Below are 288,358 nucleotides of genomic sequence, written 5' to 3'. Positions count from 1 at the left end.
CTGCAACAAATAAATATACATTTTTGAGTATACTAATCAGAATAACATAGATACAATATTCCCAATAAATACATTAGTATATCTACATCTATATAATTAACCTCAAAATACAATGTTTGCCAACTTCAAATAGGGAAACTGGACAACTTGACCTCCAAGCACAGTTCAAGAGGAGTTCAATTAAATAATTTGGCTGCTTTTGTTACCTGTTGAACTGCTATTCTTTCATTCCTTTTCTGTCCAAGATACAATTTTCATTTCGTGAGGCTTTCGCCTGCTTTCATGCAGAACTGTAAATAATGAATTAGGCCTATCAACAACTTACTTCTGTTTTTAAAACTCTGGCAAAGAATGGCTTGCTTGAATTGTTAGCAAGGGAAAATGTATTCGGGAACCAGTTTAAATACAATCATTTTACATTTCAAAGTAACTTTACCATTAAAGGAAACTATAACACAGAATCCAGTGTGTCTCAGATGTACCACTACTGCTGGTTTATATTTATGAAATGTATTTCACAGCCTTTCCAATGATTTCTATGACAGTTAGCAAGACTTTTTTCCTCTTTAAGTTGTATTACTTTTTTTGAAATATTAGTTATTCATGTTTCCTATAAGCTGCTAATAACTGCCAGTACTATTAACAATATTACATTTGCTCATATAATTATGGGAAGAGTTCTATCATGGAACAAAAAACATAATAAATTTCAGAGTTCTACAAAATAACTGTTTGTAAAATCATTGGATGCATGTTTTAGGAATTTTAATTATGGTTTTGATTACTTTATATTCAAAACACAGCATTCAGGTAATACCGTCTTTATGATGATAAGCAGTTTAATTAGTAAAGTGAGATAAGACAGAAATGCCTTTTAAAGTTATTGAATTTGCCCATGCTGGTCAGGTGGTAACTTTAACACATAGTTTCCCTTGGTAGTCTGAAAATGTGAAATGCTAATTCAAGCTCAACCTTTGTCTCCATACACTGTAGCAACTGTTTTTTATGACAATGGGTTTGCTCCCCATTGTGTGTGTGTCAACACTACGCTTATAATTTGATTGCAAATCTCAACCTGCCTTTAATCATTTTGCCAGTCCAAACAAATGAAGTTCTGCCGTAGACCTCTGCACAAGACAAGGCCCAAATGTTGCCTGCTGCCAAAAGTGTGCTTATCCCTTTCAAACAAACTGTCTCAGAGGATAGCCATTGATTTCCTCGTTATTATGAACATGAAATTATTGAATGACAGATGATAGAGTGTTAGGTCCTACAAGTATATTCCCAAATGAGTTATCTAGCCAAGGTTGTCATAGCAACTGTGTTGTTTGGCAGAGCTTGTATGACAAAGAACTCTCTTCTCAGAACTGCTACAAAACAGAAGAATGGGCTTTACTTTGTACCCAAATCGGCAAATAGACAGACATGGGGCACTTCCCAGGACAGTTACTGGGGGTGGGGGTAAGCAGCGTTTCTCATCCAATTCAGACGCAAGCAAATGGGTTGTGGCCATTCAGCAAGCTTTCTGGCAGAATGTTACATTCAAAAATGGACAGCTGCCCCAGGAACTGGTCTTGTTAATTCCCCATAGGTAAAATAATTTATTAGAAATCACTGATTCTACAGGGAATGCATGTTACACATTACAATACACAAGTGTCAAGTCTTTTCTTTTGCCAGTGCTCATTCATCACCTGTCATTGCAACAATTTCCTGGACACATAATATATATGCTGCAGAAACCATATACACATCATTTTCAATCCACATCCTACTTCAACTTTCCATAGGATGCTTTTATCTAAGTATTTTAATGTTGGTTTCCTACAGTCGTTATTGTTCTAGTATGCTCTGCTTCAGGTTGAAGAACCCAAAAATATGCCATGGGAATAACCAATCACACTATACAAAGTCCCACAATTTCTAATCATTTTCAAGTGTACCTCATTACACTTCAACACAACTTCTAATCACTTTCAACTGTGTATCTCACAGCTAGTAGTAGCAGCTAGAGTGAACAGAGCACTTGGTGGAGAAAGTATCAGATGGCTATTTGATAAGGAAGGCTGAAACTTTTTCAAGCAAATATTCAACAAGGAACAAGTTCCAGATTTGTCAGTTTCAGAGGAGGATATCCAAAATATTTAGAAATGGTATTATCTGCTTCAACTTTTAGTTTGACAAAACCAGGAGGAGCTCCAAACCCTTCCTGCAATTGGTAACCTTTCTTTTGTGTGTTGATGTTCAAAATGTAGGAAGTATATTCCTGGTGTTTATTGCCACTTCTCTGCTTTATGAAACAAAAATCAAATAACATAATGAGGACCACCACAATAGCTTTAGTGAGATATTAACTTCAAAGGAAAAAAAAAAGACTGGTAATCTGTTTTCCAAAAAGAAAAAATATACAGTATACAAGAAACCCATAAAGTTGTTATTATGACAGCCAGGGCCAAACGTTTTGAAGTATCAGAACAGACCCAACATATTAGTTAAAAACTTAAATTCAGATTATATTTAAATACATTCACATACTATTCAAGCCACAAAATAGCTAGCGCTTTATAATTTCTTTGATGATACTACAGAAAGGTCTCTTCCCTCCCAGCAGAAAAGTCCAGTGTCTTTGTTCTTTTGTGTGCAAGACACAGAGCAAGGATGAAGCCAGGGAATGCATTGGTTCAGCTTCACAAGTGCTTATCTATCTAGGATTTAAGGGGGAAACATACAACATTAAAACTCTGATTCTTTATTTTGTGCCATAAGAATGACATTAGAAACAACAGTAATTTTTAAATAATAGGTAGGGGTTGATAGTAGCCCCTGTAAAAATGCAGCAGGTTTCCAAAGCTCTGCTCATTTGAGATATCCCCCAATTTAAGAGAGATAGTCCATGATCACAATCATCATGTGAATCTGAGTCTTAGAAAAAGGAAAAGCACTTATCTCCAATCAGCAGTTAAGCATGAGTGTGCGCACACACAACCACAAGGTTTTCAATCACCCAGTGACAACAATGGGGGGTGTTTTAAAGCATGAATACTGTGTAAGATGGTATTTCTATGGGAGAGTTATTTGCTGGAGAGAAAAGGACAGGACCTTTTTCCCCATATGATTGCAACTCCAAAATTGCTATCCACACCACAAATATTAATAGAGGCTGTCTAAAAGACATTTTTGAGTAGCAATCACTTCTGGAGAAGAAAGGATTCGTTTTCCTTATAACATTTCTTCTCCAGCCCCATTGCTGGTCTCATGTCTTGAAACAGGTTTCATTAATGTTTTAAAGACTAGTTTCTTATTCTCTATTTTATTTTTGTTCTGATTCCCTTATTCACTGTTGCCTTAGCAAGTTTATTTCTTATGAAACAAAATCCATGTCATTATAGTTACTGGTGTATGTAACTAGTTTGTTATCTGATAGCTTATACAATGGAGAAGTGAGTGAAAAGATTGGTGCCATCTCCTTCCTTGGACCTCTTGTGCCAGAGAAGGAAAATATTGCTATTTGTTGTCAAAACCACAAGGATAAAAGCCTCCTTCTGAAGCTAGCTGTACAGGGGTAGGACTACAGTGACCAAAATGATGTAAGATAGCAGCCTATTTGTGAGGCTGGGGAGGAGCGGGATAGCAAATGTCCCATAGCATCCCAAGATGTGGCCCAGGCAGGAGAAGTAGTCAGGGAAACTAGTTTGCATGGATGCAAGATCTTCTTCAGTACAAGAGCAAAAGTGTCATTTTCACAGGGTGGTATTCTTTCAGTATTATTCTCAGGCCCACGGCAAAGGAGAAAGGGTCAACTTTCCAGTCATTTTCACCCCTCCGGTCCCCAGAAACACTATTTGTAGCATAACTGCAATTAGGAAAAGGGGGAAAAATGATTCTGCAAACTCAACAGTTTGCCCTATTTAATCTGCACTGGTTTTGCTTATCTGTCCATCTCTAGTCCTGTGGGCTTTGCTCAGTGAGTAGTTCCTGATGTAATCAGTTATCCTAATGACTTGATAATTGCTTTGCACTGAGCTTTTGTCATGCTTTTCCCCCTGGTTTTGTTTTGCAAATTGGAGTATGAGGATGACACCTTGAAGAATTTTCTGCCTTGTGACTTTTTCTAATGACTAGCAGAGATAACTAGTTTCATTCTTCTTACCTCCTCTAAGATTGTTTCAATGATGAGGATAGCAAACTGTGAATTACTTCAGATGTATCAAAACAGATAACTAGATTATGTCTAGTTACCAATAGAAGAGAATATGTGTCGCTCAGGGTTGAACTGTGGAGTCCTTGGGGTTCTCTGAGCTTGGTTGTTTTGTGGCAAACATTTGGTTACCCAGCTAGCTAACATCTTCAGTGCTAGGACTGAAGCTGTTACCTCGCCAGGTAACAAAACATTTGCCACAAAACAACCAAGCTCAGAGAACCCCAAGAACTCTATATTCTAGTTAATCCAACTTCCCATACAGTTACTTTCCCTCTGGGGTCTGAAACAGTTTCTCTATGAATTCTCAACAAGATTTTTCTCATTTTTCTACTGAAAATACTGTCTACCACCACAATAGTGGAATAGTGAATACAGATAACTTCTCCCAGCTGGACAGCCAGATGGCTTCGACTGAGCAAGTCTACGATGTTTTGGCTGAAAACATCCAGAGTTCCACTGGATGGCAGCAAAGAGTTTGAATATGCATCTTTTTAGTCTTATCTAGCGATAATTTTTTTTTTTTTTTTTTGGTCACTTGTGTATGGTGGCCTTAGTTCTGGTCTATGCAGACAAGACATACAAAATGGTACCATTTTTAATTCCTAACCCCACTTGATGTTGCTCTTGCTGAGATAAGTATTAACTATACACATAGCTTAAAAATAAAAACATTATGAAGATTTTTTAGGTTTAGCTTTGCATCTAATCAAAGTGAGAATTCAAAACAATCACATTTCTGTCCTCTGCTGTTAATTTAGTGATAAACCAGGCAGATGCTATTAAGCTATGCTGCAAATTGTTTCTTGAGATATATTTTATAGGTTGACTTTGGAGTAGCTTTTGTCTGCTTTTCTTTACTGAAAGAAAAATTAGTATTTTGTCCTAATTAAGCCTATTCAGGAGATACATTTTAGTGATTAATATATAAATTAAAATGTGCAAATATAAAACTAATGTTTTAGTCTTGCAAATTTTATACCGCATCAAAGGATCAAATTGAGAGCTCAGGGGATAAGAACAAGGTAGAGTTATAATTAACTAATTAGAGAAAGGATTGGTTAGATGTTTTCAAATATGCTGAGTTTAATCTGTTCAATGTTTATAATAATATTGGGAGGAGCAATTCTCATAAAGCAACATCTGCTGCAGCAGCACTTTTATAATACTTTGCCAGGTAGCAGCAACTTATAAATATCTGATAAGGTATTTTGAAAGATGTAATAAACTAAGCAAAATGATCATATTGAGAATCTTAGTTTACACAGGATGATCGACATCCTATTTTCCTCTGCTTGTCTTTCTCTTAATATGAGAAGTATTGTAAACATTTTATGACTGTATGATAGTCCCAGAGAAAAGGAAACAAAAAACATATGTAGGATATTTTTACATGAAACAATACAGGAAAGCTTAATTTCTAAAATGTGCCTTCCATCTAAAATATACCCTTGTTCCTTACTCTGCTGTGCTGCAAATCACTGAATGCAGATTACTCACCCCAAATACTACTAAGGCATCACAGCATGTATATTTAGTCAACAATTTTATATAAAAGCCCATTTCATGTTTTCTGTATCATTCCCTGACTTCCCACTAAAATTTTGCTGATATTAGCCCATCCATTATAACCTAATCCATGGCTCCTGTCCCATCTAAGTTAAATGCACGAGAGGGACTAAAACACTGCTACAAAACTGCAGATTCAGTAACTACAACAGACAAATGTGTGTGCATGTGTGTTTATGTACAGCTGTTTTCTTTAGAAAAAGGGAGAACAATGTTCAAATGTTTAGCTAGATCTTGATATATCCGTGGAGATATAAATATTGCTTTCCTGCAAATGAAAGGGTTTTGAGCCTTTTCTCTACATAATGCTTGTAAAGAAATAAAATTAAAAATTAATTCATGATGTTCGGTCTAGGCACACACAGTTGGCCAAAAAGAGAACATCTCACGCATTGCCCCAAAAGAGAAAATCTTTCACTAGAAAGAGAGAAAAGAAGATCCAGATGTGTATGAAATATTGACATATTAAATTATATCTATAAATGTACATTTTGTAATACTATGTACACTAGTGGAGAACTGGTTTGGTGTAGTGGTTAAGGCAAAAGGCTAGAATCCAGGAGATTCTGAGTTCCGGTTCCACCTTAGGCACAAAGCCAGCTGGGTGACCTTGGGCCAGTCCCCCTCTGTCAGCCCTAGGAAGAAGGCAATGACAAGCCCATTCCAAAATCTTGCCAAGATAACTTCAGGAACTTGTCCAGGCAGTCACCAGGAGTCAAAACTGACTAGAAGGCACCAAACACACACACACACACACACTAGTAGAAAGACTGTGAGTAAATGAACTGTAGCCTGCTTAGTCTCGTAGTCTGGTATAAACTATGTGTCAAGAACTTCTAGTCCCACTCCAGTTCCTTCTGTTTAAATTGTTTGGACAGGCCAGCATTTTAAAAAGAGATGCCTGCAAACCAAGAATACTTTTGAACTGAGGATCCAACAATTGTACCTTGAGCCTTTACTTTTCAGGCCTTCATGCTCCTTACACAAATACTTCCCATTATTACTCCAAGACTCTGTTTATGAGTCAGATTTCTTCTCAATATCTCCATTTTCTCATTTTCACTGCCATTACTACAGATAAGGATGTCTAGTGGTTTCTAAGAGAAATCTTTTAATGACTAAGTTCCTCAACTTTCATTTATGTTTCCATTACTGAATGGAAATAACAGAAATCTTTCACTTGAGGTAGTTCACTAAGTTCTACAGTTGAAATACATAAAATATTTTGTAGATATAAAGGCCCTACGTTCAGTCCCAACCATTTCTCCTAAAACAAAGGATGGACCATTTTTAACAATCAGGGGCTACAAGAAACAGGGTAATTAAGTTACTATGCCATATAACATGGATGGCACAACATCTTTAAGCTATTTTGAGTCAATAGGTATTTCTGTAATTATAATGTAATTCATATGTGTGGCCTGGGAATCTAGGCCTGGCAAAGGAATTTGAATGGGAATTCTGCCAAACTAGACCAGGAAGTTAAAACACTTGCACAATACTTTCCTACAAATGCCAGGAAAACTGCATGTATCCATGTAGTCACCAGGCGTTCAGCTCACATTAAAGGTGTCTTTATCTTTATAGTACATCTGTACAAGGCACAATTTATTGCTCTTTTTCAAAGTTGTTTGTAAACCTAACCTAACAGTTTACAAACAACTTTGAAAAAGAGCAATAAATCGTGCCTTTGTAATTTGGCAAGTGCCATAACATTTCAGTAACATAATCTGTAGCAGTGAATGCTAGTTATTTTAAAATAGTAAGTGGAAAGTTTTGATCTCTTCCTTAAGCATGCACTTTTACCTCCTGAAACTCTCTGCCTCAAGTGGATATGATCACAGTTGACAATTTTTCATTTAAATTATTGACCTTAAAATGAGTACTTTTTTTCCACCTAGAGTGCTTGTTTTCCATTTTTTAAAAGACTAAGACTAAATTAAGTGACCCAGTTAATGCATTACCTTCAAATACACAGACATTTGCAAGAATGCTTATACCTTTATAAATGATATATGCATGGAGATTTTTAACTGAATTTAAATTACTGTTAAATAACCATAGCTAAGATCTCTTATGATACACCACAATTACATATATTATGTATTACCATATGAACAATGGGGTAGACCTCAGCCAACTCATATGTAACACATTTCTCTATCATTTGAAATATTGTAACCCTGATTTGCATCCCATACTCTGGCAGTCAGCACAGAAATACTTGAGAATTATCTACAAATAGCATTGGATAAATTCATGATAGAGGAGTAAAATAATATACTGCTCCAGTATACTGGAAAAAGTATGTATGCCTTTAATGTAATGTCATTTAATATTCTACAGAGAACCGAAAGCATTCTGCAAAGGACAGAATTTTCATCTGGGAAGATTCTCAGTTTTTGTGTAAAGCTTCAGGCTAGCATACTTAGGCCTTCACAGGCAGCTCCAGTATAGAAATACATGCCAGGGAGAAGGATTCAGGGTTCTCTTAGCACAGGACCCTGAATGAAAATCCGAACAATTCTTTCTAGGGAGCCTATAACATCTTCAAGTATAGAAGTGCAGTTCCTGGAAGGCATGTATATCCCTCTGCTTCATGCATTCATTTTTAACCTATAGGATTTTCTTCTTATGGCTTTTAACAATTCTACATAAAAGCTTTTTGTGCTTATGAATGAAGCAGTCCTAGCCATAAATTAGAAGCTTGCATTTTCAACTTTTCCTCAACAATTCTCCTTTCTTCAATTCCACTTTCAAAAATTACTCCATTTTGATTGCAATTAAGTTGAGCTTTACCTCCCTCCTCCTTGCCTCCCAGCAAGACTTGTCAATCCTGTTAGGCCAAAGTCTAATTAAGGGTAGAAAAGTGGTTGTTTTATCTGCCAAATGAAAATAATTTAGTGCAAGTTAATGAGGACAGCCACATAATTGATTAGTCATTTTGATTCTAGCTTGTTAAAATGGCACAAATTATTTAGAAAAAGTTATAGTAGTATTACTGTACAGTCTTTTTCATATATTCTAAACAAAGGTAAACTTTTGCTTGTGACAAATTTAAGCATGCACTTCTTTTAATATTGCCATAAAACAAACATACAATATCCAGATATAAATGCATGCAGTTTTCATTCAGAAGATATTGTGCAAGTGTTTTATTTTCTATATATCCAACTGTTAAATTTAAATTTAAAAAAGAGGGTTTCCTTGAACTATTATTTCTACCCTTCCAATATAGTAGCCTCCAGATATGTTGATCTACAATTTCCCTCATTGTACAGTAGGTGACATGATGGGAGTTTTTGTCTAACACATTTGAAGATTACCTGGTTGGAGAAGGTTGATGATCATATCTCCTCAACTTTCCCATAATGGTTTGTCAATTTTTAAAAAATTATCCATTTTTCATCACCAATGAGTTCAATTTTCTACTGACACTACTCAGTTCTGCCCTTTATTATGCCACATTAACCACAGGTAATATGGGTAAAGAAATGAGATAGCAACCAGAAATATAACTGAATCTCCTTTGTCCTCTTGCTTCTGGGTGGCAGACTACTATAAAGCTGTCTCTTCTTCACTCTGTAGCTTTCAGCTGAGTTTTGCTCAACTGATCTAAAACATCTGGCAACTTTACATTTTAGCTGATACAACGTGAGGTAGGTGTTAAAAGCATTTATTCATAAATTCATTACAAAAACATAATTCCTATCTACAAAAACATGACAGGTATACAGATCCGCATGAAAGCAACCTAAAATGTTGCAGTAACTACTTTACTCTCAAAGAACTTCACTTTTGGAACAGATAGAAATATTGCTAAAATAACAACTCTACCTTTTGACAACACAGTCACAACATAAGAAGTAAGGCATCTTATTACTCCTCTTCTACAGTGGGAACTTCCAATGCAAAACAAAACAAACAAAAAGAGACAGGACATCTTCACAGATTATTATGGCAGGGTTGGACAGATTTTTTTATTCTCAAAGCACATTTTCTAAAAAATAGTCTACTAAAGCAGAGATGGGCAATGCTGATGTAAAAGTGATAGATGTAACCCGCCCCCAATAACCCTATTTTTTTCTTTCTTTCTTGATCTCTTTTTCATTATAACACATTTTTTTTCTTCCTAAAGTGCAAGTTGCCAAGGGAAGAATAGACAGTTCTTACAAAGTCTTCAATACGTTACCAGATTCTACAGTTAGGACAGGATGTCCAGCAGCGTGTCCAGCAAAAGCTATAGGCTGCCCAACCTGCTATTTGGAGATGTGCTGAAACCAAAAACCTTGGCACTCTGTATTTGCACACATATTAAGCCATAAATAAGGTGGCATATAAATGTAATTAATAAATAAATGATAATATTTGTTACTACTACTACTACTACTTCTATTCTTTAGAGAAATGTAAACTTGGCTATATATGCATCAGAGGGAATAGTAGTAAAGAAGAAAGGACAGGAGACTGTCTTCACATACTGTCTTCAGTGTTCATGATAAAGGAAATAGGAAAATATCTTAGATACCAAAAAATACAAAAGTGCTTGTTTTTTCTTTAAAAAGAACCAGTACTATCCTAATTAACATGATCACTGATAGGAACAATCATATGCAAATGACATGATAAACACACATGGGGGGAAGTGCCCCAAATAACTTGAATAAATAGAGATATATAAGGAGGGTAGGGAGGGAATCTCCAAATGGTATATCTATGCTGTCTTCAAAAATTACACCAGTACTATTTAGCTAATAGTCCTGTATTTGTTATCAAGGCTTTTGATGCTGGCTTCATTTGGGATTCCATACTGAAGCTTCCAAGACATATAAGTTTAGGAGGACAAACTATCATAATTTAGATCTATGAACATGAAATTTCAGAGAAGAGAGCAGTAAGTATTATTTATCACTTAATGCATATAAATTGCAAAAGGTGAAATTTAGCAATACTGTATTGTTAGGGGAAACTTCCTTCTTTCCTTGATTTTGGTGATCCATATGGTCTTTATACTTTGTAGTAAAACAGCATTTGCCAATCTGATGACCTCGTGCTTTGAATTACAACTTTGATCACTTCTGATCTTTGGTTACAGTGGCTAGATTTAAAGGGAGCAGCATAGGGAGGGGAGGGGAGGCTGTATTGAATTACTTGCCTTCAGTATAATTTCTTTCCGGGTTCCACATTAACCCTTCATATTTTTATAATATTTTTCATATCTACTTATGCAAGGAGAACACAGTATTCATCCAGAGTAATGCTAGTGAAACGGAACAGCTTGTAACAGATGTATATTTTGTGGGAGAGTCCCGAATGACAGCAAGTTCACAAAATTTTAAGAGTTTTCTTTCCATTTGGCAATTTCATATATACTCCATAATGATACCAAGCTTCCTATCCCTAAAGCACTTTACAACTGAATTGCTTTTAATATAATTTGAATCAGACACTTCTCCAGGGCTTTCTCATCTTCCTCATTTGTTTGTTTTGACCTTGACATTTATTCAATTAGAACTGAATTGCCAGTCATGCACAACCTCTTCTATAGTCACTCTCTTCATAATGGTGAATAGGCACCATCCAGTTAGTAAAGATTTCTTTTTAAATACCTACAGCAAAAATATTTTTAAAAATGAAGTTCCACACCCCCCCCCCCACCTTCAAGTTGCTCGGGCATGCTTTGAGGAGTCTCTAAAATGTAAGATATATTTTATTACTATATATTTTATTATGGCTTTCAATAAATGGCATGCGAAGCAGATCCATACGACAGGCATTGGCAAAGAAGCATGCCAAACATGAGCTTGTCAGGTTATTTACTCAGTGTGTGTTTCTCAGTGGAAGAGGGTATCAAAGCCAGATTTGCTTCCAGGGTCAGCATGTCAGTTTCTCTGCAGCTCAACAGAAGAGAGGAGACCACGGAATCGTATCACGTGTCTGTCACACACTGTGCACTGGAAGAAAAGGACTTGTTAAGATTGTCAAGTACCATTCATAAATTTATGCCTGTGAAGTCTCTCCTTCTGGAAGAGAACCAAATAACTCATACTTTCTGAAAATTGCTCGTGACAGCTTTTCAGTCTGCTTCAGGCTGGCTCTCAATAGTGATTTGTATTTTCATATACTCCTCATACATTAAGAAATTTACACCTGTCAGGGCCTGACAGAGAATCTCCATCCCTAACCTTTTCAGAGAGCTAGAGTTGGAAGAAATGTTCGCTTGCAGACATTATCCAAATAAGTTTCTCTCAGAAGTACCAGTGACATAACAGGTGGAAGAATAAAAAACATGGAGCAGGCTCGTTTAGAATTTTAATAAGATAGCAAGGTCTTTTATAAAAAGAATGGAAATTACTACATTGATCCCTGACTTCAAATTGAATCTCACACCCATCGGCTAATAATAATGGAAAAGATGTGAATACTGTTTTGAAACATTCATTTTTCTTTCTGTTGGAAAATCATGTTCAAGTTCAAAAGAAGAGTTGCAGTTAAAAATGATACCTTTTATAAATTAATAGTTACATGGCTGCCACAGTTATGTTCGCTTCAAATGGAAATAATGATCACAAGAAGCTTGAAATGAATGAAGAGCACTGTTAATAACTTTAGCAGGGAGATATCTAGATATCATTTTAAAGCCACTGTTACTATTTTATGTAATTCTCTTGCATAAGAAAAAATCCTTCATGGACAATATGGACCTCGAGGATACTGTGGTGATAAAGAGAATTACAAAAACATCTGCTTGAAAAACAAAGACGACAATAAATCCGTGGTCAAAGTGGAATGGGGATCACACTTGTAAGGCAGAACATTAACTACTGCCTCTTTTAAGATATGTTTCTTTTGTATCTCACATCTCTCTCTCCCCCCCCCCCTCAAACCCATTATATCTTACTTTTTTTCTCCTACATAGAGTGATGAGCCATAAATTCTACAAAAGCCCTGAATTTCCACAAAGATAAGCAAGAAATGGAACTGGTAAATTTTAGCCAGGCGGGACTACTGTCCCGCTCTGGATAGTTAGAGTGGAAAGACTACCGGGTTTTTATAACATATGAAGACATAGTGCACAACTGTTTTAGTATTATCTGTAGCAGAGAGTCATAAAATATACATAATGCTTTGTCACACAACCATCAATTTAGAAATCCAAGGACTTCTATTTGGAATGTTGGTGACAAAGTTCTATTCTACAGACTGTCTTGTAATGTTTCAGGCTCAGTTTAACAGAGAGATCCATGGGTAAAATGGGGAGTGCACCAATGCAATTATTATTCTAATTCTAATTTAAACTTCAGAATACTTTTTAAAGGCACATTCCTTCATAAAAGGGAACAAAAGAATTGAAGGAAAACATTACACTGTTGATACTATTGGAACAGGAAACTGATTAAATAAACCTACCAAGAACACAGGTGTCAGCAGTGACACAAACCCTGTGTCATCATGACACAAAGCTTGTGACTTACATACTTCTATCCAATACCAGACTGAAAGTACAAAATGGCAAACTTTTCAATGTGACATCACCACACATCATGTTGTTGTTGTTGTTATTATGGCTAGCAATGGATGCTAAGGACCAGGAATTAGAACTACTCTTTTCTTTCACAACTTATAAATATTGGGAATTAAACCGATTCCACAAAACCTTTAGATTTTTAATACAAATTCAGCTATCTATTTACTAATGTATATGAAGCAGAAGAGATTTTCTTTTTTTTAATTAATGGTTAATTGATTAATAAATTAATTAGTGTTTAGGATATAATCATCAATGATAATTAACTTTCATGAATCTGAGGAATTCTCAACACTGAATCTACTTTTAAGAATTGGTTACAGTTACCCTACCTATATTTCCAATTTGTAACAGGTTACTTTTGACCACTTCTTCAAATATGGAAATATCTGAAGATATACTTTGAACATATCATAAATATATCCAAATAAAAGAACAAAACCATACACTCAATTTAAAAATTTTAACAAGTTTTTACAAATCTATTCCTATAAAATTGCACCTTGAAATAAAGAAAAATATTATTAGCCCAAAAAGTTGTCAAATACTGAAATATTTCTATTAACCTTTTTAAAAAGTAACACAGAATCTTAAAAACACACACACACCCCATAATATCCCTTGTGCCATCATAATACCAAAATCCCCCAGGATATACTTAGTAAGTTTTCACAATATTCTGTTGAAATACACAGGTTACAACCCAGCTGAGCTGAAAGCATCAAAGAAGAAGAAACTGAGCCAATTAATAAGGGGCAGAGAAGGAAATCGACTTTCATCAATGGAGTAGACATACTGGAGTACATTTTCCAAGGTCAAAGCTAGAGGCAACTTTTTCTGGCTTGGGGATAATAAGTCTCTGACTTGAATTCACATTCAGTGCATCCTGGAATAGTATTTATAATCAAAGCAAATTACTTCTTTTATATTTCCAAAATATATTTAGAATGCCCATCCAAAGATTTTTGTGCAATCAAAGATTAATGTAGAAACAGGAAAGATCAAACCTATGAGTGACAGAAACAAAAATGATGTAGTTTGCAAACAGATTAATTCATAACTGCAACAAGCATGAGCACTAGGTACATTTTTTAATCAAATTTTCCAATTTCTGTACATTTAGTATTTGAGTTATATATTTGACCTCATATATTTACCCAAATCATTCAAAAGAATACAATAAGAAAAAAAAAAAGAATTAAAGAGTGGATGTTGACGGCAGAAAAGATGGTGACAGAGTCAGTATATGTTCCACTGCAATACAGAAAGCATTTTAGCCTCATTTCAATTGTCTTTTGAAAATCCAAAGTAGACTTACCTCTTTAAAGCAATACAGGGTTGCTTTAATTCATTCATAACTGCAACAAGCATGAGCACTAGATACATTTTTAAATCAAATTTTCCAATTTCTGTACATTTAGTACAGGCTCATAGCATCATTAAAAAGAAATAACTACTCTCATGTACCTGAAATTATAACCCCAATTTCTTTACACAAGCATTTCAGTATTAGCAGCTTAAAAAAATCATTTATTGATTGAAATATTTATACATTTTGCTAAAGTTCAAAACGATTTGTGTAATAATAAAAAGCAGAATTCTAAACAACTAAATAGTGGGAACAAAGTATGATAAGAATGGAAAATTCTCTGTTCTTGCATCTGTAAAATACAGGATGTATTAAAAGTGAGGCCCCACAGGCCAATCACAATATGTGTTGTTAATTAATATTTTTTTCAGAGAAATTGTTACTATGCTTAGGAATGTTCAAAGGCCATCGAATGAGTAAGGAAGGATTCAGAAGAAGATGGCAACCAATTTGAACATTTGATATAATTTATGTAATAAATTGTCTATGGACCCTGACTCTTTGGTATACCCTGTATTGCTTTAAAGAGGTACAGTAAGTCTGCTTTGGATTTTCAAAAGACAGTTGAAATGAAGCTAAATGGCTTTGTAGTATGATACCACTTTGACCTTTACAATACAATTCTCTTTTTGTACTATAGCATTAGAAGCACCCTTGGGCTAAATTATAGCAAGAGTACAAAATAAAATCATTTTACAATCTAAAATAAAGGGAAGTGCTCCAAAACAAAGGAATAGGAAACAGCCTTAAGTAAGCCATTCTTGATGATGACTGGTCTATCATCAATTGTCAACACTAACTAGTAGCAGCCCTCCAAAATTTCAGACTGAATTTTGGGGATGTTCTGAATGTAGTTGTTGTTGTTGTTTAGTCGTTAAGTCGTGTCCGACTCTTCGTGACCCCATGAACCATATTGCGCCAGGCCTCCCTGTCCTTCACTGCTTCCCTGAGTTTGCTCAGTTTCATGCTCATTGCTTCAGTGATGCTATCTAACCATCTCATCCTCTGCCGTCCTCTTCTCCTTTTGCCTTCAATCTTTCCCAGCATCAGGGTCTTCTCCAAAGAGATCTCTCTTCGCATTAGGTGGCCAAAATATCTGAGCTTGAGCTTCATTATCGATCCTTCCAATGAGCAATCAGGGTTGATTTCCTTTAAGATTGACTGGTTTGACCTCCTAGCAGTCCAGGGGACTCTCAAGAGTCTTCTCCAGCACCACAGTTCAAAGGCATCAATTCTTCGGCGCTCGGCCTTTTTATGGTCCAGCTCTCACAGCCATACATTACTACTGGAAAAACCATAGCTTTGACTATGCGGATCTTTGTCGGCAAGGTGACGTCTCTGCTTTTTAATATGCTATCTAGGCTTGCCATAGCTTTCCTCCCAAGGAGCAAGCGTCTTTTAATTTCATGGCTGCAGTCTCCGTCTGCGGTGATCTTGGAGCCCAAATAAATGAAGTCTGTTACTGCTTCCATTTCTACCCCTTCTATTTGCCAGGAATTGATGGGTCCAGATGCCATGATCTTAGTTTTTTTAATGTTGAGTTTCAAGCCAGCTTTTGCACTCTCCTCTTTCACCCTCATCAAGAGGCTCTTTAGTTCTTCTTCACTTTCTGCCATGAGGGTGGTATCGTCCGCATATCTGAGGTTGTTGATGATTCTCCCTGCAATCTTAATTCCGGCTTGTGATTCTTCCAGCCTGGCATTTCTCATGATGTACTCTGCATATAGGTTAAATAAGCAGGGTGACAGTATACAGCCTTGTCGTACACCTTTCCCTATTTTGAACCAATCGGTTGTTCCATGACCGGTTCTGACTGTTGCTTCTTGGCCCGCATACAGATTTCTCAGGAGACAGGTAAGGTGGTCTGGTACTCCCATCTCTTTAAGAATTTGCCACAGTTTGTTGTGATCCACACAATCAAAGGCTTTTGCATAGTCAATGAAGCAGAAGTAGATATTTTTCTGGAACTCTCGTGCTTTCTCCATGATCCAGCAAATGTTGGCGATTTGATCTCTAGTTCCTCTGCCTCTTCGAAACCCAGCTTGTACATCCGGTAGTTCTCGGTTCATGTATTGCTGAAGCCTAGCTTGTAGGATTTTGAGCATAACCTTGCTAGCATGTGAAATGAGTGCAATTGTGCGATAGTTTGAACATTCTTTGGCATTGCCCTTCTTTGGAATTGGAACATAAACTGACCTTTTCCAATCCCGTGGCCACTGTTGCGTTTTCCACACTTGCTGGCATATTGAGTGCAGCACTTTAACACCATCGTCTTTTAGTATTTTAAATAACTCAGCTGGAATACTGTCATCTCCACTAGCTTTGTTGTTAGCAATGCTTCCTAAGGCCCACTTGACTTCACTCTCTAGGATGTCTGGCTCAAGGTCAGTGATCACACCAGCGTGGACATCAGGGACATTAAGATCTTTCTTGTATAGTTCTTCTGTGTATTCTTGCCACCTCTTCTTAATCTCTTCTGCTTCTGTTAGGTCCCTGCCTTTTTGTCCTTTATCATGCCCATCTTTGCACTAAACGTTCCTTTCATATCTCCAATTTTCTTGAAGAGATCTCTAGTCTTCCCCATTCTATTGTTTTCCTCGATTTCTTTGCATTGTTCATTTAAGAAGGCCTTCTTATCTCTCCTGGCTATTCTCTGGAAATCTGCATTCAGCTGCTTATATCTTTCCCTTTCACCCTTGCTTTTCGCATTCCTTCTTTCCACAGCTATTTGTAAAGCCTCATCAGACAGCCATTTTGCTTTCTTGCATTTCTTTTTCTTTGGGATGGTTTTAGTTGCTGCCTCCTGTACAATGTTACGGACCTCCGTCCATAGTTCTTCAGGCACTCTGTCTACCAAATCTAATCCTCTAAATCTATTCATCACCTTCACTGTGTACTCACAAGGAATATGATCTAAGTCATACCTGAGTGGTCTAGTGGTTTTCCCTACATTCTTCAATTTAAGCCTACATTTTGCAGTAAGAAGCTCATGATCTGAGCCACAGTCAGCTCCTGGTCTTGTTTTTGCTGTCTGTATAGAGCTTCTCCATCTTTGGCTGCAAAGTATATAATCAATCTGGTTTCGGTATTGACCATCTGGTGATGTCCATGTGTAGAGTCGTCTCTTGTGTTGTTGGAAAAGAGTGTTTGCTATGACTAGCTTGTTCTCTTGACAGAACTCTATAAGCCTTTGCCCTGCTTCATTTTGTACTCCAAGGCCAAACTTGCCTGTTATTCCGATTACTCCTTGACTTCCTACTTTAGCATTCCAATCCCCTATGATGAAAAGGACATCTTTTTGGTGCTAGTTCTAGAAGATGTTGTAGGTCTTCATAGAAGCGGTCAACCTCAGCTTCTTCAGCATCAGTGGTTGGGGCATAGACTTGGATGACTGTGATATTGAATGGTTTGCCTTGGATACGCACTGAGATCATTCTGTCGTTTTTGAGGTTGTACCCCATTACTGCCTTTCCCACTCTCTTATTGACTATGAGTGCAACTCCATTTCTTCTAAGGGTTTCTTGGCCACAGTAGTAGATATAATGGTCACCCGAATTAAATTCACCCATTCCCGTCCATTTCAGTTCACTGATTCCCAAGATGTCGATGTTCAGTCTTGTCATCTCATGTTTGACCACATCTAGCTTGCCTTGGTTCATAGATCTTACATTCCAGGTACCTATACAATATTGTTCTTTGCAGCATCGGACCTTCTTTTCGCTTCCAGATACATCCACAGCTGAACGTCCTTTCGGCTTTGGCCCAGCCGCTTCACTCTTTCTGGAGCTACTTGGAATTGCCCTCCGCTCTTCCCCAGTAGCATATTGGACACCTTCCGACCTGAGGGGCTCATCTTCCAGCGTCATATCTTTTAGCCTTTTAACATTGTCCATGAGGTTTTCTTGGCAAGGATACTGGAGTGGGTGGCCATTTCCTTCTCCAGTGGACCACATTTTGTCAGAACTCTCTGTCATGACCTGTCCGTCTTGGGTGGCCCTGCACGTTATAGCTCAAGGCTTCACTGAGTTACGCAAGCCCCTTCGCCACGACAAGGCAGTGATCCATGAAGGGGTCTGAATGTAGACCATTTGCTATTCCAATGGATTGAATGATACATCAAGAGAAGAACTTGTCTGGTGAAGATGTCTACTGAAAAGAGTTAAGAAGTTCCATATCACCATTCTTTCAGCTCTAAGGATGAGTCCTTGGATCTCAGATTTAGAACAAACATCTGACACAAAAATTTTAGACAGCTAATACATAGGTTTAATCTATGTGCATAACGCACAGCTGAACAGCATGCTGAATAAGACAAACTGATAGGGATTAGTTGTTTCTCTTTGGATGAAAGAGACAAAGTGACCTAAGCTCTTTTGGGACACTTCTGGGAAGGAAAATATAGATTTTCACTCAATTTAAGATGGGACAATAGCAAAGAAAACAAAATTCAGCATTCACATTTCTGTTTTGCTAGTGAATTGTGCATTTAAAGTAAAAAGCTGACAGGGCTAAAGTATCACTATTTTGAGGGCAGGTAGTCAGAGACAATCTAAACAAACATTTCCATTCATATGGATGCATTTAAATAAATTACTTGTGTTACAGTATTGCTGCTTGTGGATGATGTTTAATTATGGCTTTCTTAAGGGACTAATAACAAAGTGGGATAACTGAGACAAAAGTACAGTTCATCAAATGTGAATACATGTTCAGATTAACATTAGATTCTGCCATACAGCAAGATTTTAACACACAAGTTACCACCTTGGTTTATAACAACTGCAATGCATTATTTTTTAAGAAAAGCTAGTTGATTATACAGTACCACCTACTGTACATTACAATGATCAGTTGTGCCCTGTGCTCAACCTATCAAACCTTAAGTTTAACTTAAGAAAAAAAGAACAGAATGACAGACTGCGCATCCAGCCATTCATTTCAGCAGATACATTTCCTTCTGGAGCAATAGTTTTTGTACTGCACTGCCATTAACTCTACTCATAATAAAACAGATCTATGATATGCATCAAGGCAGTTATTCCTCTTTATTGGGGAAAAGAATGGAAGAATATGTACCTCCCCAAATCAAAGCAGCTGAAGCTTACAGAAGCATCCTGATCCATTTAGCAGAGTCACTGAAATACCTGCTTGGAAAAGGGTACCCCAGACTTATAACAGGATCAACAAAGCTGTCAATTTCATTTTCCCAGCTACAGTTCCGATTTCAAGTTTGTTCTGACTCCTTTCTGCATCAGTCTGTGACTTCTTTAAAAAGAAGTCTACAAAAATGTTTGTACCAAAATTTCTCCTTTTATGAAATTCTGAATACACGCAATTTAAAGTGTTTTTTCTAGAATAGTATGGAGGTTCACATCTTTTATACACTTCTATAGAAATATATAGGAAAACCAATTTTGGTATGCATTTAACATTCAAGAACTATATCACAAAACCAAGAAAACATGATACTGATGAAAAAAAAAGTTCACATTAAGATGCAAGCTGAGTTATTTTTCTGTCCATACCTATCTGAAAATCAGAGAACCAATCTCAATAACAGAAGCGTCATCTGCCATTGCTGACATCATCATGCATGGGATATACAATATCTCTTTGAGACATGACAACTGAGAAAAGACTATCTCAAGTTTATATAGGCAACTTTTTCCAAGTTGTTCCACATGAATATTTCTGAAAATGGGGTATGGGAATTTTGAATAGCAGAACAAAATATATAATTACTACTATTATTAATAGAATACAGAAATAATGGCAATTTAATGAAATATATCTATTAATCAAATTTCTGTGGCTGCCTGTCTGTCCAAGAAACTGGGTGATGAACGTAAAAGAAACCCAACCCATTGAAAAGGAAAGCAAAATGAAGTCAAGGCCCCTATTAAAATATCCATTCTCCCATATAACCTGTATACCCACACCAAAGCTCCAATAAACTGACACCCTGACGCTAGTACGCAGTTGAGTTCACAAAAAAGTTCAGTTTCATGGAGCGAAAGTTAACAAAACAAAGAATATTTGAAAATAAAGAAATAACTTTCAAGGTTACCTGGGCAAAATTCTTCCTGAAGTTAAAAATTTAAAGGGCATAGTTAGGTTTAACAAACAATAATATTATGTCATATCTAAGACTGACAAAAAACAAAGAGTTTGTAGGAAAATTTAATTTTACAAACATCTTTTATTTATTTCATTTGCATCCTGCCACAATCCATGTGACTTTCAGCATCTTACATGATATAAGTCCTACAATACAATAAAACAACTAAAAACAAGACAGGGACATAACACAAAAGTTGAAATGAAGCAAAATAAAAGTGCAAATAAAAGATGGCTAAGACTGGCTAAAGCATTCTCTAGAACACCTATTTTCAGCAGCATCCTAAATGCTATCAAGGGAGAATGGTCTGATTTCTACTGGGAAATTCTCATTATACAATGAAAATAAAAGATAACCAGGATGTTCAGAATTATTTTTAATCTGGGAACACATAGCCAATTTAAAATTGGGATGTAAATTAGCCAATAACTGCCCTTCCCAGGAAAATGAGATAGTTTAGATATGAGATTTTCTATAGGTTTGGGGGGGGGGCGGGGGGGGATTGGGCATGCCTGCAAGTAAGGCTTTCATATAAATTAACTGAAATCCATGTGTAAGGAGTTTCTATTTTCATTTCAAAATAAGTCCTTCTACCTTTATTGGAAGATAAAAACCACATAGACAATACCATAAGGCCTGTGTCACACATAAGCATGGAAATTCCTCACAGCATTTTAAGCATCACTGCTACCTGAGCTCTACTTTAGGTGTAAATTTTATTTTTCTTTGGTACAGCTATATGGTTTTTAAAAAGACATACCTTTCACTGATGCTTACTTTGGTTGGTGCGATAGTACACAGAACTCACATTTAATACAGAACATTGGCGTGAACTATCTATGTTGAAAAGAAGCTTCTTGAATTTGTACCCAAACAAGAGAGGTTTTGTTGTTGTTCAGTTTGAAATAATGGAATCTTTTTTTTAATGGAAATTCTGTTTAAACTTTAATGGCACAATATTCTACCTTACCTAGTAAAATCCAACAATTATCAAAATGCTTTTATCTTTGATGTGATTTGATATTCATCACAGAAGTTCATTATATGTGTTCAATAAATTTGAATGGATACTTAAGTTTTTCCAGAATCCTTGGAGATTATTCAAAATCACAACAAATGTTCAGGTATAACCTATACTTCAGAACAGAAAGGTGCCATTAAGAAGATGACAGAATAGTAATGAGAAAGGCAAGAAGCCTTTCTTAAAAAATGGAAGTCTTGCCCAAATTAGAACAAAAAAGTACATGTATGTTGTCAAAGGATATGCAAGCAATCAATAAAAGGCTTTGAGGAACATATGGAAAAAACATTAAAACAAAACAAAATTAGAAATATTCATAACACAAGTTGAGGGAAGCTTGGGCATTTGGATGGGATAAATGTCAAAGGAGAATGGGAAAGGAGAATAGGAAAATCATAATAAATTTAAGGAATCCTTTATTTCTTTTTTCACTATTGAGAATATAGGACAGATAACCCTACCTGAGATGTCTTTTTCAGGATGCAAAGCAAATTTATTGAAACAAATAGGAGGAACAAAAGCAAATGCTATAAGCCTTATTGATAAATTAAAAAGAAAAAAATTTATGGGTCCAGGTGGTATCCACCAGACAGTAGGTGAAGAACTAAACGTAAAAATACTGATTTTCTGTCAAAATATATGCTATTCCTCCTTTAAATCAGCTTCTGTTCCTGAACAATGGAAAACAACCAATACAATTCCAGTTTTTTAAAAAATGGATCAAGGCGAAATATAGGCAATTCAAAGCCAGATAATGTAATATGCTCCCCCATAAAAAGGCCTAAATTTAAAAATAATCAAATATATAGAACAGCAGCTCTTACTAATGGAAGTAACATAGCTTTATGTAGTAACATGCAGACGCCAATAGGTGGCAGTAAATAGCAGTATACGTGCAAACTAAACGACCAAATGCAGGTGGCGTGACTTCTGCAGCCATAACAATGTTTGGAGATAAGCAATTTGCTTTTCTTCCCATGAGAATATCCTAACAAGCTTCTGTAAAAGTAAGTCATCTCACTAACCTTCTAGTTATGTAGACAGAGTCATCCAACAGACCTTGCACATTGGGGCTGTCAAAAAGCCTTTGACCTTAACCCTAACCCAGCAAAACAAGAATAGATTTAAATGGACAATGTTCAAACTAAACTGATGGCCAATGTGGGGCCCCTTAGGGATTGGTATGGGACCATTATATTTAATTTGCTGATCACTAGTCTAGAGTTAGGGGTAAGGAATGAGATGGCCAAGCTTGCTGATGGTATCAAACTATTCAGAGTAGTAAAATCAAAAGAAAGTACAAAGAAATCTGAAAAAAATCTCTCTAGACTAGCTCAGTTGGCCTCAAAATGGCAGATGTAGATCAAAGCATCTAGTGCAAAGTGATGCAAACTGCGCATAGGTATTAACAGCTGGCAGCATCTGACAAGAAAAGGGCTCTTTGGAATCTCATTGAAAATGTCAAAACAGTGTATGGCTGTTGGAAAAAAAGGCAAATTCCAGCAGTACCACATTATGTGTCTCTGTGCACCTCACCTACAGGCTCCCCATCCCTAATCCAGAAAATGGTTAACATAAGGAGGGAACATAGGGCAACTGAACTGAACGGGTTTGCATTAAACAGATTCAAGAACTGGCTAGTGGTGAAGGTAGCAGCCATGATCTTTTCATCTGTAAGAGTCTGGGCACCAGTTGCAACTAAAAATAGCCAAGCTACTTCAGCACTGATCTGAATCTGAATCAAATGACTGAGTGTATATATCCAGGCTAGGAATGTCTTTATCTGAATTGTATTACTTCTTATGTCATGCTTGACTTTTAAAAGGCCAGTTGTTGGTTTATTTTGTGGGATAGGAGTTGGAGGTATGGGTAGTAACTTCAATAATGACCTTAGGGTCTTCCTGGTACCTGGAGTTGAAGGATGGTAAATAGCAAGTTTTGAAGTCACACGGATACAAAAATAACAGGTGGTGCAAAGATGTGAAAACTCAGGAAAGGAGAGCATTTCAGCTATTTTTTTCTCTTCCTTGGAACAGAATCCTTTGCTATGCTCCCCTCTTTGAAGAAATGGATCTGGTTTTCACTTACTTGGACTAACTTTCACTTACTTTCACTAACATAACAGAATGACTCTGCTGCAGAGAAGCAATAATTGCTAGAGCAGGAGGCATTTTTGTCTTCAGAGGGTAATGGCATCTTCAGAAAGAATTCAAAACACTATGCAATGCAACACAATTCTTCTCTACCCTACTTTCCATCCTCTAGGCTTCATGACAAGGACTATAAAAACAGGCAACATGCACGCATGCTCCAAATTCTTTTTCAGCAGAGTATGCTTTATTACAGGGTTCCCATTTTAATTTGGATTGAAATTGTGCTATTGTGCAGATATAGTCTTCTCTCCTACAGACGATTTCCTCTGTACAAGCTGGATATTTATACAACCAGTTTGACAGCTTCTCCCACACTTTCTGTTTATACTCAGTGTAAAGGTATGGTTAACTATTGAAATATATTTTACAAATCATTGCATCTCTCTTTTGACTATAAGAACATGATTATGAGAAGTTCTTTGAGCCAGTTGGAAATACAGCTTCTACCTTTTCCTGACTGCTATTTATGCTCTGTCAGATCTGTCAATGCCTGTTTTCTTGCTAAAATCCATACAAAAAGAAACAAGCTAACAAAAAAAAAAGGGGGGGAAAGGGAAAGGGAAAGGGAAAGGGAAAGGGAAAGGGAAAGGGAAAGGGAAAGGGAAAGGGAAAGGGAGAAAGAAAGAAAGAAAGAAAGAAAGAAAGAAAGAAAGAAAGAAAGAAAGAAAGAAAGAAAGAAAGAAAGAAAGAAAGAAAGAAAAACATTATGATCTATTCAATTAAACATAGTAAAACTTTAAGTCCTACCTAAAAGTAGGTCATGGTAAAAGCACTACTTTTACATTGTCCAGTACACAATATATTTACAGGAAAATTGCCAGAAACCCTTCAGCTGTATCTGAACTCAACCTAATATTTAGATGCAGTCATATATTACTGCTGATAATGTGATGTCAGTGAATAGATTGGAATTTTTCACTGTCCTTTATCAAGATAAATTGTTCTGTCAATAGCAAATGGCTGCCAAGTATTAACACTCTGCACACTATATGACTTTTCATTCCAAGCAAAAATTGTATTTAATGCTTTTGCACAAAATCTATGGCCGTGACTATCCCTATTACCTATTTAACTACCTTTTAAAAGGAGGATTTATTTCTGCAAATTAGGACCAGAGTAACATGATGGTAACATGCATCATAAACTTTAAGTCAATACAAAGCAAGACACTTGCAATTTGAATGGGGAAATACCTGATACTCATCACTTGGCCATCTGATAATCTTATCAAGCTATGGTGAGCGCAGCTGCTTAGAGCAGAACTTTATTTTGGCCTTCCTCCATCTCTACGACCAGAGTGTCCCACAGTAGCAATTTCCTCATTGGACTATTACATTCAATAGGTATTCTAGTAATTGGCTATTTCACACTTGTAAGGCTTGAACTGGCAGAGTGCAAAGGCCAGGCAACTAGGCTGTCAGGGTCCAGCAACCTGGTCATTCATCAATTATCACAGTCTTTTACAAGAACGAGAACATCTTCTGACATTGTCAGGGCTTGCATCAACTGTGATGCCAGTGTAATTCAACCAAGAAAATGTATGAACTTTTCACTTGAGAAACAAGGAAGTTTGACAAATCTGGTAGCACATATTTAAAATTGGAGGAAGAAGAGGCAGTCAAAAGAAGGGTTTTTATTCTTAGAGGATATTTTCTGCTGGTTTCTACAGCCACCTGCTGTCTCACCACTCCTATAGCAATGCTCAGATAAGAAAAGTTGTCTAGGAAAATCCTGGGACAACACTGAGAAAAGCATTACACTACTAAAGCATAAACACATTTTTGTAGTATGTAAGCTCAGTTACAAAGTATCTATAATGTTACACTATTTCACCCATACATTTCCCCTACCTTTATCACACATCATTACTAAACATTAACAACACCATGAATGCTTTCTTGGCAGAGATTTGAAACCAGATAATTAAAAAGCCTTGTTAGTTTAACCATGGCTAGCTTAACTACGTTTAATTTTGTTATCTTTGTAATGCTTAATGTTAATCCTTTAGGAAAAGGTCAAAGAACGCTCAAAATGAGTATATAGGGATCACAGAATCACAAAGTTGTCAAGTAGGAAGGGACCACAAGGATCATCTATCTATCCCTGTGCTACGGGCAGGAAAACCAATTAAACCATCTTCAAGTCTTCTTAAAAACCGCCAAGATGGAAAGCATACAAACCCTATAGACAGACTATTCTACTGTTGTACAGAATTTACAGTCAGGAAGTTTTTCTATTATATTTGAACAAAATTCGAATAGCTGCAACTTTTACCATTATTTCTGGTCTTAGTTTCTGTGGCAGTGGAAATAGTTCCAAATCATTTTCCTTATGTGACCCTTTTTACGTACCTGAACACTGATACCATATCTTCCCTCAGTCATCTTCTCTTCAGATCAAGCATCCCACATTCCCTCAGCCTGACCTCAGCCTGTTCTCAAATCCCTCTATCATCTTTGTCTACCTCTTCTGAACCTGTTCTAATCTGTCAATAGACTTTTGGGAATACAATGCTCAGAATCATACACAGCACTCCAAGTGTAGTCTCACCTGTGGGAATAAAGGGAGGACTTCCCACATCTTTGATACAATGCTTCTTCAAATGCAGCCCAGAACTCATTAGCCTTCCAGCAGCTGTCTCATATTGCTATCTCATGTTCAGCTTGTTGACAATGGCCACATCCAAATCTTTCTCCAATATAGCATTTCTAAGCCACAAATTCCCCAATTTCTATGTGGATTCTATATTTTTCCTCCCTACCTTACATTTCTTCCTGTTGAAGGGCATCTTCTTCCTCTCACCCACTCTTCCCATCTATCCAGATTAGATTGCAATCTCATTCTGTCTTTCTTGCTGTTGGCCAGACACCAATTTTGTGTCACCCACAAATTTAATAAGCAGCCTATCAATCCTATTATCCAGCTCATTAATTTAAATGATGAATAATACTGACCCAAAGGCAGATCCCTGTGGGACCCCATTGGTTACTGTTCTCTACCTAAATGTACAGCCATTAATACTGACTCTGAGTTTGGTTAGTCAACCAGAGACTCAGCTTCTCTCTCAAAGATAATTGAAAGAAGCCCTGACAGCTTTTCAACCTGTTTAAGTACCCTAGTGTGCATTTCATCAGAGATTTGAAGGCATTCAAATAAACTAGAAGTTCCTTTACAACATTCTTACCGACCTGCATTCTCCTCTCTTATGTTCATTCCAGACTATACTGTCCAAACTACCATCTCCTTTTGATGAAGGCTAGGAGTCTGAGTTCCTCTGCTTTCTTTTGGTCATCTGTTAAAATTTCTCCATCTAGACCAGTGTTTTTCAACCTTGGCAATTTTAAGATATGTGGCCTTCAACTCCCAGAATTCCCCAGCCAGCTTGTTAATGATATGTTTGAAGAAATCTTTTTTGTTGGATTTAGCCTTGGCCTTCCTGACCACAATCTTACATTTCTGGGCTGAAGCTCTGTAGACTTCCTTGGTTATTAGCCCTTTCTTGCACTTCCAATTGGCATCCTTTTTCAGTCTCAGCTCCATTGTGAGCTGCCTGTTCAACCATACTGGCTGATTTAGAAGCCTCCAAATTTTCTTCCTCATAGGTATTGTTTGAGATTGCATGATCCTTTATTTCAGTTTCAAGAAGTTTAACAACTTTGTTTAAAAATGTCCCCCCACCCCCACCCCGGTGTTTTCTTTACTATTTCTCTTAGTTTTATCAAAATATGCCTCTCTAATATCCATGACTTTCGTCTGACTGTTTTTTAACCAAGCTTTTTCTAGGAGGAGGAGGAGGAGAAGAGGAAGAGGAAGAGGTTGTTGAACAATGTGCAGTCACGTACACTCACAGTTTCTACTACTTTAATATCTTCAATCAACTCTTCCCTCTTAGTAAGGAACAAATCCAAGGTAGCAGATGCCCCAGTGCCCAATTTTGAGAAAGAAAATTAATCACCAAGAGAAGTCAAGAGTGGCTGCATTATATTCAAGGCAGATTGTGAACCTAGGTGCTGCATTATATTCAAGGCAGACCATTGATTCTTCTACTTAGTATGTCAGTCAGTATAGGTTTTAGCCATTATATGGTAGGAGGTCCTAATTTTACATTAGGTTGTTTTGCAGCTGTATCTGATGATGCCAGGGATTGAATCCTTCGAATTTTGCATACAAAGCATGTATTGTACTACTGACTGACATCATATCACTATGAAAAAGGCACGATGGCAAACAAGTTTAATAACATTTAAAACAATCTTCAAGTATGAAATATTTGAAATATGAAATGTTTGAAATACGAAAACAGCCTTAGAAACATAAACATTAGTATTTTCATTTTAAAAAAAGCCTTAACCATAAAACAGCCAGTGTTTGAAGAAGTACAGGCTAGTTTCATTCATCATGCTAAGGCATTGCCCATTATACCCGTGAATTGTTTTAAACATAGTTTATTGAACAAGCCATAGTGGTCTTCTCAATCATAACTATAAACTATAAACTTAAACCATAATATCAGATACACCCTGTATTTAGCCAAACAAGATCACATGATAGCATGGTATAATTTGTAAACCCCATCACAGAATCAGAACAGTAACATCATGCTGATAGAGTATTACCTAAAGGACCTTGGGAGATGAAAACAGTGAAGAGATGCCTAGAGCAATGGTGAAGGAAAACACACATGAAACTCATGGGGAAGCCATCTATCAATATGAGGTAAGTCATTACCAACATATTGATACTCAGTTTACATAACCATCTCAAGGAAGATTGGGGATGCTTTACATTTACCAAAATATGCCTCTCTAATATCCATGGCTTTGGTTTGACTGTTTTTTAACCAAGCTTTTTCTTAAAAGAAAGAAGTTGAACAATGTTGAACACTGTGAGACAACTGACTCTACATAAGAGTTTGAAAATGACTTAGAAGCTTCAACCTGTTCAGCTTCTGGGGGAGGTATGGTGAACTGAAGATGGCTATGCGAAAGCAGGGCCGATGACCATGGCAAAGACCAAGAAACTGGTGAGTAGACCTGGTTCCTTGGAACCTCTCTGAATAAGGGAGATTGACCACGTGTGCTCCAGATGGCTGCTCCTCACAAGGAAACCACAGAACAGCAGTTTGAGCACTGGGAGACGATGGGATCACCCACTTTGCTCACAAGCACAGCGGAGACTTTTAAAGGACACTAAGTTTGCAAACCTCATTTTTAAAGGACACTAAGTTTGCAAACCTCACTCTAATCACATTCAGAAATTGCCCATTAACTATTTTAAAGCTATTAGAGACTTTCTGAATGACAGGTTTGAAAAGTCTTCATCGGGTGAGTTTATCTTCAACTCTAAACAACAACAAAAAATTAATTCCAAGCTTAAGAACTTAAAGAATTTGAAATAAACAGCAAAAAGCTAAATAAGATTTTGGTCTAAGAAAGTTAGAAACAGATTAAGGGACCAGATAAATTTGGAGTTTTTACTATAAGATTTTAGAATTACAGGTAGTCCTCGTTTAGCAACCACAATTGGGATAGGCAATTCAGTTGTTAAGTGAAGCGGTTGCTAAGTGAAACCACGATTGTGCTTATGATCTTACTTCAGCTTTTCTTTGCTTTACAGGCCTGTGATGGACATAAATGTTTACAACTGGTTGTAAAGTTACTAAATGAGCCAGTCACTAAACAAGGACTACTTATAACTATAAAAAAATAATTAAACTTTTTATTCTTTTTTTTTAAGTTTGCATTAGTTTTTATTGTTGCAATTGTAATTTTTAATAAAATAAATTAAAAAAGAGAAATATCTGTTTAACCTTATAGGGGGTGAAGAGTTATTAAATTAAGTTTATACTTGTGATAAAGGTTGGAAGTCACTTCTTTATATATTTCTATTCTTTTTTTTTAATTCTATTCTCTCTTTTCTTTTTGTTCCTTATTTTTATTTTTTCCTGCACTTTTAATTCTTTTTTTTCTATTTTCTTCTCTTTTAGTTTTAGTTTTTACTATTGTAATTAAAATTATTTTTTAATAGTACTTTTATTCTTCTGGTTCCCCCTCGTGTCCAACCTTCAAAGTCCCAAGCTATCATGTTTTTTTTTAAAAGAATTCAAAACAAAAGTATTTTGCCATGGGAAGGATTCTTATAATTAATTCCAAAATCTTATTTCAAATTTATCTGGACCCTTAGTCCATTTGTAACTTTCTAAAATCAAAGTTTTAATTATTCTTTTGCTGTTTATTCCAGAAACAATAATTAACTCCCTAAACTTGTATTTTAAACTTCTTTCGCTAAGGATTGGAGGAAACTCATCTGGTTCTGTAAAACTTGTTGATCCAAAGGTTCCTAATAGCCGAAAAGCAGTTAACAAGCAATTTCTGAAGTGATTAGAAAAGGAAGTATGTGAACCCAGTGTTCTTAAAGGCGTCAACTGTGGGTTGAGCAAGATAGGTATTTCCTCAACTCCCAGAGTTCTAAATTGGCTGGAGACCACTGTCTTGAGGTCTGCTCATGAGGAAGCAACTATAGGGAACACTTATGGGTGATCTCAAGTCCTCTCCTTGTCCGAAGAATTACAAGTCGTCAGTTCTTCATTCCACTGCAAACCTCAGCTCCACTTTTAGCGGAGTCATCTTCAGTTCAGCATTTCTTCCCTGGAAGTCCTATTGTAATTAAAATTCTTAATAAAATTATATTTAAAAAGAAGAAGAAGCTTCAATCTGTTCAACATTCTGCTAATCAGGGATAGTAGATTTAGCAATGTCACACTGATCCACTGATTACCGGTCTGCTTCCACGTCCAATTCAAAGTACTGGTGATTACCTTTCAAGCCTTATGTAGCTCAGCACCAAGATGGTACTTAAAGGACCATCTTACCTGCAAGAGTTGGCCAGCCCCATGCATTGTCATAGGGAGGGAGCGCTGAGGGTTCCCATTCCATAAAATGAGAGAGATGGGCTCCTGCTCCCTTGACTTCTTAGTGGCTGCCATCACCTTGCCTCCCCCAGTAGAGAAATTCTTAGATGCTCTTAAATTCTTATAATTAAAGAAGTAATTGAGACCTTATTTTTCAACAGGGCATCTATGAACTAATGGAGGAATGGCTGCCTTTAGTTGGGTTGTTTTTAATTTTGTTGTTGTTGTCTGTTTTGACTGCAAACGCCCTTGAATCTGAGGAAGTAGGAGATGCATCCACCCCCTTTTATCAATAAAATCCCTATGAACTCTAGTACAATACCTACAGGCTTGTACTTGTTCTACTCCATCCACTGTATACAAACACTTTTTCTCCCTTCAGAACAAGAATCTACTGAGTATTCATTAATCTCAGAGACACTTATCTGTGACAGACACATATATGCCAAGCTTACAGATCCTGCAGTCATTGTGCATTGGCCCAAAGTATTAATTCAAAGAACAAAATACTGACTCGTGAATTCTGCTGCCAAAGCTTTTTTCATTATAGCAACATGAGTTCCCCTCCTGTATGTAATGCTACTAGCAGAGTTGCAACAGAAGCCTCTGCTATAATAATAATAATAATAATAATAATAATAATAATAATAATAGACCAGTAGATTATTATTCCAAAGTCGCCAAAGATATGAGAAGAGTAAACCTCCTTTCATATTTACATATAATCACAATCCCACTCTCAGTTTAGCTTCTATTTAAAAAGTTAATTTGTTTTCGTTATCCCATTATTAAATCTTACATTCTACACAGTATGATGAATTTCTTCTAGAGGAGGGTGGGAAATCTAAAAACTAAAGATGAGTTGCTTAAAATATACATAATGCATACTGTCTTTTATTTATTATTTTAATCAATAGTTTAAAAGAATCATCTATACTGCAATGTTTGTATAAACAGCATAGGAACAAATTCTATATTTTAAACACATGTTAACAATTCATCTAGTACTTTTGTCTTTTTCACAATGGGACAATGACAGCAAAAATCTGTTTCAGGCATGTACTATAGAAAATTAAATATGATATAAATGAGGTGATCATAGTTTCCTTGCAGTCCAATTACAATTTTTATTATTTATCAATGAATTTCCAATACAACGCTGTCTTCCAGATAAAGCAGCAGCTGCCACTTCATAATGTGCCTTCATTTATGTTCCATGAATGCTGCTGATAATGCATTTATATGAGCAAAAGGCTGTCACATTGTTTCCACAGAATTTGTACCTACAGAACAAAGCATTTCAATAGGGTAGAATCAGTTCCTCACCACTGTAATGTACATGCTTCTCTGAACTTCTGCAGTATCAATGTATAACAGCAGCAAATATCTGCCCTGTTAATATTGTCTGCCTGTTTCATTCAGCTGTCAAAGTCATTACCTCAAGCAACAATGAGCACCACATACCTTCAAGGACAAGTCATCTAATAATAAGATACTGAATGACATACATACATGAATTTGCAAATCAATTCTCAGACATTAAATACCAATTATTAGACTTCTAGGTGGCAAAATTAGGTTAGCATAAAAGTCCTTATTATTGGGCCTCTGCAAAGGATTCCATCTCAATAGAGACCTGATGCTCAACCAATGGAGTTCTTTGGCCATATTGCTGTACTCTTGCCTTTTGACATATTGCCAGTAGATAGATAAATCCTGAGTGTCTGTCAGTACAGAGTGTCTCTTTGGTAGGATGTGGGCACCCACAGATTGGCTCAACGTTAGACCCACTAACTGGCATAGCACTGTATGAGCAATTAAATTTTAAGAAGATTAAACTGGGCTTTTGTTGCACTTGTGCCACATGGCATGTATGTGTGTGATGTGATGTGTGTAATCCTCATAAGTGTGACATGTTCTTTCTGCTTATTGATACCAATTTTATGATCTTTCCCATTTCCTTTTGAATATAGCAACTAAGAAAGAAATATAGCTACTAAAAAAGAAATAACTACACATAATTAACGGCTATTCCCTTTTACATAACTATCATTAGCAAATATCAGTATTAACATTTTCAATAAAGCTTCCATTAAAAGAAGTTTTCCAAAAGACTAGAACAGCACTAAAAGTCATGCTACAGAAAAATGGAGAAAAATCACTCTTCTGGTTTTATTTCAAGGACTCTCTGGTTTAACTGGTTCCAAGAGTCCTTTTTCTGATCATAATAAAATTATTTGCCATATGGTTAAGACGCTTTTGTGATACTCTTTCAATGAGAGATTTATGCATGAGAGGTAATCCTTGCTGTAGCTGCAGCCAAGCACACAGCTGGCTCAGATAATGCCAACAAATGGCTTCATCTATCTCAATGTCACGTAAGAGCCGGTGCATGAGAATCAGCCTGAAGTACAATTAAAATCTACATCATCTGTGAAAAAGGTGATGGAGGTTCTGGCATTAGAGCTTTACTAGATGCATCCTCTTTCCATTGCAACAGAAGAAACATGTTGCCCCTTTCACCCTGTCATGCTAATGATGTACTCAGCACATCCCTCCATGTGCTCATTAAAGGCAGTAAATCAGAAGGTTCCTTTCTGAAATCTTCACCTTTATCTGACAGTCAATAACAAGAACAATTTCTAAATGTAAGTGTATTCCTTGCTCCTTCTCCCTGATAAGATACTGCCATTGAAAACTGGAAATGGCATTCAAATAAATTGAAGTTTTATTATCTATATGCCCCCTTGTATGTGACATTGTGCACAAATTTACTTGCATTTAGTCATACTAATAAAAATGGATACGCACACCCATTTGTTCCAGTGAGACACATTTTATTACAAATATATCTATATTTTACATCAAACAAGTTTAACACCAGTCTCTTTTTTCCTGCCTTCAGTATTCAGTAATGATTTTCTTTTGTTGTCATATTTATTAAGGAGAAAAGCCACAAATATATTTATTAGCATTTCCAATGATTGAGGAAGGATGGATGGAAGGATGGAAGGATGGAAGGATAGATGTGTGGGTGGATGGATGGATGGATGGATGGATGGATAGATAGATAGATAGATAGATAGATAGATAGATAGATAGATAGATAATATAATATAATATAATAAAAACCTGATAGCAGAGAAGAATAATTATAATTGGTAGATTTAACATAATATATCAAATGTAAAGGACTAACATTGTTTTAAAGAGAGAAAGGAACTTATTTTGGACAGTAGCCAAGTTGGAAGACAGTCTGGTTCAAGGCTATAGCAATTCCCAATTGTGCTGTCCAGGATTAGAGTCAAAAGTAGATCCAAACAGAGATGTCAAGATAAATAATCCATAGTAACTGAAGGCAAAGATGGGAAGAAAAAAAAGATTACAGATCAGGTAAAGAGGACACAAATACTAAATAGAGATGTAACTCTATCTATCCTTAAAATGGATTTAAAAGAGTAGATTTTTCCTAGATTTGCTAATCCCTACACTTAAATTGTTAGGACAGTAGAACTCAAAACTAAGAATGCCAGTCAACAGGTTAATGTATGGAGAGCAGAGAATTTATGTTATAGAACATTAATCTGAAATGAACTTTTTATACTCACATATTTATTACAAAATGGTTACATGTTATGTTAAAGTATGCAAAAAATGTCACTAAATTTTATAATTTGCTTTGATAAAAACGTAATGAATTTTGTAGATTGCAGTTTTTAACACAATTGTAATGGACAAAACTCATTTCTGCAGAGTATAACAACTGAGACCTGGTGATCAACTGACAAATTGTTATTGGCTATGGGAAACACATTGATAGTTAACTTCGGCTTCTCCCAACAATATTTTTGTGTCCTGACTTCTCTGCCACTGTGGGAGATAGCAGTATATCAGCAGCATACGCTACTCAAATTTAAAGCTGGCTAGGGGTGCTTTGGTTCCAGTGTGGGAACCTTTCTAATCTTCTAACTATAAGCTGCTCCTTAAAGAAGCCGCACACGCTCAGGAAAATATCAGGAGGCATTAACAAATCAATTAACAAATTGACCTCACAGTATACCCACAATCTTTCAATTGTCTGTAGAAGTATATATGTCAGTAATGTTCAATATTTTAATCTACTATTTACATTTATAGCATTACAAAGTGGAAATATGTTTTGGAAAAGAGTAAAGCTGAAGGTGACCAACCTTCTGGCAGTGCTAATCAAAGTAAGCCTTTGATGAAGATATGAGAAAAATCACATAGATTTTGACTTAAAAAGTGATGATGATGATGATGATGATTAGGATTAGAGAAGCACAGTATTATTTGCCATAAAATGTTGCCCCATTAAAAATAGCTTTATTTCATCTATCTGTCTGTCTGTCTGTCTGTCTGTCTGTCTGTCTGTCTATCTATCTATCTATCTATCTATCTATCTATCTATCTATCTATCTATCTATCTATCTATCTTGGCTGACTGTAACCCCAATAAGTTTTATTCATGGAAGTTTATAAACATTCATTTATTGTTTTAGGGGTTCGTGGTATCACAAAGTTTGAGAACCCTTGATTTAGAGCACTGTCCCAATATGAAACAGCTGAACACAGGTCAATTGGTAATAAAACTCAGAAGTAATGAAAAATGAAATATACATACATACGTATGTATGTATGTATGTATATGTATATGTATATATATATACACACATATATACACATACACACGCACACACAGCGAGAGCACATAACACATGCATCAAAACATAAAGTGAATTTCTAAAATATATAGTACTGAAAGTTACCCCTATTATCTTCAGAAATGTGCACTTAAAAAAAAAATCATGCTGATTTCATCTCAATTCTCCTATGCCTCATGGAAAGAACTCCACTGAAAAGCAATTCCATGCTTCTTCTGCAATTCAGCTGCAAGGTAATTCTAATCTTAATCAGAGGCCTGCAATCTGAACATTATAATTTAGACCTGCTATAAATACAGGCAGACAATCTGCCCAGATGCATGTAAAGCCTAACCAAAAATGTCAACGAGGACAGATTGATAAATGGTCCTTCGTGGTACACCTCCTCAACAAACAAAACACAGATACATTTGTCCAGAATATTGTAACTGTAACCAGGCAATGCATTACCTTTGTGTGGCTCATGAGGGAAAATGCAGCTGACAATATAACAGAGCCAACAGATACTATATGAAAAAGATCACAGCTCAAATTATACAACTGTCTCATCCAGACCCATTTTACAAGCACAACTATAGTTAAAGTAATAGCCATAAAACAGCAAAATAAGTCTGACCTTGACCTCAAACCATATTGCACAAAAAAGAGGGAGAGGGAATGATTGTATGTGCAGATTCACACTTGTGAGTTATAAATTCCTTTCACTCTAATTTACCAGTTTGTTGATCAATGCCTATTATTTTGTAGGCATTCAAAGCTATCAAGACAAAACTCTGAATTGTATCCTTACTGCATGCACAATTAGAGTGTGAATGTTGTGTAGATAATTCATATCAGTGTAGTAACCATGGATAAATACTTTGCTGGGGGGGGGGAAACATGATGCTCCTTTTTTTTAATCCACTGGTTCTTTTACCAATACACTAAACGTATTGTTAAACCTCTTAAAAAGAAATGGAATGGGAATACAGAATACTCACAGTTGCTCATTCAAATATCAGATATTATAGTCTCCAATTCTCCAAACGGCAGTTTAAGAGTTTAAAAATGATATAGAAAATCTTTTCTACTCCTTTCCCACCCATCCACCTCTCTCCTCCCTTTGCATCATTTCTTTCTTCTTCACAGTCTTCATTGCTAACCTGTCACTTTATAATTCAGTAAACATACTCCATATTCATAACTGATTCCCAGTCTACGATTAGAATACAGCTAGAAAGGTATACTAATTAAAATATCCAGGATACATTTCCCACCAAAACTATAAAGAGACAACAAAACAACTTGTCTACAATTATGTATGGCTCCTCTGAATATAATGGGAAAATTGAAGGTGTGTAAAAAAAGAGAGAGTCGGACACGACTTAACGACTGAACAACAACAAAAAAAGAGAAAACGTATTCCAGTCATAAATAATCATAATCAGGTTAAGGCAGTAACAGCCACATGTGGTAAGGTGCAAGTCCCATGAATTGGACAGTTCAGTGTCAGTTTGCTCAGAAGATGGCAGCTTTATTCCATCCACAAACTGTGTCCCAAGGAGTCTAGGCCTATGCTGACTTCCATTCCTGCCCTGATTTACTACATGGGTCCCTGTAACTAGGGTACACTAGTTTTCCTGTAAGCCAGCTAACTCCCCACTTGCTGGACCTTATCCTGGGTTTTTCTCCCACCACTGCCTCCCCACTCCTACCACACTCTCCTAGGAAGCTCCCCCAACCAGCCGGTTTAGTAGGGGACAGCCACTCTCTATCATGGGACCTCTTTGTTGGGTCACCTGCCAGTGTGACCTTCTTGGTAGGCCTCTCTTGCAATGGCCTCTTGGTAGGTCACATGCTCCTACAGAGGCCTCAGCAAGACATGGCAAAGGATACGATTTTTTTTTTAAATCCCCATAGGAAACAATGGGAACCTAGTTCCACTCTCACCAACTGAAAAATCTATTTAGATTAGAATCTGTTATTAAAGAGCTTCACCTATCCCCTGCCTCCAAAAGAGGTCTTTTCAATTTCTTTAAATAAACCCTCTGGGGTCACTCAGACAACATATTACAGAAGAAAGAAAGCAGATTGTCTCTTTAATATTCCTTTCAAGTAGCACTTCTGTGGCCAATTTTCTGCATACAATGCTTTCTTTGATGTATTTTATTTTGTAACCAGTTTATAAGGTGTAAGCCTAGGAAAACCAACTATGTGGTTCCTTTCTGATATTTTTCCTTGCACACAGGGAAATTACCGGGGGTGTTCTCTCTGTGTGTCTGCTGGTGTTTTCTATAAGCATGAAGAACATCAACGCTGCCAAAAAAAAAAAAATTAAGAGCTCGTACAGGATTCATCAAAGTTTAAGAAACCAATCAAATGGACACTGAGTTGGTAACCTTTACATTTATACTAGTACTACCTGCCTACAAAATAAAGCATATGCAACATCCATGAAAACCACCCCAACTCACCCACTTGAACTTTAATTTCTTCAAGGCAAAGTTTAAAACAAAACAAATCAAAAGGCAAGAGCAGCAACTCACCAGACTAAACAGATGGGCAGGTGTGTGGCAAACTGTCATCTCCTGTCTGGCCATGTACTTAATTCGTTCTTTCCTCTCCTCCCTCCCCTCCAACATTGCCCATCTAATTTAAGAGCAATAGGGCCATGGCTGGCCCCTGCTACCGTACTGCCTAGGCCCAAAAACCTTTTTAAAAAAGGGTCTCACGTCACAAATTCTCAAGCCCAATCTCAAGACATTAAAAACATCTCCCTGCTCAGAACAGACTACTCAAAATGATTTCTCTTAAAGCAGACAAGCTTTATTTCATGCAATGTTTGTTTGTTCCAACCTTGAAACAAAAGTTCCAAAACGTACAGCTTCTAAGTATTCAAAAAGATGTTTTGAAGTTGGAATGTTTTGAGGGGGTTTTTTGCGCATCCCTCGCTAAAACATATTTAACAGTGCGAGAACGTGTCTAACCTAAGTCTCAGACTCAGCCACCCACTCCTTTGTCAGAGTCACAAAAAGTGTTTGTGGCAGACTCACAAAACAGATCGCAAGTTTTTCATCTATTCTGAATTTTCCATGACTGGTTGTTATTTAAACTCATCTTAGCTGTGGTCACCCTTTTTTTTTTAAACAAAGCTAGTTTTCTAATCAACCTCATTTATCATTAAGCAGATATTGCAGTTTGGGTGACATGATTAATGTTCAAACTAGAATTTTTGACACATTTCCTTCTCACATCTACACTACAGAAGAGGGGAAGGAACAAGCAAATTTTTCTTGGGCTCCTTTTCATAAGTGCAGCATTTGCCTGGGGTGGGAAACGAAACAGTTTTGAAGTCCTAGGCAAAGGGGCTAAAACATTTTTACGCTCTGAGAAAGACTATCATAATAGACTTTTGCAAGTGTGATTGTGCTGTACCTCCCCCTGCAACTTCTTATATTCCAGTGAAGTGAGTCTGTCTGAGCAGTTTCCAGATATTATCTCCTTTCTTAGGGCTTAAAAAATGTTTCAGCCCCTTTGCCTAGGTAACAGTTCTTGCATATTTCTGTCAAGGCCATCTTCTATGCCCTGGAAACTGCCGAATCCCGTCCTTGCTTGAAAACCATTTTCCTCTTTCACTCTGAGCTCAACAACCACAATTACATTCCCCCATCTCCTTAGTCTACTGCAGCATCTCCCTGTGAGAGGTTTTGTGTGGATGACTTATTAGTTTTCCTTCAACTCTTTCTCAGATTCAGATTATCAGATTATCAGCCACAAGTATAGTTTGTATGTGTGGGAGATCACATGGCAAGAGGGCAGATGGTGTTTTTCTTCTCCGTTTTTTCACAAGCATAGCTAGGATAGGATGTGTAGATATGTTATTCACAAATGCAGACTTTGCAAATATTGACTGCAGTATTTGTGAAAATATCCATAATGTGGCAAAGTATTAAGTTTTATTATAAACTGTAAATAATCTTTTATATTGCACAATATTAATTTCTGTCTGCTTACGCATTAAGAAATGTGTTCTATCTCTTTTTATTACATTTAAATATAGCTGTCCTTTGCTGTTTATGCATATATTCTATAGGGCTGACTTAGCACACTAAGTTTGACACTTGCAAATACTTCTTTATCTGAATAAAGTCAGACACTCAGTTTGTTAAAAAACCTAGACGATAACAGCTACTTTGATATACATATAATTTCTATTTACAACATGAATCCTAAGTATGACTAATTATCATTGCTTCTGTACTCCCTATATAATATGCATTCACTTATATTGTGTGTACTTTTAAAGTGACACTGAGCTATGGTCATGTAACCTACACCAATCTAGCAAGATGCTATAATTTTGGTATTCTGAATGAAAAACCAAAGCCATCATATACCCTTTAGGGGTGTGTTTTTTTCTTCCTGCATTCCTATGACCCCATGGAATTAAATCCCAGTTCGGTCAGTTATCTATAGTGTGCAAGCCAGACACTATCCATTATATGCCCCTTTTGACTGACAGCATGAATGGCAGTCTTTTCCAGTTAAAACCTTGATCAAGCTGATTTCAGGGAGAAGTTTCTGCTCCAGAGAAATTTCCATTGTTGCAGCCATCACTTCTGGCAGGACAGTTGATAGCCTAGATAAAAAGCTGATGATGCTACGGTTTTTGCATAGAAATATCATGGCAAACTAATCAGCTCCTCTGCTTTTAGACAGATGTCCACTACTTTTTTTTATTTAAAAGGCATTTAGCATTAGAATGTGTTATAATAGGGAATTAGTGTTCCTACACTGTAATGTAAGAAACATAAAATAACTTGAGAAGAAAGGCCTTTTTAACTGAGATATAATTTACTCCATTCCACTGAATTTTGTGGAGTCTGAAGGGAACTATGCACATTAGTATATCCTAAAATGTGTATGTAACATTTTCTTAATTAGCACACAGTTCTTATTCCAATAGGTTTATTCTGCAATACCTCTGCTGGATCAGCTTAACTTGATATTGTTTGTTACATTTTTTATCCTAAAAGACTTCTATATTATATTTTGTTTTTACAATGAAAAGTCATATCATCTTTTTAACAACTTAAATGAAAAGTAAATAGGATTTGTTTCTGTCTCCATCATGAATATGTATATCAGTGCACCGTTCTCCATATTAGTTCCTAATGTGCTTTATGTATGGAAGTACACTGCAGTAGAATTCTCAACTAATTATTTGTTTGGAATATTATTTGAAGTAGAAAATAAATACTATTTAGGAATTTTTGCTAAAGATAGAATCTTTATGTTAAGACAATAAAAAAACTATTTCAGAGACTATTTTAAATATGATTAAGTCTGGATTCAGCTTCTAATTTATTAAATCTTTTTATCCTGAAAATACACTTTTTTCTTTTTATTCTGCAAAGGAAGATGGAAAGATATAGTCAAAACATATGGCACTAGTCATCACAATATGATGGCATGACTGGCATGAACTACTTCCATGCTATTGCCAAGCATCAGAGCTTACAAGAGAACCTATCATGCCAAACTCTTACATGAACATATGGCAGCAATATAGAAGGAAATAAAGAATCAATTCCCGTGTCCTTCCCATGAGAAAAGTAACTAGCTCTCAGATCCTCTGAATTCAGTAATGCTTCCCAAGAACACAATCATTAATTCAGAATATTTGTCATTATCTTTAACTACAATAATAGTAGAAAGAAGAGAATTATAACTATACTTAGACAAAAAGAAATGTTTGTAAAACAGATATATCAACCAAGCAAGGTCACCATTATATGTCAGCTATCGAAGCCCATCTTTCTGCAGAACAGCCAGAACTAACTATCAGAGCTACCCTGCCCTGCTCCTGTTTCACCTGATATTGCTACTTCCAGATTTAGAGGAACAGCGGAGCATGACTGAATGATGGATACAAGAAACAACAAATGCTACTATCTACCCACCCAGTCTTCCTTCTTTCTAGTAATTTTGTCCACAGGCAAAAGTGAGTTGGTGATAGAAGGAAGAAAACTCACAGAAGATGTATCGCACAAATTCCACATCCAGTACTCTATCAAGTCAATATCAATTATATGTTAACAGCTTGAAATGACTCCGTAAAATGCACTGCATAGTCAACAACTCTTCCCTTTGTCATTCCGCTTTTTCCTATTCATATATGAATATTTTCAACATGCAGGACCCATGTTACATACATGGGTCCTGCATGTTGAAAATATTCATATATGAATAGGGCTCTCACTGGTACCAACAGTTGTTTCATTTAGGATTTCTTTTGGATGCTGATATACAGAGCCATGGCCATTTGTAAGTTTACAGAATTCAATACACACAGTGATGTGGAATAACAAAACAATACTCAGAGAAGGAAGGCTTGGCTATGAGCTGCATTCCAGATACGGTATAACATCAAGAGCATAAACACACTCGAACAAATCGAAAGGAATATTTCTTGGAAAACATATACACCTTGTAGAAAGCCACTGTATGGGTCAGTGTTTCTCAACCTTGGCAACTTTAAGATGTGTGGATTTCAACTCCCAGAATTCCCCAGCCAGCGTGGTATGGATTAATCAGAGGAAGTTAAACCAAAACGAAATTAAATATCATTTTCAAACAGATACCGTACACACATTTACAAGGGAGTGCAGCAATAAATTCACTGACCATTATATTTGAGTCAGAGAATATGAGCACTATTTATTTAATGATCTGTGCCTCAGCTATTGACTAACTTGGGGTGAGTGATGACTGAATGAAGTTACTGTCTGCAAACTGGAGATCCACAGGCCAATAGACCGAAGCAGGTAAAGGTATCTCTTAATTATCCATGCTGGATAGTCACTAAGAGAGAAGAAGATCATTATTTTACATGTTTAGCCCCAACTTAATCTTCTCTTTCCCATGATAAACCTATCCAGTTCTTTCAATCATTCCTCAAAGGTTTCCAGATTCCACATTCAGCTGTCTATCCTCTCCACATGGTTAGCATCCATTTTAAAATGCAGGACTCAGAAATAGATGTTGCAGGACAGCGGGGGAAAGAGTAGAGCTACATCTCATGATCTGGGCACGATGTTTCTGTTTAACTCAGGCAAAGACTGCATTATATGAAACTACAGCAATGAGTTAAGTAACAGCACTACACTGGTATTGTGTGTAAACATGTTTGTTCATGTCCTTAGAATAATTTCATTGTCATATTAGGCCACCAAAATAATTCTAGTGGCCCTATTTCAAAGAAAATGTCTACTTATAATAATAAAAATAACTCTCATGTTTCAAAGCATAGAAATAAATGGTGGGTTTTGAGAATTGTTTTACCAACGTAATACAAACAGGTAAGCCACTACTCAAAATATCAGTTCCTCAAATCAATTTTATTTTAAATCAAATTAAACATTGGGTCCAACAGTCACTCTTCTGGGAATATTCCATACCAGATAAAATCTATTGTGACATGTGTTACATTTGTGTAAGTTTGGCTCTGCTAGATAATACATTGTCAGGTATATCATGAATCTGAATATAAATCAAACGCATTCTCTATAGAAGAATAGCTTTAAGGACAGATCTGAGGGATGAAACTCTTAGCCAGTAATTACCAAGTCCTATACTGTGAATTCTGACAGTAATTATTCTAACATAATTCTTAACAGAGTCTATTAAAGAAGAGATGCCAAATGAGCACTATGTTATTGCACAACAGTATAATAGCTGCAGACATAATTTACCATCTTAAACTACGTAGCAGAATTGATTGCCAAAAACAGAGGATGTTTAATTAGAAATGGGAAACATCTGTACATAGCTTAGCAAAGCACAGGTCTGATTTCTAGTTTAAGATACTATGAAAATGAATAAAAGGATAAAGCAGAATTTGGCATATACTGAAGGACACATCTCGAAGACACTTCTGAAACACAGTGTTGTCATGATTTATTGCATTAGATTTGATGAAATAGTTAATACGAAGTGAATTCATCATAGCAATCTGAATACAACTAATATTGGTCCATGAAATTATAAATATTTAGAAGACTATTATATCAAGTTTAAAAATAAGCATTTTTATTTTTATTGGACCCGACTGGTCCAATAAAAAATAACATCAGCCACTGTATAAATGATTATGGATAACAATCAGTCTTGATGGTAGGTAAATAAGGTAAATAAGGTTACAATAATTCAGTTATAAAACAATGCATAAATAAATACAAAAATATGAAATTGCATTTTTTATCTACTATACAGGATCTATTTGGATCCTTCTGAAGATCCAGAATAACTCGTACTGAATCACAAAATTAGTCTTTTTAATTCTAAATAAGATTATATTCTGTTGGAAAACTGGTTGCTATGAATGGCAAAAAAGTACACACATATTCTGTGTATGTATGAATGTATATATATATGTGTGTGTGCATTTATACACCTGGGTTTGCAAAGACACATGTGCATGTACACACATGCACACACACACACACACACACACACACACATATATAGTTTACACAAGAAGGCTACTTAGAGAGTTGATGGTTCAACCCCTGCTTGATCATACCCAGAGAAGAGAAATATCATTTCACTAAGAAATTGTTTCTACTCTTGAATGACTTTTACTTTAATTCTTAAGATTATTATTTAATGTGTGCATCAGATACTTCAAGAGCGTTATTTTATTTCCCCTTAGTCATTATAGCTGAAGGCTGAGAAAGCCAGTATCTTTAACATCTCCTCCCAAAATTCCGTTTCATCCCTTGATCAGGAAGCCACCATAGCTAGAGCCATTTTCCTCACTCTCTGCTCCCCTTTCACCACTACTGCTGCAATTTGTTATTGCTATGGCTTTAGGCTGAAAAGAAAGTACAGCTTTGTACACAGGCAGTGTATGCAATCCTAGCCCCACATCAAGATGCTGTCATAGCTAGGACCAAGATTGGACCTGGCTCTTCCACAATTGCCTATTTCCCAGCTTTGGCTATAGCTGTGATGGCACCTCAATGGGGAGCTAGGAATACAGTCACCCCTCAGCCATACTGCCCAGGCATGGAGCAGTTTCTTTACCTGTCAGCCTTCCTGGGTAGACCAGACAGAAACCATGACAGATGAACAGACAGATAGCCTACTTTATTGTAAGGCTATCTTAACAGAATCTTGCAAGTCTGAAAGTACAAATCTCTCACCATCTTTTTTACAACCTGGTAAGTTAGGGAGGTTCCTTTCTCTTCCTATTATGCAGCTGCAGGCTACATCCCCTCTTATCTGATCATTCCCTAGGCAGCACCTGTCAAGTTCTCCTGCCTTACCTGCAACATTTTCTCCTGCTATACGAGTGAAGATTTTCTATTATTCTGGACAGATAGCAAATCAGCATCTCTTTTTTGTCTCCCTCGTTGGATGGACAGTCCATCCATTTTGTTTGCTAACCTCACTTATTATACCCACTTAAAGGTAAGGAGCAACATCCCATTCTTCTACCAGCCAAAAGATACATGACCTCAGCATATCCTTTTTAAAGTATTGTTGCAGGAAAAGAAAATGATAGGGAGGGTTGCATGCAACCCACAAAACTGAGATCCCTGCATTAAAGTATATTGTTGCTTAGTTTTAGGGAAAATCTCCAGGTCTTTGAAATGGTAATAATCTTTGTTTCAGTTTCTTCTGCATACCTTGGGTTTTGCTTTGATGTAGCCTCCTTTTTTAATTCTTGGTTTAAAAATGTATATATAAACATTTTTGATTGCTCATTCTTTTGGGAAATCACATAAAATAGAATATTAAAAGGCAATGAAAATCCCCCCCCCACAAAAAAACTTCTAGCTAACTGTGCATGATAATCTTTCAATTTCATTTCTCTGCTATAAAAGGTGAATAACAATGTTCATTCTTGTCTTTTGGGAATCAGGAATAAGGAAACTAAAAAAAGACCCCATATAGCAGCATGTTAAATTTTAGTCTAAGAGAATTCTCATGCATTAAAGATATGCTAAGGAAATGAGTAATCGTTATCATTTGAATTTTAGTAGCTTATTTTTGTCTCAGTTCTTACATAATCTATTTCTATGGTTGAATTCAAAAGACAAATCTACAAAGACTTCATGTTTTAACAGGCTGAAGAAAAAGTGGGCCAGAATGAGTTATGTATTAAATACCTTCACAAAACCTCACTTCCTTGTAGCTTTTGCAGTGCCCAGCTTTATACAAAGTGATAACCATATAAGAACTCAGTCCTGCAGGGTTGGTGTGCTCTGGATTCTTTCAATTAGACGATATCATCTATTGGAATTTTTAATAAAATATTAGTGTTGGTCGCATAGTCAGCCAGATGTTTAGACTGGATTTGGCATCCACCTATTGAGTCCTTCCCAAGAACCTGGGATAGGCAGATATTGTTGTTTACTAATATTAAAGATATCATCGCAGGACATAAGCTGTTCCATGTAAAGGCCTTTTGCAATTGACTGATGGTGATTTTGTCAATGTCTTGTTGTTGATGGTCTTCTAGTGGTACTCCAGATGTTTTGGGATTGTACCCGAGGCACCTATTGGTACTATCTTTGCTTTCTTTTGCCACAGTCAGTCTATTTCTATTTGCAGGTCTTTATATTTTATGATTTTATCCAGTTCTTTCTCTTCTAATCTGCTGTCTCCAGGTATTGCAATGTCCACTAGCCAGACTTTATTGTCTTTCTTTTCAACAATTGCTAAATAATAATAATACAACATAAATCAAAGAAAGAATGGAGAATACATTGGTATAGATCACCGGAATGGTAGTATTATTCACAAACACATTTCAAAGACAACCAAAAGATACCCCTGATAAAAAGACAGGAATTCTTTTTATGACAGAGAATAATATGATATCCTAATGGCCATATCAGCCATAATAAAAAATGAATCCCCCCAACAGATGTTATCTGTAAGTGCAGCTTGCAAATAAATGATTCATACAAGTTCAATTACAGAGTACAATGTCTCTAAACATGGAAAAAATGATGAGGAGATATAAAGGAAATGCAGTCACATTTTAATCAAATTTTAATTCCCTTTAGGATACATAATGTTGATAATCTTAACTATCAATAACAGAGCATTAGCAAAAGGGTCTGTGCATTTTGTATGTCAAAACATTATTTTCCCTTAGAATAAAGGCTAATATTGTAACTGATAGAGCTTAGTAAAATGTTGACTTCTAACATTCCATTTATAAATCTCTAACTTTCAGAGGCAAGATATATCTCAATAACAGCTGCTGGGGGCAGGGAGGATAAGAAAAGAATATTGTCTCCATGTCATGCTTTCAGCTACCCCAAAACATCTGAACTGTCACCACAGGAAACAAGATGTTGGCTAGATGGGCCTTTGGCCTGAGTTATCAGACCTTTTCTATAAAGCCGTCTAATGTACAACAGATAAGTCTAATTCACTGGCCTGGCTGCTAAAGCAGAAGCAATTATTTGTCCTGGCAGACAAATGACAGGGAAATAATATAATATTGCATGCATTGTCTCTCCTTGCAGAGTAGTACAAATACTCTTAGGCAGAACCAGGTAGTAACTTTAAAGTCTGGAACAAAGTGGTATAACATCTTATTTTTATTCCAGCCTTTAAAGTTATGGCCTGGTTCTCCATAAGGTCATATCACATGAACAATGAAATGGGGGATCATAGTGCCACTGCTTAAGTCAGTCTCAGAATAACTGATTATTTTATTTAACCTGACATGAGAATGTGAAGACAAAGTACTTACCAAAAGATTCAGATTGATATCGGATTTTGATTTACTATGACATGGTACCTAAGATATTAGAAAACATTTATAACTTCTGCTGGCATTCAGCTACGGCATGTATGAAGTCTCCTTTCTCTTTGTCACAGAGGATGGATTTCAGCCAAACCTTTTAATTTAAAATAAATTGCTTGTCTGCAGCAATTTGAACTCTATGGAATGTATCCAAACGTATTGGCATGTAACTTGGCAACCTAACATTTTATCTATAGTCACAGGTGAAAAAAGAGCCAACTTTGCCTCCTGCCACAAGTTTGTTTTCTAGCAAACTCTCTCACAGGTTATAGAATGAAAAAAAGATTACAGATTTACAAAAGGATTGCAGATTTAAAAAACAGTCTACAGTATATTTAAATGGAGAAAGTACTGCATGGCAAAAGAGCCAATGCACAAGATCAGAAAGAAACAGACCAGGGTGAGTCTGCCTTCAATCCTGAATGAAAGAAAAATTTAATCATAAGCTTAAGAATTTAAAGAATCTGAAATAAACAGCAAAAAGCTAAATACGATTTTGATCTTAGAAAGTTATAAACAGACTAAGGGTCCAAAGAAAATTGCAATATTGAAACTTTTACTATAAGATTTTGGAATTAATTATAAAGAACAAACAGCTTCTCGTGGGAAATAGATTCTGTTTTGGTTTTTACAAGACAAAACAAAGATAAACAATTTCATGATTTCAAAAACTGGACACTAGAGGAAACTAACGTTTTTACAAGCCTGTAACATGTTGCAAAACATTACAACAATGAAAATACTGAAGGAGACTTTTGAAGAATGGAATCAGAAAATAGTAACCACAATATCAATAATGTCAGTAATGATGTCTGCTTCATTGGATAGACTATGTTCAAAAGATGTTATTGAAGAAATGACAGATGTAGAACTAATTTTATCTCACAAGATAGAGGTGATATTAAAACTGGATTAACAACTGACAGGCCAAAATAATGATTTAGAAAAGGATGTTTCACTGGATCTACAAAAGAAACTGGCTGAGGTTTTAAAATTTAAAAGGGAAATATAAATGACAAATCAAGAGAGTGTCCTGGATAATTTTTTCCTACTGGATTTACAAAAGAGGCTTGTTAAAGCCTTGAAGAACTGTGTGATGGGACAAAGAAGAAATGAAGAGAAATCAAATCCTACAACAATATTTGAATGAACTAAAGATTAAGACTGTTAGAAGTAAAAGGAAGGAATATAAAGCTGATTTATTTGATCAAGGTTAAACAAAATATGTTGTTACTTCTGGTAACCCTTTATGGACTTTCTACTGACAACAGGACTGAAAAAAATTATGTTTTATGGATTTGTTTATAGATAAGAGATGGGCTATGGGATGAAGAAATAAATGTTTCTAACCTTAGAGGGGGTGAAGAGTCACTAAATTTGTTTATATTTGTTGTGATGAAGGTTGGAAGTCACTTCTTTACATATTTTTATCTTTATTATATTCTTTTATTTTTCTTTCTTCTTTTTCTTCTTTTCCTTTTTTCTTGCACTTTTTACTCCTCCTTTCTATTCTCTTTTCTTTCTTTAAACTTAGTTTGTGTTAGATTTTACTATTATAATCAATTTTTGTTAACAAAATCATAGGACTATCAGGTTCTTCGATTTCTTTTAAAAAGCAGTAAGCACTACCCTCTCCTTGCTTTATGAAAGATGTAATGGATTATTAAAAACTAGATAGAAAAATCAAGGACATTTCTAAGATATTCTATATCTACCAAGTTAATATTTGCTCCATAATGCAAATATTAAGTCATCACATTGAATAAAACTAGCTCAAATATTAACATTCACCATCAATGTTTGCTCACAAAAACAGGAAAACTAGCCTAGTATATCATTTTTAGCATACAGAAACACTTCAAGAAGAAGCATCTTTCTATTTTGCAAAGAAAATCATGTTATTATTAGCTGCAATCAGTGAACATATTTACAGAATTAATGTTACATCAATAATCCTGCTAGATGGGATAAACATCATTGATCCTTGACAGCCTCACAACGTCCATAAAACAGACCCTCTTGCCCCATCAGATGAACTATAATCCCTTAATTTAAACTTACTTAAAACTAAATTAAGATGTTAAACTTTCATTTTTAAAAAGTTGGGATATAATCCTTTTTTAATATAATTTTACTGAAAGTTTTAAAAACAAGACTAAAAATTAATATAAACTAAAATAAAGAAGGGGGAAAATGAAGAAATAAAAGAGAAAGCTAAAGTGCAAAAAAAAAAGGAAAAAAAGGTAGAAGAAAAATAGAAAAGAAAGAAAAAAGTTATAAAGAAATGTCTTCTGATCTTTACAGCAGTTATGAGTACAATTGTAGATTTGCCTCTTTCTCTAAAGTTACATCATGACTCTCTTCTTTCTATAATCTATCCTATCTAATTGTCAAAACTAGATCATAAACTCTTTTTTTTGTTGTTTTATGCAAAAAGTCCATAAGGGCTTTCCAGTCAGCAATAAATGTAGATATAATCTTTTCTCTAATCAGACAGGTCAATTTGGCCAGTATCTAGTCCTTATTGAAGCCAAGTTATAAGATAAATGTTTTTCTATTCTATTATTTTGTAGCTATATCCACAAAGATAAAATATAATCTATCATAGTCTTGCCTATTCCCAGGCCCTGAGTGTGCCAGTATCCTTCTAGGGATACCTTTGCCTCCTGAAAGGTGGGCCAGTGTGATGCATTCTCTGAGCTAGTGACTAATGGTGAAGTAAGACACCCAACCTGTGGGGCTTGGGGTATAGGTGAAGGTTGCTGAAGCTATGGGTCTTCTGGCCCTTTTGAGGAGCTTGAGCAGGCTCCACTGCTACTACAAACTCTCTTTTCCCATCTAGCTTTGGTGCACCTCTTTTGTGCCTGTCATCTCCTCCTGTTTTTGCTAGATCAATAGAATGAGGAGAAGGAGGACAGGTAGAAGATGAGAAATAAGATATGCTACCAACATAAAATATATTAAAACATTAAAAACAAATTTAACAAAATCAGAAACTAGTAACAGACAATATATAACCACTACATCAGGGAAGAAAACACCATAAGTACAAAAAAATATTAAAAATCCAGAATTAGTATCAATGTGGGGGTCACAAATGTGGGTCTCAGGACCTGCTCAAAGAGCTTTCTTTTAAGGCTTTCCTAAACAACAGCAGGGTCAGGCTGTGCAAACTTCAGGTAGAAATTTAGAGTGTAGGGGTGGCTGCAGAGAAGTGCTTGATTGATTGGACCAAGATGTATGAGATATGGGGGTATGAGTGTCCTTCTCAATTTTATTTGGGGCTCCAAGCCTTCCCTGGCTGCCCAGTTTTTCAACCAAAACTACTCTGGGGGTGGATTAGCTCCCTTTGTACATGATCCCTATTTATGAACTGTTCTTTGAGTTTACTAGTGGTATGTCTGCAAGGACTGTCAGGAGACAAAATGATGGGTGAAGTTAGGTCCAAAGCATTTCCATATACAACTTTCTAATCTCTACCAGATATACCACCATTCTGGCTCTCTTTCCAGACAACATTCTATGCAGTGTTGTAGGAAGTCTAGACCCAAGTCCTGCTCCCAAAACTGCTGGTGAACGTACTTTTCATTCCCATTTGTGTGAAAAGTTCTTCTCTGCATTGCTGCTGAGAAAGTACAGCTGGAAATCCCACCAACCACCACTTCTAAAGCCCTGTCATGCCTGGCAGTTCCTTCTTCTTTTTGCTGGCAGGTATGAGTGCTTTTGTTTGCAGGTGCTTTTAGATCAGCTCCTCAGAGGATGGCACTGTTTAGTTTCCTTCATGCCTTTTCTGTTGCCTGTGAGCCCTATGCCAAATCCTTCATGGCTGGTCATGTCAGGCAGAGGGACACAGGAGACCAGTTATGGAAGGAATTATAGTGTGATCCTTTTGGAAAGGTTTGCCTCCCTCAAGCAACAAAGTCTAGGCCTTTGCCTTCCCCTCTTTTGTTCATGGGGACCAGGGCCTGGATCCACTGACAAACCATTCTCCTTTTCAAAAAACCGGAGCCAAAAACCGAAATGGGTTTCTTCCCCACAGACTGGAACGACTTTCTTTGGGACTTGAATTCTCACTTGAAGAAGCTTTGACTATAAAGGCTGCCTTAAGATAGGTTTAACTAATAGAACAACTTTATATATTCACTCCAAAGTCCTTCTACAATGGCTAGAAAATCCTGCACATGTGGTGATATTATCCTATCCACTTTGCATTGTTGTCCTGTTGAATGTGGTCTGTGCTCCCTCCAGAATATTACACAGCTCTCTAGTCACTAAAAGATTGCCTGTCCATGATATAAAACTTGATTCAGTACACTTTTGCCTAACATATATGCATAGTACTGTAATGCAACAAATTGATCAGTAATGTAGTATTTTAGCCAGTTTGGTGTAGTGGTCAAGGCACTAGACTCAAAACCAGACCATGAGTTCTAGTCCCACCTTAGGCACGAACCCAGCTGGGGGACCTTGGGCCAGTTACTCTCTCTCAGCCCTAGGAAGCAGGCAATGGCAAACCACTTCCAAAAAACCTTGTCAAGAGAACTGCAGGGACTAGTCCAGGCAGTCATCAGAAGGCAACACTGACTTGAAGGCGCACGCGCACACGCACACACACACACACACACAAAGCATACGTAATGCTGAAAATTAACTCTACATTTTTTTAAAAAAAGATGCATAACCAAGTGCAACAAAATGATATCCTTTACTAGAATAAAAGAAGCTCTAAAGTTGCAAAAGCTTTATAGCTAACTTGTCATCACTCACTGAATTCAATGAACTGAATAAAATGTTATACTTCTATGTCTAAAATATGGGGTGTATTGTTCTTACTAAGTATTATGTAACAGATTTTAAAAGTTGTTGTTACCTAATATTCTTATGATGTTTGTAAGGGATATGAGAAAGAAAAAGAAAAGAAGAAAGATGTGGAAAACTCTTTTTCACTTCATGCAACTTTTCAAGTTCTCACACTTGGGCTAGGAATGTCAAGAGCCACATGATTTACTGTCACTTGACACAAAAGTAGGCACTATCCGTCATGTTGGAAGGATCAGGAAGTGTCCAGATAGGTCAGCAGCAAAAAGGGCCTCCAGGCTTCTGCAACTGCCTGCTAAATCTTAGTGACAGTTTCAGACTGTCCATGCCCTTTTCCCTCCCATGATTTGCAATGTAATAGAAAAGCAATTGGGGATGAGTCAATGCATTTTGTTTTATTAATTAGCACTCAAATGCAGCATCTCATTGCGGTTTTTTTACACCTCAAAAATTACAACAACCCGCATTTAAATTAAAATTACAACAACCTACATCAGGAAGAGTTGAAGGTTTTTTTTTTTCTTTATTCTTGCTTTTCACTATTAGGAGATTGGGAGATAGATAGATAGATAGATAGATAGATAGATAGATAGATAGATAGATAGATAGATAGATAGACGGACGCATGCGCACAAATACACACACACATACCTATGGTATAACAAGGATTGATTAATCAAGTCCATAGTTCATCTAATTCTGGATCCAGCTTTCCACAGTGGTGTCAGCCTTGTGGAGTAAACCAGATAGGAATCACAACCAGATAAGCTAATTCTACTTTATTGTAAAGCTACATTGACAGAATATTGCAAGTCTGAAAGTATCATTCTCACCCCTGCCCCCGGTCTCCTTTACAGCCCAAGAAATTAGGAAGGGTCTCTTCTGAGCCTCTTGCCCTGCTCACTATCTAGCTGCCTCTTACCTGACTGTACCCTGGTCTATTCGCCCAGTCTCCCAAGATCTTTCTCACTTACTATTACAAGTTGCCAGCTAGGAACAATTTCTATATGTATTGAAATTATGGATCTGTTCTACTGGCAGATATTTTCTTGGCTATATTGAAGAAGCTTTCTTGCTTGTGCCTCTTCCAAGCAACAAGACAAGAGAATGGGATCAAATGTCCAGTAAGGAAATAATGAGGCCAAAAGACTTTAAACAAATGAATAAATAGAATTCATTATTTCATGTTCTCTTCAGCAGTTAAATCTAGTAGTTTCCCATGTGTTCATTATAAAACTCAGTTTTATTTCTCCCTACCAAAACACTCTGCAAAACTGGACTGATGTGGATACCCTGTAACTATCACTATGTATTCTGGGACAAAGAAAATAGGTTTCTAACTGAAGTATAGTAAGACGACCAACTCCAACACCATAAAAAGCAATCAGCAGATTTACACTATCCTCCAACTGCATTCAGAATGCATGCCTTATCCGTCTCCTATATAATTGTATAGCTCTAATATGCTCCTAAAGGGAAATCCAAATTGATGCATTTTGGAAACTGTGTGGTGGGTTAAGATTTTTCTACCACTGAAAATGAATAACCTTTAAATAGATATCCCAAGGCTTTTCTATGCAACAAGTGACAAAATTATATTAGACTTTTAAAAGAAATCCAGTGTAGGATATTATGTATATTTGCATATTTGAAATTACATATTAAGTCACCAATTACCCCAGATCTTCTGAAAGTACATGGAAATTAGGTCTTAATAAATCAGAAGCCTTTAAAGTTCCAGAATATTGAGACATTCATCTTTAAGGATTCCAGCAGTGTTTGCTAATTTCTTCTGAAAGGAATGTACATTGTTACCATGCCAATGCCAACAGTCAAGCAATTGCTTGTGCTAATAAATGCTATTTCCATTAAAATTACACATAATCAATTAACTTAAAAACAAGGATAATATCTTTATAGCTAAGCCTTTGTTTGTTTGCTTAAGAGACATCACTGGAACCTAGCTTACCATTCACTTACTTTATTTTTCCAAGACTGTCTTCATAGTAATGAAGGCAAACTTATTTTGCTTGAACAAGGTGGTTAGATTAATAGGCCCATTCAGTAAAAATTAAATTAACCAACCAGATCTTATTAGTAATAATAATTGATGTTCTTTCTTTAGCAATACATGTGCCAATGGGGATTTTGTCTTTAAGACACCTTGGACCAAAGGGAAAAAAGCAGCTTTGCCACACACCAAGTCGCCTGATTTTGTTACAACAACTCTTTTGACTCTTGGATATAATTTAAGACTGGAAGGAGGTAAAAACCAATAGATTTAAAGAGGAAAAATCAATGTATTTGTAGAGTATTAAGGTGACATTCAAGTGTAGAATAGCCAATCCAGGAACAGTGATAGGGAAAGAACTGTGTTATTCACGTCACCCAAAATCCTGCAGCCTCATGCAAATCACTTAAGGCAGGGTTCCTCAACCGTGGTGACTTGAAGATGGGTGGACTTCAACTTAAGGAGATACGTTGCTCTCTAGAAATTTTCATCAAGACACAGTGTTCATGAACATTTTATGCCATAAACAAACAAACAAACAAGGCTAAAGCATTGCTTACTTCCAATCTTGAAAGAAAAAATAGATGGATCAATTTTATTAAAAAAAGAGAAGGAATTTTGCAATACTAAGACATTCTTTAAAGTTGCTCAGAGAATCATTTCATAGGAATTAAAAAAACACACAAAAAAGGAGGGTGCATCACTGGCCTAATAACTTTAGATTATAACATAAAGCATGCTTTTCTGTTTCAAAGAGTGCAACTGTCTTGCATGCAATTATCCATAAAAAATTGGAATAAAAGAATAATATGCATTTATCCAATTATCAGTCCTCTAAAGTGAAGGTTATTTCAAATGCTGCTTATTTATTCATTTGATTTCATTTTATACCCTGCCGTTCTGCTTTTATGATACATTAAAATAAATGAAGGCTTACAACTTCTGCTTTTCACTTTCTAAAGTAAAAATTTCACTCTCGGGGAGAACCACACATACTTACACATTTGCACCTACTGACTCAGAGTCTAGCTGGCCAGGATGAGAAGAACTGAGGCAGGATGCCCACCATATGCAATTCCTCATTCTGTTTGATGGTTCTAAAGCATTACAATTCCCATCCACTTTTATAATTTCTGACAAATCTTGGTCTATTCCACCCTGGTACTCCCAATATTCTTCTGCTTGACTTTGACTACCTCATCCCACTTCACATGGGATGTGTGTTTTAAGAGCCCTTTTTGTTGTATTTTTTTAGAAATCTTCATTCTGATATTATCCCACATGCTATATAAGCTTAAATCCACTGCAGCAACCCTTTCCATTTTCTAGCCTGCTTTGAGTAAGCGTCTTTCATACAGGTCAATATAGACAAATACATGGCACACAAATAATTATATATGATAACCCGAAAACTGGAAACAATATGACAATGGTAGGAGCAGTTTGACAACCGAACCAATTATTAAGGGTGCAGGGCCCTCCCCTTTACTGAATACGTTCAAACAAAAGCTAGACATCCATCATTTTAATTTGGATTCTTGTACCGAGCACAGGATTGGACATGATAGTCTGGCTTCTTCCTACTTTGATTCTGTAAAATACAGTGGTACCTCGGGTCACGAACGCTTCTGTTCACGAACAATTCGGGTCACAAACAGCTCCGTTCGCAAAATTTTGCCTCCATTCACGAACGCCGGATCGGGTTACGAACAGAATCCGCGGCCATTTTCCCTCCCGTGACACGTGGTCGCGGCTTCCTGTAGGGAGGGGGACTCTCCCTCCAAGCAATAACCGCCTCCCCACCCGCCTTCCTGTCCTCCACGCCAGAAGTCGCGTCGAGCAAGGTTAGCTTTCTCTCTCTTCGTGCTGTACTTTGTGTCATATTTTTGCGGTTTTAAAAAAAACAAACATATGGTTCAGAACGGATTAACCGTAATTACATTGAACCTTATGGGGAAATTTGATTCGGGATGCGATCAAAAATCGGTTGGCGACCAAATTCGGAGGGATCAGAACGGATTAACCATATTTACATTGAACCTTATGGGAAAATTTGATTCGGTTCACGACCAATTCGGTTCGCGACCAGAGTCACGGAACGAATTAAGTTCGTGAACCGAGGTACCACTGTATATAGAATATAATGAGGCAGTGAGCATTCTTGAATTATGCAAATAGCACTGGTACTAATAATTCCATCAACAGGCTGCAAACCAAACAAAGGGGGGGGAGCATACAACTGTAAGCATTTTAGAGAAATTATTACAATAGTTTAAGTAAGTAACAATTTTTCATTCTGAAACTGGAAAACAGTTCTCTAATCAACTATATATAGGTTTCTATATAGCAAGTGGATTCCCTCCTTTTTCATTAAAAATAACACAGTAACATTAATGATCTTTCATGGAGCTACACTGTCAGCCATTCAAGGTAGTTCAGACCAGGAAACCAAAACCAAGAATACTAATACTACCTTTATTGTAAGGTTACAATAACAGAATTTTGCAAGTTTGAAAGTGCTTTCCCCCTTCCCTGCCTTTACATTCCAGAGAATTATGGAGGATCAGTTCTGAGAAGTTTCCTCCACCCCCATTCCAGCTTTGGACTTAGACTTCTCTTATCAAACCGTTGTCTAGGCTGTGGCTCCTTGTATCTCTCAGGGTTATTCTCACATCCTATTATACACACTGCTATTCTCCTAAACTAAAATCTCTAAACAAGAGCTTAAAAATAGGTGGTCCTACCTCAAGTTCCATGGTAAGGAGTAGCCAAAGACAAAGGCTGTCCTCCCCATGGACTGAATTCCAGTCAGTTCATTGGATTTGACATCATATGCTGAGATAACAAACTATTCTCATGAAAATGAGGCTTGCAGACTGATAATACAACCCAAACTAAATTATTTCCTAATTGGTATCAAGTTCAATTTAATACTAAGATCCCCTGATGGATCAATAATTATTAAAACAAGTCAACCAACTACTCTATCTCCAATGTTGATCAACATATTAAATGCTGCCCTAGTGACAATGGAATTACAGAACAATGACATCCTCTTTCACAGAACTTTTGCTCCAATTTCTTTTACCAGCATGAAAATATTGTTTCTCATTAATGAAAATGCCACAATCCTATGCATTTCTAATTTGAAATAGAGCCTATTAAGCAATAGTATCTATTTTTTGTTTGTTTAAAGTTACAGCCATTTCTAAAAATGGACTGATATTTTCTTTACTATAGAGAATATCAGAAAGTATTTGCACTGTAGAAAACATCAGTGCAACTCTGCTCACATCCCTCTAATAAACTCTACAATCCACCTCTGTATAGTTCATAGGAAAACAGGGCCGTTCAGATGACCCTTTGGATAATGTGCAATGAACTTTTCCATCTTTATTAAAGTCTCCTGATAGCACTGATAACCTAGAAACAGAGGTGGTGGAAATTCAGTTAGGAGACAAGATTCAATTACAATGCTGAGATAAATATACCAGTTAGTATATTTTGACAACACAGGGATATTGCCAGCATCAAATTCTACCACTGATATTAGTGCATAATAGGTGCTTCACTCCCAAGTGAATTGCCCTTCTCAATCTCTTCTATGAAGCTGTAATGCAGTCATAGTCAATCAAAGGTTTGTGGCTGCTTCAAGATACTCCCAGGTTCTTCTGGACCTGCTGCCTTTGACCATCTACAAGCTGCTTCATAATTCTGAAAAGCAGATCAAAAAGGGAACTGGGTACTTCACTGAATGATCCACACAGGCCTATTACACAAAAAGATTTAAGCCTGCAAGAGCATTAGTGATGATGTTAGATGTCTATCAATCATATATTTAAATAAGATTTCTACAACAGATAAGTAGCCCAATTCCAGACTGAAAATCAGACAGAAAGGTATCAACAATGACAAGTCAAAATTAATTTGGACCCAATAACTTTTGGGGAGATATCTAAAGAATGCCAGTTCTTTGAAAACCCACCAGCTTATACTACTCCATGTACTTCTATATAGGTTAACCTTTAAAATGAATTCTTAAGCCACTCCTCAACCAAAAATCTGAAATAAATGTCCATGCTTTCATTCTATTCTTATGCCAGTTTTTCAGCAACATGGAACTGTTTTATTTTAGGTAGAAGATTCTGTCAGCCCTTCAAGGTAGGTCACGTCAGGAAACAAGGCACCTCAATAACTACTAGAACTCAACTCCATTTTTAAAATGTGTAACAACAGAATCTTGAAAGCCTGACAGAGATTCTCTCTCCCTTTCTTATACCAAAGAGAATCAAGGTAGGGCAATCTTGAGTTTCTTTCTCATTCCCTCCTTCCTGAGCTAATCTGGTGTTTACCTAATGGCTGTTGAATTCCTTCTTCAAGGCCATCTTGATACTTCTATACAGACTCTTTCACTATCAATGGAGATTAAAAATTAACAACTCAGTGCTGAGAAAAGCAAATTTCTCTGTATTGGTGAAGAAGAAACAGAAAGAAAATTGAGGTTCAGCAGCAAAAAGTCTAAGAAATTGGCTTCTGTCAAAGCATCATTTGAAAATGGCTATTGTTGAATAGTATTTCCAATTCCATAAATTATCAATGTTGACATAACATCTCCAAGTACATAAATTGCAGAAGGCAAAGAGAATTTACTCTTGTTACTGAGATAAGGTAACAAAAATGTTTAATAGCTTTCCATGGGCAGTTTAAACCTGTTTCTGCCTACGCTGCTTTACTACCATCTGGACCATATGTAACAGTGATTAACTGATATAAATATCTGTGTACATATTGTATAGATTCAGGCTAAGCAGTTGGTATTCGGCTTTAATCCTACAAGTAAAAATAATCAAGCAAAATATAGCATTTGCCACTACAACCGTATTCAAGTAGAAGGCTGTCACTCAAAATGTTTTCATAGTGCTGCGATGTAATGTATTTCAAAAAGACTGACAAGGAGCCATATTGCAAATAGAGGCACAAAACATTACAGAAGAGCTATAGTTCAAATTAGGGCAAAATCATACATTCATGGCATCACAACACTGATACCTGAGGAACATTGCCACTTGTTATCACTCATATCACTCAGTAAAAACATTGCCCAAGAGATTTCAAGCCAGTCTAAACACTTCAGAAACCACCCAGTACCGTATGGTATGAGATTCTTTCATTCCTCAGGAGTAAAAGTTACCTAGAGCCCCCTGACAAACTAAAATGATTTATTATCACAAGGCAGAACTAATGCATTCTGCTTTACAACTCTCCTGGTAGACTAGAAAAGACACTGCATTTATTACCTACAGTGCATAATATCCTTTGCAGAGCTTTGTATTATTCATAAGGCTGGATTTTTGTGCCATCATAATGCTGATAAATTATGAAAAAATGCATATTTTATTTCAATTTCTAGAATATTTTGATATACATATCAATGCATCATGTTGATCCAAGAGAAATAAGCATCACTACTGACTGTTCTTGACATGCTGACCTCAATAAAAACAAATGGGCTGCTAGGATCATTGAGACTCATTTCTTATATTTAACATAAAAGCTTCTTTGTCCTTTAATATTTGAAAAATAACATCTAGAAATATTAATATTAAAGCAAAGAACCGAAGAGATGTGATGCTAAGTTTTGAAAATGCAGCAGAACCTGTTTGCCAAAGGTAAGTCTGAAGATTAAATCTTGCTCAGTAAGTTCTGATCAAGACATAATATATACCCCTCCTTGAATATTGTAATAAATGGAAAAGTAAGTATAAATTCAGAAATAAATAAACCAACAAATAAATAAATAAATTGAAAGAGATTATCTACTAGTTTCATTTATTTGTCCCCTCCAGTATTACTATCAATATTTTTAAACTCTTCGTCTTCCTAGACCATATAGGCTGTTTTACTTTATGCCACAATATCAGATAAGGTGACGTATTTGAGCTCTGGTTTTGGAATATAAGATTCCAGAAATCATTTTACAGCATATTTCTCTGTAAACTACTCACCCACTCACAAAGAATTATATAGCTAATTGTAATTAGTTACATAAATACAACTTCTACATTTTTATGCTTACAGTGATTCAAGGCATCTAAATGACCCTTATGAAAACAAAATGTTCGACTTTGTGGACCTCAAAACCAGCACAGAAATTTCATATTTTTACAGTTCTAAGTTATTTATTGCATCTGCATGCCAACTTGTTCTATTACCTCATGAAGACAATTCCCTTTTCCTTTAACTACTACTATATAGGTTGTCTCAATGTGTTTGGCTTGCTAAGTGTCATATAAATAATCTCAAACAAATTATGGGTACTTATTGCTATAACAGGAACTATAAGGTATATTTATGAGTGTCCTCATATGAAAGCAAAAAGCAGTGATGAATACAAAATGAATTAATGCAGAATGGGGACCTGTGGCACTAGCACTCCTATTTTCTTAAGGAAACTCTATTAGGCCATACCTATAAACTTTGTATTATACAATACAGTTATAAGTCTTAGGCACACTTGCCTGTAATTCTCACTTTGTGGTCTGAATCCCACAAAAAAATAGGAGGGTTTTTATTTTTGTTTTTTACATCCAGGACAATTTCACTAGTAATCACTTCTAGAAAGCACTGTCCAAAAACTCAAGAACATAGCGTAACTATAACCAGAATTTGAGAGAGTAACCATTTGTCTTGTTGTTTTAGCCTACTGGGAGAGGTTATAATATTTCCACTTGTTTTCACCTAATAATGGCTACCTCTCTCAACCACTTACAGTAGCCCAAATGCCCAGCCATGCTTTAGGAAATTATCTTCCTAAGATGAAGCATAAATGGTGTTCAACATTCCTCTGCATTTTGTTTCATCATAGTGCCTCAAGATAGATATCTGAAAGGGAATTACCAAACTAATTCAATATTCCCATTTATATTCTGAATCATAGCAAAGGTGCTATGAATCAGAATCATCAATATGCTTGTTTCTATAGCAAGAAAATAAATGATTTTTTTTTAGTCAAAATCTTTGCCTCTTCCAGAAAATGAATTGTCAAGGCACCCAACAGTTCAATAACTACAATCAGGGATTCTGAAGCAAGGGAACCATTTGGAATACAAAGTTATTCAGTCACAGCTTTCTTCAATCTAACCTACTTTTCCTTAACAGTATAAACCCCATAATTTTCATTACTACTAGGTATCATATATTTGGTAGTTTTACATTTCACAGGGCTCTACACATTATGTGCAGCCTCTGTGCTGTAGACTCTTTTTATGTCTCTTTCTGCAGATGGAAAACTAAGGGTGGGAAAGACATGTTCTTTGGGACTATGCAAAGCATTCAAAAGAGCTGTTTCATAAAGGGTAGTTGTGCAAAAAAGCACCTCTCTTTAAAGCAGTATAGCTGCATCCTTTACAAGACTGACACAAATGCTTTGAAGGTGTTCCTGCTCTCTCTAGAAACTGTCTCCTCCAGCACATACAGACAAGCAACTTTGCAAAGGAACAAAGCTGTTGACCTAAAGGCGCAAACCTTTCCAAGGTTTTTATCCATCTTTAAATCAGATTTTCTTTTCAGGATTTAAGTGATGATTAAGAAAACTTTCCATAAATGGCAGGCTTGCACTGAATTCAGAATAAATACACTGGTACCTCAGGTCACGAACGCTTCTGTTCACGAACAATTCGGTTCACGAACAGCACCCTTCGCAAAATTTTGCTTCCGTTCGCGAACTCCGCATTGGGTGACGAACAGGATCCGGGGCCATTTTCCCTGCTCTGACACGTGGTCATGGCTTCCTGTAGCGAGGACTCTCCCTCCAAACAATAACCGCCTCCCCACCTGCCTTCCCGTCCTCCATGCCAGAAGTCGCCTTGAGCAAGGTTAGTGTTCTCTCTCTTCGTACTGTACTGTACTGTACTTTGTTTCATATTTTTGTGGTTTAAAAAAGAAAACATATGGTTCAGAACGGATTAACCGTATTTACATTGAACCTTATGGGAAAATTTGTTTCGGGTCGTGACCAAAATCGGTTGGCGACCAAATTTGTAGGGGTCAGAACAGATTAACCGTATTTACACTGAACCTTATGGGAAAATTTGATTCGGGTTGCGACCAATTCGGGTCACAACCAGAGTCACGGAACGAATTAAGTTCGTGACCCGAGGTACCACTGTATACTGTGTTTATAGGTTAGCCTGTATGATGTACAAAAAACCAGATGTTTTCTGGAAATCTGTCTCAGAGAAAACCACAAAAATTGCTAGGGCCCAGAATCTAACTAAAAGCTACATAAATGAAAGCTCTGCGAATGCTTAGCTTGATAAGGAATAATATGTGAATTCTATATCCATAGCCTGGATAATATGTGAATTCTATATCCATAGCCATCAAATAATCAGGATACAGTGGTACCTCGGGTTACGAACGCCTCTGCTAACGAACTTTTCAGGTTACGACCAGCTCCGGCCACAAAAATTTACCTCGGTTTGCGAACTCCACCTCGGGGTACGAACAGGATACGCAGCCATTTTCCCTCCCGTGACACGGTCCGTGGCCATTTTTCTGCCCCTGACACGTGGTCCGCAGCCATTTTCCACCCCTGACACGTGGTCCACAGTCATTTTCCACCCGACACGTGGTCCGTGGCCATTTTTCCGTCCCTGACACATGGTCTGCGGCCATTTTCTGCCCCTGACACGTGGTCGTAGGGAGGGGGACTCTCCCTCCAAGCAATAGCCACCTCCCTGTCCTCCACGCCAGAATGGATTAACGGTAATTACATTGAACCTTATGGGGAAATTTCCTTCGGGTTGCGACCAATTCAGGGTGCGACCAGAGTCACAGAACAAATTAAATTCGTAACCCGAGGTTCCACTGTATATTAATTGGTCAGTCATCTATGGTGAAACCTTGTTGATCTTGCACAGCCTTTCTCAACCTTGGCAGCTTGAAGATATGTGGACTTCAATTCCCACAATTCCCCAGCCAGCATGGCTTGGCTAGGGAATTCTGGGAGTTGAAGTCCAAACATCTTCAAGCTGCCAAGGTTGAGAAATGCTAACTTTGCATGAAGTGGCTTAGCACAGTCTCTTTGACACTCCACAAAAAGCTGACCAACATAACTTCCACTCTTTGCTACGCTGCTATTGTACACCAGGATTTCTTCCCAAAATATGGATATTTATGACAAAAAAAATAACTATTCAAGATTCATTATCCTTTGCTATACTAGTGCACAAACTAATTTTAAACTCATATGTAAGTTTAAACCCTGGCTACCAATAAAGGAGTATTAAATAGACTAAGCCTTTCTGTCGTCTTCCTATGCTTTTCCCCAGTGCTTCCCCCCCGGATCTTACAAAAGCCACAGACTGCAACCACTAACTTATTTTTGTTTAGTTGCAGGGCAGTCTGATGTTCAGATCCCTAGCCTGTTGTAACATGGCAACCACTATATAATCTTACAAGAGCAAGGCAGTAACTAGGTTTAGCTGCTTGGAATGCGGCACTAAAGTAGAGGTAGGTTTTCATTTCTAGCCTATTATACTTCCTCTGCTGAAGGCCATTTGCATGAATGTAAATGTTGCTCCATGGCACATAAAGACCTCAAGAGGCTAAAGAATGCAACAGAATATCACACAAATATATTTCATATGAACTGAAGGAGGAGGATTTGTTGATAGAGGACTACTTTTAAATTCAAGGTTGGAAAAATATTATTAATTTCCAACTACATGCAGTCAGCTTTTCAGATTTCACACCAACTTATATGATGTATCTATATCAAAGCTGAAGACAATGGTAATGCTGGCTGATTTAATATTCAACACTACATCCATCTTGGGTTTTTTTCACACATGGTTGACTATGCTGAGCCCACAAGACTATTTCTCATATGTGTACATATATGTACATACTTCCAGATAGATACACAAATGTATACACATTAGAAAAAATGTTTTTTAGAAAATAATCTCAGAACATTTTTCACTTAGCCTGTAATTATTCTGCCACCTACTGGCAAAATCGTAAGTTGTTAAAAACATAGCTCTTCTCCAAAACTCTAAATTACAATTTCTAGTAGCCTTGCCAATTGGTTGGCTGAGCATGGGTGCTGCTAAAATTTCCAGACATTAAAGATAACACTGGGAAAAATGTTATATATGTGAAGAGAAACATTCATAAAAGAGAAACAGGAAATAAAGAGAACTAAATGTTGTACAATTGGTCTAGACATCTAAATCAATACTGACATACATATGTTACTGATTTTTTAAAAAATATTAACTCTTTGAAGTATTTCATAATTAGAATGTGTATTTAGAGAATGAAGAATAAGAGATAAGTGGTGCTTCTTTGTTGCCCATTAAAAGAACAACAACAAAAATCAACTACATTTGGTATAAGATAAGGTAATTATAAAGGGTGGATGAAGTACTGATGCACTCGGAGCTCTGACATGTTCTTAAGCATCTGTTCTTTCACTTCAGTGGGTAGAAAGTTGCTGTGAGAAAAGGTTGTGTTGCTATTGTTCAATACTCATTCATGAGTGCACTTTAAGCAACATAACAGTCAGTGAAACATGGGCCAGAATTATGACTCAGAAATGAAGTGTCAGTTCAGGGAATATCATCACAAAGCTTCACCTGCAGGAAAAAAAATTCAAAACCCAGGCTTCAATAGGAAAACTCATAGTTACTGTGTTTTGGGAGACATGTGGTAATATTTACATGGATTTCCTTGAAACTGGCACCACTATCAACTCACAGCACTATACTGTGACACTCAACACTTTGAAACAACAATGAAGCAGAGTTTGGAAATTTTGCTGTAGCATGAAAATGCTAGGCCTCAGATCTCATGAGTCATCCAAGGGACAACTGCAAAGTTGGATCTCGCTGTCTAATTCCATCCAGCATTCAGTGCAGATTTTGCACCATGCAAGCTGCATCTTTTTCTCAAAATTGAAGGAATGCCTTCAAGGGCATCTGTTTGACTAAAATGAAGAGGTGGAAAAGACAGGCAGGACCTGGTTGAATAGACAAGATGTAGAGTGCTGTCATGATGGCTTTATGTACTGGCAGAGGCATGAACCAAATCATGGTGATAATGTAGAGAACTTAATATAGATAACAAAAGAGCTAATTTCAAAGATTATTTTCCTGTTTCATTTGTTAAATTACTTTTCATTCAACCCTTATACATACAGAATTTGACAATATCTGTGAAATGATGTCATTAATAAATTGAATATGTAAAAATGTTGACAACATGGTTTTTCAAAGTATGCCCAAATATACCGTCAAGCTAAACTTCATTTACAGTCAACAGAAAAATGTATTTAAATCACTTTACTAACATGTAAGTGATACTAATGTAAGACTTTAAAACTAGTTTTAAAGCCTTACATTAGATTTCAAGTTTTACATTAGTTTTCATAAATGGAGCTTATTTCATATTCACCCATACCATCCTATTTTGTATTAACTTGAAAGGATATCTCTTTTAGGGAAATGACACATTTGCTATTTCATGGCAAGTACAACAGCAAGGTCAAAAAGTAAAAAAAAAAAACGGCTGTTAGCACTTGAGGAATACACCTAGAACAAGTGTAATTAGTCACTGTGGAATTGGGCCTGTTTACTGACTACAACCCCCACGGCCTGTGAAAATTGCCATAGGCATTTAATTAGCATTAAGGGTCAGAATTTTCACTTTACATTTAAACTGAAAGATGATCCTCCCAACAGCGCAGGGGCTCTCAGTAACTGCTCAGAATTTCCCAAAGGAAGAGAGAATGTCACTTTCCAGGAAGAAACTTAAAGTGTAACATCAAATCAAGCACATTTTTCTGGCATAATGATTCGGTAAACCCCATGTTTGCACATATACTATAAATCTTTTATAAATATATTTTCTAAGTTACTGCCTCATTTGTATATGCTAGCATTAATTCAAGTTTTACTTCAAAGCACAGTCAGCTTAATTAGAGAACACACAAGTGGCTTATTCCTGTCATGTTCGCACAACCAATGATACATTAAGAATGTCCTGTATGTATTTAAAAAGCCAGAAAAAATGAAAAAAAGGTACCACCATCCAGATATTCCTATATTATTGTGGTTTTAGAGTTGGGCAGCATACAAGTTTAATTTTATTATTATCATCATCATTATCATCCATGAGGAACCACAAGGTTTCTCAGAAGCTTATCAAGTTATTTATTTATTTATTTTTTGCTGTAAGGGTGGACAAAATTCATTGGAATCCATGTACTTCACAAGAATTGCTCTTCCCCCATGGGAAGAGTCCTCTGTAAGCCTTTCCAACCTTTCTAAAAAGAAGAGTAGGTGGTAAATAATTCTAGGAACTGGGATTACGATACAGGTTGGGGCAATGCAATGACAAATAAATAAATAAATAATCAGGTTCTTAAAATATTCTAAATGTTCTGGGTATTAATTTTAAGGAACAAATCAGTGCAAAACTGCTGTGTATCCAACACTGCTATTACTTATGATATACTACAATTTAAAACACTTTAGGCCTATTAGTAAATGTGATGTACATTATGAATAGCTGCTCATGATTATGCCTAAAAGTTCTTGATAAAGTATGAAAAAGCAAGTGATTATAAGAAACCCTTATACAGATTAGCAGCTGCTATTCTAAATTCAACTGGAACGATGTGTTTAATTTAGTTAGCATATATTTATATCTCTTCAACAGTTTACTGCAGTTGCAGTTTCTTAAAAAGCTTCAAGATTAATTGATAGACTGACTGATAGTCAGATGAATATCTTTATTTGCAAGCGGGATATTGCTGAAGGGGATTAATTAGATGTCCTAAAAATTAATCCTCCAGCAAAGTAAATTTTATGTAACAGGAATGGAATATGTTAATTTAAAAAAGCAAGTCTCCTAATAGCATGCACTTTGAACTATGTCAGGTAAGACAGAGGACAAAGGATGGATCTGTGATTTTAAATGCCTAATTAAAACAGCTATTAAGAAGATCAATGGGGGATTGATTGATTGATTGATTGATTGATTGATTGATTGATTGATTACAGGTTTCTTTCCTGCCACTTTCATTGGAGTAGAAGTAACTTTAAGAGAGGACTTAAAGCATACCTATTTGCCTATACTTTTTAATGCTTTCTGTATTTTATATCTTTTAATAAGTGTTTTTATAGATGTTATAAAACATTGCTTTAAGTTACCCAGAATCATAAAAGCATATAAATATTTTAAATTACATTCAATAATAGAAGACAGAGCTATTTTCACAGGTTCAGGCTTATTAGTCTACAGCAGAATGTTCTGTAAATTTCTAAGACGATATTTAGTTTCTACTCAGAATACATCATAAGATGTATGTAAGATGTATCATGAGATGTATCATAAGATGTATATCTTCTATAGCCAAGTTCAATAGACATATTTTTACATAACAATAGCTATTTCTTAGACAATATGTGCCCAATGTAAGCAATAAGAGTTTTAAAATGCCATATTTGTGCCCAGAAATTAGGTAGTATAAGACAGGCCCAAGTTATAGCAATGCAACTTAATAACCCCTTAGGTAAATTGTTCTAATATATCAAGAATTTTCACAGCAGTTTTTCCCAATGTTCATATCTTCCAGACGTATTGACATTGATTCCAGAATTCTAAGCAATGCCTGCATGGGGTGGCAAATATATATGGGCAGAGGAAGTGTTGAGGAAGAATTAAGGAAGGCTTATCAACAAGAAGCCCTCACCAATGTTTCATCTTGGGTGGTCGACTTGTCTTTGCATCTAAAACAATTTCTCTGAAGCAGTTGTAATGGGAAAATCTTCTCCGCTCTTATTGCATCCTCAGAGTGTCGCCCTGCAGCCCTGTTTAGGGTCACTCGGTCCCTCCTGGGAAAAGGGGGGGACAGAGGACTATTTGCAGGGTCGTGCAGAGGAATTTGCTGAACACCTGATGGACAAAATCGCTCAGATCCACTCTCAGTTGGAAGCCAAGCGTGGAACAGGTCCAGGGGAGTTGCCCAGGGAGCGTTCTTACCCAGTTATTTGGGAACGGTTCGATCCTGTTGCCCCTGAGGAAGTGGACAGGGTCCTCGGGGCTGTCAGTGTGACTATCTGTGGTTTAGATCCTTGTCCCTCCTGGCTAGTTAAAGCTACCAAGGAGGTGAACTTAGGGTGGGTTCTGGCGGTGGTCAATTCATCCTTGCAGGAGGGGGTGTTTCCAAAGCCTTTCAAAGAGGCTTTGGTCCGCCCACTCCTCAAGAAATCGTCACTAGATCCCACCCTTCTGGACAACTTTCGTCTAGAACTTTCGTTCCCTTTTTAGGGAAGGTGGTAGAAAAGGCAGTCGCACAGCAGCTTCAAAGGATCCTGGAGGAAACGGATTATCTGGACCCCTATCAGTCAGACTTCAGGCCTGGTTATGGGACAGAAACAGCATTGGTCGCACTTTTAGATGATCTCTGGTGAGAGCGGGATGGGGGAGTGCATCCATCCTTGCTCTTCTTGATCTCTCGGCAGCTTTCGATACCATCGACCATGGTATCCTTTTGGGTTGGCTGCAGGAGTTGGGGCTGAGTGTCACAGTGTTATGCTGGTTCAGCTCCTTTCTCCAAGGCCAAACCCAATCAGTGTTGATAGGGAGCGAGAGGTCCAGCCCCCGGCCCCTACTTTGTAGGGTGCCTCAGGGGTCGGTGCTTTAACCGCTCCTATTTAACATCTACATGAAACCGTTGGGTGAGATCATCCGGCACCATGGGATGAGGTATCATCAGTATGCTGATGATACCCAATTATACATCCCCATCCCAGGTGCCTTAAGTGACGCTGTGACTGCCCTCTCGCGGTGCCTGGAGGCTGTGGGGGCCTGGATGGGGGACAACAGGCTTCGACTGAACCCTGGTAAGACGGAGTGGCTGTGGATACAGGGAGCCTCAAGATCTAGGAGTTTGTCATCTTTGGTTCTTGATGGGGTTGCACTACCCCAGACAGACCCAGTGCATAATCTGGGGATCCTCCTGGACTCACGACTCCTGCTTAAAGAGCAGGTGGCAGTTGTGGCTAGGAGGGCCTTTGCACAACTTCGTGTTCTGCGGCAGTTACGCCCCTTCCTGGATCAGGAGGCCCTCCACACGGTCACCCATGCCCTGGTCACCTCCGGGTTGGACTACTGTAACATGCTCTACATGGGGCCACCCTTGAAGAGTATCCGGAAGCTACAGCTGGTGCAGAATGCGGCGGCACGGACAGTTCTCAATGCCCCTAGGAGGGCACATATAACACCGCTGTTGCGTGAGCTGCATTGGTTGCCAGTTTGTTTCCGGGTCCAATTCAAGGTGTTGGTTATCACCTTTGAAGCCCTTCATGGCACAGGACCAGGTTATCTGAGGAACCGTCTCACCCTGGTTATCTCAGCCCGCCCCACTCGGTCCAGCAAAAGGGGCAGATTGCAGACCCCAACGGTCAAGGAATTTCAATTGGTGGGGTCTGGGCAGAGGGCCTTTTCTGCTGTGGCTCCAGCCCTATGGAACATCTTGCCTCCCGAAGTCCGGTGTGCCCCCTCCCTCATGGCCTTCAGAAAAGGTGTTAAATCCTGGCTTTGGCAGAAGGCCTGGGGGCCAGATGGGGGCTCGCATCTGTGGAGATGGCTGGTGGGGTGATGGGTTCTGGCTCTGCCCCCCAGCATCTTGAAGGTGTCAGTGCTAAAATATACAGGGGGAGTTTAGGACATTTTTAATGTATGTTTGTATTTTAATTATTTATGGATTTTAGCCACTGTTGGAGGGATTGGTGTGTTTTTTTCTTTTTTGTTATTGTGAGCCGCCCAGAGTCACCCGTTGGGGGAGATGGGCAGCATACAAGTTTAATAATAATAATAATAATAATAATAATAAATAAATAAATAATAAAATAAAATAAAATAAAATAAAATAAAATAAAATAAAGCTGGACACTCTTTCCCCCCCGCCTCTCCAGCAAACTCTTTACTCCCCCCTCCCCTTGTCTCTCTTTCTGCCCCCCTCCCCAATGCCTCTCCTGTGATCTCTCTTCTCCACTTCCTCCTGCCTTCTTTGCTCATGCAAAGCTGGATTAGCTCCAAGCTGTTGCATGACCCAAGAGTGACCAAAAATAGCCCTCTATTATACTGAAACAATGGGAGGGTCATCACCTGTCTGCTTAAGGGTTTTCGGTTCTTATCTCACAAAAGAAAAACCATTTATACCCCATTTAACACCTATCCAAACCTATCCTCCAATCAGATCCCTCAGATTTCCTGCCTCTCAACCTCAAAGGTATATAAATCCTATGCTTTTCTGTTGTTCAGGGTCCCTCTTTCTTGAAAGCAGGTACCCAATGATCATTGCAATAAACATGATTCTTCTCCTCAGTGTTGTGCTCCTGTCTTTGGCAAAAATTCCACGACACAGTGACACAGCATAGGCTACACAACCGGAAAATAAGTACTATGACCGGCTTTCATATCAGCCCCTACATCTACTCAGGCAATGCTGCTAAAGCACCTAAGACAAATGCCCCAAAGCTCCAGTAATAAGCCTGCCTCAATCCCAGTAGCAGTTTGTTCCAAAATAAAGACACCAAGGAAAAATCAGCATGTATTCACAGTATAATTTGCAAAAAGATGTTTCCTTGGGCACCTAAAAGCAGGAGATAAACTGTATGAAAACAGGCACCCCTATAAGCTTGGAAATTAACAACTGTTTTCGTATGGGATAATGTGATGTTGAGAAGGTGCCACTCACAACCTGCTTCCTGCATTCTAAGGCAACTGCAATTTCTGGACTGCCTCAAAGATCCACCCCATGAGGAATGGATTGTGGTAAAGATATTACTGCTTATGCCATCAAAGCCATGCTTCTTTCCTCAAATTGAAGCATGCTGGTGATTTATAAGTTAAAACCAATGAAGGGTTCTTTTGGCACAGATGTTAGATGGCAGTTTCCATTTCAGTCCTGGAGGTATAAGCACTCACAGACTGCAACCCTGCTTGTAAGCAGGGAACATGGTTCTACCCACACCAGAAATGTGATCCAAATCCTAAACTCTAGTCCTTGGAAACAGGAACAGCCCTAACTTATTTATACTGTATCTGGCTTTAATTCATTCTTCCACAGACAGTTCCTTTATAGTCTAGAGACACATGGAGGTTGCCAAGACATCTATCATCAACATGCTGGTCACAACAGTCTCCAAATACACAGACCATAAAATAGGAAATCAAGATGAACCTTGTGGGACTCAATACCCAATTATTCCAACATATGTATCCCAATATCACTTTTCAATAAAGGCCAGGAAGGTACTGCAGAAGATGCCTCTAAACCTCAGTTCCCTCAAATGCACTCCCACCTGCAATGTTATAGTCAACAATGTCAAAAGCTGCTGAGAGATCCACAAACATCGACAGAATCACATTCCTCTGTCCCGGTACAGTTAATTCACTGAGTTATAGCTAAATATGGAATATTGCATACCGACCTATAGCTGTTAAATAAATTGAGTCCAAAGATAAATTTTTAAGGAAAGAGTTCATCACCACCTCCTTTAAGGTGATATAATTCTGTCTGCCACAGAAATGTATTAATAATAACAGAAATCATTGGCAGGATTTGGGAGGACTTAACAGGCATGTGATGGTACAGGCAGATCTAACACGTTCTTCACTTCCTAAAAACAAACAACAAAACTAGCTGAGACAGATGTTATTAGATAATAACACTGGATACTTCGGATACAGTGGTACCTGTAAGATTACATTTAATAAAAAGCCCATAATGGAAAATATTTTGTCCACAAAGAATCATGCAATTGCTAACAATGGCATTTATATGGCTAGGAACTAGGAAAACCCAGCACTAGGATCATCTACCATTAGACTTAAGGGCATTATCATCTCTTTAGGCAGCCCTAAAGAGCTCCAGAGGATAGTCCTCTGTGGATGTTAAGCAGGGGAAAAACTGTAACTTCTTTTGCTACCTGATCCCTCTGACAATAAGCTTTATTTTGAGGTCTACACCACATTCAATCAAATGGATTCCTAGACCTGACTACTGTCACTTAATAACATATGACCTCATACTTCATTGCCCTTATATAATATAGGGCATTAGGGGCTTTGACACAAGACGAGAATGTTCATGAACCATTTTATCAACCATCCAGAGATGCGGTTACTTCAAGTCTCAAACAGGTCACTGACAGGACATTGGTTCAACCAGTGAGAACAAAACAATTGGTCCAATTTGATCCCCAACTCTGCACAAACTTTAATCAAGCAATAATTTGTCTACAGCAAGGTACCATTTCTTGGTCTAAAAGTACTCCACTCCAGGGCAAAACTAGATCAAGGGTATGGCCTGACTCATGGATAGGTTCTGCAACAATTTATAAAAAGTCCATGGAAAACACAGAAGGCAGGATATCCAGAGCCATATCTATCATAGAAACCTTTGTTGATATGCACATTTCCCCAAATTAAGATCCATGTAGGTCCCCAACATTTGCATCCAACCTGATTATGTTAGGGATAGGTTGGCCATTCATCAGCAGAATCTGTGTCTTCACCTGCCCAATCAGAAAAACATACCTACCCAGCAATGTCCTGGAGAGGCCTTGCTGATGATGAACACACAAAACTAGTTTCACTAGTAGTGAAAGCCTAAAATAGGTTTAAGCTTCCAGTTACTAGTGAATCTTAAAATGATTGTCATGTGCTCTTAGCTGTACTAACAGTCACTAAAATAAGAATTGCACAAAGTTGGAAAGCAACAAAACAACCTAAATTTATTCACTTGGAATATGTGGGATTTAGCACTGCTGTTGAAATTAACTTGATAAAGGCAAAAATATCAGTGACACATGGTCACATAATTCTCAACATGTTGGAATGATAAATGTCAGGATAAGATCCAACTACACATCTTTTTTCTGTATGACAGACGTAAGTGTTGGTATGTATTTCTGTGTTTTTATATTTTGTATTTTTTGCATCTTTTCTTTCTGTATTTTTTTTGGGGGGGGGAAGGCAGGTTTGTCTTAAAATACATTTGATTGCTATACTTGGTTCATACTATGAGTGAATACAGATGGAAATCAATACAGGTGAAATCAAGAGAACTACTTCCAGCAGGAGAACCAAGAGAAGTTAGGATTCTCTGTTCTTCTTGTTACCTCACACAAGCCTCAAATCTTTTTTGTAATGTTGGGGGAATGCTCCAAAGCATATTTTGGTGAAGCATTTTGGGTTAGGTGGAGAGGGAAGTTCATATAATATTGGCTTTCACCCAGTTATTATTTATTTCTTTAAAATATACAACACTACACATTAATACAAGAAGCCCTGCAGGGCTTGATAATACATGTCCTTAAGATTTAGGCTGCAAATAGGTGGGAAAGCATGAACCAAAATGATTAACTAAACACTTCTGTAGACAATTGTCTACGGGACAAAAAATAACTCATTTTAGCACAAGAGCTACACGATCATTATACATTTTGGTATGCAGCAACTTTACAGCTATTTCACTGAAGGAAAATGTATTTGCCTCTGCATAAGCCTGCTTTCCCTCAGTCCAAAGGTTGCATTATACTGCCCTCTACCGGGCTTATTATTCCACTGCAATACTTGCCATTGTAAACTGAACTGAAATGGAGAGTTAAATAAAATGGGTTTTTGCCTTTATTCCTTCATGTTTGTAATACACATTTTTTTCTATTAATTTTGATGTGTTAAAATGGATGTTTAAAATAAAAATGTAATAATTTATCATCAATAAAAAACAATGCATCATTTAAAATAAGAGACAACCTTTTAAACTTGAGATTTGAATGCGATTTCTGATGCCTTATCCAGTCAAGTTGTCTGGGATTGGTTTCAGCTTCAGACATCAAGTTTGAAACAGTGTATTTAATTATGCCTAGTTTCTCTTGACCCCAGGCATCCCCAGCTAATTCAATCTAGCCAGAGGGAACTGTTGGATCCTGTACATGATACATGGACCTGAGGGAGGAGGTGAGACGCTCCAGACCAGGAGTCATCTATAAATCTCCAACTCCCAATTTTATACAACTTAACTAGACTGCAAAGATCAAACTCAGCAAAAGTCTTTCAGACATTTCACATGGCACAGCTAGGTAAGAATCATTATTGCAAACTGGACTAAAGCCGTATTAAATAATTGATTGCCCTCTGTCAGCATGAGGGTGTAGTTCTCTCTTATATCCATGAAAGTTTATACACACTGCTTCTTCCCACCATTCCCATATTTCAACTGAAGTTCTGCCCTGCACTTCGTAGCCTTGAAGATGAGCAAATGTTAACTGTTGACATAACTGACATCTCTATCTTGAGAACCTCTAGCTCTCAGTTTATCTCTCACAGGCAGCGTCAGATGCTTTGAAAGAAAGTCAGCTTTTTGCTTAAAAAATCTGAGGACCTTAACAACTATCGGTCAGTTACAAACTCGTTTAGGAAAATGGAGGGTGTACATCTTCAGATATCCTTGGAAAGAACTGATTATTTGGACCCCATCTAGTAATGGACTAAGTCAGCTTTGATCACTGTGATGAATGATAAAGAAAGCAGAAATGCAAAGTTGTCCAGCATCCTTGATGTTGCGATGTTTTGTTTTGTGTTTATATTTTTGATCACAGTTGTTCTGTAAGTGCTGGGGTGAGAAAGTGAGAGCACAGAACTACAATGATGCTATTCTTACCATGCCTGGGGACAAGACTGAGTAACCACACCTCGTCCCAGTGAGAATGGAGTTGTAGTGTCCCTCCCAGCCCATTCAATCACCAATGCTTTTTCTTCGTCTATAGGAAGCTTTTGGGGATGGTCATGAAGAGACCTGAAGTGCAATATAATCTTTAGGTATCATACGTAATCAGGAGAAACCGTGTGGACTCTAGAGCATGTCCAGATTCTGGATTAATAAGGGATACTGATTTTCAACATGGGATGAGTGATAGATAGATAGGCAGGCAGAAACTTTGCAGATTTGGATGACGGTGCACGCCCTCTGCTGGACAAGGTACCTATTCAGTTTTCTGTTATTTTCTAGGCATTGCTCCAAAAGATGCACATCTTCAAAATTTTATGTCCATACTATAACACTTACATGGCAATCCTGAAGAAAATCCATAGCCTAAGAATGCTGAAAATGTAAAATAAAAGTAAAGCCCCCCTCAAATTGGGCTTGACCTCTTCTTGGCAAACTTATTTAAGAATGCATTTTTCCTTTCCTAATGGGATTTCCCAGGGCTCTTTTATCCAGCTACTAGCCAGGTCTGTCCCTATGTAGCTTTTTCAAAACCAGTCAGGTGCTGCCACCTGTTGTGACCAAATAAATGTGCATATCCTAGTGTTCCAAATAAAGTTATAAAAACGCTTATAAATTAGTGGGGCACTTTATACTATATATATGTGTGTGTGTGTGTGTGTATACACATATATATATGCACACACATACATACATATATATACACACACACACACACACACACACATATATATATACATACATACATACATACTGTGTGTCTGTGTGTGTGTGCTTCATTTGTATAATTATGGATTAACAAAAAAAATGCCATAGGTTTCTCAAGATTAAGGCAGATGACTCATACAAGAAATAGAAATCACTCTTCTATCCAGGAGACTTCTTCCACTATTCTTGACTTGCTGTAGAAGGTTTCTTATAAAGCTTACCTTAATTACTTGATTTGCAGAGAAATTATGTTATCTACCCAACACTTTCTTTCTGTAAAGTAGCAAGAAGAATCATTTAACAATCCAATAGAACTTTAGATTAAGATGGTAGGTTAGATCTACTATTAGTTTCTGATCCAGAAACAGGATTTAAGGGTGCTCAACTAGTAACTTTAACTCAAAAATACAGTTTTAAGGCATTCCTCGCCACTGCAGTCTATTTCATTCAAATAAAAAGCAGTTTTGTTTGAAAATCAAACAAAATCACAGTAATAAAACTCCTTCATGGAAAAATAGTTTAAATGGGTATGAAAATAATTCTAGCCTGCCTTAAGATGAAGAATGTCTTCAGGATTAATTCTCTTCTTTTGGACAGCCAGAAGTATCAATCTGAAGAAGGAGAAGCCCTGTTCAGATATTTGGTTCTCATAGGTACAGTACCTAACAGAAGGGTTTCCAAGAACATTTGTGATTAACCATAAGTTATGATGGTATTACTCATGGTCACTGGGTTTGTAGGTTTTAATATTTTGTTGTATGTATTTTACTGATTTTAAACTACATTTAAATTTTGAACATTGCCTGGAGATGCAAGGCATGACAGATGGGACAGTGATGTTTTAAATTAAGATGAGTAAGGGTAACAAACAAGAATTATTCATTACTTATTTCTTTAATTCATAATTAAGACTACCCACAATCTGCCTAATTTCAGACATCATGAGTAACTGCAGCAGAAAACAGAATTTCAGAAAACAGAATTTCTGAAAACAAAAGCAAACACTTCTACTTCCTTTTTGTAGTTACAATAGAGCAGAAACAAAAAGGCCCTAGTCATCGAGGACACAGAAATGGAGCTAGGATCTGACTGAGATGAGGCAAAGCTGCCCAGTTTCCAGATTTTTTCAAAACACAACAAAAAAGTCAGAAATAAGAGGAGAGAGGATTTATATACTAAATGTACTTTCTGGGATGGTGGAAGGTACTCAACTGTACTAACCTTATGTCTTCTTTTCAAGTACATTTGATGACAGAAGCACGTTTAGTGATCATTTTCAACTGATTCTGATAATGTTGTGACCCAAAGAATTCCATAGTGCTGACATAAAATACATGTCATAATTAGAAAAAGGGGAGACAATAGTTAGGATTGGGTGGACTGACAAATGTGCCAAAGACTTGTGTAACTGGCTGAATTCCTATTTTAGGTCTGTTGGCACTTCTGATAGAAGAGCCATCATCTACTAGCTGTGTTAGCCTAAATGAGTCTATAGTTGCAACTAGAGAACTTTTATACTACTGAAAAACAGCCAAAGGAAGTGAGACAGGGATTTAGACAAAAGGAACAGTATGAATCTAAATGCACAAAATTTAGGAGAAGATGTGTAAGCTGTTACATAACTCATAAACAGAACCTGGTAGAGGTACATAGACAAACGTTGTTAAACCTTAAACAAACAATTTAAGAGTCTTATCAAGGGGAACAAGAATGGGTGTATAAAAAGATCTCAGCAACTATCATCACAAAGGGAGAAATTCTGCTCTCTTTTGGCATATTATTGCCAGTGGATTGGGAAACGCTTTAAGAAGTCCAGTAAACCATACAGCAATCCAACTATGGGAAGACCACTTCAAAGCTTTATATACAGACACTGATTTACATGTGGTTCCATAAAAGTTTGATGCAGAGCCTTTTCCAGATTGGCCAGCAGTCACCATAACTGAGATTGGGAGACTGACAGATTCAGTCAGGGAGAACCCTAAGCAATGATACGGTATTATATCTGAGCCACAAATTGTTAGATTGTCTAGAATTAGAAAAATACTGAGTAGAATAAGCAGAATACAGAAGAACTTTCAACAGTTGATCATATGTCAGTTCTGCACCATTTAGTAGAAAAAATATTTTTAAAATGTTAGTCGGCCTTATATGTAGACCTCCTCAACTTATATCTGGAGAACAGTTCTATGGGAATAACTCAGAGATTCTGTAACTAACAGGTGCTTGTTCTTTCTAAAGAAAAATTATGCACTAATACAACTTTGAGAGTAAGATCTAATCCACAGGGAGCTATTTTCAACCTCAGTTTAATCAAATAAATCGGTTAGGCAGAGGTGCATCTTGGCACCCATTTAATTTTTAATTAATTAATATAAATAATGTATTTAAATAATGTATACAGCCACCCATTTCACAACAGTGACTCTGGGCTGCGTACAAAACCCAACAATTAAAAACAATTAATTTGTATCAACTCTGGCCAATTCTGTGGCCAACCCTGACTTTCATCCTCCATTATTTGCAAGGAAAAACATCTCTGTATTCTATATGTTGATGATGTGATATCATATTCTACACTTCTGTGTGTCTCAATAAAACTCTGCAATTCCTAGCCACCTATTGGAAAGAACACAGGTTGGGCTCAAAAACTCAAAGTGATTTTGTTTGTTAACAGATTTTTTTGTATGAATGGAACAGAACTCTGAACAGCTGTAGCTGACTTGTACACAGAGATTTTAAGTCAGCATGCCCATTAGACCCAGACCATCTGGGACATCACTCTTGGCAAGTTGTCAGTATTGAATGTGGTAAAGAAACGCAATAAATGGGGGCTCACACCATTGGAATTGGGTTGTAGGGTAACTGATTCTAACGGTCATCTTGAATGTTTTAAACCTTTTTATGTATAAGGTCTTTTTACATAGTTGGACTTTTTAACTAAATTAATGTGGGTATTTATATTCTTAACAGTTTTGGGGATTTATTTTAATTGTGAGCTGCCCAGAGTCACTCTCTGGGGCAGATGGGCGGCATATAAATTTAATAAATAAATAAATAAATAAATAAATAAATAAATAAATAAAGGCAATAAACTGAAGCTCAATCCAGATAAGATAGAAGTACTGTTGCTGTGTATTCCCATCTGCCAGATGAATGGTAGAAAATTAGCAATATGATTTGAAGGTGCTTCTGGATACTATCACTGGAGATACAGGTAGCTAAGAGTTAGACCAGTGTTTCTCAACCTTAACAACTTTAAGATGTATGGATTTCAACTCCCAGAATTCAGCCATGGGAAACACTGAGACTAATATAGAAGTTGTGAGTTTTCTTATGCAGGGATATCACTGCATGTTTGTTTGTTTGTTTGTTTACAGGATTTATAGAGCCACCCATCTTACAGCAGTGACTCTGGTAACCCTTACTTGCAATATACTGCATTCATCTTTCAGGATGGTTCAGAAATTTCAGTTAATCTAAGACAGAGAGACTAAGTTGTTCACTGGGATTACCTGATATGATCTAGTGATACTAATGCTTTGTCAGCTGTATTGGCTGCCAGCTCCTTTCCAGGCTCAATTCAAAGTCTGTGAAAAGCCCTGAAGGATTTGGGCATGACTATCCCACGTATGTCTGACTGGGCAGTCATCGCAACAGCCTCCTATGCGCACCCCTGATGGGTGAAGGAATGCATGGCACCTATGTTGATGTTTTTTGGTATCTAGCCAGGATATTCTTTTCTTAAGCACCTGTGTAGTTTTGCATCTAATTTTATTTTAAGTACTTACACCACACTGGGAGAATGGCTTTTACCTCCTTTATATCTTTCCTTTGCTTTTTAAAATTTTATTCTATTATTTTGTTCCTGTTCCTTAAAATTTTAGTTTTAGTAATCGTTTACTGAACCCAGAGAATTTCAATTGTTAAGCAGATGAGAAATCAAAGAAGTGGTTAAGGTGGACTAGGACTGGGGAGACCCAGGTTCAAGTTTACCCTCAGCCATGGAAGCTCAGAGGGTGACTTTGAGCTAGTTGCTTCCTCTCTCAGTCCACCCTACCTCACAAAGTTGTTGTAGGGATAAAACAAAGGGAGATCTCCATGTAAACTACCTTTTCTTCCTGGAGAAATGATGTTCCTCCATAAAGTTAGGTTTATGTTTGGGAGATAAACCTACCATATAAAATAAATACATGAAGTTCATACCTGAGGTCCACTATATCTCAGTTTGTCAGCACTTAATACATACTTGATCCATAGTGCTTGACCCATTTAAAAGTAGTCCGCCGCTGGCCTGAACTTAGTACTTGACATATTCTATCCTGTGTTTCTTTCTTAACTCTATTTCTCCCCCACATCGCTCCCGCCAAGCCCCGATATCCTCATTCATGCATATGATTGTTACTTTGATTCCAGTTGGTAAGATTCTCTCTTACAGGTGAACAGCCTTCATGAAAACAGTTCTGATGCTTGAGGAAAACTGTTTCTGGCCCCAGGAACTATGGACAATACTGGACCATGGAGTTAGGGTTGCCATTAGTGGCAACCAAAGGACACCTGCATGACAATTGTGACTCATAGAACTGTACTCATATGTTTTGAAAATAATTTATTTTTGTATTAAGAATTAAGTCCTCTTTGCGAGTGTATGTGTTACAAAGACATAGACCTTAGCGAAAGGTGAAATGATCAAATTTAATTAAGTAGTTTTTACTAAGTTGGCAGCAAATCACTGCACTTAAAACTTCCAAATAGAATTCATGCAATGAAATAAACAGTCCTGAAGGTTCTAATATTTAAATAAATATGTTTTCTCCTCAAAACAATAAAGAGTAAAAAGCTTCCTTATATGACACTAATTTTAAAGAATTGTAATTTTAAACTATATCTTTCATTCTTAACACTACAAAGCCTAATGAAGTTCTTCCAAGTTTTCTTATTTACTCTTGTTCTGAAACTCTGATCTGAAAAGCTATTCACATACTTATAAAATAAGTATTTTCATTCTTGCATTATTTTCTACCTGGAAAATAATCTGTAGTTAGTCTACCTACTAATTTTTTTCTAGCTAGTTGAAATTAACTGAGCTTAGAGGCACCAAGCTATGACATTCCCTCCAGATCATTATTATAATATGTAAACCCTAAAATGCTGACAAAGGCCTGGAACAAGCAGTAAAAAATGCTCTCTTTTTACAGGCAGGTGAAGAAAAGCCTATTAACAGCTTTTAATATTGCTCTTAAATCCAGAATACAGTCTTCATAATTGCTGAATCTATGCTACTGTTGTGTCTCCTGGCTTTTAAAAAGAAAAAAAGGTCTGAACATGGGCCAAATGAATTGATCAACCACTGTAATGAAATTCCACTGTAGTAGAACAAATAATTAAAAACAAAAGAACACTTATCATTTAACCCTTATAATAATTGCACAGCTTATGAAAGTCCTGCTACTTTATAAGATTCAAGATTTAAGCCCCATCTAATATTACTAGCAAATGCACACATACTTGTAATCAAAAAGTCCATATTTTGAGATGTTTGTACTTGCTTTAAATTTCACTAACTTTAGAGGAATTGATGTGGCAGGAAAATTTATTTTTTCATGTTTATGATATTTGCGTTATCAAGAGCACAATGTGATGCTCTGTTAAAAAAAAAAAAAAGTGACCTAATCACTAATTCAAAATGGGCTTTGATTTGGCATTGTTATATATGGCCCACTCAATTTCATATGCAGTTTGTTATGTAGGGATGCTAATATATTACCACTGAAATTCATCTATAAATATCACACTTACAACAGTTTCCAGACAGCATCCTACAGAGGGCAAAATAAGTTATGCACCAAGCAATTAAAATTACAAAAAAGACAGATGACAAGAACTAAACTCATTAATTTCACACATAAAGCTCTAGCGAACAAACTGTAAAACAGCTCGTGACTTCTTGCCAATCTGAACATCATTTCTTTGCTTTGCCAGCAGAATATAGTTTTCCTAATAACAGGACTGACACCTTAGTCATCAGAGTGTATTTTAGCAAGGTGAAAAAAACTCATATTCCATGCCTTAGAGAAAAAGAAAATGAAATAATTTCTATTTTAAGGAATAGTTATGTTGTACAATCCTTTTCTTTATAATGAAACCATTGTTTATTTAGAGAGCCAACTGTAACATACTATAAATAAATAAGTTTTATTTTTCAAATAATGGTATCCAGGTCAGAAAATTCAGACATGCTTGTGGCTGTCAAATGACAGGTTTAGTTATTTGAGTGTTTGCATATTTTCAGGTTGAAATAATAAGCAGTAAGATATATTTGTTCACAGATACTTTTTGAAAATTAAGAAAGAATAAATGATTACAGATAAATGAGGATAGCTGAATATCAATACTTTATTAATTACTATAAATTTTGCTTTGGTGAGTTACTAGATCAGTCACTTTGGATTTCTCTGTTCACTATTCTTCATACTGTATGCTTAAAGTAAAAAAATCTGACTCAGCTTCCACATAACATAGCACGGTTATTAGTAGATTGTTTTATTTTCCTAGATGTATGCAATATTGTATTTAATTGTGGATTTTGGTGGGGGAATAGCCATTATAATATTGAAATAAGGAATATAGTGAAGAAGTAAGTGGAATTATCTTGGTGATACCAAAGCAACATTCTGGCTCTAAAAAGCATTTCTGATTATTACAGTTAGAATCTTACAAGTTAGCATCTTATGTTTACTAAGACAAAACCACCTTAAAATATTTTAGCAATTAAGATGACACATCTCTCTTTAAATGCAATCCTATTAGTTTAATCTATTTATAAATAATTCAATTGACTTAAATGGGACCTATTCCAAATTAAGTATGTAATCCTGATTCAGTGTAATCCAGATATATTTTCTGGGCATTCTGTTTGTTAAATTTAACTCCTTTAATTGAACAGGAAGAGTAATACTGAATTTCATGTAAAGAACTGCATTTTATAATTGTCCAAATGTATCTTATTAATTTTACTGATTAAAAAATATAAAAACTTTTAAAAAAATCTTTTTTAAAGGAAATACTTTACATAGTTCACTGCAAATCATTTCATCCTAGCCAAGTCAGAGCTCAAAATAGTGAGACACCACTTTAAAAATTAATGAATTAATAAAAAACAGGAAGAGAAGAAAACAAGGATTTTGGACATACAACCACTTAATAGTAACAATAACTACAATATATTGGTAAACAGAATGTTACAACGTTCACATGGTATTAGATGTCTCTTCTAACTGCAGAGTTGTTTCAGAAAATAAGAAAAGAAGAACAAAGATCTAGAAATTGCAAAAACTATGGCAGCAACTGCTTTATAATATGTTATCTCTCCAAAACAAAGCTTAAGCTAAGATAGACTTCTTTTGAGATGATTCACAGGCACAGCTCCTAGAAGTTCACAAACACTTCACAAGATTTGCATCTTAAAAGTGAAAAAATATTCTGGTTGATAAAATGCATACGATCTTTCTATGCAGTTTATAAAACCACTTAAAATTGATAATTACCAAATGTGTGATTTCAAGTTCTTTAAATTTTTAAAGCTTTCACGTGGTTAGCACAAGCTGCTAAAAAATCAAAATAAGGTGCTAAGACACTCCAAAAGATAACTTTACTCTTTTGTGACCTTTATAATTCATTTTTTGAATCCCATTGCTATAACTGATGTCAATAATATTCAAGGAATCCTGAAAATACTTCAAAAATACTTGATTTTTTTTTAAAAAAAAACAAATACTTTTCTTGTCACTCTTGCAACTATTTATTCTTTTCTTCAAACAATAAGATTTCTTACAGTAATCCTGTAGAAATTAGAAAGATGAATGTATAAACATGACCACAGATTCAGAGTTACGTTCAAAGACTCCAACTACAGTGTACATTTTTGTTGCCACAGTATAAAAAGTGCTTCCCTCATCAAAATAAAAAAAAATAGTATTACCACATTTAAGATTTCACTATATAACCAAGGATGGCCAGGATCACAGTATCAGAACATAACTAGGACTGATATCAATGAATTTGACAAGAGTACCTCCATATCAACAATCTGAGATGAAGGTCAAACACAGTGGTGAATGTAGATTAAAACTATGTGGCTATTAAAGCAGGGCTGCCATAGCAAGGTTCACCATCACACATTAATCAAATTATATAGCCCCTCAAATAAAAGTACCATCTTCCAAATGCAATCTCAACATGTGATTTATCAGTTGCTATGTCCAGATTGAAAATACCAAGCCTCTGTTCTGCTATTACATGAATTGTATTCTTCTTACCTCAATTATCTTGTTTTGTCCAGCAGCAGGCCTGTCTTTCAGGACTCTGGATACACAAATTTGTTCTGTAGATTCTCCCCAATTATCCTAGAAACAAACATGCACAGCTCTGAAATGTGTGTGGATATCTACGTATGTATTTTAAAGCAATACTAAATCCATTATTTTTCTGGGATGACAAACAAAGAAGCAGCGAATCGCTGCTTGCCAACTATCAGAGATTTTACAAGGCTCCTATATTGGTGAGCAGCTACAATATTCTGATTTCAGATAAGATCCTGGAGATAGGTAATAAATATAACTGACCATGACAAAGTGTATTTTTAAAAATAAACATACTAAAACATAAAAGCTGTTACTAACATAGTCTGCAGCTCAGACTCAGAATCTACAACCCCACGTGTGAGTGGTTCTTGTCATATACATGGATTCATGTCAGATTACCCCAGTCCTTCTCTGTTGGTTAGAGGCAAAGCTTTTGTCTTCATAAAGAAGAGGCACAGAAAGAGACATCCATGGAGAGAAATAAAGTAAATGCCATGGCTTCAAGCCTTCCCAGCAGCCTCTGATTAACATTGGAACTACTGTATACAAGAAGCTAGAGAAATCTAGGAAATTGAAACAGATGCCATTTGCTTCAGGAAGCTTTCTATTTATGCAGATATAGGTAAATATATGCCATCAGGAATCTGAGGCAAGGTTTGAACTTCATCATTTGGGGTTTTGTTTTGTTTTTTTTACTTCTGTTAGAGCCTTCTTTTGATCTGTAATATTCTGATCTATCTCTAGGCCCCTTGAAGATTTGGGGCAGAGGATTCTTCATTTGTAGTTCCAATCTGTCTGGAATATTTAATTGTCTTGCAGATTTTTTTCCCTTTCTTAACTAATATGCAAGGTGAGGTTTTACTGAGCAGCCCTGTCATTATTTCCCTCCATGCTGAATGTCTTATTCAATACGTAAAAGATTAAAAAAGGGAGGTTACATCATAAATATGTGTGTATTTACACACACACACATATACATATATACATATACAAACATACATACACACACACAAAGTTTGATTTTATTTCCTTGAGATTGATTAATTTCCTGGGAGAAAGGGAAAAAAGAGCTGAGTAGTAGTCAGAAAAAAGACCTAGTAGTCAAGCTCTACACTATGTAGCCAGGAGATAGCACTACTGAAATTATTTCAACTTTTGCATTTTGACCCTTTAATTGCCAAAAAGGCAGCAGACAAGGGTTAGATTTGTACACAAGATAAGAGAGTCACTGAAAGATAAGGGGTGGCATCAAGAACTATCAAGCCTGTACCTCATAACAGAAAGTAAGATTAGGGGGTGAAGATGCAGAGAACTTCTGGGAAAGATGGTTTAGGAATTCTACCATCTTGTGGGCCAAGGCACTGCTACAGAAGCTTTTCTTTTCTTTTCTTTTCTTTTCTTTTCTTTTCTTTTTTCTTTTCTTTCTTTCTTTCTTTCTTTCTTTCTTTCTTTCTTTCTTTCTTTCTCTCTCCTTCCTTCCTTCCTTCCTTCCTTCCTTCCTTCCTTCCTTCCTTCCTTCCTTCCTTCCTTCCTTTGGAGTATTATTTCTCAAAGCATCTCTACTCACATGAAACTTAATTTTTTAAAAAATATATTTGTATATTTAATATTATTCAACAATGAAATCCTTCTGACTAAATTAAATTCAGATCAGTACTTATTCAGTTCAGCAGCTGGATTTGTTGATTTTCATTCTCATCCATTTCAATTTTTCATGCTTTTTGCTTTTTTTTTTTTTTTTTTTTTAAGATGTCACCCTGCAACCTACACTGAGCAGAGTGCTGGATTAAATGTCCTCTGAGGTACTTTCCAATTCTATGATTCTATGATGATAAAAGCAACTCCTATTTAATGTTGCAACTTGTTTGCTAAAAAGAAATATATATGCAGCTTTTATAGTGATATTGTATTGACTTTGTTGATTACTTGGTTAGGATGTCCTCCTATAATATTCAGTCCTAGAGAATTGTTCTCTCTCTGTAACATGATAGTTAAGAGCTTTTAAGAGTTCACTTCCCTAGGAAAACATAAAACAATACTTTTTTTTTTAAAATAGCATCCATTGCAGATGATGATGATGATGATGATGATGATGATGATGATGATGATGATACCTTCTGAAGTCTTGTGCTGCCCAGGAGAAAACCAGGTTGTACCAAATTAATTCTATAGGTCAAGTATGCCAATTCAATCTCTCCTATGTATTTATTCCTCTCCCTATGATACTATCAGGAATAAAGGTAACAGCATGTAGATAATATATGATGGTACCCAATCTCTATAGTGAAATTCTGTATGTATAAAACTATAGGGAGCAACTGAGAAAGCAGCTATAAAATAGGCCAATGTTTGACAATAAATTCTTCCCAGTACAAGGACTGCTGAGTAGTCAGAGAAAAGCTCTTCTGCAGCAAAATAGCTCTGAAGTCAACCCGAGGAATAAATTAAGTACAGAAAGATATGGCATTCAGCAGTTGACTGTATTTATAGATTTGTACTAGCAAAGACACAACCCAATAACCTTATCTACGCATACTGACTTACTGAAAATTAATATTTAATTTTAATTTAACTTTAAGTAAGGCTTAAAGAATCAAACATGTCATAATTTTAATGGCATTTAATTCCAAATTTATACAGAATTTCAACTAATAATTATAAAAATGAAAATATGGACCAAGTTCTGTCCACTGCTATTTTTGTTTACATTTTACAGCAACTCAAAGATCCCCTAAAACCTTTTGGCAATGAAATATAAAGATCCATTTCTGAAGAATGGTTGTGTTCAATAACACATTATGTGTGTGTTCTTTTAATTAAATACTATAAATCTGTATTTATCAAAAATAATTTGAATTTTTTAAAATTTTCTGAACTGCACTGAATATTCATCAAAAAGCAGAAATAATACCTGACCTATAATTTAGGAATACAATTTGTTTGCTATTCATCTGTATTAAATATGCAGAGAACATTTCCAAATAAGATGGAAATAGATCTTAATTAGGTTCCACATGCTGTTTACACTAAAGCAAAGGGATCAAAACCATCCATTCTCTCAGCTTATTGTTTAGTCTATACTACCTAGAACAACTTTAGCATCCTCCAGATGATTTTGCCCTTGTTGGCTAGAAATTCTGGAAGCTTCTATCCTAACAATTTGGGGACTGCCAGGTGGAGAGATAATTATACTCTTTAGAGTAGCACATTGAACCCAATTTCTTGGTCCATTTGAAATTTTGAGAAAGTGTCATGGCTGCCATCTGAATATCCATTCATAACATTTCTTGCTGGCGGCAACCTGCCAACTCTTGTATACCAGTGATTGCAGTATGAAACGTAAATGTTAAATCTACTGTACTGGACACATGCCAATTCTCCCCCCTCTCAATATAAAAGATATCCACATTACCTTTCTCTCTCAAGGACCATTAAGCCATACTCACTGCTTCCCAGATCATTCCCCTCTGCTCTCTTTAATCCCACAAATTTACCAGACAGAAACTTTTTCACTTTCTTTTTCAGCACTGTTTCAAATGAAGGCTAGAAAACAGCTGAGCCCTTTTCTCTTCTCTTCCTGTCTAAAGAATATTTTGGACCAGACAAAGCTGATGATAAGATTTCTCTACCACCTGATTAATTCCTTAATACTGGTTACACAAATTGAAAATTGGTGAAGCATAATAACTATGACCACATAGAGTATTTGTTTCCTATTCAGACTAAGCCTCAATTGTGACTGCTGGTCATTCAGCAAATCATTCTTTCCTTCATATTTTCCTCCACAATACTATCATCCCTGACATAGGGGCCACCAGATGGACTAGAATTCCATATTCCTGAATTCTCAACCATTGGGTGGATGGCTGAGAATTTTAGGAGCTGTAGCCTGATATGTTTCAAGGACATAAAATTTTAGAATACAGATCCATTAATATTTACACCAGTGCATAATTATGGATATAAACTATGTGAACACTTAGATTATTTATATAAAGCTTTTTCTAAAGTTTCACTTTATTAGTAAGAAACCACAATCGTGCTAATTTTCTTATGTGTTGCATTTTGTTTTCAGCGCTTTTTTGTATGTGTATAGTTCAGCAGAGATGCAGCTGAACCTGAAATACTGAAACAAAATAAAAATACATTAATAAAACCATTTTAAACCATAACCAGAAAAGTCAATAAGTCAATAACGGATTTTATTATCTGAAAGTCAGATTTAGAAAACCCCACTGTATATCATAGCCAGTGGGCTGCATCCATTTGAAGAAGGGAAAGCTGTTCAAATCCTTCCTGCTGGTTACTGCTTCCCAGAGTTAAGTAACAATATACTTGTTTGTTTATTAGAGGTATATCCTGCCTTTATTCAGGACATCAACATGGCATACACAGTCTTCCACTTCCCATTTTCCCCCAATGTAACATCCCTGTGAGGTAGGTTGGACTGAGAGATAATGATTGACCCAAAGTTAACTAGGGAGCTACAGTGTTCTGGTCTTCTCATCCCTCACCTTAACCACTATGCTAAACTGCCAATGTGTCTGTATGCAGCTTTAATGTAACTAATGTAACTAATCCGTTCTTCTCATTTCAGAACTTCCAAAGGGTTTTTCAGAGATGAGTATGAAAAGAGAATGAAGAAAAGAGAAATTAAAGAGTTCATTGCAAAACAAACTTGTATAAAATCTATTCTTTTATTAAAGTGTTTGTCTCTTTCATCAAGTGCAAATCATGGAATTTCAATCCATAAACTATGGTATCTGACTTGGCAAATGAAGTAACTTCGATTGAACAGCAACAGACACACTTACTTGGAAGAAGTGATGAATGAACTGTATCTGTGTAAAATGTATAAAATCATAGGTTAGAGACTAGCAAATTAATTTTGATATATGCTTTCATGGGCTATAGTCTCCTTCATCAAAAGTACCACAAGTTTTTTAAACTGATGGCATTTGTAGGTCCTTACTGAGCCAATTTGGTGTAGTGGTTAAATCACCAGACTATAAACCATGTGTTCTAACTCCCCTGAGGTATAAAGCCAGCTGGGTGACCTTGAGCCAGTCACTCTCACTCAGCCCTAGGAAGGGGGCAATGGCAAACCACTTCCAAAATCTTGCCCAGAAAACTAAAGGGACTAGTCCAGGCAGTCACCAGGAGTCAACACTAACTTGCAGGTACACACACACACACACAAACCCCAATCTATAGGCCTTACAGAAACACTGTTTTTAAAAAAAGGTATTTGAACAATAAGCATATGAAGTATGTATGTGCCAGTCTCCTATAAACTTTAAACACAGCTCTCAAATTACTTTGGCTGAATCTCCCTCCTTTTGTACTTTTTCATTTCTTCTTGCTAATCTAGAGTTGTTTGGTAAAATATACACAGTTTATTTGTCCATACTCCCAAGTATTAACAGATGTACAGGCTACATAGACACTTTAAGTAATTCACACTGAATAATCTTCAGAAGCTGCAAAGAGTTCTTTTTATGTTACAATCTCCATATTTTTGTTTAGTAATATATCTGTAAGTTTTGACAGATGTCTACTTTTGAAGAACTGTGGAGAACTTTAAAACTTTGCCTCTCTCATTTTAACTTATCTTTCCAAAAATACTCAGATCATGAAAAGTCCAGTGATAATTACAATTAACTACATGCCCTCAGAATAGGGTTCTGATGCCTTATAATTTATCAAAAAAAAAAATCCAGACTACATTACAGCTAAATAGCAAGGGCAGATTTGATTTGTCTTATACAGAAATGAGACTCAAAAGAAAATATCTTCCTATCACATGATATATAATAAGCATTCAGCCTGAACTGGCAGCATTAACATTGGTTGAATTTTCCATATTTGTAAGTATGAGACATATGTACATTTCTAATCGTCCAACACCAGATTAGCTCTCTCAGATCTTTTTACAATATTATTAAAATCAGCACTTCTGGGTATCCTTCCTGACCTACCAGTTTTGGAACACTGAAAATGGAAAAACTATTTCAAGCAAAGCAAATTACCCAGAAGCAATTTTAAAGAAAAGGTTTGGGTTTAGTAGTCAGACTTCAGTAGTCAAATATGTTTTCCATATCATCTGAAAAATAATAACCACCTTTGGACACTTGTATTTTCTGTTTAATATAGAAACCACAGCTTCATCTCACATGCTGTATTTTGTACCATTTTGTGAAATGTGAAAACCCATCCTACAATTTAGCTCCCTTTACTCTTTTGAAACTAAACTCAGACTCAGCTAGAATTTAAGCCCAGATTACAGTATTCTCCACCTGAGAACGTTCAGATTTACAGGAGGAATTCTATTAATATGGATGAGCCCCTGTTGAACTAATACTAAGGAAAAAGAAAAACTGATCTGACCCCATTCGTCAGTCTACTGGGAATTGGAGAAATGAGCTATAAGACAAACAGCTAAGAAGCTTCCTAGTGCCAAGGCATTCAGTTTTATTAAGAGCCCATTTACTTCTCCAAAGACAGAAGGTGGTTCTAATTGCCATCGGCTTGACTTTGTCTATCAGCCAGCCACATCTTTCCAGCACCCCCAAAAAAAGACCGTCTGCCCCCTCCCCCCCCCAAAAAAATATGGAGGCAGGACCAGTTTCTGACTGGCCTCAACACTCTTGGATGGCCACGGCTTCCATGCACCGATTCTGCTCCGCTGCCTGATGCCCTCCAGATCTGCAGGATTCCAACTCCCACCGTTCCCAGGACTGGCTGTCTGGAAATCGAGACTTGGACGCTGCTCCCCGCTCCTCACCTGGCGGCGGTGCCCGGCCGGGATGCTGCCGAGGTGGTTGATGTACTGGCGCAGCGTCAGCCGGTACCTGAGCGCCGCGAGTTGCGCCTCTCTCCGCAGCGCCGCCAGCTGGCCCAGGAGGGCCGCCCGCCTCCCCCTCCACCGGCGGACCAGCCGCTCGATCTCCGCCTTCTCCAGCTGCCTGGCCTCTTCGCCCAGCCCGGTGCGATGATGTGGCTCGCGCTCGCACCAGCAAGGCTTGGATTGGCCGCGGCGGCGGCTCGCGCTCCGCTGGTCCGAGCAACCCGCACGTCCCGGGCGTTGCACCAGCTCCTTTTCCGCTCGGCCGCCCCGTCCTCCTCCCGCCACTGGCCCGCAGCCTTCCGCCGGGCTGCTACTACCGCGCATGTGCAGCGCCGCGCACCTGCCCGGACAGTAGCGGCAGTGCTCGACGTGCGCTGCCAAGTGGTAGAGTGGCACGCGCCGGCCGCAGCCCCGCGCGCTGTAGTCGCACTTGGCGGCCAGGCGCCCCACCAAGCTTTCCACGAGCGGCGTCCGGCGCAGCTCTTGGGAAACGACAGGCTGGCAGCCCAGAGGGCACCCTTGCCGCTTCACCGCCCGGGGCAGCAGGCAGACGGCGCAGAAGACGTGCCCGCAGGCAGTGCACAGCGGGTCCTCCAGCACTTGGCCGCAGAGCTTGCACTTCAGAGAGCAGTCTGTCGGCTCTCCAAAGCGGTCCGCATCCAGCCCCATGGCGGCCGGACGGCGAGAAGACAAAGTTAACGGGAAAGCGCGCTCGTGGCCGGCTCCAGCTCTTGTTTCCCGGCCCCCAAGGAGGCTGCGGTCGGGAAGAGAGATCCGCGAGCGAAGTTCGTTTGGATTAGGCTTTTCAGCCGCTAGATTCCGAGCGATGCCGCGTTCCCTCCAAAAGGCGTCTAGTGTCACTGCGCTTCTCTGCACACCCCTCGCCTTTTCGGCGCTGTATGTGCGCGTGGGAAGGCGGGGCGGGGCGAGTGGGAGTGAGGGAGCGGCTCGGTCGTTCCCCGGGTTCTCACCCAGATCTAGCGGAAGGGCGATATGCCTCGTCCCCCATACGAGCCCACAAACTACAGGACAAATTCCAGAAGCTGAGTCGCTTCTCTCTCTTCCCCACCCCCCACTTCCACCCTCCGCCGCCAAATATATTTTCAGGCGAGAAAGTTCCCGCGTTGTCTTCATTTTAAACTTCCAAACAAGTGCTTTGCTGAACGGTCGCCGAAGCTAATTTTATATTAATCCCAGGACTCCTGTATCAAAATACAATCCAATTACATTGCTGTTGCTTTGCTAGAAATATGTAAATGTATTCTTGATAGCACTAATTCCAGAACCCATAAAACATACCTTATGGGGCAAAATGCACATTAACCACACTATGGTTAATGTGGGTCTACTCAGAAGTGCCTTATTAAATGTAGTGGAAGTTAGGGCTCTTTCTCTCATGGCCAAGTTAAAAATACTGTACTATCTACCAACCCTTCAGCCAGCAGAAATGTAAGATGGCATAAACTACCCACACTATTCCCTATTCTGGTCTTACATGGTGCTCCCCAGCTTATTCTGGACCAAGTTAATAAAGGACATGGACAGATTCCCCTGGCTTCATTTCCTCTCCCACCAAGCTTCATCTGCTGTCTGGGAAACAACCACTATTCTCCCTAAACTGAGTTGGGGTGAGGCAAGTTTAGCTTCCTGTCATGTTGCTCAACTAACACCTGGCAGGCACTAAGAGTCATCAGAAGAAGGAAGGAATGCTCCTAATGACCCTGCTCAGTACAACTGCTGCTTGCCTGTTACCTGTCAATTGAGGTGTTACTGAAGGTGGATACAGCTCTTCTGCAAAAGTTTTCAGAAGGTGCTGGCTGACAGGTAAGATGCATGGAGGGTGCATGGGGTGAAGTGGGTGGGAATGGTTGAGAATGAGCAAGGTCCAACTAACTTTTACCTTGCACCTGGTCACACCTAGAAGTAGCCAGAAAAGAGCCATGGAGAACACAGGCAGTGTAGTGGATTTCTGGAATTGCACCATTATGATTGGCTCATTCATAATTGCCTTAATTATCACCTGAACAGCAAGTGTTACCAAAGCCAGCATGGAGGAGGTGGGGAAATGGCACTATCACCCCAAGGAGAAACAAAGGTAACCATGGTATTTTGCACAAATAACTGTAGAAAAGTCAGGGCAATAGTTGAAATAATTGCTCTTGGATAAGTCCTCAGAAGTAATCCAGATAAGATCAGCAGATACAAAGCTTGAATTGCACACTGCAGGGAGAATCTCCAGTTTTACTTGAATCAGAATCTTTCAAGGAGACTCAGTATCACCACTACTGTTTGTCACTGCATTGATTCCTCTGTCAACAATACTGAACAAGTCAGGCCATGGCTATCAAACATCAAAAACATCTGCCAGGTGATTCTACCTCCTTTACATGGATGATCTGAAGCTGTATGGAAAAACATCATCTGAAATGGAATCGCTGCTCAACACCATCTGAAAATATAGCCAAGATATTGCAATGGAGTCTGGACTGGACAAACGTGCCATCCTGACCACCAACGGGAAAAATAGTGAAAACTGAAGGAATCAAGATGTGTTATGGAAATAATATCAAGAGTGTGGATGAAGAAGTTCACTACAAATACCTGGGTATCCTTCAGGCTGAGAACATCAAGCACACTGAAGTCAAGAAGATTAGTAGTGAATACTCAGAAGAGTGAAGATCTTAAAGTCCAAACTCAGTGTGGAAATACCATCAACAAATATGGAAATACCATTAACATCTGGACAATTCCAGTCATTAGATCTACAGATGGAATAGCAGACTGGACTCAAGCTGAACTAGAAGCCCTGGATAGAAAGACCAGAAAAATAATAACAGTGAATCATGCCCATCATCCATGCAGCAATGTTGACAGACTCTACTTACCAGGGGGCATATGTAGGTATGGAATGTTGCAAGTACACCAGAGAGTTGAAGAAGAAAAAGGGCATAGGAAGAATATCTGAAGGACAGTGAAGAAGATGCACTGAAGCTTCATGTACCATGAAGGCTTACTGAACATCATAGAGGCAAACTGGCATATAAGAAAGACCAAATGAAGAATAGAAAAGAGACATGGCAAGGCATATTACATGGTCAGTACACACCCACACCCACACACACACACACACACACACACCCCTACCCCTAGCAGGCAAAGCAGATAATAACAAGACTTGGCAATGTAAGAGCAGGAAAGTTGAACAAAGAGACAGAGGGGCTAATTCTAGCTGCACAAGACCAAGCCTTAAGAACAAATACATACAGTATAAAGCCAGAACTGAGAAGACAGCAACAGACAGCAAATGCCGCCTCTGCAAAGAAGCTGAAGAAACAGTGGACCACCTAGTTAGCTGCTGCAAGAAGATCACACAGACTGACTACAAACAACAGCACAACAAAGTAGCAACAATGGTGCACAGGAAAATCTGCAAGAAATACCATTTGCCTGCAAGCAACAACTGATGGAACCACAAAACAACAAAGTAATAGAAAATGAAGAAGCTAAAGTGCTCTGGGACTTCAGAATTCAGTCAGACAAGCACTTGCCACATAACATCCCAGACTTAACAGTTGTGGATTAGAAAGACAAAAAAGTCTGGATAGTAGACACTGCAATACCTGGAGACAGCAGAATAGAAGAGAAAGAACTGGAAAAAATCACAAAATATAAAGACCTGCAAATAGAACGACTATAACAAAAGAAAGCAAAGATAGTACCAATAGGCACCTTAGATGCAATCCCAAAACATCTGGAGCAGTATCTGAAGAACATCAGCATTGACAAAAATCACCATCAGTCAATTGCAAAAGGCAGCTTTACCTGAAACAGTTTACATCCTGCAATTATGCTTTAACACCATCAAACAACAACATCTGCCTATCCCAGGTCCTTGGGAAGGACTCAATAGGTGGAGAAAAATGCCAAATCCGGTTTAAACTTCTGGCTGACTATGAGACTAGCAATAATAATAATGCCCGATAAGTACCCTTGTCAGCAAAAGCAGGAGAAGACTCTAATGCACCCAGTGGTGATATAGTTACAACACACAACAAACCCAGCTCTCCCTCCTGGTTTAAATTAGTGCAGCACAGGGCTCCTTTCTTCTACCACCCTCCCCGAGAGGAACACACACCCTTCGTTAATGTAGTCAAACTTCTCTTAGTCAATGTGTGTATGCTTATGAGGTGGGATGACCCTGAAAACACACTGGGCTATTTAAGGTTATCTTAGGGATCTAGAATTAAGAACCTGAAATACCTGTCATCTTTTTCTCTGGCATTATGTTGCTCATTTACATGCTTTTAGGAAGAATCTGGTTATATCGTGTTTGAGTTAAACGTGATTTCACAAACCGTCTCACCTAACCATTATCTTCACTACTTGGTCTTCCATACATATTCTGCAGGACAAATCTCTTTTCATTCCTGCACTTGGGCCATTGAGGAAGGATCTTCAGCTACTGAAACAGTAATTTTGATTAAATTCCCTCTGAAGAACTCCCTCTGGAGAAAAAAGTGGATGCTTTTTTGACCTGGGTAATTATCTTGATGTTTAAAAGGACAGCAATAAAAGTAACAATAATAAAATAAAGTTAACTAGATCAATGAGAAATTGAGTCTGAATCATATTCTGCAAGTGGATGTAACTGGCAACAAATGAAGTAGCAGACAGTACTTTTACAGATATATTGCATAAGCTAGTGATTATCCAAATCATTGCAAATCTAGTTTGCTGCCTATTCATTTTGTGTTTTATTTCAGACACAATATTTGGAAATCATTCCATTAATGGTTTTCAGATCAGTTACAGGTCCTGCTATAAATCAGCAAAGAAGCTAGCAAAAACATTTGGCCTTCTGTTTGCCATTTGCTAAAGCTACTATGTTTGGAGCATGTACATAACATGGTGCAATATGTAGGGAGTAACAATCAGAAAAAAAGTATAGAGGACATAAGTGTTAGATGCTTTTATCTCTGGATTTTAAACTATATGGGAAAGGTAATCCTAAAATTATTGGAACAGGAAAACTATCAAAACAGCAGTGTTCTGCAGTGACATACCCTTAAATGAAATGCTATGGAAATTGCTGACATTTCTACATTTGCTACAGTGTGAAAGCACAAACAAGAAAGCTTGGCTGTGCATTAGACATGCAGACAAGTTATTAATATAGGAACTATTCAACTCCTTCCAAAAAAAACAATCCTTGGCAAGGAATATTGCCAATTAAAGCATATGTGTGGAAAAAGAACCCTATGAAATTTCCACGTGCCTACATAACAAGTTTATTGGATGCCATCCAGCATACACTGTTCCTACTTTTTCTGTTTTCTAAACTGGGTAAAACACAATAGCAAATCTAGATGAATTGTGCCCTTTACTTATCTAAAATACTGATTTCATTGGCACAATTTTGAACAATAATCAGAATAATGGTAGGAACCCAAATAACCTGAGAAAACCATTTCCATTGTCTACAGTTAGTTCAAATTGGCCCCTTGTATTATTATTTACATATTTGGTAGAGTTACAAACTTCAGTTTGCAACTTCTCTTCTAACCTAAGAAGGATAAAAACAATACGTGTCTTCAATTGGGTTGAACCTTCTGACTTCTGCTAGTCTGTCCAGTTGGGAAGTGATTAGCCATTTTATTCAGGAAATTAGAAGGGAAGCTTCTTGGCAATTTCCTGTCCAAAGCCCAGAAGTATAGAATTTTAATTTTAAAAAATGAACCAGTCCCGAAGCACAGAAAGAAGCTCTGTCACTATGCATTTTGTAGGTGGAGAAGGTTTCAGTGAGAAATTCTCTTATAGAGCCAAACCTCTAGATTGAAAGTGAGAGTTTACTAGAAAAAGGCAATAAGGAGAAACCAAGAGAAGGCAACAATTTCACAGAATTCCAAATAAAAACATTAGAGTCAGCTTAGCTACATGTTCACTGCCAAAAGGATAATTGGGTAAAGACTATTTGCCATCAGTTCTTATTGCTTATTTTCTTTTCTTTTTTTAAAATAATTATTGTATTATATTTTTATTCTGTTGGTTTTATTGTAGACCATCTAGAATTGTTCTGGAGTTGGGTGGTGCTTACACTGAATACATTAAATCAACTCTGAACAAAAAATGATCATCAGCAAGCAGAAAATCATATACTTTGGGCATGTGAATGGGTGGGGTAATAAAAAAAAGACTATGTTTGGTAAGATAGAGAAGGTAGAAGAAAAAGAAGCTGCGGTAATGGTGGTTGGATGTGGACAAAGAGTTGCACACTATAGTTGGATGAGCTACAAGTTATCGCTGGGCTCAGGCTGAGATGGCAACCACTTATTCATGAAGTTACCAGCTATTAAGTCCAATTCAATAATACCTAAATAACTAACTTCAGAACTTTCAGTAAACATGTAGTTAAGCATCTCAGACTGATGGTATTAATGCAATTTTGTGATTAATATCAGTATGCCACCATTTTAGTTGATATGCTAAGAGATCCAATTTTCACCCTTGTCTATTGCTAATCTAGCCTGAGCTTATTGATAAGGTATGGTGCCAAAATTTAGAATGGGAAACAAACCCTTCCTATTTGAAGTTGATACCCTTATCATGAGCTTCATTTCTGGTTAAAGTTTGTAATAATAAGTTCATGGCAGGACCAGCCACTCCCAATCTTTGATGTCTCTTTTTTCCCACTATCTTTTTTCTTCCACAAACCTTTCTTGAAAGAAGAGAAACCTGTAGCACGAGGGCAATTTCTTATTTCTTAGTGCTCATGATAAAAAATATGTTTCAAAACAGTCTCAGAATCCTTTATCAGCTATGGAATTAGTGAACTGACATTTTAATGCCTACCAGCTCAACAGATTGGACCACAAGGATCTAAAAACTACAAAAACTAGTAGTCTCATATTATTTTTACGTTAGGCCTATATTCCTTAAATGCTCTTTGGAGTTTGTTTGTTTTGTTAAGAAGACCCATTTTTATTCATGCATATTCTACTTTGTAAATAAGCCATGTATGTTTTACTATTTTTAAAAAAATATAATTATCACTTTAGTTTTTAAACTAAAAATCTACTCAACATCTTATTATTGACATTTGCTGTATTTCAGACATTTGGTCATATGAAATCATCTATTTTGTCACAGATAAGAATCAATTTCCCATTATGTGTTAAAATATAAGCATTTGCTTCATTAAGATGAAAGGACTTTTAACAAAACCAAAATTGATTATAATCAACAATCTAATAACAGAAACTTCACCTCTCACTTGTTAAATCTTGTTAGCTACACAATACAGTATAAAAACATAAAAACTTATGTAAAATATTTCAAAATGTTTACTTTTCAATGACAATTTAAATTAATTCCTCCAATTTCCACCTGTGAAATGTTGAATTGAAATGTGAATTTTAAGTATATTTACCTCATGATTTTATTGCTGCATTGGCAAGCCTTGAGACATTTCATAGGTTTGTTGCTAAAAATTAGTAAGCACAATTGCATTATTATCCTGTAACAGTTAGTGTCAGTCACTAACACCTATAAACCTGTTGGTGTTCTGAAGGGTTTGAAGACCTGGTTGTTCTCCCAGTCTCTGAGTCAATATGGATGAAACCCCTTGTTGGATAAGTTTATGTTTTTGTATCAAGTGACCGAATCCCATCTTAACCTAAAATTAAGCTATAACATCAGGGATGCTGGACCTACAGTTCATGTAACTTACAGGACCGTCACTCCTCATCCCTGGGAGTCACCTCTTCCCCTTTGCTATTTCTTATCTTCTCTTTGAGAGAAAACCAGGGCTTAGGCAAAAAGAGCAGAAGCTGATCTTGCTAGCAGTCCCATAAAGGCAGAATAGAGTGCAAAACTAATCCAGTTAAGTCCTGGGGATTTAGTGGGGATAAAATGTTAGTAAACTAATGCTAGATTAGTATAAATGGTGATAGTGTGGCCCTTCAAATATTTTTGGACTGCCAGCTCAATATCTATCTTCACTGGACTTCAACAACTTCTGAAGGCCTAGTTGCTATTCCTCTCTCTGCAGACTAGTGAACCAATGTTGGATCCATCCAGTCCAGTAGTTTTGTCAATGACTAGCAGCAGCAGCTTTTCCTAGCCCTCAGTACCAATGCTAAATGAACCTTCTGCATATAAAAGCATGTGTTCTATTATGTGTTCAATTTATATTCCTTCCCCATTAATCTTCCCTTACAATGGCAATCCATTTTTATTAAAAAAGAATATTACCAAGTATGTGACATTTTTTTTTTTGTGTGTCTTCAAACATGTAGGTCTAAGTAAAACCAGCATAGTCACTCCTACATCCCATGTTGCTATGCCAGTTTGGAAAATCCTTTTTCTTTATTAAATGCCAAATATGTGAGGAAGGGAGAACTGAGATGTTGTTTGCATTGCCAACATTAAGAGTTTTAGCTACTGTAGGAAGTCACAAACAAGATGCTCTAATAATTTATCCTTTGTTGATAGTTCAAAGATCAAAAAGGGAAGAGAAATATTTTAATGCACCTGGCTTTCACCCAGTGCAATTAACACCACTATATTATTCACCACAAATCATAAATCACTGGAATTTTTTAAACACTAGTTTGAAAAACCATAACTCAACAGTGAGGAGGCAATAATAAAAGATTTTTTAAAATTTATAGACATTTTCATGTTTCATCAATGAACAAATTATGTTACCTTATCAATTCAGATTCTCTCTTCTGGTAGTGATACATAGTAGAGTAAAAGATTCAGTTTATTTTCTTTACACATTACATACTGTTTAGGAATAGAAGGAGGTATCTAGATTAAATTATATCTATCCATGGCAGTGCTTAATTATTGAAAAAAATATTTAGAAAATCTTTTCAATTATTTCTTTGCCTTCAAGTGAGTCTTGACTTGCAGTTTTCTTGGCGATGTTTTTAGAAGTGGTTGCCACTTTCCTAGAGCTGAGACAGACAGTCAGGACTAGAACTCATAGTGTCCCAGTTTGCAGCACAGTGCCTTTAACCACTACAACAAACTGACTCTCTTCAAGATAACTTACATTCCTTTATACAACTATGGGAAATCTAAGATGAATGAGCTAAATCTGTCCCCTGTGCCACATTTTTTATTGCTCTCAGAGCCTGAAAAATCATGTCACTGACTTTCAATGGAAAACTAATGAAAAAAAGAACAATACAATTTCTTTTTTTTTCTTTTCTTTTTTTGCTGAAAATAACAAAAAGAGATATGTATGCTTTTCTGTAGTCTTGCCACATTTTTTAGAGACTCTCCAGAAAAACTGATCTCCAGAAATATTGATTCTACCCATTTTGACGACCATAGTGTATCACCCTCCCAGCAGCAGTAGACCTCAGCCATTCAGGAAAAGCAAAAAATAAAAGGATGTGTATGAGAGAGAAAGGGTTGCTTGCCTCTTCCATAAGGAAGCTTTCAAAAAAAAGATAAGGGTACCAAATCAGTGGGTCCCCTATTCAAGTCTTAATTCACCCACCAGAATTATGGCACAACCTACATAATAACATAGCAATTTATTTAAACCAGTGTCAGTAGCAAAGTAAAGATTGTGCTGTACAATAAACATCCAAATATGTTTAATAACAAGCCTCCATCAAAGCCATTCAGTTGAAGCTACATCTCACATGATTTTCATCACAGCATATCAGTTTATGACTTATTATTTGACTCACAGTTGCATGCATGTGAATTGGTCCTTCATCAAAATTTCCTCTTTCAAACCTCCCATTCTTTTAAAGTTATGGTGATTGAAAGAGTAAAATCATACTTCCTGGGCTTGATCAAATTAATCAGTAACAATAAATTCACACATACATTTCACCTGATTGACATCATTGCAGACATAGCAGTGAATATGAACATGAAAGGATGAGTGAATCAGCTAAGGGCTTTCCCACACATTACACATAAAAATGTTTTTACTGTTTCTCATTCATGTAACATGCCAGGAGTGCCCGCAGGTTCTGGTTTATTTATTTATTTATAAATCAAATTTATTTCACCGCCTAACTCTCCCACAAGGAGGGACTCTGGGCAGTTTTTAAAAAGTCAAGGTGCGATCAAAGTTTCATTTGTTCTTTTATGTGCATCACATGTTGTAGTTGCCATCTTGATTTCTGCAGACACCCCTGAACATGGCACAGAGAATGATGGCCAATCTGTAACTCTTTGTGTTCATACAATGTGCCACAGTAGTGTGTTCTTTAAATAGCAGGGATTTGTCAGAGTACCAGATAAAGGATATATCTGGCCCAGTTTCTTTAACTCTAAAACATGTAAAGCACATGTTCTCTTAATTTATTATAGTCCAGCATGCTATTTATCCCCTTGTTCTCTTGACTGATTCAAGCAGAAACTAACTCACCAATGTTACCTTGAGAATTCACATATCTTAATGCACTTAAGATACTTATGAAAGGAAAAGACTGAGATCAAGAGAATTTTGTATATTATTATGGATGCAGAAGACAAAAAGGAAGGTAGAAAGTTTTAAACTCTCTGTCAAAATACAGTTGCTAGTGAGTAAGGCAGGAATGGTAACCACTATGAAGCGCATAAAGATTGTAGATTCCCATCTGGGGAAATACCTGGCAGCCCTGACACTTCTTTTGATTAAATAATGACTAATGCTTCTGCTTAATACATCAATCGCCTTCTAAAAATAAAAGTTCTTTCTCAGTGCCAAAACAGAAATTGAATGCAGGTGTAGATAAAATGGAATGGCCTCTGTTGTGAATGCAAATGTTGTTTCCAGGTAAGCTATAGGAGAAAATATTAGAAATTGGATTGATATCACTGTTTAAGCACCTAAACTTCTTTTTGTTTGTATTTCATTTCCCTTGATATGGTTCACAAGAGATCATATGTAAAATTTTATCTATTAACATAGAAGAATTACTGGCAACCAGAAAACAATACCAGATTCTTTGTTTTTTGTGGCGTGCCTTGGTTTATCAAGCCAAAGTCTAAGCTATCAATCATAATTTACAGACCACAGTGAATGGATTTGCACAACATGCTATGCCAAATAATGCAAACATACCTTAAAGACTAAAAATGTATTGCTTGAGCTTTCATGGGATATAATCCATTTCTTACTTTCACTAAGAAGTCTAAGGAAAAAACACCATGGGAACAAGCTGTGTCTGAATCAAAGTCCTGAGAAGTTTTTCATCCTTTTTTACAAAATTCAGCAATGATAAACTACAATGTGGTTCATTTGGCTTTTGTTTAGCATTCTATGTGAACCCAGTCATTATGGTTTATTTATAAACCAGGGCATTTGGCTTTACATATTGTATTCATTCAACCAACTGTGGTTTGTTCAAAAATTCAGGGCTAAACAAATTATGACTTAGCATACTATGCAAACAAGGCTATACTTTTATAAATGTGTGCTAGCAAGTGTCCACTGAGTTCATTTTTCTCTCTTTTTAGGTCCTGTGATGGAAAACTATTATTGTTTGACTGATGAATAGAAGCTCCATCTAACTTCCTATTTTTAAATGTATTTTGGAACATTTCATGTATGCCACTCCCTTTTTACATTACCCACTGAACTAATTGATGGATGCACTTTAGACCACAGCAATATTTTAACATAGTCTTTTGACAAAATATTGTATCTTGGCATGCAAGCCAACACTAATTTCCCCTTTGAGGAAAGGCACATCTTTGCCTTCTTCTCTATTCATGTATTAAAATTATATTAAAATTCGATTATGTATTAATAAATTATATGCACACCATGAATAACAAAACAAATTGCTATTATTTCTTTTAAAAGAGAAATTTAAGTTTGTGATTAATACTCATTGAAAGGTTGCAAGCTCTAATTTTTTCATAAGGTTTTAGAATTTAATTTTTTTTTTTAAAATTACTTGGACAAGGAAACTGAGAGTTGACTAGTTCTTCTGAATATAAGATAGCACTGTGGGATCAGGCCATAGGCCATAGATTGGATGAATTTCAGAAAGTCAGAGTCTAGACTGGAGGGCAGTAGCCCTCTTCCACTATTACTCACTTCCAGGTTAATTCCATTTAGAATATGTTTATATAGGCCCTTGAATAGGTCATGTAATTTTCATGAGAAAATGGCAGGAGTTATGAACCTGTGGCCCTCTGAATACTACAAGAACCAAAAACTTAGGCACGTGTGGGTAATGACTGTGGGAGTTATTGTCCAAAACATCTGTAGAACACCAGATTGCCTATCTCCCTGAATAAATATTTCAGATTGTGAGTCTCCAGAAAGAGGAGAAAGAAATAACAGGTTCAAGTATGCATTTAACATATGTCACATATCTACCTCAGTTTTATTATATGTACTATAATATTTCTTGACCTAGTTGTTAGAATTATAGCACATTATAATGTATAATAATCCCATTTATCATTCCCAATCCTCAAGTAGTTTATTCTGAAATATACTACTTATTTTTAATTTCTAAACCTGAGAGATTCTTCTATTGTATATATGTAGGACTTCCTATACAGCATCCTTGCAGAAATCAGGTTCACATTAAAAAATACTGATTTGTAATTCACACCAAGCTGATTTTTAGCTCACTCATTACCTATGAATACACTAAATTACTTTTTTTAAAAAAATTTACATTTTCCTTCTTTTCATCTCTTACGTTTCTGATATTTTTACCTTATCAGTGTTTAATGTTTATTAAACTTAATGTTTATCCAATGTTCAAGAAGTTCAAGAAGTGAGAAAAAATATTACAATACTTTTAGTTGCACATAAAGGCCTATTTCATAGCAAAAACTGATATCCAATAGACCTGGCCAGATTCCATCTGCATCCAAATTATATCACTGTCTTGGAGGAGGATAATTAACACATTATTTGAATAAGCCATCTTTTAATTCTTCTTTGTTAGTGTCCCAATATTTTCTTTATTAATTTAAAAAGGTGTAGTTGCAGTTAACAGACCTCCCCTGTGCTCCTGGGAATCTGGCAACCATTAAAATTAATGAGTCCATAATAAAGAGACACCCTGGCCTTGCAGCTATAGTATCTAATAAGTGAGCTATTTTTCACTTGTTCCAGTGTTCTAAATGACTGTGAAGCGTATACTTTTTTAGCTTCAGTGTCTTAGCTGAACAAGTCCTTGTTTCTAACATACTTAAAATCTGCCAGTCGCTTGTACCCAGAGTAGTGTTTCTCAACCTTGGCAATTTTAAGATGGGTGGACTTCAACTCCCAGAATTCCCCAGCCAAGATTCTTGCCTGCTTCATACATATGGTTGCAGTGGCATATTCCTTTGTGACTTATAGCACAGAATGCCTTTCATCTCTTAAAAATGAAAACACGATTAACAGTATGAATCATAATGGCATTTGAGATTGTGAAGATAGACTGGCAAGTACTTGGCAGGATCCATACTATAAAATTTAGCTGAAAAACATTTAGTCAGTGCACCAGACCTTCCCCGAGAGGCAACTCAGGGGAGGGATAAAGCAGCATCATGCCAACACAACAGATCCACCCATTTGGTATGTGCATCATGACATTATATACACGTATGAAAGAAGTGGAGTTTCTGTAGTGACTCTGCTTTCATCATTTTGATGAAAATACTGGATCCTATGAATACCTCTGCCTTCATCACTAGTTTTGTTGGCTGGATATTCTGCAAGTTTGGAGAGTCACAGGTAGAAAAGTTTGTGTAGTTGTATACGTCAGACTTGGAATCTACCAGGACTACAATCTTAATATGCAGGGGAAAATAACTAGATACCCTCCCAATTATTTCAAACTATAATTCTCACAAGCATTTGCCTTTGGCTATATTCTCTGGGACTGAGAGCAGTTGAAAACATCTAGAGTTTGTCTACCCTTGCACATTTGAGTTCAATAGCTTTGAATGCAACATGACTAATTATGAGTCATTTAAATCTGTGTTGTTACTTAACAAAGATAGCATCAATCATATATATGGAAAAATCTACTAATCCTCTAAACATTAGAAAACAAAGTTAACTAGGATTTTGGATGTTTCATTAAATCTGGAAAATATTCCAACTCTTGTTGATTTGTCTGAGTACTGTCGCATTTTGGACTGCAGGAACGTGGATGGGCACTGTGCGGCTGAAACAATGGTCTTTTCACAGATGGTCTAGCTGGGAATAATGGCTGCGATTAGCAGAAAATTAAACAACTAACTAGTTTAGGAACATGTGGGGGAGATGGGAGGCATACTAAACTAACAAACAAACAAACAAACATTTTTATATAGATTCAAAGCTGAATGGTAGGAGCCCAACTCCAAACCTTTGATACAGTAACGTGAGAGGACGCACTGTAGCTCATTTCCGAGAACTGCTTTAGCGTCTTGCCAGTGAACGGGAAGATTTTAAATGGAAATTAATAATCAAAAAACAGATCGAAATGGTATCACTGGATCTTGGTCAGCTTGAGAGAAGCCTAGTCAACTGTTTCTGTGAGAAGGGCAAGATGAAGAGAGGGGGGAAAAAATGAGGAGCCCTGAAAAGTATCCTAACTGATTTAAGTTTAGATACTAGTTTTTCTTTACCAGATACGTTTTATAGCTCAACTACAGCAGTACAAAAGACTTCACTGAAGCTTATTCATAATGTTTTTTGTCAATTATTGTTTATGCAGATCTCCTTATACTAATGTCTAAGTCTAGGAACCCTAATACTGAGAACGGAGGTGTGATGGAATGGAATTATGAAGGCCAGACTCAGGGGGAAAAATGTTTTCTTTCATCTCCTGAGGTGAGAGGGAGAGATAAGAGGATGAGACTGACACCTCCCTGAGGAATTCACAATGTTGTGGCTGGCATTACTTGGGAACTGGGGTTTCAGTCTGGGAAGATTCTTGCTAGAGGTTGTAGCTAATAAACATTGCTGGACTGAATTTACATGGAGTTCCTTGGGCTAGGCCTGACAGGAGGTCTGTTTATACACTATGCTGCCTATGCCTGCATCAAAGGACTGGGTAGGTTGCAGGAACCAATAACCTTTACCTCCACATATTGAACCTTGTCTAGGAACCAATGGCTGCTGCTCCAGCAGAAGTTCATGAGAACTGAGGGCTGCTAAAGTTCTGGACTGCATCAGGAATAGCTGCCAGTCAGATCATCTGAACAAAATTATTCCTAAACATTACACATGAGGAAACCATGTAATTACATGTTTACTTACAATTAGGCCATACTCACACTAATTTTCCAGGTCTGAACCCTCAATCACTTGCACTCCTGGAGCTAAGTGGAACTTTGGTTTCTTCTACCAAGTCAGAAGAGGCACTCTCCCTCACTATACTTGAAGCTTGGATTTGCATCTCCAGAATGCAGGACCATCAAAGCCGAATTCACACTTTGATGATTCAAACCTATTTTCCATTTCAAGGGAATACATGACAGAATTTTAAAATCAGCTTTTTTTTTTTTGACCAACAAACTGCATGTTAGAGTGCAACAAGTAGTACTTTCAAGGAAGTTTTTCAAATAAAGCTAAAATTTATTGGATAGCATGTAAGACTACTTTCTTTTTGTATTCAAGAATTTAGGTCTATGTGTAAAATATAAAGAGCATCATGTTTATTTCTGCACAGTGAAATATATCCAATGCGATATTCATTCTTTCCAGGCCATCAGTCAGGTACATTTGCTTTTACATGTTACAATTGATAAGGAAAATGCCTTATCAATTAAGTCATGCAATTTTCCATTTAGTTTAGCATTGTGTCTACCAAAGGCTCTGAAGAATTTTGGGCATTTTTTTTCTGGAGAAGAACTTGGAACTTGAGTGTGCAATCATTGTCACATTAGCTAGCGAGACATTTTGTCTGGAATTCATATTCAGAAGTCTGTTTGAGGATAGGAAGCCAGAATAAAAACTTTGCTCCAGGTTATTAACATAATTGGGTGCTCTCTCCCCACCCCATAACCCTGAAAAGGAAGAAAAAGGATGCCTAAGAACTGAAATAGCATTGTCACAAGGATTCCTCAGGACTAGATTACAAGATAAGAATATTTCTAATTCAACTCAAGGTTTGGTTGTACTCTTTTTTACTCACTTACTCTCTTTTTTTCTTTTTAGGGCATTAGAATTACCATGAACTAGTTTGCTAGCTACTCCATCCTCTCTTTAGAAACTTAAGGAAAGAGACACAATTTATTGTCATGAGATGTTGAGAGACAGAGTCAAAAGGCAAAGTACATACAGAGAAATTAGAAAAGTCCTAGCATGGAGTCCTAAAATCAGCAGGCCCTGGCATTGTCCATTAGCCAGAAGATCACCAGCTCCTAAGAGATACACCCTTCTTTTCAAAGAAAAGCAACATGGCAAGGAGGTTAGCCTAGCACTTATATTGGCTAGAGAATGGCTACAGAATCTTGTTTTCTCCCTCTCTGTCAGATAAAGACATACAGATAACTCTATAGACTGATCTATGCCCTAGAAACGAAAGCACCTGTTGGAGATTGCATCATCTCTTTCCACCTCTAAGCCATTTTGCCTATGAGGACTAGCTTACTATTCTTGGTTTAAGAAGTCTCAGCATTTAAGAGACAAAAGAAATTTCCTCTCTTTTTCTTGTTTCCTCTCTTCACAAATTAGTTTAGATAAAAATTAGACTTGCTATCCTCATACATTTCTCAATGATTCTATTATTTATTTCAAATATTAAATTGCAATACCAGCACATTTTAAATAGGAATTGTGCTCATAAAGGATTACTATATTTTTTAATTACTGAGAAATAAAAGTGTGGTGATTTTTCAGTCCCATGTTTTAAAAAGTAGATGATTACAATGAAAAAAAAAATTAAACCTGTTATGAAAATTTACAGCCATCCTAGTTTTGGTGTATCTTTGAAATACGGGGGCGGGGGGAGGAAGAGCAGAGGGACAATAACATCATGACAAGGATAAAAATTGTGCTCAATGAACTTCCTTCCTGCTCAGATTAATACAAAGGTTGATTGTGTCTTAGTTAATCCAGTGCCTGGGCAGAGATGTATAAAGACTTGCATACAGATCATTAGGAATTAATTCACCAGGAGGTGTGAAGAAGTATTTATCCATAATCCAGTTTTGTAAGGAAACTAAAGTATCAAGAGTGATTATTAGCTTGTAAAAATGGGATCAGCAAAGGGGAGTTATCACAGTAGAAGACACAACAATAACTTTATTTCATTTCTAAGTCATTGTTCTGGTACCAGATCTTTTTAGGAAGGGAAGATGGCATTAAACTGAGATTATGGTAGATTTTGTAATTACAGCACAGCAGTATTCTTAGAAATAGCTAGACAGATCTTTAAAAAATGTCTGGTCCACACTTTGTTTATCACTAGCTGTGTTTAATGGAGTAGAGAGAGGGATTAATTAGAAGTTGAATGAGTGTCTTGCTACATTCCTAGCTAAACCTGAACTATAATTTGTTATTTAGTGTAAAATTGGTTTAAAAAGATAAAATATTTTCTTTACTGATAGTTATACTAAAAAGGAACTGTCTTGCTGTGAAGGATTAACCAGGTTACTAAAGCCTTTCTTAATAATTAATTGTATGACATTTATCTCTAATTAAGCTCACTTAATTTCTGTAGATTCTAATGTGTCTATGAAAATTTGTAAAAACTGGGGCTTTACTTAGTATTTAATTTCTTAAACATATCTAGGCAATAATTATCCCAAGAAAAAGGAAACTTATTTCTAAAGTTAAGCATTTCAAATTGTCTATCACACATTAATATCAGTATAGATAACTGAACCTCCAAATGAGTTTATAGGGAAATATAAATTTTACAAAAATTAATATTATTTCAATTATATATACTCAGAAGCATCCCATATTAATACTTTTAAGATATTTCAAGCAAATTGTTAAATTATTAAGAAAGCTTTTATGAGAAAGGCTAAACCACATAATTTACAGTTATCATATGGGCATAGGGTTGGCATATATTTTCACATCTATTTCTCTATAGAATGTAAATGATTGTCTAAATTATGGCTACAGTACAGCTACAAAAATTTATTACATGTTCCCTCTAATATCATGACTTATGCTGGTCTATGACCATAACAAGGATTTGATTCATAAGATAATGACAGGGGCTTGCTTCCTTTTTTAAAATAAAAATTCTACTGTATTTTCGGCATTAAAGGCTGCAAGACGTATTTGCAAGATGTTGAGATGGAAATATAATTTTGAGTCTTATTCACATGATTAACTTGTAGTTTGGGATAATTTCAGTCTGAAAATGCCATATCGGAAACTGGTCAGGCACAACACAGAGAAGAGAACCTTTTCCATTATTGCAAAAGGAATTTGAAGTATCTAAACCAATGTAATGAATTAAAATATCTGTTGATTTCACAGATTGGTCTAGATGCTTTATTTACTTACTTACTTACTTATCATCTTGAAAACAGCCAAATCTCCCTGGACTTCTGGCAGTTACCAATGTGGCACAGGTAAAATATCCAGCATAGGTAACATCTACAGTAAAATTTAGTGAGGCGTATATATAAAACATCATAGTAAGGGGGGGGAAGGTTTAAAAGCTAAATACAATGAATATAGTTAATATCAAACTGTAATGAACACTCTTCAACAATACATTCATATATTCAGTCTAAATTGGACCCAGTAAATCTACAAATGCTCCATGGACAAACTCATTGTTGAGTACCATCTTGATGAAATGAAGGTTGGGGCAACGTGATGTCAACTGGAAGTCTATTTCAAAGGCCAAGCATGGCAACCAGGAAGCAACACTTCTAGCCTTCACCCCCCCCCCACCTCGCACTTCATGAAAACAGGGTATAACCATTACCTTCTCCTGGGATGAGCTTGTAGGGATTTATAGGTCAAAACCAGCTTTTAAAACTGCTGAATTACCATCAACATTGGAAATCTGGACTATTTAAAATTACTGTAATTTTTATAGACAATTAAAGAGTATTGTAGAGATGGAGATTGGTTATTTGCAAGAACAAAAAGAGCGTGGCAAAACAGATTCTTCTTTTTATTAATAATTTTATTATTTATTTATATATAATTATTATTGAAATAGTAATTAATTAAATATTAAGTATTGCTCTGGATTCATAGTCTTGGATCAAGGATGCATGTGCACTCTGTTTATGAACTGGCTCTTTACTGACCAATGGAAAGACTGATCAATGTTACTTTCTATCATCAAACTTTAATACTAATTTTAAAAACCGAGCTTTTTAATATATGTTAAGTTCTGACCTTACTTTTTATCCCCCTTCTTTTCTGTTTGCTTTTGTTTTCCTTTTATCTTTCCCCTTTTTTCTATATATTAAATAATATAAATAAAATAATCACTGTGAAGGATATTAGATCCCTGATATTTTTCTAACCAGAGCTATTTGAATTTTACTTAAATTTTGTCTAAGCATTGAAAGCATGTTTAGTAATGATTGTACTATGAGAACGGAAGGAGAGTTAGCTGCTTTAACTTTTTAAAATGTTTTTATTGTGGGAAAATTTAGTTCATGCTGTGCCAGGAAAATATCTTATTTTAAGGACTCACATACTGTTAGAGCTGAGCACCAGAGATATAATGTGATGAATTGTGCTGCTGTGGCAAGATACAACTTATAATGTAGAAGTGATATTCATGTTTTATTTAATGATTATCCAGTTATTCCTAAGACTGCTTACTCTGATCTTTAAAAAATAAATACAAGTATTATGTGGCTGTAGGCATATGAAATAGTTTTGAACCATATTTGGCTTTTATTACATTTTGATGTCTCAACAGAAGAGAATATATGTAGCTCAGAGTTGAACTGTGGAGTCCTTGATGTTGTCTGAGCTTGGTTGTTTGCTTGTAAAAACCTGAATCAACACATAGTTCTCTTTTGGATCTAGGCTTACTCAGAAAATTACATCTAGTTTTAGCTGCTGCATTCCCATCACTAGGCCAAGACAAGATTTTTAAGATACCACCCAATCTCTTTAAGTCTGAATGTATCCTTTTTAAATGGAGAGAGGCGGTCCTACAAATAACTAGGCTGTAAGCCAGGAAGGTCTTGAAGATGACCAATGCCATGAAATGCATCTGGAAGCCAACTGGCCACCAGTGCACCTTCAGCAGTAGTGGTGTCATATGGGCCTACTGAGCTGTGCCCATAACTAGTTTCTCTACGTAAGGTATCTTTTGTCTGCTTGTGCCATCATTTCCTGATCCTCTGTCTAAGATTGAGGCTGGGGACTTTAGTCAGTATGCAATACTTGGTAGTCTTCTTTTCAAAGATTAGGAGAAAGCATGAACTGGTCCACACAGAATAGAACAATAAATTCTGCAAAGGAATATTTTACAATGATTCACAGACTGTTCCTTGTGCTGCATGAGAAAAGCAGGCTGAGGTAAACTTACTTTTGTTTATTATAGCCAGATGCACAAGGTTTACAACAGTTAGTTCAAAAGTAGCATATGGAAAACTACATTTTACCCCCCTTTTTTTTCCTGCTTTTCAGCTTTTGTTACATTCCTTCCAATGTTTTTCCAATTTCAGATATGATACACTCATTCATACTGTTATACAATGGATCCCTTTTCCACATGCTTATTCCAGCTTTAGCTTACTTGAAGCTGGGCCAACAGTTGCCTAAAGTAAATGTGATTCATCTTTGAAGTCAGAAATGACAGAGTCTTGGCTTTGGCAGAACTTCTTTTTGCCAACTAAAACTTAACAATGCATCACAGGTATTGCGCATGCAATATTGTTCATCGAAGGGGGGAAATACTAATGCAAGGACTTTGCTATGTAAGGACTACTGTACTCCTTCCTTCTCAGGAACAATATCACTTTAACAGTTCCACATCTTAGCCCCAGTAAATAATCATGGGGTAATAATAAATAACTAACATTATGTAGAGATACCATTCTATTGCAAATGGCAAGGATGACTGACAAATTTTACTTAATCAATTATAGAAATTGAAGAAATCTTTTTGGCTAAGTCAAAATAACAGCAGTAAAAACAAAACTCCTGCATTGAATATTATATTAACAAGAAAAAAGATGCAAAGAATTTGGTTATATAAATACCTGGGCTGTATTTTGAATATAAGATCAATAAATGGAAATAATAAACAGGAGTCAAAATGTAAGAGAACAGTAGCTTTTTGAAAAATAAGAAAATGACTTTGCTCTTGGGACATAAGGTTGGAACCGCATTGGCATACTGTGTGCTAAAATATCTTTCTGACACCTTGTAGGGAGGAACAGCATTGACAATAGCCCAATGCCAATCAAGAGAATAGATATGTGGATGTATAAAAGATTACTTAAAAATCATGGATTGGAGTATACAAAACAATGCTGTCATTTAAAGAATAGCTGATGATATGGAAATTGAAACTACAGTAGAGTCTCACTTATCCGACATAAACGGGCCGGCAGAATGTCGGATAAGCGAAAATGTCGGATAACACACAGTAACGATTGAGTGCGGTAAAAAAACAACAACAACAATCCGCTGTGCCTGTTGCAATCGATTTTTGCGCCGCACCGTCAGGAGCAACAAGAAAGAGTACACTCACGCTCGCAAACAAGTGGCACACTTTTATCGTCGCCGATTTATGCGTGTTGTTGTGTTTTTTTTAGGGGCATCGGATAAGACGGAATGTTGGATAAGCGAAGGTCGGTTAAATGAGACTCTACTGAACCATTAAGAAAAGGAATTCAGAAAATGCAGGACATGAGAAAGATCAACTACTACCAGGAAAAATTCAAGGGAAAAGCAGCACTGGCAGATAACACGTTGGAAAAAAAAATCAGCATACATGGTTTGGCAAAAGTACAATGTCTTTGCTTGATACAGTACAGTATCATCAAAAGAGCAAATAACATTGATGGTCACCAAGTGCTGGTAGGAGAAAAAGAAAACCGCTACTTCAGCCAGAGAACAGCAGTAACAGGATATTTACTTAGTTCCTCTCAACTACAAAGGGATTAAGAAATGTTGTAACTAAGAACTATGACTTCTTTTTTTTCTCCCTGCCACCCTTCTTTCTTTTAAATTACACCTTTGATACTGTAAGCCCAAGTATAGGAAATATCCTTAACATTTGCAAAGTGCTTTGGCTGTATTTATTGGTATTAAAGCATGCCTGAAATAAATATATCACAAATTATAGTAACAATTGCAAATAATAAGTACTAGGAAATAGAATTCTTACCTGTATATGGTTTTTAAAATATTTTTCTATGCAATCAGAAACACTTTAGATGATTGCAGAAATGTTGACAACCTACTGGAATTTCCTCAAAATTACAGAAGTAACTTCAAGTACTATCCATCCTTCCCACCTTGAAGTTTGTCAAACCTCTGCAAATGTGTTAAGGGAGAATTGGCTCACATCTATACATTCACCACAGCTCCAAGGGAAGCTTTGCTAAAAAAGAGGATCAGAGAAACCACTATGTGCAGAAGACTTACAGTCAGAATGAAAGCAAGTGATTGCCATGAAAATTAGAGTTGTAGCATGCTGAAGGGAAGGAAAGTAGGATTAAAATATTAAATCTCTTTTTGGAGCTAACTAGTTTGCAATGGCAACAGCAATACTGCTCCTTCCGTCTGCGTTAGCTTCATTTAGTCAATGACATTTCAGCTTTCCTAATAATGTGAGGGACACATTACTAATAAGAGAAATTAACCATGGAAGTAGCAACAGAAATAACAGAAGAAATACTGGTGAAGTTACAGTGGAACAGATTAATAAGTAGGGTTTGTGTAACTCTCAAAGTAACTTGTCATGTGGCTCTCAAATATGGCAGGATACCTAGCTGGAAATCATTATTATTAATAAATAACATTTACTTAACATTCATAAAGAGAAGATGGGTGAATTACTTAAGTTTTATATCTTTGGTCTTAAATTATTGTACAGTTTCACATCATTCTACTTTTCCACTAAGCAATCCAGTACAATTATATTAGCTATATGCATGTTTGAATATCCTCAAACAGCAGACAAGATAAATATTTACTATGATGGCAAGAATCAAGTAATATGATTTTTTAAATCAAAGAAAAATATATTGAGGTGATAGTTTTAAGCATATGTATTAAATCAGTTAATGTTAAAAAGGGCTATTGATTAATCCATATGTCACATGATGACAAAAAATATTCTAGGACACTTTATTTCTATGAATCAAGTGCTTTTTTCCCGCACACCTCTTTCTCTCACACAAAGAAGTCCATTTAAAGTTCTGGAAAAGTCAAATGACAATTGTTACATCTGGAGTACCATTAATACTTTTATTTAATTATACTTTATTTTTCAACCATAAAATGGACAAAGCAGAGTCCTGGTCTACTCAATAGTAAAGAAAATGATAAAAAGTAACTTAAAAAAAAATCCAAAATTCACCAGTATCAAATAATACTAATATCAATATTGCCTGAAATACAAAGAAACAAGCAATGTGTCTATCTATATAAACTTTAATTAAGAACCTTGCATTGTAAACCAGATGATACAATATATAATTAGTTGTGCCAACAACTGTTGGTGACTGAATATTTCAGTAAAATTTGTACAGCTGTATAGAACAATGAAAATCTGGGATTAGTTTATTATTCTGAGTGATGAAATCTCGCTCACGTGTATTGCAGCTTAAATTAAATACATGTGCTTTGAATTTTCAAATGTTGTCCATGCAAAAATATCTACGTTTAATCATTTTATCGTGTGTTAGAAACTCAATAGGCAGTCATGCATTTTGGCAAAAAAAGAAACAAAAATTGTGATTGTAGGTTATATAAAATATGAGTTACATTGCATAAAAGTGAACCAAATCAAAACATATAGAAGACTCCCAAGGCATTAGTTTCTTATGCATGAAGATACTTCAGTTTCTTCAAATAAGTATATAATTATGAAACTCAATAATATTTATGAATCTTCTAACATTCAGTTATAAAGAAATTATCTTTTCGACCTAGTGTTTAAAAAAGTTTCAAATTGTAACAAAAGTAAAACAGTATTATTGATATTTTGCATGAAGAGTCTAGAGTTTTAAAATGTAAATATATAATACAAAGTCATACAAATTAAAGAACATGTGTAAAGTACTGACAGATTTGTTCTTGCTTCACATGGACAGTATCATTATGGGCATCTACAATATCAGTCCCAAAAAGTTAAATTCTATTTCTAAAGCAGCTAGCAAGGCTCTGCTAATAAAATATGACTCAAAGCTTATAATTCTGGAAGCATCAGACATTTGCACTATTACTTGAGCCAGTGATTCAGTATAACTTGAGGAGTGTTTTTTTTCTCTTAATTCATACCAAATTCTCAGTACGCCATAGTTTCTGAAAGAAATAAGTATTCCTTTTTAAAAAATTTAAATACAGCATAGAAACAGTCAGAACAAAGACATTCTTTAACTTTTGTGGGAATCCCACATTTGAAAACATATTTAAAGGAAACAGAATAATTGAGCTCTATTTGAAATTTAATAAATCTATCTCTTGGGGTCATTAAATAGGGAAAATTGGATTAGAACTTTACAACTCTTATTTACAGCTCTAGGAAGTAGAACAATATTAATTCATTGGAAAATGCAAATCATTCTCCTCGAGGTTGGCCTTTGCTAAAGAAAGGCAATATGTGTCTCAGAGGAAAAAAAAATCCCTTTTAGGATTGGTTTTGCTTTGTGCTAATTTGTTTTCTTTTTACTGCATATTTACTTGTTATTACAGCATTTGATTTGAGTTTTAAATACTATTTTAAATACTATATTCATGTCAATATGTATGCAATCATGTAATTAGTTTTCAAATTTCCATCATATTTATAATTAATTAATAAAAACAATTAAGGTATCTGTAATATTGGAATCTAAATTATGTAATTTTGATAGAAGTCAACTTACTCAAACGTGGCAATTATATCTGGGTACCATGAAATACTAAAAGTAAATTTGTTTATATAGCTACTAAGATCATTTACAGCAAAATAAATCTCTCTGTGATTGAGATAAATCACACTTGGGTTGATTAGCATTATTTAAAACAATATGTTGAGCTAAATGCTCATTTTATAATTAAGGTGCTGGAAGCCTTTACTGTTAATACTTGAATAACAGCTCCAGAAATAAAACCTGGACTTGCATTCTAGTGTTTTCAACCCATTTATTCACTTCAAGTAGAAAAGCTGTAAAACATGAGTGCAATGCTTTTGCTTTGACTGTATCTTTAGAAACCTGAAAAGTCATAAATGACGGGGGCCATTCAAAAAATATGCAGTACACAAAACAGATAGGATAGTACGGACAGACGTAGTTGCTTCTACATATACCACATACAATCAATTTTTCAATCTCTATTATGTCTTCACAATTTGTTATGAAAGTTAAAGCACCTATGTGTGGTGATTTTATTTTTACTGTACAGCTTACATTATTTGATTTTAACACTACACTGTAACTTGCCCCATTGGACCGAATCATGCAACTGTTGCAGATCAGCACAAGTGTTTTATAAGGCATAATCGAACATGTTAAAAAGTATTCCTCAAACTTTCAAAAGTTGAGTTGCTTGATGGAGGAGTTTCTGGATGTTTTAGTCTTTGAAGTCCGAGGTTAAGTCAGGAGGATAATTTACTTGGAAGTGTAATTTATTTGGCTTAGGACGATGCCTCAGGAAATTAAAGGGAAAAAAAAAAAAGAAATCCTTTTGGGTTGAGTCCTTTGCACTAGACTGAGGACATGTTCAATCCAGATACATTCAAAATTCCAAAAAGGTAAGGATACCAAGGGCAGGCAGCAATAGACCAAGACAGCTAGGTAATATTCCAGCAGCAGCTCCTGGAAAATCAAACAGATTGTGCATTTTATGTTAAAGATTGAAGACTGAGCAAGACTACAGGTAAAACAGAGTTGTTTCTAAAGATTCTTCCCCAAATTGTCTTCTCTGAATGGTGATGACAAATATCCCCTAATTATTTGCTGAAGTATACCTAATTATACTTATATAAAGGACTAACCAACTTTGCTTTTTAATAGGATTTCTATTTTGCCCTATTTTAAATATTAGTTATATTCATGATTCTCCTCATTCAGGTTTTTGCGTGCCTTCAAGTCAGTCTTGACTCCTGACAACTACACAGACAAGTCCCTGCAGTTTTCTTAACAACGTTTTTGGGAAGTGGTTTGTCCTTGACTGCTTCCTAGGGCTGATTGAGAGAGAGAGAGTGACAGGTCCAAGGTGGGCTTTGTACCTAAGGTGGGACTAGAACTCTGTCTCCTGGTTTCTAGTCCAGTGCTTTAACCACTACACCAAACTGGCTCTCAGTCAGAGTTTATTTTGACCTACTTTACCTTTTATTTCTCCTTGTAGGTAGAACAGCTGTTACAGAAAGATTTTAACACACATTTAAGTAAATCACTCAGTATTTTGATAGATATTATTTATAGATAGATAGATAGATAGATAGATAGATAGATAGATAGATAGATAGATAGATAGATAGATAGTACAGTATGTATGTGTATGTATGTATGTGTATTGTTATATGTACATAGATATAAAATATAACAATCATAATGGCAATGACAAGTCTGTAAAAATTGACAAACCAATCTACTTTTCTTTTTTCTTTTTTCGACTTCTCAAGTTCTTGTGACTGAACATTTCCAAAAGATCCTCTGTTAAATTTTCTTTCTCTTATTTAATTGATTATAATGCACTATATCTTCTGTATTGGTTTGGAATATAGCAAATTTTATTCCTTCCATAAGTAGAAGAATCCTTAAAATATAGTGGAAAGCACAAAAACTGTAGATGGTGGTGACTTTGCCACTTATGGAATGGAAAATGAAAATGAAGAACTATCTAAATAATGAAAACAAATATTTTTTAACCAATGAATAACTATATAAATGAGATCCTATTAAAAAGCAAAGTTGGTTAGTCCTTTATATCAGTATAATTAGGTATACTTCAGCAATTCCCTCCTGGATTTTCAATGAAGATTGCAAATGGCTTTTTTAGAGATGCAAATGGACAATTATCCTAGATCGCATCCAAAGTAAAGTTCAGTATTTGAAATAATAAAGTACTTTTATATATTTTTTAATTCAAGGCAGTAAAATAAATGTTATAGTCTGATCCCAATAATTATTTCAGTTCTTGTTACTGGGCTATTGACTTCATTGGAGGCAAAAATGGAAAAAAAAATACATTGAAATATATGTGAGAAGAATGGAAAGTTCAGAAGAATATTATGTCTTGGGCCATTCAAAGTCTTAAAAGGCTCTATAAAAATATAACTCTCTGAGGGGGAGAATTCTGTTGTGTAGTTGAATTTCTTAGTCATTGCTAAAGGTTATGAAGAAGTATGCAACTCATACAAAAGAGCAAGAAACAGTCTGGTACAGATACATAGTTTATTAAGGAGAAGATAAAAAGAAGAAACAAAATTATAGTAGCCAGGTTAAGAGTACCACCTGTGGCTCCAAACCCACTGAAATAGCCAAAGATAGTTCCAGATACCAATAGAAGGAAAACAGCCTGTTCTACAAGATAATTGTTTTACTAGAACTGTGTCCATTTCTTTCCTATATGAAATCTAGTGATTAAGAATTAAGACATCTGTTTCACAGACTTTTCATCACACTTCAGTTCTAGTCCATTTCACATTGCAAACTTTAACTATCAATATAAAACTGGCTGGAGTAATAATATAACTTCATTGGGTAAATGGGCCTGTTTTAGGGTATCTATTAGCACTATCACTTTATCAATTTTGTTCTGAAAATGTACGTTAAATGTTTGTCATAAAAAGCATATCTAATTATCAGGCAGCCAAATATCCTGTATGGTTATGCTACTACTAAAAAACAGAAGTTTTTTTTTTTTTTTTAAGAAAACCAGAGATAAGAACCTGATACCAGCGTAACTAATTTGGAATGGCTAGGCCCTACTTTCAGTGGAAAAAACCTGGATATTTGTAGACAAATAATTTTATTAAAATTATAATGGATACAACTATGCAGCAAAGTAAACACATATTTTTAAATGTGAGAATTGCTGTTGAATTTGATTATGAACATTTGAAATCTCCATTTATGGCTTTAATCTGTATTGAATGATCCTAAACATTACTGCTAGCATTATTAAGGATGTTGTGTGGTATTTTTTATGATAGTTTGCATACACTGTTAAGTTTCCTTTCTTTAATACTGGTATGTAGACTGACCTCTTCAAATATGTTGGCCTCTGTGTTGTTCTCCAGATTTGCTGATATAATGTGGTTAGAACCTTTATTGATTTTTTGTTGTTGTTCTTGCTTGCCATATTTCTGTAGTTTTCATCAATTCCTGTAGCCTTCTGACTTGTTAATGACTGGAGTGCAGATCTAACTTCATCTTCTAGTACAAGAGATTCTTGTAAATAAGGAATATTGTCCAGGGTACGACATCTCTGTACAGAATTTCAGTACACTCATTACATCTTTGTTTCAGTTACTATATGTCCATTGGTGTTATTTAGCATATCAATTAACGTGTGCATCTTACCTCTGAGTTCAGAAACCTTTTTTCTTCAAAGGTTTTCTTTTCTTGTCTTTTTGAATCTGTTTCCATCTTCAATGCCTTTATAGATATCATTACAATACTGTTTTTCGTCTCTTTTATCAGGTCTCTGAATTCTTTGTTAAGTTTCTTCCTGAGTTGTTTGTCTTTCTTGGTTTTGGCTTCTCTTTTTGGTTGACATACAATTTGCTTCCTTCTATTTCTTCAACTCTGCAGCCTTTTCTCACTTTCATCCTTAACAACTTCTTTACTTTCATTCTATGGTTTCCTATTAAGTGATTCAGATGTTCTCCTTGAAAATGTTCAAGATCATATTGTGGAAACTGGTTGGCTTGGTTCTTCTGTTTAGCTTGACTTAGAACTTGGACATGAGCAGTTTGTGATCTGTTCCAAATCTTTGCTTTTATAACCAAACTCTTCCTTGTATCAATAGAGTCAATTTGATTTTTGCATACTCTATCTGGTGATGTCCATATATGTAGACCTTATTTTGGTTCTTTGAAAACTGTGTTAGCAGTGAAGAAATAATTGAATAAGCAGAAACTGATAAGTCATTTTCTTGCTTCATTTCTGTCCCATACAGGCCAACATTTTCCTTCTTAATATTTCCAACTTTAGCATTTAGTTGCCACAAGCAGCACATCGTCTATGTACTGTTGCTTTCAGATTGAACTTGACCATAAAACTTGTCAACCTCCTCTTCTTCTGCATCTGATTGGAGCACAAACTTGGATAACCATCATATTAAAGGGTTATTTGCAATGTCTAATTGATATTATTCAATCATTGATTGCATTATACTCAAGTACTGTTGTTGCTATATCTTTCCTAATTATGAAAGCAACACTATTCCTTCTTTGTTTTTGTGTCCTGAATAGTAAACAGGACAAATGTCTGACTGAAAGTATCCAACTCCATTTCAATTCACTGATGCCTAAGATGAATATGTAGTCGACTCACTTCATCTTTCACTGTGCTTCATTTTTCACCATGCTTCATTTTCACCATGCTGAGTTTTCCCATATTCATGCCTTTTACATTCCATGTTCCCACCATAATACTGTCTCTGCACCTTTGGATTTTCTTTTCCTGAATGGCAGTATCAGCAACCAGACATCTCGAAGATTTAAATCTAGCCATTAATACACCATAAAACACCATTAATATGCTGAAAGATCCTCAGCTCCTCCTCAGTATCATGTTGAGCGCTATCCAACCTAGGGCCTCATCATCCGGCATTACATCATCACTTATTTTATATTGTCTGCCCATGTAGTTTTCTTAGTAAAATAAAGTGAAATGGATTTACTTTTTAAAAAGATGCCTTTGCTGTTGTCACTAAAGTGATCATCCACCTCCAACACCTTCCTACATTACTGCTGCCCAATATAGGTGCCTACTTCTTTTAGCTGGGTAGTTGGGAAGATCCACACCTTGAGGGATTCTGCTAGGGTTACACTCTTGGCTACACCCCCAGCATTCTTTGTTTATGCCTTCCAGGAACCCCCCCCCCCCCACTCCCACAATGAAGAAACATAGCAAGACTTAGGGAAGAGGATTTTTGGTGACAAATTGCTAATTTGCTTTTCTCAATCACTAAAATATATGTTTATGACATATTAACTATTTGAATAACTAGAAAGCAAATAGTCTTTTTTTTTTTTTTGGTCTCACATAATGATTTGAAAATAAATGATTACTATACATCTAAATGACCCCAGGAAACACAGGATAATGTACTTAAAATTCTAAACCTTAAACCTAGCTAAACAAAGTCACATGGAAACAATTTTAAACTATGGAACAAATAACTTACTATTTCATATTCAGTTACATTTTTACATAGACATACCTGGAATTTTTACATGAGCTACTTCTCCATCTCCTCCTTCACTGTGCACCCGGACTTCAACAACATATTGACCTTTAACAGGTGCAGGAACTTCTATATAATGGTTACCAGTCTTAAAGAGTGTGCCATTAAATTGCCCATCTGGTCTATAGAGCACCTTTTAGAGACAAACAATAACATGGTACAAAGGTAAATTCACAATTTTTCACAATCAGTTGTGTCTGATTCTTGGAGAGTGCCTGGACAAGCCCCTACAGTTTTCTTGGCAAGGTTTTTAGGAAGTGGTTTGCCATTGCCTCCTTCCTAGGGCTGAGAGAAAGTAATTGGCCCACTGGCCCAAGGTCACTCTGCTGGCTTTGTGCCTAAATGGGACTAGAACTCACTGTCTCCCAGTTTATAGCCTGATGCTTTAACCACTACACCAAACTGGCTCTCACAATATCATCCAACAAATTCAATAGTCCTGGTCATTATAAAAAATCAAGAGATAAATATTTACTAATGCTGCCATGAATTAATATGATTTTCCATTTTATATACATTTTTTCTAAATAAAAATGAAATCCCTACTCCCTTTTTAAGGTTTAGGGAGAGAATATTAGCAAATTATGTTTAAATAAGCTGTATAGTTAAATTTTCTGTTTCTTCTATGGTGGAGACCAGAGCAAGTAGCAATGGGCAAAGAGAGAAGCTCCATCAGGAAATCCAATAATTAACTTCCTTCATATTGTCACTGCCAGCAGGAAAAAGTAGTGGTATTGACTCCCTACTACTATTGGTTGTGAGAAGCTGAACAGCAACACTTCCACACTTCATATAAGCAACTACATAAGACAGAAGCAATCCTGCCCTGCCTTGTCTATGGGCCATCCTTTTTCTGTGTTCTCCTAATGCTTCCTTCCTGCTGAAATGAAGAAAGTACTAAATAGATTTCCTAGCCATCACTGCCTAGACCGGTGTTTCTCAACCTTGGCAACTTTAAAAGGTCTGGACTTCAACTTCAACTTCAGCATGGCTGGGGAATTCTGGGAGTTGAAGTCCAGGCCTCTTAAAGTTGCTAAGCTTGAGAACACCAGCTTAGACTGATCTCCAGACTGCTTCCTTCTTCCAGTCACTGAAAAGAGGCAACATCCATGCTTTCATACAGTAAATGAATCAGCTCTGAGCATAATACATATTAGTACAAAAGTTGGTTAATTTGCACACCTATTTGTATAAGAGAATAAGAACTACAGAGATGTGTATTTCTCTGCCTTGTAGCTATTTTCACATCTTACCAAGGCTCCTGTGAATTCTTAGACAATTTCTAAGAATTAACTGAATTATCAGTATAATAGGTCTTGAGGGATATTTCATTAGCTTAGCATATTATTCACTGGTGTCAAATTTAAATTTGCTTTTTATGGTTTAAAATGTCCTTTCTTAAGTATCACTTAACTCTCTTCTTTTTAAATAGCAATTTAATTTATTAACTGACAATTCAGAAAAGACAATTCAACAAAACAGCCAATATTACCCACGTAAGGTCAAAAGATTTAAATCTCAATCTTACTTTATATCCTTTCACAGTAGATTCATTGGACTGTGACTTGACATGCTCCCATGTGATGATATACTTTGAACCGGACCTTACAGCATTAATAATTCTTGGTTGCTGCCTTGGAGCTGAAAAATAGCACATGCCTTTGTTCTGACCAGTACAGTTAAATTTTATAATCAATATTCTCTCCACCCTACACGTTTACTTATTAGAATAATTTTTAAAAATTAATTATTCTTTTTTGAAGTCGAAAGAGGCTGTTTTTCTTTGTAAGGGTACAAACTGATTCCGGAGATAATACTGCAGTAAATAAATATTACAAGACAGATCCAGGAAAGAAACAGCAGAATATGTTGGCCATCAATGAATGTCCCCAACTAAGAATTCACCAATGGTATCATCTATTACCTACTTTCCATTCTGATTTATAAAAATTACTTCCTAGCTTCCTCTTGCTTAAAATTTGCCACCATATCTTAAGCAGCTACTGTCCAGCACTCCTGTCAGCGTGATCTAAGGACAGAAACAAAACTCTGCAGCCAGTGCAAATGCTAACTCTGCCTCCACCTTTGCTCTGGTGATACTGTTACAGGATCTAATAACATCATGCCAGTGGTCTATATACCTACCCATATGTATAATTTGTCAGCAATGATCCACTATATTTAGGCAAATTGGCCTCTCCTTATGGAAAATTTAATTGAATGTAATTTTAAAAATTACAATATCCACAAACCAGAAAAGGACATTTCACATTCAGCCCATCCTTGAGCAATAAGTTTTAAGGCAAATTGAGTTGTTTGATGAAGGAGTTCCAGGATGAACCGGACGCAATTTTCACTCTCCCTACCTCCCATATTCCATTTCCATCTGACCACATCTTTACTATTCAGCTCCAGCCCCTACTTTTGATGCTTACGTGCTTTTTCTGTAACAAAATCCAAAGGAACAGTGTAAGGTCCAATGCCGGCGGCGTTGAAAGCTGCCACTTTTGTATAGTATTTTGTATAAGGTTTCAGGTTTTCTAACATTACTGAAAAATTCTGACTGCTCACTTGCACTCTATTTGCAGCTATTTCTTTTTCATTGCTGGACCAATAACTGATCTGTAAAAATGAAAACAAAAACATGGAGAAATGTAAAAGGAAATATATATTTGAAATAATTACTCCTACTTACAGTATTTCAAAAGCAATGGAAACTTATGTTTAAAAACGTATCAGATTTCAGAACTAATTCAGCAGGACAAACAGAGAAACTGGTAAGAGAATTTTTGCTGGGATTCTCCATTCACTCCCAGCATTTCCACTTCTTAGATTGAATCCTGTTTGCCTGTAGACGGATCACTTTAGAAGAGTCACTATGAACTTGTGACAGGATGTATGTGTTTGTGTGTGTGTGTGTGTGCAGTGATTGGGGGTGCTCCCTGAGTGAGAGCCTAGAGCAGCTGGGAGAAAGGTTTAAGTCCCACAAAGCTTCCTAATGAGAGGTAGAGCACTGGAGGTTATAGCCAAAGTGAAATCATCAAACTTCAAGGAAATATCCTGAGGTAGGTAGTGGGATGAGATTTCCTGCTGCTTTGATGTTGGGCTAAGAGATTCCCAGATGGGTGGGTATTTTATTTATTTATTTATTTATTTATTAAAATTGCATGCCGCCTATCTCCCCCAACGGTTGACTCTGGGTGGCTCACAATTAAAACCACAAACCCAAGTCATTAAAAAACAATACCATATAAATAATTAAAATTAATTAACCCATTAAAATCCAACTATAAAACAACCCTATACATAAATACTAAAAAACATTCAAGATGATGGGGCGGGAGCAAGGTCAATTGCCCCACAAGCCACTTCCACTGGTGGGAGCCCCCATCTGGCCCCCAGGCCTTCTGGCATAGCCAGGCTTTCACGCCTTTCCTGAAGGCCATGAGAGTGGGGGCACATCGCACCTTGGAAGGTAGTTTGTTCCACAGAGCGGGGGCCACCATGGGTATACTTTCCTTTTAAAATATTTTACTGATTTATTAAATTTTGGATGCATGGCAGAATTGTCATCTATGGAATCTGGGGTGGCAATCTCAGAAGTATTGGGGAATAGACCATTTGGTTTGGCGGGTTGCACAAGGGAAGGAAGATTATACATTTAAGAGCTATTCCTCCTCCTGGCAGCTGTTTCAGGTTTTGCAGAGGCTGACTCATATCCCTAATGCCTCCTTTTACTACAGGACTCACCAAGGTTTGTACTAATGCTTGTAGGTAAAACCTCTTACATTTGGCAGGTCTGGATGTTTTATTTTATGCAATCAACTATGGGAGTGTCTAGTGATTCATTCTGGATAGCGAGGATGAATCAGTTTCAATTTGTGATATCCAAAGTTTTGAACAAGCTGCTTGGAGAAGTATGTTGTACCACTTGTCCTTTGGTTCCTTGGCTAACCTGGCTTGCAATTTCTAGTTGGGAAATTATTAGAGGTGCTTAGTTAATATCATAAATGCCTCCTTGTTTAAGGGAGGAAAATATTAGACCTCTTCTGAAGAAGCCTGCTCTGTATCTTCTCAGAATTGTAGGAAAATCTCTACCCCCTATTCCCCCATGATTGAGAGAGCGGTGGCTTCTCAACTGCAGGCAGTTCTGTAGAAAGCAGATACTTTTTCCTTAGTCCAAATAGACATCAGGACATGCTAAAGCTTTGAGACTGCCTTCGTTGGCTTGATGATGATGTTTATTTGAGGACCAATGGAGTTTGATTTTTGATCTTTCAGAAACTTTTGATATCATTGACCATGGTATCCTCCAGAATCAGCTGAAAGATTTGGGAATAGGAGGCATAGCTATGCAAGATTCTATTCCTATCTTTTAGGTAGATTTCATATGGTTACACTTGGAGACAGCTCAAAATGGGAGCTTTTGTGTGGTATTCCTCAAGGTATCATTCTGTCTGCAATGCTTTTCAATATCTATATGAAACCACTGGTGAGATTTGGAGGTCAGTGCTGTTCAGGTTTTTCTGCTGGCAACTCAAGACTGGACTTCCTCTACTGTAGCCCCAACTCTTTGGAGCAAAGTTGAGAGGCCTAAACATCTTTACTTTTAAACAGGCCTTTAAAACACTTTTGTTTTTTTACAAACTTTTAAATGATTTTAATTATTATTTGTAATTATTAATCCAGCTTATTTTACCTGTTATTGTGTTATAGTGTTAATTACCACTGCAATTTGAAGTTTTTAACGTTTCAATTTTAAGTTTTAAAATTTAAAATTTCAATTTATTTTTATTGTAGGCCACTAGAGGTTTTGTTAGTTGATAGTACAACAGTTAAATAAATAAACGAAATGAATACATTTTAAAATGAAAGGTTTTAATTCAAACAGCCTTCAAAACAAAAGAAATCTGTCTCATGTGTAACTGGAAACTTCTATATCTGTAAAATAACACAAATTTTCCAAACCAGAACTAGAAATGATAAGAACTAAAATTCTTATAGTTAGCACTATATACAAAATAATTGGGACCCTGAATAAAGAAGTATAGTGTGTCCATTTCAGCATATGAAACCACTGCTTCCTTTTTCATTCAGCTGCCTTATAGTATGTGAAAAGGGGAACCATTCCATCAGATGGAGATAGGATCATCAGAAGGAGGTAGCAGATCCCTTTCTTTTAGACTTTATTCTAAAGAACAGAAACCTCCTATCTATATATTGCTAAAACTCTTGTATCTGTAACCTTCAACTGGGCAAATCAGTGCATCATAGGGCAACAATTTTTGAACCAAAGTACCTCAAACGGGCTAACTTATAGAATGCATCCAAAATCCAAAACCCATTATTTCAGTGGGATTGAAATTTGTGGCTGCCTTAGCACTGATCCACCGCTGCAGTCAGCTCAGGTCACATGATCATCATGAGCGTATCTCTGGCCTCTTTCCCTCCTCCCTTTGTCCCCTGCACCCAATCAGCTGGCAGCAAGGCCCAACAGGCAAGTGGCGATTGCTGCTTTGGAAACAAGGGAGAAATTTGAAATCTTTTAATGGCTATGGCCATTGGGGGAAGGATGAGCGAGCAACTTGGATGCCTGCTGGTGAGGTAGGGTTGACTGGGAGGCACCAGTGGTTGATGGGTGATCCCTTTTCCTCTCTCGAGGGAGGGGGCCCTTGGGAACATGCTGGAATGGGGAGCAGGAGTTCAGTTTTCCTTACAGTCTGTGGCTCCCTTTGTACCATCTCTCCCCAGCAAAGTGCCAGGCAGTTCTGTGGGTCCGCTGAGGAGGAGGAAGAGACTTCACCAGGGCTCTTCTCCTGAAGGTCATGAGGGGAGGGCAAGTGGTGCAAGCCTATATTATATGTGGAAATGAAAGGGAGGGAGGGAGGAGGGAGATTTCTGATGCTCCCTGCCAGCTTCCCACAAGCAAAGTCAATGGGGAAGGCAGCAGCAAGTCACAAGTTGCTCCCACTCCTACTGCTTTTTTACCCTTGGTCATTCTGTTTCTCTGTTTAGGTAAGGAAATACCTCTGAAATGATGACCCAACAGGTCATGGGTTGTCTAGTTCCAAATAACAATCAGTGTTCTGTTACCCAGGCACTCACCATAGTGATCATGGTTCATGTGTTCCAATTAATTTACTGTCCCTCTTACTGGAGAGAGTCATACAATAATTCTAATTATTCCTAGTGTTTGTTAAGATATTAAGAAGCTGTTTTCTTCATTCATTACAAATCTATGGTCTAGAGACAGTTCAGTATGGTTCACATGCCCTGTGAGCCTCATTTTATCTGGCTTAAGTAAAGGAGTGTCTCTACTGCTATGGCCAATGTTATAGAGTTCTTCCCTTGGTCACTTTGACTTCAAGGTCCATTATCTTTGACTTTCCCATTCTCATTACATGCATGTGATCTTGGTTTAGATGTGTTTAGTGTATACTAAAGCATGTGGAAGTTTGAAAGGAAAAGCAAAGCAAAAGACGTTCTAGCAAATGGAATACTAAACATGAGGTTTATCCTTATCATGAAATGGGACTGTTCCAAATCACTTTCATAGAAGAGAAGGCAGTCCTGGTGCTGCTTTCTTCTAAATCTGAAGATGTACTCCCTTCTGCCTTCTGAAGGATTGAATTTTACCTTGACAGAATCAGATCCTTATGTACTAGTACTTACTATTATTGCATTCTCAGGGAATTGTTTGTTTGCTAATTTATGAACCAGTACACTATTTTTATATAGACAGAAACTTCAGGAATGGTAAAGGGAAAAAGTCCACAATTCTCCAAAGCTATTCTGCTATTTGTAATCCATTTCAAACTCAGATATATGCTTGACTATAAAAATAAATATGAGTACAACATCGTGTTCAGTCATTTTGTATCTTGTGCTTATTGTATAGGTGGCATTATTCATTAATAAAAGAGAATGCATTTTTTAAGCTCACCTCATACCCAGTAACAGCTGGAGTGAAAATATGTTCCCAGGAAACAGATGCTTCCGTGGATGACAGAACTTTAATTTTCACATTTCTAGGTATTTCAGTAGGAGCTGGAAAATTGAACACAATATTAATATTATGAATCTAATATTCTAAATAAAGTTCACTAAAATAATTGTGGATTTACAATTATTTAATTTGGTGCTTTCTTTGGCAGCATGGTCAATATTTCTTCCAGTTTCTGGCCTGGTGCCCTTAGCCACTACACCAAATGAAGCCAGCTAGGTGACCTTGGGCCAGTCACTCTCTCTCAGCCCTAGGAAGAAGCAATGGCAAACCACATCCAAAAATCTTGCCAAGAAAACTTCAGGAGCTAGTCCAGGCAGTTGCCAGGAGTCAACACTGTCTCAAAGGTTAAAAAAAAAAAGTATTAAATCTAAAATAATGTTAAAACATATGCCTTTACTATAATAAAAATGTTAATTCAAATGGAATAATTTACACAGTGGTGTTTTCCTGGTGTAATCTACTCTTTGCAATACAAATTATGTTCTTAAATGATTGTTGTATTTAATCTTTTTAGCTATAGCAATATTTTCAATTTTATCTTTCACCTGTTTTTACTCAAGCAAGTTGCCTTGAACTTTGGAAAAGAGATGAATGAACCATTTAAAATCATCAGATCACCAAACCTACATAATTTTTTTTTAAAAATGTGTGAATATGTACCGTAAATTCACAAAGGATCCTGATTTACATATTTTCTCATTAACACCATAAAGCAGGGGTCCCCAACCCCTGGGCCACAGACTGGTACTGGTCCGTGGCCTGTTAGGAACCAGACCACACAGCAGAAGATGAGCGGCGGGCAAGTGAGAGAAGCTTCATCTATATTTACAGCCGCTCCCCATCACTCGCAATACCACCTGAGCTCTGCCTCCTGTCAGATCAGCGGCGGCATTAGATTCTCATAGGAGTGCGAACCCTACTGTGAACTGCGCATTTGAGGGATCTAGGTTGCATGCTCCTTATGAGAATCTAATGCCTGATGAGCTGAGGTGGAGCTGAGGCGGTGATGCTAGCGCTGGGGAGCGGCTGCAAATACAGATTATCATTAGCAGAGAGGTTTGACTGCTGTGATGGAATGACAACTGCACAGAGACCATAATAAATTAATTGCTTGCAGATTCATATTAAAACGCTATCATGTAATGCACTTGAATCATCCCGAAACCATCCCCCCCACCAGACCGTGGGAAAATTGTCTTCCATGAAACTGGTCCCTGGTGCCAAAAAGGTTGGGGACCGCTGCCATAAAGAATCTAAGTACTAGTATACTGTATACATTACAGTACATGCTTTTATGAAATAATCATTGATTAGGCATTAGTTTAATAATTGTCTTCCTCCTTAGTATCCAAATTATGTATCTGAATATGCAGTCTTGTGGCTGTTTCTTACAGTAGGTGCGTACTCCCACATGCTTAAAATGTTTACTTTCTTTTTTTGTTATGGACAGAATAGGTGCCAACAAACATTTCCCATGGTTTTGAAAGCATGGCTTTAGTAGGTCAGGGTCACCCCATACATACATGCATGCATACTAGTTTTTGAATTGCTTGTTATCACATTGTGATTAATTCAAGATTAGCTGGAGAGATACTGCTGCTCTGTTTAACTAAATAGGCTTGTGAATACAATTCACTTAAGGCAATCCAGTGTCTACAAACATTCAATTGTGAAGCAAAGATCAATGCTCTTTTGAAGATCTTTTTTAGCAAATTGCAAAATAAAAGCTCAAAAAACCTTTCATATATTTAAGCTTGTAACTGGGTACTTAGTCAAATATGTATCAAATAGTCACTATCAGAGGAAACAGTTACATATTGGATGAAAAATTTCAAATAAAACTGAATAATCTTGTATGGAAAAGTATTCTTTAAATTAATTTTTCATCCTAGTGATTTCATTAAATTTAGAATGTTATTATATTATCACAGATGCTGAAGCCTGGCCTACTTTACTAAATGCTTAGCAAAATAACAAAAATGGATTTTTTTTTTTACTTAGAAATGTTAATTAACCTGTGATGGCCTAATAATCTGAAGCTTTGCTTTGTTTGGTATATACTGAATATTTGGATTATCATGACGTGCACTTTCCTGAATGCAATACTCCTTCAGCAAGAGAAAGTATGAATGTTCTAATTTTTATGTACATTTGCAGGATACCTGAAAGAGAACAATTAAGTGGTATGCTAAAAACTATAGCTAACTATATATCCTGACTGTATGAATAGATAATAGATAATGTATTTCAGCAATTGGTTGCTTAATGCCTATAGAATGCCGCAGTGTCCATAACATCTTTAGATAACATCAACGGACTCTACATTTTTAAATTAAAATGTTTAGTGTTTATTTTAAAAAAAAAAAATTAAAAATACTTAAAATCTTGCAAGATCACCAAATCTTAAAAGATCTCCCTATTATAGCATGAGGTTGCAAAGTTTCAAGTGAGATGCAGAACTGATGAGATTTTAATAAAAATAATAATAATTTGATTATTAATTAATTTAATAACAAAAACAATATTCATTTTTAGTTTTCAAATAAAAGTAAAAATAAAAATAAAATGTTTTGGAGCCCATGGTTTATGCAAGTTCATGCATAACTCAGAGTAATCAGAGGTTGAGTTTGGTCAGCCAAAGACAGATTAAGGAATCACTAGCTGTCATTATGGAAGAAAAGGTAGGATATAAATCTAACAAATAAATAATACATTTTTTAGCTTCAGTTCTTTACAATACATGCAAAAGCACTACTTTCTGAGCAATTGTAAAACATCAGCCACCTTCTTCCCCTTTCTATTGAAAATGAAATCTGGGAATCTGTGAACTACAGCTCTTTCCATGTTTGCAGCTTTGCTTCTTTCCTTCTCATTGCAGACAGCCATGGGTTGAGTTCTACTTTCAATTCATCAACAAAAAATGGATTATTCTGATGTCTTTCTCTGAAGTGACTTAGATGGTATGTAGGCAGCCAATAAGCTATACAGACTGGCTGGGTCAACTTACAATTGTTCTTGGAAATAGATCTTAGGAATTAGACTGCTTATATGAAAATTCTTTTTGGTACATTGTAGCAAGCATATCAAAACCTACTCTTAATTTTTATCACACAATTTTTACTCACCATCTTCTGCTGAGTGGATAATAGCAATAAGACTATAAGGTCCTTCCCCTTTGTTATTAAATGCTTTCACCTTTACTTGATATTTTGATGAAGGAAGCATTGATTCATCTTTATGGACGTACCGACCAATATCAGGTTGAGGAACCGTAACACTTTTCCAGTCTTCTTGATCAAAGGACTTGAAAGCGACTACATATCCAAAATTATTACCAAAGTGATACTCTTTTGGCAAAGGCTATAAGACAAGATATGAGAATTATGCTTTCTCTTTATTTTTGTTCTTTGTTTGAATGAGTACAAATAAAATTTAAAGCAGTATTATTGGCTCCTAGCAGAAGTGTTCTTATAAAATAAGCCAAGCACAAGTTTTTTTTTTCACTCAAGGCTCTTCAGGATGGGCAGTTTCTAGGTCACCTTCTTCTTTCTCACAGGCATTAGTCTGAAAATAGGTTAATATCACAGATTAAATAGTTTTCTAAATATAACATAACTTTTATAGAGGGCTTTCTGCAATATCAGCCCACTTAGCTACCCCTTCTCATTTTTTTTCTCCCTTGCTTCACTGTTACCCATTATCTCATAATATATAGATTTTGAACCAACATAGATTTAAATGTCACTGTATAACAAGCAGTGTTTGTGGTTTGTGCAATTAGAACCTGAAGGCTACGGAGTCCAGCACATATTCCATAGAGTCTTATTCTAAATTATTAAGGCTGAATTATTAAGGAATGCTCTGATTAGCCCAAATTTAATCTAAAATAAAGTGTGGTACTAAGTGATTTTGTATGACCCAAAATATGACAGTTCTTTTTTTTAAAATTCTAATCCAAAAGCAAGACATATTTCTGTTTATTTTTTCTGAAATAGTTTCATTTAAGACAGACACATACATGAAATTTTGGCCACATAAAAGTTGTAGAGAAAAGGAAAACTATGATGAAATAGAAGCTATAGAGAAGAAAATAATGTTATTTTAAATCCTACTGTCAATATAGTATTTAAAAGGAAACATAACATACTGTTTTTAATTTGAACTAAGGAAGTATATTAGTGTAGCAGTATAGTGGAAAGAACTTTATACCCATTAATTTTATTTCCAAAACAAGGTTGCCAGTCTGCCTTATATAAAACAGCTTTCATCAGATCTCAGAGAATTCAAATAACTATTTTTATAGAAACATTTCCAAAGTTTCCTTAAAAATATATTTCAACAGGAAAATAACTTGTACATGTTTATTTCTGATATAATTTTAATATTTTAACTATAATGTGTTATTTTAATTCTACATTTTTGTACTGAAATGTATGCTTTCTTTAAAATACCAATCGTTCTAATTCTATAGTCAACAACACCCAGCAAATAGAAATATGAACACTAGTAGTAACTATTTATTGACGTTAATTCTTACTCATTCTTTATTAAAAACATTCTGAGGCAGCATACGTAAATATCAATAGAATTAATATTGACCTCTGATCTCCTAGGATTTCATATTGTACTAGTTTGTACAATGTGAAGTCCTAGGGCCTACAACTAAAATGAAGACTACTTCAAAGCATTTCAAAAATATTCATCAAAATCAAACACAATTTCTCAAACCAAGTTTTAAGATTATAGGAAAAAGGACACATCTTTGGAGTTGGGTGGCACCAAATAAAAACAAACAAACAAACAAACATCTCCCGCATTAGTAAATATGGGCTCTTGGTCTGTTAGGTAGCAAGAATGGTCTGGCCTTGAACAATGTTCAATGGTTCTGTGTTATTGTTCACAATAACTTAAAATATAACTGAATAATAACCCTTAAAAAGAATAGTAAAACAAAACATAATGAAGAGAATCATCCTTTTATGTAAATATATCATTTCTACTGTAAAATGTAGCTTTCAGATATTGAATAATTTGAAGGCTGAAGGGTATTCAAGGTCAGTATGGGATAAATAATAATTTACTAACTGCTAGTACGACACTTGTGTTTGGAAGTTGTATGTAGCTTTTATGTATGAGTGATAGCATAGAAATAATATATGCAGTGCATCTAATAGCTGGATTCTGAAATCTTGTGTCTCAAGCTGTAAGATCACGTATAAAAAGAGTGAAACATAAAACACATTGTGTCAAGTCACATTTAGCTCCACTGTACAGACATTTTCAGAAATTATAGTAAGTAAACTCTAACCTGCAAGACATTTATGATTTTTTTTCCCCACCTGCCAGGTATTTTTGATTCTGGCAAAAGATAAGAGTCCAACCAAAGGATAAAAAAGAAGGGGCCTCTTTGAATAATGGTAATGGAAGTATGAACACGGACATTTTATGCTATGTTTCAAACACTGCTACTCAGCGTGAGGTTTGAGATCTGAAAAAGTTGCAACATAAATCATGCCACAGCTTTTAAACATGAAGTGATTGCTAGAACCTAGCATATGCTTAGAATAAGCTTGCTTTCATAACATGTTGATTCCACGTGACTAAAAAGGTTAAAAATCTAAACAAATGTGAAGTAGTAAGAGCATCAGAGAAATGTCTATCTGGTACGTACGTGCATCTTCTCTGAGCTAGTATTTTGTTTCCCCTCACTTTAAATTGCCTAGAGGTTTACACCCTGTAACAGCAGAGAGTAGTTTCCCCAGGTCTCTAGACTCCCAAAATTCCCACCAACCAGAATCAACACATATGTCATTGTGCTAACACATCTAGTGGGCAGCAGCTAGAGAATACAGGCTGTTGACATATTGAATTGCTGAGTTTAAGATCAGTAAAACGTATTTTCTGCCCACATGCCTAAAGATGGCTTGATTAAATATCAAATACTCTGCTAGATATATGCTACATAAGTTTGGGCTTTTGCTACGTTTTGATGGTCAAGGACTTCAGAGTTGTACAGACATTTATGTAGCAGAGTTTGACTAAATAATCTTTTAACACTTTATTATGTATTATAATAAATGAATCCACTTTCTAATTTAAAAATGATGATTTTTAAGGATAATTGTAAATCATGAATGTTGAAGGCCTATGAAAGACTTAATTGCAAGCTTCTCCCATGATTGGTTTAGAATCAACATGATTTTTATCAGCTTTATCAGCAAGAAGAAGAAAAAACTTGCCTGATTGCATGAGGTTTCCCACGGCTCACAATATCAGTGTGCAAGTAATAAGTGTGTATTATGAACATGAATAGTTACATAGCTTTTTGGTAGAATGAAAGCAAGGCCCACCCCACCAAAACTCCTCTAGGTTCATGAACCTTGTAGAGATCCAACATCATTAGCATGAAGAAATTCTGCTTAGAAAGTACAGTCTGTCTTTCCCAAGCAGTATCTGCAAGAAACATTCAGAATAACTGACCCAAATAGAGAGGATATTCATCAAGACAAATATTCTGATTCTAATGTGACTGTAGTTTTTAGCAATCAACATTGTAGCTGGTGTGCATTATTTTGTGTGCACGCATCTACCAAGCACGCATCTACCAAGTCTGCTAAGAGTTATACGTATAATTTAATGACCTAGGAAAGAAATGTCCAGTATTTATTCAATATAGAATTTCACCACCATTGTTAATTTTAATCCAGTCTATTAGTTTTAGCCTTTAAGACCATTTTGAAAAAGTCATCAAATGAATTTTGATCTTAAAAAAATACAAATATAAGTATGGAAATGAAAACTCAATAATTTGTATCATATATGTATACAAATTATTTAATAATATTTATAGTAACCCACATTCTACAGTGACCTATTTTGATAATAATTTGTATGCACAAAACCAACTTACTTCAGTAAAGGAGTGTCACTTCCTCTACAATAGAATATATAGATAAATAGAGTAGATGACCTACCACCCATGTTATTGTCAGTTCTCTATTGCTTCCACCTCCTCCTCCAACTTCTGAAGGGGCCACATTTGGAGCTGAATAATAGAAAACAACAATAATAAAGATCAGTGTTTTCTCTACTTTCATGAAATAAAGAAGCCATTATTTAATTTCCCCTTTTATTAATTATGTGCACTTGAGATGATAAGGGCCACACAATTACAGTAATAATAGCCTGTAACAGTCAGCCAGATGTGAAATGTAGACTGCTCCCAGCAGAAGCCTGCCGATTTTCTTCAGCTACTGAATCTATACTTTTTCACAGTGAACAGTTTCTCTCGCTTATATTGAACACTCTTCGGGGAACACAGGCAAGCAATATACCTAGAAGGGTATATTGTTCTTAGCTCAAGAAGTTATACTTAAGAGATAATACTTTTGGGTCAGATCTGTGCATGCTTATATCTTGTAGATTGCTTACAGTAGCCACCCCTCAAAGCGACGTCTTCCTGAAGGGACACAGTAGAACTGACATCATCTCCAATCAGGAAGAACATTGGATGTGCCTAATGAGAAATTTAGTCTGACCCATCTGGGAGTACTGAGTTGAGGAAATTTGACCTGCAAGATACTATGTGCTATATTTTCCACTTGGTGATCAAAATTTATTTATTTAAAATATATATTTATTTATTTAGTGTATAGCTGCCCATCTTAACACCAACTCTGGACAGATTAAAGTCAATAAAACAATAAACACAATCATAAAACAAACAATAAAGCTAAAAAAGAGATGAATTAGAAAATTCATAAAATACATTATTTAGAAAGTCTCAAAATGTTTTAAATTAATACAGAAAGTTGGAATTGTTCAAAGTAACATAAGATATACATTGCTAACAAAACCTATTTATGATGATTGCAATATACATTAGAAGGAATTAAAACTGAACTGGCTGTATCTATTTGCCTCTGCTGCCCCTGTCTTCCATTCATGAAGACTCTGTAATTCAACACATCTGGATAGCAGCAGGATAGGAAATACTACATTTAAGCACTAGATTCTATATATCCTTTGACCTATCCTGCAAGTAAAAAAGTCATCAGAGAGTCTGCAGGCAACAGCCAGGGTATGGTCTAGAAAAAAGTATAAGAACAAGAGACCAACACAGAGAAATTGTGTATCGTTTTAACAGGTTAAGAACTTGGCTAAAGAAGAATACTGAAAAGCAGGTCAGTCCCGGGCATAACAATTTATTCAGACCAGAACTGAGTGCAACTGGAAAAAGCAAGATACAGCCTGAAATGTCATGTTCTAGCCAGGCATGTCATCATCCTTAGAAGAAAATTCAGCTGAGGAATTGGATATTTCAAATGATACAGCCAAGCCCCAGTATTACCTTTGGAAGGCATATGCAAGTCCCACTATTTGTGACTACAGCTGAAGTCACAGATCTTAGATCTGGAACTAGATGGAAAACCTGCCAGCCCCTGAGAATGCTGGAAACAATAGAAAGAGATAGTAGCTTGGCAAAAGAGGAGCTACCTATCAAAAAAGGATGATGTAGGAAGCTGAAACTTTACCGGATTATATCCTGACCAAATCAAGGTTGCACAGCTTTAGCTGCACCTGGATATAGAATACAGAGGACTGTGTTAAGGCTGCTCAGATGGTTCATGTTGTGTTAGAAGAAACTTTATCTGTGATGCTGAAAGTCTCTTCAGCATTGCTGACTCTTGAGCTGACTTAAATTATTGCATACATGTCACCCCTTGAAACTCTGTTTGCTGGAATTATGCTATTTTTGGCTAAAATAGCATCCTTGCAACAGTAATGAACAACTCTAGATTAATATATGGTTTTACAACCTGGCTTGATAATGACTTAATGAATAGCTACTCCATTTAACTCTGTCCGAGTCTGCTAGGCTATAACTTCTCTAGCCAGAACAAAAGTTAGGATGTAGGGCTAGAACAAGAAAACCAAATTCTTTGGGATACCAGCAGTTGTCAATACAATGCAGCATCAGTTGAGTCAGCTTAATGCTCAAACTCCTCCTGCTTCATTCTCTGTCTTGCCTGAAATGCCAAGTTTTTCACATGAAAAAAATGGGATGGGAATCCAGAGATATTTACTGCATTTCTGTCTACAGATATGAAGTGATCTGTTCCCAGATAAGTGCTCCTGGGTAGGTTGGTAATTTATTGACCAATCTGGGAACTAAATAAGCCTTTCCTTATGCCTTGAAGCAGAACTCTTTCCTTAACAAATTTCACTGGCTTTGTGCGAATGTTTGCAAACTCTTTCTCGAAGGCTTAAATGTTTACCACAGGGGCGCAGGTCTGTGTCCAAGTACTGTATACCAGTGTCTTTAGATTGATTGTTCAAGATCTGAGGCTGAATGAGCCAGCATTAGTGGACCAATTTAAGGACAGCCTAACTGATGAAGTGTATTAGCTAGAAGTGAGAAGACACCCACATTTTAACACTCATGTAGCTCTGTTTGCATAAAGGAGATCATCTGGAAGGTTGGAATGTCCAGCAACAAAATTTCTCCACATATTTTTGTAAAAAAAAACTCCTGCATCTGAGTCTACAGTAGCAGAGCCCATGAAGCTGGGTGGAGCACACCTATGATTTTCCAAAAAAGAAAAGATGTGGCACTGAAAAGGAAGCATGTGTCTTTACTGTGGGCTGCCAGAACAAACTGTACTTGTTTCTCAGAAAGATATTAATCTTTTATTTTAGCTCAGCTAAGTCAGGAAACAGAGGAGCCAGGTTGCAGGGAAGCAGAAAGTCTAACAACATCAACAACTGAAGCCCTATTCCCTGCTAGTATTTGCACACTTGCAGTTTTTCTATTCTGTAATACTACAGAGAGATGAACAGCCTTCAGTTATTGCTTAGCCTTCATAGTTTCAGGGGCCTCTAACAATTTCATGCACCTGGAACTCAATTTCTAATCACAAACTGGGCCAAAGGCTAATGTGGATACCAATTGTGGTGGACATCATTGACAGCTGCCTATAGGTTTTGGGTCCTATAAGTCATAATCCTGACCTCTTGTAATTAGGATTCAGGTCCATACAGAGTAGTTACAATTTTATCTAACCAAAGTTCATCCTTTCCAAATGTCCTCAGATTAGTGTGTTTCATCACCCACAATATTGAGTGGGCTGAGAAAAAGGTGGATTTCATTTCTTCAGAATACCAAGTTTACTATGTAAAGCTTCAGACACTAGTAGTTAGTCCACAGAGAAAGATATCAGACCAGTCTATCCACCAAATATTTTGAGTTTCAAAATGTTGTTGAAAAAAAAAGAAGATCAGTTACACCTTTCCCTCCAGCTTTATCACTGTGCCATAAAGCTGATCCTAGGTCCAATATACCAGCAGGTCAGTTATATTCTCTCCCAGAACCAGAGCCGTAGGCCCCACAGCTGTAGGAGAAGGAGTTCATTATGTCCATTACTTTTGCAGCAGCAGCCCTAGTTTTGTTTGTCAAAAAGCAATCTGGATAAATGCATTGATGTAACAATTATCTGGTATCAAATTACAATGCCAAATAAGTATCTCTAGCCATTCATTTTGGATCTACTAACTTCATTAAGTTAGATTGACAGGATATGTACAACATTATTTTTATAAAAGGAGACAAATGGAAAACCACGTTCCAGGTCAGATATACTTTCTCTGAATATATCATGACGACTTTGAATTATGTGATGCCTCTGTCATCTTCCAACACTTCATAAAGAACATGTTGTGAGATGTGCTAGATCAGTTCCTGATTGTATATCATAGTGAATCTTCTAATATACTTCAGAAACATTCAAGAACACCAGGTCAAAATAGTTCTGCAATGGCTAAATCATCATCTTTAATGGATGCATAACAATATTTTTTTTTTACCTGTCTGAGTTTGACTTCTGTGGTTTTATATTTTAGGATTAGAAATGAACCCAGATAAGGAATAAGATATATAATGTGAAAGAGCTTTAAAAGTTCTTGAGATCTGCAAAGTACTATCAGAAGTTCATTCCCAGTTTTGTTCAATTAGCTGTATCCCTTACAGACTTGATCCATGCTAATAATCCTTTAATTGGTGTGAGATAGCATAAAAAGCTTTCCAGCAGCCTAAGAGTCTATCACATCAAATCCCATCCCAAAACACCCATATCCCAGTACTCCACTTCTGGTAGAAACTAACACATGTGGAGCAATGCTGCTGCACATGTACTATTTATGAAAACTTAGTCTAGCTGAAGTGAAATGGAGTCAGGAATTTGTAAATGCTTTTGAAAGTGAGCCCAGAACCCAGTGCAGACCCATCCAGCACATCAACCTTGTAATACTTCCAGATTGTAGGGAAACTCAGTCAAGACAGATTTGTTGGACTAAGTTCCATTCTTCGATTGGAAGAACTGAAAGGAATATGCTTATCACACAAATCAGAGGTTAGGGAGGAATTGGAGGATGAAAAGTGACCATGATTTTATGGGTGGAAAATTTTACAGTCTTGCAAACTTGGACGATCATCACTTCTAGCCTAGGAAATTAAAAATAACCAACATATGTATCACACCGAATAAAGTAAAACAATAGAAGAATGCTTTAGCCCAGCCAACTATTTTCAGTTCAACAAAATGTGCTGCTTTAATGAGGCTGAATCTATTTGCTATCTGATGAATTTAGAGGGTATGTCCTGCAGTTGTGCCATGACAATCCAGGAGCAGGACATTTTCATTAATTCAAGACTTAGCATTTGTTTTATGAGTTTTCTGGGGTGCTCGTGTAAAGGCAGAAATGTAGCATTACATGGAAATATACCTTATGTACAAGAGATCCAAGAAACCACCATGTAAGTCTACAAATTTATTAATGCTCCTGTCAACCCTTTTAGAACCCTGGGAGGTGATTTTTTTGGACTTCATCTCAGACCTCCCAATGTCCCAATGAAGGTTTATAGCATCATACTAGTTATGGTAGACCTATTCTCAAAAATGAGTCATTTTCTTTCTTCTCTGATCATCTGTCATCTCAGGAGCTAGCTTAATTGTTACTTCACAATGTTTGTAGGCTACTTGCCATACAAGATCTCATAATTTTGGGTAGGGACACACAGTTCTGGGAAAACTCCTGTAGGTAGAGTTGCTCTTTTACTATTTTCCTGAGTCAATTGCACAAACTGACCAGATCAAAGCCACCTAAGATGCTATGTCTGTTACCAACAACACTGTTGTTCTTGGCAGAATATAAGTAAAACAATTCTCATTATTTGTTCACTCAACAGACACCTTCCATTTCAGTTATGGATATCATAATCAGTTGTTTTTCAATCCCAGTATCATCTCCTCTATATATACGTGGACAAATTAGTCCAGGAATTCCAGGCTGTTCACACTGAAGAACCAATTGGAGCAGATGACAATTACAAAAGCTTTGCAGATGGCTGATAGCAACTAGAATTATCCATTCAGATGGGCCAGGAAGTGTGGTTGTCCACAAAACTGCTTGTGAAGAGCCAGGCATAGAAACTAGATGAACCTAGATGAAGTCAGGCATAGAACCTAGATACATTATACCATTCTCTATCATTGCCCAAGTTAATCCCATAGTATTCAAGCTCTTGCTTTACATTATTCATATTCTACTATTCCCTTCTAATCCCAGATTGTCTGGCTCATCCAACAAACTCCACCTTGCCATGACCACCACCATTGCTATTACAGGTCAACTGACAAGAGGAATATGACGTGAAGCAGATTTTGTATTTCTGTCTCTGTAGGGGGAGGAGGTTACAATACTGGAAATGGTATTGGCCAGAAGAGAAAACCTGGAAAAAAGTTAAGAATGTCCAAGCCCCATCAGTGCTACTCCGAGAAACCAGGCCATATTCAAAAGCAGAGGAAGTGCTCCATGCCAGAAAAGTCATCATCCTCAGAAGAGGTCCCACCATTCATGACACTAAAGCTGAGGTTTTGAATCTGGAACTAGAAGTAAGGTTTCCTCACCCTTAAGAACATAGGAGACAACAGAGGAGATACTAAGTGGAAAGGAGCTACCTATCACATTTAATTTGGAAAACTGAAGCTTTAGAGGATCAGTTCCTGACCAAGTCAAGTTTTCAGAGTTTCAGCAGCATTTGTGTATGAAATACAGAGGACTGTGTTATTTAAGGCTTCTCAGAAGGCTCATAATTTGCCAAAATAACAGTCTATCCTTGGTGCTGAAAAAGTCCTGGCTGTTTCTGGGACTAGCCCATCCATCACTTTCATCTCACCCTTTGATATTCTGACTTTGGGGTGCTTGCTGGAATTCCAGTTATGGTTTTGCCAATAGTGGTTAAGGACCGTGGACTGATTTTTGGTTTTACAGTGCAGCTTTCTAGTAAAGAGGTCAATATAGGGCTGCTCCTTTTAACTGCCTGCCCCACTAGGCTGTGAAATGAAACTATTTATTTAGTTACAATCATTGCCATTGGTTTTACAACCATTTTCGTTGGTTATGAAAAGCTTCAACAGAAAGTAAGGTCTTTAACTGTGAGAAAGCTAGCTTCTTGGTGAATCTGACGTAGAAACAGCATCATTGGAGGCCTTAGTTGTATATGTGCATTGAGTTTGGAAGGCTCTCAATTGCTGGATTCAGTAGTGTCAAGATCTAGAACAACCATTTCAAGCCATTCTAGTCAGCGTTCAAACCATACTCTAAATATGATGGCATGCATATTGCTAAGCAAAATTTGCAGAGACACAAAGAACATTAGCTATAGGCCAAACATCAGCCATTTACACTATGTGCCTTCATCACTGCAACAGGTAAATGCAGAAACAACAACTGATACGTGTGTGTGTGTGGTTGTAAACCAGGCAGATGAATCTATGCTCAAATCCACATTCATTCGTAACAGTCATACAAAGGTAAATGGATATACAAATTTCTAAAGGCTGAACACAATAGCACAACATTCAATATTTTATTATAAGGTTTGATATTTATGGATGTGATAAAGAAAGGCACTTCATCACTGGTATGAACAGATGTAGCAATACAACACAAATTGTATCTTTATTTCTATATGTAACATATTAAAACTGTAAAATTAAGCCATTACAGAAAATGGTCTTGTTACAATCCGAGTTATTTTTTTTTCAGTTGTTTCTGATATATTAAGACACTCAGAAAGTATTAGGATATCACTGTCCTAAACGTATTGCTTTAAATTTAGGTCATGACCCAGATAATAATGTAGTAGTTTTTCTCCACAGCTGTGCTAGAACTCAGTTTAAGAATCTGTACATTAAACAGTCTTCAATTCACTTAGCAGAACAAAATGTTAAATTATGGAAATGGTGCACTTTGTGGAAATACGATAGGATCTATGATAGAGACACCATAGACATTGTTTCTGTTCTACAATGTTCTCAAAATTTCTCCTCACTGGCTCTCCTGTAGACCTTATCCATCAGACTATATTACAATATAATCAGTAAATCAAGCTTTTGAAATTTTATAATCTTGCAGTTATTCCAGTTATTCTTCAAGTTATGTAGCACAACTGAATCTTTATTATTATTTTTTTTAAAAGCCTTCATGCATCACGGTGCTTTTTTCTATTCATCAAGATATCAAAAGCACTTATTTTGCATGTCAGCACTCTCACAGGTTTGTGTACCCTGTATTTAATACCTAAGCTCTTACATTAAAGTAGAAAAAGGAACTATCAATAACATTAGCTCTGTTTATTGGCTTAAATTGTATTTTACCTGGAATTATACAGATTTTCTGCATTGAATTTTACTTTCCTCTTTTGATTAGCCTGTCTAGCTAAAGCTTCCTTAGTCCTTAAAGCAATGCCAGGTTCAACAGAAGATTGGAGGTTATGGTTTGTTGGTTTGTTGGTTTTTAGCAGTGCCCATTTGTATTTCAGATACGGATTCATTCTCAACAATGGACTAAGAAGCACATACAAAAGAATAATTTAGACTTTGTTGAAGAATGATATTCAGGCTTTTCTAGGCATTTCTACCATGATATATGACTTCCTGGAGAAATGCTGTTATCTCCTTCATACAGTCGAAACAGCATGTATTATCTTGAACAATACGAGCAGTGCTAATTCTTCATGTAGAAAAAGAAATACCTGTTGAAGGCAAAATAATATGCACATTCAACTGTGTGCTAATATCTAAATTAAACAATTAAACAAACCAGGACATGTGTTACAGAGGATAAGATCATGCCTCTGATACTGGACTTTAGAGAATTAGAGATAGAAACTTTCAATCAGGTATAAATTTGCATTATTTAGTCCAATGTTTTGACATATTTTCTTATGGTCATAATGTAGCAATCGCCTATATGTTTCATGTTCTTGCATTGCTAAACTAATATAAAAGCTAAGTGTTTGTGCAATGTATCTTCTTCACTTTAAATAGAGAATAGCTTCTAATCATGTGAAAAACTATTTAGAAATGTGCCAAATGTCTTACAAAGAAAGCATAAATGTTTGATTTTCAGCTATTCTACGTACTATGTCCTAGGGAATGATTCACCTCTGTTTTTGACTGAAGCTTCAAGAAACCATAAAAAATCATTACATTAGAGATTATAGACAGAATTCTTACATTACCTCAGATATAAATTTTTTCAGTGGACTTCCTGTCGGAAGATTTAAAGAGATATTAAATTCAAATGGTGTATGTCAGGATAAATCAAGAAATGATCAGTTTTGTAGTAATGCTAAATAATTTACAGTGATGAAAAGGAACAATTAAGAGGTCAAATTCCATTGAGGCTATGAATCTCTATGTATTTCTAATGTGATTCAATATCAAAGTGTAAATGATGAACATTTATTAAAAATCCTAATTTTACATAGACAGGGGGATGGTTGATAGGTATATAATAATGAAAGGAGACCAGAAAGGGACATTCAGGTGGTGATGGTAGCTTGAGTAATTATAGGTTTAAGGAATAGCTGCTGTACTTTAAAATCAAAATTGATACAGGAAATCATTGAGAAAGGAGGTAAAAGTAAAACTGGCAATGCTGTAATAGTTTTATACATTTCAATGTAAGATTCCTAAAAAAGCTTATCACTTGCCAGCAGACTTCCAGGAGAGGTATGATGAACTGGCACATCTCCAAATGAGCAGATATGATGACTGCAGAAAAGACTGAAGAACTAGTGAGTAGATTGGTTCTATGGAACCTCTCTGGATAAGGGGAGGATGGGAGATTACCCACATGTGCTCCAGATGGCTACTCCACGCAAGGAGATTGCAGGACAGCTGTCTCCCATGGGTTTGTGCACCAGGAGACAGTGGAAAAAGCAATCATGTTCTCAACTGCGGTGGAGCCTTTTAATGGACACTGGGTTCGCTAACCTCACTTTCTAATCACTTTTGGAAATTACCTTTTTAACTATCTTAAAGTTATTAGAGATCTTCAAAACAATGTTTAAAAAGCCACCTGGTGAGTTTACCTTCATTCTTGAATAAAAGAAACATTAACTATAAGCTTAAGAATTTAAAGAATTGGAAATAAATCACAAAAAGCTAAATAAGACTCTGATCCAAGAAAGTTATAAACAAATTAAGGGGCCAGACAAATTGGGAACATTAGGATTTTTACTATAAGATTTTGGAAATAATTATATAAATAAACAGCCCTTTGTAGGAACTAAATTGTTTTGTCTATCCTAAGTCATAACAGACATTCGAGACTTTATAATTTCAGAAATTGGACACTCCCCCGGGAGTGAGACAGGCCCCCTCACTCTAGGCCTTTCGGAGGAATTTGAAGACCTGGCTCTCCCATCTGGCCTGGGTCGGGGAGGGAGGATATCAAAAATGGGGTTGGCTGGCCCCTTAGCAGCCTGGTGTGGCCTCTATCGGCCTCTTGGATTTTTTAGCCTTTTTATCTTTCTCTTTGTAATTTTGGTTTTATAACCTTTTAATTATGTATTGCCGATTTTAGTTTGTTGTAAGCTGCCCAGAGTTCCCCACTGTGGGGAGATGGGTGGGGACAAGTCAAATAATAATAATAATAATAATAATAATAATAATTATTATTATTATTATTATTATTATTATTATTATTATTATTATTATTATTATTCCAGGCAAAAAAGGAAAAGGAAAAAATAGTGAAAACTTGCCCTTTGTTTTTGGTTAATACTGGAATTTATAAAATGACACAAAACATTATGATATCTGAAATACTCGAGAGATTTTTGAAGAATGGGGTCAGAAATTTACCACTACAATATCAGCATTGATGCCTGTGTCTATGGATAGACTATGTCCAAAAGATGTTAATGAAGGAATGACAGATGTGAAAGATAATATTTTGAGAGATTTACAGGATAAAGAGGTGAAACAAATTTTGCCTAATGTAGATATATTAGAACCAAAAATACTGGATAATTTTAAAAGTGTGGATTATAAGGCAAGGAAGACAACTAAAGTGGAAACACAAATGACCAGTCAAGAGAATGAACTTTCTATTAGATATACAAAAGAAGTTGGTTAAAAGCTTGAAAATTAAAGTGGAAATACAAATTATAAACAAAGAGAATGACCTGGATAATGACTTTTTATTGGATTCTCAAAAGAGGTTTGCTAAAGCATCAAAGAAGCCTTTGGGATGGGGAAAAAAAATTAACCTTGGTCAAACAAATCAACTTAATATTTCTTCCTTTTAATTCTAATAATCTTGATCTTTAATTCATTCAAATGTTGTCATAGGATTTGATCTCTCTTCAATTTCTCTCTCTTCTTTATTTTCTTATACCTTCCTGGCACTTTTAATTCTTTCTATCTTTCTTTTTCCTCTCTGAATTTAGTTTGTATTTGCTTTTACTATTATAATTAAAATTTTCAATAAAAATTATTTTAAAAAAAGAAAGCTTATCACTTGCCAGAACAATTATGTATGTATATTCTAGCGCACAGATCTAGTCAACATACCTCAGAGAAGATTGAATTTAAAAGGCCAAGATTCTCATACAGGTAAAAATTATAATACTTGGAACTTTTTAGCTTGGAGAAAAGGACAGTAAGCTGCATAAATTACAGAGTAGAAAAATCCAATGAAGCAGAATTGTGAGAATTCAGAACAGATTTTTTTTTTTTAAAAAAAACCCACTTGAACACATATAATTACACTACTTGCCCCTGGGCTGTGTAAATCATTCAAAAGAAGTGCTTGTGTGTGCACATGCCCTACTGCTATTTGAAGATGCAATGACATCTTGAAAAACTTAGAAAAAACTTAGGAAGAGATTTACATAACTTCATGGAGAAGATTACTATAGATAATAGTTACATACTTTCCAATTCAGAGAAAATATGCCTTTTGACTAACAGTTGCTGTAAAATAGAAATATGAGTGTACTAAAAAAAGGGGTGAAGGTGTATTTTGTTTTCCGTGTCACTTCTATGACAACAGTAGTCCAGAAGCAGAAATACTGTGCTCCACTTGTGGGCTTTTAATAGCCGTCTCATTGGCTTCTGTGTGAGAGAGAATCCCTACTAGATATGCCTATATTCTATTTCAGTATGGCTTTTCAAGCATGCACACACTAGTGCTGATACTATATATTTCCGTTTTTTCTGCCCCCAAATACTATATTTGTCATTACAAGTAATCTGCAGTATTGTGAGGCAGGGGACTATGATATTTATTGTAGTTAAAACCAGAGTGGAAAACCCATGGCCTATAGGCCATATGAGGCCCTCCTAACTTCCCACTTGTGGTCCAAGCTCATGGATCACTGTGGGGGAGATGGGAACTGTTATTTTCGTCATTGCATTTACACGTCTTGGCTTATAAAAGCTGCATAATTAAACTTTGCCTAGGCTAAACTCCCATAGTATTGCTTTAAAATCCTAATCCTTCCAAAACATTGTTTTTCCCCCTAGAGGATTAAGAGGAAAATGTACATTGATTAATTCTCCCCAAAGCCTCAAAATAAAAGAAGTCCAAAATGTTTAGTAGCATTGTGACACCAGGCTATAACCCCAAGTAAGAAAAAAGGAGGCGGCGGCCAACAGGCTGAAAGGGATTGTATGCCAAGGAATTGATTCTGTCTTCCTGGAAATTAATTAATCAATCAATCAATCAATTAATTAATATGTTTATAGCATGTTCGTGATAGGTTACAGTCCAAGGGGGAGAATTGTTATGAATAGGAGCAAACAGTTTACAGCCAGGATTGCTAGTTATCTAGTGCTTTTCCTACAGAAACAGTAATTAAATATAAAGGCATGGGAGTCAGTTTTAAATTTTCTTTTTTGTATGTTCTGGCAAGTACTTACTTTTCCTATCTTTTTATATAATTACCATGGTATGTTATCATATTTTATTATATATGTTATACATTTTATATCTAATGAAGTTTATTGTTTGATAAATAAAATTATCATTGTCATCATCATCTGCTCCTTAGGGCTAGTTCCTTATAACCACAATTTACCCAGTGCTTTGACTGCAGCGGTAAGCCATATATATATATATATATATATATATATATATATATATATATATGTGTGTGTGTGTGTGTGTGTGTGTGTGTGTGTGTGTGTTAGATACAATAAAATTAATCCTGGAGGATGCATTTATTCAATCCAAAAGCCCAGGAGGAACAAAGGGAAGATAAAACCTCAGCAGCAGCAGCAAACCAATCATATGAAAAGTGCTGTACCAGAAATATAATTGTTCCCAGCCAGAGAAAAGAGCTAGTCTTGCTGGGAACCCAAAGGAGTTGATAGGATCAGGACTGCAAGCATGGCAAACTATTCTGTATTCACTACATAAGGATGTTCAAAGTCAGTCAAGCCTATTTTGAGCACATGATGAATTGCTCCACCCCAACAAAACCCCAGAAATGACTGTGGAAAGTAGAATGACTTCAGTACTTTTCATAACAATTTTTAAAATTGGTTGTTGATCAGCTTTTCATTGCATTTATTCCTACCTGCATTATGGGTACTGATTTACATTCCAGGAGAAATGTAACGTTCCCTATCCTATCTAACAAAAGATAAGTAAAAAGCATTGCCTTCCACTGTTTATGATCTTCAGATACAAAGGAATATCTTGGCATGCTTCAGACCATTGGTGTCCTCTCCTAATGATGCCAAAATGACAAAAATACACATTGCCAACATGCCAAGGGCTTAAGGGATGCGGTTTGCATCATGACACACATTTCATCACTTGTTCCACTCTTGCTGATGCCTACACTTCAGAACAAATGCATCTGCCTGCCTGGCTAAAGAAAGAAGTAGGCTTATTGTTTTTCCATGTTTTTCCATCAATGGGGTCTGAAAACTCAGCACCTCAGAACAGAAGTCTTTACTCTCTACTATGATATTTAGTCGGGAGGGACAACATATAAACAGTGTCGATTATAACACCTCATATTATAAAGGTTTTGAAATTGGTAAGGGACAACTGTTTTCTCTGCAATATAAACCTTCCTTTGAAATAGCAATTGTAGAAATCTATAGCTGCCTCGAGTACCATTCATTAGTGGAAAGCTGAGATACATTTGTTTAAAAAAATCTTAAACTGATGCATTCAATTGAGTTCAGTATACCACACTGTCCTAAAGCTCTCATATTTAGTTAAGGGAAGTTAAAAAAAATAAAAACCAATCTTAGTGGATGATTTCTTTGCATATGGCAGAGAGCAGACAGATCTAGTTCTGGGCAATCCCACCCTAGGACGCTTTAGCAGGCCCAAGGTTGCAAAGCAGGATATAACATGCTTTAAGAGAGCTCTCTACATATTGGAAAATAGATCTGTTTTGAAATGTGTGTGGCTTTATATTTTTGACATCTTCCAATAAAGTTACCTAAAGTGATTCCAGTATAGAAAAATTGCAAAAACACAGTTGCTGAATGTTTAGAAAACTTGGTCAACTTTCATAAGTATCAATTCATTGAAGTTATAAAATATTCATTTTGAACCTCAAAACAATAATTAAATCATGCAACATTTTTTGTACGTACGAGATCCTTCTGTTCTAATTTTCTGTGATGGTATACTAGGATCTCCTGTCCCTAAAATATTAGTGGCCATTATACGAAATTCATATTCCATCCATGGGATTAAATCAATAACTTTTGCTGATTCTGCATTTCCATCAACAATGGAAGGATCTAGATATAAGCAGAGACAATAATTAACAACAGCAGCAGCAGCAGCAACAAAAATCATACAATAACATCTAATATTGGCTTGCTCAAATGATTTCAGTTGCTAAAAACTCAAGTTGAATTTCTCTAATGAATCCAGAAATAGGAATGGAACAACCTGCCAAGATGATTTCTCTCTTTTTCTTCCCCCCCCCGCCCCCCACCATTTTGAATGATCTTTGTTCCATTTTTTCAGCAGGTTGTAATTTTTTAAAACAAAAATGTATGTATGAAAATTCATATTAAATTTATTTGAAAAGAAGTTTCCATTTTGTCATTAACCCACACTGTTTACAAGCTACTTTCCATATAGGTGTTTATACATTTTTCACAAATGCAAACATTATTTTTGTACATTTCTATACACCTTTTGGAAAGAAGTGCAAAATTCTGAACAGTGTGCATATCAAGAGATAACTGCATTCATATTTGCATATTACCTTAGGAAACAGCTCATGATTATAATAATGGACTGATTTTTTAAAAGAAAAAGTATTATAGTATAGGCTTTAATGGGTAAAACAATTACTTGAAATTAGAGTCAGAAACACATTGGGAATCAGTGTGGTTGGCGTAATGAATGAACCAATTGCCCAAAGTTTGATCAATACTATGGTAATGCTTTCTGTGCTCACTGATATAACAAAACTGTTTTGAAAAGCAGCCCTGGTGAATAGAAATTAAAGTAGTATTGCTTAGATGTCACACGCATTTCCTTTGATACTGCTGTTACATGAGCTTCCTATTATCAATAGGTCTAGTAGAATCTCTAACTAGCACACTTCTTCATTCTTCTGGAATCTGGGATTTTATCTATTTCCCTACCACATTATTTTCACACTGCCTAGAACAGTGTTTCTCAACCTTGGCAACTTTAAGTTCTGTGGATTTCACCTCCCAGCATGCTGGCTGGAGAATTCTGGGAGTTGTAGTCCACACATCTTAAAGTTGCTAAGGTTGAGAAACACTTGTCCTAGGTGCTTGTCCTCATCCATACAAAACTGACTCCAAAAAATGTTCAGTATTTTTAGTCTGTCTCAGTCACTAGATTATAGCGTAAATTAGACCTGTGTGTGATTTACATACTGATAATCTTCATGTTGATAATCCTGGAAATTATTCCTCCAACCATGGTCTCAAAACTATGTAGTTCCTAAGGCTAATATAGATAGATAACTGAGAAGGATACCAATGTAGTTAACACCATTTTATAAGAGAGAGGGTATCTATGGAATATGGATCCACATAAACCCAAACCATGTATTCATATTAAGCAACAACAACAAAGAAGTTGGGAGCATCTTGAGTTACAAGATATACAGCAACAATTTAAACATAGTGTATAAGATGCAATAGACTAAATTATAAACTGGTTTTTCTAATTTAGCTATAGGGAGATATATCAGTGCTACATACAGCATAAAATATAGACTTGTGCTTTTGTACAATCTACTGGCTACCTTGGCTACATACAGTCTTGCCAGTACAGATTGTCCCCAGTTTAAGAACAAGTTCCGTTCCCCAGGTCTGTCCTTAAGTCGAATTTATAGGAATCAGGAACAATATTATTGTATAACACTATATAAGTAGTATTGTGTAATTAACTTGATCCAGCATATATTTAATTTGGATCATTGTGCATTTAATTTGAATTTTGCTACAATAGGCTCCGTTCTTAAGTATGGGTCGTCTGTAACCTAGTTGTTCTTAACCCAGAGACTTCCTGTAAGAGACATAGGCATTAAGGAATATAAAGGGCATGTGTAAATATATTGCACTACACTATACTTTAAAACCTGTATAATGATGATTAGTGCAGATTATCATCCCATCATATCTGTATCATCTCTCCACTTTCCAATTTTCATGTGTATCTTACTTTCCCAATGTATATTCTACTTTCCCTAGCCTATACCCGTTAAAGTAGCACTAGTTATGTACCTTAGCCAATGCTACTTTATAAATTGAGGGGGGTCATCTCATATTCACACAACAACAGAATAAGCTGTTGAAACCAAAGTAGCAAAAATCTAGTATGCTATCCATCTATTTCCAAGGTTTTTCTTTGAAGACTACCTGGAAGATTAGACCTTGCTTGGGACAAGCTGATAGTTAATGTACAATATTTGAAATTTGTAGGAAAATAAAGTTGGGGCCCAGGGTGGGGGATTTGCAAAAGAATCAGGGCAGGAGATAAGGAGTTATTCCTTCTTAAAAATAAGGCATAATTCTAGATTTACAAAGCGCAGTTGCTGTATTCTTAGAACATATTATACCCAAATAAATACACTGCACTTCACTTGACATAACTTGCAAATGCATGCCAGGAAAATGGCTTAAACAAAAACTGCCTAGACCTTTAACTTAGCCTAGTGTCTGTGCAAATACAGCAATTGAGTCCTAAGATGTAGGTATTTAGTAAATTATCTATTTTGTACAGTAATGTAATATTTTATGACACTTAACGTGCTTAAGAAAATCATGTGACACCGTGGTACACATGTGGGCATTCAGATGTATATCTAGCGGTTAGCCAATTGTCGTTGTGGTTTCCAGTTTGTAGCATGCTATCAGAGACAGTTAAAACAGCGTTTGCCCTCTTCTACTAGCAAAAGTGTCTCATGAATAGAACTGTATGGATATTTTACTATTTAAAATAATTTATGTAAGTAAGTAAGTAAGTAAATAAATAAATAAATTAGGCTCCAAGTTAACATTTTAAATACGATCCTTACCTGTTTTCATATCTTTCCAATACTCGGACAGAAAAGTCCTTGACTGAATAGTGTAATTTGAAATAGGACTATGATTTTCTGTCCCACGACTCCACGTAAGAATTACAGATGTGTTTTTAATGTCTTCTACTTTGAGCCCTCCAGGGGGTCCTGGGGGACCTGAAAAATATTTCCAGGAAAAATAATGACACAATCTTGTTAAAAAGTGAACTGATATTAAGAAATAAAATGTTTTAAACTGTATCACTATATACTTAGTTAAGATAAATTATATCATTACAGCTTTCTGTAACCCACTATTCTCATATATTAAGATTTAATCTGCAGAATCTCAGCTGGCATGGCCAAATGAAATGTTGGGATTTGAAGCATAGAAGGGGACACTAGACTGGAAAGTCCATTTCATAAAGTAACACCATAGCTTTGGTCTCATACAAATCCAATAACAAAATCAAAAGAAATTGTATCAGAACCTGTCTTAAACATAATACCGCACAGCTATTAAAAGCTGTCGTTTCTAAATGCCTTTGTTCCACAAGATGATAGAAAATGATAAAGGAAAAGAAATGAATCCTTTTTATTATCTCCTTCATACTTATACTACCATGCTAATAAAACTAACTCTGTTAAGAGTAACAACACTTAAATTAAGCCTTTGATGACTATAATTTCAATGACAGCTCTTTCCTAATTAAAGATAAATGAAAGAGAAGAGTGAAATGTAGTTCTCTTTATCTATTGACTTCTGTTGATTTTGTTTATTTACTGGCCTTCCAGATTCAACAGATAAATACAATTTCATCTGATTTTGAGAGAGAGAATTAGGTGATTTCTGATAAATCCAGGGTGAGACTGGAAATCTCACTGACCTCAGAATAAATGAAATTTAAGATAGACAACTGGGATAAATTTTGTTTAATAGTAAATTTATTAAAGATTATAATTACAACAGAAAAAACTAATATAAATTTTAAAAATATAGGATAAAAAGAAAGAGTAGAAAGTGCAGAAAAGAAAGAGAAAAATGGCAAAAGAAATAGAAAAGAAAGAAAAGTAAGAATAAAGAAAAAGAAAAGAAATATATAAAGAAGTGACTTCCCACCTTCATCACAACAAGTATAAACAATTTTGGTAACTTATCACCTCCTCTTAAAATATAACAAATGAACTCTTCTTCCCATATCCCATATGTTATCTATAAACAAATCCATAAAGCATCATTATTTCAGCCTTGGTGTCAGCAAAAGTCATTAAGGGTTACCAAAAATAAAACATATCTATTTTAACCTTGATCAAATAAACCAACTTTCTATTCCTTCCTTTTATTTCTAACAATTTTAGTCTTTAGTCCATTCAAATAATGTCATGTTCATGAGATTCTTCAAAACTTTAACAATCTCTGTTGCACATTTTAGTTATAAACTTATCCAGGTCACACTCTTGGTTTATTGTTTGTATATCCCTTTTAATTATTAAGATATCAGCTGGCTTCTTTTGTATGTCCAATGTAACATTCTTTTTCCATGTCATTCTTGTAGCCTGACATATGTAAATCCACTTTTAACTCAGCCATGATCTTGTCAGGTACAACTTATTCCTTTTCCATAACATCTTTTAGACACAGTCTACCTATAGAGGCAGACACTTTTAAAATTAACTTCTGGGTCCATTGTTCAAAAATATCCTTCAGTATGTCCAATATTATTGCTTCATTCTATAATTGTAAGTTGAGTTTATGAGTTCTCCTTTAATTGTAATCTTTAGTTCCTTCTAGTGTCCAATTTTTAAACTCTTATTTTTTTTATTCAAAAGCATTTTTCCATGGAAAATACTCTTTGTCATTAATTCCAAAATCTTATTTTAAATTTAGTAACTTTTATTTTAGAAAGTTTTAATCACCCTTTTGCTATTCACCCTTTTTTTAATTAAAAAAAAATAAGTTCGTAAACTTGTAGTTAAAATTTTCATTCATTAAAAATTGAAGGAAACTCACCCATTGCTGTCAAACTTGTCTAGCCAAGGTTTCTAATAGCTAAAAAGCAGTTAACAAGCAATTTCTGAAAATGATTAGAAAAGGAAGTATGCAAAGTTAGTGTCCTTTCCAAGGTGCCGACCACAGCTTGAGCAGCATGGCTATTCACTCTTCTCCAAGAGGCTCTAAAGCTGCTGGAGACTGCTGTCTTGTGGTCTCCTTGTGAGGAGATGTAGATGATCTTAAGTCCTCTCCTTGTCAGGAGAGGAATTATGGAAGAGCTGGTCTACTCACTAGCTCTTCATTCCACCATGGTCTTGAGTCCGCCATTTCTTCCTCTGGAAGCCCAGCTGGGCTAAACTTCCGAAGTTATTTCCAAATTATTGAAAGTTTCAAGGAGAAATATAATTATGAGATTGGCTTCCCTATGTCATATTTCTAAAGGTGATGAATTTTGAGAATAAGAATGTTGAATTCATAAGCTCATCCCTGATACTTATATGATGCTAATTCATGTTGAAATTCCTATATAACACCCCCCAAATATTATATCATAGTTTTGTAATGAATAATATTGTGGGGATAGTGTTTTAATCTTTTTTTTTAATTAAAATAAAAATCTTACCTCTCACAACAAGATCAGCTGAAGCTGTGGCATTATCAACAATTGACTGAGCAACACATGTGTATCTTCCAGCATGCCGCAACTGGGCATTTTTGACAATAAGTTCACCGTTGTCTCTTATCTATAAATCAGAAAAAATCAGTAACAGTCCTTTAAATTTAGATGTCATACAGAACTCAAAATATTCCTAAACATAAAGTATTCCTAAAAATAAATCAATAAAATGAATAAGACATCTTTCTGAGCTGTCTCTAGCTCTTGAAAAATAATATAAATAGCCCCTATATCAATTAATAATATAGTTAAAAATACAAACATTTGTGAAAACAGATTTCACTCTCAAATGCATTAATGGTTTAATCTTAGAACATAATTTGACACAATAGAATGTTTTCTTAAAATAATTTCTCTCCCCTTTTTGGCAGAATACCAACCAATTATTTGTATCTCTTGCTGCAAAGGACATATTGAAAGTTTTGTTTTTTTAAAGATTTTTTATCCCACCTTTATTATTTTTTATAAATAACTCAAGGCAGCTTCTTCCCCCTATTACTCCTTCTTCCTCCTATTTTCCCCACAACAAAAACCCTGTGAGGTGAGTTGGGCTGAGAGTTAGTGACTGCTCCAAAGTCACCCAGCCGGTTTTCATGAAAGCGGGACTAGAACTCACCGTCTCCTGGTTTCTAGCCTGGTGCCTTAACCACTAGACCAAACTGGCCAGTATTTTCTCCAAAGGACATACTGAAAGTGTTGTTTGTGTAGTTGTCTCAATTAAAGCACTACTTAAATGTAGAGAAATAACCTTGAATCTGATAATGACCATCCAAGATTTGGGTATTTATAGCCATATAAAACCATAGGATTGTCCAAAAATATACTACTCACATATGCATTTTAGTAAGTTCTTCAATTATCTTCTTAGATATCTAGAATACTTTGAAATGTAGTGAAACAAAAAAAGATTTTAACTACTATTCCAGAATAGTTAATTTTTTGCTGCTTCAATATTCTTAATTCATTCCTGATTATTCACTTATTTCAAGGCATTCAGCATCCCAGTGGGGAACAGGGAGATAAAAGCTCTTCTGGGGTGATTGTAATACTCATTTACATTTTTTTATTGAGGCATTAGAAAAGAGTACAAAAACAATTTTTTTAGAACAAGCATTTTTAAAATTTTATTGTAATGAGTCTTAATGATTTTCAATAGTGAAAACTGAAGTTCCTTCAGTAATGAACCATGTCCAGGATGTAAATGCTTATTAATGAGGCAACCATGTTCTATTTATTCAAATATTTATAGCCTGCCTATACTCAACAAAATATTTTCAAATTCATGCGCTTATATACAAATTGGAAAGACTACAGGAGAACACAGTCTGTTGACTGCAACAACAATAAAGTGAAAATTGTTTCATGGCCTATGGAGCATATTTATTTCTGATTAACTGCCATATTGGAAAAAAAAAATACCAGGAATGACGACCTTAGTAAACACATATTGTATCATGGTAAAAGCATGCATACATACACACCCACACATAATATATGCTGCTATTCTTATGTGGTAAATTAATTGTATACTATGATTACTTTTCATTTTGGAAAAGTAGCTTAGGAAACAAAACTCTTACTCAGGAATGTTCCATATAATCAGGTTGTCAATGTAAATCAAAACAATTTTTTAAAAAAAACTTGGATATTGCCCGGAGTCCACCTTTGGTTGTTTAAAATGCTGAACTGACAACTATATGTATGATAGTCCACAGAAACCATGCATAGCAATATCAACTTGTGTCCAAGCTATGCAACAGCAGAGTGAAGGAGGAAAGCATGCCATATTTTCATCTCTAGATGGCATCAATTTGCATATGAATGATCTATGGAATCAACATTTAGTGGTTTATAATCCAGCTATCCAATCCTCTGTGGGTTCTCAGAATAAAAATAAAAATAAAGCTTACCAAGCAAGTAACCAGAATGATCAGCAGCTTGTTTTAGCCACAGCATTGAAATACATACCTAGTTATGTTTCCATTGAAAACCTCAGTGTGGATGGATTACAAAGTACAAGAACTGAAATTTGAAGTGGAAACTGTGATAGCTGCTTCAGATATATTTCCTAGTATATATCCAAATAGCTTTCAGAAATTTATCAATGTTTAAACCAAAGACCATTAAAAAAACCCCAACTAGGCTGAGTACATAAACTCCTTTTAAATGTTGCTACTGATGTTTAACATATTTCCTTTCTTAAACTTTGATACATCTGAGAATCACTTTCTGCATGATGGTACAAGCAATTATGCTTTCTTAAAGTGAGCACTGCATTTTTTCTGTTAACCGTATATAGTATTCAGACCTTCAAAATAAAGATGTATGTTTACTTTTTGTAAAAAAAAAAATAATAATAATGCAGAAAGACTTAAACCATTCATTAGCTTGGCATAATTCAGATTGTGCTTGACTGTAACTGCAACTGCTGAATTGTGCTGGAAAAACCAACAGAATCATATGACATGATTTTCCACCTAGTTCACACTATAGGCATAAAAGGGTAACCTGTGGACCACGGACTGCATGCACTAAAACAAATGAATTAAAAAAATATTGCCCTTCTCTCCTTCTGGTTTGGCCCTCCAGAAGACTGGGAGATCAATCCAAATGTTGCCCATCCTTTTTTAAAGATGATCAAATGTGACTTAGCTCTAAACATAGGCTTGAGGATGGAGCTGAGATTCACAAATTCAAGAAACCTATCCAAAAGTTACAAACTAGCTCCAAGACTTTAGACTCCAGAAAGAAGCTTTACAAATTTTCCTTGCTATGTAAAAGTATTTGTCACTTCCAATACCACTCAACTGGATTTCTCCTGGTTACCTTAACCAGCAGGAAAAGTTCAGCATGCGCACAGTTGATGTCATTTGACCAAGGATTATCTTGTCCATTTCCTTAGACCATACAACCGAAATCCATCATTTACAGCTAAATAAGCAAGCATCAGTAGAACACTTATATCTAGCAAAATAATGCAATCTACACCGGAACAGACCACTTCATTTGTCTAGCAAAAATGCCATAGCAGATTGCCTAAGCTCAGTATCACTAATATAATTTGACAACTAAAAATAAGCCAGTTAAATAGCAGTTGCCTTTCAAAAGGAGAAAGATGTGGTATCAGCATCATGGAATTATTCCAATCACCCACCAATAATGTCCAGAACTGTAAACAGCAAACCTTATTCAAAGCTGCCACCTGGTGGATAAACATAATTCCCCATTAAGAAATAGGATTATTGATTAATCATTTTTACAAAGAAGCCAACTAAATTTTAGAGTACAACTGAGTACACACATAGGCTTTTCCTTAGCTCAAGATGAGTAGGAGTTTTTCCAGAGTTAGGTTTTAGGATTATAGGATTTAGCATTTTAAAACCACAGTTTGTTAAAGAATCCATAATAGCTTATTCCTCACATAATGCTAAGCAGTAATGTGTGAGTTTGCATATCATACTAAGCAAAAAAACAGAAAAGTCACATTATAGTTTAGCACTATATTTAAATCAGCCTATGCTATGTTGTGTGTGTGAGAGAGAGTTCAAGTCAGTGTTGATTCCTGGTGACTGCCTGGACAAGTCCCTCCAGTTTTCTTGGCAAGATTTGGTTTGCCATTGCCTGTTTCCTAGGGTGGAGAGAGGGTGACTGGCCCAAGGTCACCCAGCTGGCTTTGTGGCTAAGGCAGGACTAGAACTCCTGGTCTCCCAGTTTCTAGCCTGATGCTAGAACCACCACCCTGAACTGGCTGTCACGTGTCCCAATTACCACATTCAAACCCCTTATATTACAACTATATATTATAAAGCAAGTTTATGTTAACTCTGATAATACTTATGCGAAGTACAAAAAACAAAAATTGAAGGAAAGGATCAGAAAAGGAGTATGACGTCATTCATTCATAACATTTTGTCTTTGCAGACTTTTCCCCAGATGAATATTGAAGGCTGTGTAGCCAGTAAGTGCTGTGTGATTCTTAGGCCGCTAAGATATAGATCTTCCCTCTGAACAATGTTATCAGACTAGAAGGGATTGGGAAACTAATATTCCAGGGCACATTCTAACCCTCAAATTCCTTTTATTTAGGCACACTTTCTCCATAATTTTTGAAAATTGACATATTGGTCTTCCTCCATTTGAAATGGAAATATAAAATGGTAATATAGAAAGAAAAAATATACAGTGACAATGACAAGTACGGTTGCCAAGGGGCCCAGGAGAGGACCCTATTCTGTCATGGCACCCGTCCTTTGGAATAACATCTCTCTGAAGATTCAATTGGCCCTTCCCTGTTGGCCTTTCTCAAGGCCTTGAAGGCTTGGCTCTATGGCTGGGGCTCTAGGTGTGTGATGGAGCCCTTTTCTTGGTTTTGCTGAGTGTTTGATAATTGCTTTTATAATTTTTCCTAGCTGTTTTATATATATATATATATATATATATATATATATATATATATATTAATCATTTGAATATTGTTAGCTGCCCAGAGTCATATATTTGAGATGGGCAGCCATATAAATCGAATGAACGACTGAATGACTGAATGACTGAATGAATGAGAAAACTGCATGATGTGTCCAGAAAGCCAACAGGAGCTAAGCTCAGTCTAACCCGTTAGATTCCTCCCTGGCTTTTACACCGTTACTTCATTGCGCTGAAATGTTCAGAACATGTAAATGTTAAACATAAAACTGCTTTTGAATCGAATCTTTCTTTGCTATTTATAGCCTATCCTAAAAAAGCAGTCAAGAATACGTGAGTCAGTTATAAGCCTAATTTTAGCTCACGCTGTAGATTTTTAGCTATCAAATTGTTTCTTTTATTGTTCTTTAATATCCAAGGACATATGTGTTATACACAAGTTTCTCTTTGTACACAAAACATCTTTCTGCATATGCAACTTCTCATAAAGTAAAATCCCTTTATATACTTCAAACATTTTCTCAATGCATTTTTAATTTTTTTAAAATCAAAATGCACACATAGAAACATACATGCACAAGTAGCAATACTGATACTGGTATTCTGAGTACCTGACTGGAAGCATTAAGAGAGACTTCTGGGCATGCATTAGACATATTGGAACAGGCAGTTGGAGAATACAGTGTGAAACAATGCAGCACTTCTGATCTGCTGTTTCAAGGGAGGACACCCTGCTTTGTGAAGGCATTTAAAGCAAGAATTCTCTATGGGAGTGCTCCTCCTTTGGAACAGCTTATCCCTTGAGACAAGAGTGGATCTTATGACCTTTCCCAAACTTCACAACCTTGGTTGTTCCAAAAGTTTTTATAAATAATTTTTCTCCTATTTCTGTATAGGAAAATCCAGTGCTGGAGCTGGGCAACAGATCATTCAGTGGTCAAGTCATGTATGGGCCTTTGACAAAATCAACAGGGATTATTTATGAAGGAGAATAGATAGCAGGTAACCTGTCAAGTTTCCATTTTCCATTTGGCAAGAATGTCATAAAAGCCAGGTGATTCAGAAGTGAATGCTCCTGCAGAATCCTAATTTAACTCACAATGTTATGGGGTTCAGGTTAATAGTTCTTCAGTACTATCATACAGGAATAAATTAGAAGAGGATAAAACTGCAAGAACCAATGTTGTAACTAGGTGAGTCATGTGGATATATTAATCTAAAACTAATCTAACTGAATTCTGGAGGATAAAACACAGTATGTTCTATGAAATAATTTATTTTCCTGTTCTGTGAAATTCTAATTCTTACCATAAGTCCCACACATGTGGGGGAAAAAATGTGTGAAAAAGAAGTTAGCTCCATCACAATAAACTTGCCTGCCCAAGTTCTATAGTAAGCCCAGGTTCAAATCTGCACTGGAACAACTGTGCAGATGGAGCTGATGTTTAATGCTTTATTTCCAAAAATGGAAATAAATGGAATAAATGGAAAATTCCTCACCATGATCAATGTAGCCAGGAAACATGCTTCAGCTGGTCCAATGGAAGCTTTCTACCTTTCTTTGACTGTTGAGGAGTTAAATGGGGAGGGTGATTTTGCCAAAAAAAAAGTGGTTGGAAGGAAGGGATACCTTCTGTATATGGCCCTGCTGAACTGGACTTTTATGCTAAAGAACAGAAAATAAAAAAGAAAGTTGCATGCTATTTAATTAATGCAATGTGCAGCTTGACTCTCATTTAATTAATTTACACTATTTGTATATGGCTGACTCCACATGGACTCTCAGTGGTTTACAAGAACACACACAGAATCTATTATCACTAAAAGCACAACACAGAAACCAACCTTGTCTGGGATACCAGTAAGCAACATTTACATTTAAATCATCAATACAATTCATAGAATTATTCATTATAAACTCTGAGAAGAGCTCCCTTTTCACTACCTTCCTAAACACTGTTAGGGAAAAGATTATCCATATCTCTGGAGATATCGGATTCCACAGGGTGGGGAGTGTCTAATGAGAAACACCATGCATTTGCCCATCCACTCAGTATCTTATGTATTTGGGGAGGGAACTTTAACATCCTAGCTCCAAACAAACACACAGATGGGGCAGTTCTACTTGAAGGACCCAGCCATAAAGTGCCCAAAACAGCACTTTGAGAGGTTCTTTAGTAGCCATGGAAATGCAAGACATGGATACTCCAAGGCTTTGCATAAACAAGAAGTGCCAGATACTATATATTTTTTCTTCCTAGCGTTTTTCCCGCAGGTTCAGGTTCTACTTTTTTTTTTTTCTTCAGATCAACCAAATATTGATCCATTGATTGCGACAGGAATTGACCAACTGGCTTGTCACCCAAACCTGATGTTGTGGGCTGAGAAAGAGTGACTGGCCCAAATTCACCCAATCGGCTTTCATGCCTAAGGCGGGACTAGAACTCATATTCTCCTGGTTTCTAGCCTAGGGTTATAACCGTTAGACCAAACTGATTCTCTTGCCAGATACTATAAATGCAATAAATAAATAATGTACATGGTGTGACACTGAACATAGTTGCCTGGATTAATCATAGTGGGACTGATTCATGTCGATGATTCATGCTGCTGTCCCAAGTGCAGCTTTTCGTTTTGAGTTGCAAGAAGAACTTCCAAAGAAGACATTGGTCTGGATGAAGTAATACTCTCTGCTGCGCAAAGTCAGGACATGAAAATAAAAAACTTATGGAATAACTTGTTTTGATGCTGGAGTGCTACCAATGAATCTATGAACTTTTTATAGGAGGTTATAATATTGTGGCTCATAAGACAGTAACTTTCATTTCTTTAGGAGTAATTAGTCTCCCTTTTCCTTTACCCAACATTCCAAGGGAAAAAAATCACACCAGCCAAATGTAAATGGGTCAACATAGAAATGTGAGGCAACTCACCATGATGGACCGTTCATAATGATCACTCTCTTTATCAACATCTATTGGATATCCATTTAAGAGCCAAATAAAAGTCAGGTCTAAAGAAGGATCATGGGATGCAAGACATTGCATTGTAGCATTCAGTCCAACAATGACATCAACGTTAGTTGGTGCTAATGTTATCCTTGTTGCAGCTGTGCAGTTAACAAAAAAAAGGGGGGGTTATATGTTAGCAAGACAGATGTGCAATAATTAAGCTTCTGATCTATTTGTCTTCATACATGAAAAACTTAAAACTTTACTATGGATGACTATGTATTTCAATAGTAAAAGAGATACAATTAAAAACATTTTTAACATTAGTGGTTCTTTTGTTGAGTCTTTTCTTACTATGCTAATTCTGACACCATTTTCATTTTCTGAACATAGGTAGAAATGGTTTTTACTTAGCCTTTCAGGGATTTTAATTAAATATAATTCTAGCCCAATCTTAGGGTCAAAAGTAAAAATTACTGTACGCAATCTGTAACCTGTCAAAAAGAATTCATAAGAGAGCTGTTTGGGGGCCCACCAAAATAATGTACCCTATTTCTATGCTACTGATGAGAGGATCATCCAGGGATGAGGTATCATGTGAATTTACCATGCCACACCAATCTCTTGGCAGGAATTGCATTAATGTCCCAGATCATAGCTGAGACTAGAATCAGCAACTACCAGCAAGAGATACTTAAAATTTGCTCCAGGCTAATTTTAGAAATTCCATCTTCATGGGACATTAATAAAGTGTGGGAGAAAATCTGTATTTGTGCCAACTGGAGTAAAATCTCTGCAACAAAAATTGTAAGGTGAATGATTCAAATCCTCCCAAACCAAATTTGGTGATCCAAATTCATATTAGTACCATGTAAATTTACTGCAGGGTAGATAAGAAAAGAACAGGTTACAGGTACCTGCAATGTAATTAATATAACAAGGAAGTTCAGAATTAAACACATTTATCTATACTTGAAATATTTTATTTATAAAATACTTGAAGTATTTTATTTATAGTATTTACCTATAAATAAAATACTCAATTAGCTACTTTCTTATAAGAGTACATGAGATTCCAGTCTTAATATAAATTATGTGCACAAAATATTTCCTATTCCTCAATAATATTTAAAGTCACTTGTATGAAATACTCCAACATATTATATGAATAATAGTACTATAAACAGTGACTTGTTAAGTGATTTGGTGCCAATGATTTTAACTTAATCATGTTTAAAATTATGTGAATTAGATTTAGTTAACTTTAAAATACTACCATATAAAGCTATGATACATGTTGTTTTACTCTGAGGAAATAACAATGTCCATGCTATTTGACTAGTGCAAATTGTACTTCAATACTAATAGTTTTTATTGTGTCTCTAAAATGTTCTTCCTCTCTGTTATACATACAAATAAATATATGTATACTTGATTTAACTTTTAATATATGAGTAACTGTACATATAATGAAGCAGTCTATAGGTCAAGAAAGCTTATGCTATAATAAATGCGTCAATTGTCATAAGACTTCACTGTTTTGGGACGCACTAGATTAATTCAGCAACTCTTCTGTAAAGTGGAAACTCAGTGAGCCGCATACAAAAAGATCAATAAACAGAATCAGAGACAAAGTATAAGAAATATAAATTATTTTGTTACATACAATGACTAAATTAACAGATATATTAATAGATGTGTAAAATTGGCCCAGATTTATTTAGAAAATTGAAAAGAATTTCAACACATGTAATCTGAAGTCTCCTCTACACTTAAGTTTGAGAATGTAGAGAAATTACCTGTGACTATAAGAGCAGAAGAACTATTAGCTTTTCCTTTGTTGTTTTCCACAAAACAGGTATAATTGCCTGCATCTGCTGCTGTAACATTAATAATTTCCAGGCTCCCATCATACCATATATGTATCCTGTTGGAAAAGAAATGATTAAGAAATTTGAGAATCAACAATAGAATAAGGCAAAAATGTGGATGGAAATGGAGGTCCGGAATTATATTTTCTTCCCTCTGCTGCCAGTTACACATATTCTCTTCCTACCTACAGTAATCACGGCTGTTTTGTTGACTTTGTGCATAACTCTGAGAAAGAAGGAGAGTTACCCAATTGCCTAGGCCCAACAAGCATGCTTTATCTTACAATATAATGCTGCAGCACAATCAGAGTCAAAAAGACGAGAGGAACATCTTTTTTATTTAGGCCACCAGATGAGTTTTTACATTCTAGCTTACTGCTGGAGAAAGAAGCATTTCCATCTTGCCTAGACTGTGCTGAGCTACTATCACTGGAAGAAATAAAAACACTCTCTAGGAAGCAGGATAACAAAGGGTTTGCTCTGATTAAATCCCAATACATAGACGGACAGAAAGAGAAAGTGTGTGTGGGGGGAAAAAAGTTGCAGATGCTTTAAAGGTTGTGTTACCCATAATGAGTAGCCTTCTTAAAGCAGCTGTGTGTTTTTTCAGGTTCATTGAAAAACCCTCTTGAATGACCAGCAGATAGCATTGGGTTCATTTTCACCAGGGAGACTTGGGCTGCAGCCCCATCCTGACACTCTGCCATTGCTGGGCAATGAGCAAAGTTCAAATGAATAAGTCAGCTGTGCTGATGGAACTGCAGAGTTCAAAGAGGTCAAAAGGGGTCCAAGCATGACTCTGCTTTCCTTTCATTTAACAATGTTTCTTCACACAACTAAACCATGATGGAGGCCAATATGACCAACTAGCCTAAACATTTATTCTGTTATATTAATGAAGTTTCCCATTTTTCTGGCACACTTATATTCAGGCCAAACCATGCAGAAAACAGGGTGTTCTTATTTGGTTAGTGAGCTTCGTTTGAAACAATGCTTTGTAAATTATGTAGCTGTACTCAGTAATAATGCTAACCTGGTTGAATTTCTAAGAATTTCTGTCCCTCTACTCCATGTAATTTTTGGCTTAGGAGCTGCTCTAGGCTTGCACTCAATTATAGCCTGCCCTCCTTTAGCAGCTAAAACCTCTTTTTTCATTGGGTAGAATTCAAAGGTTGGAGATAAAACTGTGAAGAAAAACATAAACATTAGTAGACATGTATACATTAATATATCACACAACAGTGCAATCCTATGTCTGCTGAAGTAAATCCTGCTGACAATAGTGTGCAATAGACAATTATACAGAAAGCCTAGAGAGATTCTGCAGAATGAAACAAAGTGGATCCCTAATGTTGAGTTTGTGAGACATTATGGCTGCATGTAGCAAAAACAGAGGAGATTATGTAAATGATGGTTTCATGCAGTATCTCTATTTGAGAAATCATGTTTAACCAAGTCTGGACAGTAAGAAATAAATAGAATGTCCTTGTTCTACATATTGAAGGACTGAAAAGAAACAAAAGTAGATAAAAGTTTAGTATAGCAGACTAAAATCAATATCAGCACTTAAAATACTATTGGTAGGCAGAACTTTTTCATCCTTATTGTAACTCACCAGAATCAAAAGAGATGAAAAAGTATCTATCTATCTATCTATCTATCTATCTATCTATCTATCTATCTATCTATCTATCTGTCTGTCTGTCTGTCTGTCTATCAAACTCCAGTTGGTTAGTTTATCAATACATGACCACTATATTTTCTACTTGTTTCATTCTAATCCTTCAAATATTTCCAAAGAACATGTTAGACAAGACAATAAAAATTTAAAATTCTATAGATTAATTCAAATTATGCAAATGGACTTGCACTGTATGATAAGCTTTTACTAGACTTTCTTCCACATTCCACAAACTCCTAAGTGTGTAATAGAGTTCTTCAGATCAAACATGGAGTTTGTATAAGGGTAATTAGGAAGCAATTCCTTTTCAACGGAGCAATCCAAGAAAGTGTCACACATTTATATCTAGCTGTAAAGCTGTCCTTTGTGGGGGGGGGGACGTGTTTAATTGACACAATGCATATCAGTTTATATTAAAAGTTAAAAATAAAATGAATAAAAATGAATAAAATACTGGCAAAAAAGTATAGGAGTAAAATTTGGGTTAATTGATTGACTACAATCCTCTCCAATAAGTTCCCCAAACTAAGAACCAAAGGAATGTATAAAATAAATTGTCAGTGTGGGGATAGTTACATTGGAGAAACTGGCTGTTCCATTGGACATATAATTAAAGATGGAACAGTACTTTGCCCAGAACCAACAGGTACGATCAGATGAACTTCCATGGGAAATGTGTTCACAAACAAAACATTCCACTCATCTGTAATCACCCGTTTGGACTTTAGATAATAAGGATGCAATAAACAATTGTAGCTTAAAAATTCAGATCCTCCTAAACATATTTAAGGAAGGCTATTCTTAAGGCACCAATATTTACTTGTACCAATATTTAAAGTACTTTAAAATTCAAAACTAGCAGTTAGAACTGAACACAGATATTATCAGATGGTAGATGCTGCAGATGAAACTTAATAGGAATGTAACTAATTATTGCTTTTTTACCTAAAATGTTTTAAAATAATATAGAATAATATGCTTTTACTTACCAATAACTTTCAATTCAGCATTTGAATAAATCATTCCATGTATGTTTTCTGCTACACACTGATACATTCCTGAATCTTCAAGCTTCAGGCTAGAAAATCTCAGTTCTCCTTTCCAATACTACAAGTGAAACACATAGCAAAAAATCATAATGATGTATTTCAGAATAATGATGATTGCATGGCATGCTGTTTGAGAATAAGGTGATTTATTTTGCAACACATTTCTTCCTCTCCCTACACCCTACCCCACCTAGATTTTTTAAGCAAACTTAAAATAGATTTCTTTACTATGGCTTCATTTGGATGACAGCTTTAATAATGTTACAGTGATCATATATCATGTTTCTCTTGTTTTTAAAATTGTAAGAATTAATGGACAATTCAATGTCTACTTAGAGTTCTTTCTTGGCCAAATTATAAGATACATTAATGGCCTGCAATTTCCCTTCTTTTTCTCCACATTATTTACCATCAGAATGAGCACAGTAGCCCAATCAAGATGGAGAAATTTTGCACATGGGAAAGAGCCTTATTCCCTCCCTTCCTAATCACATAATTTACAAAATAAGGTTATAATTTTTTAAACAAAAGCAAGTATGCTTATGTTTTAAATTATTTTTTAAAGCTTCTGCTTGGAATGAATGGAATTTGGCAAAACAAGACAAATATACCATGGTCTCCATCTTAACAACTATGTATTCTAACGAAAACAAACATGGTTGTAGTTTGGCCACAGAAAGCCATAATAAAGGATTTTAAAAACTCTTACAACCTTTTCACAGAAAAATAAGATGGTTTCAAGAATAAAGTAAATACAAATACATGTTTCTAAAACAACATTTATGCTGCAAAACTTCATTTTTGGAAACCTATTTCACTTTGGCATTATTTAACAAAGAGCTGTCTTTCTAGCCATTAAAAATAGTATTTATGTGACTCAGAAATAAATTAAGCCTACCGGTAATCCATTTCTCAGCCATCGGATTGTTGGAAGAGGCTTGCCTGCAGCTATACATGGCCAATGGAATTCACTGCCAATATCTCTCTCTGTATCATTAATATGTTCCACCCATTCTGGATATGCTGAAAGGCAAAGGAAACACCTTTTTTTGTATTGTATGCATGCTTAAACCAGTTTTTTCTAGCCCTGATAGCAAGCTTAATTCCTACTTATTATATAAACTCTAATTAATAAATAACTCCACATCAAAAACCAACGTTCCCAGCGTTTTGCTGTTACTGTGACAATATTTCATTTAAAAGCAAATGTTTTTCTTTTGAAGCACATCAAAGAATGAATAGAGAATATATGAGTTTAAGTCTTGTTGATCCTCATTCACACAATGATAATTATGATTTCCCATTTTATCTGAACCAGGTCTGGTGACTGTAAGTTAATAAATGAGATCTAATGCCATGTTTAACAACATGTTCTTCCTTCCTTCCATTTCTATACCATCAGATCTGCCAAGGACTCCAGGCAGTTAACAAATGAAAATTAAAATACTCATAATACAAATACATTTAAAACAGCTACAGTAAATAAGCCAGTTAAAATAATGAAATTTAAACACAGTTCCATAATGGACAGAACATTAACAATCAGTCCAGCAAGAACCACGGCAATAGAAATAATAATGGTGGCATAAAAGTAATCACCAAATGCTCTCCAGAAGAATTCCATCTTTGTTATATCCTAGAAAAGACCTTAAAGAAAAGCTAATCTTAGATTTAATGGAGGCTATTCCATAAAATTGGAATCTTAAAAAAGAAGCAGTGTCTTCTAGTTTGTCCTTCACATCATGAAATGTGTGTCCAGGGCTACGATATATGTCGATTCATGTTGGAGAAGACAATCTTGCAAGTATCTAGGTGCCAAACCATTACTTTCCAAGCAGATGTTATTATACTGACATAAAGAATCTTTTCCTTCTGAGTTAAGGAAGACTCAGTTACTTCTGAGTCTAGTAAACTAATGAAAATGTAACTATTGTGTTCCAGCACAGCCAATATCTAATTAAAATTTGATAGCATAGCAGGAGTTAGTATCACACTGTTAACTGACACACATCTTTTTAAGCCAGAATCTATAGAACTTTTTATCCCAATTGGGCATACTTGTTGAATTAGATTTTTGTGAATGCTGCCTCAGGCTGACATAACCTCAGTTTCTACATTACAGGAGATATGCTGTAATATGCTGATTGGTGCATAATTATTTTTGATTTTCTCTTCTTTGTATTTCATAGTGCACTTTTGTCCTCAGTATTTAAAAAATGCATTAATATTCTACGGTAAAGTATATCGAGTATTTTGAGACACTATATTTTGGGAAAAATGTGTTCAAAATGCGTATATTTATATAGTTTATGTGGATTTTTTAAAAAGTGAAGATTAATATAGAAATAGGAAGAAATAGTTTTTAATAAATGAATATACAAGAAACAGAAAAAGCATTGGACAGTGACAGAATAAAGAAAGGACTAGAATTAAATCCCTAAGTTCTCTTCTAACATAAAAAATTCATTTTCTATACTTTTAGCTACTTGCCATTAGAAGTAAATTCTAATGCTTACGTCACATGCTACTTCATTAAAAATTGGGGTAATATGTTTGCTGGTTAAGTCTGTTGTTCATCCTACCTTCAGGTCTGTTAATTGTGCTGTGTGTGGTTCTGAATTGTGACAAGATATAATCACAATACAAAATGTTGCATTAACATATGAAATTTTGAAAAACCAATCCTCTAAAATGATATGGGATGCCATATGTATAAACTTATATTTCACTATAACAATGAAATGTATGAAAAAGTTCCACCTACCTTGAACATAAACTTTTGCTGAATGTTTATCTTTTCCTCTGTAATTTTCAGCTTCACATTCATATATTCCTTCATCTTCAAACTGAATATTGAAGATCTTTAGGACAGCACCAGACATGCTTATCTCTCCACTGTTTGGCATGGGTTCAAGATATTTACTCCATCTAATCTCAGGAACAGGACTTAAAGAAAAGAGGACACATCTTAATACAGCTTTGATCAGTTGTTGGATCTTCCATTTATTAAGTCACTTTAGCTTCTACATTCCTCTTCATGTTTCACTATTGCGAGAAAGAGTTTCTTAAACTGAAATTTCACTTAACTGTTGTTTTGCTGCCCCTGAAATGACCCTGCCCCCCTCACTCTGATTCCTTCACCTGTCTAAGACAGAATGAGTAGATTCTGCAACACCTTTACATACTTCTAGTGCCAATAAGATATTAAACCAAAAGTTCCTTTTGTCAAGGAAACAGATTGTAGAAAGTTATTTGGTGATATCCTTCCACATAATGAGAACCCGGATCACAGAAAAAGTTGAATTCACAATAACTTGAAAGTTTGATATCTGTGCCTGCATGTGTTATGGGGAAAGGGAAAGAAGTACCACAAGGCAGTGACAGGCCAAATCTGTTCTGGGCTAGAGATGGGCCAAATCCAGGCCTAGAGAGTGTTTGGCTAGTTTCACTAAGGGCAATTTCATCGTTCAATTTCAATTTCATTTTTGTAGCCTGTAATGTTTAGCCATGCCACATTGGGGGCCATATGTAGGAAGGTGAAGCATGTTAAGTATATATATAAAGTGGACTTAAGTGCAGAGAATGAGTAATAGGGGAGCACTGAGACCTCTTCAAAACCCATGTTTTGGGATTACTTCTGACAGCAGAATAAAGCTACCCATTTCTGGTCCAAAATAGGCCACATTTTGCTGACATGGATTTAAGCATACTTACTTTCCAAGTGCAAAGCATTCTAGAGTCACATTTTGTCCTAAAAGTGCATATGTATCTTTGAACTTCACTCTGATATCTGGCACATAGCCTTTTGACCCTAATAAGAAGAAATAATAAAATAAATAGTTTTCTACAAAATGGGTATTTAGCTCTTATATCAATTGAGAAGATAATCTCCTTCAAAAAAAAAAAACTTGGAGAGAGAGGGAGCACAGGAGGCATTTCTAAAATAAAACAATTGTAGGAAGCAGGAAGAAAGGATCATGCATACTTATTCTAGTATCAATTAAAAACCAGATCTGGCCCACAAAAGTCTGGACAACACTGGAGGTTTACAGAAATTCTAACTGCATTTTTGCTGCCCGATCTGACAGCCTTTTGTAAATTTACTTAATGTGCAAATTGAAACATTTAACCAGAGCAGAATATGAAAATCTTGAAAATAGGCCAAATCCCACTATTTCATTTAATATCTACTTATCTATTTCTTACCAATTAACCAAAAAAGTCTTGAGAAAGTCAGAAATGTAAAACACTCATATTTGACTTCCAGGCATGAAAAAAAGTAATCTCTGTTTGGTATCCTTTCACACAGTTCTATATTTATATCTTCCAGGATTTAAACCAGTGTTTCTCAACCTTGGCAACTTTAAGATGAGTGGAGTTGAACTCCCAGAATTCCCCAACCAGCATGGCTGGCTGGGGAATTCTGGGAGTTGAAGTCCACTCATCTTAAAGTTGCCAAGGTTGAGAAACACTGGTTTAAACCATACCTTTCTGAGACACATATTATTCAGCCTAGCAAATAAGTCTTAAATCTGAAGACAAGCCACAGCCAGACTTGGCTCCTTAATTGTTACACAACTGTTTGTTCACACACACACACAAAGTTTTGGATAATAAAAACAAAACAGTTGTATTCATGAGGCCATGTGTAAACTCAGAAATAGAAAACAGGCTGAAAAGAGAATCTAAACCAAACATTTGTTTCATACTGTTTTATTGCACTAGCTAAAAAGTACAAAAGAAAGGCAGGCATTATCTAAGAAGAACAGTTGACATACATAAGACTTTGGATAAATACTTACGATCTGCTTGAGGAATAAGTGGAATGAAACTGCTGAATACGCTCTTAGTAATTGAATTACTTGTCACACAGCATGAGTAGTTGCCTTTATCAGTAGGTTCAACTTTGGCAATGTAAAGGTTGCCATTTGTTTGGGACACATACCGACGTTTATCCAAAGTAATGAATTCTGGGAAGTCATTCAGAAACCAGCGATAACTTAGATCATCTGGAGGTAGAAAAATGTAATTAAAATTAGTAATAGAGTGGAAGCTACTGTTTAAAGGACAAGTGGCAACACCTAGTTAACCTTGTTCACTCTTGGAAGCTAAGCGGGATAAGCACTGCTTAGTGCATGGATTAGGGATCACCAGCGAATATCAGTGCTCATGGCTATATTGGGAACTAAAGCAAAGCTCCTGGAGAAGGAAATGACAAACCACCTTGGTAACATTGCCAAGAAAACTAAGTGGACATAGTTATGAGATTACCAGATGGCAGGTGCAACTTGAGGAGACTTTACTTTTTAATAAACTATAGTATAGAAAGAGCATTTGAAGATATACCTGGCAAAACCATACAAGGCAAACCATGGGGATCCGTAAGATTTCAGAAGGCTACTGCTTATGTGCCTTTTCCAATTTCTCTGCCCACTGTTAAACAGTTTATTGAAGAGGTGGGTGGGATTAACAACAATATTTGTAAACAGAAAAACAATTTAACCTTCTAGCAAGTGTCTGTCAGAGAACTAGCTGAGGTTGTTTTCACACATTTGACTCCAATTCTGCATGCAAATAAGAAGAGTTTAGAATTCTTAGTTAACTGAAACATGTATATCAAAAAATAATTTCTAACTATAATTCAGTGAAAGCTAAGCACTTAACATAGAAAAACCTTCAAGAGTGAAAATTTATCTTTCCTGCTGCAGTACATAACATTTATCATGATATAAGAGTAACAATACACCTTTCAACATTGACCTTGATCTGTCTTCAGTATATGTCAGAATATGTATAGCAGGTCGTTTTCAAACATTCATCTTTTAAGAAAGCGCCAGGGTTATCATGTCTCATATTGCTCCTAATAAGGTATAGTAGAAATAATGGATTTGCTGAGAAGGTTAAAGCAAAATTAAGACCTGCCTCAACACTTTGAATTGGTGCAGCTGAATTTTTGACAGGAAATTGATTTCCACTGATTGACAAATCTAGCTGCCCTGCTAAAAGAGACAATTTTGAAAAACACTGGCATATAACCTGTATTTACACATACTGTAGGCTTTAAGCTAGGTAACAGTACAGATACATTAAATTTATGCCTGAAAAAAACTGATTTCCATTTGTAAAATATATATAGTGGTTCCCTGAAAGTTTTTAATAGTTTTCAACTTTTAACAGTCAAAGCTTTTAACAGCAAACAGATCTGTGAGGGAACGAAGTTGGAGTTGCTGCCTGGGCTTTGGAAAGGTAAGCTGCAGCTGGGCAGAAACACTTCTCACCCCATTTCCCTTGTTTCCCTGACTACTCACAAGTATCCAAACCAGCTTGCCAGCTGCCTGTGATAATGAGCCACACTCTGGCATTTTCAAGGACATCCTGCCATCCACAAGCAGGCTTAACCTCATCCAGGGTCCTAGCTTAGAAGACAGTGGAGGAGCAGGTGTGTATGGAGTTTGAAGCTTTGCTGAGAAAGATGGGGAAGTGGAGGTGATGTCTATTACTACAGCTATTGCAAGCAGTCAAGAGGACTCAATTGCCAAGTCCACAGGTTGCAGTGAGCAGCTTATCTTGGTGGGAGTCCTGCCTGGAGTTTTGCTGGGAGCTCAGTAGCAACCAAAAGAGGAACAAGCATGCTGAAGCAGCACCTTATCTCAGCTACTGCAAGAATATATGGAAGAAGGCTTAAATGTTGTATGCCACTCTACAGACTTTACAAATGTTATATATTTTTACAGACTTTATGCATTTTATAGACATTTGCTTGAACTAAGTATTAAAGGACTGGGTGTTAAAGACATGTTTATGTGACAACATCACCTTGCAAATCCTAGATGGGTAGAGAGCAATAGTCTGGTGTTGGGGAAGGTATGTTCTGCAATAAAGCATTTTGTACAGATTTGCTACACTGTGGTATGTCAAGTCCCTGGAAAGCAAAGAAGCCTTACAAGATCCAATTACTTTATAATCTGAAGGAAAGCAACCACTTTCTAAGGAATTTTATTTTAAGATGTCAGGCAGGAACAATTCCTTTCTTATAGGGCTCAAGGGGCTTGGGTCACAGTCAGAATGAATACTGTTCCAATTGTATTAATTTCTACCTCATTGTTCCAATGGAAACTGAAATATATAAATTTACTGTAAACTGCCCAGAGTTGCTCTGCAGTGAGATGGGCAGTGACAAATTTGAAAAATAAATACATTTAATTACCTGGATAATGAGATGGAGGATCACAGAGAAGAACAGCACCTACACCTTCTCGTACTTTTACTGCATGTCTTTCTTCAGGAGGAAAAGGATATAAATCTATGCAAGATAATATGCATGTTATATAGTCATTTATAACACCAAGCTCATGCAGTACAAATAAAAAAGCATACTATATTAAATAGAAATGGGTTCTACGCCAAAAATTGTATTGCATTTGAATAATAGCCAAATTCCTCAATAAAAGAAGTAGGGTTCTATTTATTCTTTTTCTTTTTTCTTTCTTTTACTATGGTAAATGGCAAGTTTGAGAGACCTGGTTGACACCACGCCTGCATAGAAGAAGGAACACATTATTAAAGCCTCTTTCTTTTTAGATGCCAAGAAGAACATTTCTCACATTAGCTGTTAACTGATTTATCTTATTCCTATAACAAAAGTAACATATTTGTTTTCTCTCGCTATCTATAGGTGTCCTAACAGAAGTTGGTGCCTTTATATTCTAGAACAGTGTTTCTCAACCTTGGCAGCTTGAAGATGTTTGGCCTTCAACTCCCAGAAGTCCTCAGCCAGCAAGGCTGGCTGGGGACTTCTGGGAGTTGAAGGCCACACATCTTCAAGCTGCCAAGGTTGAGAAACACTGTTCTAGGGAGTACTTGTGACCTCCTGTTTATTTCTTGAGGTCAAGATGAAGAGTGCTTGCTAATAATGGAAACATAAGCATTTCACAAACATGGGATTACTGTCTCAATGATATATAGGGCTGTAAAAACATTCCAGGTATCTATTTAGGGAATTGTTTTATAGGGATCAGCACTTCTGTTACTGAGTAGATGAACAGCCAATTTCAAGGTACAATATTGGAACATAAATAAAACTGCAAGGCTGTTGCAGTAGCCTAGTATTGACTTGTGTATGGGCTGCAAAGCAAAGCAAAGCAAATCATTCACAACACTAGAAATTCATTGTAATCTTAAATTCAAGATTCACTAAAAGGTGGGCAGGAAATGAGATTAAGATTAAGATGAATCTAAGATTCCAGCAAAACTTTATTGGCTGACCTGGAAAGGAACAGCTCACGAAGGCCCAGAAATTAAAGAATGGATGAAGATGATCTGTGAAATTATACTAAACATCAAACTAATTTAACATATGTCTATCAATTTTTTCAGATTTTATTCTATTCAACCACCACTGCTAGACTTTAAAGTTTGATAAGGTATAATTTAGAAGCTAAGCAAGTTGTGCTTGCTTAATACTTGGATGGGAGACCATTGGGGCTACAGCCTAAATAGGAAAGCAATAAAATATCCTTCCCAGAAAATTGCACGGCTGTATCCATGCAGTCATGAGGAGTCAAGCCTGCCTCGAAAGTGTCTTTAACTTTATTGATAACAATGATGTCAATCGTTGAAAGCTCTCATCTTTTTATCCCTATTCACTGAACTAAACAAACAAATCTAAAAGAAAATGCTGCATATTCATTTGAATTTCTCACTCTAATCAACAGTAAATATAAAAATGTTAGTGATAATGTTGGGAGAAGATGCCTCTTTCATACCTGCTCAGATCAGCATGGATCTTGGACAATAAGTCAAACTAAACCAAGTCAGTAATATTCCAGCCTACTGGAAACCATTTCAAAGCGTTCATGTGTTAAATAGGTAAAGACTACTTACATCCAAAGTTTAAAGTTGCTTCCCGGCTCCTTATAGTTCCATGTATATTGTATGCTATGCAAACATATGTTCCTTCATCCCTTGACTTCTCAGGATTATTGATTTCCAGGTTACCTCCTACCATACTATAGTGTTCTTTTGTCAGTTTAATATCAACATCCCAGTTGTTACGTTGCCACCTATTCAAAGGAAAATATTTGCTTCTTTAAAATGTTAAAACCTTCTTTCGGCACCTCAGTTGTCCTAATACACATTGCCTCCAAAAACATGGCATCTTATCCTCACAGAATGAGATTTTTGCAATAAGAGCACCTGTCTCATTAAATGGTACAAAACGTCAATCTGGAAATTCAGTTTGAATTTGAATGATTTTCTAAGTCGGATTGAACTGAATGCACATTTGATAATTTGGAAACTTTTTTCCCCTGAATCAAACTGGGTTTCCAAATGAACCTAATTTTATTATTTGAAGCATCAAACTGGTTTTCCAAATTGAATGAGATACCTGAACTGAATTGATCTGAATTGACAATACAAATCAGATCTTATTGCATACCATTACTTCCTAGGTGTTAATAACAGATTCCCCAAAATATATTGTCCATTGTGTTAGTGTCAGAATGACAGTGATACCTAAATAATATGGTTATAGAACTGAAAAATTCTATAACCATTATTATTTCTCAATTATTTGAATGTTTCTCACAGATATGAACTGGGCTTTTATTATTCTCTAGGCTACAGACAATTCATGCAATCATACAGCAGTCTTAGTTAGCCTACACAGAGTTACAATGAACAGCCATATAATGGGCTTGATGGATGGTGTATTTAATTTGGTTTTCAGTTTGATCCTACTGAAACTGAATTAAGAATGAAGTTTTTAGATATTAGCCACCAGGGGGAGCATCTAATCTTCCTCATATATAGTCTCCTCCATAGAACAGATGGATTCAATTTTCAGAATGCTCTGTGAATGCTGAAAAATAAATGCTTTCCCCCCAAAATTAATTGTTTTATTGCATTATAAGATGCGAATAAAGTGAATAAAGCATTATAGAATACAGATAATAGCAGAATACAGTAGCATTTATACAACAGAAATTAGAAATTGTTAACACTATGATGTAAGTTAAGGTAAGTTAAACCTTTAAAAGTGAGGAAAAAAACTATATCAATATTAAATGTAATATCTAAAATGTTAATGAACATAAGCTTACTTGAATTGTATAATTAATGCTAAGTATGACATTGACAAAAAGCTGCAAAATACAATGAATTATTTTATAATATAAAAAAGATTTCAATCTTTGAGCTTAATACTTAATACTAAGGTCTTCACTGTATTGTTATTTATAAATGTTAAAAAAAGAGAAAAATAACAGTTGTACCAGGTTTTTGTATAAGTTGTGGTAAGAGAGGAGAATGTAGAAGGGTGGCTGAGTCCAGCCCTGCTCATCAACTACCATTCGCTTGCCATTCATTTCTACAGTACTCTTTTATTCGCTAAATATAATATACAGGTGTCCTCACTTAACGATGGTAATTGGGATCAGAATTTCCATTGCTAAGCGAAGTGGTTGTAAAGCATGACGTCATCTGATCATGCTGCTTAGTGACAGCAGTTCCAGCAGTCCCCAGTTACCATTGTTAAGTGAGGACTGAGCAGGTTATTAAGTGAAGATCTTACATGATTGTCACTTCCGACTTCCTGCCAACTTCCCCATTGACTTTGCTTGGGGAAGCTGGCAGGTAAGGTCACAAATCGTGATCACGTGACCACAGGGGCACTGCGATGGCCAGAACTTTGAGGACCAGTTGTTACTACCATTCATTCAGTGCCGTTGCAAGTTCAAATGGTCACTGAATGAGTGGTCATTAAATGAGGACCACCTATAATAAATATAATGCTACTAGATTGATGAATAGTCTACCCCCCATATAGCCCTAGTCAAATATAATACTTTACTGCATTTTAATCAACATTCAAAGTTGTTATTTATCTCTTGGAAGAATATATGTTCTCATTTAATTTGTATAGCCACCTAGCATTAAAGATAAAATAATAAATACAAAGCAATATAGGTTTGCTAAAGCTATTGAATTTGTTCTCGGTTTTTCATTTTACTATCATTTGACATCAATTTACATGCATTTTTGTATATATTTCCCCTAAAACTGTCTCTTTCCCCCGATTCTTTCCTTAAGTTGTGCAGTATTGGAAGGAAAATTCAGATAGGTTTGTACATATGTTGTTCTAGAATACATTTTGTGCAAATATTTCATGTTGTGTGCATTTCTGTTGAAAAACATGCAAATTCAGAGAAGTGGAGATTTCAGTGCATTCAGTTTGCCCACAGGTTTAGAATGTGTAAATTTGGTACATAATTTGTAGTGTAATATTTTTTTTTCTCCTTATTTTTGTACAACTTCATGATTCTGCATAGGAATTGGTAGAAAGATATTTAAAAAATAATAAAAAATAAATAAAACTGAGTCCAGGCTTAGTACTTTAAGCGTATTTTGAACTTTTTGATAGTGCTGTACTACTCAGGAAGCAATGATGTAGATGGCTGTAAATTAAAATGTCCTTTCTCAAAAAGTAATAAAACTTCAGAGATAAATCACTAACCTTCATGTAGTTGCTACCAAACTGACCTTTCCAAATTTGCTAGGGTTATCCACCACAGTTGCATTTTCAGACCAAATCTCAGCTCTAAATGGCATTAGTATAATTACTATTATTAGGATAATGTTAAAAAAGCAACCCAAATTACTTGTAAGTAGGTGTAGGGATTCCTCTGGCTCTGCAATTCATTGACACTTTTGCATCTGGAGACTCTTCAGGGTATACTGTATCAATGGGCTGCTCTTCAAAAATTGGTCCGTAACCTTTTAGTTCATCTGCAAACAGATGGCAAGGTAATTGAATAAAGTCACCCAATTAGTACATATCGAATGTAGAAAGTTTAAATATCTCTACATTCTTTTAGTGCATCAACACAGGGAACACAGGCACAACCACAGGCTACAGCTTCCAATTCACGATTGTATCTTGCCAGTGTAGTACCCATTAGAAAATACTGTGAAGCACTTTCAGTTCCTTTTAAGCCCCTTAGCTTTCCATTAACCTGTCAACCATCCTGCCAACTATAGCTAAAGCTTATGGAGACATTGGTGACTTGTGCATATCTATGAAAGGAATATAGACAGATGGTTAAAACCTCCTGTATTATCCATATTGCTGCCCTAATGTCCACTGGCTTGGGTCATATAACACAGCTGAGGTTGATAGGTCAATTTCATTAGCAGTATACTTCGTCTTCACACTCTGCAAATCAACAGCTACAGTGGGGCAAAAAAGTATTTAGTCAGCCACCAATTGTGCAAGTTCTCCCACTTAAAAAGATGAGAGAGGCCTGTAATTTTCATCATAAGTATACCTCAACTATGAGAGGCAAAATGGGGGAAAAAATCCAGAAAATCACATTGTCTGACTTTTAAAGAATTTATTTGCAAATCATGGTGGAAAATAAGTATTTGGTCACCTACAAACAAGCAAGATGTCTGGCTCTCACAGACCTGTAACTACTTCTTTAAGAGGCTCCTCTGTCCTCCACTCGTTACCTGTAGTAATGGCACCTGTTTGACCTTGTTATCAGTATAAAAGACACCTGTCCACAACCTCAAACAGTCACACTCCAAACTCCACTATGCCCAAGACCAAAGAGCTGTTGAAGGACACCAGAAACAAAATTGTAGATGTGCACCAGGCTGGGAAGACTGAATCTGCAATAGGCAAGCAGCTTGGTGTGAAGACATCAACTGTGGGAGCAATAATTAGACAATGGAAGACATACAAGACCACTGATAATCTCCCTTGATCTGGGGCTCCATGCAAGATCTCACCCTGTGGGGTCAAAATGATCACAAGAACGGTGAGCAAAAATCCCAGAACCACACGGGGGGACCTAGTGAATGACCTGCAGAGAGCTGGGACCAAAGTAACAAAGGCTACCATCAGTAACACACTACGCTGCCAGGGACTCAAATCCTGCAGTGCCAGGCGTGTCCCCCTGCTTAAGCCAGTACATGTCTGGGCCTGTCTGAAGTTTGCTAGAGAGCATTTGGATGATCCAGAAGAGGATTGGGAGAATGTCATATGGTCAGATGAAACCAAAGTAGAACGTTTTGGTCTAAACTCAACTTGTCGTGTTTGGAGGAGAGAGAATGCTGAGTTGCATCCAAAGAACACCATACCTACTGTGAAGCATGGGGGTGGAAACATCATGCTTTGGGGCTGTTTTTCTGCAAAGGGACCAGGACGACTGATCCGTGTAAAGGAAAGAATGAATGGGGCCATGTATGGTGAGATTTTGAGTGAACACCTCCTTCCATCAGCAAGGGCATTGAAGATGAAACGTGGCTGGGTCTTTCAGCATGACAATGATCCCAAACACACCGCCCAGGCAGTGAAGGAGTGGCTTCGTAAGAAGCATTTCAAGGTCCTGGAGTGGCCTAGCCAGTCTCCGGATCTCAACCCCATGGAAAACCTTTGGAGGGAGTTGAAAGTCCGTGTTGCCCAGCGACAGCCCCAAAACATCACTGCTCTAGAGGAGATCTGCATGGAGGGATGGGCCAAAATACCAGCAACAGTGTGTGAAAACCTTGTGAAGACTTACAGAAAACGTTTGACCTCTGTCATTACCAACAAAGGATATATAACAAAGTATTGAGATGAACTTTTGATATTGACCAAATACTTATTTTCCACCATGATTTGCAAATAAATTCTTTAAAAATCAGACAATGTGATTTTCTGGATTTTTTCCCCCATTTTGTCTCTCATAGTTGAGGTATACCTATGATGAAAATTACAGGCCTCTCTCATCTTTTTAAGTAGGAGAACTTGCACAATTGGTGGCTGACTAAATATTTTTTTGCCCCACTGTATCTGATTTTTCTTCTGTCCTGCTTTTAAGGACAGCAGAATGTTCTTTAACTAATACATGAGCCTGTTTTCAAAAGTGCTCAGTTCTAGATGCAGGGAATAATAAAACAAAATAAAGCAAAGAAAAAAACATGTAAACTTATTCAATTCTACAAAATCATAGCTCGTAACTGGGAAGAATTTCTAGACGGTTTTTAAAAAAGTGAAACAAGGCAAATCTATACAGTATGATTTTGCTTAGATTTCCATTTTCCAACCTTGAGTGTGTAACCAATATTCTTGAATGTAATGATACCCACAGCACCTATTGCTGTATGCCGTATTCTGAATTAGTATCCTTAAACATTTTCAAAACAAGTTCCAAAGGACATGTAAGTAGACAATTCATTAATAGTTTTCAGTATCAAAAAAAGGCACCTATTGAAAGCACTTATTCTCTTTATTACTCTTTTCCATCTCATGCTATGTCTACAGTCCAAATGAAAGCTCAATGCAATATTTTTATAGCAGGCTATGAATATGCAAAGGATGCTATAAAAATAACATTATTTTTTTCCTTGGCCACCCTCTTCATTACAAAGATGTTGACAAGATCTGTGGGGACAATGGAGATACTATCTTACTTCGTTTGTGGCGGCCTCAGCTCCGTTGTTATATAATACTATAAAAGCCATATCAAGGAAACAATTGGTTAACTCTGGCATTCCACCTTTATACAACTACTACAACTTCTACAATATATTTGGCCTGAAAGTGGGATGATTTTACTTTTAAAGTAGCATAAGATGGAGTTGTTGTTTTTTTTAAGTCCTTTTCCTTGTAAACACTTCACAATTGTCGGTATCATGTATAACAGTGTTTTTCAAACTTGGAAACTTTTTAAGGTGTGTGGACTTCCACTCCCAGAATTCCCCAGCCAGCATGGCAGTGGAAGTCCACAAATCTGAAAGTTGCCAAGTTTGAAAAACACTGATGTATAGTAACCAAAAAATGAAAGTAATAAGTAAATCACTTGCATCTGTGAAGAAACTCAGACACTACTATTTTATTTGGCTTTAACTATATGATTGCATTACTTTTTGGATTATCTTGTCTCTAAATATAGGACCAGGAACATAATAAAGTAGATGTAATCTTTATTAAAAGTGATTTAATCTTTTTTTCTTGTAATCCCCTGTTAAATTATATAATACAATTGACACAACTATATAATATTTAGCATTTAACCAAAATACTGGAAAAACATTTTTTAAGCCTCTGAAGATTCTGAAAAGTAATTAGCACAGGCTGTCACAAGTTACATTTTATTTGACCTTTCTTCCAGATAGTATGGAAAATAATTTCACTCTGGAGAGAGACAGCAGAGTCTCAACCATCTAAATAATTTCCATCTGAATCATTTTATCAACCAGAAAATTAGTATACGCATGTATCTAATTTATTTCTGAAAATCAATTATATCCACAAATAAAACATCTTCAAGGAAATAATGAACTGTGCATCTATGGCTGTTGAAATTTTCTTTGTTAATGAAAGAAAAAATGTTACAGTCAACCCATAAATTGCACATTATGTGGTTTGCAACCTTTGTTTTTATAAATACTAATATAGTAGACAATGAGATTGCTTCAAAAGCTCTGATCTCGACTGAGACCATTGCACATAGATTGTAAGGATTAAACTGCTTCCCAATCACATTAAATGAAATCTCCCTAGCATTTTGTAAATTAAAAAGAAAAATGGCATCCATTAATAACAATATAGATTGTTTTTATTTATTTCCAGTTTAGAAGAGGAAATTCAAAACTTAGGTGGCTGGATGGGAAAAATTTAATAAACATTCTGACTCCTGAGTGTCTTATACATCAAGCAAATAGATAAAATGAAGCATACTTGTATGATACATAATTTCATTTTTAAAACACTTATAAGAGATTTGTCTTGTGCAGGACACATTTTTTATTACAATATCACTCTCTGCCAGTAGTGGATTCAGGTCTGAACCATTAAAATCTGTCCTGTTACGAAATGAAAGAAAATTCTCCTACAATCGAAGAAAGATGTGTGCATGAAACAATATGTTCTAAATTGGCCAGACTGGTTTGGTGAGAGTTCTGAGATTTACGTCCCAGCATCTAGAGCAGTGTTCCTCAACCTCAGCAACTTTAAGATGTGAGACTTCAATATCCACAATTCCCCAGCCAGCATGGGTGTTGAAGTCTACACAACTGAAAGTTGCTGTGGAAGGTTAGGGGGGTCAGCATTATATTTACTGTAAAACAGTGCTTATTGCAAATGATTTCTGTAAAATTATGGCACCTAAGCTAAAGCTTTCAGTGTTGAATTTGCTGTTGGTTTCTTCAGTGAAGATTTGTCTTTCTTAGGTTTCTGTCTACTTGCCAAAGCAGTATTAATGTTAAACATTTTTTGGTTTGTCTTGTTTTTGGCTAATTACCAGTATGTTTGCAAGCTAAGCGTTTCCTGGACTGTATCAGAGAAACTTTCAAGTGAGTCTCCCTACACCAGTGTTCTCCAAACTTGGCCACTTTAAGATGAGTGGACTTCAACTCCCAGAATTCCCCAGCCAGCCATTCATGCTGGCTGCGGAATTCTGGGAGTTGAAGTCCACTCATCTTAAAGTGGCCAAGTTTGGACAACATTACCCTATACTCTGGATACCACATGCAACTGATTAAGTAAATGTATGCATTTTAAATGAAGTAGCATTTCAATTAGAATACCTTAACTGATTAAAAGGTAATTAATTACCTTTTTGGTGCTTTTGTTTTCATCTGATCTTTATTTCCTTCAACCTATATTGTAGTCATATTACAGCAGTAATGAAAACAAAACGGCCAAAAATTTGAAGAGTTTCTTAGAAAGAAAGAATGACTATTATAAACTAATAGCCAAAAGAAATGTTCTTGGAAAGGTCAAACAAAGGATCTGCAGTGTTGGACTGTTTTATTTGTGTTCAATGTAACTTCTAGCACCCCCCAATAGTTATTCTTTAGCCATAAAGCACGTTTATTTTTCATTCCTGAGGATTTTGGGTGGATGGAAACTCATAGATTTCACACAGACCCATAGACACACGCACACATACACAACATTATTATTTGAGCAAGCCATCAAAATGCAGTTATTTTATTTCCCTATAGCCCTTTGAACAGTGTAACTCTCTTAGCTTAATATTCTTCTATTACAGTATGGATAGATACAGACAATACATGTTGAGGAGGAGGAGGAGGAGGAGGAGGAGGCAAAGTTTGCAAAATAATGCAGAAGAAGATGGTAAAATTCAGTAATACTTCTTTGTTGAACTTTTATTTTTTTCAATGAAAAGTAGCTGATGTAGCTTTATAATATCCCTATTTACATGTTTTGAACCAAATCCTCTTCCATGCTTAAAAATATTAATGTATATTATTACTGCAACAGAAGATGCAGTTGATAATTTGGTTGTACACACACACATACCCTTTGAGAGAGAGAGAGAGAGAGAGAGAATGCGCAACTGATAGATTCCCTATCTGTCATTCTCTGTATTAACTTAATCCTGCCTGCCTGGCTCTTTCATGTATTTTATTTCCAATTTAGTCATACCATTTAGCACAAAAAATTATTTACTAACAACAAAAATAAATTACTGTTTGAAAAATAACTAGGAAATAATCCAGCATCTTTGTCTCTAAGTCAGGGAACATAATACAGTAAACAGTGAAATAATTACATGAAGCAAACAATACAATTGCTAAATGTTACAAACTAAAAATACACACATTATTTCCTGTTTGCATGGTAACTGTGATCTAAATTTAGAATGGATTACAAGCTATATTTCAGTGTAATTTTAAAAACAAAACAATTTAGGTCCCCAAACTATACTAGATTTAATTTAAAAAATAAATTTCTAATTAATTAGAATTATAATTCATTGGAATTAAAGGGACATCCTATTAGTTCATCAACTTTTCAATAAGTGGCCAGATGTATGCCATTAGTTATTTAGACAATATTCTCATGTTCCAGAAGATTATAGTCACAAAAACATAACCAAAGAATTATTTAGTGTATATTAACTTTGTCAAGTGTCATCATATTTACTACTGAGGATAAAGATATAACCACATTAGGATAAAATGGGCATATAAGTCTCAGAATTTTTATGTTTAGAGGCAAAATATTTCATTTTTTAAGAAGCTGCAAATATTGCTGCAGGCCCTCTTCACCGAAAACTATATATATAAATATTAGCTCCCAGTTCCCAGTATGCATTCCCAAGCTTTTAAAGAACCCAACAATAATTAAATAATTAGAAATATCAATTCAAGTTGTTATTAAAGTTTTAATAATGTTTATTGAAGATATAATGGTAGTGACATTATTGTACTTAGTCAGTTTTCAAGAAATCACTCAATCCAGCACAACGAAAAAGCAATAGCAGCTGGGCTCCTCTCGTACCATGCAATAATGTCTTAATGTGAAAATGTACAAAACTGATTCTCACATTAATTGTTTCTAAAGGTTTTTCCTTGTGTGAAACCCAAAACTCATATACCCCTATTATCCTGGCTACATCCTGCAAAAGCTTATGTTTGCTAAGTAATATTTTCAGTATTTTCTTAATTATGGCTAAAATCCCACAATTGTCCCATGGTTCAATATCCCTCTTCCTCTGTTTCTGCAAATCTGCAGAAAACCAGTAAAAGTCAGGTTCCAACTGAAAGAACAGACTGGATTCTGTTTATAGAATCAGAACATAAAATGAGCCTTAACATTCTCTTCTAACACTGTTTTCATCCTAACCTTCCCTTAAATCCAAGAGATATTTTCTGAGTATTTTTCTTCTAGTTCATCTAGCTTTCTATCTTCTTAAATCATGTTCTTGATTAACAAGCCCTGCATTCAACAGATCATTCTGAAATCCCAGATTTGATTATAAAGTGTGAGAGCAAAGGCTTTTTAATCCTTATGTCTCACATTTAAAAATTACTCCACTCAGCTCATGTTGATACCTTACCAGCCTTTCTTTAAAACGGTGGCAAGTTTATTTATTTATTGCATTTATATGATGCCCATCTCCCCCAGCTGGGAGGGCAACTATTTAATTTAAAAAGCAGAGCATATATTTTTCACACAAAAGGCCTCTGGCTTAATTTACTGATTCCCCATATGCACTGGGAAAGATGATTTCCTGAAATGCTGAAGAGAACCTACCAACCAATATAGAGACTACTGAGGTAGGTGACCCAATAGTATGATAAAATATCAAATAAAGTCTCATATACTTCAACTTTTTCCTTTGTTTTTAGAATGGTTCGTTTTAGTTATCATTGTTTGAACTCTTTTTTTCAACTGCTGTTTGATAACTTATAAATTACTTTGAGAAACATTGGGGCTCACAAATAATAATATGTTCACAGTTTAAATGGACTCTCTGCTGCTTTAAATTGCAATCGTCTGCCCATTGAATATACCATTGCCTGTTAAATTGAAAACAAGACTAGCAATTTTTAAGTATTTTTTTAAGATATAAAATCATTCACTGAATTATGCAATCTCACCATGAGAACAGAAGAGCTCCACTCACCTCGCACATGAACTGTTACTCCATGTATCATATCACGAACTTTAAGAATTGGGATAGAAAAAGAAAACATTACTTTTCCAGTGTTTCCAGTGGTTTTTTTTCCATTCAAGAGCAGTTATTACTAAGTTAAAAATGCCAATAGCTGCTGTTGAAAGACATACCAAAGACTATGACTTTACAGAGGCAAAGAATCTGTATGATACTATTTTATTGCCAAGGATGCACCAAAAAGTACTTAGTGTGGGCTGTACCAGACATTTTAAACAAATATGGGGTTCAATGCAAAGGGAAAAGCAAAAAGCAAAACGTTATGCTTGCAAAAAGTACAGAACAAATAATATATTAGCCCTAGAATCCTGCATATTAAATGGTAACCTTAGTCAGAATATATGTTAGTGTATTTTCGCAAATTGCTTACTGACAAAGAAATTGAACTAAAATCTATTCTAGTACAGTATTTAACAGTAGTAGGGCAGTAGTAACATGATTAATGATACACACTTAAGCTTTGCCAGTTGGGCATATTTTAAATATTGCTTCCTGTGTAAAAGACATTTATGCAAATTATGAATAATTATATTTCATGTGTTTCTTTTTTAAACTTGGAAGACATAGACCATCCAAAGTTAAATGTTTCAGCTAAAAGATCTAAGATGTATTTAGTTCTTTTTAGGAATCAAAAATATTTAATATTGGCTGGATCACACCACCATGGAATACTAGTTCTTTCTCATTACACATAATCACACACATATACATGCACACCTTTCTGAAAGTGGAATTTAAATGCCAAAGCTTCTATGGACATTGGAGGGTAGAGACTTGGCTATAAATGATCACCTGCCTCAATAAAGTACAAATACGCCATAAGCAGGAATCCTACATGTATTTTAGTTAGGTTCTACAGGTATTTTATGTGCAATTTGAGGTTGTTAAAAAGAGTGATTTCAAGTTTAGGGCAAGAATACTACAAAATTCTAAAGGTGGAGTTTCACAAGATAAGTTTAGGCACAAGTTTCTTAGTAATAGTTGAATAATAATTGATTGGATTTACTCTAACCCATAAATAATGGCTTGCAAACTACAATGGCTATTTCATGAAATACACTAAGCCAAAATCAATAACCATAATATGGCTTAGCGTGGTGCATGATCAGCATTGTCATTTATCATACTTATATCATCACTACCAGCACACATTTGTCAGAGGAATGAACCTCGGATGCCTTGGAAATATATGCCTGCATCAATCTACAGAGAAGCAAAGCTACATTACTCACCATTACTTCCAACAGCAGTTGAGTATTTCAGACCTATTTTTAATAAAAGAAGAGTAAAAGATTTTTAAATAAATAGTTGCATTTTGTTTATAAAAATAAAAACAATCTCTTGACTATTTTAAAACTTTCTAGGAATAGTCTGGTAAGTGGAAAAAAAAGGAAAAAAGAAGAAGAGAAAGGGTTTCTCTAGGCCTTTTAAGTGATCTTCTTTTAAAACAAGTCAATCAAAAGGTTTTAATGGACAAAGCATTAATGGAAGTGATAACACTGCTGGTTAGAGTTTGAGACTGAATGATTCCTGAATTCCAACATGAGATGTGGTATCCAAATTTAAATTTTGTTCCTTTCAGCTACAAATTTTGCCTGAAATACATTGGGCATATTCAACTAAAGCAAAATAAACTTAACTAGTGGGGAAAAAGACATATAATAAAAGGATAAGATTACAAATAACTAATGTGTTGATTTCTAGCAGTTGAACTTGATTCTTACCCACATTCTAACTATTTATTTATTAAGACTTCAAGGCTGAATTCATATATTTCCTTCTCTAACTTTATTTGGATAATTCTGTAAAGTAGATTAAGCTGAGTGTTGCTGAATGTGGATTTAGCATGGACCCATTCATCTGTTAATATCCAAACCATTTTGATACAGGTAACAGCCTTTCAGTTTAATTCTTTGCATGTTTACTTGGAAGTAGATCACAAGAAGGATTCCAGCCTTAACTGTTACCAAGTTAAAATAACAGCTGATTACTATTGATAAAATGTAGAATATATCTTACCTGCCAGATAAAAAATTGAAAACATTGCAACAAAATGATTGGTTGAAGCCTGCAACTTCATCTTCACAGGAATGTTGATTCACAAGAATGTCTGAACTTCAAAGAATGGAATACTGCTGTATATAAAAACAAAAAGGGAGAAATAAATTATTTTATTTGTTTCTGAGCAATGTCCTTCTGTCACTAACTCAAAATCTGTGACATACCTGAGGAATGTCCATAAAAGTGGACAGACACCACATTGTTTATGAATTAAGATTTGAACATATATATTTATTAATTTTAGTACTATTCAAAACTTAATATAATTAGAAAATAGTCAATATTAACTGTCATGTTAATCTCTATTATTTCAGGCATCAATATAAATTTCAATTCAAGGCATTAAGAACGAATTCAACATTGCCCAACTGCCATGCTTTTGAGTTATTTTGATTTTCTAAACAAATAATTTGTTAGTAATTACTTTGTGATTTGAACTATGCTACCCTTTAGTACTGGATTATACATTCCCTATCTAATTAAAAGCATTTATGTGTTCAAATTCTTAAATTATTGCAAAATGATTCATCCACCTAACTGGAATATGCATAACACATAATTGTAGTGTAATTTATAAAGTTGTGTTTAAAAGAAAGTATATGAAGTTGAAATAAAGCAAAGCTATTTCTCAGGAATAGGAACCTTCCTTGTTTTTATCTAATCACTGTTGCATTTTTAAAGCTTGCCTCAATGCCTGTCTCATGGATTCTGTATTGGAAGCTGAAATTTATTAGGAATTCACATTTAATTTAAGTCTACCATACCCCACATCATAAATACTCCTTAATAACTGCAAAGGTGACAGATCAGGCAGGCAGATTGTTCCCTTATTTTTTACTATTTCAAAAGAGCAAAAGAGATGCATAGAGTATTTCTAGCCTGGTTCATTTAGTACAAAGGAAAGTAGTGAAGATGCTCGATACATTTTTATCACAAATGTCTTCTGAGCTTCCTGCTTGTTTCTGTCTCTAAAACTGAAAGCTGTAAGTAGAGGAATACTGAAGCTCAGGTGTCCAAACATCAGTTCTGATTGATCTAATGCAACAATATCTTCAAAAGAAAGAATACAAATATGCTGTGTATACATCCTATCACTTAGAAAAGATCTGAAGATCTGCTGCTGAAACAGGTCCACATTCTTCTTCAGTCAAGAGACTCATTAGAGCAGATTCCAACAATTCAGAAGCCACAAAGTTGCCACCATTTCATAGAATCACCAACAGTATACAATATTGTAAATTCAAAAAAATAAAAGTGGAACCCAGAAGAATGTAATCATGACTACACATGTTTGGTGACCTCCAGATGCAAAGTTATGTTGAATCTGATTGGAAATTAAAATGAAAGGAGAATAGGTACAGAATGAATTAGCTTCTTTCAATCCATAATTATTTACAAGATAAAGAGAAGAAATCCTGAAAGGGATTATTTCTGTTATAACATACTGCAACATTCTGTGGTAGACATTAACATTAGGTAATATGGTTCTATCCCAAATATTGTCAAAGAAGGAACAACAAACATTTTTAAGGAAATAGAAGCAATCACTCCATACTGCTTAGCTAAAATTAAAAGGAAGGTATTATATAGAGGAAATGAGATTTAATCACATCTATGCTGGTTGCAATCCAACTGCATTCATCATTTATATATATTTCATACTTTCTTAAACTTTATAGAGGCTTATGTTTTTTTTAAAACCAGGAATTCTGGAGAGTTGAGGCATTTTAAGTGAATTTGGAATATTGACTAATATACAAGGTAAGGCAACAGAGGTGGAGATGCATTAAATGATTTTTAAAAATACACATTGCAATACACACATGTATTTAAAAAATACACCTTGTTGCGCAATAATATGATAAAAATAATATATTAAAAAATTAACTTACTTTAAATAGTTATCTTTAAGATAAGTCATAATTTGGAGATCAGGACTGGAATGTTTAGCTTCTGTTCTCATGATGGCACCAGAGAGAAGGAGAGGAAAGGAGAAAGTATATGTGTGAACCTGATCCTAGCTGAAGCTTGTTCTAGTAATGCTAAATCATGTTTATGCAATATGTGTGCAAAAATGCATATGGTTACTTTGGACAATTTACCATAGTAAGTTTTAGGTCATACACTGACTCTAGGGCTGGTAAGTGAAGGATCAACTGGAGTCTTGTCTTGCAGAGGAAAACATTTGATAAGTCCCTATTAAAAGACCCAGAAGGAAAACTTGTCCTGACTATCAAACATTTTTTCCAGCATTTTGGCTCTTTGTAGACCCTGCCTTCCAAAAAGACATCATCGAGTTAGACTATATCATTTTCTCTGAGCTCTAGATAGAATATTTTCATGTTCTATTTGGTGCTGACACAATTATTACGTATTTATCAGTGCTTTTTTCCTGAAGGTGTTAGAAGTAGGCCCCCTCTGAGACCATGGAACTTATTTTACAGCAAAAGAATTCTTTATTTGCAAAAGAATTGCAAAGCATTGGCAAAACTACCTTGGCTGATCTCTTGAGCCAAACAGGGATTGAAGGGCATCATAGATATATTGTTCTTTTCAGATTCCAACAGATTGGAGTACACAAATGTGTATAATTTGTTCCATTATACAAAAAGGAAAAAAAGAGTGTCCCATCAAATTATTGCACAATACTTTTGCTGAACATTGCAAGTATATTGTATGCTACTTTGCCGTTTCAGCAAATTAATGGATTTGATGCTGCAAGAGAATATTTTGGCAGTGCAGCAATTGCTCAGAGAAGATGCACAACTCTTGATAAATGCCTGGTTCTTTATCATTTATCTCACAAACACATCTCCCATTCTTGGGGCAAATGTTACGTTCCTTTCACCCATCTTAAAGCAGCTTTTCCATTCCAGATTGAATGGAATCTCCTTATTTTGATTATAAATTACCTTATAGATTTGTAGCAAGGACAGTTATGGAGTACCAAGTATGCACATAGCCTAAATTTTAGAAGATGCCACAGAATCCAGTGCAGTCGGAATTTTTAACACCATATTCATAAAATTTTACTGGGATTCTGAAAACCTACCTAGGCAGTTCATGGTTACAGTCTCAAACTAAGGCACAGCAGCATAATGCTTTAAAAAATCAGCCTCCAACCACTGAGGACAAACTCAATAGGAGATCCTCTGAACGGTGTGTTTCCTAGCAACTCTTAAACAGAGTGACTTTTTAACATCAGTCACAAGCTTCTGTAGAGAATGCTCAAAAACATCTCTTTCATCCTGTGAATACACAATATAAATTAGACTAGCAGGCAGCTGCAACTAGAAAGGGAAAAAGGAAAGTCAATCCAGATCTCCAGCTGATTTGGAATAATGTCACTGATGATTTGGTTTTAACCCTGAACAGTAATTGAATGTTTAGGATACGTCCCATTGAGTTTAGTGAGGCTAACTTCCAGCAAAATGAATTTAGAACTGCAAACTTTTAAAAAAATTGCTTAGGCACTTTTAATTAAGAGTTACTAAATTTAGCATTTTTATTACTGTTATTTTAAAAGTTCCTGGGTTTCCCTTATGAAAAGTTGAGACAGAAGATTAGCAAGATACATGGGAAGAATAAGGCTGAATGCATGGTTGATCAATTGGAATAGGTGGCTTTCTTCTCTAATATTTCTCCCAACACTAGTACTGTACTTTGTATTTAGTGTATTCTTATACAGTATCTGTACTCTACTTGAAAGCGTCTTAAACTCCTTTATATAATTATATTATATTCTAGTCAAGGTGGATTAGCAGGGAGTAGTTAATAGGACAAGGTAGCACTTCTCTGGACAGACGTGGTGCAACAATTGAGCCCATGGACTGGGAGGCCTTGCTCATGGTCATTCATAACTCAATCACTTCTCAGCTGGACTGCTACAATGCACACTGCATGTAGCTCCCCTTGAAGATCACCCAGAATGTGAATGTGGGAGTGGGCACAGCATTGGGAACCCCTTGGTTTACCCACATTACACTGTGGTTGTGCAAGCTGTTTCTTTCCAGTGCAGTTCAGAGTGTTGGTTATCACCTTTAAAGCCCTAGATACTACTGGGGCGCTTATTTGCAGACTGCCTTTCCCTAAGGGTATCTGTCCATTCTACCAGGTCAGATAGGGTGGGCATGGTCCAGATCACTTCCCCCAAATGCTGCCATCTAGCAGGACCTAGGAAGTATGCCTTATCCATAGAAGCCCCTGCCTGTAGAACACCCTTTCCTCGGGAATCTGGCAGGTCCCCACCCCTTTAGCTTTTCAGAAAGCTATAAAAAACTGGATCTTTCCTAGCTCTGGGACAGAGTGAGGTTGGATCCAGGGGATTGTATCTGGATAGTGTTGGTTGAAGTGCCAGGTTCTGGTTCTACTCTTTTTTAGTTTAATTACTGTTGTCAGCTGCCCAGAGTTGTGCAACATAAGATGGACAGCTGTGTAAATAAATAAATATAACTCCCAGAAATGTTGATGAAGATTCTCAGTCATCCAGGTGGAATTATCTGGAGGTTGAGTCATGACAACTGGACTTCTTTTCTTTTGGTTTGATACGTTTTGCTGCTTGTCCAAGCAGCTTCTTCAGTCTAGAAAGTTGGTTGGGGGGACCCCATAAATGTCTTCAAGGGTGGCTGCATTTCTCACTGACATGATAGGCTCATTGAAGGGACAATAAGAGATGTGATTAGAGTCTTTGGGATGTGGATGTCTTACTCCTAATCCCTCACTCATCCCCAAGTGGGTCATTTAGTGCTGCCGCCCTGGTGAACTTGTGAAATGGTCTTAGTCTTCCTGAGACTGATGAAAGAGCAGCATGAAAAATGGGAGACAAGCTGTGTCTGAGGCCTCCACCTCGATTGAGGGAAAGATTTTCCACTTTGGCATAAATGGATTCCTTCACTCTTCTCTCAAACGGACCTATCTTCTCTGTCCAAAATGTGAACAGAGCTGAGACCCAGAGTCAACAGAAGAATCTTGTCATTCTATACATGGCTGGTGTGTCGGGGAAGATAAAACACATATTTGGAAAACACCACATACCTGTGTTTTTCAAACCCACTAACACACTGAGACAGAGGCTCGTACGCCCTAAAGATCGAACACCAAAACATAAGAAGAGCAATGTAGTATATGCAATCCAGTGCAGCGAGGAGTGTTCAGAGCTCTACACTGGAGAAACCAAACAGCCTTTACACAAGAGGATGGTCCAGCACAGGAGGAGCAACGACACAGGACCAGAATCAGCAGTTTACCTTAATCTAAAGGAAAAAGGACACTCATTTGAGGACAATAATGTTCATCAGTCCCCAGGAAGATTAAGACCACTTCACAAGTTCACCAGGGAGGCAGCACTAAATGACCCACTTGGGGATGAGTGAGGGATTAGGAGTAAGACATCCACATCCCAAAGACTCTACTAATCACATCTCCTATTGTCCCTTCAATGAGCCTATCATGTTAGTGAGAAACGCAGCCACCCTGGAAGACATTTATGGGGTGCCCACAACCAGCTTTCTAGACTGAAGAAGCTGCTTGGACAAGCAGCAAAACGTATCAAACCAAAAGAAAAGTCCAGTTGTCATGACTCAACCTCCAGATAACTCCCAGAAATATTTTCTTAAGTTCTAATGTCCAGGTATTCTGCTGTCTTAAAGATATCTAAACGGGCGGGGGGGGGGGGGGGGTGAAATATATAGTTGGGGAAATGAATAAACCTGGTACCATGAGAAACAAAGAGACAGCCTGCTAGGAATTTGAGCATCCAGGGTAGGAACTTAGCACAATGTAGGAAAGAGGCCTTGTATGGAAAGGAAAAAAGGAGGAAATGGATAAGAGATCACACGATAAGACAAAAATATTCTTACCAGATAGTGTGGCACTCACAAGTTAATGAAAATCAGGGAGATGGAGACTGTCTTGCAGGGTTGGCAGAAATAAACCTTAATGACTGGAAAAAAGGTACAGAAGAGATGGAATTGTGGGAGCAAGAAACAAAGACCAGTAGTAAATGGAATCGGGGAAATTGAACTGTGTGAAGTTATTTTGCTTTTAACAGGTACTGTCTTTTTTTAAAGAGCTTCCCTGGCTGCTGGGGGAGAGTAAGAGAGGAAGTCCATGCTCTGAGCAAGCTTGTTAAGACTGGGCTGTGTTTCATTCCCACTGAGTTAAATAGCTACTGCTGTACAAGTTATTCTTGTGTTCATGCATCTGTGTAATACTGGTTGTAAAATTAGGTTTCTTATTTGATCTGCAGATATTAGGTTTCTTATTTGATCTGCAGAGGAAGCATGGAAATGTCCTTGAAGCTTACTGCTGGTTGTAAGTTGGGAGCAAAGTTGATTAAAGATTAGACAGAATTAGAAATGAAACTAATAGGGGCCTTACTTCAGGGGTTTCCTTTAAGGCAAGGTTCTGAATTCAGGACTAGCCACCATTTAAAAACCAGGGCTATTCAAAAACCCATGGAAAGATGTCTTCATTTGTCTTCTAAATTGCATTCTAGGGGGATCACCTGTGATATTTTATTTGATTCTAATGAAGACATTCCATTTTCAATTATCTGAGTTGAGAAAATATAATTTTAGAAAATAATATTGATGTTGTAATTATTGTCAGCTGGATCATTGAGTTAATATAGACCCATCATTTAATTTCTTAAATGCTTCCATGACCGTAAAGCCAATACATGTCTACTAGACTTGCTCTTAAGTAAGAATTTGATGTCATTGGAATAAATTAGGTAAAATTGTTCCCTTGCCTTTATTGGTGCACTATAGACTTTCCTACCAAGGAATATGTATGATCAAAACAGCAGGTTAGTAAGAGAAACAAATGTAAGTAATATCTTGGTCTTCAAAATTGCTTCCTGGACTTGTGTGATCACTTTATCAGCTGTCAACATGAAGAGGAAAAGGAGAAGACAGACAAATGGAAAAGACTGCTTGCATTATTCATCTTTAGCTGACAGTTGACAATGCCAAACACAGTGGATGACCCATGGCGGTTAAGCTGCCAATCATGATTATATCTTCCATGCCTAAACAAGAATTTCAAATCCAGGTAGTAGCAGCCAAACTTTTTTCCAAACAAAAAGCACTCGATTCTTCTTCGTTGGGCGCTTGCACTCTGTTAAAAGAAATAATCAGGGAGGTGGGTGCTTTTTTCAGTATGAATATTAAACAGTCCTGCCCTGGCATAATGGTAAAAAAAGGAAAAATCACCTTAACACGAGCTGTCTTAGAGAAGAAAATGCTTTACAAGAGGAACAGTGGCAGGGGGAAAGAAAAGAAAGATAATAACCATTTTTTTTAAAAGCCAAAAAAAAAAAAATGAAACATTTACATGAAAATGAAAAATCAAATGAACTGGATTCTAATGTGCTTTTACATAAGAAGAAAGAAGAAATTCCTGATCAGAGTGGAGGATGCCAGGCTCACCAATTTCTTCTTTTGCTACAGATAAAGCTCTGTTTTATTTCCTCATTGCCTCTTACACTTACTTACCTTTCTATGCGCATGGCTCATTTAGATTTCCCTAATCAAAAAGCTGTGATCACACAGAGTCTAATATGTTCTTCTTGTAAGGCCTTTGGCACCGGTGGGGGAAGAAAAATTACACTGGAAACAATTTATCCGCTTTCCGGTCATAGGGAGTGCGAATTATTTAACCTTCAGTTTCTTCTGAATAAAAATGACAGGCCTCCCTTTCCTATATATATACCTATTTTTTCTACAAATCAGTAGTTCATAACAGCACACAAACACTTGCAGTAAACTGAAGCAAAAGATTGTGCTGTCTCTATGATCCCATTAAAAAAAGAGACAGGGGGAAAAATCCTCTAATCAGTTCTTTCAGTGAAAACTTATTTTGATAAGAATAAAAGATGGAAAATACCCTACACTAATGGTGGCTAAGTAATTTTATATTCGGTGAGAAAGATCAATGAATATAGATAGTTTATATCTGAAGATGCACTACGCCATGATCTGGAGCATATAAAAGTCAGCACAGAAACAATTATTGTTCATTGCCATGCAGATTTCAAGGGAATTGCCAAGTGAATACCAAGATAGTTATCCAAACATTGTTTCTTTTATGCTGGTGGCAAACTTCCTGTATCATGAACACATCCAGGGATTTAATGCCAAAACACCACTGTGCCAAGACAGTCTGTCCCACTTATAAGCAACAGCAACACGAAGACACACACTGCTTCTTTCTTTACCATTAAGCATTTGCCTCAGGAATTCTATTTTCTGTTTGTCTTCACCTACAAATAAACACTTTACACAGCTCAGACCGGATTAATTTATCTTAATTTATACATTTTCATTTGCCTTTTGCTTAATCAAAATTGGTCAATATCATCAATGCCCTGGTAAAACAATAGAACAGAAAGAAGAGAAACAGACTAAGATTTATTAGGACACTATCAATACTATGAACATTAACTTATGTAAAATAGTTTTATACAGATACCAATACCAGAGAAGAGATCAGAAATTGCAAAAACACTATTACATATTATTTTTAAGTTCTGAAATACTATATGTAGATTCCACTTTGTATATATTTGTTTGCAAATCTTTTGCCTGGATGTAGATATGCTTTAATGTGTCTGAATTAGAGTTGCACAATTCAAATGCAACGTTCATAGATTAGAAATATGTGAATAATATTGTACACATTTAGGGCTTCCCTTTTCTAAACATAAAATTAAAATCATATACTACTACATTTAAACTAATCACCATTTATCATTACATCTGCCTGCAATCAGATGCTATATAAAACTATAGTTTGCCATTGTAAGAACCAGCAACCACCGAGTTTATACATTCCTCCTTTAAAGTAAATATTGCCCCTATAAGAAAAGTTTGTCTATTAATATGCATTAGCATTTAAAGAAACACAGTTTGGCTCATTTGTAATTTTTTTTAATGAAAATTTAAATGAATTGCAATATTGTATAATTTAAGTTCTTTACCAAGCCAATTTATCAAATTAAATATCCTCAAAATCTGAACTTTGGCATGAACATGATTATATATTTTAATATGTAAATACTCTATACTCACATACTCATTCTATGATTAGCTGATTCTCTCATATTTAAAAACATCAAAACCATATACAAGGAAGGAACAAAATATTATAGGTGTCTTTTCTACGCCACTCAACACATTTGGAATTTGTGACCATGTTATCATGACTGTCACAGAATGGTTGTCATGGTGAGTATGGTCAATCAAAAACACCTATATGTCAGAAAGCAAATAAAACCCAAGCTGCAGCCATCTCTAATTTTGTTTTCAGTGAATGCCTCAGAGGTCAATAGAGAGCTCTGAGACATTGTTGGAAATATGCTTGAGATATTTGTTGGAAACATTGCTTTGCCACATGCTATCTACTCATTTTTAAAAAAATAAAAATTAAAAAGTGGGACTTGGTGGGACCCAGAGTGCCTCCTATAAGGAAGTTAGAGGCATATTGTTGCCACTTCATGTTGAAGATCCAGGGTTTGTGCTACACCTTTCTTGTGCAACAATATAAAATTATCGAAAACATACTGGGGAAAGAATCTATTTTGATCTGTTTTATCTTGGGAGTAGAAATTGTAAAGGAAGCAGAAATGGTAAAAGGAAATTAAGGAAGAACATTCTGTGTCAAATTTAGAATAGTCATATTGAAGATACACATATTTTATTTGGACATTATACCTCATGGTTTTTAACTATGCAAGGGGACATTGCTGACTAGCCTAGCCACTTCTTAGGAGGAGATCTCTGAAAAGGGGAACATGCATGTCATATTCCAGGTGATTTGGAACCATACAGAATTGTATTTCTGAATGGCAGAAGGAAATTCGATGCATAAAACCATCTCCCTTCTTCAGATGATTCTCCACTCAGCTTAACGTCTCATTCAGGGAGATTTCAGGTAAGGGAAAAGAATACTATGGTATGGTATATACGTATGAATACATGCAATATGTAATCTCCAATATTATAAATAACTCCACTTCAATTTGTGGATTAAATGAATTATTGTGGTGGTGCTCATACAGACCTTAAGCTAATTTTTAAGTCTGTATGGAAACCACCATTACAATTAAGTTAGTGCAAAGAAGTTAGTGGAAAATAAAATAGCTTTATGCTATAGTGATATGTAATTAGGATATTTTCATAATTATATGTAAAAAACATAAGAATAGAATGTCACTGGAATGTCACTTCAGGCCATGATGAACTATAATGAAACAGATTTCATATTTATTCCTCAGTTCAGGTTTCTCTATGCTGCATTATTCTGAAATACTTTTCTTTGAAGTATGTGATGTTAGTATTCTGAAAACAAATTCCTATTATGCCATTAATTTTTATACCTCTCATTCCTTTAAATACCGTTTTGGAAAACAGTACCATTATGCTTGAGTGCAACTGTTACTCCTGTGAAAAACCTAAACTGAACTGGTAAGGAATCTGTAGCATTTGTATATGGACAGGTAGGATTCATCTAGGTCAGTACTGTAAACTGTGGCCATTAACCAATGATTGCAAACAGAGGATTTTTTTTTTCTTCCTTTCTCTGACTATAGATTTGAATGAGTCAGGTTCTGGAAGAGTGCTTTACCACAAAATGCTATTGAGTTAACTGCCTGATACGTCCACTTCAGTTCAGTCCTAATCCTTTTCACTAGCAGAACTGCAGATAAGTGCCTGAATTCTTAAAATTCTCATTTACTTTAATGGACACAATTTGTGTTTTTTGAAATACTATTAGAGTTTATTGATGCAACATAGAGCAGTCTGACTCAGAACATGTGTTTTCAGTGATCCCTCCAGAATCATTGTATTAACACTATGCTTTAAATCTTTCAAGAATAAAGGAAGATTATATGTTTTAGTAAAAGGAAAAATTTTGTAACAATTCTATAAACAACATCTAAACTCACTATAGTGTCTCTTGCTACAGTTTATTACAATGGATTTCACAATTTTTGTATACCGGCTCTGAGCAGTAAACAAACATCAAATCAAATCAAATGCTTTATTACAAGCGATGAACAGATGTAGGTACAATTCAGTAATAATAATAATAATAATAATAATAATAATAATAATAATAACAGGGGTGAAAGGGGGGTAGGATAAAGGAAGCATTGTAAAATTTTTACTGACTTTTTATGGGTGCCATAGCGTACATGAAGATCTCTTCTTCATTTTACCTGATATACTTATTTACTAGTAAAACTTGACATGCAGTACATCTTCAGGGATCATCAATGTTAGTAAAGATGTTCCTTTAAATGCAGAAAAACCATAGAGGATTTTTTTCCCAACTTTTATTTATCTAAATTAAACCACTGGTTTCAACATATTTGGCAGTTCTCATTACAGGACATAAAATAAGGGAAGGTAATCAGTGCTTTAAGAACTCTTACAAACAAGCCCACATAATCTTTTCAGTTTCACTATGTATACATACACAATATGCAAACACCTTTTTGTGCCTTACATATTTTTTGTACATAATACTCAAGGTGAGACAATCAATCCTCTGAATTTTCATACATGTACACCTCTTTATTTTCATTTGTTATTAGCCTAAGCAACTAAAAGTATGAAGTATTCCTGTAAAAAAGGAAACCTTTTTAAAAAAAAAAAAAAAAAACAGAAATGGAGAACCTGTGTTTTTGATCTGTCTTTGGAGAATTCAAGTGCAACACAGGTGATTTTGGGGTAGTATTTTATCATACAGTACAAGAGCCTGTGATTCAACAAAAACCTGACGCTTATTAATGACATAGCCTTAGACAATAGACATTAACTCTGTTTGGAATGTAAAAGCTGGGTGTTAAGCCTAGAGCTGCAAAAATCTGTATGACCAAGTAATGTGCAAGAAACAGTTTGAGTTTTCTGCATCTCCTTGATGCCATCTAGTGGCAACCCTGTAGTACGGGATGACCCCATTCATGTAATCTTTATAGAAAGTCTACTTCTTTACTTTGAAAGAGCCAATATGTGAGCTCTAGTCTCATTTCCTTTCCTATTTTTTCCCTTATCTTTCTAAATAAGTGCCTGTTCTAGCTTAAGCAAAGGATTATTCACATTTTTGTCTCTCTCAAACTGGATTCATCTTAGTATTATCATCCAATCAGCATAGCTTTGCCTTTAGCAGCTGTACTTAAGATCTTCCTTTTCACCTATGTTTTCAAAACATGTTAGAATTATGAGCATTGCTTTCATATGCTATTTTTAAGTTAACACCAACTGGGGGAAAAAAATCAAGGAACAAACAAGCTTCTACTAAAACTTCACCGAGAAAATACTTGATCTGCAGATGTTGTTCAAAAGATTCCCCTTTGAAACAACTGGCCCTATTCTACAGCATGAAAAAGCAATCTGTTTCAGGCAATGTGGGCATATAGGGGGAGAGTATAGGCAGAGGCAGGAAATATTCCAGAAGTTATTTTGTGCAGGGATTTTCAAGTTCAAACTTTTGCAAGAAATGTACAAAAAAGTTCCACGATGGAAAATTCCAAGCAGCGTTGGGGCATGAGCAGATGGCTGAGTATGTCTAAGTTTTTGTTTTTGTTTAGTGTTCCCTAAAAAAGCTCTCCACAAAGTACTGAGGGGGCGAAGAAAAAAACCCCAAACCTTGAATGTTCTCTTCACAAGCAAGGGAATGAGGGGATGCAATAGCAGCAATGATATCTGTAAACACTGAAGAAAACATGCATTTGGGACATAAAAAGAATACGAAACAGCTGTTGAGGAACTAGAGAGCAATGACAAAAACAGAAGCAAAGCTGTTGCTACACTTTGTTTTCTGGCCCCCACCTCTGAGGGCTAAGACTGCCACAGCTGGAAGCAAAACACCTGACAGCAAACAAGGCTGTCATCAGAACACAATCCAGATGCCTTTCACATGCAAAGCTGAGATATGAACAACAAGAAGTCTATAACCACATAAGAATGGGGTGTAAGATTTAAACCTCGGAGTTGCAATATATAACAGGCTGTATTGCTATATTCTGGAGTAGCTGTATCTACAACAAAAGCATCTACCTCAGCCTCATCTGACTCTTCAACTATAACTTCCTCAGTGCTGACCAAATATTTAGAGAGAAATTTATTGCTGGTTTTTGTTTTTTGGTGCCTTTGAGTCACTGTTGACTCCTGGTGACTGCCTGGGCGAGTCCCTGCAGTTTTCTTGGCAAGATTTCGGAAGTGGTTTGCCATTTCCTTCTTCCTAGGGCTGAGAGAGAGTGACTGGCCCAAGGTCACTCAGCTGGCTTTGCGTCTAAGGCGGGACCAGAACTCATGGTCTCCCTGTTTCTAGCATGATGCCTTAAACCGCTACACCCAACTGGCTGTCTTTATTTCTGTACCCTGAGTAAAACTCTGACACCAGTTGTCCACTAGGATTATAACAAAATCTGGGACTTGTTCATTACACAGCATGTCAGATGAAGAGGGCTACCATGTATAAGATACAAAAATTCTGTCAACCAAGAGTTCTAATTTTTGCAGCCCCATGTGTCATAAACCTATCTTACATCTTTCTGTCTCTTTAATTATATAGCCTACAACCTCCTATAACTGTTTCAACATTAGAGAAAGCTTTCAACTAGAGACTCACTATTTCCCATATTGTTTCAATTCCTACAGTCTGATTGTCCTCAGACATTTTAATGAAAATCCAATTGCCCAATATGGGTAAGAGATACAGGGCAACCAATATGATCTACAATTTGGCTTCAAAAGAACTAGCAGCAAACTCTCCTCACAAACTTGAGGACCCCTATCTTGAAGCCCCATTTATTATGAATTAATTTCTATCTAACTTCCAACTTTCCTCACTGTACTTTACCTGATATGGAGATGGATTAAATTAGGATGTGGTTTAGTTTGGCAAGAAAAAGTAGCAAATTCATAACACCACAAAGAATGCAATCAATAAGAATGCAAGTTCATATAAGAGCTTTTCATATGATAACTGCTATACTTATCTGTGTCCTACCCAGGACGAACTCTGTCTATGTTTCCTACTAAGCTGGTATCTATTTAGACATACATTTTTGTTCTGAATAATCTTATTCATAAAATCTCAGGTGCATTGTAAAAAGGCTAGGTATCTCTAATTTGCTTCATGTTATTCTTCAACTGCCAACTCCACAGGGAATTTTTTCCTTTGTTTTTATTAAAATATTTCTAACCATTGCATAATCATTGATCTCAGAAATACAATCAATAAACTGTTTTAGCTACAGTCATTTATATATAATTAGCTTTTGCTAATTCATTTTAATTATAAAATGGATGTAAGTGTATTTTCAGGTTTAAGATTGGAAGAAAGCATTGATGGAACCATTAAGGTTACATTAAAAAATAACAAAATTCATAAAATGACAAATGCTAAGTGAAGAGGAGATGCATTATTAGAATCAGGAGTTCACCGTAGGAACTAAAGGCCAATAAATAGTGTCTTTCATAAATAGTGACTTTGCAGTCTCTATTTCTCCTATCCAGTATTTGTCTCAGTAGTTATAAATCTCAAACAGACCTTTTTTGGCACCCCACTCATTTCAGCTGATGTACTTGCACACTCACACATACCACCTTGGTTGTTCTTCTCTATTAATTTCTATCTGGGTTTGCATTATGTGCCTTTGAAACATAATTGTAAGAAACAATTTTCAATATAACTCAGAATATTTAGAGATCTTCCCAAATATAAGCCTGTAGGGAAGGTATCATAAGCAACAAAAGGCTTTATAAATTCATTGATTATTACTGAGTGAGAATTGTATATTCATTCACCCAACTGGATTAGATATTTCCATTAACTTGAAGATAACACAGCCACTATTTCTAATTTAAAATACTGTTTAAGTTGGAAAGCATTTCTAAGGATCATCTATAATATATATCCAGCAGGTCTTATAGTCAAGTAAGATTTTTTCACATAAAAGCCTAATACATTTTTCAGTTAGGCATTTATGTGAAAAAAAATCTTACTTGGCTAGTAGAGCTGCTGGATAATATATTGCCTGTAGGTCCAAAATTGCTCTCAATGACTCAGCATGCAACAGAGTTTTTTAAAAAAAGCAAGTAATTCTCTCTCACATAAGCTGTATCACCAAACTCAACCAGCTCAGAAACTCTATGCAGAAAAGAGACAGCTAACAGCTGTCAGCTGACAGCTAATTCTCTACAAGATACACTCGCACTGAGTGTATATTCTATATAAAAAGTTACACAGTGATATAAGGCAAGGAATAACAATTCGGGAAAAGGAGCTCATATAGACTCCTTAGCATAATAAAACAACTCTGTATACATTTATGCTATATAAGGCCTAAATATAACCTGATGGCAGTGTTTGGAGACATTTTCTCCCCTAGCCATCAGTTCCTAACTACATATATCTTGCATCAAATTTAACAAAACATTAATATATCTTTCTGAGCTGTGTGTTTGTAGCTATAGCATGTGTATCAAGAAAAAGCCATACAAGTGATCTTCAGAAAAGTATCAAGCCAAAGAACCTGGGAATCCAGAAACAGTAGAACCTAGCCTAGATCCTGAGTACCAGCCATGAAAGAATGGTTGAAGACCTTAGCCTGATTCTGATACAGAGAATTATGACCTTAAAACAGAGACATTCTTCCCCACAGTTCTAGGAAACATCAGCAGTAGAGGGTTAAGGACAGAAATTAACCAGGTGAAGAAACAAGGCTGTTTAGCTTCATTTGGATGGGGAGATGAGGGTAATTAAAGTTACTGTAAAAGGTCAAGTCCTTACTCTAACCTCTTTGGCAACTTTCTTATTTTGAAGAAGTGCTTCTCAAGCATGTCTAGCTTGACCCCTAGCTAGACCCTTGAACTCTATAACTAGAGATAGATTGCTCTTTGGAACCTTGCAATTTCATTTGACTTAAACATTGCCATTAGCTTGGGACTGATTTATGGTTTTACAACCAAGTATGATAGTAAATGGACTTGATTTAAATCTACTCTATTTAAATCGTGTCAGAACCTCATTATGATGCAACTGTGAAAATGTGCAGAATACAAATACTTGTGTGTCTGTGTGTGTGTACACACACACATACTGTAGCTAATCTCAAAAAACCTAAGCAGGGTTGAAAGTGGCTAATACTTTGATGACAGCTGATTAGAACAACCAAGACTGGGAAATTAAAAAAAAAAAAAATTAAAATCCTGGAAGAAGTTAATGGCAAGCCACTGCAGTATTTACAAGAAAACTCTGTGTATATAGTCCCTTGGAGTTAGGCTCACCTCAAAGGAGACCTTATCTTCTATCACTGTATTGGTAAATCAGTTGGTAAGTACATAATTAATAATATTCATAAAGTATTATAGCTTTCTATAGTATAATTTTGCTAACCCCCCTACTATGTTTGTCAGCTTGAAAGTAAGATTAAAAACAAAGATTATAAGAAGGTTTTTGTTTTATTTTTAAAATGATTATGTGTTTAATTCAGGACAAATTAGATATTAATAAAACATTTCATTATAAAAAAGACATTTCTTAAAGCATAAATGTAAAGTTAGGTACAATTATACCCTTCATTAACATACCAACTTACTTTATTAAAGCAAATTGTCAGAATGTATACTGATGATATCATTAGGTCTATACTGATTCCAAAATTGAGTTAAAGCTCACTCTTAAAAGTTTCGAAGGGTTTTTTTCTGCCATACAATTTTATAAAATTGTAATTTTGTACATTTGTTTATTCATTCACACTATACTGCACATTTTACATTTCCGTTGGAAAGATTATTTATTTCCATGTTTTCACTAGAGAGCAAAAAAAATTTATGCAGAATTTTGAAAGGGATATGACTCTGTTGTAGCAATTTAATAAAATATGTAATATGGGATAAGTAGTCAATGAATGATTTACGATTTCATTTCATCTTCAACCTATTAATGTATAACATTAGAATGCTCTAAAGATAAAAAACAGAATTTAACAAGTGTTTGCATGTGTGAGTAAAGCAGGAAATAGAGAGGATGGATTATAGCTTTGCACTCCTATAACTGGAGTAGTGGTACGACTTGGTAATAGATTGAATTTAAGATGGTGAAGGGGAAAAAGATATAATGCCCAGGTCAAAGGACAAAATTCTGTGTTGCACATACTGAGTTTAAAGCAGTAGTAAAATATTTAAGCAATTGGACAGACGGAATTGGACAGATAGCAAGAAAAGTGTTAACATATGGTGATATGTAAAGCCATGGGAGTTGATGAAGAAATCACCTAGATACATACAGAGCCAGTGGAGTGGTTAAGATGTTGAACTGGGACTAGGAAGATCCAGATTTAAGACCACCTTCAGCTATGGAACTTCACTGTGTGATTTTGGGTCATTCTCTCAGTCCAAACTTCCTCATAGGGCTGTTGTGTGGGAGAATGGAAGAGGAAGCACTGGGTCTATTTAATAAATCTAATAATTAGGTAAAATAAATAGTGTATAAGGAGAAAATGAGACTAGAGTAGACTCCAACAGGCAAGAAAGCAAAAAGAAAATGTATTCCTGTAGAAACATTCAATGAATATTAATATAGATGGAAAGCTATAAAAACATAGCACATAAAAGAATTCAATTTAGAAAAAGTTATTTACTGTACCAAAGATGTTCAGAAGTTTTAATGAAGAGACATTATGAACTGCAAGTTATGGCCTAGATTAAAAAAAATGGAGCTGAGTTGAGGGGGGAAAAGATGTATTTCATAGTTTTGGAAGCAACAGGTCAAAAAGTCAAAAACAAGAGTAGGGAAGGAACAGAAGATGATAATTATTAAATGGAAAACACAAATAGCATTACAATAAAGGGTAACTAGGAGTTTGAGAATAAGATTTTATTTTAGTATTATTACTTTGGAAAGTGAAACATTTAGAATACAAACATTCTTAAAATTAATTATTTTAAAGCCAAGATTATTTTAAAACCATGATTATCTAGTACACAGATAATCTGACAACAGTATCAAAATGCTGTCTATTTATTTAGATACTTAATAAATTTAGTGTAGCATATGTTTAATGGCTTTTCTTGATACTATCCACTATATTGTACAATGTATTAGCATTTATTAAACAGCAGTTACACATTTATATGCATTTATTATGGAGTTTTGCATATAAATCATTCTTCCACAAATCATAAACATTCAGCTAAATAGAAAATAAATGGATCTTTTTCACAGTATCCATCTTCTGCTGCTTTTGACTCCTTGTTTTGAAGAGCAATATGAACAGTTATACTAATTCCTCACCCCTATGTAGTAAAACAATACACTGTGGCACTACAGTTATCATCTACGTTTTTTGCCAAAGTATTTCATATTGTTTTTCAAGAATGATATGCCTATCCAGTGGTTACATACATATATTGTTCATTCTAAATTATTACAATTCAGAACAACCATATATGCTTCCTAGGTTCTATCATTCAGACTCTTTGCCCACTTGAGAAACTCAAGCAATGCAAACATTTTTAACAATAGATGGTGATGGTTTACCCAGTGTCCATACTAAAAGCATGAAAATAAAGCAGTGTAGTCATCAAGTCTATGTAACATTAGTATCATTGTTGGTATTGATAATGTGTAGACAATCTTTCCTATCAGACTAATTCTACTATACCCCCTTCCTATCAGACATCATCAATAAAAGATCAAACTTACTAAAAACAGTATTTCAAAAAGAAGCAAGCAGCCTCCCTCACTGTGACCACTCTTCAGAAGCCTGCTACATAAGTAATGCCCAGAAATTGTATCAGTCCCACACCCTCTTTAAAAGCTGATTTTTCCTTCTCATCACAGAAATTTGATTGAGGTAAATGCAACAGCGTTTGCATCACCATAAGCTTCTCTCAACTCCATCTTGTCTTCCTAAATTGCCATATAAGGGGTAAAAACAAAAACATATTTACCTTAGGTGAAGAATTTCCTTTTGTCTTTTTGTCCATAACAAATATCTTAAATAAATGCTTTGAAAGGCAGAGAGTTGCACCAATAAATTTCAAATATTCTCTCCTGTGGCAGAAAGCAAATTAAAAGAGAAAGAGGGAACAGGGAGATGAGATGACTTGAGATTTCAAGCTGTGACCTCAGAGCAAAGCACAGCTGTTATCATCTCTCAGCCAATCTTCTGGGGAAAACAGGCTAGGCGGCAGGAAACTAGCTTTCTAGATGGCTACAACGTTTTTAAATCAGCTGTTCTGAGCACGATAAACTCAAGGATTTATCTTCTTTAAAAAGGCAGCCCCACACAGCTCTGGCCTGATTTGACTGCAGTCGCTTTCTGCAAAAGATCATCCCATAATAATGAGATCCAGATTATTCAGTTTCAATACCAAAGCAAGAAAATGCATAATGCATGCATTAAAATAATCAATATACTTCCTGCCGCTAGCATTGCAGTCCGTAATGGAAATATATTGATCGGATCACTAAAATAATCAAGAAGAGACACTGACTCACTGCAGCAAACAGTTGTTCCAGCCTACATCAGATGCAGATCTAAGTTTTCTCTCCCCGCAGCACTGAATTGTAATGCCAACATGCATAGCATGATACAGCTATATTTCTTCCCACATATTTTATGCTCCTGCCCTTATTTTTGGATGGAAAAAATGCTTTGTCAACTACTCTGTTTTCTTTTCACAATTTATTCTAAATATGTATTATCAACTCTGCTAGATTATTTATGCCCATTTCTATCAAATAAAAACATCATCCCCTAACTGCAACAGGATAGTATTTTACTAAAATCATAACACTAGGATAACAGATTTTGTTTTCTACTTTAATCATTTTAAATATATTATAATTTGTATTACTATACTGTAGGATCAATAATAGGTTGAAAATGTCTTGAAAATCACAACTCTTAAAATGAAATAATCTAAAATTCAATATCCTTCTCAAATTGACAGCAATTAATGAGAGTTGCCCATGACGGATTTAATCTACTCCTAGTGTTCCTAACTAGTCCAGAATTTTATAAAATGGGATATAAATCAAATAAATAAATTTTGAAATAGAAATAATTTTAGAACATATATTCTTCCTAATACAACTTTTCAAATGGAAATTCAGACATTTTTGAAAATATGCTTCATAAATGAAAACCATTTAACTGGACTAAATATTAAATAGTTGCTTCTCTTAAAATTGAATCCAATATACCAATGAATAAAGGGGGGGGGGAGAGAAGGATCTTTGCAGAAATGTCACAAGTTGTTCTAACAATGACATCAAAAACAGAACTGATTTAATCCTCAAAACTAACATTAGGTTCTTTGTGACAAATAAACTTTAATGTCTCAGCCTGTTCCAATGAGCTCCACATGTCTTTAATCATAAAATATTTTAAAGGACAATTCAAGGACTTTGTCAACAAATCTTTATAGTCACACATGAAAGCATCATTATATCTTAAGACATTAATTAACAATAGCTACAAATTATGTAAAATGTGAGTAAATATCTGTTACAATTATTTTCCAGCATTAATCAGAGCATCCAAAATCCCATTTCTCAACAGGAAACTACCATGGAGAAGTGATTTGTACTTTCTTCTGCTTCCTAATTCATGAAGGAAGAGAAAGCTGCTTCCCAACAGGAAATGAGACTTCTCACCATAATTAGGAATGTCATTTCTAGTTGAAAAAGTACTGGAATAATTCTGTAGCTAATCAGCCTTCTTCATGCCACACTTATGTTCTCTTTTTTCCCAAAGGTAAAGATTTCTTTCCATGCAAATATTCTTTCAAAACAAACTCAAGGGTTTATACTTTTTTTCACTGAAAACCCTCTTTAAAAAAGATTTATCTTCCTTCTCCTCTTGAATATAAATAGAAAGAATATCCTTCGTTTTTCAGTTTCATCAAGTATCTATTAGAACATGGAAGACAGTTTATACTAATCCCAGCACATGGAAGCATGAGATGGGGAATTTCACTTACTGTAATAAAAATCTGATATCCAGATTTAATCATATATACAATAGAGCCATTTAAACCAATGGTCCAGTTGATCTTTTTCATACTGTTTAGCATTAAAAAATTACATTATGGCTTGCAATGGATCTTGGGCTTCAGTCAAATGCATAGTTCCTTAAAACTTTAATGCATTAAGCACAGACTGTCTGCTACCTTATATTTGGACTTGCTTAAAATGCACTTTAATTCAGAAATGGTAAGAATGTTTAAATAAATAAAATAATAGAGATAAATACAACATGCCTATAAAAGCTAAAGCTAAACCTACAGTACAAGGTTATAGAATACATTAAAGCAAATTGTGGTTGCATGTTCCATGTCCAATCCAGGCCATGAATCAAATATGGTTCAGATAAAGCATTATAACTGCAATCTGTAATTATGCCAATCTGTATAGTTACAAATTGTCTTAACTTAACCACACTCCAGTATTTTGTCTAAACCTGGACAAATTATTAACATACGGGTGCCAGTAACCCTTCAAGGAAAAAAGCATGATGCAGAAGCGGCCATAAAAAGGAGCTAGTCCTGAAGCTGTTTTTCTGTTGTTCCATTTTTGTTTTTCAACACCTCGAATCTGGTGCATGGAGGCTTTGTGCAGAAAACAAAGAAGCTGTGAAAAGGCTTAGCCTTGCCCCATATGGCACGAAGTGGCCCCACTGTCCACTAGACCATTTTGGGTTTTCTGTTATTGTTTCCAAGTCCTCCTTCTCCTCTTCCTCCTCAACATCAATATGTGTAAGCCACACAAAGGTTCTGGGATATCAGTCCTTAGCATAGAGGAGATAGGATGCTGATTACTTATAGGATAATCAACAGTTTAGTCCATGGCAGTTGTTAAGGCTAATCATTTTGTGATTTTCATTGGTCAACTTACTGGACATCCACATTCATGTAATAGCCAACTTCCATTTTTAAATATTGCTATTTCTTTGTCTTCTCCTAAATCTCTTCTCTCTCAAAAGATAAATCTTAGATTTATATTTTGCTTCTGGCAATGGCAGTTTTTCCCTTAAAAACCCTTTAGATAAATGCTATTAAACTGAAACTCACTAGTCTCTTGCCAATAAAAAAACACAAAGCATATAAAGTACTGCATAATGAAAAAGTTGTATGAATGCCCTTTTCTGTGGTTAACGGAAGAACCCATTCCAACTCAAATCAATAGGATACACTGGTTTTCTTCAATGTAAAATACTTAAACTGAATGTAAAACACATGCAGTATTTAGAGAAATTATTTTTAGTGCATAAATATTTAAAGCAGCCTGACTTTCAGTGTTATTTCATTAATTGCCTACAAAAAGATATTTATTTCACAGTCTAATGAGTATCAATTAAGCATTATCTTTTGGATTCTTGATACATTTTAAAAAGCATCTTATTCTTATCAAGGAAATTCACTATAACATCAATTGCTTCCTGTCAGCTGAAGCCAGTATAACACATGTGAAGTATCTTACAAACTATACATCTGTTGCAGTTTTCAAATGCCAAAACATTGATTTTGACACACAGGCTGTTTTTATTGTTTGCAATACATTATAGTTGCTTTAAACACAGTTTCTTAAATAATACATAGTGGCCAGTATCACACATAATCCTGAACCATAAACTCTGATTATCACTATTAGAAGTTCAGAATAATAACAGAAAAAAAAATTATACAGTGTTGTTCATTGTTGTCCACCTCTCAGTTTAGTTTTTACATAAAGATAGGGCTTCTAGTTTAATTGAAGAATATTTTACCTATCTATCCATTTATTTATTTAGTATCTCAATTTATATGGCCATCTCAAGTTCATGAGCAGCTAACAATAATTAAAACAGCATACAAAACTTAAAAAGCAAAGAGAAAACAACACACCTGTGATCTGCAATCAGGGTAAAAGCAAACTCGCCAATAATAAATCAGCACAACCATTGCACAGACTCCGCCATACCTCCAGATCCTCAGGGCCGGTGACAGAACCATGTCTTTGCAATAGGCCAACAGGATCGAGACCAATCTAATCTCTGGGGGAATGATATTCCAAAGGGTGGGCACCCTGACAGAATATATGATTACTTTATTATGACAAAAACAAAAATAACTTGCATCTTCCTTTTTTTAAAAAATAGCCCTTGTCTGCATGTCTTCCTTTTTGAATATCATATGCCTTTACAAACCAGTTTGTTTTACACAAGCATACCAATAATTTACTTGCATTTTCTTCCTGGAAAGAGTGTAGAAGTGGAAAACCACTATTTGTTTGTTTGTTCGTTTATTAGGTTTGGAAGCCACCAGAACTCTGGGAGCCTCACATTTAAGACAAGGAAACATTAAAAAGAACCTAATTGTCCAGATAAACCAGAAATTAAGCTGAGTGGAAAGAGAATAGACAAAATAAAACATTTCTTCACATGGTGCATAATTTAACTCTGGAATTCTTTACCACAAGATAAAGTGATATTCAGTCACTTTGGTGGCTTTTAAAAAGGAGCTATACATTTAACGGAAAGGCTGCTTGATCCAGTGCAGAATGCCTCTGTGGCAATTCTCCAAGCATTTTGTATCAGCTGTACCTCTATGTCTGCAAAGATTAGTCCTTGAAGGTTGATATAATATTGCTGATATAATATTACAACCAATTACAGTTGGCTTGTTATATGAAAATATTCCCTATACATGCTCCCTATATATTATTGAATGATTTAAATAAGTATTTGTCATAAACAGTGATAACTCCATAAACCTGTTGCATCATTATGCCATCTACATCCAAAAGAGAAAGACCAGCACCAGAAAAACGGCAAAATTACTAAGCTTCCAGAAATTGTACAGAAAGGAGTCTGAATCCTTTAAAATATTCAGGGATACTTCAGATTATCAAATACGCCAGAATATCCCAGGAAACCTCATTTTAAATGGCACTTAGATTAACAAAATAAATTACACTGAACCACATGATGTAAAGACAGAAGAGGAAGAAGAAACAATTCACCAAAGCAGGTTGAAGCAATGGCTACAAAAGAATGTCAAAAATGAATATAAAAATTAAATAAACCATTCAAGTGAAACCTGTATCAGTGTAGAAGTGATTCCTACTAGACACAATGAGCTTTTGATTAGACATCCAGTGAGTACTGGAAAAATAGCTTCCTGGCACAGGAATTAGGGAGCTGCTTGGAACATTGTTGTCTGCCTTGTCCTTGTATCCATCGCAGAGAGCCACTGCCAAGCTCTGTCAGCAGGGTTGAAATGAGAGATCCCACAGAATCTGATCCCTCTCAATTCCCCTTAGCTTCTGCATCTCAGGCTTCACATTAGGGCAAACTCAGCTGCCTTTCAAAGGGTTCCAGATCTTTCACAGCATTGCTATGGGACTTTCTGTAATTGAGTGTCTGTCTGTCTGTCTTTGTTTCCTTCATTTCAGCTAGAATGGGGACCCACTGGCACTGGGCAAGTAAGGCTAGACAGCTGTAAGAGAAGGATTTTCCAGTCTAGTCCCTTTGTGAGTGAAACTGTGAACAATGGGAAAAAGAACAAAAATTAAGGGTGACAGGGCAGGCCCCTTTTCTATGGTTGTAATGACTTATATACAGTATGTTTCTTGTATAGATACTTGGTGCCTGAAAAAGTTTCAGAACCCTATACTATGTGTACAAAATGTGGTGTCATGGCCAATTACAGCATATGTGCATACAGTGAGAAAGAGAATGCAGATTCATTCTACATTTTAATAATAGTTTTAATTCTTTCCCTGCACAAAGATGTTTTTCATACAGAATTCGATCAATATTTTAGGCAGACCCTAATGGATCTGCCTAAAATATTAATCACATTCCATCTGAAATATGAAATAAAACATTTATCCAAAGGTTATTTGCACTGGAAAAGTAATATTTTTATACTTACATTCAGTATTTCTCTATATCTTCTCCTAAGACCACTTAGAATTTCACAAACCATGTCTGAATTCTGGCTACAGACCACAACATTTCTGTTGATCTCACTGGGATGTTTGTGCTTACAATCAAGGTTTCTCAGGACAATGGCACATCTTTCCAAGTGAATAGCAATGAATTAGCACATTTAGAACTTGCTGTCTTATCTATCAGAATTTCAACAGCACTGAAAGGATGTTTTGTTCACTCAGGCTACTGAACGAATGCACACTACTTTGTTTTTGCTCATTATTGTTCTTTGTTCTAGCAAGCTCGGTGTCCCAACCAAGCAGTTTATTTAAGGGGAAAGAAACACACCGCCTCAAATTTAATAGGGTGGATTTTTAAAGAAATTGTGTCATTCCGGCACCATTCACTTATATTGTTGTTGTTCAATTGCTTCCAATTCTTCATGTCGCGAGAGCCAGTCTGGTGTAGTGGTTAAGGTGCTGGACTAGAAACTAGAAGACTGGCCCTCACTTAGGCATGAAAGTTGGATGGGTGACTTGGGCTAGTCTCTTTCCCTCAGCCCAAGTCACCTCACAGGGTTGTTGTTGTGGGGAAAATAGGAAATGGGAACATTATCTACCCTCCCTTGAATTGTACAAAATAAAAGGTTATAAATCTAATAATAAATAAATAAAATGTCCCAACTTCATTTCATCAGGATTGCCTTTCTGTAACTTCACCTTTGAGTACATAGTTCATACAGTTATGTATATGCTACCTACTCAAAACATCCAACGATTGTAAAACACAACAACATAAAGCTCACAATTAAAAATTATCATGGCTATCTGCTTTATTGGAATTCTCCACACTGAAAGCCCTGCAGAAAAGTACCACAGTTCTCCCAAATATCAGCAGCGTGAGGGCCATCCTTACCTTGAGGAGTAAGCTGCTCCAGAGTGAGAGGGTTGCTATAGAAAAGGTAGGCCTTTGCTTCCTGATCTCTTGGGATGGCAAATACCCTCAGCACCCCTCCCAACCAGCATATATTGGATGGGCAGATTCTACCTAGAACAGGTGATCCCAAAGGTAATGAGTCGTAAAGGATTTTATAGATAACGGTCAACACCTTGAATTGGCCCAGAAGCCAACCTGCAATTAGTAAGCTCCTGCAATATTGTCAGCCTTTCAAGGTAGTCCAGACAAGAAACCAAAACCATGAGTACTAACACTACCTTACAGTAACAGAATCTTGCAAGTCTGAAGCCCTTCTCCCTCTTGCCCTTACTTTCCAGAGAGCTAGGGAGGGTCCTTCTGAGATGCTTTCTCCACCCCCATTCCATCTGGGGGCTGAGATATCTCTTGTCTGACTGTTGTCTAGGCCGCAGCTCCTTCTCCTGTCTCCCAGGTCATTCTCATAGCCCATTACAAACATAGATGTAATTCAGCTGAACTGTTTGGCATCAGGAACAGGAAGGCAGCAAAGGTCTGAGCCAGTTGTAGCTTCTGGGTTATCTTCAGGGGCAGCACCATATAGAGCATATTTCAGTACACTACTGGGAGATGAGACGAGTCACTGTCACTTCAGCACCTCCTGTTCCAGGAAAGGTCATAACAGGGAGATCAAATGGAGCTGGCCAAAGGATTTCCCTGGCCATGGGTTCCATTTGCTGTTCCAGCAGAATTTGCACACCTGCTCCTTCAGGGGAAGTAGAATCAATCGCTTTTGGAATATCTGAAGACTGTAATTCTCAGGGTGTCCTTCCGGCACTATAACTAGCAGTGTGCTTCTTAGGACTTGGAAAAGAGCCTATTTTGTGCTTTCACTTCAGCTAAGAAACTTGGACCTTGGTTTTAAGGGAATTCCATCTTCCATTTTCATGTTGAATGGCCTTTCTTACATTTAAACATCCATACTAAACATCCTACATCCAAATTTAAAATGCATATATTGTATCCCATCCTCACTCCTGCAGACCCTGAACAACAAATGGTAGAAATATACTCATAAAAGTACAAATACATTGACATTTAAATTCTGGGTGAATGTATAAATTAGAATGAAAAAGTCAAACGTGGGGTTCTCCATATGTACAGAAGCCCTTCGGCAGTATATTTCCAAAGAAAACTACAATGAGACTGGAAAATTGTAGAGTCCCAGCTGCAAACAGATAAGATACCAATTTTTCCAATAATACTTTAGGACTTATTTCTTGGATTGTAGCTGAATCTGTTAAAAATCTGGATGCTGATGCTAGTCTTAATGGCTATTATTTTGATCTAAAAACATAGCATGACATCCATAACCCACTTTTTAAGGTTTCTGATGCATTTTTTTTATTCATACCATGGGCTGTTCTAACACACCCTTTGTTTATCTCTGAAATAAGAAGGCTACAATAGTGCTGGACTTTTCCTAAGGAGCTTCTCCTCATCTCCAAATTCAAAGAATTCCATGGTTTACCACAAAACTCTGGGAAATGAAGTGTCAGAAATGATTCCTAGAGCAATGACAGGGAAAGATGAGAAATGACCATGACCAAATACAGTGCTGTGCTGATAACAAGGGTGAAGCATCAGTACTCCTCCTTCCTTCTGCCATCTGGGAACACTGCTCAAGATGATCTGTACCCCTCTAGGAAGGATGAGCCAGAATATCTTCTTTCAAGCTTCTCTAACAGGTTGACTAAACACTTTGCTGTTAAAAATGCTTATTATTTATTCAGATCTTGATGTTACATAGCCCCCCCATTAAAACCCACCATCTTTTTCAAGTGCTACATCTCAACTTAAAGAACCATCTCTTGATCTAACCATGTTAGACAACTTCTGCCTGGTCTTTAACCTTCTCTTCTGATGAAAAGTTTTAGAGAAGGTAGTCTCTCTGAAGTTGTAGAGGGTCCAGAGAAAGTGGATTATATGGATCCATTCTGTTCCTTCCAAAGTGGGGAGTCCCAGTCAATATCCTTTTTTTTTTTTTTTGCAATTTCCTTATTTTTAAATTATAGTGATATTAACATTACAATTATTTAATTACTTTTATATAAGTGTTAACAGTTAATACATTTATCCAATACAAATGTGGATAGAAATGGATATGTTAGTTAAAACAATATGCAAAATCATATTACTTGCAAAAACTGCTCATAAAATACATATTCTATCTACTTTTAAAGGAAGATATGACAGAAGAAATGTGCATGTCAGTACATAGATATTTTCATATAAAGCAGTCACAAAACAAAGGAAGTTTAAGGTTGTAAAAATGAAAAGCCAAATTAAAATTAACATAACAGTATCTCTAATCACAGGCATGGCAGATTAGCTCAATAAGCATTATCAAGGATATATACAGTTTAAATACCGTTTACCAGCACTGGCAAGACAGACCACAGCACACAAATAGAGAGCAAACCCCAGCCCATATTAGATGTTACCTAGCCGGGTAACGAAACATTTGCAAGAAAAGAACCAAGCTCAGAGAACCCCAGGGACTCCACAGTTTAAAACTAAACTGTGCAAAGAACATAACAAAATATTGGACTTCTTATGTTGACACAAATCTGATTTTTGGGTCTTCTGGTCAAATGTTTTGGGTCAATCGTTCTGGGTAACTTCAGACCAAAATCTTTTTGAGGACAGGATATAATCAGAAAAATTCTCCATATGTACTACCTTGAGAGGGGTACATAAATCTTTCTGGCCTGAGACCTACCCCTGGCATTGATTAGCATTGTCAAGAGCTGCACACCAAACAGTGAATAGGGCATGGTCACAGAAATAGATTTTATCTATTTATTTACTGATTAATTGATAAGATGTATAAGTCCACCCAACTCAAACAGTGCAACTTTGGGCTGTGTGCAACATATGAAACAAACCCTAAACCAACTCCTTCTCCTCAATCATATAAAATTAAACACCAACAATATATAAATATGAATGGGGTAAAAGTAAAATGAAGCTGTATTTAATATACACTAAACTACAATTAACTTAATTAAAACAGTGAATACGATTATTCCCCAATCATTTAACAATTTCATTAACATTGTAATTCAGCAGAGATTTTGGAGGGGCTCAAGTGACCTCCCCTCAAGATATTGGGGTCTGCAAGTTGTGTATCTCTGTCTCACATGAATGGCAGGATATAAAAGTATCCAATAAAAAGTGAAAGCCCATTACATTCTCTAGAGGGAGAGGAAGTGATTCTAGGTTGTGCTATCAAGGAAATTAATCTCTTATATTTGTGTTTCACTGTCAGCTAGTTTATGAGACAGAAGTGTAAGGAAAACTCTTGCTGGAGTCTTCCAGTTCATTAAAATTTGTAGTTAGCAAGCATACGTTTGAGCATAGAATCAACTTAGACTATTAAGAGACACATTTGTGAAGTCAAAAGGACAAAATGTTTATTAAGGAAGTAGCATGCTATGATATAAAACCAGCGCCACTAAACTTTCCATCCTCAGGATGGCAAAAAAAGAAGAATGCAAGAAAAGCAATGTTTCCTATAGGAAAGAGGCTGAATGGAAAGCTGAAGGATATTTTTCTAGAATCAGGGGAAAGCTGAGCAGAACAAAGAAAGGAACAGATGAACTGGCCAGCTTGCTGCCTCTACTTTTCTCTTTCTACCACCAACGGTCAATAGCATGAAAGGGATAAAGGTACCAGGCTTCTGGAGCTGTACTTGCAACCAAAGAAATTTCAGGAGAAGCATTTTGCATTCCGAGAAGTGAAATATATACTTTCATGTATCTGTATCAGACATGTGGCAAAACATTCCTTATCATTTGGAAGGATCATATATGTACTTAAAATGATACACAGGTTACACCTATTTAATGGCCATTTGGCCCACAAGGATTAAGATATAAACTAAGGTACCCACCAATTACTATAAGGTTATATTACCATTTTGTCCACTAGATAGCCTGGCTGTAATTAATTACAAGGAGTGGTTATGTGACAAGAATAGGTAAGTTTGCTTTATGATAAAACTTGATAAAACTTTAAGGAGTCACAGGCTTCCTCCTTATACCCATATTTTTAAACAAATCTTTAATGTGCAATCATTCATAAAATTTTATGGGGAATATAATATTTTTGTCTTCCATTTGTAACTCTCCTTTGTTTTGTCACTATTGTTCTCTCTTTTTCTTTACCAGGAAAATCCATTCAGGAGAAACTACAAAATGGCTTCTCACTGAGGTTTTACTGGCAGCTGTGGAAGCTGGTTGTCTAGAGGCACCCAAGATCATTATTTAAAGCAGCTGCTTTGGAAAACTCAATAATAATTTACACATAGCATTTAGCTCCTGATTTAAAATACATCACCATCACTTCAAGTCTTAACTGCTTAAGTATTTTTTTTTAACATAGAAAATGTATATAGATATAGAGAACACACGGTGTTCTTCTAAAATTGTATTTAAGTGGTTTTCTGGAGAAAAGCCTAAATGTTATGTCCTTGAAACACTTAGAACTTTAACAACTCATATCATTGGCGTTTTGTGTATAATTCTCTTAAAACAATACTTTCAATAATTAATTCATGTTTAACTGAGTATGCCATGAAGAGGAAATAAAAACCTATAGCAGAAAAAGTCTGGGAGGAGGAGTCAAATCATACACCATTCCTGAGACATATTTCCATTTATTTCAGTAGAGGGTCTTGATCCAGCCATGCAGAAAAACAGTAAAGATTATTAAGGCAGAGAAAACACACAGCACTTTTTATGGAAATTTTTAAAAAAGGTTTTGTTAGTAGACAACCAGAGGAGGGTCATAACATTGGTGGATAATGGGCTCTTTGCATGTGCCTCAGGCTTCACTCTGTCCACCTAGATTCTCTGTCTCCTCACTACCTGAAGCAGGCTTAATTCTCTGGTCTTTGAAGATTGTCTTTGCTCTGAGTTGCATCTTCTTTGTTTCTACTCCCAAAGGTGTTCAGCTTTAGTCCTACCATGGATCCTTCTGTTAGCATTGCTTAGTTTTCTACTTTTCCTAGAAACTAGCTCACCAAGACTTAAGGGGCTGTTTCCAGCCTCCATATTGCCAAAAATCTTGCTTTCTCTCTTTTCCTGATATTCATCCTCCTTGTTCCTTTCCCAAGTGATCCTCCAGCAATTTTCCTTCCTTTGTCTTCAGACAAAGGTTTTTTTGCCAGAAATAGGGGAAAAAAGGGGTATATAAGAGTGTTATATGAAAGTAAGAGGTATTTGTGTCAGGAAAATCATAAAGGTAACACAAATGCAGTAAAATGTAGTAGAATATATTGATTAAGAAGGGCGTGTGTGTTAAAACAAAAAATGAATGAACATTAACTCTCAAAATGAATATTTAAGGGAAGAACAAATGGGGGAAGGGGACAGAGAAAGTCATAGCTGGATGGAGTTGATGAGAAGTTTAAAAAACAAAAGGCAATATATGAAGCAAGGATGGTTTGCAAAGACAGAAAGAGATGGAGCAGTGTAAAAGGTAGTGGTTCAAATTAGGTTTAGCAATATTTATTATCTTTGTATTATCTTATGCCTTTACTATCTTTACTATCTAATTCTTACCTTATTTCTTTTCTGTGTTTTGCTTAGCTCTACTTATTGCAAAAGGTACATATGTGTGCCTCTATGTATCTATATACAGGACATAAGGAAGCTTTTACACATGTATGAAAGTGATGAGTGCAACACAATGAGAACAAAGAGATTCAGATTCAGCTTTCTTCTTCTTTTAACTTGATCTGTTGAGATGTGATCCTGTGGTCCATCATGTACGATGGACCACATGATTTACCCAATCTTTCAATTCTCCCTCTGTGAGGGCAGAGACAGTGTTTCAAGTGTTTCTTTTGAAGAAGAGAACAGAAGTCCTAATCCTACTTTCCATACCCCTTGCTTCTAGTAAGCAAAGGGAGCTATGCTTCAGTTGTCCCCAGAGAAGCCATCAGTACTGAAGCTGAAATAATGTATTTCTCTGCCATTAGGAGCAATGAGAGGAAAACCTTAAAAACAAAATAAAAACAAAACCTAAACATCCACAAAGGTGAAGATTATTGCTCTATTATTAATAAAGCATTTACTACATTTTTCTATAATGCATATAGATCCCTCGTGTAATGCTCTCAGAGTCATTTGTAAAGATTGGAGAAGTAAAAAAAAATCTGAAAAGTACCAACTTTTAAAACAAACCACTGAACCATAATATAATAGAATGTATTTGTAATTTGTAAACTTTATTTACAGAGACCAGCTGTCAACAATACTTATACAGTATAAGAAATAAAAGGACCCAGTATAACAGTAACATTCCCAAGCATGTGCTGAGGTCGATTAACTTTTCCAAGTTGTGGATAAAATTATATATGGCAATCAAAAACTTAAGCCATTCACTCCCAAACAGCTATGTCTGTAGCAGAGATATAGACACTTTTTCAGAAGTTTATGGAAGGAGAACTTTTCAAGATAATTTAGGAGCAAGGGAATTATTCAGTCTGGAAAGGGCCATATAGAATCCTGCTTGGATAACTAAAATACTTTTTCACTAACATGATGTAACCTGACATAATGGTTAATACAGTGGCCTGAACCCTACTCCAATACCTTTTCCTGAATCAGCCAGTCATTTTCCAGTAATATGCAGCTATTTGGATCCAAAGTGGAAAAGGTACTTTAGGGGCACGTGCACAGGTTGCTGCACCTGTCAACACCTTTAAAAAAGCTGCTTTTTCTGGACTTCCACATTAGCCACCTAGTCCTAGGAAAATACACAGTAAAGAAGGCACTGACAGGGTGCAACAAAGTTGGATACCCTGTTATCACTTCAACACCTCCTCAAACACCTATTTTCCTTTGACAATGTACATAGCTGACATGTGAGCCCAGGAAAAGGCACATCTTCTTTAAGGAGGCAGTGACAGGTGTAGTAAGAGAGTCTAGATTCTCTCCAAAGCTCTTTTTCTGCTTCAGATTCAAATTACTGCATATCCAAAGTTCCAGTAAAGATGTTTAACACACAGTTTACTGATTATACCTGGGATGCTAAATTTGTTGGGTCAGTTTTGACTTCTTTCTGGAAGATTGGGAGTGTAACAGAGGAACTCTAATCCTTAGAGTTCCAGAGAGAATGTCTCTATGGGTGTAACATATATAAAATCAACAATGGTGAATAGCATTGGGACTAAAAGCCTATAATAAGAGATGTGTCTTAAGCAATTGGCAAATTAGACTACTCACAATGGTTAATGCCCAACATATCTACAAATTCCATAGGAGTTCCACTGTTCCACAGCTGAGAAGTCCTTGCCACACAAACATTGTTCTCCCTGGCCCAGTTCTTGAAAGCCAAGCTGAATATATCAGAAATGGTATCAGGGCGCCAGGAAGAAAGGAAGTTTGTCTACAGTGCTTTGTCTTCTTATCAGAGATTTTATAGCCAGGATGGGGGCAGGGTTGGGAAACATAAAATGAGATTTGAATTGGCTAGGAGAAAGCAAGGAGAACATGGTTCAGAGGTAGAATGGTTCAGAGTTCTTTAAGGTTAAAGTGGATCAATTTTTGTAATTGGCTGTTAATCTGCTTTCAGTAAAACATAGTGCTTCTTCAAAAGGCAAAAACAACTGAAATCCTGAAAATGAGGGAGGAGGGGCTGCCAAAAGGTATTCCATGAAGTATTTTGGGCCCTAACCACTTATGACTTTGTAAGTTACCAACAAATGTAATAGTGCTGTAGAGTGCTTTGCAGTGTTTTAAAAAATAACTATTTTAACATTTTATAATAAAAGTAAAAAATAATTGTTCTAACATAGACTTCCTACTTTTGGAGGGCAAAGGGTAGCATATCAAAAACCCAAACTGACATGGCAATAATAATATTTTCGTAGTTTACATTGATTCAGGCTTCCTCCTTTATTTAATGTTTGCCTTTTTTACTATTTATTTTCCTGAAAAATGAATTTTAAATTTAAAAAATGGCAACAATATTTGGCTGTGATTATATTATTATTGAAGATGGTTACAGTGAGATGCATGAAAAATATTTTTCCATTCTTGTTTAACCTCATACTTTGATAATCAAATAATTAGTGAACAAACCCAAAATGTCAACAGATATCCAAATGGATATGTACTGAAAAGAATAGCAACAAATCCTATTTCAGAAAACAATAATTTTAGATTTGTTTTGATGAAAATTAGTTCAGAGTTGAGACTATATATGGCATACTAGACATATTTATTATTGCATCTATATTCCACACTGCAGAGTTTCAATCTCTCTTTATTTTATGTCCACAACAATTGTCCAATGAAGAAGACTGAGCTAAGAAAGAATCTGCGTTGCTCAGAGACCTTTGTGGTCTGGTTGAGACTTGAATCGGGGCTTCTGGTTCAAGGTCAATCACATCTCTAGAATATTCACTGTTCAGTTATCAGGTTATGGTGAAGCTTAATCAGATAATCTGCAAACAAAAATTGTACTAAAGAATGTACTGTATTTGTAAGAATCAAATCAAATCTTTATTACTGTCAAAGACCAGCATAAGGAGGCTGGGGTACAGTCAATTAGGAAACATATAAAATTAATTAATTAATTAATAATAAAAAGCTAAAAGATATAAAGCAGAAAGCATATATCTAAAAAAAATAAAAAAAGCTAAAAGGAGGGGTAGGAGCATTAGATGGGTATAGGGGGCCATAAAGGTTAGTATGTTGCAGACTATATCAAATTACCGAGCACTCTAGTATGATGAACTAGATTCTCATTAAGACTAGTTGATGGCACAGGTCATCATCTGACAAATTTTAATTGCTGCTGTGCAGAACCTGGCAAAGTTATATGTTGTAGCAGGGTTGGTATCTGAAAGCAGCAGGGAGATACAGAATTGTCCTGTGTGCCCAGGGTATTTATGTAATAATGGTAAGATCAGCCTAGTATGAATGTCTCTGTAATACAGGCACTGGAGAATGTATTTGAAGAAAATTTTAATCAGTCTATTGCTGCTTGATATCAAAGAATTAAAGTCAGAAAGGATTAAAAGCTCCTTGATTATAATTGCTGCTGCAAAGCTGCATCTAGCTATGGATCTATCTTTGCAATCCTGTTCTGGGGGAAAATGCAATTGTAGACAGGTGCTTGTTGAAAATGCGATAGAAAACAGCTCAAGTTCATGTTAATAAGCTAAAGCAATTACTATAAAGGAAAGCCAAAATAAATATGCAGGGAACAGCTGTTCAGCTATCAGATCCTAAAGATAACCAAACCAATTAAACATAGTCAAGTCAAAAGGAATTTTCAAATAAAGCTTCATGTATTAACTTTTTCCTGAAGCTGTAGCAATTTTGCATGAGAAAGTAGTACAAAGTTCCATCATGGGGTGGAGGTAAGGAGATGATAAAAATCCTCAAAGCAGCCAAGCATCGAATTTAATATAAAATCAATAACAAGAAATTCAACATAACATTTTATATGTATGCACTATGTGTTCAAAGTTACTCCAACAAAATTCACCTGAATGAATATTCCAAAATTGGAATTCTTGTGACCTTTTGTGATTTTTTTAAGAAAGAGGGATTTTCTCTTATGCTTTTCTATTCAGGTAGTTATAGAGGGCTTTTATAACCTCTCCTAGCATATTTTATCTTTCCTTCTCCTCAGTTGTCCAGTACCAACAATTTCAGACAAATCAGACTTTTTGGAGATAAGGTTAGCATTCATCCAAGTGATCTCATGAGAATGTACATATAACAATGTTATACAAACATAACATTCTCTGCTATAATAAAAACGACTTTTACATGAATAAACACTTTATTATATGATTCAAGAAAAACATCGAAAACAGCAGTAGCTGAAGAAGAGGAGTAATTCCTCTATCTTGAGAGGAATAAGACACAATTGTTTTCTCTGTACTGACTGGTACAAACACTGCAACAACAATCTAGTGTTTAAAAACAGATATTTTTCATATTTCATTTACGCTTTTTCCAAGATTGCATTTTAAAGATTCCTAAACTTTTGAAAGGTCCATCTACATAGCAACCAATCAATAAAAGACTTCCCAGTCCTGGAAAATGATCATAAACTACTTCACTTTGCTTTTTTGACTGAAAATATCTTGGAGCTTTTCAGAGACTTAAAAATATTTTGAAGCTGCTACTGCATCTACTGCTGTTACCATACATTGATCAATGGTAAAATTGTATAGCCAATTATATAGTTTAAGAGATTCCTGGAAAAAGCCAGATCTTCTCCAGGGCTAGGATGTTCCAAAGAATGGGGAGTCATCCCTTGTTCCCAGGGTCATTGCAGATGGCATTGCCTTAGAGAATGCAGCCTCAACAAGTCTTTTCTTCTCAATCCCATAGGGCACACAAATTCAATCTGGAGAAGGTGGTCTCAATCCTAAACTATGAAGGCTTTGAAGGTGACAACAAAAACCATTATCTGAATATCTTGAATTTCACTAGGAAACTAAATGGCAGCAGCTCCCAAAGTAGCAATATTACATGGGCAAATTTCCATATACCCCAAGGGTTGCATGCTGTACCAGTGGAAGCTTCTGAATAGCCCACAGGGCAATCCCATGTAGAACAAACTGCAATAGTCTAGCCATGAGGTGACAAGGGCATGAGTGACTCTACACAAAACTTCCCAATTTAGAAATGGCTGCAACTGGGACATAAGGTAATATCGTGCAAAGGTTCTTCTGGACATAGCCTCCACCTGCACTTGCAGCAGGAGCCGTAAGTTCAGGAGAACCTCCAGAACCTCCTTCACATTCATATAAGAAGGGGGAGAAGTAAACCATAAACCGCCTTGCAAGATTCTGTTATTATAGCCAATCTTAATAAAAAATAGTTTTAATCTTAATGTGGAGTTGATTTCTTAGTCTGATCTACATCTCAAGGCTGATACTTCAGTCATATCCTCTGTTCAGCCAGAGGTGGAGATGTGTAACTGGATATATTCTACATATTGAAGATACCTCACCCCATGCTGACTAATAACCTCTCCCAGTGGTTTCATGTAAAAATTAAACAGCAGTGGAGAAATGGCCAAGCTCTGTGGCATTCCATGAAGATTAGCATCTACAGTATATTACAACCAGAATTAATTAATTAGATTTATATCTTCCTTTTCATTTAGGAACTCATAAAGCTTCATTAGCTATTTGATTGCTTGTCAGCACAAGACCCAGACTTTTCTTACACACTGCATAATTTAAATTCTAGGTTTCTTCTCTTGCCTTTCCAAAGACTTTACTGTCTTTCACTCTTGTACTTCTCAAGCTCAGTGCTAAGTTATTGACATAATTAACATTCCTGCTCTGGCAAGCTATATCTCTACGCAGCAAACACTACTGAATCCGATTTAATGACCTGTTATTAGTTCTGTACCAACCTTTCCCAATTCTGAAACGTCCATTTACTGTATTTTAAATACAACTCCTATCATTCACAGCCAGCATGGCCACTGGACGAGTTAGAGTTTCTTCAGTTCAATAATACAGTATGTAAATTTTAAGCTTACTAGATACTTTTAGTATATGAGCTAATACGTGATAAATATATTAAATTGGGTATTTGTGTTCCAGAATTAATATGCTAGAGTACTTGCTGAGCCTTAAAGAAGAAAGATTCTTAAAATGAAAAGTCTTTCACAAGCTAACTTGAACAAATATACTTGAACATATATAAGAAAAGAGAAATAGTCAAAACGTTGCCCCCACATTCACTGAGTGCTTGTCTTGTTGCCAGTTACGCTTGTAATCTTTTAATTCTATGATGTCAATTCTTGGAGCTTCTATACTCATATTTCACTTGCTATAGGATTTTCTTCTTCTCTGCTTACAATCACATCACCAAATAAATTAGATTAAAGCATATGTTTTACTAACATAGGAGAATCACAGACAATATGGGACATAATGTAGTATTATAAACACACATGCACACTACCTTTTTATTGTTACACATAGTGTAGTTTTACTTTGTTATTTTGTAAACACCCTTTTATCATAAGATGAGATGCACTGGGTATATATGCATGCATGTGACACATGGAAATTGCAATCATCTAGACTATTTTTTTTTCCTATATTTTTCCCCAGCATTTCATTATTGGAAGTAAGATGTAAAAAATAGCTGGGAGATTAGGAGAATTTCATGGAAATGTTCAGGAACAGGTATAATGTTTATCTTAATCACTAGCATGGTTTTCTTTTAACTTTATTTTGAAAGTCATGTTGCTACCTGGCTGAAATATGTCATTAGCATCATTAGCATCATTAGCATCAAGAGCATCTTTTTCCAGGGTAAAAAGATTCAAGTGTCTGTATGAAAAAGTATACATGGGCTGCCAGAGGAACAGATTTTCTTATTATCACTCCAACAGTCCCATTTTTCCTTACAGGACTGGAGATCCCATTGAGCAGACATTGGACATATGTGGAATGATGCAAGGGCCAGGATAGGAAGAGAAGCCCACCATACCAGGAGAGGTCATCTCACATAAAGCAGAAGACAATAGCCTCTTATAGCAAATATACTTTTTGAAATAATTGATTTCCTGAGTAAAATTCAGAGTAAAGCAAATTTTAGAAACACTTTCGAAATACAGATTTCCCTGGATTTTGTATCTTGTAACAGAATTACCAGGCTCTCAGATGTTTATAAATTGGAGTAAAATGAAGATGTTAATCTCATTTAGAAATCTCTCAGAAAACTCTAAATGGCAGTAGACAGGCAGAGACAATTAATTTTTCACTTATTAGCACCCTGTTAGTAATAAAATGGTTGGTGGGGATAACTGAATTTTCCACATGTTGTTTAGCATCAACTCAAAACTATTATTGGCTTTAAAATATTTAACCATCTCATTTTCTGTTAAAATATGCATGTCTGTAGGACCATTCATTCAAAATAACTATAGCTGCTATTTCAAATGAATATAAGGAAGTACTTTCAAATGAATACAATATTTCATTGTTAAGAACAATGAAACAGACTTCTCAGAGGCAAGAGGTGATCTTTCCTTTGCTGGAAGAATTTAAACAGTACAAATAGAGGTGAATATGTGTAGCTCAGGGTTGAATTGTGGAGTCCTTGGGGTCCTCTGAGCTTGGTTCTTTTCTTGCAAACGTTTCATTACCCGGCTAGGTAACATCTTCAGTGCACTGAAGATGTTACCTAGCCGGGTAATGAAACGTTTGCAAGAAAAGAACCAAGCTCAGAGAACCCCAAGGACTCCACAATTTAAACAGTGTCTGGATAGTTATCTATTGGGAATGCTCTAGTAATTAATTTAGGATGATCTGCAAGATCTTTTCCAACTTTTCCATTCTGTGATTCTAATTTGAAATATGTGTGTTGTTTTTGTTGTTGTATTTTGAATATTAAATTAACTGAAATCATTGGGTCCTGTTTTCTCCTCTGTTTCAGCTGTATGAAGTTCAGAAATTCCATTAACCACAATTTACGTTTTCTAAATTATAAACCAGTCCACCCTACCCTATTTTCTCCTAAAGTATCAGATAAATATAAAAGTTATTGGAACAACTAACAGTACTAATTCCTCATATATGAACTGTTCAGCAGCTGATTTTCCTCTGCTTGGGCATGGGCAGCAAACTGCAAATTGCTTTGGTAATTGTGTCAGATGTTGGGACTCATATGGCAGCATCTGTATGCTTTGTCCATAGATATTATAATTATTAATACATATAGTACATTTAAACAATTCCACCCTATTTGCAAAATAGCACCTTACAGCATAGTTCCTGTAAAGCTAAAGTAGTTTCCCCCATAAACATCCTATTCATGTTGTGACAATTTATTGCTAAAACATCTAAAAAAATTATACTCTAATGATTACCAAAGGAAAAAGATTAAATTTACAATGTAAAGGTCACACCAGTGGGATTTTTTTGTACAATAGCAAAAATGGGGTTAATAATCTCTGAAATAATTGTTTTTAGGAGGGAAAAATCTATCAATTTAGCCCATGTCATATTTTCTTATGTGTGTGTGTGTTTGTATGTGTGTATTATTGCACAATTGTGTTTTCCTTTCCACATCTCAGAATAGAACTACTTAACAATTACATCATAACAAGTAATATTCACAGAAAGTAAGACTACGCTGCTCTATTCTCTCTCTTACTTTCATCAGTTCCCCTTCAGAAATTCATATGTTCATGAAGTTCCTTAGAGATAACATACTTGATTAATAACTTATTCATCACATAAATACACTAAATGAGTATCAGTGATACACTTATGAATTCTATAAAAATGCATCAGGTATGACTTTAAGAAGATACTTTACAAAAATTAATAGGGTTCCCATTTTTTTTATGCCTTAGTCAATCCTGGTTCATTCTCTAATACCTTTACAATTACATACAAGATAAAAGGCGAACATACATTATATCTAGAAACATACTCATATCCTTATAAAAGAAAACTATTAATGCTGTGGGATTCAACAATGAGCAGAACCAAAGATCTCCACTGTGCCTAATACATCATATATATGAAACAAATGTTTTCTTTTCCAGTGAATCTTGCAATATCGATTCTTTCTTAAAATATGCCTTCCAAAGGGGCTGAAGTATGCATTAGAAAATACTTTTTAAATTGTAGAAAAGGTTAAGGAGCAGAATTTTAGCCTTTTTTAAACCCTAGGCCATATCTTCCCATCAGTTCAGGATAACACTAATATTTCAAGAAAACTCACCAAGCTATAAAACCATGCTACAGTATATATTATATTCAGGGTATCATATAATTGCCAAAACTTCCATTCAGAAGAACAATGAAAATTACAGTGTAACTGAAAACTTTGACAGAACTCCACACAAAGGATCTTGGGTGTGGAAATCTGGATAGACTACTGTTAATATTTATGAATTTATTACTGTATTCAGCTGTTAACACTAAATTATGGTTTACTTTAGCACTACATGATTGGGATTCCCCATCCTATGGTCCTCACCTCCAGCCCATATGCAAGAAGAAAACTGAAAGAATTGGATTTCATTTTTAGTACAGCTTAGAATTATGTCCAAATCTGGTGGGAAAAAACCCTTGCAGTAAGCATTAATTATGGTTTACTGAAATAAACCTTAGACTTAGATTACATTGCTTATAATTCAAAAAATAAATGTAAAATAGAGTTAGCTGGGGAGAGCGGACTTCCATTTGTGCCCATGCCAAAAATAGGAGAAGAGACCATGAGTCTGAGACTATATTGTAAGTATTGTATCCAAACCAAGGGTAGCAATATTAAAAGCTAATTGTATATGCCTCTTCTCCTCCCCAAATTGTTTCAATCAATGGCTCTTCCATTTAGTTAAGTATTATATATACCATTTAATAGTTGGTAATGGAATTTGTTCATGTTCTCCTGTCTCATGTTCATGAGATCTCCAGGAACAGCTAGGAAACACTACAGTTTTATTAAACAATACTGGCAGGATAGAAGAGGGTATGACTCTGTTCTATTTTGAAACATGCCACCTTTTCCTGACAAATCATGTCAAACTCTCGAAATTTTGAAAAAGGTGGTGTTTTTAAGTTTTAAAAAATATTTCTATCATAGAATCTGAAATTAATCCACAAGGCACAAATACAAGGAATATAGGCAGACCTACTCCACCAGTGTGTGCTTTGTGCACAAATTACAATAACTTCCCACATTGCAGTTTACCCTCCTCCCAAATCCTTGCAGATGCCACAACTTCCTAATTAAGTGGTATTATCCCATTTCCTCATTAGCTGTGTTATTCCAACTCTTTAAAACTCAAAGATTCCTTAGACATTTCAGGAAATGTCGATGGGATTCAAGAAAGAAAGAAAAGATGTCAGTTAAAAAGTCTTAAGGTATCTTTCAATTTATGTTAATCATAAATTGCCCTGAAAAAAAATATTAGTAGTAGTAATGATGGTGGTAATAGAATATTTTATCGGCACTGAATAGAATAGGAGGTTTTAAGAGTTTAGCTTAAATAATCCCCAACTCACCCATTTATTCTCAGATTTTGAGCTTGCCAGTTTTTCTGTCAGAGACTGCAATGGTTCTTTCTCCCCAGTGTCTCAATCCTCAGTCCTAAAATGTTTTTTCTTATTGCAGATCTTTTTGGGAACAAACTGTAGCACATCATAGCTGTATCTAAAGCCTCTTTTTATTCACTGTTTCAGCTCTCCTATCCTACTAGTGATAATTACACACCATTGGAAAACCTATATTTTGTATCCGTTGCTACCAAGTTTGAATGAATGGAAATCCACTTCCGGTATGGTGAATACTGACTATCCTCCCCACCATCACCATAACTTCATTCAATCATTCACTAGTACTTTCAGTTTCTAGATATAGAGATAAACCATTACATCTGCATACATCAGTGAATGGGATGTTTACTGAAGTAGAATCAAACTTAAAGGAAAGCCATCCTTGTATAGTTCTGCAAATTATTTGCTGAATGATTATTCTGTTTAGTCCAGGAGGCACGCTTTAAGAGGCTTTGCTGTATGGATGAAAAGAGGCTAATATAGACAAAACCACTCTACCTAATAGTGCCAAGGAACAAGTCTCAGACTGCAGGCTGCATTCAGCCCCCAGCACCTCATTATAGTGTCCCAATATCTCAAGATTAGTACTATGAAAATGTATTTTATAATTAGACAATCCATGCAAATTGTACAATTAGATTCCACAATTAAACTTTTTTTTAATGTCTTACCTTTAAAAAATCTAGTTTGGTCCCCATCTTGTATTCTAAAGGGAGGGAGAAGGAGTTTATTCTTATCTCTGTTTTGAAAGTATGATATCTATTTGAATTCATAAAAATAAGGGACTCCAGTTTTCCAGTACATATAATCTAGCTCTTCATAATCTTTAGGTTTCTATTCTTGAAATGAATCAGACAGAAAACTATAGTTATAGAATCTGTGGGCCAACAGATGATTCCTATTATTACTGAAACTTCACAGGTTTTGTCATTGTTGTTGTTCTTTTATTGTCCAAATTATTCAAGATTTTCCATTATATGAATTAGTTTATATACACAAGTAGATTAGATTTATCATAAATAAGTTCATCTTTAACAATGCTATGTACTAGATACGCTATGTTTGTTCTTTGCTGAACTTTTGACACTATCCATAAACAGCCAAAAAGAAACTTGAATCATTTGTCATTTCCTATCAGAGGAATTGCCGGTAACAAACAAACAAACAAACAAAATAAATAAATAAATAAATAAATCCATTTTTAACTAGTTGTGTCTCCAAAAAATAAATGTATGTTATATATATATTACAGAAAATAGAAACTAGATATTGCCCTATGGTAAACTCTCCTAGATTAGGAGATTGTATGAAATACCCTAGATGCCTCATTTAAAAGTAAAATGTTTCACTAAAAGTGAAAACTGAAGATTGCATTCATGCATATTCATTGAAAGTTTTCTTGAACAGCCTTTAATGGAAATGCTATATAAACAGAACATGTGACTTTTTAAGGAAGGCTAATCATTTATATTTTAACTTTGGTGTACCAGTGTATTTTCAACTGGCAATAAAAATATATCGCAAACATAAATATAAGCAAGTGAATGAATACACTTACAATGAATACGCCTGAATTGCCAGTTCCAAATGCCACCCATGTTTGGTTTCATAGCAGTGGTCACATCATAACAGTGGCCACCTCAATGAATGATTTGTGTTTTTCTAAGAACGCAATAGAATTTATGTCACTGATAGACCAACATAAACAAAGTCCAGATAAAAATATAGTTCCCAAATACAAGGAAGATATTAAAGAGCAATAAAAGTACATATAATGAACCACGTATAGCTGGACAGCTGGTTAACAACTACTTCCTAAATAAGTGAACAATAGAACCAAAAAGAATATCTTAGAGCAACTTAAAAATAGACTGGCATGTTATATAAACAGCAGGGGACTATTTAGCAACATTCAGTGATATATGGTCATATTGATCTGATACTAAAAGTTCAAGGTGAAAGTAATCATGGTGACCCAGATGTTCAATTAGAAATGGTGACAGCAGCTCCTGCCATTAACCATCAACATAGTACAAGCAGTAGGATACAACATGATTCAGCATTTAAGCTGCTCCTCCTTTGCAAGGCCATAATCTCCATTTGAATGGAATGTTTCAATATCTCCCCTCTGTATCAGCTGTTGGGAAAGGGTTAAATCTGGCCAGAGATAAGGCCCTCCTACATTTAGGATCTGTTATACAGCAAGGTACCTTGCTCGGCCAAATTGGTGAGTCAAGTTGCTCAGAAATATATTTCTAGGCAAAGCTGACAGGTTCATTCCTATCTCCAAGTCCAATGATTTATTGAAAGTTAATGTTTGATCCTTAGAATTAAATACTATAATTAAAGGAAAACTAAAACAGTTGTTGACACTTCTTAAAAATTATATAAATATGTATTTGCAAATGGACATACAGTGAAAGTAGCAGCATATAAATTTCCTTTCAGTTGTTCTAGTATTCTTAATTCAATATATCAGATTCACATTTACTATACCCATGGGGCAAAAGCATAATCTATAGATATGCATACATATGATTTATTATATGTGGCCTCTTATTTTAAAGTATAGATTAAAGTATAGGTTAAACAAAGCAATTTTAAAACATGAATTGGAATTTTTCAAGGTATCCAAAAAACCAAGCCTATAAATCAAGTCTTAAAGCGTATTATAGCAGTAAAGCAATATGATTGAACAATCAATCCCTCACTAAAAGAAAAATGCTAGGCAATACATTTAGAAAGAAAGAAAAGAATTGGAAGAATTGGAAAAAATAAAATGTTATTCAAAAAACAAACAAAAGACAATTCACCTTCCTACCCTCACCCATTCCTTTCTCCCACAGAAAAAATCTAGGAACACAGACATATTGTCATACTTCTTCTGGTTTGTAAACACTACCTGTTATTGTTGATTCTACAGAATTATCTCATGCTTCATAATTCCTGTCTTCATCTCAATATTTAAACTTGAAATATTCACAAACTTTCTAATTTGTATATAGGAAGCTGTCTTTTACTGAGTCAGATTATTGATCCAACTAGCTCAGCACTGTCTACATTGATTGGAAATGAGTCTCCAGGTTTCAACCTGGCATTTTTCCCACTCTAAGTCAAAATGTTAGGATGGTACCTAGAGGGTTTTGTAGACAAGGCATTATACTCTTCCACTTGTTCTTTCCTAAAACGCAACTAAGGCATTCTTAATTAGTAGAATACACTCTATTTATCTTAGCAGGCCATGGATTTTAATTGGAACACAAATATCTTGAAGTTAAGGTCTGTTTTATCCATATTTTAACAAGCCAAAGTTCCTGGCTCCTGTAGAATGCCATGAACCCTGTTTTTCATACCTCAGTATCAGAATTTATACATCACACAGAGCAACCAACCAATATTATGGCTTTGGTTGCTGTATCCTGCCATTTCAGAATTTTGCAAACCAAAAACGAAAACAAAACTTTTCAGGCAAAGAAACACCTTATGTCACCTATTAAAGCTTAAACATGAACTACTTCCAGACAGACAGTTCCAGTATGTCACCTTTTAGGTGAAAACGAACATTGCAAAGACTAAGGTATTTTATTTCAGAATAACTCTTTGTCTTGGTCACACAACAAAATAGTATATATTCACATTTCCAAATCACTCTACTGTAGAATCAAAATGGCTTTCCAGTACTCAGTGCACATTTAAGGGAAAAGTAAACATTCTTGTCTGTGTTATTAAATGGAAAATGGAACAAGGTAAAGTAGTTTGATTCAGTTTGAGCATTATGGTTGCATTTTGCATGGCAGATGCTGAAATGCAACTGAATATGCTACGAGAAAATATATTTACAAGCAAACAACTACACAAGTAGCATGAAGAAAACACAAATTTATTGCAGTCATCAAAAGAAAGCCATTGCTAAACTAGTTTCAATCAAATCACAGCATGCTACATGGAGAAAGAAAAAAGTCATATCATAAGGTTATGGTGAAAGACATATGGTACACTGATCGTACCATTTTTTAAATTTTATTTTACTGTGCATCAAAAGAAAGAAAATTAAATTTTGATTTCCTGGAATTTTGCTATTAAATACTGAATAGCTTCAGTAGCAGGGTTAATCTCAAACAATTTACATGAGAAATAAATAACAGCAATTCTTCAATCTGGAATCTAATAATTTAAATTCAAGTTTCAACTTAGCAAGACTTTTAAAGCTGACCTTTCCCACAATTTTTCTCATGTCCATACCGTTCAGCTGCTCACTGAAAAGAACTGAGAAGAATGAATGTTATACAACCTCAGTGTGCTTTGGTAATTACACTAGACAATTATCCAAAGTAGCCATGATATCATTGGCATAGAAAAACAATTTGTATTCAGTATCAAGTGCCCTCACATCCTTCATATCTTGCAATTGTCTATAAGAGAAGCTAAGCATTCAAGAACCTGATTAAAAATTAAAGGAAACAGGGAGCATTCTTGACAAGTGCCATGTTATAATTTAATAGGTCAAGAAAGAAAACAATTTGTTATGAGTCTGGCCACAGAGCAGAGACACCAAATTGTAATCTGATGGACAAAATATGGTGAAAACCCCTATTTTCTTAGTGTACACTTCAAAAATTCAGTCTGAACCATACAAAACATATTTTCAACATTTAACAAGATTAGAACAGACTATTCTGATTGATCTGCCATAGTATCCAAAACATTCATTGCCAGATAAATATTATCAGACACTTGTCTATCTTTATAAATTCAGGCTGAAATGAATGACTTTGGTATTATATTCTGTAACTTCCTGGCTAATGTTGCAGTTCATATTTCAGCATCCAGGTTAAGCAAAAACATTGGTCCAAACTTGCATATCTAGTAGGGTCTTGAATATTAGTATAATATATGTCTTGTATAGTGATAGAGGGATTATAGAAAGATTAAATGATTCTTTATAAATCTATAAAAGTAGGTTCCAATATGTCTATAAAGTTTCTGTAGCAGTCAAGTGCAAATCCATCATGTCTAGGATCACCTCTATGATTTCTTAAAATGTTAATTGTTGAGCCAAGTTTTTCTCTATCTTTCTTGAGATATTTTTTCTATTTCAATATTTTCTGAAAATTAATAACTTGCTATTCAGTTATGGAAGTGTCCAATCAAAGAACTGGTAATTAATAGATTCTATCTCAATATATAATTGGCCAGTCTGAATTTCAGAAATAGCTTAGTTGTTTTTGTTGTTTCTATTAGGGAACCAATAACTTTCTAACTTTCTTTCCTGATTCCCAATCATTCTGATCAATGCATTTCAAAAACGATTCAAGTTGTTCTGAATGTAGTAGCTTTTAATTGGAACCTACTTTTATAGCTGCTAAAAATGCTTGGTATAATTAATATATGGGATTTCTAACAAAAGACAAAAATGACCATTTAACTGACTTTTCCAGCTGTACAAGATTAAACTCTTCAGTTATCTTTTTCTGAAATAATGGCAGTACTGGACCCAAGCAATAATAATAATAATAATAATAATAATAATAATAATGATAATATTAAATTTGTATGGTTTCTTGAGGAGTGGGTACACCACCATCTCTTTCAATGTGGGCAAAAACCTTTCACTCAAGGATGCATTCACTATTGCCTATATCCAGTATTCCATCTCCCCCGGCAGCCTTCACCAACTCAGTAGTGCAGGGATTTAATCCACAGGTAACAAAAGCACATAGAATTCTGTCTATGTCTTCAGAATCCATGGTTTGGAATTATTTTAGATACCTTTGCAAGACTAGGCTTCTGTTATCTCAGTTGGATTTGCCCAGCCAGCATCCAACACCAAGTAAATATATTTTCCGGATGCTGAATAAATTCATTGCAGTGACTCACCAGGTGATATTCTAGCCTAGTTTTCACCAGCAGAGACCAGGTCACTTTAAAAAGTGCTGCTGTTTCCATCTCCTTTAAGTACCATTGTTTAAAATCAGAAAAAGTGATGTGGGGCATAATTTCATTTTAGCACCATAAGATGGAAACTACACGCTAGTACTATTAATTACAGGTTAATTAAAAATCTCAGCACCTAAAACAAAAAATGCACCTGATAGAGATTAATATTTAGTTTTGTTTTGGATTCAGTTTCTGCACCTTTTAAACACTTTCTTCACAAAATTGATTATAAATAAACCTAACAACAATTTTAAAAGGAAGAGGAAATTATTGAATTATTCAGTACTTTCAACCCATTTTTTATGTTTCTTTGAAAACGTTTCAAACAAATGGTGAGAATCCTTTCTGGAGATGGCACAGAAAACCTTCCACAGCAGAAAATTCTCAATTCTCTCTACCTCTTCCCAGCCCACCCCCAGCCCTGGGTTTAAAAAAACAGCTACAAAAATCTCTGGCTCCCTCAGGCTTAAAGAGTCAGGCAAATGGCACTGTAGGACCAAGAGGGTAAAGGTGCTATGGCCCCAGGGTCCCTCCACTGCTCTGAGAGGAGAGTTGTTGAGCATGGCCTTGCTTTCTAGAGGGGACAAGGAATGAGCCACAGGGACCAGCACCCTCCAAGTGGGGTAGATTCCAGGCAGAGTCAGGAAATGGTCTGGAGTGCAAACCAAGCCAATGGAAGGCCCAAGGGAGCTGGAGGAGGTGGCATTTGAAGACCAAGCCAAGAGCTCTGCCCAGGGCCCGGCTCAAAAATCCCTTTTCTGGGGAATTCCATTCTGGATTAATACAGAAAAATGCTTGGAGTATCAAGACTCAAAGTAACTGTTTACTGTAAAACATATCTTTAAGGAAAGTTTTGTGACACATAGCAAATTACCTCCTGTGCTGCTTTCTTGACTGAATGACATGGGGCAAAATTTTACAATGAATTTGGGTCACAGTGTTCCCTGCAAAAAAAATCCCAGGTCAAAACCCCACAGAATCAGATCCCAGCACATAATGTGGTTCATTTTCTTTACTAAGTTCGCATTTGCGTCTCCCAATACATCTAAAGTGTACTTGAGCCTATACAATAGCAAGTTCCAGAATAAATGTTCTGCCTCCAGTATATTGTAACAGAATAGAGACTCTTTCATTTTGGGGGTAAAATACAATATTCTCTTGTTACCTTGCAGAGCATGCTGCAAAAGGTTGCAAAGCAAGTGTTGCTCATAACAACCTCTAAATGGAAAAAGCTGTAGACAAAGATGCTGTGTTGGTGTGTTTCCAACTCCAGCATAATAAACACAGTGAAGAATATTATGTCTCTGTTCACACAAACCAATAGATCTAGGATGTCAGTAAAAGTATCAGTGGGCATGTACATGGGAGTTAATGTGACTTCTCATTATGGAAGAGCCAGCTGTCTTGTAGAAACAAAAAGCCATATATCTGTGATAGAATGTTCATGGTGCTTTATATCTAAAACCTTACTGCTACATCCCTACTATCAAATAATAAAAATCATATCAAGTATTCTGATCAGATATTGCTGTAAGGTTATGAAGTGTACAGGTTAAGACATTTGTATTTGCCTTTTAGAGTAATTACTGATCTTTTAATGAATAGGTCTTTTATAACAAGTCAAATAAATATTTAACTGAACAAGCCAATCTTTGTCCAGAATAACCCCTGCATATATAAAATGTTTTCATATGCAAAACAACACACACATTTTAATAATCTATAATGTAATTTTTTGCATGGATAGTTGACATACATTATCTACATTCCTTTGTTTCATTCCATTTTTTTTTTCTTTTGCTTTTAATGTTGCATTCTAAAGAAGAGAAAGCATCTTTTCAGCTGATCTACTGCAAAGGCAAATGAGTATCCAACCTGTGACCAATGAAGCAGAGCTGGAAAGAATGCTAATTCTCTGCCTCAACACTGCTTTCAAGGCAATTATTCAAGCCTCCTCTGACATGGAACAGAGTGATCAGCCAGCAGTGAGTACACATGGAAATAACTTCTATCCAAACTAAAAAAGACAATCAGTCATGTCCTAATTATTTACCTATAGAAAAAGGAGAAGTAAATCAAATTTATTTTAATTGTGACTTTAGAACTATAATTATTAAAACTAGGCTAAGTTTGTAAATGAAGCATTTTAAAAAATATAAAGCAAATATAAATTCAAAATAGAATGAATTAAATATAATAAACTATTGTTATAGTTTGAGTTTCTGAAAATGAATTAAACTAACAATATATATAAGGGGTATGTGTGTTTTTTTAAACATAAGCAGCAAGAAGAATATTCTGTGACTATTTGCAATTATGTAAGCCATCCAGAAATTCACTTAACTCCTTATTAACATCAAGGGATGTAGAACAAGTTTTGTTAATCTTTGTTAAATTGAAAGGATTTTGTGTCTGCTTTCTGTTGACTTTTCCAGGTATTATTTCTAGATGAATAGGAAGAAAATTGCAGAAGTGTTTAATTCTCCAGTTTAGTATAACTCCCTTGTCATCACTAAAATAGTTGATGAAACACTATTCGCATATAACAAGATGCTGGTTAGACTGATCATTGTAGATACAGAAAACATCTTACATACCTCAGTCGATATACTTTTGCATAACTATTACAGTTTATTGGGGAAGCCATCATATATCAAGGAAGGCTATTTGTTCTTCTACTCTAATGTTATCTATGCTAGGACTTTCCTATCAACTTCTAGGAAATACCAAAATGGTACCTCAGGATTTTGTCCAAGGAAAACATATATTTAGCACTACATTATCAGCCCCAGCCCTTAAAAGGAGACTTTACAGACCTTAATATACAGTAATTGAAAACTGGGAGAAATTGAACACAGTATAATCTACTAATCGGTCACTTCATAGCCCAACCATTTAAAGAATGCTTCATTCAACCAATGTACTTGCACACAGCATGGCTAATGTGGATTAATTATGAGAGAAAACTAAGATATTGGGTCAGAAAATAGTCCTTCAATGACTGTAGTGATGTCCTCTATAATAAAGTTCTTTGTTAGCAAGGCTAACTTCATACAGAATTTCTGAGAATGCATTATTTGTAATGGTAGATTTTCCTAGCCCTTTCATATTGATTGATTGATTGCTTGCTTGCTTGATTATTTATTTAGCAGTTGTTGTAACCTGCCCAAATCTGCAGACTCTGAGTACTGTATAACAAAATATAAAAGAAGGATAATTCATGACATAAATAAATAAACATACAAAAATACACCCAACCCACAAAACAACTCAGAAACTTTGTTAACTTTCAATTAATAATTGAAAACCAGGAAGTACAGAATGTCTTTTGCCACTTTATGGAGCACTAGAGTGCCACACAAGCCACCAGGGTAAGGTTTTAACAATACATGCAATGTATTTTTTTAAAAATAAAGCATTTTATTTTGAACTGAAAATTATTTAATAAATTTATTCTGCTGTTTCGTTTTATATTTTAGCTGCTCTAATCTGTTGCTTTTATAAGCTTTTCTTATAAAAGATGATTTTAATCATTTTGGAATTTATAACTAGCAACATAAATACAAATGATTGGAAGAATGTTGAATCCTCTTCACTACTGTATATTTGAACTGCAGATGGCAGTACATAGATAACCTTGGTTAATCTTGGAAATTAAACAGGATCAGCTCAGTTAATATTTGAATATAAGATTCCCGGGAAATTATAGAGTTGTAGGACTGACTGGAACATTAAAAAAATGAGGAGGGAGGCAATAGTGAATCATATCAATAACATTAAAAAAAAAAAACTATATGGATGCAATTACCAGGACCTGAGCTTGATTGAAGGCTGTCTTTATTTTTTAATTTTATCCTATATATTGTTCTGTCCAATTCACATCTATCCTCATGAACAATCCTTTTATGTGTGTAGTCAATTTTATAGAGAGAGAGAGACAAAGACATTTCCATTAACAGTAAGTGGTACAGCTTAATGACCAAGGTTGTATCTATCAAACCAGAGTATCAGTGGTTCAGAAGTGAATCTAGCATCAATTTGTAACTGAATATGTTTGATGTCCATCCTCACCTTCCTTGCAAAAGACTGATGAAAATACCACTGTTTTATGAATTAGAGATAATGCATATGGAGTATATTGAATAAATAAAATAGTAAGAACTAAAATTGAACTAACTCTTGATATAGATTTTAAAAACCTGAAGCATTTTGCCCACAAACTACAAATTATTTCTGTTCTATTCTCATACCAAATATTCAGAATATCAAACTTTAAAAGAGTGCCAGTATGGCTTATATTTCCATAGGACCTTGTTGTTTCATGATTGCTGTAGGAAGTAGTCATTTGACAAGGTACTGAAGGGGAAGCAAATCTGAAAAAGGTCTAATGTGTTTCAAAACTGACCTAGAAAAAAAGACTCCTCCTTTTGTGACAACCAAGAATCTCTAAAAGCACTTAAAATGGTGAACATGACAAGAAAATAATGGCTTGTCAGTAATGTTTGATAAGCATTTCAAGGGCAAAGCTAAACAATAATAGTTTTAACTTTCTGGCATTAAGTCTTTATCTTTCAAAGCTTAACTGTATGTTTAAATTACTGAAGTAACCTCAATAAGAGGAAATTCCATCAGAATGTAGCTGAGGGAAGGTATATTGGCTTAGCTAAGAGACCATCAGATCTGGACTTTTCATCTTGGAGCTTCCAGATAGCTGCAACATCCAGTAACCATTTCAGCATTATACCTGCATTATAGTTGATCCTTATAAGAATTTGTAGCCAAGTACACTTGTTTCCCTATTCCTTCCCAGATTTAGAGATTTATTACATTATTCCCCAAACTTACAGACTTATTGATTTTCAAGTTACTCTAAAAGCTTTTCTGAATAAAGAACAAGCTGTTTTTAAACTAAAAATACATTCTTCTACTATTCTGAATTTATGTAAAATGAATCAAATTTTAAACCAATGTCTTTTAGTATATCTTGATATCTGAATTTATGTAAAATGAATCAGATGTTAACCAATGTCTTTTAGTATATCTTGATTTTCTTTTTGATATCTGCATTCCTATTTACTTGAATACAATTAAATATTTTTTTCAACTACACCATAATTAATGCACATGATGACACCTATTGTCAGACTAATCACCAACTTTATTAGTGATTAGATTCAATAGTTTTCATAGCTAGTTTACACAGTAATCCAGGATCCTCTGACCCTCTTATAGAATTCTCAATTTAGTATGATTCTCACAACTTGCCAAGGCATAAAGATCAATTATGGTGGACAGGAAACGAAGAATAAATAAGGCCACCTTCTCAGCAATTGGTTTAAATATGACCTTTGTCTTGGACTATATCATATCACTCTCCAAAGAAAAATATATAAATAGACAACACATGACCATTGGGTCACTGTCTCAGAGATATTTCCTTACCTAAACAGAGATACCAAATGACCAAGGGCAAAAAAGCAGTGGGAGTGTGAGCGACTTGAGATTTGCTGTTGGCTCCTCCATTGATTTTGCTTATGGGAAGCTGGCAGGGAATGTCAGAAATTACCCTCCCTCCTCTCTACATATAATATAGGCTTGCACCATAACCCTCATGACCCTCAGGAGAGCCCCCATGAAGCCGCTGCCCCCCAGCCAGCCCTACCTTTCCAGCAGGCATCCAGGTCACTCCCTCATCCTTCCTTCAATGCCCACAGCCATTAAGAGATTCCAAATTTCTGCCTCATTTCCAAAACAGCCAATTGCCACTTGCCCATCAGTCCTTGCTGCCAGCCAACTGGGCACAAGAGACAGAAGTAGATGGGAAAGAGGTCAAGGATATGCCCATGATGATCACATGACCTGGGTTTACCATGGCAGCACAGCAGTGCTGAAGCAGCCACAAATTTCCCAAATTTCAATCCCATGGGAGAAAGAGGTCCTTGATTTTGGATACATTCTGTAAGTTATCCCATTTGAGGTACCTTGATTCAAAAATTGTTGCCCTATGATGTACCATTTCACCCCACTGAAGGTTACAGACAAGAGAGTTTTAGTAGTATATAGATGTTCCTTTATATGTACAATAATATAAGACTTATATGTTAAGGTCAGTAATAAAAAATGAATTATATTTAAAGTGAGAAATTGGTGACAGAGTCATTTGGATAGTTGGACAACAGGCACATTAAAGGAGAATGAGGAAATTGTAGAGAAAGACAATTAAGTATTTGCATCTGTTTTCATTATCAAGAAGGTAAAGCAGATGACTATGTTTGAAGTGGATTTCTTAATGTGGAGAAAGAAACTAAAGAACACAGTCAAAACAGAGCCAACAAGAGATGAATTCATAGGCCTTATATTTTTAACATTAAAACTGTTTTTATATGATTATAATACAGTTTTATTCATAGATTAGTCTATGAATTCAAATAGAAATTCCTGATCTAATAAATGTAGGTAAGTTCTGCCTAAAATTAGCATATATCACCACAGATTAAAAATGAATCATAAATGAATTTCTATTTAAAGAAGGTAGAAAAACAGAAAATTACATGTGAGTTTGCAACAACACAAAGGTTTTGAGATCTACTTTGGGGCCAGAATTTTGTGAAGCAGAAATTTGAATCAACCCCAGGGTGCCAAAAGAGCTATGTGAAGTAACATGTTTTTTCATGAAATTTAAGGTTCACTTGAATCTAGTATATGTTCCTTTTGCACTCATGGTTGTGAGCTTTCATCAGGCATTCTGTGGCTCACTGTGGAAATTAGTTTGCTGGTTTAGATTGATTTGAACAAGGAAGACTTCTTTTATTTTCTTAAGATTACCAAAAGATGGATAAACACAGTGTGCTGATACATGGCTACAACCCCACTTTGACAAAGCTCCCATTGGCTAGAGAACCAAGAAGGAGAAAAAGAAAAGAAAAAGTATGGACATTCTCACCAACAGAAGCTTTCCTATGGAGACAATGAAGAGTAGACATCTCACTGGAAAGCTTTCTTGCTTTCAATAGATCTTTTTAGTAAGTAAAGGCACTTGCCTGGAAAAGCCAGGAGTACAAAAAAAAACCTGGAAACAGAAGGAAAAGTCCAAAATGAAGGCACTAGAGTTCTTACTCTATATAATAGTGAAACAAATGTTTAGGAGCTTTGAAGAAGAACAGGATGAGAGCAATTCATTGTTCCATGAAGATCAAATATATCATTATTATTGAATTCCCTGACTCTTTGAGGGGGTGGTCTTGCATTAGTAACTATGATTGTGTACCCAAAGAATATTAATGCTGCACATATCTCAAATAAGTTCTCAAAATTCCATAAAATTGATTTTCTGGGTGATAATGTTGGAACTGAAAACTCCAAGCAAAGTTTCTGGCTGGAAGGAAATCCTGCATGTATACACTCCACTAACAACTATATAAAAAATTCTAATAACAGAAATCTAGAAGGGATCACTAAACAAGCCAAATCCAACTTTAGCTCCGCTTAGACCAAATTACAGGATCTCTCTCTAAATGCAAGTTTCTTCCAGCCTGTATAAAACAAGGACCCCACTCTAAAAGCAAAGAAAGGGTACACAGTTGACTGACATTATAGGTATGCAAAGAGTGATGTTACTGGGAATTCAATTTCCCAGCATTCATTACTGGGAAAATGAAGAATTCTACATTTCTCATTTATTTTCTCCTTTTTCTCTTCAAACAGTATATGCTGGTTTTATAAATCACTATAGTTGTCCCACATTTAAAATCTTCCACCAGCATAGAAATCTTTGGCCTGAAGTCTAGCTTTATAGATTTACATATATATTTGTTTAATTCTAATAGAATGAGCTGCCAAATTGTTGTCAAACTTGGACATTACACAAAGGAATGAATTAAAAAAAAACTAAGCAAGTTGTTAAGGACAAGTCAGTTTGAAGAAAATAGAGACTGTCAAGTAATAACTTAATATCAGAAAGCACAATTTGGGGAAACTATAGTTTAATGTTAGAACACGTGTTTGTTTATGAAAGGTTCAAAGAAGACCAAGGTAACCTTTTGTTTGAAACCTTGAAATCTACTATATGGTCCACTGTAGTAAAAGACCATATAATCACAAAGTTGGGATTGAACCCATCAGGTCCAACCCCTTACTCAGAGCAAGAATCTATATTAAAGCACCTTAAACAAGGTGGTCTTTCATAAATAAGCATGGGTTCTACCTATATCCAGCTTAGACTGATCCAATGAATAGGACCTCATCATCTATCTACTGTAGGTAGCTGATTCTATGAATCAGATCAATAAATAAACGAATGATGGATAATTATTCCCCCAAATGCTCTAACGATGTTGCAATATTTAATTTGTAAATTTAATTTACAACCATTATAATTGTAATGTTTAAAAAATTCCTGTTTGGAATTCTTCTCTATTTGTTCCTATCTGATTGCACTGGCCTATATTGTTTGCTATTTTGGTGTTTGACCAGAAATAAACTTAAACTAATAAACTTTTAAAGAGTTTTAAAGTAATTGACCTGCACCAAAGTACCATTCCTTGAATGTTTATTCAAAACATTCAAAGCAAGTATAACTGTATTCAAGGGACCCACCCAGAATTATGCTTATGATAATGGCACCAGTAAAGTTGTACATTAGGGATAGCTTTTAATGTATATATCAAATAGGAACTTTTTGGTTATAAAACAATATAATAACAATTCCATTCTCACTTATCCTTTTCTTATGAGTTATTTGTGTGAAAAAGTACATCCACATGGTGGCATGTATATATAGTATATTTACTACAATACACAAAGTCATAATTTTCATATAAATCTCATGACCTCTGTAGAAATTTCAGTAGCAGTATAAATTGTTCATGAATGTTAATCAAGAAGCATTAAGAAGGAAACCTCCTAAAAATATGAGCCAGCTTTTAAGCATGTGCCAAAGGTTATTCAAGATGAAGCGAATATATCCAATCATTATAATGCTTATTTCTAATTTAATTTAGGCATTCATAAAACATAAAGACAAGTAAAATTACATGAACTATGCACTGCAATTTTCTATAAAAACTAATTTACAGTTTACAGAAAATCTGACTTTGCAATTTATATTTTTTTAATTCAGAAAGTGGGCGTGTTATCTCTAGTGTTATGCTAAAAAGCGACTATTAATAATACAAATAAAAACATAAATAATCATAAACAACAAAGTAACTAATAAATAAAACCATAATTGCACTAGATAATAAATGAGAACTACATTTTCTCTGGTATTCTCTTATCCTTGTGCATCACATCTCCCTCAGCAATAGTGAAGAACACTGTTGAAAATTAAAGCAATCATTATCCATAGAAATGACTGCATTTCTTATTACATACAAACGTTTCTTTTGTATTCTAATTATATACTGCCTGACTATTTATCAGCACCAGAACTTTGCAAGACACTAGAAATGTACTCCTGCCAAGCTATCACATAACTGAAACTATTTGTATAAATAAAGTGTATATTTGGAAGCAAGCTCAACCATTTTCACAAAATCATGTGAAAATCATTGTGTTCAAGTACTATCAGATTGTTATTTTCATAGCCACTCTCTAGACAATACCTGAAAATGTTTGCTTTAAGAGAAAGACTTAAAAATCTAAATGAAATTATGTCCCCTGGACATCACCTTTGAAATATATAATTAGAGTGGAAAAGATACATAACTGTGTATCTAATAAAGCACTCTCCATACCAAAATCTGTTTACATAAAGAGTATCCTGGTCTGAGATCCAACTGCAAAAGGTTCAGATAATCAGTTTTATCCAGGGCCCTCTGCTACTACAAACTGATCATCATCTCAACAACAACAGGATGAAAGATCAAAAATTGTCAAGAACCATTGGATCCAAGGATAGTTTCTTGAGGAGCAGGTGGACTGGTACCTCTTTAAGATCTGAGAGAACCATCACATTTGCTCAAAGATTCATTCATCGTTGATAGATCCAACCAAATGTGGTCTTCTGGGAGTAGCAGCAGAGAATTCCACAGCTAACTTTCTCCAATCTGCATTACCACTGCCCTGAGACAAATATCAAGCCTAACATATGAGCACTACTGTACGTCAGGCCCATAATGTGGCTCAGGTCCATGGTTGCCCTGGTGGCTATGAATCTCTGAGTTATCTCTAACTTTATGCAGAGCAAATGCATGTTAAAGTACCCCAGTACCATCAATCCGTGGAACTCCACCGCCAACCCAGCCATACCTTTGAGGAGCTTGAGTAGGGAACCCACTATGCAACAGGGAGTCTGGTACAGTAGCAGCTATCCAATCTGATCCCTAGAAAGCAGTTTTACCAACTGGGTTGGACAACTGATTATCTGTTCAGCAGCTCTGAAACACTACAAACTTCCTAGATGACTATAGCTACTCCACTGCCCTTAACCTGGGGTTGTAGTTGGTGCCACATTTCCAACTGGGCACATTTCCAAGGGAGTAACATCCCACTCCATGCCCAGCCAGGTCTCCATAATGTATACCAGGTTAGCTCTCTTATCCACTGTTGAGGGATCCCATTTGAGCAGCTCAAAGTCCAGGACACTAAGGGTCCAATGACTGGGCCAAGCACAAGGGGCTGGAATGCAGAATTAAAATCATACACCAAAACTCCCTTCCCTGTGAATGGCCCACCCCTTTTCTCTTACCATATCTCACCTACATCTCACCACCATGATATTGCCAGCCCCACCTCCAACACACCACTCCCCAGTCCCTTCCCTCTCTCAGAGCAAAGGGCCCCATCTCAGACCCCAATGCCACAACTGTCCAACTAGCAGGCTAATCAGTTCTTCAGGATGCTTCTGCCCCTGCACTCACAGCTGGCTCCTCCCACCACAATTCATACACACAACACACCAACCTCTTTACTCATCCCACTCTAACCAGGACAGCTCAAAGTCTGAACCACACCCACAGTCCCCCCCCACCTTGAACCCAGCCCTACCAAACACAGGGGGCAAAAGAAAACAAAATGTTTGAAGATCCCAGAAGCCAAACCAAAGTTCTCCAACAGGAACAGAGAGAGCAAACATAAGTAAAAACACACAAAAAGAGTGCTGCAACTGTTTATAGGAGAGCACAGGTCAAAGGACAAAAAACTGGTGAGCATGAAAAAAGCAAACTAAGGTTTAGAAATACTAAGTAGAAACATTAAATTCGAAGTAGAAGCCAAATACAAAAGAGAGTTATATATCTGTATCAATTTGACCTGCAACAGAGTCATTGGGAGATTTGGACATGTATGGTTTCACAAGGAGAGGCCAAGCAAAGAAACATAGCCATCAAAAAGTGAATAATTCAAAACCCTCCACTGGGAGTTTCTAACATGTGCTGAGTACTGCAGGTACTAAGGTGCAACCTACAGAAATTTATGGGTACTTAATTACAATTGAAATCAATAGTTAATTATTTGAGGGCATTTGTTTAATGAACTTTGTATACTTTATTTTCAGAGTACTCAACTTGATTAGCAAGGATATTCCTAGGACAAAAATGAAAAGAAAAAAATGTATTTTAGTTATATGTGTGCAAGTAAAAATGATATTCAGATATCTTCCCAGGACCCCACCTCAGGTAGGGGACTGTCTTTAAAAGATTAACATATTGATAGCTGTCATTTCAGAAATACAGATATCTCTTTCTAGTAGCCATTCAGCTATCAAAACACAGATTCTGATTTTGTATCTCCACTATCCTAGTTGTACTCAGGCTACTCTGAATATTTAGGAAGTATTGCAAAACATTTCAATACACCTCATTAAAGCTTAGTCAATGACCAGCAAAACAAGACATTTCAAAAAGTCTAACTGAAAAAGGGAAGTATCAATTATGACATTTACAGATTTGTTAGAAAAATCCTTGAGTTTTTGTTGTACATGTTGTATTTTACAGACATGCAACAACAACAACAATGAGCAGGATAGTTTAAAATGAATTTTGGCAAAGGGTGCCAATGGAGTCACTGTATGTCTTCAGATCTGTCATTTACTAAAAAAGAAAAAAGAAAAAAAAGCTTTAAATATCTCATAACCCTGCCAAAATGATGAAGTTTCATATACCAGTTACAAATGGAATATAAATTAATACCAACACAAAAAATCAGGCTGACATGTTACATCTGTGCTGGATTAATAAACACTTTATGGCACTTTTATAGACAGACATATGTTTGTAAATGTTTCAAATAGATATAAATTGAATTTAAATATTGAGTGTCTATCTATCAAAGGGCCACCAGGATTTTTTTTTTCTATTTACATTTCATTTACATTCTAATCTTAAAAGATTATTTTACAGTGAATGAACTGTCATTTTCCTGAAGATCAATTTACTGCTTTGAGAAACATACCTGCCTTCGTTTATAAGGCTACTTTTCCTTTCCTTTTTTTTTTTTCCTTTTTTTGGAGGGATACAATTTTAAAAGACTGCATTTATGAGAGAAAAAAGAAAATGAGTTTACAAGATGCTTTATTATTTCTTTCAATATCAAATAAGATAAATAAAAAAACTATACTGTGCATTAAACATTATTTAATATAAATTCTGTGAATAATTTTTCCAAAATCTAATGATATTAACCAACATATTATGAATAATTAACATTTTAACTTGCCTGACACCATGTGTCATCCTTCCAAATATAGACAAAGCATTATATGTTATTCAGACCTTCAATAAGCAGGTTTTAGCTGCTCATATTGGAGGCACGTTGAGTATTTTGTTTCTTTTACAGCTGTCTTTTTAACTTTTCATTTATATATCATTCAATAGCATACTGTAATGATTTGCACTTCTGCGACAATGCCTTTAACTGCATTTCATAGTAATATTTAATAAGGAAACAGAAACGTACAAATGTGTTCTTAGGGTCCAATTTTTTTTATAAAAGTTAAAACATGTCCTAATTGTTCCAACTATTCTATCTCATTGGCAAGTGTTTTACCTTTTATTCAAGTCCCATTTTTAATTAAATTATCTAACACATATCCAAATTGTATCAGTGCACAATATTCATTCATTTTACTATCATATGGAAAGTCCAAACAATACCGGTTGTGGCTCCTTTAAGCTAGTAGCCAGTTAGACTGATATTAAAAACAAAATGCTTTTCTTGATCCATAACAGCATTTTCAAATTTTGATCGCTATTATCTCTCTGTTCCTATCTCCTACTTATTGAAGGACTGTTCCTATCTCTGGATGAACAAGTTGACATAAATCACTGGATAGCTTGCTATCTCAGTGTAAATTAAAGTTATTGCTGACTTTGTTGAAATAGCCCCAATACACTTGATTACAGAAGAAACACATAACAGAAAATATATTTTTGCTTTTCAACCATAAAATTGGCTTTATGCATGCTTGTCTCTTTTGAAAGTGCAATCTATATCAGAGCAGATACATCACTGGGCATCTCACATTTAATTCAAATGTTTCTGGTACCTTGTGACATACACACACACACACACACACACACACACACACACAGCAAGAGAGAGAGGGAGAGAGATTGGAAAAGCTTTTCATTTTTTTCCTGATTTGTGATCTAGCATCCGAAAAGACATTGTTTTCACATGGCACAAGATATAAGTGGTGGCTCCAGCAGAGAAGGACATCTAGCTATATTCCATGATTTCTAAAGAGCTTTCCATTGTAGTAGACTCGTTCTACTATCTAGGCTCAGTTACTGCATTTCTCTGCCTTCATTTCCCATCAAAAACTCCCAGGAAAGAAAGTTTCTTACTTCTGAAAATTGCCATCCATTCCCAGTTTCAATAAGGACTCTTCCCTTCCTTGTCTACTACAATTCCAACTTTGCAATCTTCTCCCATTCTACAGTCCACTGAGCAACCTGTACATTGCATTTCAGTAATTGCCCACACAGAATTAAGGGAGGAGTGGGAAAACTGAATCTTTTACAGATCCTTCTCTTCCATCTTAAAAATAAATCAAATTTAATGGCATCTATCATGCATTCTTGTAGCTGTGCTTCTGTAATATGAGGCAAATTTTCAGTGTTTTCTTTTTTCATCAAATAAAATAAATATAAAATAATAAAAATAAAACAACCTTTTTTGTCAATAGCTCTAAACTTAAAAAATCTCCTAAACAAAACAGTGCTTCTCCTTTGCTGCTTCAGAAGAGATGTTTAATTCCATCAAAAAAGAAAAGAGTAATAGTTACTTTCCTTTTTTAAGAAAACAGAATTTAATGGAATTAAGCATCAAACGTGTAAATTTGTTTATCTAAATTGTGGCACATTTCATTGCAACAGACAAATAAAATGTTCCTGAAATTTTCATTTTCCTACAAATTTATTTGTAGTAATTTATAGTTATTTGTTAATTTTCTATAAGAGTCAATGAGTAGTACAACATTATCAATTTCCAAGTCTTGTGTTGGAATCAGCCATTAGTTCAATTGAGCTTTTAAAGTACGGCCAATCTGTTGTCTGAATAAAAATCTAATCATCTCTTTTTATCCTAATATAAATATGTATGGGTGGAAAGGAGAAAAAACTCAAATCAGAGAGATTAATTTAATTAACCGGTACATTGGTAATCCTACCAATTCCAAAATGTTTATGTCATCTTTGATACAGAATTGTTATACTTACCTCTAACTTTTAACATAACTGTAATTGTCTGCATCTTTGGATTTAATTACCATCTGACTTTACAATTTATTTTTTCAATTCTCTACATTGATATATATATGTGTGTGTGTGTGTGTGTGTGTGTGTAAGATAAATGAATAAATGTCATACATCTACAGAAGCTTGCACATTAATATAAATATTAGTTTGTTAAGATGTTACATGATTCTTTGTTCAGTTTGCTGCAACTAAAGTAACATTCATTTGCCCTGTGGAAACTGTGAGTTTCAATTCACTCCAGTGGAATTAAGAATCAATAAGCATGAAGACTTTGGATCCTTAAAGCAAGACATTCTTGCCCACAGTTAGATTGTTTAAGTCTCATTTATTTCAACAAGACTTAAGCAGTCTTTGTGTGATTGCCGTACAAATCTATTGTATTCTGTAGCAATCATAGATGGCCTAATTTATGTACTTTTGTTAGGAAAGTACAATGTAATCCAAAGGAATCTCACTTGGTAGAGTCCAAGTACTGCCAGTCTACTTTGTTTTTCTATTTATAGAACACGTGACATGAATCAGTGTGAAATACTGAAGCTGTGAGATATATTAATTTTCCCATAATAATGGATAACTGTAATTGTGACAATACTACCATTGCTACCCACAGTACAATATAAAGATGTTTTCCAGTTCAAATGCTGTTATGTCTTTTACATCTGTTACTGTCCACCTAACCAGGGAGATGGTGTGGATGATTGTAGATCTTTAAAATAAGCATAAAATAGTTTAATGGGGGATTCTGATTCCTTCAACAACTGATGGGAAATAAAATCTGTCAAATATAATCCTTCCAGGACATTTCTGACTTGTCTTAATATTTTATTTTTCTCCTGCAGAGGCATGAAAGGATCAGCTGTCCCTGACACTGCTAATCAACATGCAAATCTTAGTCCATGAAATAGAAATAGCAGAATAACTTCTTTAATAGATTGTGGGAATGTTATAGACTTAATATACTTGATTTCAACAAAGCATTTGACAAAATACCTGTGTTGCTCTGGTTAGCAAGATTTTATTTATTAAACCAATTTATATAGCCACCCATCTCACCACAGGTGACTCTGGGTGGCATATAACAAAGCTAAAAACAATCAATAAACACATTAAAAATATAAAAAGTAAAATAATACAGAGAATAAAAGGATGTTAAAAATAAGGGAACCACCTCACTAATTCCCCTGTCCCCTGGGGTCCCCAGGCCTGCTCGTATAACCAAATCTTAAGGGATCTCTGGAAGTTCAACAATGATGAGGCCAGTCTCACCTCAGGGTGGAGAAGATTCCACAGCATAGGCACCACAGCAGAAAAGGCCCACCACCTGGGGCCTGCCACATGCATCTGTCTAGGCGATGGAACCCATAACATGCCTTCTCTGCTGGATCTGGTAAGACAGGCAGATGAAATCGGAGACAGGTGGTCCCTCAGATAGCCCAGCCCTCTGCCAATGATGATAATGAAATATTTGTTGGATAACAACAATTAAGTAGATATAGAGCTGGCTTGAAGATTGTACTAACTAATCAACAGTTAGACTTTTGGTACAATCCTATAACAACTACTCTTTAATATTTTTATGAATAACTTTGAGAAAGAGGTGGAGGGAATGCTTAACAATGTGCAGATGACACACAATTTGGTAGGATAACATGTCAGATCCAAAGCTGATAAGATGCTTCAAAGTGGGCATGGCATGCAATCAGTGCCTGTCAGAGCCTCCTTCAAGTGGCTGAGTCTTTTCACATGGTAGTCACCCAATCTTAGGAAAATAAATGTTAGAGGTAAGGCATGCTAACAGGGTGTGCTCTAGAGCAGGTATAGCTTGCTGTCGGTATCTCCTTATCCCAATCCCTTATCCTAGGATTGTTTAAACTACTATGCAGGTATTTCACATTATTTCCAATCAAATAAAAGCTGTTTTATCACTCCATCAGATCTGGAAATGTGAGCCAAAAAACCAGAGTTTTTCAGGGAATAGAAAAAGGCCAAACTCTGGAGGAAAATCGTTCAGGATTGTAGCTGTTTTTCACTTGGTTGTTCCTGCATATGGACGTAGGAGTGACAATGGTACTAACCTTAAGAGGGCTCCCAAATAAACAAACAAAAAAGTAAGAGAGTTCCTGTTGAGGCAAAGAAGCCCTAATAGTAGTGAATTCCCAGCACTACTTTCCACCATCTCAAAGCCTAAAGGGATTAAAAACCTTCAAGGTTGATGAACTTGGGCCACTTATAAAGCAACATAAAGAGTCAAGGCACTACATTGATTAATCCCATAAACCAGTGTTGTCCAAACTTGGCCACTTTAAGGTGAGTGGACTTCAACTCCCAGAATTCCCCAGCCAGCCACTCATCTTAAAGTGGCCAAGTTTGGACAACACTGCCATAAACTAATCCTCAGTCAAAAAGATATTCCCTAAAGTAATCCTTTAGAAATGTGGCAAGGGGAGGGAGAGGAGGACAGGGGGAGAGAATGTAAGTGAAAAAGTAAATGTACTCAAAAAATGCATACAAGTACTGTACATAACAAATACACTTTCCATTTTTTTCTTCTACCAGCATTTAAATATAGTCACTATTTTAAATAGCAGACTTTACTTGTTTTATAAGATGCCACAAAAGATGCATTTTCTGTTTATTTATGTGTATTCAGCTCTGTTCCCACTGCTCCGTATAGTGCTTTTAGAACTTTGTCACTCCATTAAATATTATCCAGAATAAAGTTCAAATAGTACATTCTTATAATTAAGAACTAATGCATTCTTAAAATGTATTATTGTTATTAATTTATTGTTAATTTATTTAATTAGTTAATTTAATTTATTAGTTATTAATTTTATTGGAAACTCATAAAATGCTTGCACCAATCAGTTTCTTTTTTTAAAAGATTATACTCTTAAAATATATTGTATGAGGGTTTTTTTTTATCCAAATATGTAATGTAATATTAAAGGAATCTAGATGCCCCAATGTGTTCTGCCATCATAAGAATAATGGTAGTAGATAACTTTACATATTAATTGTTCAGTTAAGCTATTATGGAGACACTTTTTTCTTGTAGAAAGCTACCCTACTGAGAAAACTTGCAGACATAATTCTTCCAGCACAAATGTGTTTTTAAATACATAATCCATCATGCAAATCCTGAAGGGCCACAGTCACAGGAGAGTTTGGTAGTTTTTCTGATTATGTAGAAACAGTCTGATACAGCTGAATGTATACCCAATATATATTATTGTCTTAATATAATATAATCTTATTATTGCCACACCTCCCTCGTACCAATATCATAAATATAAATATATACAAAGAAATGGTTGACATTAGTTTACACATTATTTAATAGGATAAAGACTTTCCCTTACTCTTTTCATCAACCTCAAAAAAGAAGTGGTTCCTCACTTACCTTTCTTAGTTTGACCCAGTTTAAAGCCAGTTAACAAACTCCTTGGGTCAGATTTTTGGAATCATGTTACACCTGGTGCCTTCAGTGAATCCAGGTAGGTCCTGATTCACTGAAGGTCTTTGAGAGATGAAATAGCTGTTGGGGATAGTAATAGCTGTTCTTCGGCCAAGCACGCGAGGCTTAAACTGCTTGCTCGTTGTGCGGTTCTTCTCGTGATGAATGACAAAAGCATAACTTCTAGTTTTTTTAACGTTTGAATTGGATTTTTAATTTTTTTAATTCTATTTTAAGCATGATTTTATAGAATTATATTAACCTGTTATCATGCTTAGTTGTTATTCTTAATAACTTTGATCTTTTGTGACTATGACCATCTACAGTTATTTGAGTAGGATGGGTAGAAACGCTGAAATAAATAAATAAATAAATAAATAAATAAATAGCAACAGTTAGTCCCCTTTGCTTTTTTTAAGAAAACAGACTTCAGCTTTTAACAATACTATATAACTGTTTTCAAAATTCTTCATTTAATTTTGGGCTCCAAAAATCTAATTATGTATTCCTTTAAGCATAAAATTCATGTTCTTTTTTTTTTTTTTTTGGTGGGGGAAGCATTCTAGTAAAGCAATGATAGTACTCGGGCCAATTTCCTCAAATTATAAATACTGTGATAATTTATAGCTTCATGATAGAAAAAAATGCTCAATAACTAACGTAAAACTAATCCCTTTGAACTGTGCCTTTTTTAACATTTCATTTTCTTTTCCTTTTTCTCTTTCTAAAAACATTCACAAACTTATCTTATAGTTGAAACCAGACCAGACCAACCTCACTGTGTCTATCAGCAAGATAATTCTCTGAAAACAGGGAAAAGCTGGATAAAATTTGGTGTTGAGTAGAAATCAAGAAAGGAAAGATCCATTTTGAAAATGGGCTGTATCTGGCCAGGGGCTGCAGAAAAAACACACCCATGCACACACACACCTCCTCCTTTGCAGTCCTTCCCTTCCCAACCCACTTCCCACCTGTATACTGGTCAGTGTTGTAGACCATACATGTAAGAGATTACAAGCATTTTTATACAACCCTCTAAAAATCTGAATGCCAAATCCTATTGCTGTATGTCTCTCCCTCATAAAATGCAATCATGCAAATATTTCATCAGGGATATGTCAGACTAGTCTTTTGGAGAATATCAGCATCAGTCCCCTGGGGTTTTAATACATATTAACTTTTCTATTACTTCAGTATCTGATATATGCAAAGCAAGACATTTAAAAAACATCCTCAGTTCTTAGAGTCCCTGCTCATTGCTTCTGATGATAACTTATGGTTTTTATCTAAGGACATACTCTTGCCTAAAGAGCAGAGAAGGAAAACAAGCATAATCACAGTACTTCATGGCTCAATCACCTCCCTATCAAAAGAACATTCCTGAGCACATCATGTAGGGCACCATCTGTCCACTGCTGATGAGTTAGACTGCCCTGTGAGCAGCTATGTAAAGAAACAAATCAACAACCAGCATTTCATTCTGTAGCCATTCTTAGTAAGTCAGAATAAATGCTTTATTGACGACTACACTTTTTGCAGACTCCAAACTTGAAAAAAGCCACCATACATTTAATAATTTCTTATCAAAATAAATAACCACAAAAATGCAGCAAAGAAAAAATTCTTATATTTCACTTTTGAACCAACACCAGAAATGCACACTGAAGCTGTCTCCTTGGGTAACCACTAGCTTGCTCTCTAAGCTGTCCAAGAAAATGGTTACTATCCCCAAATCAGAGGGTCCTGCTACTCTTACAGGAGTCTGATAAAAGCTTCAATAAATATTGTTCATCTTCTATACTTTCTATAATCTGATATTTTTATAATTCTATTCCTATGTTTTTAAGTATATGATTTTTATTTTTTATTTTAAGTGCATCTATACACTGAAATCCAATATGGTGTAGTGACAAGGTGTTTGACAAGTACTGGAGGAACCGAAGTTCTAGTCCAGTCTCAGCCACGGAAGCTCACTGGATGACTTTGGGCCAATCACTCCCACCAACCAATCTCACAGTGTCATTGTTATGTGGGGAAAATAGAAGGAGAAAGTGCTATGTATGCTACTCTGAGGTCCTGAATGACAGTTGGGATATAAATCTAACAAATAAATAAAACTAATATATTGTGAATCATTCTAGCAGGAATAGGCCTTTTAAAGAATATCATTGAAATAAATCATTGATATTCAATGAAAGCAGATTTAAATGTACTGGTGCTATATGAAAAAGCCACCATGTGCTTTATTTGGTTTTTAGCTTAGCACAAAGTATACTCCCAGCTAGCTGTAGATTGTTCAACAAAACAGGGCTAAAAGACCCACGGCTTCTTGTGATTTGCAAATCAGCCTGAATCTAATGGCTGATTTGGCACACAAAATAATGTTACCTGGACCAAAAATTGTGAAGTGCCTTCTCAACTGGATTTCAGGGTGGTTCTCATGGTTTCAATTAAAGTACATCTGAATCAGACATCATGGAACTTGCATTTGATCTTATTAACCTAAAATGGGGAGTGTTACCCCACAGACAACATTATTTTCTTCAAATCTGGGTTGCGAGGATTTTTTCAGCTACAACCCCTATGAACATGGCCAGTGGTTAGGAAAGTTGCAGCCAAAAATATTATAATTCCAGACTGGGAAACTCTGTTTTAAGTGAAAACTTGAGTTATTTTTTATATACACTCAAAGCACTGTACTTAGAAAAATTGGATGCCACAGTTATATTTCATGTTTAGTTTCCCACGGGAACATACAGAAGCATACTGGATTTCACCTCCATAGAAAACTCTGTGATGTACATTAGGCTGAGGTACCACAACTGCTGTGTAGTTACCCAGAGAATTTCATGGGGATTTGAACCAGCGTCTCCCCAAGTTTAGCCCAATAGCAGCATCTCTCATCTTTGGTTTCTTCCAGCCAATCTTTCTTCTACACCTAACCCCATCTGTGAATGTATCAACCATGGACAGTGAGATAAATTTATTCCCAGTTTCACTGATTCATGAAGATTTTAAGAAACTTTTACTTTTTCCTATTTCCTTCTTCTTTGTTTCCTGCATCTCCCCTTCTGTAGGTTAAGGTATTACAAGCTGTACCTATTTGCTGAGATTCAAGCAAAGACAGTAATGGCTGATTTTATATAAACCTCCTGAGCTTTGGTAAAGAAACAAAAGATTAAGGAGATTAGGGAGAAACAAAACAAAAGGGAGTATAATCTGGACATGGCCGTGACAAGTGACATGACCATTATGACAGAAAAGTGGGAGCGAAGGACATAATCCCCAAGGTCAGAAAATTAGTAGTCCCCATTCAGTGGGCAGAAGACTACCAATATCTCAATAGGGTAAGAAATTGGCAGTCCTAAATTAGTGGACAGAAGGCTACCAAACCTTTGGTGGCAGTGATAAATCCAGAGGACATGTAACTATAGTCACCCAGATTAGAGGTCTCCTAGAGGGGATACAAGAGAGTTAGTTTGGTATAATAATTAAGGCTCTAGACTAGCAGCAGGGACTAGACAGTCCCAAGCCTATCTTAGGCATGAGGGTGGCTGGATGACTTTGAACCAGGCACATCTCTCAACCCTAGGAATAAGGCAACCCCAAGTCACTTCCAAAAAATGTTCCCCAAAAACCTGCAGGGACTTCTCCAGGGACTTGCCATGAATAAAGATTGACTCAAAGGCAGGGAAGGGAAGGGAAGGGAAGGGAAGGGAAGGGAAGGGAAGGGAAGGGAAGGGAAGGGAAGGGAAGGGAAGGGAAGGGAAAAATCAACCTAAAAAAGAATGGGGGAGGAAGCAGTAGTCTTTCACTTAGGGAATCTGAATGAAAATGGATAGGAGTACACAGGTTATCCCTTGAGCCTAAATTAGGCACAACAATATCAGGCCTCATTCCTTGCTGGACTCATTTCTCAAATCACCAATAATTTCTATGTTCTCATCTCATAGAATCATCCAATTATATTTTATTATTTTTCCTGACTTGAAAATATACAAATTATTATATAACTGAGGCCACCCATACTCCAGCTAACAGGAAGATGTAAATTACAAATATTATTAACAGATGTTTTATATGCTATCTGACAAAATTTACAAATTACAGATTTAAGAGTTGAATTGTTAATGTATTTTCAGCCAGCAGCACTCTGCATATCTTTCCCCACGCTCCTGCTTAACACTCACTTTGTCATTATATTTTCATTAATGTGGCAAACGCATTTGCCATCCAGATAATGAAGCCAAGAACAGTACATTTTATAGAGAAAAATATTGGCTAAAGTTGATATCCGTTTTATTTTTACATTTCTGGCAGCCCAGTAGTTGTATGTGAGCAATTCCTGTGTTTCAAAACAATGCATATGATTCACTTATGTATCCAACCCTGTCCATTATCAACTAGTTTGTAATATGGCTATGAGGATTGGTTTTAACTATTTTTAAAGAATATTATTATTTTTGCATTATATTCCAGTCTAGAAGCAGTAGATACCCTATCACTTAAGAAATATATAATGGTTAGGAGTCAGACACTACAGGTAGTTCTTGACTTATGACTACAGTTGGGACTGGAATTTCCATCACTAAGTGATGCAGTTGTTAAGTGAGTTGTGCCTGATTTTAACGACATTTTTTGCCATGGTTATTAAGCAAATCATGCAGTTGTTAAACAAATCCGGCTTCCCCCATTGACTTTGCTTGTTGGAAGCCCCTGGGAAGGTTGCAAGTGGCTATCACTGACCCCAGGACACTGCAACCAGCATAAATACATGCCATTTGCCAAGTACCCAGATTTTGATCATGTGACTTCAGGGATGCTGCAATGGTCATAAGTGTGAGGACTGGTCATAAGTGACTTTTTCAGTGCCACTATATCTTTGAACAGTTGTTAAACGAATGGTGGTAAGTTGAGGACTACCTTTATTGTGTGCCAAGACATGTCCATAGAATTCTTTTAATCTAAACATAAGATTCCACCACCATATACAACTAGATCCTGAAAGGTTCCTTGGATTCAAAGTCCAAAGTTTCCAGGGACATATGGAACTATTATTTTCAGTTAGCTAATAGAGTCAATGTGTTACATATTGACATTTTGCATTAATCAATAAAAGTAATATTAACTATTGTAGATTTAGAACATGATGTTAAAGCAATTTATTCTTTAAATGCACATCATGATATCACTATGCAAGTTATGACAACTATGCTACTTGCATAATGACATCTTGATGTGCATGATGTTACCTGCCTCCCTCTTGTCCCTTTGTGGACATCAACACCCCTACCCACGATGTTCTCTACTATTTTTAATGTATCTTTGCCTTTTTTTCCGTAGGTAGGTAGGTAGGTAGGTAGGTAGATAGATAGATAGATAGATAGAGAGAGAGATAGAGAGATAGAGAGAGAGATAGAGAGATAGAGAGATAGAGAGATAGATAGATAGATAGATAGATAGATAGATAGATAGATAGATAGATAGATAGATAGATAGATAGATAGATAGATATTCCTTGAGCCTGAGCTGTTACTACCTCTCATTTTGTTCTCCAAGAAAGCCAATGAGGAGCCTGAAAGTTCTTTGGGAATAAAGTTGATACACATATGTTGATAACGTTGTTGCTCATAAATCTGGCTTGATTAAGACAGACAGTTTCCAATCTCTCCTTCCTTCCATCTCTCCTTCCTCCCTCTGGGAAAAAAAAATTACAAAAGAAAGAGAAACAAGGCCACCCACCTATCAGCTGGTTTAAATAAGCACATAAAGTTCCAAGGCATCATGACAGTTTATATCTATTCCTAATCCTTCAGTGGGGAAAATTCACACAAATAAATTGATGCATTTTTCTGTTAAAAAAAAAAAGGAAGAGAACAAAAATTTCGCTTTCAAAGACTGTATTGTACCATGAAAGAAAGAGGTAGTTTCCTTCAAGAAATTCTCTGTCAACTCCCAACAAGCTTTACTGATAATTATTACTTCTTCAGGGAATTACTCTAGTGAGGAAGTACCTGCCTACTTTCTCTGGATAATAAAAACATGGCTGAAGCAATAGATACACATTTCTAGGGTAAATCAGATTGTGAGAAAAAGTAGCAGGAACAATTATTTGAGAAGACAGAACAGTAAATTAAGATTGCCATAATAGCTATGGAGCAAAAAGGAGATACAATTAATCTTTTCTTTATCAATTGATAATTAACTCATATGCCTGATTTTATATGAAGCAAAAAACTATTTAAATTACTTGAAATTAGTTTTACTTGCTAGCCTTTAGTTAAACTCTACAGTTCAGCAATGTATATTTGTTGCAAAACAACTAACCAGCTCTTTCATTTAATACAATAAGTCATTCTTTAAAAAAGGATTATAAGTGCACATGCACAGAAAGAGAGAGAGAGAGGCAGATAGGCAGATATTCTGTCCTTCACTATATTCTAATGCAGATATTTTTTCAGCTTCTCTTTTTAAATAAACCTTTTCAAGCCTACAGTGGAATGCAGGCTTTTTCAGACCATTTTTGAATTATATGCCTGCAGGGTCAGGACAAGGTATCAAGAAAACTTAATTTAATTTATAATTAAATACTGTGAATATGACCGTTGCACACATGTGATAATTTCACTCTTCTATCATATGCAATATTTTTCGTTATGGGATTTGTGAAGCTGCATCCAAGATTCTGCTAGCAATAGGAGTCTGCGGGAAAGGTAAATGTTGAAATGTGTACAAGAGGAAAGTCAAGGAAATGATTGTTTTACAGATTGGGGAAGAAGGTAAGATGGTGATAGGCAACAGGGAGAAGGCTGAACTCCTTAATTTCTTCCTTCTATTTGTCTTCTTGCAAAAGAAAAAAAGTGTCTCACTTGTCAGAAGCTGCACCACGGTGAGCAGAGGAGAAATGCAGATTGGTGCATAAGGAATTGGTGAGAGAACACCTGGTTGTTCTGAATTAATTCACTCTCCAGATGGATTACATCCCAGGGCATTAAACGAACTGACAGATGTCGTCTCAGTGTCATTAACTCAAATCTTTCAGAAATTTTGGAGCATAGGGGAAGTGCCAGAAGAGCCAATTGTGTTCTGATATTTTATAAAGGGAAAAATGTGGACCTAGGAAACTACAGACCACTCAACTTGACATCAATATCAGGGAAAATTCTAGAAAAGTTCATCAAGCAGTGGATTTGTAAACACTTAGAAATGAACAGGGTAATTATAAGATGCCCGCATGGATTTCCTAAAAACAGGTTGTGCCAGACAAGTCTTACTGCTTTGACAATGTGATTAGATTAGTGGACCTAGGGAATGCGGTGGATATAATATACTTAGATGTAAAGTGAGACATTTGATAAAATAGCTTCCTTCTTGAATACTAGATTAATATGGGATGGATGGTCCCACTACCAGATAAATTCTTGTGGGCTAAACAACCATAGGCAATATGTGGTCCTTACTGGTCTGGGTCCATATGGAGGGAAGTATGCAGTGGGATATCTTAGGATTCTGTCTTGGGCCCTGTACTCTTCATAAATGACTTAGATGAGGGAATAGTGGGGATGCTCATAAAATTTGTCATTGAGAAATGTAAAGTTCTGTATTTAGGCAGGAAAAACCAGATGCACATGTAGTTATAAGATTGTACCATTGAGGGCCTGGAGACTTTCTTTTAGTTAATATTTTTATAAGATTGTTTGAAATTGTTCAATACAACAAGAACAACTTCATGAATTAGAGAATTGATATGAATCTGATTGAAAGCTACCTTTTCACCCCAACACAGCAACATCATGGGTATTCTTAGGGTTTCATGCATGGCTAACTACAGAATTCTCAGAAATTTGTTTTTATAATGGCCCACATACTGGGTATATAACTTTTATTACACAGACAACTTATTATTCAACAGATTTCTTGGTCAAGTTCCTTCTAGACCACTGAGGAGTATTTTATTTGTCACTTTCAATTCCACAGTAAGTCCAACAAATCTATTATGTTAAGAACAGTGGATTAAATTCTGCATTGGCTTTAAAACTAATGTTTCTGTACATAGAATGGGGAGTAGAGATCCACCTATCAATATCAGTAAGAACAATTCTACATTTTATATTCTTTTTGTAATATGTGAAATGGGTCCTGGTTTGGTTTTCAAAATAGGGATTTGGGAATTTACACTTGAGTGTGTGAACATGTGGATGTATCAAGTACCCATAAGATTTATAGATTCTCCAAACTGATCATTTAATTGGAATAAAATAGTTCAGTATTAGTCTAGGGAGAACCAGGTTCAAATCATTCTTCTGCTATGAAGCTCCCCAAATGATTCTCTCTCAGCCTAACCAACTTCACAAGGTTGGTATAAAACAAAAATCGAAGTGAACACTCTGAACTCCTTAAAGAAAGGCATGATATAAGTATAATGAATACATAAAACCTACCATGGCTTCTAGAAATTATTCAGCTCAAAGTGAAATGCAGATACCAATCTATTCTAGTGGTCTACTGTATTGATTTAATTATTACCTAACTTGTTCTTCTAGTAAACATGTTGTATAATTAATTAAGGTGCAAAGACATTATGTTGATGCCAATACACTGACTTTTTTCAATAGAAACATTGAAAAGCAATTTGCCTTAGATATTTGAACTATGAGGGTATAAGGAATGCATAACTGGTTTATTTTTAAATTAAATCTAACAAAACAGGACCAGCTATAGTTATAGCACAAATGGGTATATGCCTCAATATTATGGCTCCAATGTTGATCTCAAAATATTTTTTAGCTCTGAAGCTAAATGTACAAAAAATGTACACATTAGTGAAGGCTGCATGCAAAAATGCATCTATTATAAACATTCTGATTTTTTACTTTTTAAAAAAGAAAGCAGGTAATTTAACAGACTGAACACCTGAATCCATACTATGGTGAAATAGAAAAGGTTAGCCATCCTTAATATAAACCTGATTCTTCTAGTTTTAAATCTAAGAATCAGCCATTAGACCACAAATCTAATCATTTATCTTGGTGTTTCTCTCTTCCTTACTTTGAGGCAATACCTACAAGCAAGACAACAGCTTCTTACAAATTCCAAATCTGTGACCTGCCAAGTGAAATCTAAATCAAATATTGTATACAACAACATTTCACAAACACATGCATACTTTTGATAAACCCCACTTATCTTGAATTTCCATTTCATTTAGAAGGATACAAAAGGGAATGTTTACTAGCTATGACTTCTAAATGCTGATGCAATTCTAAACAATGAATTGCAACGATTCTATTTAGCGAGCCACAGTAACACTGGAGGTTTCTGTGGACAGATGCATCCAGAGAAAAGCTGTCAAGGAACAGAGTTCATCATTTCCTTTGAATTTTTAAATAATATATACATAAAAGGCAGGTTTGCATAAATCAGCCTGCTTAAAGACTGGGTCAGATGCTTGCAAAATCAAAAGAATATTGGATAACAAGACAGGATGAATGGAACTGAAACAGTTGTGCTAGATCTCACACTTAGGGCTGTTTTACTTATCAGTCTTTATCCTTTCAAATTCATACAGTAATTTTAAGGAATGCACAATTTCCTCAATTCAAGAAGTATGATTCCATCTTTCACTCCATTTTACCCTTAGAATGTAGTACAGATTAATCTTCTTTTCCAGTTCTCTTTAGTGATAACAACACAGTTGTGAAAGTTAAAACTTAAATTAGAGTTCAGAATGCAGAAATATAATGCAGGCTTAGTCTGTATTTTTGTGGAAAAGTAATATATTAAATAAATATAAACTATCCCATTATATTTATTTAAAGTTAACTCACCACCTCAAATAATTAAAATATCTGCACATGTTTACTTAGAAGTAAATTCCATTGACTTAATAGGATTTACTCCCTTATTAAAGATTAATTTTAAATAAAACTATTCCTTATACAAATTAAACAAAAATCTTCTGAAAACGATTGTGGTTGCATTTATCTGTTTCTTTTATAAAATTAGCAATAAATCACTGCTATAGGCAGATTATCACTCTGGACCCTTTGTCCCTAATCCTATCTATTTTCATATTGATCCCCATCACTAACCAAATCATGTGCTGTCTATGGCCAATTAGGCACCACTCTCAAAACATGCTTTCTGGTTCCATGTCTTCCTCAGGAATTACATTAAATCTCAGGCCAGGAAGAATATCTGAAAAAAATACTGCATGCCATATATGGTAATATTTGATTATCCAAGCCAATCAATTAAGTTGGAACTAGTTCAATAATGAACTAGTATGAATAATGTCTATAGCTTCAACATCTCTAACCCAACAAATCACAGTCCTGCCTTTTATGTACAGTAGATAAGATGCAGATACATAGATATTAGGGCTGTGCAGTGCTTCAGATTTAATTCAAAAAAGGTTATTCAGAATAGCATCTGCCTGCAAGTCTTCGCAAGTTTAAAAGATGATTTAAAAGGTTGCAGACAGATGTTATTTCAGTGCTTGCACATGCTCTGAAGCACTTTTTGAAATCAGATCCAAAGCATTGTATAGTCCTAACTGATATAATAAAGATTCTCCCACATGTGCATAGAACTAAAATTGCCATATTTTGCTTAGTCATTCATCTTAAAACCAGACCACAGCTAAGGAAGCAACTTCTTGGACCCCCCAGAGGAGCAAGTCTTAGGCCCCTTTGAACTGGACCAATAAAGAAAAAAGAGATGACACCAGTGATTTGTCACAAGCAGAGAATTTTGCTTTAGTGATACGCTGTGGTATACATGTGCACTTAAAGTCAACAACGTACTCAGCTTTCAACTGTTTTGTCCTTTTCATTTTAGGCTAACTTAACATTCCTGATCACTAATCAACCTTAGTTTTCATTGGGTCAGTTTGAAGGATTCCCTCTTGGCTTCTTTATGTGTTGTGTACATTTTTATCATAAATCATCCTTGTTCAGTGGATCTGAAGAAGGTAAAGACTCCCTTAAGGCAAGCTCGACTCCTGAGGATTCCATGTAGTTTTGTTGGCAACCATTATTCGCCACTGTTTTCTTCTGGAATTTGTTTTCAGCTTCCAGTCTTCCAATACTATAGTCCTATATACTGTATATACATTTACATGGACCCTGGTTAAGACCTGAGTGAGAAACTCCCAGGAATTCCTGGGGGTTTCTCACTCAAGTCTTAACCAGGGTCCATGTAAATGTATATATGTAGGACTGTAGTATTGCATTTTCTATATTTTGCGTTTCTTACAACACAGTTACAAAAAAGATTCTATGGAGTTATAGTAATCACTGCTCATGGATGATCAAAGTAGCTACAATTTTGGGGGGTATAAATAGACATATGGAAGCAGACTAACATCTCATAAAACAGAGGTTTAGGCACTCACTCATATAATAATTTTATTGGTAATTTTATCTGATATTTTATATTTACACTTTTTTCGTTACCTTGTTATTTTTGTTCTATTGAAAAAGTTGCATTGAAAATTTACAGGAAAATAAGAACAAAAATGAAACATGGAACTTTAGGTGATATGTTTAGGTGGTTTAATATCATTCTGACATTATTCAATTGCATCAGATAAATGTAACTAATATGGTCATTAATGAATCAGCAACAATAAAGTAAGCCTTCATATGTAACCACAAGTGAAGTACATATACTGGATATAAATTGGAGCAGAAATGACTAGATTAATGGTACAGAAGAAACAACATATCAAAGCAAAATGTGTGGCAAAAAAAGGAGGGCAAAGAGAAATACTTTTTTGTTTTTAGATTAAAGATTATTCTGGGATCAGAAACTCATTTCAGAATAAATTGCAGAACTAATGGCTATGATATGCTTGTTCATAGCATTTATAACTATCAGCAATACAGTACCCAAGAAACTGCCTTGAATAGCTATGAGAACAAAGCATTGCACTGGGGAGTTGGATAGATTTAAATTAAAACCATAAAACATCCCTATTCTTTGCAGCCTAAGTTGGAACTCTAATAAGCTATCTTCTAGAGAGGAATTTTTTTTCAATACAATATACTACTCAGTTCTGAATTTTGGAAAAGTGGTCTCACAGGATTTCAAAGGACACAATTTTCTGAAAAACCTGTAATCATAATTTGAAATATCATAAGAACAATATTTCATAGTGTTCAAATATATTATAAGACAGATGATTATTGATGATCCCAAAATAATGATCCCAGGCTTCTGCACATGGAAGGGGAGCAAGGCTGTAAAGATTGATCTGACAAAACCCATCTAGTGACAATTTTCAAGAAATCAAACTATAGATTTTTTAGATTATATTCTCAGCCATCATGTTCATCAACTATTAGCAATTACTGTTTACCTAGGAAAATTGAATTTCTCAAAACAGCAACAAGATTGCTTTGGTCAATTCTAGATACATGCTAAATTTGAACTATTTTGGAATCATCTACTTTATGAATGAACCTCAAAGACATAAATGAACAAGAACCTTTTATTCTCTATTAAGGTGAGACTTCTTCCCACTTCTGAATATATCTATGTGGGCACCATAACTTAAAATTCATTAAAGGAAAGAACATTGTGCAAATGCTTGACTTTTTACTATGATCTAAATCCAAACAATATTATTATTTATTTATTAAATTTCTACCCGCTCATTTCCCCCCAATGGGGGACTCTGGGCGGTTCACACAAAACATTAAAAACATAAATACATATAAATACATGAAACATAAAAATTTAAAAACATTACTAAAAAAGAGAAAAAGAGTCCAAGAAGATGATGAAGGATCTGGGGCTGAAGACAGCAAGCCTTTATGGGGCTAGCCATCTCCACGCTTGAAGTATTCCTTCCCCACCTCAGGCCAAGTGACAGAACCAGGTCTTCAAAGCCCTCCAGAAGGCCAGGAGTGAGGGGGCCAATCTCACCTATGGGGACAGAATATTCCAGAGAGTGAGGGCTACCGCAGAGAAGATTTGCCTCCTTGACCCCGCTAATCAAAGTCCTCTTACTGCAGGGCTCCAAAGCATACCCTCTCTGTGTGATTGAGTGGGACAGGTTGAAGTCATAGGGAAGAGGCGGTCCCTTAGGTAACCTGATCCCATGCCATGTAGGGCTTTAAAGGTGATAACCAACACCTTGAATTGGACCCGGAACCAGACTGGTACCCAATGCAGCTCACAGAGCAATGGCGTTACATGGGCCCTTCTTGGGGCTCCAAAAATAGCCCGTGCAGCTGTATTCTGGACCAGCTGTAGCTTCCAGATACTCTTCAAGGGTAGCCCCATGTAAAGTGCATTGCAGTAGTCTATCTGGGAGATAACATAATTATATAAAATAATTATAGCTTACATTCAAGTATTATTTCATTTTATCAAATTTTCTGTGAAATGTATTTCAGAAACAATACAATCTTCACAAATTTATTCTATACAATGCCTGAGATGAGAAATATTAAAGATGAATGTTAACAAGATCTGTGAATAATATGCCTGTATATATTGTTCCTTGAAAAAAAAATGTATGTCATCTGTCTGGTACAACTTGTTAATTTAATGTTTATTGTGTCATCTGTCCAAGATTTCTGTCCAAGACAATCCAAGAAACAAATTCATGGCTTATTTTAGATTCTTCTACTTACAGTGGGAATTGCAGGAATTAAATGAGCCAGCAGCAATTGTAGGATAGACACTTGAAAAGCCAGTGACACAATGGGTAGCTTCCCAGCTAATTATAAATCATGTCACTTTATGGTTATGTTAGTGACATTGTCTATCGGTGATCACAGAGTTGCTTTCTTTTTAACCACTGGGTTATTTGAATTAAAATGATTAAGCTACTAATTGTCCTGTACATAATTTGGTTTGCTCTTGACCTCTGTTTAGTATAATAGACTGAATGATGGGTGTTAATCTTCCACCAGGTATTAGGGGTTGGTTGAGTGGGAGTCCCCCTTTTGAGGTTTGTTATGTTCTGTGCTTGGTTACCATTTTACATGTTAGCTTTTGTATTTATATATTGGTTGTTTGTTGTTGTTGTTGTTGCTGTTATTAGTTTATGTTGTAAACTGCCCAGAGTCACGTGTCTGGGTTGTCAGCCTTATAAACCTTGAAATTATCTGGACCTGTTTCAGTTGGTTTCAGGCCAGGTTACGGTACAGAGACTTGGTCATGCTTGCTGATGACCTTTCACAGAGTCAGGATGGGGGTGGTTTATCCATCCTAGCACTCAGCGGCTTTTGATACTGTTGACCACAGTATCTTTCTGGACCAGTTGCAGGGGTTAGGAGTTGGGGGCACTGTGCTCCAGTGGTCCACATCCTTCCTCGGTAGTCAGTTCCAGTCAGTGTTGATGATGGGGGAGATTGCATCATGGCTCTTCACATGTGGGGTGCCTCAGGGCTCAATGCTCTTCCATTTCCTGTTCAACATCTACATGAAACTACTAGGTGAGGTCACCTACCAGTTCAGGGTGCTGGATGATATCCAGCTCTATATCCCAGCCCAGGTAAAGCTGTCAATGTATTGACCCAGTGTCTGGAGGCTGCTTGGGTCTGAATGGGATAGAACAGACTTCAGCTCAATTCTAACAAGACTGAGTGGTTGTGGCTGTTTGGACCGCCAGGGTCGGGGATGTTACCATCCTTGGTGTTGGAAGAGGCTGTACTTCCCCATTCAAGACTGGTGCGCAATGTGGAGGTCCTTTTGGACTCACAGCTACTGCTTCAAGTGCAGGTGGCAGATGTGGCCAGGGGGGGCCTTTGCACAGGTTCAACTTGTGCACCAGTGCCCCTTCCTCAATTGAGAGGCCCTTCAGACAGTTATTCATGCCTAGGTCACCTCATGATTGGATTGTTGCAATGCACTCTACATAGAGCTGCCCTTGAAGACCACCCAGAAGCTACAGCTGGTTCAAAATGCAGTGACTCAAACAGTAATGGGTGCCTCTTGGTGGTCCCATATGTCACCACTGGTACGTGAGCTGCATTGGCTGCCAGTTGGCTTCCAACTGCAATTCAAGGTACTGTTATTACCTGTAAAGCCCTGTATGGCACAGAGCAAGGATATCTGAGAGACTGCTCATGTCCAATCATTTCTGCCTGCCCAGAATGTTCCAGTAGACAGGGTGCACTCCAAGTCCCCTGCATTAAACACTGTCATCTTGTGGGACCTAGGAAGCATGCCTTCTCTGCTGTGGCCCCCACCCTCTGGAACAGCATCCCCCCAGAGATGAGGAAAGCACCCTCTCTCCTAAGGTTCCAGAAAGCATTTGAAAACCTGGATTTAGTCCCAGGCCTGGGGTTGATGATGTTTATGATTTGTTTAAGGCCCCTGTTTTGTTTGGTTAATTTTGTTGTTTATCAGATTATTTTACTCTGGGCTGTCTGACTTTACATTTTTAGCTATTTTTATGTTTTTTCTAGTTTTGTACATCACCCAAAGTCTGCTGGAGTTGGGCGGTCAATAAACTTAATCATAATCATAAATATAATAATGGAATGCTGCAAGTACACCAGTCAGTTGGAGAAGAAAAAAGGATACTGGAAGAACGTCTGAAGAACAGTGAAGAAGATGCACTGAAGCTAGTACACCATGAAGGCTTACTGAATACTGAAGAGACCAAACTGGCCTACAAGAAAGACCAAATGAAGAACAGAAAAGAGACATGGCAAGGCAAAGTATTACATATCCAGCACACAAAAAAACTAGCAGGCAAAGCAGGTAACAACAAGACCTAGCAATGGCTAAGAGCAGGAACGTTGAAGAAAGAAGACAGAGGAGCTAATTCTGGCTGCACTAGACCAAGCCATAAGAACAAATGCATATAAAGCCAGAATCGAGAAGACAGCAACAGACAACAAATGCCACCTCTACAAAGAAGCTGAAGAAACAGTGGATCACCTAGTTAGCTGCTGCAGGAAGATTGCACAGACTGACTACAAACAACGGCATGATGAAGTAGCAACAATGGTGTATTGGAATATCTGCAAGAAATACCATTTCTGCAAGCCAGATCTGGTGGGACCACACAAAACAGACAAAGTAATAGAAAATGAAGAAGCTAAAGTGCTCTGGGATTTTAGAATTCAAACAGACAAGCACCTGCCATATAACACCCAGTCTTAACATTTGTTGATAAGAAAGACAAAAAAGTCTAGATAGTGGACATTGCAGTACTTGGAGACAGCAGAATAAAAGAAAAAGAACTGAAAATAATCACAAAATACAAAGACCTGCAAATAGAAATAGAACAACTGTGGTGAAAGAAAGCAAAGATAGTACCAATAGTAATGGGCACCTTGGGTGTAATCCCAAAACATCTGGAGCACCACTTGAAGACCATCAGCATTGACAAAATCACCATAAGTCAATTGCAAAAGGCAGCTTTACTTGGAACAGCTTACATCCTGCAATTATACTTTTAACACAATCAAACAACAGCCTCTGCCTATCTCAAGTCCTTGAGAAGGACTCAATAGGTGGGTAAAAATAACAAATGCAGTCTAAACATCTGACTGACTGTGCAACCAACAATAATTTGCATTAACTGAAGGAGGGTGGTGCAAGCAAGTAACCTACAGTTTACCTGAATCTATGAATGATGCTAATTATATGATTTTATTATTTCATTGTTTAAAGTATTACTAAATCAGGCATGAATGTGCAGCTTCTTCTGACTATTACTGCATTTCATTTACATTTAATTAACATTAAATCTAGTAAGTATAAATATTCTCCATTTGGGATAACAATATTTAGAGACCTCTAGAGGCCGCACCCACTTGGCTCTGAGATCTTAGGTTGTCCACCTCTGAAAGAGAGAGGTAAATTACCCAGTAAGGTTATACCATAGTTGTATCAAGATAACAATATCAAAATGTTAGTGTTTAATTATTAATTTATGGGAACACTGTGTGGGTATTGCTTCATTTGACCCAATAGGGAGCCTACACTAATCCTGTTTACAGTGAAGAAATAAACATCTGAAGTGGGATTTCTTAACAATTATTTAAAGGGGGGGGGGGGAAACCACTATCACTATTCTACCACTTTAGTCAATAACATATTGTTTGTGCCATAAATACTGGCAGTTACATTACAGTAACTTTGGACCAATATGAGACATTCATTATCTACATTGTATCTGCTTAGTATGGGTAACTGATTTTGGGTTATATAGCTCACTGTTTATAAATGTTTGCTATAGACGGTACATAAATATGACTAAGGGCATATGTTTTTACTGGCTCTAGTGTTCACTTGAAAGCAGTCATTTTTCTCTGTGCCTGAACAACCAATCAACATTTGATTGAAATTATTTTTACTAAATGTAGTGAAAAGTATTTCTACATATTATATTTTAATTAATATTGAGGACATTTCTTCCGAACTCAGTGGTAGCTCAGGGAGCAGTTTTCTCTTCTCACCAGCAGATGCTACTACAACCAAGATGAAGTACTGTGAAGTATAACATATGCATGATGACCATTTTTAAGAATACTTGCATTTCAGATAAATCTGCAAGGAAGCATAAGCATATTTTGTTCAAATGTAGGACTAAATTATTCTATAAATATATAAAATGTTGGACACAAATTACCATAGAAACCAATCTGTCTTGTTGCCCGCACTACCATAAGAGTAATGCTAAAATGGATGTGTGAGCTATAACCAACACTATTAATGCCTGCCAATATACGTGCCAATAAATATTCTAGATATTAAAAAACAAAAACAAAACATGAATTACTTCTGTTTTCTTGTCCAAATATTTCTGCAAGGTTTTATGTCATCTGATTTTTAGAAAGAAGTTTAACTATCTGTCCTATGTAGCCTATTTTTAATGTAAATGCAAATAATAGGAATAGATTCATGTTGATACATTTCTGCAATTTGAAAAAATGCTTTTTTTCTGTATTTTCACAGACCATAAAGTTGGATCAAGTTCCAACCATCTGTTCATTCATGCTACAATGTATGTGGCCAACACCCCCTCTTCCTAAACTAGCCCTAATTACATTTTCTTTAAAATATATACTTTTATTTTTCTAACCAGATTCACAAGCCTTTTCATCCTTCATATTGTCTTGCTGGATCATATCCTAACAGATGTGGAATGCTCTTTGAGCACCTCAGAGGAAGAGCCAAGCTGGGTCTTCACAATAAGAACACCTATGAATTCAGAAAACCAGGGAGTAGGAATGTTTTGACATTCCCCATTAAATGCCACCTCTAAGCTTAAGATTGGCAGCATGGAGATTCAGGTTCAAGTCAGGGAAACCCAACGAGGAGCTTCAGTCACTCTCACCCCACACACTCTCAACCTCACAGGATTGTTGTTGGGGGAGGGAATGATAATAAATAAATAAATAAATAAATAAATAAATAAATAAATAAATAAGTGTGCTTCTACAGACAAGCAGAAGAGAAATCCTGCCTCTCTTTTCCTGGCTATTTCAGTCTGCAATGCTTAGCTACTCCCGGGCAAGGGTGCAATTGTAAGAAAGAGGAGGGGAAATGTCAAGAACATTTTTTCCATGTCTGAATTTGTTTTATAGAGCAAAAATAAGCAAATGTCCATGACTTGCTGGCGAGGCTGTGACGAGGTGCCCTTGAATTTGAATCTTCTAATAGGGAACGGGGACACGCTCACTCCATAGGGTAAAAATGAGGGGGAAGGGGCTAGGAAGCCCCCTTTGATGCAATGACACTGTATCATCGGTGACCAGTTTTCCCTGCCCAAACCGGCTGGAGCTGATTATTATTCGAGGCACAGCACCTTGCTGCTGCCGCCGCTGCAAACATCTACCTGGTGCCCTGCTTGACGGCTTTGACTAGCGAAGTTGACCCGCTGTCCTTCTCTCCATCCTCCCCCAGAAGATGCTCTGCCCTCGGCCAGATTCTGCCTTACCCAGCTAGGTTACTTTGCAGACACACCCTTCCTCCGAGTGACACGCATTCCCCAAAAGCTTACGGCACCATTATTCATGCTGGCGCACCCGCCACCTCCGCGGGCTCGGGCAGGGCTTCCACCTGCCACCCAAAGCAGCTCCTCAGACCTCCATCTATGCAGGCAACGACAAGAAAAGGCAAATCCTACCTGTGCAGTGGCAGCTACTGGGGGAGGGATGCGCACAGCTGGGCTGTCAGCTGAAGACTTCCCGCGTCAGCCGCAAGCACCTGGGAGCGCCCTGCGCGCCCGCCCGCCCAGCCCGCCTCCTCTCAGCGCGTCCTCGCCACTGCCTTGACAGTTGCCCGCCCTTGCTGGAGGGGCTGTGGGCGGATCGAGCCGATCGGGGCAACAAGCCGAGGCGGGGAACGGAGACAGCGCCGGGCATCGATTGGACGGGGGTGATGTCACTCCTGGACCTGGCAAGCAGACCGGCGATGCTGGGTCAGAGTGGGGCTTTGCGGGGTAGAAAGCCGCCGCAACCCGCCAGCCGGTTGCAAAAGAGCGGCGGACGGGGGAGTCCGTGGACGCGGCGCGGGTGGCGGGGACTACGCCAGCCGGCATAACCCTCGACGCAACCCCTTCGATCCCCTGGAGAGGCGGGGGCGGCAAAGAGAGTCAGCCGACCCGCTCCATCCCCGCCCGCCCATCTCTTCCCTATTCGCGGTGACACATTATTGCAGATGCAAAAGCGACGCCGCAACCGCACCCGCCGCCCCAGTGCTGGGGAGGCACCGCTTCGCACATGCTCAGTGCCACAGTGAAGCCCTGGCGAAGCATCTGCCCTGTTCCGCTCTCGAACTGGGGGTCGCTCCCAAGGAGTCAAGGCGTGGAGAATGTGGACCGCCGGGCGGGGAGGAAGGATAGCGAGAGCCCCGGGACTTGAGGCAGCCGCTGCGTCTCAGCGGACTCGCTGGGCAGGGAAGTCAGAGAAACCGTGCCCGGAAGGGCTGCGCGCTGAGTTTCGGGGGTGGCAAAATGAAGGAGCAGCGGGAGAGAAGGAAGGCTGTAAAGAGTGGGAATTAAATATTCCAGCTTGGATATTATTACAGGATGCCATCGTTAAAAAAAAAAAAAAAATCCAGAGTCTGCGACAATTTCCCCCTACCATTACTTGCACTCCATTGCGCTTATTTCAAATAATATTCCAGACAAATATTGTTGTTTTTGTTATTTTTGAATGATGTATTACGATGATGATGATGATGATGATGATGGTGACGACGACGATGACGACGGAGGAGAAAAGGAGCTAAGACCTTTTTTAGTTTGTTAATAATAGCTTTAAATATTTTAAGGCAGTTTTAAACTGTATTTTAATCCAATAGGTTGCCTATCTGCTTCCCCTGAGTAGAAAGGAAGCATATAAACAGATTATTATTGTGTTGTTGTTGCTGTAATAGTAATTATGTGAAAAAGACACAATATTCAATATTTGTATACCACAATAAAACATAGCTGCTATTTCAGTGTAATACTTCTTTTTTCAGTTTCTTTTTCCCTTCTACACTGTATGATTGTATACCTTCTCTGACTATGTACAAAAATACAAAAAGCCAAAATTGGTTTACATTAATTGTATTCTTGTGTTTCATGGGGACTTGAGTGGGGTTTAATTGGAAGGTTATTTCACCTGGTATTTAGCTTCAGGTTTACCATAATCTTCTGACGCTTCGACTGTATGGGAGGGACATGGACTTCTGCAAATCAATTTGTCCTGCTGGATTCAAGCCAAAATATTGATCATGAAAATATTTTACAATTTGCATGAACAAGACAAGGAACTAGCTGAAATTTACTTCAGGAATATTATTTGTAGACTGTTGTATAAAAATCCCTCAGACATTTCCACATAATCCACAAAGGCAGATATTACCACTTTATAGCATCTCTTCTGCAAATCAGAGAGATTCAGGATCGATGTTCGTATTTTACTCATTACTAATTCCCATAAATTAACTTTTGCATTCTGTAAGACCTTTGATGGTAACCTATCTTGGTTGCACATCTGTAATAAAATGATAAGCTTTGGGTACCACTTAGAAATCACTGTATGAACAATGGGATTAGAAACAAAATATGGCAATAAGTAAACAAACAAACAAAAAGGTCTATAGCAGTGTTTCTCAACCTTGGGAACTCTAAGATGTGTGGACTTCAACCCCCAGAATTCCCCCGCTGACTGGGGAATTCTGGGAATTGAAATCCACACATCTTAATGTTGTCAAGGTTAAGAAACACTGATATATAGGTTCAATTTCCTTTGTTACTGAGTAAGGAGGGGATTCCCTTTTCTTCATTTACAGCAACACTAGGAGCTCTTCCACACAGCAGCACTGAAGTGTTGTTCTTTAGTAGCGGACCCAGTTTTAAGAACGCTGGATTTAAAAAGTGCCGTCTGCACTTCTAACCCTTATTCTGCCTTAGCGGTGAAGCAAAATAGGATTTTTACTGCATAGGATTGAGGGGGGAAGGGGAGGAGAGAGACTGGGAAATCTTCTGTAATGCCAATGAACACACCATAAAATCAGAGAACTGGCACTGAAGAAGCCAGTTTTATTTCTCCTCTCCCCATTCTTTCCCCCTTAATCCTGCTATGCACTGCAAGACAGGTGGGGGTGGGGGGGTGAGAGAAAAGATACCCATTGCTATCCCCTCCCCAGCTTTTTCCTGACACCTATGGCAAGACGCCCTAGTTTTGTTTCTCTCCTGTGGGAAACCAGCAGGAAAAGCCACCATGGATAGCTTTCCCTGAAGTGCAAGTAAGGCAATTGGGCCTAGTGAGAGTTGGGTGCCTGAAATGGAAGCTGTAGCCACCTTTCAAGTTGCTTGAGTAAGAGATTGCTGGTGGACGCTACACCAATAACCTGTCACTTGGGCTATTTCTGAACAGAGGTCTAGTGGCCTTCCAGAATCTCAAGTGATAAGAACAGTAAATCTGCCTATCAGTCTAACATTCTTATTTAAGACTGATACATCTTTGTCAAAAAAATAGCCCAGCTGGCAGATAGGTGAGGTGGAAAAGCTCTGAACCATCGTCTAGCAGATCTACCTCTTGCTTAGGTTATTTTGAATAAAAGTCCATAGAAGACTGACAAGACAGTTTCTTCTGTCACCTGAGACAGGAGAAACCAACAGAACTCTTGCAAATTTCAACTCTTGTTCCCAAACAATGTCATTCTGTAATAGCTTCATTTAAAAGTTGCATGCCGTAACATGTATTTACCGCAAAATGTCTACAGTGGAGAACAGAATAAGATTAGATTCTTGTACACATTTTCCATATTTAAATCTGTTAATTACCATTGCTTTCTTTAGATACAGGGGCCAGCCTCAACCCTAAGTAATAATATAGCAATACTTTATACCATTGTCTCCAGTTCCAGGCACCAGCCTTTGCTTTAAATCAAGAGTGGGCAATCTAATTGTAAAAATAAGTGATCGGTTCACATTTCTAGGAAGAATCATTTTGGGTTTCCCTCAACAGGAGAGATTTGGGCTGATATAGATATGGCTTGGTTTTTCTACAGATTATTTACCTCTTCAGATGCAGCTTCTTGTGTATTTCCGAATTTCTGCTTATTTTTAGCAGGGCACTAATCAAGGAGCAGAATCGTTCATCACTGAACATGTTAGGTGGGGCTACTAGAAGATGGTCAATAAAATCTGACAAGCCATAAATGCATCCAGAGTGTATGTCACTACATTGCATATACTTTCTAGTTGTTGGGATGTTGGCAAGATGGTTTCTATATTAGAGATTCTAGCTTGCATTGAATAGTGTAAGCATACTGATATAGTTGTGCACTGGCCAAAACTGACTGTATTGTCAATATCTACAGGTCCATTTGGTGATGTTTACCTATCTTTTTCTTATTCCATGCCTTTCATTTCTTGGGCTTTTCTTCCTGCCGTTCTGCATCATGTTGCTTACCCCAAAAGGGAAATGTAATGGGTATGTATGTATGTATGTATGTATGTATGTATGTATGTATGTAATTATGTATGTATGCATACATTCTTTATCTCTCACTTATTTTGCATTGTTGAACATAAGCAGTTATTGACTCTGAGCTTGTAGACATGCTTAATACATTTATACAATGAAAACAAAGTAATTTTAAGAAATTATCTAACTTCTGCAGACGTATTTGAAGTTAAATCATTCTGTTAGAGTGATGAGCTGTTGCAAATGGGAAAACCTAAGTGATCACCTCCTCCTCCTCCTCCTCCTCCTCCTGCTTCATGATATGTCTCCTGTGATTAGATATAAGAGGAGGTTTTATTTTAATGGCCAATTACTCCTGTAGTCTTATGCACATTAATATCCACACTGACATGGAAATGCTATTGTGGAGCACTTCTACAACTTCTTGGCTCTAAGGCCACTGATTAATGTATGGAGAAAAGTGAGTGTGAACGTTTGTATATTGTACAACGAAATATCAATTACGCAAACACTTGACTTGGGGAAAGAAAATGGGAAATAGTGAATGAACATTTTCATTAGAGGACTGTAACCCAGCAAACAAAACAAAACGATGTTTCTCTCTTCACTGGATTTTAGATGAAAACCTTCAGGTAATTTTTTTCCTACAAAAAATATCTCTCATGTGAATGGTGCAGGTTTACAGAAAGATTATCACTCTCTGTAGATTCAGTTATGTGTTAAGGAGATGGATGGATGGATGGATGGATGGATGGATGGATGGATGGATGGGTAGATAGGTAGATAGGTAGATAGGTAGACAGACAGACAGACAGACAGACAGACAGACAGACAGACATATTATTATTTCTCCATGCCTCTCACATAAAAAGATTTCATTGCCAGGAGTAAAGATTGCTGGCAGAATAATTACAAGACAAGTTTTATTTTTTTGCCACCATTTGTAACATTAACTTTCTATGCACCTTGTACTTTGCACCACATACTTGTCCCAGCATCTTTTTCTTCCCTCCACCCCCACCCCCAAAATATGAAGGACTAGTAATCTGCAGAAGTAGAAATACTGCCTTGTAGGTAGGATATAATGATCTGCCATTTGCTGTGAATATATCTATCTATCTATTAACATCACGCACACCCTGTGCTGTTGCTGTTTCTGCAGAGAAAATTGTAATGCTATGTATAGATTATTATGGACAGAGATCACATGCCATACTCATGCATATTTTAGAGTGCACTTACTTGACAGCTAAGAAGAATCTTGGAAGGGGAGGATGCAGTCTATGGGGAGTATAAGCCCTGTTTGTATGACAAATACGAATTGAGATATCCAGCTCCAGCAGAAGACCAGCAAATGTATATATCCTATAGCAAATCATTCACAAACTGAAAATAGAAATGGGAAAGGGGTCATCCCGTCCTACAGTAAAAGAGAGACACAAGCTGGGAACAGCTTTATTTCTACAACACATCACTGCAGGAAAAGATTGATCCAGTTTTCTGTTCAAATGAACTAAACAGCATCAATTCTGTTCTTGCCTTGAGCACATTTTAAATATAGGTTGTTTGTGGTTGTTTTTGAAAAATTAGCCTTTTGTATTACCTGAAATGCATCCACAGTAATCAACCAATCAGAAGCTGAACCCAAAATATTTGTTTGCAGTAGCAACCCACACTGGCAAAATGAGTGTGACATGTTGGTGGTTATCCATCTAATTAGCATTACAAAGAAATATTGTTTTCCTGAAAGTGCTGGTGCACAATATGAATCTGTCTGGAGTGCTCTCTTAACTGCAATGCAGGTTATTCTGTGCATATTTGGTTGCCATGTAAATTATTCTGTGTGTTTTGATGGATTTGAAGTGTTCTTCTTCAGTGATTATTTTGTTTTTAAAGATGCAGAGACTCGGATACACCCATAGACGGAGAGGCAGAATACAGAAGTGCATGCATATTTAAAGCATTTTAGTTTTTTTCTTCCATTGGAGCTTTTCATGCTTTAAGATGAATTATTGCAAACTAGTAAGAAAGATCATCTTTACTGGCAGGACTCACAAGAATTTTATATCTTTCATAACAATAAAAGATTGTTATAATTAGCTGTCACCAATCAGGATGAACTTTCTGACACATCCTAATTTGTCCAGCTGTTTTTAGCCCTTTCATCACCTTTAACCCAACTCCAGGGAAACAGAAAGCAAGGTGATAGGAATCTGCCTTTGCAAAGTTCTGAAGTAATAAACTTACAAATGTTATGCCAATCCTGAAATACACGGCACAGCTGTGTAACTATGCAGACTTACATGTGAGAGAAGGTTTTAATGCGACATAATGTCAAGTCTACAAAGTCCAAATCCCAATCCAGAAGAATTCTCATGAAACCAGGCCTGGTTCAGATAAATACTCCTTTATTGGATGGTACATGCAGCTTGAAGCAAAGCATTGCTAAAACTAAAGCCTGCATAAATTTCCCTCTACTTTTCCCTTCCTACCCCCCCCCCCCCGCCCCTTCTATTTTGGTGCCTGATGTCTTTCTCACCAAATTGTGGCCTTGTAAATTCCTCTCTCTGATAACACTACTTCTTGGCCTTCAGGGCAACACCAATTCTGTCTGCTTTCATGCCCGCTCCCCCTGTTACAAATACCCATATCAAAGTAAGTAAATATCAATATCAAAGCAATACCCCAAGCGCACCTATTAGCTACTATCTCCCCCCGTTACAGATGGCAGAATCAAAGCAAGCAAATTCCTAGTAACTACTATAGCTATTAAATCAGTCCTCCTGTGATTAACATTTGATTGGTGCAGGTTCTGATACATTTCCTTATTTAAGACAATAAACCCACATATCTAGTTATTCAAAGGAATGATTGGAAATAGGAAAATAAAAGGCAGAAAAAAGGATGACAATAATCATGCACAGAGAATTCCCAATAAATCCACCTAGTCTGCCTAGCTAAAGTACTCACTTGAATGTGGTCTTGGGTTTCATCAGATCTTTGGAGTTCATTGCTGAGGCAGTGGTTAAAATAAGATCATCTAGTTCTTATGCCTGGATCCCATTAGGCAGATCCTCCTTCTCTTCCTCCTTCCTTCTTGAACATTACTCTCCCTTTTATGGAATGTGGAACACAATGGAAAGCTCTCCTCTTTGGGGAGACTGAGCATTGCTTGGTCAAATCTATCAAACTGCTCCATTTCTAACCACTCAGAGAATCATCTAGCAGCTGAATCCACTTCGCTGATGACCTCTGGTTGAACAATACAGTTCTGGCTATTTTTTACCATTTATGCCACAGTATAAAAAAGGGTTACATAGGAGAGAGTTTTTGGGAAAACAAAAATAAATTCCAACTATTCAGACCTCCGAGGATGGAGAACTCACCAGATGTTCCAGGAAGCACTACTGTGCTACATCATAGAATAGATTGTCATTAACATATTAGAATTTCAGTCCATCTAGCCCACTATTATCTTTTTTAATCACCAAGGTCTTAAGTAAGCAGGGGCCTACTTCTTCCATAAATTGCACCTCCTTCAACCCCCACCCCACCCCACCCCACCCCCCATTGGCTTAAGGTTTCTACCTCCTTAATACAGGGAGTATTAAGACAACCCACAGTTAAGAATGCAGCCTATTGTAGCAAATTTGAGTCAAATACACAACGGTTCGAGTTCATTACACAATACTACTTATACAGTATTATGCAATAATACTATTCCAGTCTACATACAAATTCGACTTAAGGACAGACCCTGGGAACAGAAATCATCTTATGGGGACGCGGTAGCACAGGGGCTTAATGACGCTGGAGTTTGCCGGCCAGAAAAGGTCGGCGCTCCAGCAGTTCGAGCCTGCTCCGTGTGACAGCGTGAGTGCCCATCACATGTCCCTAGCTCCTGCCCACCTAGCAGTTCAAAAGCATCCCATCTGTGAGTAAATAAATAGGTACTCCCATTTCGGTGGGAGGAACCGGCGCCGCTTTGCACAGGGAAGCTGGAACCAGTGCTGGACCCGATCGGCAGAAAAAATACCAGACGCGACTGATGCGATAGGCGGAAAAGATCATCAGTGGAAGAAAGCCCGGATGAGCTGACTCCCTTGCAGCCACTGCTGGCCACAATAGAATAGGGCTGCACTGCAACTGTAATTAGAAGAGATTGTAATCGCAACTGTAATTGTTAAAGCTGTACTTGTGAGACACCCAGAGTTCCCCAATGGTGGAGATGGGCAGAGATAAATTCAATGTAATGTAATGTAATGTAATGTAATGTAATGTAATGTAAACTGGGGACTACCTGTACTCTGGTTGAGCAAAGAGGCCAAAATGCTCTTTTTAGCAAGCAGCCCATTTTTTTTTGGTAATGGTAGCATTAGGAAATAAAATAGTAATAATGTGACCCAGGATGACTTTCCCAAGCACCTATGTGACAAACATGGCTTCCCCATTTCTTTCTATTTGTGTTGCTGATTGCTGGATCCTGATAAAACATGACAACTCTAGCAAGAAGACATCGGCCTAAGCAGTGTCTTTGAGTAATGAATTATTCCCTGGCAATTCTTTTTATCAATCAAATGAAGATGCTTGAAAGCTATTTCAGAGCTATTAATCTCTTCCTTTCTTTATTAAGCAACTTAGTCCTGGGCAAAACTACAGTCGTGTGAAAAAGAAAATACACCCTCTTTGGCTTCTATAGTTTTATGTATCAGGACATAATAAAAATCATCTGGCCCTTAGTGGTTCTCAAAAGTAGGTAAATAGATGAACAACAACACATGGCATATTACACCATGTCATCATTTATTTTACAAAAAGAAAGCCAAAATGGAGAAGCCATGTGTGAAAAACTAAGTACACCCTTACTGCTTCCACAGGTATGAAGAGGCTAAGTAGCAACCAGGTGCTGCTAATCAAATGTCCTTGATCAATTGATCATCAGCAAGTGTGACTACCTCTATAAAAGCTGAAGTGGTAGGAGTTCGCTGGTCTTGAGCACTGAGGTGTATGTTAACACAATGCCAAAGAGTAAAGACATCAGCAATGATCTTAGAAAAGCAATTGTTGCTGCCCATCAATCTGGGATGGGTTATAAGGCCATTTCCAAACAATTTAAAGTCCATCATTCTACAGTGAGGAAGATTATTCACAAGTGGAAAACATTCAAGACAGTTGCCAATCTTCCCAGGAGTGGACGTCCCAGCAGATTCACCCCAATGTCAGACTGTGCAATGCTCAGAGAAATTGCAAAAAATCCAAGAGTTACATCTCAGACACTACAGGCCTCAGCATGTGAAATGTTAAAGTTCATGACAGTACAATTAGAAAACGACTGAACAAGTATGGTTTGTTTGGAAGGGTTGCCAGGAGAAAGCCTCTTCTCTCTTAAAAGAACATGGCAGCACAGCTTAGGTTTGCAAAGTTGCATCTGAACAAATCACAAGACTTCTGGAACTTTGTCCTTTGGACAGACAAGACCAAAGTGGAGATGTTCAGCCATAATGCACAGCGCCACGTTTGGCTAAAATCAAACACAGCATATCAGCACAAACATTCCATACCAACTGTCAAGCACAGTGGTGGAGGGGTGATGATTTGGGCTTGTTTTGCAGCCACAGGACCTGGGCACCTTGCAGTCACTGAGTCGACCATGAACTCCTCTGTATACCAAAGTATTCTAGAGTCAAATGTGAGGCCATCTGTCCGACAGCTAAAGCTTGCCCAACTTTGGATCACGTAACAGGACAATGATCCCAAGCACCCCAGCAAATCTACAACAGAATGGCTGAAAAAGAAAAGAATCAAGGTGTTGCAATGGCTCAGTAAAAGTCCAGACCTCAACCTGACTGAAATGCTGTGGCAGGACCTCAAGACAGCTGTGCATAAACAAATGCCCGCAAACCTCCATGAACTGAAGCAATGTTGTAAAGAAAAGTGGGCCAAAATTCCTCTACAACGATGTGAGAGACTGATAAAGTCATACAGAAAATTATTACTTCAAGTTATTGCTGCTAAAGGTGGTTCTACAAGCTATTGAATCGTAAGATGTACTTAGTTTTTCATACACGGCTTCTCCATTTTGGCTTTCTTTTTGTAAAATAAATGATGACACAGTGTAATATGTCATGTGTTGTTGTTCATCTGAGGTTGTATTTACCTACTTTTGAGAACTGCTAAGGACCAGATAATTTTTATTATGTCCTGATACATAAAACCATAGAACTCACAGAGGGTGTACTTTCTTTTTCACACGACTGTAGTTCCACTTCATTGTCACTTCTCAGTGCTCTTTAGTTTGTTTTTGCTTCTTCTCTTTTGTCTCAGGTGAGCATACCTGAACTAGTAGTACCTGTGTGCTTCTGGATAAGACTCCTCCATAAAATGACATATAGGTCATGTTCCTGGACTCTCTCTCAGGCTCTTTCTCTTTTTCTCTATATCCTCTTTTTATCGAAAAGAAGCTAAGCCAGTTCCTATCAAATTTTCAATGGAGGTAAAAGAGAAGGCCAGGAAATTATTAACTCTGATTGCCTTGTTAGTAAGCTAGTAAACAGACTCATCTCTGGCTTATTGATGATGATGCATTAATAATGTCATTGATCCTGGTTATCACAAAAAGAGACTTGTACTCCCTTGCTCTGTTTTTAATTGGAGATCAATTACTCCAAGACAATTCTTTTCCCCAAAAATATATTTTGGGAATGGGTAATGAAATAATTGCAGTTTTATGGAAGAAATAGTGAAGCAAAGTAAGTTTTTAAAAAGTAAAATATATGGCATTATGCAATGAAAAAATAAAATGTCTTGCAATTTGTTGGTGTTATATTCCTGAAATCTCTACCTAGATCGAAAAGAGGTTTTTTTTCTTTGTCACTAAACATATTTATCATTCATACATTCATAAATTCATTCAAAGCAATTTTGTGTAAAGCACCATCTGTAATTGTTTCTTAACTGCTCTATTCCTCTTTCCATTTTCTGGGACTAAGTAGGTTCATTCCAAATTGCTTAAAAATACTTCCTGATTCAGAATAATGCACTTTCTGAAGCATGTTTTCAGTGTAAATTAATAAATGGCAATCATACATTAACTGTTTTTATTATTGTTCTTACAGTTTTCCAGAAAATTGAGAAACAGGACATTCCAGTATTATAACAAAAGTAATGGATAACAGATGTTTGTTCTAAGCTGGTTGGATGTTGACTATTTTTCTTTTTTTATTAAAGCAGCAAAAACAAAAATCAACACACTCCATATATGTTATATTACAGTGTGCATATAAGGAAATGTGGATGAATGTATAAAAATATCTGAATATATGTCCTGAACCATTATGGACTTTCTCTTCTTAGCTAAGTATATTCTATTGCAGTATAAACATAAACTAAATGAATTATGTGTTTGTTTTTTTGTCAATGAACTAGCCTGAATCAAAACATGCAGAAGTGGATTCTTGTCTATCCAGCTGGATTTAATTTATTCAATCAATTCACAACTGTTTTTGTTGTTGGCTTTTTTGAAATCAGAGCTGTGCCCAGCCTTTAAAAATAGCACATTTTCTATTTTTGTTGTTGTTCAGTCGTTAAGTTGTGTCCGATTCTTTGTGATCCCATGAACCATATGTTCTTCCTGTCCTTTACTGCCTCCCAGAGTTTGCTCAATTTCATTGCTTCAGTGATGCTATCTAACCATCTCTTCCTCTTCTGTCCCCTTCTCCTTCTGTCTTCAATCTTTCCTGGCATCAGGGTCTTTTCCAAAGAGTCCTCTCTTCCCATTAGATGGCCAAAGTATCTGAGCTTCAGCTTCAGTATCAATCCTTCCAATGAGCAGTAAGGGTTGATTTCCTTTAGGATTGACTGGTTTGACCTTCTAGCAGTCCAAGTCTTCTCCAGCACCACCATTCAAAGGCATCAATTCTTCGGCACTCAGTCTTCCTTATGGTCCAGCTCTCGCAGCCATATATCTGATCAATCTGTGTATGTGTTCATGTGCCACAGTACTGGACTAGAGAAAACTATCAATAGCACACTGGATTATCAGAAGGAGGCTGAAAAATACTGATAGCTGGTTATTAACTCTGTAAATAAAATAAATATCCTAAATGCTACCGTTATGTTTTGTATGTTTACTTTGTGGAACATTTTAACAATTAAGCATTAATTAACTAGTGTGTACTGTTCAATTCTGTTCATTCCAATGTTGCTTAATTATAAATTAGTCATAAATTACATATGAGCTCTTACTTTTTTCCTAATATATTTGAAATATGCCACATTTCAATGGTTGCTTAAATAACCACATTATTAGAAATCAAATAATTTCATGATAATTTCCATAGATCAAAGATATGAACAATTACAGCACAATAAACATGTTACATGAGAACCACAGAATATAGTTTCAGGTTAATTCCATTGAGACTTGTCTTCAGAGTAATGTTTTTCTGACCCCTGCCCAGCAAAATGTAATTAAATCATTTTAATTCTTAGAGGAATACTCCATGTTTCCAATTCAGTTTCATTATTGATTATAAGTACATTGTGGCAAGTCTGCTGATCCTATATACTTAATAAGCTTTTACTTTTTAGTGTATATATTCAATTTACATTAGACGCATCTTTGTTCAAAACAAGGTGAATGTTGCATGCCAGTTCCTTTTCAATTATGAGATACAAAAAGTAACTACATCAAACAATACTACTTTCTTTTCTTTCTTTTGCTTATATTTTAATGCTAAAATTATCCATTGGTTTTGTTGACTAAAATCTATTTGCTTTTACATTTGTTTGTAGTAGATTTGTTGTTTGTTATTCTGGTTTCTCATTAGTTCCGTAGAGTAGAATTGTAATTGATATATTCTTGATAAGAGAGATAGGAACACTCTAGATCTTCCTAACCATACCAAGTTTTCCCTGATCAAGAAGGTTAGTTCTAACAATTAATTGTTCAGCATCTACTCATGCACCAATTCAGCTGCTAACCTTTTGCTTTCCAGATAATTTATTGGCTTCCAAGGCCCTCATATCCTGTTTTGTTCTAATATTGAATCTTGTGAATCTCTCAGGCAGACTTGGAAACAATATGTGACTATTTTGACAAATTACAAATTACATCTCTTTTGTATTTTGCTTTCTAAATGTGACTTGAACAGCATGTGGATAATAATAATTTATATGTCTATTGGAACACTCAAAGAGCTGACTCCCTTATTCTGACCTACTGATAAAACTGTGGGATCCTTCTACTTTTGGCATTTGACTAACCTCAGGCACTTTAAGTCAGAGTTCAGTTTAATTTAATGAAGCTAGCAACATCAGATTGCACTAAAATGATTGAAATAAAGATAAATAAAAGAAATATTACCTAATAAGACTTTTTTCCTTCTATATGTCTTTGCCTATATCCTAAGCATTTGTACTGTCTGTAAAACAGGTAATTTTAGATATAGACAAATAGAAAAAAATGTAGTATACCCAAAGGGAATTAAAGTTAAGTGCTAAACTTGTACAGTACATAAAATGATTGCACACATATAAATATCTGTACCAAGAGGCAGTGGAAATAAAAGTTATATATCTTAAAGCATGATTATATGAACCTGAAATAAGTAGTGTGATAATAAGAACCTGAAACATATAAAACAAGATATTTTTGTTTTACTCAGCATGAATTGCAGTAGAGTTGTTATTTACCTATTCAATGCATGTCATGTGAATATCATCAAAAAGTATTCACTTTAATATTTCTCAGAAAATCTGTTTACCAAAATAAAAAGGTCTTGAAGAAGTTCCGGCTTTGTTTGTGAATATGTTTAGAATTATGTAAAGGTTACTCTTAGATGAAGGATGAACACAAACTTTATGAGAAAAGAAAGAACAATAGTGTTTATATTAGCAACTGAGCTAGATCAATTGAAGTACACAAGAAGTTAAGAAGAAAAGCTAATGGAAAGGGCATATAATGGAAATATTCACCATGGCCAATCCAAAAGTTGGTCTTAAACCAAAACATTGTTAAAAAGGTATTTTCACTATACAGAAATGGGGAACATATATTACAAAGTTTTTTTAAAAAAAATTAACCTCAACATTAGCCTTCATTGGCTGGTGTGGGTCTTCCGGGCTGTGTGGCCGTGGTCTTGAAGTTTTGTTTGAACAAAACTTCAAGACCACGGCCACACAGCCCAGAAGACCCACACCAGCCATCGTATGCCGGCCGTGAAAGCCTTCGACAATACATTAGCCTTCATTCTCATCAGCATTCCTCAAGTCCTAATAAATAGTCATTCTTGTATTATTTTGCACCTTCCATGAACAAAAGTTTCCAATCGTGATGGTCTGGCTTTAATCCAGTTATTTTCCATTGTGTTCTGTGTATCAGCCTTTCCCAATCTAGTGCCCTCCAAATAGATTACAATTCTCAGAATTCCCAGTCAAGAAGTCCTCTGCATACTATATCATACCCCAATTCATCTCATAGGGCGGAGAACAAATTGGAGGAATGTGTGCCCCTGGAGAAAAGTCAGCATAGAAATCTAACAAATGAATGGATAAGTAAGGGATGTAGCTATATTTATGTCACCTGCATCAAAAGCTATTACATGAACATAATGATTTGTGTGAATAAACTGCAGCGTATTAGATCCAGGCATCATTCAATAATCAGCATTTTGTTTTTAAAAATTATGCCATCTTTATTGAGCAATGACAAACAAATTCTATAATATCTCAAGAATTCCTATTATATAATATAGACAAATAGAAAAAGAAGTATTATGCCCAAAGGGAATTAAATTATGATTTTATATACTTATTCTCTCTCTCTCTTTTTCTCTCTCTCTATATTCATATTCTTAGAAGGAAAAATATTTGAATGGGCCTGCTTCTATTACTGCTTCATTTAGGTTGTTTCCACAGCAACGGAGTAAT

General features: G+C 36.1%; 1 protein-coding gene across 2 annotated transcripts; it reads right to left on the bottom strand.

Moving 5' to 3' along the window:
* Positions 1-114,200: 114,200 nt before the first annotated feature.
* Positions 114,201-274,139, bottom strand: CNTN1 (contactin 1). Of its 2 annotated transcripts, none has more exons than XM_007426003.4 (25): positions 273,631-274,139; positions 188,416-188,531; positions 187,629-187,661; positions 186,349-186,387; positions 178,582-178,708; positions 175,805-175,983; positions 174,129-174,224; positions 171,724-171,930; positions 170,636-170,732; positions 169,686-169,867; positions 167,820-167,944; positions 166,862-166,979; positions 165,225-165,375; positions 164,120-164,247; positions 162,303-162,478; positions 154,894-155,014; positions 152,297-152,455; positions 149,376-149,525; positions 135,378-135,448; positions 131,529-131,763; positions 128,341-128,444; positions 123,833-124,019; positions 122,926-123,038; positions 121,374-121,530; positions 114,201-116,794 (listed from the first exon to the last, which is right to left on the bottom strand). In XM_007426003.4, the coding sequence occupies exons 2-25, from the start codon at positions 188,474-188,476 to the stop codon at positions 116,715-116,717; spliced, it is 3,096 nt and encodes a 1,031-aa protein (XP_007426065.1). In that variant the 5' UTR covers positions 188,477-188,531; positions 273,631-274,139; the 3' UTR covers positions 114,201-116,714. The 2 variants fall into 2 exon arrangements, with proteins under 2 accessions (XP_007426065.1, XP_087997861.1); XM_088141735.1 differs by lacking the exon at positions 273,631-274,139 and adding an exon at positions 207,426-207,576.
* Between the last annotated feature and the right edge of the window lie 14,219 nt (positions 274,140-288,358).

Source organism: Python bivittatus, unplaced genomic scaffold (genome assembly GCF_059951505.1).
Source record: "Python bivittatus isolate LINGU-HERP-01145 unplaced genomic scaffold, Pbiv_v1 ctg000330_np1212, whole genome shotgun sequence".
NCBI lineage: Eukaryota > Metazoa > Chordata > Lepidosauria > Squamata > Pythonidae > Python > Python bivittatus.
The sequence above is the reverse complement of the archived record's forward strand: the minus strand, read 5'-3'. Positions and strand labels throughout refer to the sequence as shown.

Excerpts from the sequence above, each read along its gene's own strand:
- CNTN1 (XM_007426003.4), bottom strand. The coding sequence starts at position 188,476 with ATGAAGTTGCAGGCTTCAACCAATCATTTTGTTGCAATGTTTTCAATT. Across the intron at positions 152,456-154,893 it reads AGCTGATCTTGTTGTGAGAG|GTCCCCCAGGACCCCCTGGA; the intron begins GTAAGATTTTTA and ends AATATTTTTCAG. Across the intron at positions 121,531-122,925 it reads CTACTGTGAAAGGATATAAA|GTGCTCTATAGACCAGATGG; the intron begins GTAAGATTGAGA and ends TGTCTCTAAAAG.